Source organism: Phodopus roborovskii, unplaced genomic scaffold (genome assembly GCF_943737965.1).
Source record: "Phodopus roborovskii unplaced genomic scaffold, PHOROB, whole genome shotgun sequence".
NCBI classification, from domain to species: domain Eukaryota; kingdom Metazoa; phylum Chordata; class Mammalia; order Rodentia; family Cricetidae; genus Phodopus; species Phodopus roborovskii.
In genome coordinates this window covers 210,173-498,530 of record NW_026125778.1, presented here as the reverse complement: position 1 = coordinate 498,530, position 288,358 = coordinate 210,173, and the positions used below count along the sequence as shown (strand labels likewise).

Genomic DNA, 288,358 nt, shown 5'->3' with positions numbered 1-288,358 from the left:
TCTGAAATCTACTTGAGCCGTGACCTTGACCAGTCTGTTCCTTTCTCAAGAGTTAATAGAAGATTTAAAATCTCAGTCCTTTGACCAATGTCATAGGTCTGTACAAGGGCTCAGTCAGGCCAGCATGTCTTCAAGGGAGCTCCTTGGAATCCCTCTCTGAGTAAATATGCTATTATACTTAGGATTTCACCAAGGTAGTATTCTGCAATCCAGGTACATAGCTGAGCTGTGAACACAATTCTTGTTACTGCAATTCCAGAATATATGAAAGATCTGTGAGAGACTGGGCATTGTCCTATGTTAATACAATAGGCACACAGGAAAAATAATTAGGGACAAAGGGAAGAAAAGTCCTGATAATTAAAAGGACAAACACGACTGGGGTAGTAAACAAAATTATTAAGGAGTTTGCTGGTAGTCAGAGCAAAACAAAAAACAAAATACATAAGACACTATATGAGTGATTCTAAGACTAGCTTTTAAGTAAGTTGAGTTCCATGGGTGCAATTCTGCCAGCAGTTGTGCTAGTAAACTCACTGTGCTTTTTTAATAGCCTAATTTTATTATATATCTGAGCAGGGAGAAAGGGCTATAAAGGGAGAGGTGAATCCAACAGCACACAGGTGGAGGTCAGAGAACAACTTTGTTGAGTTGGTTCTCTTCTCCCAATTTCACATGGGTTCTGAAGATGAAATTCAGGCCATCAGGCTTGAGTGACAAGTACCTACACTACCCACTGAGTCTTCACCAGCCTTTTGGCTCAGGGTTTAAATGTGTTAGGATGTTGATGCCTTAGTATGGTGCCCCAAATGAGTAATATTTTTTCCTTCAACAAATATGCCTCTGGTGGTGCATGCCTTTAATCCCAGCACTCAGAAGGCAGAGCCAGGAGGGCCTCTGTGAGTTCGAGGCCAGTCTGGTATACAGAGTGAGTTCCAGGACAGCCGCCAAAGCAATACAGAGAAACCCTGTCTTGAAAAACAAAACAAAACAAAACCAAAAAATGCCTCCTTTTCTTTAGGTAGGTAACTAAGAGCAATTTGTTTCAGTTGTTGGCACTGGTATCTACCCAGTGATATATCAGCTTAAGGGACAACACAAAACTAAATTCCACAAGCTGGGTAAGATAGAGGACATCTTTTCAGGTCTCAGGTGATTTGTATTCAGGAGGAAAAAGAAGACTTCTTCAGGAAATGCCACATGCACCTTAGGAGAAAAGGATTGCATCTTACTGCCTAATGCACATCAAATCCTGAGGGTAAGGAAAAGCTGGTTAAGGATTCTACCCAAACGTAAATGACCAAAATATGTCCACCCTGAAGTGGCCCACAACTGGATGTTCACATTGTTTCACTTACAGTATCTCTGGAATTGGCTCTATCTTGCAGGTCAGGATAGCAGGCCTCGTACATGGAACATACACAGGGACCAGTAAGTTCTGAATCCAGTGGTCTGAATTCCATGTGTCATGTCTTCATGATTTACTAATTACATTGGATTAGAGAAGCACTGTGAGCACCAAATCCCTTGATGACATAAGCCTTTAATGGGCTCTTTTCCTGTGCCACACATTGCCAGTACAGAAACATAGTTGGAGGTTAATTCCATAGAGCACTTCTGAGTATCTACTCCATCTCTGGTTAAGCCATGTGCTGGCATCAGAGTTGACAGTCGAATGAGGAAGATAACCATGGAAAAATATAGTTCCAAGTGTATGATGGAAGACATGAAAATATCTTTGTTAAGACAGTCTTACTATGTAGCCCTGGCTGACCTGGAATTTCCTTTGAAGTCCAGGCTGGCCTTGGATTTGCAGAGATCTACCTGCCTCTGACTCCTGAGTCCTAAAATTAAAGTTATGTGATACCATGTCCAACAATAATTTGTTTTAATTGAAACATTGACTACAGGAACATGGTAGGCAGTGGCAGGCCATGAAGTCTAAAAGACCTTAGTGTCTTTGTAAACACACCATGTTACTCATATTTTATCCTGAGAAGAATGGTAAGTCCTGAGATAATTTGGAAAAGAGAAATGGTGAGCTTAGAGCCACATACTTGGCACACTTGGTCTGCAATGTGTAATGCAAAAAAATCAGAGAAAGAAGTCATGGGTCTGGAGAAATTTTGCAGTGATGTGACTACCTATTGGCTGAGAGACTAGACAAGCAGTGGTCAGCACTGTCCACACATGAGATGAACTTATTTTGCTGGATGCTGAAAGAGCAGCCACAAATAGTCAAGAGACTTTTCTATGTCCCATGGGCACAGCACTTTCAGTGTCCCCAAATATGTTATACCATGAGCTCTTCACCAAAACTTAAGAGATCAACAGAACAAATTTCAAAACTTGTCAAGGATGCTGCTAAGTCATACAGATTATCAGGAGAATGGAAGAAGGTAAGGGAGGCCATGGTTCACTTCCAAGTGTTCAGATTCTACAAGTAGACCTTTGCTCCATATGCCCTACCACTGAGTATTAGACCCCTCTTTTTCAGGCAAGACTGTGTGTGGAACTAGCATTTAGATAATAAATAACTCGCAGAAGCCACTGGCATGCCTCCTTTGTCTTGGGATTCCATTTTTCTTTCCTCACCAGTCTGCCCATCTTGGGACAAGATCCCAGAAGACAGTGCTGCGGGTGTGGACTTGCTTACTTTCATCCACCTAAATGTATTTTTCCTTTAGAAAACATGAGTGTCTCTAGAAGCCCAGCTGGCTCTTTGTTGTCTTTATTTAGAAATTAGTTTAGAGATATCAGCCAGAAGATTAAAAAACCCATATCATATCAGCTAAAATCTCTTTCATTCCAGATTTCATTTCTGCTCCTTTGAGAAAATTCTGCTATTTTTTTAGAATGATGAATTTTCTTCCTGTTTTATTCTGGGGGAATATGACACTTCCTAAGGCCCAGCCTGGTAAGACACTAACCTGGGGGATGATGAAAGGCTACAAGACCATTCACCATACCTTCTAGCTCTAAAGGTCCAATATACATCAACTATAAATCCTTGCAACCCTTGCTTCTATTCTCAGTTTGCTCTGCTTTTTAGCCAATTGGTTCCTAACCACAGTCCCTTCTCTGGAATTGGTACTCCACACAATAGGTATGGGTATCTGAAAAGCAACCTGGACATACACTTACTATACTGCCCCTGGTATAGAAAGCTGGGGATGGATAATCATATTGTATGGTATTGGTTAAGTCACTCAATGGGCTCAAAGCACATTCTACAGTGTCTTATCAGTTAGATACCCTCAATTCTAGTTTCTAGTGGTGAAAGTGGTTGGGGGGATGTAATGGAAGAACAATAAAAGAGACATCTTAATAGAAAGAGCCACCATGGGGTTAGGGAGAAACCTGGTGCTAGGGTAATTCCAAAGATTCCCCAAGGATGACCCCTGCTAAGACTCCTAGCAATAGTAAAGAGGATGCCTGAACTGCCCTGTAATCAGATTAGTAAATATGCCAACTATCATCATAGAGCCTTCATCCAGTAATTGATAGAAACAGACAAAGAGATCTACAGCCAAGAACCAGGCCTAGCTCTGAGAATCCAGTGGAAGTGAAAGGGAGGAGGGGATACATGAGTAAGGGAGGTCAAGATCATGTTTGAGAAATCTACAAAGACAGATGAACCAAGCACATCAACATTCATAAACTCTAGACCAGCAGTGGTAGAGATTCCAGGGAACTGAAGTATACCCTCTATATATGGGAGACAGTTGTGAAGTGTGGACTATCAGAGGGACCCCTGGTAGTAGGACTATGATACAAACATGGTACATGAGCTAGCTTGTTGGAGCCCATTCCCTATGGTAGGATGCTATACTCAGCCTTAAGCTGAGTTGACTTATCATGAGAGCCCTTACTCATAAGGAGGAGTGGACTGGGGGTGGGCTGGGAGGAGGATGAGAGGGGTGTAGAAGGAGATGTGGGAGGGAGAACTGTGATTGGAATGTAAAATAAAATTTATAAGAATAAATGTATTATAAAAAAGAAAGTGGAACAAGGCATCACTTGTCACAGTTGCTTTTCTTATCAACTACTAGCACTGCTTACTAGCCCAGAAAGGTAAGGGAAGAAATGCAATCCCATGATGATCTGAATGTTGTGATTCTCTAAAAAGACTCAGTAAAAGAGTTCAAAGATTAGCTGAGGCAGGGGACAAGTAGAGTGCCAAGCTGTGATTCAAATTCAGGTCTCTCTGGTGTCTAAACCTGGACTCATTCAGCTACACCATACTGCTCAGTGCTAGGGAAAATGGGTAGCTGCCAAGATCTGCTTGCTGACTGGGATACCCTTCTGAAATTCAGAACTAAGAAAATAATCCTACTGCTGAAGATAGCCAGGATGTAGATGAGGTACTATTTGCACTCTAAATAAATACAGTGGTAACACCACAGGAGACAAACAAGAAAGTCATCAAACTGCACAGGGGTGAGTGAGCAGGTTGAGCAGGGAGATAGCTCCAAGTTGAAAGCTGAACAACTATATAGTGCCAATACAAATAAGTTGTCTGTTCTTGTAAGTCCAAAGGGATTCTTCTTAGGATGCCGTAGTGAGATATCTACCCTACCAGGTCGTGGTCACAGGGGCAGAGGTTTTTCCTCCCGCCGCCTGGTCTTGTCCCGCCGCCGTGCCATCCCCAAATAATGCACAGCCCAAATGCATGCCACGCCAGCCCCAAATATTTGATATTATTCTGTTGGTCAGTTACTTGTTTCTTATAGGCTAGCTTTGTCTTAAGTATTAACCCATTTCTATGTATTTCCACATGGTCTTACCAGTGAGAGGCGGCTGGCGGTTCTGCTCTCTCCAGTCTCCATCTTGACCCCTCCTTACTATTTCCGATTTCCTCCTTGTCTCCTAGTCCCTCCTATCTTCCTTTCCTATTGGCCAACAGTGCTTTATTAACCAGTACGAGAAACATATATACAGAATGACATCTCCCATCATGTGGTAGGGTAGGCTAGGTTCCAGTCGGGTCATGGAGAGCAGCCTGGGTATGGATCCTTGGAGCATGAACTTGCAGGTCATTGGTTTGTCATGTAAGTGACATCTCCCTGAAATAAATACATAACACATATTTTATTCTCATCCCTTGTATCATAATCTGTGCTTCTATAGGATGCTTGTAGGGCATAAGATCAGCAGTGTGGAGACATTGAAGGCAGGTTAGATGATGTAGGTGATAGCCATTAAAATTGTACCTGAAACTCCCAATGCATGTTTTAGAAAGACAGGATGCCCTACCTGACACACAACCTGGGCTGTTCCCAATCTTGGTCAAACAAGCTTCTTTCTACAATGTGTAGCATCAATGAAGAAACACTCACTTGGTAAAAGTTCTGAAAATAAACAAAATGAAAAAAAACAAAAAACAAACCTGAGTTCTCAACTTTAAATGAAACATTTATCAGTGACACCCCCACCTTGTGCACATATCCTCACGAAGACTGAGGATACATTTCGGAAAGAATGTAAGAGCAGGAGAGGAGTGGTATGATATGCTGTCTTTTAGATGTGACATGACTACCACACTTACAAACTCACAGCAGCTGTGCTTACCAGAACACGGTTAGGCCAGCTTAAATTTCAACATGAATAGGGAGGTGTTCTCCAGATCCCATCTTTTACTAGGGAATTGTTGGTAGTTAATAGCTTCTAGAGAAAGGAGACTCATTCTTTGTTGAATGTGTGACCATTGGTAGGCTCCTTGTGCTTCAGTAGATGGCCCCATGCACATAAACATATGGGCAATGCTTACTAGACTTAGTGTGTTATCAAAATAAGAAAATAAATGAAGATTGGAGGGGGATGTGTTGGAGGAGATACAGGAAGAGTTGGAGGAGATAAATGTGGTTAGATATGTTAATGTTTCATTGCAACCATTTGTGAATGTCTCAATAATAAAAATAAAAAGTTCATCTAAAGATATTTACTTGTAAAAATTTACAAAGAGAAATATCCCCTAAGTTCTAATGGGTGGACACATAAACCAAGAGTAAGAGGCTCAGCTAACTCTAGTCGAGTTCCTTTACACTGAGTAGAACTGGAAAGTAGAACGATACCATAAAACCCCTACCCAGAATGCTTGTAGATAAAAGTTAAATTATTTAGAAATATGTCAGGGACAGAATACTGCTGCTAGTTTGAGGTGCAATGATCAACTAGCTACTCAAAGAAACTATTTAAGCCCCTGCTATGCATACTGACTTGGGTTGTAAGGGAATATATATCTCTAACCAGATGGAGGGGAGGTTGAGAGGAATGAAGGGCAACTCGCTCCAACTAGATTGATCAGAATTCCTGGCTTGGATAGAAACTCTGGTGGTGGTAGATGTTGTTCTGTAAATATGTTTCTCGTATTGGGTAATGAATAAAGCACTGTTGGCCAATAGGAAAGTAAGATAGGTGGGACTAGGAGACAAGAAAGATTCTGGAAGTAGTAGGAAGAGTCAAGATGGAGTACGGAGAGCAAAACACCAGCCCCTCTCTCCGGTAAGATAAGACCACATGGAAGTACTTAGATTCATAGAAATGGGTTAATATTTAAGACAGAGCTAGCCAATAAGAAATGATAGTAACTGGCCAACAGCATTATATCAAATACAGAGTCTCTGTGTGCTGTTTGGGGATGGCGTGGTGGTGGGATCAGACTGGCAGGGACAAACTACTCCTAACACTCTGGAATCTTTGGAGTCTCCTTGCTAGGACTTGATGGACAGCATGAAATATATTGAACAGGGCTTATTTTGGTAATACTGGCTTATGTTACATGGATGACCACTCCTCTCCCCAAACTGAATTTTTAGTTTTTTCACTAATTTTTCATTTCAAATTGCACCTCCCATAAGGCTTAAGCCTTTCCTTTTATTATTTGGAAATGGTTGAACTTCATGTGATAATGCACATCAATAATCACAACACTAAACAGGCTGAAGACAAACTAGACTACATGGTATCAACCTATCTCAAAAAATTAAATAGCTGAGGTGGGGGCTGAAGAGGTGTCTCGGTGGGTAATAGTATTTTCCTCACAATCATGAGGACCTGAGTTTGAACACCAGAACTCATGTAACTGGGTATGGCCTCATGTACCTGCAACCGCAGTGATGTGGGAAGTGGAAACAGGAAGACCACTGAGGATTGCTGCATGTCAGGCTAGCAGAAGAGAAGGAAGAACTCCTTCCTCAAAGAAATAAGATACTGGAGGACACTCAATGCCCTCCTGTGGCATCTCCCCACATGTTTTATGCATACATAAGTATACACCACACAGGTATACATAAATATACAATAATAATTGAGGCTTTCATGTGATATGTTCATAGACTAAATTCTTGAGGTTAAATAAAGTTGCTCTTCCAGAAACCATAGGCAAGAAGAGAGGCATGCAGCTGTCCTCAATCTATCCAGACCTTACATCTAATTAGTATGCATTGTTCATGTGCACTCAGCCCTAACTCCTGTGTCTGTCAATCAAGAGTATCTGTAATTTGGTCTCAACTTCTCCACCTACACCTCTCTCAACACCTTTCAGTTTTCCTTGAGTTCTCTGTAATCTTTCCAGTTTCTCTACCTTTACTTACTGTTCCATCAAGGCATAGGAATTTTCACCTCTTTCTCCTCTTGTGGCAATCCCACTAACATTCAAGGCTTCTTGCAATTTCAACCCCTCTTCCAGGAGGCCTTCCCTGAGAGCAGGCCTTTCCACTGAGCAACATTGTTTATTCACTTTACTAACTGTTCCTCATTATTATTCTCTCACCTTCCTCTGTTCGCATTGCAGCTTGCTTGTTCTTAGATCAAGGGACCCTTTCATCATTGAGGTTAGTGCCAGGGCCAACAGATAGATATTTCTGGGTTGACCTTAATTTCAACCCTGAAAGTGTCTATCAAACCATATATTGGGTAGTATTTTCACTGCTGTAGCAAAATTCATGACAAAACAACAGAACTCCAAAAGACGGAAAGGATTGTCTAGGGACATTGTCATTGAGTTTGTTGTTTTTTTCCTGTGATCCCTCATGTTTCCCAGACATGGTACTATAGATACTCACAAATTTGGACACATTTAAAAAATAACTAATCATTGGCTATGTATCTCAACAGAAGAGCACTTGACTAGTACAGATAAGACCATAGCTATACTCAGCCCTAAGTACAACAAAATTTGATTAATTAGTTAATTAAACATAAGAAAACAACAAAAAACCACAAACAAACAAGGCATGTCTTCTATTCAAATGACTATGCATCCTCAGAAAACAGAAAAGTAAAAAGGGATCACGTGGGAAGAGAAAGATCCCCAGAGAGGAAGCTAGTGGGACACATGTGCTATGAAGGGGAAGATGGGAAAAATCAGAGTGGTGTGACTCAGTCAGATTTCTTTTTGCTGTGATAAACACCATAGCCAAAGCAACATAGAGAAGAAAGGGTTTACTTCAACTTAGAATTCTCAGGTCACACTCCACCACTGAAGGAATTTGGGTCAGGAACCTGGAGGCAAGAGTTAAAGCAGAAAACATGGAGGAATGCTGCTTACTGACTTGTTCTTCATGGCTTGCTCAGCCTGCTGTTTTATAGAACCCAGATACACCTACCTAGGGAGGGCAGTGTTACAATCAGTTTTTCTACCCAGCCCAGTCGCACAGCTGCATCAGCCCCAAATAACACACAGAGACACTGCATTAGATATAAAGCTATTGGCCAATTACTAGCGTTTCTTATTGGTTAGCTCTGTCTTAAGTTTTAACCCATTTCTATTAATCTAAGTGTTTCCACGTGGTCTTATCTTACCAGAGAGAGGGTCCACACATCTTCTCTCAAGTCTCTATATCTGACTACATCTCCCAGAATCCTCCTTGACTCCTAGCCCCTAGCTTCCTTTCCTATTGGCCAACAGGGCTTTATCCATTAACCAATAAGAGAAACATATTTACAGAATGACATCTCCCATCAGGGCAGTACCTGAGGTGGTAGTTAATGAATGAAGAAAATGCCTCACGGGCCAGTCTGACAGAAGCATTTTCGAAATTGAGAATCTGTCTTCTAAAATATATCTATGCTTATATCAAGTTGACAAAAAACAACCAGCACAAGCAAGGGAAGGGATAAAGAACACCAAGGTTGCTTTTTTTTCATTATATATACATACTTACATACATACATATATGTGTGTGTGATATATTTGTATACATATATAATAATTCAAATGAAGTTACAACACTTAGGGTGATAATGTTCCAGCTCAAAAAGCCATAGACAAGCTAACAAAACCCTCAGCACTAGGCATGTGATACTTCCCTTTGAGTCATTAATTGGGGAAGTCCAAGAGAATCCCAGAACAATACAGACCATTGTCATTGCCCTTGGTTTCTTCCCAGGTCTTAAAGATAAGACCCTATTGCTAAAAATATGACACACTCTGGACATAGAACTTGTTGAAATTGAGCAGAAAATTACCTTGGAGCCTCCTCCCTTAAGACTATCTCTTATATTATCGAGAGTTGTTGTGCAAGCTATTAAGGAAGAAAAGCAATCAACAGCATTACCTGGGTGTAAAGCACGAGAATCATAACAATGACCACCATGGTAAATTATCTTCATGGTTGCAATACTGGCACTTATATTTCGGGAGTAACCAACAGCTATCTAGTTGGAAGTTATGTTTGCTCAACAGTAGTGAAATGCCTGGTGTTGCAAACCTACCCAATTAAAGAAAAGCATTGCTTTCTTCCTAACACGCTACAGAGTTAGGAAGCTCAGGGGGAACATAACAGTGAGATAACATGACATTTTACACCCTTTGTCTCTGACAAGGTAGTACTGCCATGGGCCAGTGGGATGATGAAAGTCCCCCTCCACCCATGGCAGCCAGAAACTTAGTGAGATGTTTAGAAATTTTCTGTCTCTCTATCTCTCTGTCTCTCTGTGTGTTTGTCTCTCTGTCTCCCTATTTCTGTCTCTCTGTGTGTGTGTCTCTATATGTTTCTTGGTCTCTCTGTGTCTCTCTATCTCTCTTTGTCTCTCAGTTACTCTCTCTGTTTCTCTGTCTCTCAGTCACTCTATGTCTCTCTGTCTCCTCTCTCTCTCTCTCTCTCTCTCTCTCTCTGAGGCAGCATCTCCCTTTGTAGCCTTTGCTGGCTTTGAACTCACTATGTAGATCAGACTAGCCTAGAAACCACAGTAACCCATCTATTCTTCCTAATGATTACTGGGATTAAAGGTTTGTGCTGCTGTATTTGGAATGGTAATGTGCTATTGCAGGTTTAGTATTAGTAGGACATAGGGAGAAAGAGTGTCCACCACCACCTAGATCCACATACTGCACACTAGGAAGGCAACTCTGCTAAAATGAAAAGTACAATCTCAACATCGTGTTTCAGCTATCCAAGATACATTTTAAAAGCCCTAGGTAAATCACAACCTGAATAAGGAATGACAGACAGCAGCTATTACATGTAAGTAACAGAAATGTTAGAAATATCTGATGAGGATTTTAAAACAACCATGACAAAACACACTTAAATGAGCAGTTATGAATTGTCTTGAAACAATCAAAAAGTAGAAAATGTCTGTAAAGACACAGAAAATCAAATAATAACCATACAAAATTATTTTCTTTTACGTTTATTTTTATTTTATGTGTGAGAGTGTTGGATCCCATGGAACTGGTGTTACAGATAATGGTAAGCTGCCATATAGGTGCGGGGAATTGAACCCTGGTCCTCTGGAAGAGCAAACAATGCTCTTAACTGCTGAACCATCCCTCCAGTCCCCCATATTCAGTTCTTGAAACGATAAAATCCAAAAAGCAAAGTTTTAAAAGACTCAGTGGGTCCATTTAATAGATGACTAGAGAGACTAATGGAAATTACCAGTGCAATTGGGGGCAGGGCAAGAGTAACCAGACATGAGTGAAAGAGTAGAGCGATGAACAGCACCTCAAGGACATGTTCAGCAACAGATGATCTAATATTCCTATCATTACATTCCCAGAGGAGAAGAGATCAACTCTGACACACACAATCATACTTCAACTTCATAAAACTAAAAGCAAAAAAGAAATCTCATTACCTACAGTGCTGAATTTCAGTCAGTTCCGGGTAATGCAATACTATAAATAGGATAGCTTCAAGAGCAGAAGGTTCTTTTTCACTATCCCAAAGCCTAGGATATGTGAGATAGGTGTGTCTAGTAGAGGCTTCTTCCATTTTTAAGATGCTTATCTTTGGTATCCTCTTATGATAGAGAGAGAAATCGCGCTTCTGCTGTCCCTTCTTATTGATGAAAAGTCCACTTGTTAACACCCTAATTATGGCTGAGAGATTCAATTCCTAATACAATCACACTGGGGCTTAAGTATCAACATGTGAATGGGGGGGGTGACATAGCTATTCAGTCCATAGCAAGATCAAATTATTTGAACACCAGCATTATTTCTCTTCAAAATAGCATAGAAACTGAAAGAATTGACACACCACTTATTTTTCAAACAGCAAACAATAAGAATTGGGCAATTCAAAATTCCATATATTTAAATAAAATGAACACATTCTAAGAAAAGAAAATCAAGAGACCAAGTCATGGTCAAACCCAACCTGAACATGGCTTTTTCAAGTTCTCTCTATCAAAAATAAATGAGAATTCAGGAATGGAGGACAACAGGGACTAACAGTACATGCTATATGTAAGTCTCCGGAATTTTTTGTGCTATATTGATGATGAAAGCTAAGGTTACGATCTAGTAGGGGTAGAATGTTAAAGATAACGGCAATATGAAAGGAGAGGGAGTAGAGAGAGATAAATGGGATCGAGCTATCTATATCTTACTAAAACTGGAAAAGTGTGATACCAGTAAGCTGCAATATAACAGTGTATGAACAAGGTAAAGCCCATGAACCCGCTATGACACTAAGAAGACAGACATTGGCAGAATGTATTCAGAAACATTACCCACATAGTTGTCACCCTAAAAGAAATTTATTTCAATATAACAATATAGGCACTGGTACTTGAGTTTGATCTCTGGCGCCCACGTGGCAGAAAAATAAAACTGACTCCTCCAAACTGTTCTTGAACATACATATGCATGCACACATCTATCTGTCTATCTATCTATATATCTCTTTCTCTCTATCTACCTCATACACATACACACTGCACACACAAAATTAAAGTATAGGCAAATTAAAATGAAAAGATGGAAAAGAAATAATATCATGCAAACATATGTCAAGGATAAATGGGAGTGAGTATTAATATCAGATGAAGTAGACTTCAGAGCAAAGAAAATTACTACAGACAGAGTAACATTAATGAAAATATCAATACATCAAAACACATTGTAGCTTAAATATGAAAAACTAAATAATATACTGCAAAGTATGTGAAGCAAAACGATATTTAGTTTTGCAAGGAGAAATAGACAAATCCACAATTATAGTTGCAGACCTTAATGCCACTCTTTCAACAATTGATAGAATAACTAGGCAAAAAAAATCAGCAACACTATCATCTAACAAGAACTAATTGGCGTTTATATAACACTTCACTTAGCAACAGCAGAGGAGGCATCCTCTTCAAGTGCTTACAGAACATTCACCATAATAGATCATATCCCTAGACATAAAACAAACCTCATCACATTCAAAATAATTGAAATTACATAGAACATGTTCTGTGAACTGCGACCACAGTGGAATAAAAAAAAATCCAAATATATGAAAACACAGCTAAAGCCATGATGAGAAGGTAATTTGTGCCACTAAATGAATATGCTGCTATGAACAGAGGTTTTCACTTAAAATCTCAGGTCAGTCATCTACATTCCTGTTAGAAAAACTTAACAAACACAAAGCAAGAAAGGAGAAAGCATAAAGAAGATAAATCAATGAAATTAAAAACACCACCCTTTACAAAAGCCACAAGCAACATAAATTATCTTGAGGTAACACTAACGGAACTAGTGAAAGAACTGTATAGCAAGAACTTAGAGTCTTTCAAGGAAGAAATGAAAGAAGATACCAGAAAATGGAAAGATCTCCCATGCTCTTGGCATGGTAATCTTGCCAAAAGCAATCTACAGATTCAATGCAAACTCCATCAAAATCTCAGCACAATTCTTCACAAACCTTGAAAGAACAATACTCAACTTTATATGGAAAAAACAAAAGACCCAGAATAGCCAAAACAATCCTTACAATAAAGGAACATCTGGAGGCATACCATTCCTGACTTCAAGCTCTACTATAGAGCTATAGTCCTGAAAACAGCTTGGTATCAGCACTAAAACAAACAGGTAGATCAATGAAACTGTATTGAAGACCCTGAGACTAACCCACACACCTACAAACACTGGATTTTTGACTAAGAAGCAAAAGTTATACAATGGGAAAAAAGCAAGCATTTTCAACAAATGGTGTTGGCATAAGAGGATGCTGGCATGTAGAAGGCTGAAGATAGATCCATATCTATCCATTCACAAAACTTAACTCCAAAAGGATCAAAGACGTCAAAATAAATCCAGCACATGGCAATTCTTAGAAGAGAACTGAATGAACTTGAATGAAATGGTATAGAAGACCACTTCCTGAACCCAACACCAGTAGCACAAACATTGAGATCTATAATTAATAAGTGGGACCTCCTGAAACTGAGAAGCTTCTTTAAGGCAAAGGACACAGTAAACAAGATAAAAACACAGCCCACAGACTGGGAAAAGATCTTCACTAGCCTCACATCTGACAGAGGGCTGATCTCCAAAATATACAAAGAGCTCAAGAAGCTAGTCACTAAAACAACAAATAATCCAATTAAAAAGTGGGGTACAGAACTACATAATTCTCAATAAAGGGTTCTAGAATGGCTGAAAGCCACTTAAGAAAGTGGTCAACATCCTTGGTCATCTGGGAAATGCAAATCAAAACAACTCCGAGGAACCATCTTACACCTGTCAGAATGGCTAAAATAAAAAACACAAACAGTTTATAATGGAGAGGATGTGGAGAAAGGGTAACATTCCTCCACTGCTGGTGGGAGTGCAAACTTGTACAGCCATTTTGGAAATCAGTATGGCGGTTCCTCAGGAAAATGGGAATCAGTCTACCACAAGGTCCAGCAATTCTATTCTTAGGCATATACCCTAAAAATGCACATTCATACAAGGACATCAGTTCAACTATGTTCATGGAAGCATTATTTGTAATAGCCAGAACCTGGAAACAACCTAGATGCCCCTCAACTGAAGAACGGATGGAGGAAATGTACATTTACACAATAGAGTAATACTTAGCAGAAAAAACAATGGAATCTTGAAATTCTCAGGCAAATGGATTGAACTAGAAGAAACCATCCTGAGTGATGTAACCCAGTCACAAAAAGACAGACATGGTTGTACTCACACATATATGGATCTTAGACATAGAACAAAGGATCACCAGTCTACAAACCATACCACCCAAGAAGCTAGGAAACAAGGAGGACCCTAAGAGAGACATCCATGGTCCCCCGGAGGAGGGGAAAGGGACAAGATATCCTGAGCAAATTTGGAGCAGGGGACATAGGAGAGGGAGTCAGGAGAAAGAGAAGGGGAGAAAAGGAGGGGAGAGGAGGACACAAGGGAGCAGGAAGATTGAATCAGGGGAAGAATAGAGGAGAGCAAGAAAAGAGATACCATAACAGAGGAAGCCATTATAGGTTTAAAGAGGAATCTGGCACTAGAGAAATGTTCAGAGATCTACAAGGATGACCCCAACTAACAATCTAAGCAACAGTGGAGAGGCTACCTTAAATGCCCATCCCTTAGACTGACATTGATGACTGTGTTATATGCCATCCTAGAGCCTTCATCCAGTAGCTGATGGAAGCAGACGCAGACACCCACAGCTGAACACTGAGCTGAACTCCTGGAATCCAGTTGCAGAGAGAGAGGAGTTATGAGAAATGGGTCAAGACCAGGCTGGAGAAAACCACAGAAACAGCTGACCTGAGCAACTGGGAGCTTATGGATTCCAGACTGATAACTGGGAAACCAGCATAAGACCAACCCAGAGCCCCTGAAAGTGGGTCTCAATTGGAAGGCCCTACTCCAAATATCATGACTGACTTGAAGATTCCCCCATAGAAGGCCTCACTCTCCCTGGGAAGCAAAAAGGGGATGGGATGGGGGCTGGTGAGGGCAGGGTGATGGGAGGGTGTGGGAACTAGGATTGCCATGTTAAAAAAAAAAGCTTTAAATAAAAAAATGCCTCACAGGATTTTATCCCATGCCTTGTGGTGCTGACCCTATTGCTAGAGGGAAGCAAGGCTCAGATAAATGAGGCAACTTGCTAAAACTCACACATAGCAACCAAGCAATCAAGACAGTCTTCACACTGAGAACTGATTAGCTGAAGTCCTGTTGTTTCCACTACAACAAACCTCAGAGCGTCCTTTTATTTTTTTAGTTTTTGTAATTACCGCTGGGACAACTATTGATTCACAGGAAAAGGCAAATTAAACTTCATAAAGATCTCCTGTAGCATTCACCCAGTTTCCACAAACTTTTAAATTTCATGTAACTAAAGGACAGTATCAAAACTAGGAAATTGTATGTCATTTGATCCCATGTGTAGTGGTCGGTCTACAACCATCTCCGTAGTCATGGTGCAAAGCTGTTTCTCCCCTTCACACACACACCCTTACCCTTGACACCCAGTCATCTGTTATTTTTCACTGTATATTTTCATGTACAAGTTTTATTCTGAAGTTGCAATGCAAGTTGTTTGTTTTCCACGTAGTAGAGTGCACTTAAGCTCCATCTGTGCTGCTGCATGTATTGTTAGCTTAGTTTTGGTTATTGCTAAATGGTAACCTATGGTATAGATGTACAGTAGTGCTTTAACTATTAAACCACCAAAGAAGAACTGCTTGCTTCCAGTTTGGGCTTTCTTTTTTTTTTTTTTTTCAAATTACTTTCATGTATATTTGCATATAGATTATTTTCTAAACATTTTTAATATAAACTTCTTAGTATCTTTCCTTGTTTTATGTTTTTTATATTTGTTTTTGTATAATCTGTATTCAAGTTCTTTACTAGATATGTAGTCCATAAATCTTTTCTTTAAGTTTGTATTTTGTTTTTTCATCTTCTTAGTATTTTATGTTGTGAACAGAAAGTATTTAGTTTTGTATGAGTCAACTAATCCATTTTCGTGTATTTATGTGTGCACTCTCATATACATATGTGAGTGTGAGTAGTTGTGCATGTATATTCACACGTGTGGATACCAGAGGACAACTTTTGGTTAATGTTTCTAAGGTGCTATGGCTGTTTTTGTAGATAGGGACTGTCACTGAGGCTGGAGGATTTACAATTAGGTTAGACTAGCTGCAGGGACTCACATGTCTCCACTTTACTAACCCTGGAATTACAAATACATGCCACCACACCCAACTTTCTCTGTGTGTGCTAGGAATCAAACAAAGTTCCTCCCAGGGGAGTGGCTGGGGGATTTGATGGGGGGTCGGGGTTCAGTGATCGCCATGGGGGATGGGAAGAAGAGGGAACTGGGATCCATATGTAAAATAAGAAAAAATATTTTGTGTCTGTATCTGTGGGTATATGTGTACCAAGACACATGTGTGGAGGTCAAAGATAAGGGAGCATCAGTTCTCTCGAACATCTTTCCACCCATGCCCAAATTCTTTTAATAATAATTTAGTTTTTACTTTATTTACATTGGTGTTTAGCCTGCATGTCTGTCTGTGTGAGGGCATTGGATCCCTGTAACAGGCATTACAGACAGCTGTGAGTCACTTTGTAGGTGCTGGGAATTGAACACAGATCCTCGAAAAGAGCAGTCAGTGCTGTTAACTGCAAAGCCATTTCTTCAGCCCACCCAATTTCTTAAAGGCTTTTTAAAAACCACAGATAGTTGTTGTGCTTTGTCACATGACTTTCTGTATTGATCAGATTTATCTTTTTACCTTGGACTATTGCTATTGCACACTTAGAGTAAACCCCAGTCAGTTAAGATGTATCAATGGTTTTACACATTGTTCATTTCTATTGCTAATGTCTTTTTAAAGAATATTTGTATTTCTGAGAATAACTTGAGTATAGATTACTTTTTGTTTTTACTATTTTTACATCGTTGGCATACAATAAGAATGGCTTATTAAATGGGTTTGCAAAGGTTTTGCCCTCTTCTGCTTTCTGGAAGAGACTATGTAAAATTGCATTTAATTGGTCTTTCTGCTTTTGGTATCATGCCTCATATAAACTATCTGGGCCTGGATATTTCCTTCTCAGAGCATTTTAAACCATGAATTGTGTTACTTGGACATGAAAATTATTTAAATTGTATTGGGCAAGATTTTAAAGTTTTCATTCTTCAAGAACTTGTCTATTTTCTCTAAATTGTTAAATTTTATGTGTAGAAATGTTCAGAGTCTCTCTTTATTACTCTTTGTATCAGTCCTGATGTTGGTTAATGATACATTCTCAAGGTTGGTTTTTCTCTGTCAGTATCATTAGACATTTGTCACACTTATTGATCTCTTCATAAAACACATTTCTTGTTTTGTTGATTTTTGTGTTGTTTCTATTTTAATTTTAATTATTATTTTAAATATATTTTTTTCTTATTTTACATCTGGATCCCAGTTCCCTCTCCTTCCCATCCTCCAATGGCTATCACTGACCCCCCATCACATCCCCCATCCACTCCCCTGGGAGGGGAAGGAACATGAAAATATGTCAAGTCATTTTGGGGTAGGGCCTAGGCCCGCCCCTGTGTCCCTAGGCTAAGAGAGGATCTCTAGGAGGGGAATGTGCTCCTGCAGTCCATTCTTGTACTAGGAATATATTCTGGTTCCACTGTCAATCATCCCATATATACTGTGCAGGCCTTCTAACAGAGACCCATGTCCAGGGGATCTGAGTCAATCCAATGCTATACAGTTCTTTCATGTGTTTGTTTAGTGATACCCCAAGATATTTTATGTCATTTGTGGTTACTGTAAAGGGTGATGTTTCTCGAATTTCTTTTTCAACCCTTTTATTATCTGTGTGTAGTAAAGCTACTGATTTTTTTTTTTTTTTAGTTAATCTTGTATCCTGCCACTTTACTGAAGGTGTTTATCAGGTGTAAGAGTTCCATGGTAGAGTTTTTTGGGCCACTTACATAAACTATCATATCATCTGCAAATAGTGAAAGTTTGACTTCTTTCTTTCCAATTTGTATCCCCTTGATCTCCTTTTGTTGTTTTATTGCTTTAGCTAGGAATTCAAGTACAATATTGTAGAGATATGGAGAAAGTGGACAGCCTTGTCTTGTTCCTGATTTTAGAGAAATCACATTGAGTTCTTTCCGTTTAGTTTGATGTTGGCTGTTGGTTTGCTGTATATTGCATTTATTATGTTTAGGTATGTTCTTGTTATCCCTGATCTCCCTAATAGCTTTATAAGGAAGGGGTGTTGGATTTTGTCAAAGGCTTTTTCAGCATCTAGTGAGATGATCATGTAGTTTTCTTTTTCAGTTTGTTTATATGGTGGATCACATTAATGGATTTTCATATGTTGAACCATCCCTGCATCCCTGCGATGAAGCCTGCTTGGTCATGGTGAATGATTTCTCTGATGTGTTCTTGGATTTGATTTGCCAGTATTTTATTGAGTATTTTTCATCAATGTTTATGAGGGATATTGATCTGTTGTTCTCTGTCTTAGTTGTGTCTTTCTGTGGCTTAGGTACCAAGGTAATTGTAGCCTCATAAAAAGAGTTTGGCAATGAACCTTCTGCTTCTATTGTGTGGAACACTTGACAAGTATTGGTATTAGCTGTTCTTTGAATTTCTGGTAGAATTGTGCACTGAAACTATCTGGCCCTAGGCTTTTTTTTTTTTTTTGTTTTGTTTTGATGACTGCTTCTATTTCATTAGGTCTTTTTAAATTGCTTATCTGTTCTCGGTTTAGTTTTGGTAAGCAATATCTATCCAGAAAATTACCTGTTTTCTGTAAATTTTCGAGTATTGTGGCGTACAGGTTTTCAAAGTATGACCTGAAGATTCTCTGGATTTCCGCAATGTCCGGTGTTATGTCCCCCCTTTTCATTTCTGATTTTGTTAATTTGCATATTGCCTTTTGCTCAGTTTGGATAAAGGTTTGTCTATCTTGTTGATTTTCTCACAGAACCAACTCTTTGGTACATAGATTCTTTGTATTGTTTTCCTAGTTTCTACTCCTCAGGGGTGAGTTTGCTTCTTTTTCTTCTAAAGAATTCAGTTATGCTGTTAGTTCTCAAATGTGACTATTCTCCAGTTTTCTCATGTGAGCTCTTAGTGCTATGGGCTTTCCTCTTAGTACTGCTTAAAAATGTCCCATAAGTTTGGATTGGTTGTGTCTCCATTCTCATTGAATTCTAGGACGTCTTTAATTTCTTTGTTTCTTCCTTGACCCAGGAATAGTACAATTCTGCATTGTCCAGTTTCCATGAGTTTGTAGGGTTTCTGCAATTTGTGTTATTGTTGAATTCTAACTTTAAAGCATGATACTTGGGTAAGATACAGGGGGTTATCCAAATTTTATTTTTTATATGTTGAGGTTTGCTATGTTGCTGAGTATTTGGTCGATTTTAGAGAAGGTCCCACGTGGCGCTGAGAAGAATGTTCTATAGATGTCTGTTAAACCCAATTGAGACATAACTTCTGTTAGTTTCTTTGTTAAGTTTCTATCTGGTTGATCTGTCTAGTGTTGAGAGTGGGGTATTGAATTCTCCCACTGTAAGTGTATGAAGTTTTATATGAGATTTGAGTTTTAGTAATGTGTCTTTTATGAAAGTAGCTGCCTTTGTATTTGGGACATAGATGTTCTGAATTGAGACTTTATCCTGATAAATGTTTCCTGTGATGAATATGAATTAACCTTCTTCATCTCTTTTGATCAAATTTAGTTTGAAGTCTAATTTTTTTTTAGCTATTAGGATAGCTACACCTGCTTATTTCTTGGGTTCATTTGATTGGAAAATCTTTTCCCAACCCTTAACTCTGAGGTATTGTCTGTTTTTGAATTTAAGGTGTGTTTCGTTTATGCAGCAGAAGGATGGATTCTGTCTCCATATCCATTCTATTAGCCTGTATCTTTTTATAGGCGAGTTAAGGCTGTTAATATTGTGGGAAATTAAGGAGCTTTGATTGCTAATTCTTGTTTGTTTTTGATTTGTTGTTGGTAGTGGTAATGTGTGTAGATTTACTCCACTTTTTATTATTTCTTTTGGTAAAGTGTGATTATCTATTGCCTATGTTTTTGTGAGTGTAGTTATTTTCCTTACATTGGAATTTTCCTTGCAGTATTTTCTGCTTGTCTGGATTAGTGCATATGTATTGTTTAAATCTGGTTTTGTCAATGGAATATCTTGGTTTCTCCATCTATAGTGATTGAAAGCTTTGTTGGGCATAGTAGTCTGGGCTGGCATCCTTGGTCTTTTTGTGTAGGTAGGATATCTATTCAAGACTTACTGGATTTCAGAATCTCCACAGAGAAGTCAGGTTTAATTCTGATAGGTTTGCCTTTATATGTTTCTTGGCCAATTTTTTTGCTGCTCTTAATATTCCTTCTTTATTGCTGTATGTTTGGTGTTTTGAATATTATATACAGAGGGGATTTTTATTATTTTTTTCTTATTTTACATATCAATCCCATTTCCCTCACCCTCCCACCCTCCAGTGCCTACAAAACCCCCCCTCCCATTCCATTCTCCACCACTCCAGAGGGAGGATGAGGCCTTCCAGGTGGGATGATCAAAATCTGTCAAGTCATTTGGAGTAGAGGCTAGGCCCTCCCTCTTGTCTCTAGGTTAAGGGAGTATTCCTCCATGGGGAATGTGTTCCCAAAGTCCGTTTGTGTATCAGGGATACATCCTGGTTCTATGGTCAGAGGTCCCATAGACTGCCCAGGCCTTCTAACTGAGACCCATGATCAGGGGCTCTGGAGCAGTCTTATGCTTGTTTCCCAGCTATCAGTCTGGGGTCCATAAGCTCCCCATTGTTCAGGTCAGCTGTTTCTGTGGGGTTTTCCAGCATGGTCTTGACCCCTTTGCTCATCATTTCTCCCTCTCTATAAATGGATCCCAGGAGTTTTGCTCAGTGTTTAGCTGTGGGTGTCTGCTTCTGTTTCCATCAGCTACTAGATGAAGGCTCTAGGATGGTATATAGGTAGTCATCAGTCTCATTATCAGGGAAGGGCATTTAAGGTAGCCTCTCCACTATTGCTCAAATTGTTAGTTAGGGTCATCCTTGTAGGTCTCTGGATATTTTTCTAGTGTCAGTTTTCTCTTCAAATCTATAATGGTTCCATGAGGGGACTTTTTTTGTGGATCACTCTTTGAAGTCTGTAAGCTTCTTCTACTTTCATTGACTTATCTTTCTTTAGGTTGAGAAAGCTTTCTTCTATGATTTTTTGAATATATTTTCTGCAACTTTGAGTTGGGTTTCTTCACCTTCTTCTATACCTATTATTCTTAGGTTGGGCCTTTTCACGGTGCCCCATATTTCCTGGGTATTTTGTGTTAGGGATTTGTTGGACTTAAGATTTTCTTTGGTTTATGAATCTATTTATCCTAGTGTATCTTCAATGCCTGAGAGTCTCTCTTCCTTCTCTTGTATTCTGTTGGTTATGCTTGAGTCTGTAGTTCCTGATCATTTACTCAGCTTTTCTAATTCCAGCATTCCCTCAGACTATGGGGTTTTTTGTTTGTTTGTTTGTTTGTTTTTGTTTGTTTGTTTTGTTTTGTCTCTATTTCAGGTTTCAAACTTTGCACTTTTTGAATTGTTTCTTGGAAATTTTGGTTTGTCTTTCCTTCCATTTCTTTAATCAGTTTTCTCATTTCATCTTTTAGGGTCTCTATTATCTTTATAAAGTTGTTTTTAGGGTCATTCTCTTCTGCTTCATCTGTGTTGCTGGTCTTGCTAGTGTAGGATCCCTATACTCTGGTGAGGTCATATTCGTTTTTCTGTTGTTGAATGTGCTCTTGTATTGTCGTCTTCCTATCCCTTCTTCCAGTGGGTGCAGGTAGGGTTTCTTCCTCTCTTGGTGAGTACAGGTCCAAGGTTCTCTTCCAGTCTGTGCTAACAGGTCCAGTAATCCAATGAGTCTCATGGGTGCAGGTGGGTCTGAGAGACTATGTCTCCTGGTGTGTTGAGGTGGGGCTACCACTGTGATCTCAGCAGACTCTGGATGGCTTGATCTGTCTGGGGCTAGTTGACCTGCCTCTCCCTTGAATAGGGGCAGGACTAGCACAGCAATCTCAGCTGTCTCTGGATTGCTTGTACTGCAAGGAGCAAGTCAGCTGCCTGCAGTCGCCAGGCCAGGATATCCCAAAGAGCGGCAGTAGATTTTAAATGCTTGCCTCACAATAAATATTCAATGAAATGTGCATCTGTGGTGATATATTGTTTATGATCTAATAAAACTTGTCTGGAGGTCAGAGTGCAAAGCTAGCCCCAGCCATAGAAGCTGAGCAGTGATGGCACACAACTTTAATCCCAGGATTCAGGAAACAGGGGCTGATGGAGCTCTGTGAGTTCAAGGCCACCCTGAGCTACATGAGAATGAATCAGTCTAAAAGAGAAATAGAGCTCACACCTTTGACCCCAGCACTAGAGATGATTAAGGAGCTCAGTTCAGGCTCAGAAGCAGTCTGAGATTTGGTGAGGAGCAGTGCAGTCTGAATTATGCAATCTGAGGTTCAGTGGATCTCCCCTTCAATATGAGCATTGGTAGAGATAAGAGCTCTCTGATGGCTTGGCTGCTTTGTTTCTCTGATCTTCAGCTTGAACCCCAATATCCATCTCTAGCTCTATATTATTCGTGTTACATGTGTCTAAACAGTGGCCTGTATTATTGTGATTTGGTTCTTATTTTCTGTATCTTGTTATAAAAGTAAATGTATGTCTGAGCCACCTCTTACCATCAGGTAAAAAGTATCTCATGTGGAGTGAGTGTCTATCATTTGGCATTGTGTCCTATTCTGAGGAAAAGTGCTTAGCCCTGTACCATGATGAACCCAACAGGGTTCTGAACTCCAGGTACTGCCCAGGGTGACAAACACATTGCATAAACTGTTCAGTGTGCCTTCACTCATTTTGTGTCAAGGCTGAGAATATAACACAGAAATGAGGTTTGTGTAACTCACAGTTTTGGAGGTAGAAAAGTCAGATGCCTGCAAGCACCAATATCCAAGGGAATCCTGCTGTTTCATAACACAAGGGATGCTATCATGTGTGAGAGGCAAGCAGCCACCAGTGGAAGGGAACAAACATGAGGGATAAACATGTAATAGCTGGCTCTCACAGCAACCAATCCAGTCCTATGAGTCCTAAGCAACTTACATGAGATGAGACATTAACCTAATTACTTTCAACTAGAACCCATCTCTTAAAGGCTCTACCGTTTCAAAGGCACTAGCACTCTGGGAAGCATGCCTCAGTATATGTTTTGGTGGGGACAAAAATATTCAAACTATAGCTCTATAGAATAGTACCCATGTTGAAGTCTGAGAAGCTCTGTAGCAAAGGCCTGAGATATGGGCACAATTTGACATTAGATATCTACTTCCATATGTTCCCTCAAAATCTGTGCCTGTGACTTGATTGAATCATTAATCACGGCAGGGTTTTAAATTGCCTGTGCGGGAAATATGCAGTGATAACAGATAGTATCAAAGTGTTTTCGTGAAAGAAGATTAGAAGTAGAAAATCACCCCACTGTTTTATAACTGTGGTCATGTGTTTCTTCCATCCCACTTTGCAGGTTCTCCCAATTCAGACTCCAGCTTGTCTCCATACATCTGTCACTATTTCCCTTCTCACACATTTAGTATCCATCTTCCACAAGCCTTTCTCCAGCTTGCTCTTTCACCCAAGATTGCTTTTTCCACTCTCATGATGCTTTGCCCCTGCCAGGCTCCTATCCCTTCTTTTAGGCTCTTCCTTTCCAGGTCTCCTGGCCTCAGCATCTGACTGGGGTCTGTACCAAGTTGTATTTGTGGATGTTGTTTCCCTCTGTCTTTCCCACTAGGATGCTGAGTTACTCTACATTTAGTGGCTTCTCAGTAATTTCTTTTCTGATTCAGTGTTCCATGTCCACAGCTTACATACAATCAAGAGTAGCCTGAGTCCTGCCAGCTGGCAACGGTGCTTGCAGTATACTGGGGCACTTATGCCATGGAAGATACTTTCCAATCAACATGAAGGCAGAGCAAAGTTTGGAAAGTGTGAAATCTGTCATTGGTTGGCAATTACCCAGGATGCCTCTGGCCAGGGGGTGGCTGGGCATCTCTTGGCACACAGACAACTATTGAGCAAGGCTTATAAAAGGGTCTGTGTCCATAGGCTCGACACATCTGGGCTGGGTGCTTGCAAAGTCAGTTGATATGCTGGATCGCACAGGCAGTTTCCTGTGAACTGTAATAGACAAAGACCTATCCCCACCCCCATTTCTTTTAAGCTTCAGTCATAGTCACAAATATTCTGTCTGGCTGTTGCGCCTGAGAGGCAGAAGACTCAGAAAGAGCACTGAACTGAAATTCTGTGAATCTAGATTTACTTTGCAGCTCTTTGAAGCTCATTGATCTAGGCTAGATTCTCATAGAATTTTTCTCATTTATCCTATAAGCCCCTTTCACTTCTGTATAATATTTTGCTATTGAAATATAGAACAACATGATATAGAGTAGTAAGATTTATCTTTTTGAAAAATACCACATCCTCATCTGCATATCTACAATAATCTGTCACTACTTAATAATGAAATATTTAATGCTGACCCCCCTACATCAGCAATTTTGCAAACTATAAGCATTCTACACTTTTACTAAGCATAGTACTGGGAGGTCCTAACCACTTTGATAAAGCAAGAAAAGAAAATGTATAGTGATTGAAAAGAAAGAAGTAACATTGTCTCTATATGAAAATAACCTGACTATATATGTACAATATCCTCCCCAAATCATCGAACAATCCAAGAATTGGTAGTGAACTCAACAGAAGAAACAAATCGTACATGGAACCTAACATTTGTGACTCAATTCCATCTATATATGAGCCAAAAATATGAAATACTTAGGCTTACCCTTAAGAACAATATATGTCATGTGCCAAAGTTACAAAAGTTTAATGCAAAAAATCAAGTATTTTCTCTTTTTATTCTGTTTTTCTTATTATTTTTATTTTACATATCGATTCCAGCTCTCTCTCCTTCCCTCCCTCCCACCCCGACCAACCTCACCTCTCACCACCCCCACTCCACATGTAGGGCAATGCACTCCAGGAGAGGTCATCCAAATCTGTCAAGTCATTTGGAGCAGGAACCAGGCCTCTCTCCTGTCTCCAGGTCAAGGGAGTGCCCCCAAAGTCCTCATCTGCATCAGGGACACATCCCGGCTCCCCCAGACCACCCAGGCCCTCCAGCTGAGACCCATGTTCGGGAGGTTTGAGTCAGTCCCAAGCCGGATTCCCAGCTATCAGTCTGGGGGTCCACCAGCTTCTCCTTGTTCAGGTCAGCTGTCTCTATGTGTTTCTGCAGCCTGGTCTTGCCCTCCCTCTCTGCATCTGGATTCCATCTTGGCTCGGTGTTTAGCTGTGTGTGTCTGCTTCTGTTTCCATCAGCTACTAGTGAGGGCTCTATGATGGTGGATAAGTTAGTCATCGATCTCATTATCAGGGAAGGGCAATTATGGTAGCCTTTCCACTGTTGCTCAAATTGTTAGTTGGGGGTCAATCTTGTAGGCCTCTGGACATTTCTCTAAGTTCAGTTCTCTCTTCAAACCTATAATGGCTCCCTCTTTTATAGTCTCTCTCTCTGTGTGTGTGTCTCTCTCTCACTCACTCTTTCTCCTCTTGTCTATTCCTGCTCTGACTCATTCTTCCTAGTCCCACATGCCTCCCCCTCCTCCCTCTCTCCTTGTCACAAAAAGAGGGACATGGTATGTACTCGCTCATATATGGATTTTAGACATAGAGCAAAGGATCACCAGCCTATAATTCACACCACTAGAGAAACTAGGATACAAGGAGGATTCTAAGAGATTCATACAAGGACCCTCACAGAAGGGGAAAGGGACAAGACCTCCTGAGCATATGGGGAGTGAGGAGCAGTGAGTCTAGTGTTTTCTTAAATGGAGAGAAATACTATCGTAATTAGTTTTTATTGTCAGTTTGAGAAAACCAAGACCGTTATCTGGGAAGGGGAACCTCAGTTGAAGAACTGCTTTAATCAGACTGGCCTATGACCGTATCTGGAGAGATTGCCTGGATTAATAATTAATAAGGAAAGATCAGCACTCTGTGGGCAATCCCGTCTCTAGGTAAGTAGGTGTAGGTTGCATAAGAAAAATAGACAAGAGGCTACAGAGGATCTAGGTTTGATTACCAGCACCCACATGGTAGCTCACAACCATCTGTAACTCCAGTTCTAGATAGATCTGATAACATCCCCTGACCTCTATGACCACTGCACGCATGTAGTATGTAGTGCAACATACATGCAAGCAAAAAACTAGCATATGTAGTAAGATGAATGTTTTAGAGAGAGAGAGAGAGAGAGAGAGAGAGAGAGAGAGAGAGAGCGCTGAGCACAAGCAAGCAGTGTTCTTTCATGGTTTCTAATTCAGTTCCTGCTTGAGTCCCTGTCCCAGCTTCCCTCAAAGATGGATTGTGACCTGGATGCATAAGATGAAATAAACCATTTCCTCACCAAATTGCTTTTGATTGTGGCACTTAGCATAGCAACAAAATGAAAACAGAAGACATGCCATGCCCCACTCAATGAAGACTCAAGAAAAAACTTTCAATTCTCAACAAATCAATACACACTTTTAATACAGTTTTTATGAAAACACCAGCAAGATATTCGAAATGTCATTCAATACTTGGAAACTACCAAGCGTTTGTCAAAATTACAAGGTAAATGAGCATATGAAGGATAGCTTTTTTCAACAGATGGTGCTACAGGAAATTAACCTAAAGTCTCTGTAGGAGGCAATTTTAAATATATCATGAAATTAAATGCAACAATGTAAAACTATTAGCCATTGAGGTATTAACTATCAAGAAATGCAAGCTTTGCCCATAATAGGATACTACAATGCACCTATCATAATGACTGAAATTTTTAAAGAAAAGGAACAACACTCAAACTTGGCAATATGTGGGTGGAGAAACTGGACAGTGAGAACAGTAATCGCTTGTGAGATTGATGCAGTCCTATAGAAACTGGTATGGAAATTCCTCCACAACAGAAAATAGAATATCAGTTTGCCTCTCTATTGCTCTGATAAACACCATGACCAAAAGCAGCATGCAGAAAGAAAGGCCTTACACTCCCATGTCACAGTTCATAATCCAGAGAAACCAGGACAGGAGCTCCAGACAGGAACAGAAGCAGAAACAATAAGTGAATGCTGCTGCCTACTTGCTTGCTTCCTCTAGCTTGATTAACAACATTTTTTATAAAGCTAAGACTTACCTACCTAGAGTTGGTACTGCCTATAGCAGGCTGGGTCTTCCTACATCACTTATCAGTCAAGAAAAATGCTCCTACAGACATGCCCACAGGCCAATCTGATGGAGGCAGCTCCTGAATTGAGGCTTCCCTTTCCCTGGTGTGTCAAATTGACAACTGACAATAACTAGGATACCATGAGATCTAGTTCAACTACAACACTGCTGGAAATGTAACCCAAAGGAATCTAGGCCAATATGCCACAGAGATATTTTTACATCCATACCTATTATAGCACTAGGCATAGTAGATAAGTTAAGGAATCACCCAAGATACCTATCAACAGGGGAATGTATAAAGAAAACATGACACACACACACACACACACAAGCTTGATGACAGAAAATGGCACAAAAGAAAGGAAATTTTCTCTCCCATAGAATAAATCTACACATAAGCATATACATATATATGACAAGAAATCAGGAGGTCTATTTGTGGGAAGGGAAGCAACCAGTAAGAGGTTGAAGGATGGGGAGAAAATGAGGGGTGAATATGAACAAAGGACACATGCATAGTACTGTGTTAATTAAACCCGTTACATTGTATACTAATTTGAAATTAATAATATTATATATAATAATATTAATAATTAATAAATCACATAGGATATATATATATATATATATATATATAATTGCAATCATGGATATTTATCTTAAAGAGATAAAAACATCTGTTCACAGAAAGATCAAGTCATGAATGTTCACAGAAACTTGATTTGTAATGGCCCAAATGCTAAAATCAACAAAGGAATCTTCAGTGGGAATGAACAATAGGTTAAGCAATCAGTGTTTAAAAAATATTATGACTTACTACTAAGCAATGAAATAAATTATTGGGACACATAATTTTCATTCATCCACAGAGAATAATACTGATTAGAAAGGCCATTTTTGAGGCTCTAGAGATGGCTCAGTCCGTAAACTGTTTGCCATGAATGTGTGAGAACCTGAGTTTAAAACTCCAGCGCAAAACACAAGCCAGGTATGGTAGCATGCATCCATAATCACAATGCTGAGGAGGCAAAATCAGGCAGATCCTAGGGCTTGTCAGCCAGCCAGTCTAATTGAATCAGTGGGCCCCAGATTCAGTAAAAGACTCTTGTCTCAAAATATAAGATGGATAGTAATTGAAGAAGATACACAATGCCAACTGGCCTCTGTACACATAGGCACAGACATATATTTGTACCTAAATACAAATGTGCACACACACGAAAGAAAACAAAACAAGTTTTAAATTTTTATAATTTTATTATACATGTATTTGTGCACATAGCACATGATGGCATGTATACAAAAGTCATAGGAGAGCTTATGGGTATCATTTCTCTCCTTCCACCATTTGACTTGTAGAGATTGGACTTGGGTCATCAGGCTTGGCATTAAATGCCTTTACATGCTCAGCTTTCCTGCTGGCCCCACAAAAAGCCAGTTATATATGGCCTGGTTACTCTCTCCCTCCCTCTCTCTCTCTCTCCCTCTTTCCCTTCCTTCCTCTTTCCCTCCCTTGGTCTCTAATTTCCATCTCCCTTTTCCTCTCTCCCCAACCCTGAGTCTGTTGGAGTGGAAAGCAGTTCTGGAAGCATTAGTATTGGGATTGGTGGACTGAATGAATACTAAGAGGCATCATCTGGTCTATGTAGGGCCCCAACAGAATAAAAAGGTAGAGATATGTTTACTTTACTCTTCTTGATTGCTTGAATAGGTACAACCTTTGCTCCCAGCACTCCTGGCTCTCAGACCTTCAGCTCACAACCTGAAATCTAACCACATCACTCTCTGACTCTCAAGGCGTTCACTAGTCTACTCCTTACAGATAGCATACTGTGAGACTTTGTGTAATTGTTTATATAGTATTAATTAGATTTTTGTTTCCATGACCAAATAGTAGACAAAAGCAAGGGAAGCAAAGATATATTTTGGCTCATACTTTCAGAGGATTCAGTTCATAATAACCTGGCTCCACCTTTCTGGGTCTGAAGTAAACAAAATATAGCAGCTGTAGCAAGAAGTCAGACAGAAGCTGCTCACATCACAGCAGACAGAGAGCAGACAGACCTGATGTAACCTTTGATGGCATCTATTGTGAAATACAATATTTGTTTAACTAGATAAAGATTGTTACATTTGTTTGTGTTGCAGAATAATTGTTTAACAATGTAAAGATGTGTTACATTTGTTTAATTATGTGAAGATGTGTTGTTGTTTCCCCTTGCCTACCTAAGGCACATGATTGATATAATAAAAAGTTGCATGGCCAATAGCTAGGCAGGAGAGTAGAGAGGTGGGGCTGGTAGGCAGAGACAATAAACAGTAGGAGGAATCTAGGCTCTAGAGAGAAGAGAGGCCAGACAGTGGTGGCTCAAGCATTTAATCCCAGCATTTGGGAGGCAGAGACAGGGCTGGTGGATCTATGTTTGAGGCCAGCCTGGTCAACAGAGCAAGGGCCAGGAAAGGCACCAAAGCTACACAGCCCCAGATAACATCTCCACTAGTAGGGGACCAAGCCTTCAGCATGTGAGCGATATGTTACACTCATGTCAGATTCACACCACAGCAAAAAGTCAATACCTTAAAGTTTTATACATTCTTTGTCTGTATCTGTCAGTCAGTCTGTCTGTCTGTCTCTCTCTCTCTTTCTCTCTCTCTCTCTCTCTCTCTCTCTCTCTGTGTGTGTGTGTGTGTGTGTGTGTGTGTGTGTGTGTGTGTGTGTTCATGTACACAGTACATGAGTATTGAACCATATTGGCACTGCCTTTCTGGAGAATCCTAGCTAATACACAGAAGAAAATACAGCTAAAATTAGGGAGATTAATGGTTAGATAATGAGTCATTATTTTATTGAGATTATACAATTGTAATACTCTACTTCAATTATTTTTACTTCAATTACTAGCAGGAAGTACTTTCATACAAAAAAAAATCTACCATCAACTATTTTGTGGTTCTGACGTACAGTTTGTATATGAGCATCACATAAAATGTTTCATTCATTCTTTTTATTTGCAGTGGTAGAAGATCAAACTCAGGGTCTTGTATACACTAAGAAATTAATAGATCACTGAGATTATTCCCACCCCTTGTTTTTAATGAGGCAGAGTTTCACTATAGTGCCTAGAGCAGCTGACATTTTTTATCACAACAGCTGGAATCTCAGGTGAACAATCATACCCAACCTCCTTATTTTATTTGTTTACCAGCTTTCAAATAAATTGGTTCTTCAGCATCTTCCAAATATGAGGACCAATGAGGAATGTGTATGGGGGGGCTGGAATAGTATCATTAGGGAATCACAGGTTTGAATATATTTGGTGTCTCTAATCCTTTAATGAATCCTTTTTAATACTCGATGTTTTCCATCTTTGACTTATTGAAGCTTATAAAAGTGGGTTCCTGAGACTTTTGCAATGGCCCTGGTAGCTCTTAACAGTTTCTTTGCTTTCTGGTATGATAAGATGTTCCTCAATTATCTAGAATATTTTCTGCCTCAATCCTGAAATTGGCCTCTTCTTCAAGGGCTCCTTTGACAACTTTATTTTAGTGAGAAATAATGTTTAGGAATCAATATCTTGTTACCATATATATCATTGCCAATGGAGGTATTTTTTAAGATAATATATCAAATCATAGCATTCCTACTCCAATTTAGGGTTTTGGATATAGTCTCCCCATTAAATAAAATTGGCACATAAGCTGATTCAACCCACAACACCTGCATGATAATCTCAGATGAACACATTCAACATTCTATAAACAATATGATTTACTGAAACCATTTCAAGAGTTTTTTATAGTTATGTTTTCCCTATGATAAAACTGACTAAAGAGGCTTAGACTTTTACTATTCTAAAGTCACTTGGAATAGTACTGTACACAGTCTCATGTTACTTTAGCTTCTTGTTTTCATTTTAGTTCCTGCATTTAGAAACTTCTTTTTTTATATAAAAATATGTTTCATAGTTATATGGAAGATTTGCTTAGTTTCTACTACTCTCTAAATGCTAATGTCATCTTAAAATCTATCCATTGAAATCTTAACCCTCAAGCCCCAGAAACAAGCACCTCAAAGCAGGTTACTAAGTCAGTAGGGTAGAACCTTCATGAATAGGATTAGTGCCCTTATAAAGGGTATCTCGGTGCACTTCTATGCCTCTGATATCACATAAGCACACAATGACAACTTGGTAGTGTATAACCCAAAGCAGTTTTTACCAGAAATCAGCCATAATAGCAGCCTGATCTGTACTATCCTTCCTCAAGAACTGTGATTAATACATTCCTGTTGTTTGTAAGCATCTTGTCTATGGTTTCTGTTATAGCATCCTAAATGGAATAAGATAACTTTAAAATCACTCTGTGGAATTTTGGTAATGACAATATCAGACCTGTAATAAATCTGGCTCTTTGGGCTGCTAAATCCCTTATAAACTTAAAAACTCAGTTTCTCTAACACAGTCAGGTCCACGAAGCAAGGGTAGTAAATTTATTGCTCACCTTTGTGTTACATTGACTGGCAGACTGCACATAGGGTAGGGTAGGTGAATAATGACTCAAGTAATTTGAAGAGAGTGCCCCAGAGATGAAGTGATCTTTATGTGGGTGCCACTGTGTCCCTCAGCCACATTTTCAAGTCTTCCAATCCACTATCACAAGCACATGAATGTCAACCTTGATGCCATTCTCAAGAGGCCAAAAACTAGGGGTCCAGGCAGAAAATACGACCTTAGGGAATCCCTAAGAGAGCGTACTGGGCTCCACACAGTGAACACAAAACTACAGCATGACATTTTCTTTATGTCGCATGAGTAATGTATTCTCATTATTTCCACTATACCTCCCTTTCCACAATCAACACATCCCATGTTCCTACCTGACTCCCTATAAAATTGGTGTGTGTGTGTGTGTGTGTGTGTGTGTGTGTGTGTGTGTGTGTTTAGGGGCAACCACTTAGGATTGGGGAATTGTCCCTGAAGAAGACTGATTCTCACTGTTTTGGCAGCTATTATTTGCTGATAGCCCTTCACCTAGGAGTAGGACCTTAAAAGATTTCCCCCATTCACACTGAAGTAGAAGGTGGGGTCATTATGCAGGACTTGGTTATGTGACCATGCTAAGAGTTTTATGGGTGCCACGTCCTTGTCGTGCCTACACTATCTATCAGCAGGCTTTCTGGTACTCTGATATTACAACCTTTCCACTTTGCTTTTGCAATTAACCTAGAGTCTTGAGTGTAGGCGTAGAATTCTAGATGTATCATTTGGGGTTGACACCCCCAGACAATCTTTCACTAAGTTTTTAACAGTTGTAGATCTTTGTAATAGTCTCAATTTGTAGCAAAAAGAAACATCTCTGATTGTGGGTGACAGCTACACTTACAAGGCTGGGAAGTACATCAGCTGTACCATGATCATTTTTGTAAGTCCTACAGAGAACACATTTTAAAGAAGTCTAAATATTGTTCATATGATTTTCCTATTATTACCCACAATTATATGGAGAAATGATATTAACATTGTTGATATCTCAACATTAAGGGTTTGGGATGTATTTTCTTTCACACACTCGAATAGGAAGCCATGAAGCAATCTCACAGAAGCTGAATCCAAAGCTCTGGTTCTAGTTTTGTCCCTAGGAAAAGAACAACACAGTCCAGGAGAAAAGAAGATATGAGAAATACTGGACTATGGCTTGGACCACAGAAAAAGCAGAGAATGGTTTCCAGGGTCTTCCTATCTTTCTGTGGTTGCTCAGCAGCCATTTCTGTGATGACTTTCTCTTCTAAAACCTTGCGCTTTTTAACATTAGAAATACCAGAAGTGGAAAAGTTCAGGCTAGCTGGGGGTCTGTCCAGATTTTTTGTTCTTTTCTGGGAGTGGTTTGGGAAGGCTGGCATAGAGACAAGCCATCTACATCTACATATTTTGTCCACATCTACATCTATATCTACATATTTTGTTCACACCTTCAATGGTTAAATCCAGCTGGTCAACCCCACAATCACAAAAGATGTTATTTATCCTGAAAAATATTCTCTTCACTCCTAGGGGGATTGTCCATGTAGGTGTGTGTGGAGCTGTAGTCAGGCAAATTAAAATATGCAAATGAGAACGCAAATGAAAAAGCTAGTCATTGCTCACCACAGTGTTCTCAGGGTTTTCTTGAATAGCAACAAATTAAAGAAATGCTATGCAATCAAAGTTTATATCAAGCCTTAAAAAAGAAAATCTCCAATATCTCTAAATATACAGCAATGTATTTCATTGCCTCCATGTCTTGAAATTGGGCCTGGCTTACTGAGCCAGTGCACACACTGAACATTGGCTTTCCTCAAGATGAAATGGCAGAAGAGATTCTGCTTTTCTCCCTCTTTTCTAATGTAATTAGCGGATGACAATTAACATAGAAATGCAATTTACACTACAAACCCTTTTGGCCCAGATTTGGTCCCTGTTTCCCCATCCCCCAACCCCACCCCATGAAAGGCAGCTTTCAACTTCCCACTCTGAGGGAGAGACCAGGTTCCTCTCTCCATGTCCAATGCTTGGCCCACATGGGTGTAAATGTCACTCTATAAACACACGAGCTGCTCACTGGGCTTCTTAGAGCAGAGATTGCTATGCTGGTCCCACTGGGAAAAGAACACATGGACATACCTCATAATATACATGCCATCCTTCTTCTGTAATTAATTTTTAAATTTCATATATGAGTACTATAACTTACATCATTTCCAACCCTCTCTTTCCCATTCTGACTCCTCAAGTGTCACAATTCCCTCTCAAGTTCAAGACCTCTTCTATAATAACAGTTTTATTATGCTATTATGTAAATCCATATATATAATATATACACATACATATATTTGTACACACACAGGCACATATATATATATATAGATATAGATATAGATATAAATATAGATATATATATTGAAATATACTGGGCTCATTTAGTTTTACATGTATACATGTTTAAGGTTGACCACTTGGGATTGGGTAATCTATCAAGGTCCTTGTCCTTGGAGAAGACTGATTCTCACTCAGAAGCATATTTGCATGTCAACGGATGATGTTGTCATTATGCAGGTCTTATTTCGACAACCATAGTGTTGAAATTTCATGGATGAGATTTCTTTAGCCCAGCTGAGTCAACCCTTCCTGATCTCTTTGAGGAAGGAAATTGCTTTGACCTCTTGATATTTTGACTGGGACTTAGAAAATGAGCGGTGGATTTTACAGTGCTGCAGTGTGAAGCATGGCTTTGGATCCAAGAACATGGGGAGGAACCCTATACTTAGGAGGCCAGAAAAGAGCTGACAACTGAACTCCTGCTTCAAATCAAAGGTGAACAACAGGGATCAATTACAACTGTGTTTCCACTTACCCTCCACAGACTGCACACACAGTTCATCCCAATGGGTTTCTACAACTTCCTGATTCTCAGACCAAATTCAAGCAATCTTCGTGTTGATCAAGACTGCAAACACTTTCATTGCTTCTTCACACTCAAGGTATTCCCTAAACCCATCTACTTACATGTATTATATTTAAGTGACACTAACACAACATGCATTCCTGTTGCTTTCCTGTTGCTGAACCTCTCCACATATAAACTCATGGGAGCCTCACAATAGTCCCAGGAGGCAAGCACTAGTATCCACATCTGGCAGGGATGCACTGATGCACTGGGAAAACACAACTGAGGAAGATGTGGTATAACCTTTCCTATGCACAAAAGAAATATAGCTCAATTGGGAGAATGCTTACCTAGCATGCATGAGATCTTGGATTCAAATCCTAGCACCACATAAACTGTTCATAATGGCACAAAGTTGTATTCCCAGCACCTGGGAAGTAGAGGCAGCAATTTGGAAATTCCAGGTCTCTTTCATCCACGTTGAGAGTTTGAGGTCAGTCTGGGCTAAATGAAACATGTTCTGAAAAAGAAAAGAAAGAACCCATTATACATACAAGAACCTGAATGAAAAGGGTTAATCTCTAAATATTAGCTACTGTATAATTTCAATTATTTAACATTAGTTTTAAACGGGGTTTTACTATGTGGCCTAGGTGGGCCTGAACTCACTATATAACCCAGGCCAGCCTTAAAGTCACAGAGGGCACCCTACTTCAGCTTCCTGGGTATTGGGATAATTAACATTGAAATGGCAGCAACAGAGTAATAAAGATCAAATTAGTAATTGCTAGGATTAAGGATGGTAGCGAGAGTAGAGAAAGTAGATATGGTTAAAAGAGGACAAGAGGATACTGGGGATGGGAAAGTTTTCCATCTTGACTACGGAATGTCATTATCTTGTTTCTTATATTACCCTACAGTTTTTAATGTGTTGTCATTGCCAAGGGAGTGAGTGTAAGGTACCATGGTTTCTCTCTTATAGATACATGGAAATCTATAAATACCACAAACTATTTTTTTTCTTAAATGATGAAAATTCCCAAGACTTACCCTTTCAGAAACTTTCATCCATGAAGTCTTGTGACACCTACACCCTATCTTAGTTAGCATTTCTATTGTTGTGACAAAACACCATGACAAAAAGTAACTTGGACCTGGTGGTTCCAGCATTCAGGGGGTGGAGGCAAGCAAATCTCTGTGATTTCAAGGACAGCCTGGTCTACAGAGTAAGTTCCAGAATAGCCATGGCTACACAGAGAAACCCTGTCTCAAAAACCAAAACCAAAACCAACCAAACAAAAAGCAACTTGGGGGATGAAAGCGTTTATTTCTACTACATTTCCACATTATAGTCCATTTACTGAGAGAAGTCAGGGCCAGATCCTGCAGGCAGGAAGTAAAGCATAGCCTTGGAAGAGTGCTGCTTAGTTGTTTGCTCTCATGGTTTGCACAGCCTGCTTTTGTAAATAAGACAGGACCGCTAGCCCAGGGTGGCACCACCCACAATGGAATGGACCCATGACTCAGTATGTAAAGTGTTTGCTACATAAGCATGAGAACCTGAGTTTGGTTCCTTGACACTACTGTAAAATATTGGACAAGTTGGTACATGCTTATGTTCCCAGGGCTGGGGAAGACACAGACAGGTAGAACCTGGGGACTCATTAGCTAGCCAAGTGTAACTGATCAGTAACAGACCCTGTCTTAGAAAGGCAAGTGGAGGAAACACACATACCACTCCCTCACACATACAGGTTGTCACCAAAGTAGACCTAGTCCCGCTGTCACATCTGTGATGGAACCATGGACAAGTTCCTTCCCTCTGGGTGGAAACCGCTTTGTTTGCAACAAGATTATAAGAGAATTGGTTAACTCAACAACGTGGAAAAGAAAACAAATGTAAACAAACAAACAAACAAACAAACCTGTGTCCAGTATCAATTTGAGCTAGTTTTTTACTTGGTCAAATTGCCAGAACACTTACTTTTGACATTCAAATGTCAGCTAAACTATAACTTGAATGACTTATATGCTTCATGGAACTATTTTGTTCCTTTTTTAAAAGAATATTTTCTTTTATTTTTATATATTCATCATGCACAGTGTTAGGACTCGTACAAACCAGCAGTGTACAGTTCACAGTTCAGGATAGTAGTGAATGTGGCCCAAAACAAAATTGTAAGCCTACTTAACACATGATCTGTGTTTGGGGTGTGTGTGTGGGTGGGTGGGTGGGTGTGTGTGTCTGTGTGTAACTTGATTTCATAATTCTTGAGTATGAACTCCATAGAAGATACTGTTGTCATGCAAAGTAAACAAAGTTATGTTTGTGCTAATTTGTACATGTATGTTGTCATTTGTACAGTGGTGTGTGGCTTCCAACCTGCTTTCATTCAAGAATGGTAGAATTGGTACCATCAGATGTTACATGTGCTTATGGTAAGTTGGAAAGTAAAACACAGACACTCTAGAAAGTACCTCAGTCTACCCTTAAAAATGATAGCCATTTAATTTTCTTTAGATGAAAAATAAGTATTATAACATGATTGTTAAAAGTACTTCGACAACTTGACTAATTCTCATCCATTATGCACTATGCAACTCATTCAGCCCTCTACTTAACACTGCATCAACAGCTAAGACCTGGACTGGTCCAAACATTGTTTTCAATTTTTTGTCAATTAATTTTCATAATAAAGATAAATGTAGTCATCATCTATTAGTTATTTTTAATTCTAGCATGAATTCTATAATAGCTCAAAAGAAAAATTACTGAAAAGGAAGATTGGTCAATGAAAAGTGGACAGATGCTTGCTATTTCATCAATGCTAAGGCACTTGTCTTAATTTGTAGTGAATGTGTACTAGGTTTCAATGATTATAATTTCAAAAAGGTTTTATACACAAAAACTTTATACTGAATTTGATATGTATAAATCATTGTATCATACAGACAAAATGGAATAACTGAAAAAATGTCTATTTTCTCAACAGCGTTTAAAATCACACTTCAGATAGATTTAATTGTAAAAGCTAATTATGTGGTAAAATATTTCACAGCTACCAAACAAACAAATCAAGTGGCTGAAGAGGTGAGTCAGCTGTTAAAAACTCATGCTGTTCTTCCAAAGGACCTAAGTTCAATTCTTAGCACCCACACAACTGCCTATAACACCATTTCCAAGAGATGTAACACCCTCTTTTGGTCTCCACAGGCACACACACACACACACACACAGGGACATAAGTACACATATAACATACATTCACATAAACACACAGACATACACATGTATTTTTAAAATTAATCTATATTAAAATTAATCAAGCCATTTATTGATGGTGAGTTTGGTAAGCAAGGTATAAAATGTGGGAGGAATAATATGCTCTGAGAATGGGGAAAGAGATTTCTGAAATTAGTTTATCTCACCAGAGTATAGACAAGTAAATAAAGGAAGCAGGAAATCCAGTCAAAGAAATTTGGACTAGACAGCTGCTAATTTCATGTTTTAATCTTTGGTGATGGATGCTACAGATAGAGTTCAACTTGCCATTTTTAGGAGTATATAATGTCACTGAAGAAATGGCTTCTTTAGTGCCATTAAAAGACAAAACAAAAATAAAAAATTGACATGAAGCAGCAAAAATATGTCTGAGTGTAATTGTCCATTATCAACATATTTGGTATAGTTACCAATGGTGCAGAAGTGTTGGGAATTATAGAAGAGGGACTAATATCTAGAGTATACAAAGAACTGCCAAAATTAAAAACCAAAAGCTCCAAAATATGCCAATTAATAAACAACCAAATGAAATGAATACAGAGAGAGAGAGAGAGAGAGAGAGAGAGAGAGAGAGAGAGAGAGAGAGAGCATAATTCACATACACATGTACTTTTGAAATTAAACTATATTACAATTAAACTATTCAAACATATATTTGCACTGTTCATAATAGCAAGAAATAGAAGCAGCCTAATGTCCATCAGTTGATTGATGGATAATGAAAATGTAGTAAACATATACACTGTGGAATTGTTTTCACCTGTAAAGGAAAAAATGATGAAACTTGTGGGGAAAGTGATGATTCTGGAAGGTATTATAATAAACAAGGTAACAGACTCAGATAGACAAAAACAATATGTGCTCTCCCATGTGTGAATCCTAGCTTAAAATGGCCAGCTCTGTGTAAATAAGTGGAATGAGCATGAGTATGCACTGGAACTAGAAAGGAGACTCTGGAGATAGGAATGTGTTTTGGGGGGGAGGGTGAAAAAGGACCCAGTGACATGAAAGCAGAAAGGAGTCTGTGGGTAGCAGGGCAAAAGAGGGGATCAACAGGATTAGAGAGAAGAGGAAGGAGTCTCAACAAAAGCAAATTCTTTTTGAAAAAGTTATAATGAATCCCAATTCTGTGTGAAATTAAACACTTTTAACTTTAGAAAGAGAGAAGATATTGTAAAATGAATAGAATATTGCTGACAAAAATAAACATATAATGAAATATCATTCTATTTTACCTCAAATGTGCTACCAATAATTAATGTCAATCTACCAGGAGTCACATGCCTAAAAAAACAAACCAAGATTCGTCCTCCTCAGGAGGGCATCACCTCACCATAGCTTCTCAGTTAAGGGTGGGGTGGGGTTCATTAACTAGTGTGATCCTGTTGCTGTTCATGAGTGAAGAGGTTGTTATGTGCAGATGACACTATGTTGCTTCGGTCTTCACTGATCTCTGGCTCTTACAACTTTTATGTCCCTTCTTTCCAAATGGTTCCTGAGCCTTGAAGAGAGGGAGTGTAATATAGGCGTCCTGTTTATAACACTCCACTTACACTTATTCTCCAAACATCCAATAAATGGCTCATCAGCCTTTGTTAGTGTTTGTGTGTTTGATGTGTGATCCAAGTCGAAACTTCTACATTTAATGTGTTCCAGAGAACCCATCAATTTAGACAATTTCTTTCAAGTACATAATGTATTTATAACTATATTCACCTACCCTATTCCTCCCTTTAATAATTTTCTCCTTTCCCCCTTCCTAATGATTTCCTCCCATCCCCTAGTCTCTATTTGTTCTCATGTCATACACACACACACACACACACACACACACACACACACACACACACAACATATATGTGGTCTTTATTTTTAACTTTTCTCAAAATAACAGCTATAAATAATTATATCTTATTATTACTGCTTATGTGACCATGTGTGCATATGTGCACATAAATGTAAATGCTAAACAAAAACTGGTTCTCCCTTTCCACCTTGGGTTCTGGAGCTTGAATTCAGATTGTTGGGCTTACATGACAAGTGTTTTTGTACACTGAACAGTCTCACTGGCCTGGTAAACAATTCCAGAGCCAACTAGAACACTATGCTTAAAGGAAAATGGTATTCCTCGCCCCATCGCCTCCCATCTCCAACCTGTGCATGCTTGCAACTCTCCTAGCTCTTCCATAAGTCTACATAGCCTGTTGCTGCTGATGCTATTCCTACTTTGGAATACTGTCTAACTTTACCCTGGAGAAGATAAGGAATTAAGCCTCACAGACCACCCCCAGATACTGTTCTCCTTCTCTACCCCAAGTTCCCAGTACAAATGTGTCACTATATTTTTTTCATCTTAAATCAGAATTTTGTATTTCTGTCATTATCACTATTTGTATATAGTTCAGAACAAAGTCAGGTAGCACACTATAATTGTATTTAATTTCTCTTTCCTCAGACAAAAAATTTCTCCCTGAGGCTAATAATTTCCTCAGTTTTGCTTCCTTTTTCATAATGTACCTACCACTTATTCATTGCCTAAACTTTCTAAAGACTCTGTGTCCTTTCAGAGTGGTTAAACATAAAACATAATTACAGCAATCATCCTGGGAACTCTTTCTCCTATTTCCTACACATGGATTTCTCTTTCTGAGTTTTTGTCCTCATTTTGATGGAAATAATATTTAATTATCTTTCTGAGATGCAGGGCATATGACACACAATTTTGGAGGCCTTGTGTGTGTGTAAGGCTGTCTTCATCTTACCTTCACACTTGACTGAAGAATTGGCTCAGTATAGAAATCTAAGTGAAAATTATTTTCCCTGGGAATGGTGAAGCTACTTCCCTGGGGGCATTGGGAAGCCTAAAGACATCCTTATCCAAGACCATTGGAATTTGACCTATGGTACTTCTTTTGGAAGCTTTTAGGATCTCATTATTTCCAATGTTTTGAAGTAACATGATGATGTTAATTAATTTTTAATTTAGTTCTTTGGCATTTGGTGAATTCCAAGAAACAGAAAACTTCTATATTAAGTTCTATGAGGTGTTTGTATGTAATCCTTACACAAATTTTATGCTTACTTTCCATATTACCTCTTTTTGAACTTGTCACAAACCTGATGTTTGATTCTCTAAATTCATGTGTCTTTTCTGTCTTTTGATTTTTGTGTGTCTTTTCTGTCTTATTGAACATCTATTTGTCAACTATAACTTCTGAGATATTTCCTCAACTCTATCTTCAATTTTTTTTTTACTGATTTTTTTTTATTTCTGCTAGCATATATTTATTTTTTGTAGAGCTGTGGTTTGTTTCTTTTCTATAACATGATATTTTTGTTATCTTAATGAATTTATTTTAGAACAATTTAGATTCACAGAAAAATTGAAAAGTTGAGTTTTCCCAGATCTCTCTCAGATCATCACATTCTGTACTTATTATAATCAATTAACCTAAAGTGACATGTCATTATTATCTCAAGTCCATAGTTTGCATTTGAGCTAATTCCTGCTGTGGAACAGTCTGTAGCTGTGGACAAATGGATAATGTTCTTAGCATTATAGTATCACACAGAGTAGTTTCACATCCCTACAAATATCCTCTGCTCTGCTTCATCATCAAACTTCCCTTACAATCCCTGGAAACTACTCATCTTATTATCTGCATAGCTTCTCCCTTTTCTACGGTACCACATAGCTGGAATCACACAGCATGTAGTTAGCTTTTTTGATGTAATATAATCCTTTAGTATATCAATGTGTGTGTGTGTGTGTGTGTGTGTGTGTGTGTTTTAAACTATGAAATATTATTATATTACAATTCTAGAGACCAGAAGCTGAAAATTGGTCTGAGTGTACCAACAGGGACATACATCTCCTGTAGGCTTTGTGGAAGAATGAATTTCCCCCTTTCCACCTAAGAATACTAATTTAATCTTCGAAGTTTTTTCTTTAGTTCCCTGTCTTATCTTTGAGTCTCTTTTTTTGCTTGTTTGTTATTGGTGGTGGTGATGGCAGCATGGATGTTGGCTTTGGTCTTTGCCTTCCAGTTAAAACACTTTCCTTAAATAACAGGGCCCCTTGCCTATCTATTCATAATGAAAATGGGCATTAACATGTGATAATGAGATTGATGACTAACTTATCTATCATCATAGAGTCCTCATAGTAGATGATGGAAACAGAAGCAGACACCCACAGCTAAACACTGAGCTGAACTCCTAGAATCCAGTTGCAGAGAGAGAGGAATGATGAGCAAAGGGGTCAAGACCAGGCTGGAGAAACCCACAGAGACAGCTGACATGAAGGGGAGCTTATGGGCCCCCAGACTGATAGCTTGGAAACCAGCATTGGAATGGCTCAGACTCCCTGAACATGAGTCTCAGATAGAAGGCCTGGGCAGTCTAAGAGACCTCTCTGACAGTGGAACCAGGATGTATACCTGGTTCATGAAAGGACTTTTTGAAGCACATCCCCCATGGAGGGATACTCCCTTAGCCTAGAGATAGGCCTAGTCCCTACTCCAAATGACTTGAAAGATTTTGTTGATCCCTCCTGGAAGGCATCAACCTCCCTGTACTCCCTGTAGATTGGGGGGGGGGGTGGAGGCATGAGAGGGAGAGAGGAATGGAGGGAGAGATGGAGGGAGGGAAAGGGAACTGGGATTGATATGTAAAATAAGAAAAACATTTTAAAAAGACAACTACAAGTAGCAAGAAAAGAAAAAGATGCTAGAAGCTTAATGTTCAGGGAAAAGCCTTATAGCTTAGTAGGCTTCAGTGTAGGGTGATCTTGTGGGAATTCCATTTGTAAGGAGCTAGCAAATGCCAGTTTCTGCTGGTCTTCTTCTTGGACTGGCCAGTCCCCCAACAAAATTGTCCTCCCATATCTTTGCTTAGGGGAGTATAACTTTGTCTATTGGCATTCTGGAAGTCAAGTAAGGGAGAAAGGTGAGAGATCTTCTTGCTGTCCATTAGAGGCTTTCTACTGCTCTGTTTTCATTAAGCTGCTTCAGCAGTATGTTCAACTGGGCATCTCTCCAGTAAGCAAAGCTGCTATCTTCCATCACAGTGTTTGTGCTGTTTCAGGGAAGACACAAGGGAGATAAATACTGCTCTTGCTGCACGTTCTCAACCAGTGTGCTCTTGTCCTCAGACCTACCCCATGCCCTGCTTTTCAGAAGGTTGTGGTGCCTCCAATTTTTCAATCTTCTCGGGTTCTGTCATAAAATTTGCTTTGTTTCTTCCTCAGTTTCATTTTCCATTCTCTTCCATCTGAAAATTCTCCATTCATTAATCCATTCCCTTTGCAGCTGTATCTCCTGTTTGTAGATGCTTATTTCTCCACCTTTATTGCTCCCATGTCCAAAGGCTTTATTTTGGTATTGAGTGGGCAATAACAAACTTAAGTGTTCATCCCACTGTATTTAATGAGTACTCAAGTAATATTCTTGAGACAAAATGACTAGTGTAAGGAGTAGAAAAAAATTATCTCTTTATTGTCTCAATACCTTTCCTTACTGCAATAGGTCCCAACTCCAGTATCCTTTTATGGCTAAGCACAACTGCTCAGTTAAATATATCTATAGCCTTTAGGTTAGGGTCTTCTAGAGCACAATTGTGGTTTCTGCAGAATACCAAGCTGGGGGCCAGTCTTTCAATCAGGAACACCAATGATTTCCTTCAAAGGATATTGATTCTGTTTCACACCTAAGAATAACATCAACCTTGTTGCTGTAGAACATAAAATTTAGAGCAGTATATATTGAGAGGTATTTTATTATAATAACTTCCTTTTCTTTCCTGCAAAAAAAGATGCCAGATTTCTTATCTAGTATCACTGGACCAGAGCCACGGCTACCACGACAATGAAAACAGATATCAAATTGACATTTTTGGAAGAACAGGGTGGACAGTAAATGGCCATTACTGTTGCCCACTTACCACCACCACAGAAGGAACATGGCTTTGGCCACTGAGAGGTAACTTGGCCTGACAAACCACTCAGATTTTTTTAAGAGTTCCCCCAGTACATTTCTGTCTATCATTCTGACCAAGGATGGAACTACCCCTTCTTCTAGCTGGCCTGTCAGACAATATCAATGAATCACAATGCTTGTCCCACTGAAGCTGGACCCAGCTCCTTTGAATATGCCCATATTTGAACACAAATAAAAAGGGGTGCCACTTCTTTTCATGGAGGCTAAAGATCTGGATCATTGAGAGGACTTTCTCCAGCAGCAAAATTGCCACTAAAGCATGCAGGGGCTACAGACATCTAATCTGCCTTTGCATATGAGTTCAAGGACACGCCTCACTCAAGGTCAAAGGTAGTGGAATACGGTAAACTCTCAGTTCTCCACCATCTCAGCACAGGCTTCCAACCCCAAATGTTAGGGAAAGTAGCATTGTATAGCTATGTCCTTTACAGTAAAACAGTCTCTCCTGGAGGAAGGGGGAGGCTCATTAAGACTCAGAAAGTAGGATCCAGGACAAATGTTCTGCAGCTAAAAGTGCCCATCAACCTGTCACCAAACAAGATGGCCTGAGTTTGGGTTCCCAGACCCACATGATGGAAGTAGAAAACCAACTCTGGAAAGTTGTCCTCTGTCCTCCATATGTACACAGTGGCATGTGTCATTGTCTCATGAAATACACTTTTTTTTCAATGATTCAGAAAGCTAATGAAACTTATAAGGCCCCAGGAGATCATAAAAGTTACAGTAGTCACAAGCATCTAGCCAAGTTTTAAACACAGTAATGATAGAGAGAAGGAACTCTTTCCAGAGAGGTCTGAGACTTGTATAGGAAGTTCCAGGGACACAGCTTTCTGCTGTGATGGGCTTTTCAGTGACATGGCTGTTTGAAACATCCTGTATGTAACCCACATCAAGTCATTCATTCAGCAAGCCAGACTTGAGTAAAATCATTTGTCATTGGTGCCCTATCTATGTTGACTATATGCTTATTCGTGTCCTCCCAGGAAAAGTCACACAGTAAGTGGAATGAGTAGCTTCTCTGGGAGATCCAAGCTAGAAATCTGATGTACTCTATGTGCTCAAGGAGCCAAAAGATAAAACATCAAGACACCATATTGTATGTAGAATCCCTGGATTCCTAGATGAAAATTCCAAAAGCCAAGGTTGGCTTTAAGAGCCCAGGTATTCTTAACAATAATGGATCAATTTGTTCTGTGACCAAGCTTAACAATCTATGGATAGCTGTCATTACTAAGAGCATAACCAGGGCTCTATGTGCCACTTTGTAGCCTAGGCGGTTACTCTGGAACTTCCCTACATTCCCGAGATCTGTTCCATGAAATGAAAACTTGTGCCCCACGTGCCATTTTTTTTCCCACTTATTTGGGCACCTGTAGATTCTCTTTTAAAAGCCTACTTAACAGAGATGCCAGGGAACTCATAGATGGAGAGTAAGAGTTAGGAAGAAAATGAGAAAAAATGCACTTGACATCTTTTGGTGACCATTTTGATGATTTCTGCCCTTGTAATGCTTTCAGGTCTCCACTTCCTGAAGGTAAATGAGTTGAAAAGCATTGAAACTATTCAACTAGGTTGATCCAAAATCAGATTTAAACAGTACTCTGTATGCACATGCCTCCTCTGATACAGAGAGCTACCAGCAAACAGAGACCCTGATGGCTGGGAAGCCTGGCCCATGTCACAGCCACCAGTAGCATGTCATACAATACAGAGAATCAGTTGCCTGAGCCTTTTTGCTGCAGGAGGGTGGGATGTTGCCTGGAAGAGTACAAAGCTATCAAATAGGGACCCAAAGGCAAGAGGGGGGTCTGGTGGCAACATCACTCACAACAGTACTTCTAGTGGGATCTGCTCTGCAGCTTCTCATAAGTATCTACTGCTAACCTAAGAGTGCAGCTGTGAAGCGAGCACTGGTGGGCCTGAAGGGCAGCCCCTCTCTCTGCAGTGAGAGTCTCTTTCCAGCACCTGGATGTGTAAGAAGGGGAGCAGCTCACGTGTCTGAAAGATCTTGCCTTGTATATGCTGGGAAGCCACAGACCTGTGCCCTCAGGGACTTAGTCAGTTCATCCTCCCAACAAATTAGAGTCAGACTCAAAGAGGAAAGAGATTGGCACCTGGTTGGGCAGATACACAGACATTTTTGAAGGCAAAGTGGGGCAGAGGGCTTCAATTTCGTTTCCATTTCCTGTATGTGCTGTTCTACTCTCAGTGTTTTAATTGATTACATCGGCTGTGTTCATTTCCCTGGACAAATTGGTCTTTACACAGAAGAGGTAATTACCTGGGCTTGTTCATCCTAGTAAGCAAGAGCAGGCAGGAGCCTCTTCAGGGCCACATAAGATTATGTTATTTGAAGACTATGGGTTTCACAATGAGGGCATTTGTTTCAGCCTTATAAACAAACTCTGTGTGTTCGGATAAACCTTTTAATATTCTGGACCTTATGTAGTACTGGTGTGAATGTGACAGGGCAGAAAGAAGGGCACCTAAGTCTTGTCATAGGTTCTGAAGTCAAGAGAAGGGTCAATTAGGAGCTTCAGAGGACAGAGCAAGGTGAAGGGCTAGGGACACAGCTCAACCACCTGTGATCTGTGTGACCTTGGACCGCTCACTCACCCTGATCTTTAGTTGTCAAATCTACAAGGAGATAAAATCCTTACCTTGCTTCCATTGAAAGGAAGTTCTAGGATCCAATATGGTCATGAATATCAACGTGTTTCATCAATGCTTTTTTCTTGTAAGGTGATCTGAGCACTAGAAGAATCTGGGAACAGGAAGCCCATGTCTAATGTAGGTACCCTCAGGAACAGCACAAAGAATTTGAGTCTGAGCTATCCATATATAGAAAGGTCTTGGCTAAAGTTGTAAAAGAGATGAATCAGTATCCTGCAGTTAGGTCCTGCCCGGGTTTCTAACTTTTGGGCAATGCAGTCAGGCAGAGCTTGAGTTAAAAGAGGTATGGAATGGCAGTTTGCTCTAGATTCCAAATGTTCTAGAACAGGCACAAAAATACTGCTCATGTCCTTGCCATAGGTTAGAAAACAGAGACTTAACAGGTAAAGTTACATGCCAAAGTCATATGGCAAGTATGACTTTTCACCTTGTACCCTCACTGTGAGCTTCATACCACCTACCATAGGTTCCTTGTAAGCCTAGAGGTATGAGATGTGGCAGGACTTCACCTTGTGCACACTCATAGGCACCTCCTGGGAAAGAGGGCCCTAGGAGATAAGTCATCACTGATGGTAGATAGAAATCCATGAATGCATTCTTTCCCCCTTTCTCCTCCTGTAACCCAGTAGTAAAGCCCAGTTTATGCATAATCAAGTAGCAGTCTTGAATGGAAGCAGTTTGGCAGTTTTCCCACTTGATTTTATCCTGGTCTCAACTTCATTTTACTTGTCCTTCACTACTGCTTTCTGAGCTCACTGGCCAAGGTACTCATGATTGCCATGAGACTTCTCTTTAGTGAGACTAAGGCATGTTGCACAAAGGCTGTCACATAGGATGTGCTCACTATCAGGAAGGCATGGTGTGTCATCAACATGGCCTTCCAACAGGGGTTGAGATAGCTCAGTCAGTAAATGTCTTGCTATGTAAACATGAAGACCTGAGTTCCGTTCCCCAGTATGTCCATAAAAGGTGAGGTGCAACCCTGTACACCTGTAATACCAGTACTAGAGAATAGAGACAAGTGGGTCCTTGGGGCTAACAAAATCTAACAAAAATCAGTGACTTAGAAGTTTAGTGAGAGACTTGGCCTCAAAAAATTAAGTGGAGAGATTGAGGATGACACCCATCATCAATACCTGCCCTCTACATGCACGCATGTACACACACACAATTCATTCACACACACACACACACACCCCACACACACAGACAGAGACACACACACATACCCAACAAATTGAACCCTGCCTTGATTCTAGGTCCCTTCCTGGTCAACAGTATGGACATATGCTCTGGGAACCACAAAATGGCTGCTCACTTGCTGAAAACCATGTCTGTGTATGGATAGCACCTTCGGATTGCCTGCTAAGTGGTGTTGGTTGGCTCTTCTTTCCTAAGGAGACCGTTTCCATAGATCGTCACTTATACCCACTTAACCTTTCAAAACTGTCCTGTGAGTCTTTCTGCTCCTGTCAGGGATTCCATTTCTATTTCTGTTTCTGAAGCCTTGATTTCTAGTCAACACTGGGGATGGTACCTGCCTCCTGTCATTTTGGCATTGGAAGTACACCGAGAAAACTGGGGATCCTGGTGGCTATATTCTCACTGTGTCAAAGAGAGACGTTGGGAGGGAAAGAGAGGAAAGACAGGAGAGGGACTGACTCACATTTATGAACATTAATCTGAACATGAAGTTCAAACCATCAGAACCTCATCTAAACCTAATTACCTTCCAAAGGAACTACTTCTAAATATTATCATATTGGGATTAAGGGTTTAACATATAAGCAACAGGATATATATATATATATATCCTGTGTGTGTGTGTGTGTGTGTGTGTGTGTGTGTGTGTTTAGGTGTGTTTTGCTAAGGATGGAAATAATTTCAAGTGTTCTACAATTGAGCTGAAGCCCTGGCCCTAATTTTTATTTTTACTTTTTATTTTGACACTGAGTCTTACCACATTGCCTAGTTTGGTGTTAAATTTAATTTCCAGTCCAGGGAGACCTTGAATTTCCAATCCTTCTGCCTCAACCTCCTGAAAAGCTGGGATTACAAGGACCAGCAATATTCAACTATTGGGGAAACACAACTCAGTCATAGACACCTCCAAACAAAGCAGACACAAGACCTCAAAGAGTCACACTAGAGTAGGCGCAAGAACTGGGTACATTAGAGTGGACATAAGAGCTAGACACACTAGAGTAGGAGCAAGAGCTGAGCACACTAGAGGGTACACAAGTAGAAGTAAGCGTCACTCTATCCCTCAATCAATACCACTTTACTATGATTTATTAGTGTCTACTGTATTCCAGGACCTGATGTGCAAAGTGTTTGCTACACAAGTGTGAGGCCTGCATTTTGATCCTCAGAATCCACATGGTGGACAGAGAGAACTAATCCACGAAGTTGTTTTCTGAACTCCACCTGTATGCCATGACATGTATAACCCCTCCCCCACATACACAACAAATAAATACATTTATCTTTAAAAACTAAACAATACCAGGAAGGTTTCCCATTGATGTAGGATGACCAACATAAGGGAGGGCTCAAAGTATCTGGATTGAAAAAAGAAAGACAAGAAAACAAGAGCCTTGCTTCCTGGCTTACCAAATGGAGTGAAGAGCCTTCTTAGAGACAGACCCCTACATGCAGGAAACATTCAATATCATCTACACATGCAAAGAGCTGCATGGCTTGCTGTGCCCTGTAGACTATGACTGCTTCATATCCTGAGCTTCAGCACCTGGAGTAGCACTCTGAATTGTGTTCTCTTCTATTGTTGAATCAAGCACATTGTAGACTCATGCTACATTTTCTCTTGCTTTCAAAGCCTAACTGTCAAAGCATGAATCCTTGTTTTCTAGGATAGGTCTGTTGCCACTTAAAAGTGAATAGTTCATACTCCCTTCCTGTCTTTGATTGTACCACATCTCCTCCTGGTCCATTCAACTGACAGCCTAACAGCTGCCAACCAGCCATAGCCATTAAGCAAGAGCCTAGGTTTGTAGAGTCCTTAGCGAAGTTGTGACCTATCTCCTACAATAGTATATTGCGGTAAATAAGGATCAGGATAAACAAATAGGCCGAATAGATGTTTATTCAGGGAGAAATAACTTACAACCTAGACAGATGAACACCAGGAAATTCAACCCGATCCTCTCCTGTCCGAGTCACGCCAGCAAGAGAGAGCGCCTTCCCTGGCCCCCTCCGACCTCCTTCCTCAGGTCACCTCTGCCCATCCTCCACCCCCCAATGGGCGTGGTCAGTGCTACAGAAGGACTACCTCACTACAATTCCCCTTTTAGTCTAAAGAAAAGATTTAGGCTTAATACAAAACTGTATACAAAACAGTGAATAACAAGTGTGCTCTAAGAAAAGGAAAATCGAGAACAAAATGACCTACATATCTAGTCCTAGGGTGAGGGCATAATGGAGTTTACAATAGAGTTGTCCTAAGCTGGAAAACGTAAGTCTAGTACCTAATATATCTAACTAGGAAGAGAGAATAATAGTTGTGATAGTTTAATCTTCAACCTCATCAAGACCTGAGAAGGAAATTAACAATACTAGAGTAGACAGGAAATGCGGATGCACAACTTCCAAAAGGTGCAGCAAGGACAGAAACAGCAAGCCACCTGAACAGTCACCCTAGGTCTCACAGCGACGTTGGTACACCCAGATTTGGCTAAGGCCAAGAGAACTTGACAGACCACAACAACAGCAGGGAAATAGAATGGCTGTCTTACCCTGACTTGGCAAGGTCAAGCAGTCTTCTATATTTGTCTCCTGCAAGCACATAGGACTGCATGTCCAAATCAGTGGTCAAGGTGGGGGCAATTCTATGCCCAACAGGCCATTAGCTGAGGCGAGATTGAACTCCAGCAGGAGCAACAACAGTGTCCAACATATTTTCGGGAAAGTGCACGGTGCTGTCAGGAGCAACAGTGTCTCATGTCAATGGAGTACTAATATTAAAACATTTAAATGCCATGTTCTGCATGTCTATGAAGTGATTGAAGATTAAGCATCTATATCTGACTAATCTCATAGGTACAGGAAATGTGAGTGAAGATAATCTGTAATACTCGGGAACTTAGCTAAAAAGACTGAATAAAACTTTCCTGAGTAAAGCAGGAACAAATACTTAAACAATATAACTATTTACATATACCTACATGTAAATCCCTAAAATAGAGGTAGAGTATAAGTGTCAAGACAAGAGGTAGAACTATAAAGGGCAGCAAGATAAATATCCCAAATTGTATCAATATACAAAATGTCTTGAATACAGGAAAAGTATACATACATAGAATATGGTAAAAAATAATGTGCATAAAATATTATAAGTGGAAACATTTAACACAATATAACAAAATATAAACTTAATTTTACATAGCTTACCACATAGGAATACATAACAATGTAAGCTGTAAAATACTATCTCATTCATACTCAAATTCTCAAGGAAATAGGCTAATCTACTTATATCCCATCTAAACCATACCTTTACCCACCATTCCCTATTCCTGTCTAAAAGATAAACCCGAGTTTAAGCATCACCCAATCCCAAATAACTAAAACCAACCCAAAGACGATGACTATTATCCCAAAATTCCAAGGGTAGGGAAAGGGGGCGTAGTCATATTAAGATTACTTCCTGCTGAAATGGGACGATGATTGCTCCAATGGATCCTGTAGGAAGAAAATTTTTAGCAACCAAATTTCTCAACAGAACTGGCTGTGACATATGTAGTTAGTCACTGTGTGGCAGAAAATTCTTGACTGTAGTTCTATTTGAAACTGGCCAGGGTGTAATAAAAAGGTGCACCATTACAGCTAGCTAGTCATGAGTTGTCTCGAGCAAAACAGTCTCAAACCGGTTTTAGGGTGATGTTTGTAGTTCCGATGCATCAGGTTGAGTCAAGTGGAAATGATGATGTGGGGCCCCATCTTCTTTCCGGAAAGTTCAAAGACTGCTGTTAGGAATCGTTATTATTCCTTGTGGAAAAGTTACACATCAATATTAAAGTAAAATTTTCAAGTTTTAAGGTATGCATTAGGGAAAGACAACAATAAGCATTAAAAGTATGTGAGAAAATTAGGATTTCAGAGAGAAAATTGCATAAGATATGAGTCCCCAGACCCCCCAATGGGCGTGGTCAGTGCTACAGAAGGACTACCTCACTACAATAGTAAACATGGAAAGTGTGAAGGGGGATTTCTCCAGCATGATAGGGAGTGGCTGGACCAACTGGCAGATCTTAGAATTATATAGTAGACTGAATGGTAACACCTCAAAAATATGCCCATGTACTAAATCCTAGAACCCATGAGTATTACCTTATAAGGTAATGTATAATTAAATTAGGATTGGAGATGCAATCCTGGATTATCAAGTGATTTCTAAATATAATCATGTGTTTATGTGTAAGACAGACACACAGTAATACAGGTCATGTGAGGACAAGGCAGAAACTGAAATGATATGGCCATAAGTCAAGGAATGTCTGGGTCCATCAAAAGCTGAAGAAAGCAGAAACATTCTTCCTTTTTACCAGCCATGTTTTTGTCACTGCCATGAAAGAACACTGGAGGTGGCCAAGTTCATAAGAAAAGAGGTTTATTTACCTCATGGATTTGGAGGTTAAATGACCAAATAGTTTAACACAAGCTCTGGTGAAAGCCCATGGAGAATGCAGGGAATGGATCACATGGTGAGGCCGGAAGCAGAGAAAAGGGGAAAGGTCACATTCGTTCTTTTCATTAGAGCGAACTTGGCTCTCCAAAGAACAACATTAATCCCTTCTGAGGACAAGGCCCTGGTGCTCTGATCACTTAACACTCACTCAGCCCTACCATCCTTTGAAAGTTCCATAGTACTTTGCAGTATTGTTAAATTAGGGACCAAACCCTTAACCAATTAAGTACACCTTGGGGTGGAGGGGAGAACAGTAACCCCAGAGCCTGCAGAAGGAGCACAGCCCTGCCAACATTTCTTTGTTAAAATTTTCATTGTATATATTCTTTGTACCCAGCACTGTTACATAAGGACATTTTATATACATATATGCACATGTATATTGTACATTGTGCATACCTACTCCCATCCCCTCATTCCTTCTCCTTCTTACCTTTCCATAACATCTTGATTTCTGGCTTTCAGAAGCAAAAAAGATTAAGTCTGTGGCATTCTAATCCACCCAGTACTTTGAGTTTCATTAATAAAGGTTGTAGTGAACTAACAAAAAATAAGACTGTCATGCCAAGGTAATATAAGTATGCCCAAGGTACCCCGGGACAAACCTCAAAGTTTGCACCATGCTGACTAAAAGGCTTTTATTACTGTAGGAAATCATGAAGGTAATTAATAAAAGAGGGAGCCCTGCTCTAGAGAGTCACTTTTCAGTCAGCTGCTAAAATGTACCCAGTTCTGGTAGGGGTGGGGCTTAGTCCCTTTAAGTTCTGTTAGTGAGTGTGCATTTTGAGTTCAGGACACATAACTATCTAGGCAATGTGATCTTGCTCTAGAGGAGAAGAAAGGAGACAGGAGTGTCAAGTATGAGTGATTCAGAGCAGCTTCCTGTTCTCCAAGGGAGTCTGAGCCAAATAGAACAAATTCACAGGGAGCAATATGAGAAGCCCATTGGGACACCCTAAGCCAAGTCTCCTAGAACTAGTGGCCTTAACTGAAGGGAGCCAGCAGTAATAGTAGAATCCCCAGAAGGAAAGAGGAGAGAATCCTGCTATATTCTGTCCCTATCATAGTTCAGCTTTCTCTGGACCTCATGCTATAAGAGACCTGAAGGCAAATGATAGCTTTTGGGGCCCCAGATAAGGAATGATCATGAATACACATCAGCAAATATGGCCACAAGAATCTTAAGCAATGGCATGGAAGAAAGCACCCAGTTGTGCCTTGAGGCCTCAAGAGCTAGAAAGAGACAGTATACAAATACCCAGAAACAGAGAAGTATTCCACACAGAAAAGCCATCACTGGCAATAATGCTAGCAAAAGGTGAAAGGCTCTGTATCTTGTGTGTCAGCTTCAAAGCCAAGTTGAATATAGATTTTAATTATAACTCAGGGCTTCAAAAATAAGAAAGAGATGTGATATAGATGCTCCATTTAGGGCTGGTCTCTTATTCTCTACACATTGACTAGTTGTGTACCTCTGTGCTAATTAAAATCTATCATAAGATGAAGCTTCTGTGATAAAGGGTGAAAGATAAGCCTCTTGCCAAGGAGCCAGAGACAGCTGATGACTATAATAATGAAATAGTGTTTTCTGGACCTAACAAGGCAGTTGCATATATGAAGTCACAGTGGCCATGACAACATCCGTAAGACCTGTGCAAGATCAAAGCTGACAAAATCCCATCATGGACTGGGAAGGTAGGCACAAAGTCCTACCCTTATCTGAGTAGTTATTAGAAATTGATGGCTGCTCTGGAAGGGAGAATCAGTTTTTTCATCTACCTATGCTCCAGAAGATGGTCCTAAAGCCATGCACATATGGACAATAGTAAATAGACGCTGGGTTTTAATCAAACAGATAACAGGAAAAAGTGGTAGGGAGGATAGAGGAGAAACTGGAGAGGTAGATTTGACCAAAGGATATATGCAAAAGTGCAATTCTCAAACAATAAAAAGAAAAAAATGAATAAATGGTAATTAATTCTAATCAAGCCCAAGCCCCTTCCATTCCTCAAAAGTAGAGACCCATGAATTTTTTCCTAGATATTCCCTCACTGAGGCCCCAAAAATATAGGATGTTGTGCTGGGACAATAGCTTTGTTGATAAAGTACTTGTTAAACAAGCCAGAGGACCTGAGTTTGATATACACTTGTAACCCCAGCACTGGTGAGACAGGGTTGGGAACATCTCTACATGGCTCTTGGGTAATGTCACAAGAGGCTGATCTCTGACACACACACACACACACACACACACACCAGTCTGTTGATCTTCCACAGGACAGTAAGTAGTTTGTGGTTGTTGAAAGCATGGCATTCACCATCACAGTAAGGGAGCCTCAACCAGCAGGCTGGAAGCCAGAAAGAGCTCTGAATGTGGGTTTAGCTTGGTGCTCTGCTCTGCCCTTCCATACAGAGGTACCTCACATCTCTGGGGTTCAGAACCCTTCTGTAAAATGAAGGCAATTAGAGGAGAGATGCTCTGGCATCTGTACAGGAGACTGGGTGTCAGGTGACACCATGTCTTTTTAACATTTAGTAACTTCAGCTGAAAATTTCAAAGTAGGTCAGTAAAAGTCAGTTTGGGTGTAAGAAGAAGGTGAAGGTCAACATTATTATTCAGAGCCCAGACTTTCTGTAGCTTTACTCACTGAGATACTGAATGGAAGGATACTGATCTTTCACAGGACAGTTGGCATCTCAGACAATCTGTAAATGAGCATGAGAACCATTTCATGTGTTTCTGCCTGGCTGTTGGGTAGTGGCATTGGGAGCACTGACAAGGATGGGCATATCCTTGAGTTTCCCAGTACCCAAGTTCTCTGCTGACTATGTCCTGCTACTTCATCTTCTGGATGCTACCTAGGTAAGTTGAGTAAGAGAGTGCCCACAAAACAACAGCTTATAAAATGGTGGACTGGCCTCGGTATGGCTGGCGACAGAACTTACTAGGAGAAGCAGACAGAAACTGACTCTTACGTTAGTGTTGAGGATACTGAAGTATGCTCTTGTGGAAAGTGCAGAATTGTTGAGAAGAAGGCAAAAGATAGCAGGAAGATAAGTCGCTGGGGAAGGAGGGCAGAAAATGCTCAGCAGGGGAGCCAAGCTAGGGGAAGTCAGGCAGAAGTACAAGCACAAAGAGTGAAGGACCCTGATGATCCTGTCCACAGAAGCTAGAGGCCGAACCAAAGGTCAGTAGAGCCTCCAGGCCCTATGACCGAAAAGGACATGCAAAACAATGGCATTCATTTTACTCTGGTAAGAAGTCATAGTTCCCACCTACAGAAGAGTGGCATTCACTGCAGAGGAGGGCTCAGATAAGAAGGCAGGAGGACTGAACATGTGGTTCCACAGTAGAGTGATGGCTGAATGTTCCAAGTTCAACTCTAAGCACTGAGGATTGAGAATTGTGCAGAATTCTGTTCTTTCCTCTTCCAGTCCCCGGTGTCGGCCATCATTCTTTGGATTATAGCCTTTACACTCATACATCAGCTTCCATCCCCATTAAAAGCTCCCATTCAACCTCTTTCATTTTCTCATAAGGATGCCAGTAATTACATTTGGGAATGCCATGAATAATCCAGGGTCTTTTCTCATCTAATGACTCCTAGTACCATCTCTTTGTGTTGTATAAGGTGGTGTTTATGTTTCTATGGATCACTACATGGGGATTATTGAACTTCCAAACTACTATTTTGTGGTATTCCCATGTCCCTGTTAGGGTGATTCAAATATTTTCATGGGACTTATTTGTTCTTAGATTACAGAGTAAGTGGAAAACACCTGGAATTCTTTATGGCCTACTTGAGGTATCACCCAATGGAATGAACCCTCCAGCTGGAACCCAGGTCCCTGTACTAGCCACAGATTCCAAAAGGCCTGAAACATTCCTTATACCATTTGGTAAGCTTCTTATATATGGTGTGTGTGTGTGTGTGTGTGTGTGTGTGTGTGTGTGTGTGTGTGTACTGTCTGTCTGTCTATGTGTGTGTCTGTGTGTGCGCGCACATGCACACGCATGAGCGTGTGTGTCTTGTTGGGGCAGGGTAGGGGATATTACCCACAGCAGCAGTTTTTGAAAGCCCTGGTGGCTAAATGTCAGTGTGGCTCTTGAGCTGAAAGAAGCCCCCTACATTCCAGGTCTGGGAGTATCTGTAGCCAGATACATTTTGAAGCCAAGCAATGCTATCTCCCATGGCTGAAAAACTGAGCATGCATATCAATAAGCCACTTCAAAGGAAGTAAATGAAGCCAGCATGTGTTTCAACGGCAGGAGGCCAAAAGCCATGTTGGAACACACTTACCAGGTTAAGTGACAAGAAGCCATTTGAGCCTAAGAATCCAATTCCCTTGGCCTACCCTCAGTCCTACCTCTTGGGGGAGAGTACACTGCAAGGAACAGAGTTTCTGAGTTTTAAGAAAAGAGCAGACAGGCTTTGGACTCCACTGCTGGTCTCTTCTGTAGAGAAAGGAGGTAAAACAAGATTGTCAAAGAAATGTAACCTGTAGTCTTCCCTCCCTACTATTCCTCTAAGCAGCCTACCTGGTTTGGCTCTTCCACTCTTCTCCTGCATAGGTCTCTATGGCTGGCTCTAAAGCACTCCCTGGGAGGTCTACCCTGGGGCACTCACTCTCTTGAGGGCCCATTACCAAGAACTGAAGTTCAAAAGGTGGGTACAAGAAGGACCTGAGCTCAGCCACAGTTGTTGCCTTAGTTCTCATATTAACTCTATAGAGTAGGGGCCATCCCATCCCCATTTTAGGTGACGAATGTGGGGCGCAAGATGTGTTTGTGCTTGGCTTAAATTCACAAACCTAGTATGTGTTGGGGACTATTGCTATAACTATGTAAAGCTGTGTTGCAGAATATTATTTTAACGATGTAAAGGTGTGTTATATTTGTTTATGCTGTGTGTGTTGTAACTATTTAAAGACGTGTTGCTCTTCCACTTTGCCTGCCTAAGTAATCTAATTGAGCTAATGAAAAGCCAAATGACCAATGGCTAGGCAGAGGAGGGATAGACAGGGCTGGTGGGCAGGGGGAATAAGGAGGAGGAGCAATCTAGGTTCAAGAGAAGAAAATGAAGAGAGAATGAGAAAGAATGGGAGACACCTGGTGCCAGCCAGGCAATTGCCGGATAGACAGACAGACAGACATGGAGTAGGAAATACAGAATGAACAATATGTAAAAAGCCCTGAAGCAAAACATAGAAGACCAACAGGTTTAATTAAGTTATAAGAGCTAGTGGGATAGGCAAGCATAAGATAAGGCTGAGCATTCACAACTAATAAGTCTCCATGTTATAATATAGGAGCTGATTGGTGGCTCAAAACAAAGCCGGCTATAAGTATGGGAACAGCTTAGAGACAACCATATCTTTCCACCACTATAGACCCAGGATTCTTTCCACTACATGTGTTTCCTAAGGAGTCTATTAAGGCTAAATCATAGAAAGCAAGGTATGGTGGCCCATACCTGAAATCCAAACACTTGGGTGTTAGGAGTAGTTTTTCCCTGCCGGCCGGCTTGGGAGGCTGAAGATCATCACAAATTCAAGGTCACACTGAGAATGAGTTCCAGGCCAGCATGAGGCTACAGAGGAGGAGAGAGGAAAGGAGGAGAGAGAAAGGGAGGAGGGGTACACACACGGAGTCATTAAATATTGAGGTATGCTTTGAAAACCTCCTGTGCCTCCTAACCTGAGTTTCAGCCTAGGCCCAGGAAGTAGTCAGCAATAGTTAGATTTTGTGCAATAGAACCATGTGTCTGCAGGGAGTGAGAGTCTCTTGATACATAGAATGCCCTTCAAAAGCAGAGTATGCCAAGAGCAGTAACAGACCACCAGGTGCGTCTGACCAAGTGATGGATATAGTCTCAATAGAATCGAAACTATGGAATGACAGTGAATTTCTCACAGTGAAGGTGTTGCTATAAAGCTTGGATTTCAATAGTTGTGGCAAGGGAACTGGGGAAACCAGGACATAATCTTTGGGAAGAAAAGCCTAATCAGCCCCAGTCAAGACACCAGCCATGCTGGAGTGTAATGCAAGCAACTCAGAGCAGTCTCTCCTTCAGGAGATGAAACATGGGAGCTATTCCCAGTAAATGATGAAGAAAGCCTGGGTGGATGGCTCTGTAGCTTGGCTTGGGGACAGGGCAGTGCAATCACCCAATTGGCATCTGACTCTGCCTCACCAGGCTGGCCTGATCAGTAGAGCTTCAGAGATTAGTTAATGTCTTCAAACATATTACAGCTCAGAGTCGACAGCAGAGCAAATGTGAATCCTACATGTAGGGAGAGCCAAATAAACCAGACAGGAATTTGACCCTCTTGAGTCTGAGGAAATGCATGTAGAGGGGGTAAGGAGTTCATCGTGTCTACCTGAGTGCCATCAGCATTCTGTTTGCCCATACCTCTGCCTATCCTTCTTGTCATCCTCCATACCATCTAGCCTGCCTGAACTCCATTTCTGGGTTGGAGTTTCTGTAGTGGAAAATGACCATAGAAATAGCATGAGTCCCACAGCCCCATCGTCATTCTACAGTGCTACAAAATAACGCCTTTCCTGTCTTGTAGAAACACATCAAAGATGTACACACATCCCCCACTGTGTGTGTGTGTGTGTGTGTGTGTGTGTGTGTGTGTGTGTGTGTGTATGCATCTAACGAATTGCAGGAGTTATTGGATGCTACCCAGAGCCTAGTTGTGAAAGAGCCAGATGAATCATCGTCCTTGAGTTCTCTGGGCAGCACGCTGCTCAAACTACTGAACAGTTTATTAAGAACCATATCCAACAGCAATAGTTTTATTTAACAACACATATATAAGCTCGGTTGAATCTAAAAAGATGTGGCATGAGATATGTCTGTTCTGCTACTGTCTGAAATACTCTTATTGAAACCTCATAATTAGCATGAAGTTACAAGCTTAGATTCACGCAAAGAGTATCAAGCAAGGCAGGAAGGAACAATTACTGAAGGCCTATCTACAGGAAACATAGCCTAAGCATCAAAGAGAAGATGGTCTGAGATCCCATCTGTAGATCATACCAGATGTATTCCTTCTGGCTAATGCCGGGCTATAGGCCATCTATCCCTTGATCTGTATAGGAGCAGGATGCAGGTACCACCAAGCTTCCAAATCAGGTTACTTGACATTCCCTTTCATCATTATTTTCTATCCTAGGCATTCTGCCTACAGACAAAAGTAGAGACTCCTTAATGGTTTCAAATCTTTCCTGGATTCTATACACAATTGATCCAAGACTCTGAATAAAATGGATTGTTCTGCCTTGCCACTGTAGCAGACACTCACCTAGGTGCTCATGACTCAGAACCGAATGAAACCTTGAGGGGCTTCTCAATCATGGGAGCGCTCAGAGCACGTTTTGGAAGTGTAGAGCTTTTAGAAAGCCACTTCACTTGTATGGAGCTCAGTGACTCACCTATACACTAGAAACAATAATAGTGATAGAAATCAAATTTTAGCGATGAGAAGTGAGCAAAGACACATCAAAGAATGCAAAGAGACAGTGAAATCAACCTTGTATCTTTCTCACCACACCTACCAAATCTGTCCATCATTGTAGAAAGAGAAGGACCTTGCATACCATCACTCATTAGTATCTGCCTACCCATATCTGTCCAGTTTATTAACTAGTACCATCTACTGAGATATCTAGATTGGAGATAGTCTGGCCACAAACATGAACATGAGGGGTCTCCCATTCCTGCCTTGAGATGACATGGCCTACCCACAAAAAAAAAAAAAAAAAAAAAAAAAAAAAAAAAAAAAGTTAAGGACAAACATTCCTAGGTTTGATATCTTCCATTTTCTGCCCACCCTGTGCATATTTAGTGACACTGGAACCACTGATTTTGTTTGTTTGTTTGTTTGTTTGTTTGTTAACAACACCCTTTTTGGCTACCTGATAACAAGCTGGTCTACTCACACTTTATCCTGCATCAAAAGTACAGGATGTATGGACCTGTTTTGTATGACAGACTAGATAAACTCTGCACCAGGAGTCAATAGCTCTAAATTCTAGCAAAGGCTTTAGCATTTAGTATTTATGGGACTTCCCTACGCCTCAATTAAGTAATCTGAAAATATGGGCATTATATCAGTACCTCCCTCACAATGTTGTTATGAGGATTAAAAGAGATAAAGTCCAGCTGGGACAAGACATAAGAGACAGATTTTCTACATTTTTTTAAGTCCAGCCAAAATAACCTAATATGTAAGGCAAACATAGTAAGACAATGAATGATTAAAAGGAGAAAGTAGACTAGACTAGCTAGAGGCCACAGGCCCCAAAGACCAGTAACAGGGTTCCTGAGTTTACATTGCTTCTTGTGTTCCAGGATGGAAACAAGGCAGCATTCCCCTTGGCCCAACAAAAGGTGCCAAATAAGGCCTATCACAACACATTTAAATAAAATAAGTTTCACAACACAATATAACATCAAAAGTATCCAAGACATAATCAAGTCACTTGTCATGGCAATCCACAAACATTGAAGCAAATACTTAACAAGATTTCAAAGCAGCGATTATAAAAATAATTTAGCAATCAATTACAAGCAGGCTTGAATCAAATGACAATATAGACAATCTTATTGAAGAAATGGGAGCTGTAAAATGAGATACATTTTAGATCTGAAAAATGTAATCATAGAAGCAAACATCTGTCTTGACATGCTCCAGTGTGTTTGAAACAACAGAAGAATCAGTGAACTTGAACATAACACAGTCAAATTTTCTCAGTATAAAAAAGAAAGGGGGATTTTTTTACTGGAAAAAAATTAACAAAGATTCAGGAACAGTGAGAAAAATCAATATTAATAACATCAAATCCTACCGAGGGAAAGAGAAAATAAATGCAGATATGGTAAAGTACTTGAGGAAGCAAGAAACCCATATTTTCACAAAACTGGATAAGCCCCAAACAAGTTAATCTTTTAAAGCTATGTTCCAAAATAATCCAAACTTCTGAAAACCAAAGACAAAGGGGGGAAAATGAATTAAGGAACAATGTCACCCTTCCCATAGGGGAAAAAAGGAATGATAGCATATTTCTCATCAGAAATCATGAAAGCCAGAAGGAATAGCATGTTTTAAAAAGTCTGTTATATAGGATTATATAATTAGCAAAGTAGCCTTCTGAAAGAAAATCAAGAAAATTTGCCATCAACAGACCTTATTTCATGGACATTCAAACAAATGGTACATATGAAAAATGTAGGATAAATACACTTATAATCAGCAATTGATTCATGTATAGAAATATGACACTTGTTAACAGGCATTTCTTGAAGAGAGAATTATGGGTGGATTCTCTCTCTCTCTCTCTCTCTCTCTCTCTCTCCCTCTCTCTCTCTCTCTCTCTCTCTCTCTCCTGATTTTGTATGGATTACCTCCCTAACCATGTTTGTGTAATTAGGAAAAAAAGTGAATATACACTGAAGAATGAATGGCTACATACAATAAAGGTAAATTTCTCCTGGAAATAAAAGAGAATATGATTCATTACCATTGGAGAAATTTAAGAGGGTTTCATGAAGGACTTAGCATTTGATTTAGTAAACAGAAGGATGCATGGACATAGAGAGCCAGGGAGTACATTCTGTGCTGTAGAAAGTGTCACAAAAATAAAGAAGCATGGTAGTGCATGCCTGTGATTTGAACACTTGGAAAATGGAGACAGAAAGATCAGAAGTTCAAGGTCATCCTTGTATACTTAGCTAGTTCAAGATCAGCCTGGGATGCACAAGCCCCTTCCTCAAAAATTCTAAGTAGAGGATGAGTGCAGCAAGAATAGAACTGTCCAGTGGAGTCTGCCTACAGAGCTGGTGAAGGAGGTGGTTGAATCTCCACAATTATCAGAAGAGTCCAAAATGACCTTGTTCTTAGACTGAAGAGTAAGAATTAAATGCACTCACCTATCCAGGGCTTTAGCTTTCAAAGGAGCAGAGTCTTGGGTCCTGTCTGAGCCAGGGCCCTCCTTTGTCTGTTGGCAGTTCTTTCTTTCTTCCTTCCTTCCTCTTCTGAGAGTGTAACTTCCCTCAGAGGAATGTGGAAAACAACTCGATTGTTCTCCCCACCTGCTTGCCCCCGCCACAGCTAAGAATATTTTCCCTTCCCATTGCCTTGCTCAGACACCATATTCTCTTGCACACCAAGAAAAGTTCTTACTAGTTCACATCAGACTCACCTCTTAGGAAGGTATGCTCTCCTCACCCAATTATGTCTCTCTTTCTCTTCATGATTGTGTATGTTTGTGTGTTCTTTGAGATGGTTCAAGACTGTAAAGTATCAAAGTCCAAAAACATGCCATGAGTGAAATTAGATAGATAAAACTCTTCCAAGTAGCCACTTGGCTAGTAGCAAAGTAAGAAGAATGGGAATTTTAGGAGTAAAATCCGAGTGAAGGTGGCAGGACCACTGCTTTTGTAAGCAGGAGTCACTTTTCTAGAAGTTGGTTCTGTGATAAGATTCCCCCACTGTGCATTTAAGAGAGGTTATTGTGTGAGTGGGTTAGTTGCTTGCTATGGAAAGGGCTACTGTGTTGTGCCCTGGAGTACAAAGCAAAGTCCAAAGCAAATCCCTCCACCAGAGCCCACTTTGTGAGTACAGTGGAGCCTCCACTCAGGAAGCACAAACACTAGGCCAGAGGCCAGGGTAGGAGCTCAAGTTCTACAAGTCAGTACAGGGAGTGAATGAGCTGTCACATTCAGGTTTTTGCTAGTTCGGATTCACCTGAAAGCTCATTAAGAGAGGCAGGTAGGAAGGGAATGAGTGGTGTTGGAAAGAACGTACTTTACAGACCTCAAAGATAGCACATGTGATGGCTCTTGCCTTGGACCCAACGTTTTTGCTGTGAAATGTACACTCATGTTTGTTTGGTAAATCATTACTTTGAGTCATTCCTAGGAAACGGAACCCTTCTCTAATAACAACCTCTTCCTTAATGAACAGTGAAGATGCTGAAAAACTAGCTTTAGGCTTCACAGTAATCTACACATGTCCTTACAACATTTTTTCCTGTCTCCTTCCTTTTGCAATATTCTTCAAACCTCAACTCATTCCCCATGTTCATTCACACACTTTTCCTCAAATATCATCATTGGATATTTCTCTATGTTGGCTTCTCCTTGAAAGAGTGTGGATAAAACTTTATGAGAACCTCACATAATGACATTCCTATTGGCAGGAGCACCCCAAACAGTAACCTTCCAAAACCCCAACAAGTCTGACTGGTCAAAGTAGATTTGCAAGAGAAATAGGCCATTGGTATAGGAGAATCATAATAGAGCCAGAGCTTCAAGCTAGCATGTGCTCTTCAGCCCAACAGGACTACCAATGCCAAATGCTATATGCTATCACCATTCTGTTCAGGGTACACACAGTAGAGTTCAGTGAGTGGACTTGGTCTCCCTTTCTACTTCCTCCTGCTAACCTTCCTTTCTTCCTCAAATTATTTCACCTCTTTGCCAAAGGCCTTCAAAATATAAAAATGACTCTAAGACTGAGAAAGCACCTCTTTTACCAACATCACCACCTTCACCACTATCACCTCCAAAGTGGACACCATCTCTCTTCACAACCATATCCAACTCCTTTTCCTCCATCTGCATCACCATTGCTGCCCCGTATGCTCCCATCTCCACAGCACCCTACAGATAGGTGCTGTCACTATCTACAGGACCTTAATGTTCCGAGTACTTTACTGTATATCCCAGTTGGCAATTCGATGGCATGGTGGAGCCTTAGCTTCCACTGTAACATTAATCTCGGCTCAGTTATTGTATTTACCCATATAAACTGCGTAGCCTAGATGGCTTGTTTATTAAGCATCTATTTTCCAAGTGGTTAATTAGGGGTTATAACAGGATATTACATAAATGTTGTTGGAAAGATGACATGAAATCATTCAATATAATTGATTCCAAATAAACAATTTTTATAGTGCTAGAGCCATCAAAATTGTCATTCTCACTTAACATATGTAGAAACTAAGAACATAGAGATATGGAGAGTAGCATTCATTGAGAAGCAACTGAGCACCAGGACCTAGACTTTGATGTATGGCATTCAAAAGTGAAGAAGGGCGGGCCTTTAACAATACTGGGTTTAAAGTCTAGGAGGAAATCAGCAGAGTGAGAGAAACCCCAGACGGGAGTGCTCTTCAGAAGTGAAGGTACCAAAAAAGGGACTGTCTTAGCCTGGCATTGTAGTTCCTTTCCACATTGCTGTTTCAAAAATAGCTGACAAAAGCAACCTAATTTAAAGGAAGGGTTGCTTTTGGAGTACCAGCTAAAAGATACCGTCTATCAAGGCAGGAAAAGCATGCTGGTAGGAGCATGACTCAGCTAGTAATATTACATTTGTAATCAGGAAGTAGAGAACAAGTGAGGAATGCAATTGCCCAGCTCATTTTCTCCCTTTCATTCAGTCTAGGACTTCTACTCCATGGATGCCACCCACACTTAGAGTGGGTGTTCCCACCTAAATTAAAACACTCTACACATTTCTTCACATGCATACTCAGAAATTTGTGTTCAAGGTGATTCTATATTCCGGAAAGCTGACAGTATATAAACCAACAGATCAGGAACCAGAGAAGGCTTCCCTGAGGACCTGATGTTTAAGCTGAGGTCTGAAGGAAGGGACGTTTCTAACAACAAAGGAAATAGTAGACTCTGCAGGTGGGGAGGCATACGTTATTGCATGGGAAATAAGATTGTGGGACACAATATAGGCTGAGTGATGTTTATTCAGGGGGAAATCACTTATGCCTGAAACAGATGACCACCAAGGGTTCCTGCTCCAAGGATGCCCCCAGATGCTCTCTGCCATAGAGATTTGACCACACGCAGTTTTGTGTTTCTCAGTTGAATCTCCATTTTCCCCCTCTCCCTCTGCCACTTCTCATCTCTCTCTCTCTCTCTCTCTCTCTCTCTCTCTCTCTCTCTCTCTCTCTCTCTCTCTCTCTCTCTCTTTTCTTTCCCCTCTCCTGACTTTCAATTTTAAATCAACAAATGAGTCAGGTTCAGGGTCATGCAGTATAATTAATGTCATTTTCTTCATGTTCTGTGGTTTGTAGTGTTTTCGTTTCTGAGTATCTCTTCACCACAAGTAGGATTTTGGCTCAGAAGCTAGATTGTGTCTATGGGTGGCTGTGAAATCAGTAAAACCCCAGGGGAGTAGCCCAAACCCAGCTTCTAGGGCAATAGAGCATTTCACTAGATTTGCTCCTATGCAAATCCTCCTTTTAGAGAAGCCCTCCAGCTGCTTCTTCTCAGGGGCATCAGGAAGATCCTCTTTTCTCAGTTTTAACTAAAATGCTGATCTTGGGGATCTAGATGGGGCTTCCTGTTGATATCAGCTGTCAAGGACACTTAAGCCTGGATAGAATGAGGAGCTGGCTCCTCTTGTCTCTCAAACCCCAACTCTTCAAATCCTCAGCAGTGGTGGATGATGCCAGTCCCTGGCTTCCCAAGGAGCTGGGAGATATAGCTCACACTTAGCCTCCTCCTCCTTCCTCCCCTGCTCTGTTATCGGACTGGCAAATCGTGTACTTATTACTATGACTAACTCACAATTACATAAGTTCCCCATTTGATGTTAGGCTAGGAAATGCTGTGGCTGAAGTGTTTTTATTTCTCACTTATAAGCTTGCCTGGCCATCCACATGTAAGGACTCTCACTCTATTTTGAGCCAGGTACTTCATGAATAAAACAGGATATTCTGCCAATTTCAAAACACACCTTTTATCATGCACTTTATGGCCAGCGAGACTTGCACATCCTTTCCCAACCCCCACCCTCCAAGCAGCAGTATACCAGTTTCAACACAGTGGGGAGCAAGAAGTCACTGGCTAACTGGCCTGCTCTATAGCACCTACATTTTCCTGAAACAGGGGCAGAGAACACATTTCCTCCTACTGTGATTGGTCTGAGCTTGGAAGGCTGCCTTCCTGCTGCCTGATTAGCTTTTAGCCTTGTCCTTGAGCACTTTATTAAGAACAAAAACCTGGATACTGATTGGTGCACACAGCCCCTGTCTGGCTCAGTTCCCTCTCTTTCCAGCCAAGGTGGGGGGGGGCAAATCTAAGCAATGTTTCTGAGAGCCTGATGACTATGCTTCATAGCACCTATTTAAATCTACTGCAACTACATACTTGGGCCACACTGACAGCTAAGATATGAGCAGCTGTGCCAGAGAAGATCTTACATGGGAATGCCATCATACTTGTGTATGCAAAAGCCAGCCCATCCTTGGGATTCCTTCCTTTACTTTTTCTGCCTTGGGAGGATAGGAGTCGGCACTCACATTCATCTGGGTTTGCAAATCTCAGGCGACAGCTCAAGTTTTTGTGTTTAGCTTGTTTGTTTGTTTCAAATATACTTTCCCTCAGCTGGGGAAACATGTTATGTAAGAAGGGACATGTCATCTCCATATGTTTGCCTCCTTGACACTGAACTCCTCCATGTCAACCCACACAGTGAAACCCTTTCAGGAACTGTTGGAGAAGTCCTCTTCCTCCTTGAATATGAGCTTTCTGGGGAAAAGCTCCAGAACTAGATTGCACACAGGCTGCAGGTACAGGGCCAAGCAAGGCTGCTCTTCCTGAGCCCCCCAGGGCAATGCCAATGCTCTTTTCTTGCTGGTAGAAAGTGTTGGGCTCTGATGGAAACACTAAGCTTGTGAAGAGACAGATTGCCTTAAGGAGTGGCCCATATTTTTCTTGGCTGCTGGCTAAATGGTGCAAGTGCTGTTAATCACTAGGGTAGGTGTTGGTGAGAACAGAAAAGAGGGCCAGCTGTTTCTGTGGAGTGGTAAATATGACAAGACTCGGCACAGAAGAAATGAGAGGCTTTTTAAGGGGTGTTGTCCAGAGAAGGCTTGGTTAAATGCTTCTGAGGCTACAGAAAGCAGGCTTGGATATGAAGACCATGACTTTCCCTCTGATTCCCTGTCCCTCTCCATCATCACTGACTGGATCAGGCTGCTCTCCAGGCTAGCTGTTTTCCTTTCTGGCCCCCTTTTAGGGGCCTCCAGGCTTCTATGGCTTTGAGAGGCTCACCCCAGGGACCTTAGGAATAGCTGACCAGGGTTCTCAAATAAAGGATCTCTGAGGTCAAGTTAGATGGGGAGTCCCTGAAGTCTGTCTTGATTTGATGACCTCCCCCACTCCACCGTGCATGGCACATAACATACTAGGTTGTGAGAGCTACTAAAGTATAATTTTGCTGAATTTAACATTTCTGAAGTCTGTTTGAACAAGGACATTTTGGTGAGGTAACTCTATCAGTACAAGGTCCATGAAATGTGGGGTGGGATATAGGAGTGAGCACTAAATGCAATAACAAGCACAGTGAGGAGTCAAGAAACCTTAAATTCACTCTGTAGCCTAGGCTGGCCGAGAACTCACTCTCCCCAGTGATGTGCCATCAGGCCAGACTTAAAATGCTCAACATTTTGACATCCCTGAAATTCCCTGCTGGGAAATTCACCTACGTACAGAAAAGTTTTACGACAGGAAAATCATACCTTCTTGCAAAACAGAAAAAAAGCAGGATTCAAACCAGCTGTACCAAATGGGCTTGGCCAACCAGTAGCTCTACCTACTTGATTAGCAGACAAATGTCTTAGCTTGAGCTTCCCCAAAAGGAGTCCATGATTCCTTTAGGGAAGTAGTCACAGGAAAAGGGGAAGGAGAAATGAAGGAAAATATAGGAAAAACCAATTCAGTGTGTGTTACAGATGTGGAAAATTGGGGATCAGGTGCCTTGGGGACATTCTAAGGACACAGCTGAATGTGCCTTGAATTCTTTCCACACAGGATAAGGAAGAAAAGAATGATTATCACTTTGAGATATGTTCCAGTGAGCATTCATGCTTCCAGTTAAGCAGCTCTAGGGCAAGAAGCTGTGGTCCATAACATGGCAAAGGCTTGCCATTATAATATGGTAGAAAGTGGGAGCAGAGGGTATGAGTACCAAAGGTGGCTCATGTAGCTGTGTAGCTACCGCAAATGATATCTGTAGTGGCTGAAGGTAAGTTCAGAGGCAGAGAAATTGCCTAGCATAGCGAGGCCCTGGGTTTGATCCCCAGTGCCACAAAATAATATTAATAAAATAAGGGAAGCTTAGAAGGGGGAAGAGTGCAGGGCAGTGAGGTCGCTTGTGATTCTTTTATAAATTAATTTTCTCCTTTGCTAATGTCTCTATCTCTGAGATTGCCTTTAGCAAACAACCATTGCCTTAAAATTGAGAAAGCATTAGTCCAGCAGTTTTCACACTTCAGGAGGCATCAGAACCACTTGAAGTATTGGTGGAAACACAGATGACAGGCAGAAGACTGACATCATAGGTCTGTCACCTGGGTAATCACACAGGGCCTTGTTCTCAGGAAGACCCCACACTTGCTTTATTGCTCTGTTGTTGCAACCGTGACATTTCTAATGTTTTGGGTTTTGTTTTTGCTTTTCAAAAATGGGAGCCAACATTTAATTTTGCACCAGGCCCACAGATTATCTTTCCAGTTTTGGCTGGTTCTGTTCTCAGAATCTCTGCTTTAGTCCTCGTAGGGAAATGTGAATTTCTGAGATGCTCTAGATGGTCCTGCTTATTTATTGACCATACTCAAAAATGACAGTATCGCAATATTTCCTTTAAAGATTGTCCTCATGAAGTATTTTCCAACTTCATTTAAGGAGGAGGAGTGGTTGCTGTGGCTACAATGCAGAGTACTAACCATGAGAACAAAAAAAAAAAAAGAAGAAAAGAAAGAAAGAAAGAAAGAAAGAAAGAAAGAAAGAAAGGAGAGGAGAGAGAGAGACCATAACAGAGGGAGCCATTATAGGTTTGAAGAGAAAACTGACTCTAGAGAAATGTCCAGAAACTTACAAGATAGACCCCAACTAATAATCTGAGCAATAGTGGAAAGGCTACCATAAATGCTCTTCCCTGAAAATGAGATTGATGACTAAATTATCCACCATCATAGAGCCCTCATCTAGTACCTGATGGAAACAGACACCCACAGCTAAACACTGAGCATAACTGAAATCCATATGCAGAGAGGGAGGAGTGATAAGAAATTGGGGTCAAGACCAGGCTACAGAAACCCACAGAAACAGCTGACCTGAACAAGGAGGAGCTAACTGAACCCCAAACTGATAGCTGGGAATCCAGCATGGGACTGACTCAGATCTCCTGAATATGGGTCTCAGTTGGAAGGCCTGGGCAGTGTAAGGGACCTCAGACAGTGGAACCAGGATGTATCCCTGGTGCACAAAAGGACTTTGGGAGAACATTCTCCATGGAGGAGGGATACTCCTTTAACCTAAAGACAGGAGGGAGGGTCTAGTCCCTACTCCAAATGACTTGACAGATTTTGTTGATCCCTCCTGGGAAGCATCAGCCTCCCTGTGGAGTAGGGGGGGATGGGCAAGTGGTGATGGGGGGCATGGGAGGGAGGGAGGGAGAGGGAACTGGGATCGATATGTAAAATAAGAAAATTTAAAAAAAACAAAAAAAGAAGGAGTGAATGGGGTGGGGTAGGGAGATGGTAGGGGTATGGGAGGATGGGAGGGAGAGGGATTTGTATGTAAAATAAGATCGCTTTAAAAATAAAAAAGGAGTTTATACCTGGTGGAGACATGGATCAGCAGTTAAGAGCACTTGCTCTTACAGAGGACCCAGGTTAGATTCCCAACAACTACATGGTGGTTCTCAACCATCTGCAACTCCAGTTCCAGTGGATCTTAAGCCATCTTCTGGCCTCCAAGCCCACCAGACATGAAGTGATAAACAGACATACATGCAGACAAAACATTTAAATACATAAAATAAAACAGGAAAGCATGAATTTAGAACTGGGAATGATGACACAAACCAATAAGCCCAGCTCCCGAGATATAGATGCAGGAGGACCACCATAAATTGCAGGTCAATCTGGACTGCATAATGAGATCCCTATCAGGAAAGCAAACCAAGGAAGTGTTTATAGACCATTAACTAGTTGAGAGGAGAAAATACATATTGCAGGTCAATCACAAATGAAGATATTCTGTCTTCCAAATGAGAATGCAAGACAAGAAATCTCAAGCAGTTGGGGGATAATAAGTTCCCCCAGGAAGGTCCTGGCCAGTATAGTATGAATTAGCGCTGGGCTTAATACAGCCCTTTGGGGCTCTCATCCCTGGTCAGTTCCTTTCCATTTGACAGCATTGGCCAAACTACACTCAGTCTAGCTCTCATTACTTATGAAATGGGTTGACACAACCTGCCTTACAGAGTTCTGCATGGCATGGTAATACATATCTCCTGGAAGGCCTGACACCTCCTCTTCATCAGACTGTGAGCTCGTGCTGGAACAGAAGCTACCCCCATTCTGATTACCAATGGAGCCTGCTGAAGTTCAGGTTGCTCAGAAGCTCCTGAGGATGGAGCTACATCGATGAAAGGGAGATAGAGATGGTGTAACTTGCTCCCACAGCACCAAGGATTTCTAGTAAGAGTCCAGAAAGGCAACCCTGGGAATGTCAATAAGATTTCCGAACAGCTATAGCCTGAGACAAGAGCCCCTCTCACCTTCACAGGACCATTGCTCTAAATGGTGTTATAAGAGGTCACCTTAATTGCCCAAAAGGAACCTACTGACCTGCACCTCTCTAGAGATAGCCGATGAAGGTAAAGATGATATACACACCGCCACCCTTCTTACAAGCTGGAAAATCATTAATTCTAATACAAATAGCTGGGGAGTGAGACCTCTCAGATCAATGCTGGCATGGGTTGCTCAAGAGCCAGCGAAGAGATTCACTTTACCATGCCATTGGGCTAATTGGGTGTTGCTTGAACCTGCTGTTGAGTCAGGTCTCTGGATTTTTGCCTCTTAAATCAGGGCCAGTGATATTAGCCAACAGAAGTGACCCAGTCAGATGACCTTTAACAACAACAACAAAAAGCACTGTCTTTGAACCTCAACTTTCAGGTTTCCTGGGTCCTTAAATCACAGATACTCAAGAATTCCTAGGTTTCAAGGAATACACTGAGACAGAAATGCCTCTTGGCCTCAGCGGTTCTGTGGTCTCTCTAAGTGTGCTATACCCAGGGGCATCCTGGCCAAGCTTGGGATTAGTGTCCAGCCAGGGGTGTTATAAATTGAATCATTGCTAGAACCAGCAGCTGTTAAAGAACTGTGATGGCAACCCAGCCTCAGGCTTCCTAGAGAGTCAGTGATGGGAAGGGATCTACCTTGTACTGGGAGCACTCCGCGTAAATCTGCCCTCCAACCCTGACAATTTGTCCCTTTCAGTAGCTGTCAGGCAGCAGAGGGCACAGAGTTCAAAAGACCTATTAGATATGATTCTCATGCTAGCATACCTCTACTTGGTAAACAGGCTGTACCTCAGTGATTCATGTTGGTACAAGAAGAGCCCCTGAAAACCACATGAATCATCCTGTGAACCAAAGGAGACCATTTGTAGACACCTGTAACTTCAGTGCCTGGCACATGGCAAGAGCTTAACTGCCAGCTCCTTTGTGCCAGTGTCCTAAGGCTGCCACAACAAATTACCACCAACTTGGTAGCTTAAAGTGGCACACAATTATGTTCTTGCTGTTCTGCAGATCAGAAATCCGAAGTGGGTCACACTGAGCTAAAACCAGGCCACTAGCAAGCTGTATTCCTTCTGGAGGCTAGAAGGCAGAATCTGTTTCCTTGCCTTTTCCAGCCTTTAGAGGCCACCTGTGTTCCTTGACTCTTGGTCCTTCCTTGAAACACTCCAGCCTCTTGTTTACATCTGACACCTACTACTGACACCACTGTCCTTTATCCCAGTTACAAGAAGGCCAGAGCCTTTAATACCAGCTGTGGGGACAGAAGACTGTAATGGCAAAAAGGATGGTGCAAATGGGACAAGTCACCATTCTAGACATAGTGGGGGGTTGACATCCCGGATTTTCTGAGTGGACCTAAGGTGCCTGACAGTTAGGACCCACCTCGGAATCCTCAAAACCAGAGGGCCCTAAAAAGACTACATATTTATTGAGCCAGCTCTATCATATTCAGGTCTCTAGCCATATTGTCAGCCCCTGAAAACAAGGACACAATCTGATCATGTCCAATACACAAATGTTCATCCCCTACCCAGGGCGTGGGGCCCGAACTGGCATCTGGTATATTAGTGCCAGTTGTATAAGATGGAATGAATATGATGACACTTCATATACGTCAAGATACATTCTTCTCCCTTTAACATGGGTAGTAGTATTTTATCTTGGCCAAGAGAACCCTACCAAGAATTTCCCTTCCCACTCAGTATAGCATAGTCCTTTGTGAGGGTTACTGCCAATTGCCAATTTGACAGCATTTGGGATTACCCAAGAAATAAGCCTCCAGGCACACCCATTGGAAAATATTTGTCTTCTAGGCAAGCATGTGAAGTATTGCATTGATTATGTTAACTGGGGTAGAAGACCCACATTATAGGCAGACCACACCATTCCCTGGCTTTGTATCCTGAACTGCACTAAGGGGAGAGAGCTTTCTGGGCACGAGCATTCTTTGTTCTCAAACTCCTACCACGGAGACTTCCCTGCCATGGTGGACTGTACCCTTGAACAATGAGTCAAAATAAACCTATTCTACCTTGAGTTGCATTTCGTACAGTAAAAAGAAAAGAAACTATGCTATCCTGTATTTCGGAAAGTGAACAATGGAGGAGGGACATATTTCCCTGCCAGCTACATAGGATCCCTAACTCTAGCCCAGTCTCTAGCCTCACACATGGGCTCTCAAATCTCCACACATCCTCACTGTTCTTGCCGAACTTCTCAGCACTCCTACTGTTATCTAAAAAAAAAAAACAAAAAAACAAAACAAAAAGCATGGACCCAGGCAGCAGGGGCAGTGGCTCTGTACCTCCAAAGAGACCCAGCAAGCATTGCCACCTACAGTTCACACTCAGACACATAAACAAGTGCATAAAGCTCTCACACACTTCAATATACTCACAATCTCAGTCATATTCTCACACACTTTTATATGTAGAGCCCAGGAACCTTTTCCGCAGGTAAGATTCAAGATTGCCTGCCCGTCCCTTACTGTAGGATTACTGTTGCTGCCTCCCCTGTCTCCATGTGTTCTTTTGCCTGTCACTCCAGGGCGCGACCAGTGTGGATTGGGAAGTACAAATAAAGATAAAAGGATAGATTTTGACCTGTCTTCATTGACAATGGCTGTTTCATCTAGGAGTCCCAGAACGTGGTTTCCCATACCCTTGTAAAACTCTCATGTTATTTGTAGTCTCAGCTAATGTGGTGACTTTGCTTATGTTCATGTAGTGGAAACTTTAGTCTAATTTCTCAGTAAATTCCTGAGTCTTCCCTGAGTATCAGGGAGGGAAGCCTAGGGGGTGTTAATCATTAGTTGCAGAAAACTGTCCTCCAAGCATAGCATCAATTACCATCTTAATAAGAGCAGTTGTGACTACCTTAAAGAGACAGTCAAGTTTGAGCTTGTTGGTATTGCCTTATAGAAGGAGGGGTTGGGAAGGGTTATTAGTTCCTCACCTGAGTTTCTAGTCATACATTCCTACACCTTCTGCCAAGGTCCATATAGTTCTAGTCAAGCTACATATGGTTCTGGAATATACTATAGTACATATAGTGAGGAAGGTTAACTGAAGGGTGCTCTCCATCTATGCAGGCATGAGGAAGTTATCCAGGGATTTTTTTTTAGTGATGCAGCTACTTTAGAGTCACCCAAATGTGCCTATACTTTGTAAGTAATCTCAATAAACTCGCTAGTTTTCCAGGTTGGACTTTGATGGAATCTTTGGTCCACTCTGTTATTGATGTTCTTTCTGGGGTACATAAACATTTGATCATGTCTCCCCAATATAAGTTCATATAACATTGTGCATATGCTTTGCGTGCACATTTGAAAACATGGGCATTTGTACATGGGTATGCATCTGAGTGTGCTTCTAGGTACAGCCACACATCTATAAGTGTGCTGGTCTATTCATATCATATGTCTATATGTGAGAATTTTTGTGTATATGTCTAAGTGCATATATGTGTATTATATCTGCCCTTATATATCTATACGTGCACACATGTCACATACAAATAGATGATAGGTCGGTAGGTAGGTAGATAGATAGATGTAAACATTTTACATTTTACTTCATACTGTATGGCTGAACAACAAAGGTTTGTTTCCCATACTTCTGGAGGTTAAGAGACACAAGAGCAATGTGCCAACAAATATGCTTCCTGGATTATGGTGGTATCGATGAGAAATGTCCGCCTATGATCTCAGACATTTGAACACTTGGTCCCCAGTTGGTGGTGCTGTTTGGGTAGGTTTAGGAGGTGTGGCTTTGCTAGAGGAAGTACACCATTGGAGGTAGGCTTTGAGAGTTTAAAGCCTTACCCCACTTTTACTTTCAACTTTCTGTTCCTGCCATCATGTTGCTTCTGCTGTCATACTTTCCTACCGTGATGGACTCTTCTCCCCTGTAACTGTGAACCAAAATAAATTCCTTCTTCCATAAGTCACTTTTAGTAGCAACAGACCAATAATGAATACATGGTGATAACTGTCTTTTTGTCCCGCAGATGGCTGTCTTTTCACTGTGCCTTCACAAGGTAGAAATATTAAGTGCTGCTCTCTCTTAAGTCCACAAGCCCCATTGTGGATACCCACACCCATGGCCTCATCTAACCCCACCTCTAGGGCTCCACTTCTGAAATCATAATTTTATGTGTCAGGAACTTTGAGTTATGAATTCTGAGGCAGACACAAGCATATGCTCTAGCATGTGTGTGTCTCTGTGTGTGCATGTGTACCTATGTGTGTGCAAGCATACAAGCTGGTCATCTGTTGTCAGGCTTCTCGATTTCCTGAGTGATCCTGCCTCTTTCCTTCTCTAGATACACATTTGGGGTTCTAGATTGTCCAGTCCTGGTCATAACCCCTATGTAGGTTTCAAATTGGTCAACAGGGACATAAAACAGAGGTCCCAGCCTGTTCCCACTGTCAGGGACATGCTGATTCCACAAATTACTGGAAATATTCATATCAGTTATGCTCTCTGCTTCCCCTTCTGGAAAATCCTTCTATCCTTTATAGCTCAGCTCCAACACCTCCTCCTGGAGTTGTAGTGGGATATTCACTTTGTCTCCTTCTGTGGCATTGACCACGCCCATTGGGGGTGGAGCCAGGGGCAGAAGTGACCTGTGGAAGGAGGTCTGAGGAGAAGCCGGGGAAAGCTCTCTGGCTGGCGGGTCACGGAGAGGAGAGCATCTGGTGGAACTTGCTGGTGTTCATCTGTCTAGGTTGTAAGTTATTTCTCCCTGAATAAACATCTATTCGGCCTATTTGTTTATCCTCATCCTTATTTAACCACAATAGGAGATGTATTACTTGTCTAGCAGCTTGCACCCTAGAAAATTTAGTCACCCTCTTGTCTTAACTCCTCAGTGCTTTTGCACTCAGTGCTCTCATAACACCTAGCAAGTGATACTTCAGGGACATCTGTCTCTGTAGCTACGGAATCAGACTCTCCTCCTGGTTCCTCTTGTAGTACCCACTGTACATTTGTTGAGTAATTAAAAGAATATCTACTATTGCCCCTTGAAGACTCAGACACCATGTTCTTGGGGACACAGTTCACTCACCAGTTTCTTTCACCAGTGAAAAATCCCTGGTGATATTGAGCAATAATATCAGAAAGCTATACTGTGGCACTCCATTTAAGTCAGTCAGTCCCTCACCACTATGCCTGGTTAGCAACACAGATCATAGAGGTGTAAAAGCTAGACTTGAGAATGAATGCCTTCCACAGAGGAAGAGCAAGGCCCCATGCCACTATCCCATCCCACAGAGACCTTCTCTTGTCTTCCTCTGCAGATTAAAGCTCTGGGTACCCTCTACAAGTGTTGGCACTGTGATAGACCCAAGGTATGGATGCCTTTCCTGTGGGCTTAAGGGGACACATGAGGACCAAAAGGACAAAAGCTGCCCAGGGTCTTTAAGCAGAGGAGACTCTAAGAATCCCTTAGCTATTCTAGAACTTGCCAAGGATATGGGGCTCATGAGCTGACTGGCCACAAGCTCTGATTTCTCTGGATGGAACCAAAAAGATGAGACCTACTTGTACTACCTAGCTCTTCACCGTGTGTGTTGTTGTCCTCAGTGAGATGTCTCAACTCATCTCCAGGCATGCTACTTACGACATGTACTCACTACAACAAATATAAGAACTTCCAGATCCTCACTTCCAGAAGGGGGAACAACCTCAAATGGTCTCAAGTGAACTCAGGCTACAGGCAGCTCTCCAAGATAGGGGCAAGGGCAGTCTGCAGAGGTTTCATTCCTTTACATATTGTGGTGACTGACTCTATGCCACACATTTCTTTAATGCATAATACAGAGTTGGATGGGAGTGCAGAAATACATATTCACTGCAGTCACAGACAGGGCCTTCATTCACCAGATTGGGTCAATTAGTAGAATGCAGGGCAAGACTTCATTTTAAAGGATTTAATGAATAGTTTGTGTGTGATGAACATGCAAGCCACCAATCTGTCTTTCAAGGTATGGCTTCTCTGGAAATTGATTGTAATTTATGCTTATTTCTAGAATTATAATTCTTTGGAAGACATCAATGACACTCTCCTCTATGCGCCTCACCTTACCTGCCCTTCCTTCTCCTCTGCTGCCCTTCCCTGCTCCATCTTATGCTTTCTGTCTTTACTGCCATTATTAAGTCAGAAATGTCCAGACATCTGCAGTGATTCATTGAGCAGCCAAGATTGATCTCCAGAGGGGCCCCAACCCCAGGACATGATTTATGTGAAGCTGGTACTGACAAACCATCTGAGCCTGTTTCTTCATTCACAAGACTAGAATCCAGCAACTCAACAGTCTTCACCTTGAGTTTTGAATAGAGGTGCTACAAAGTATTTATCCCATGGAGCCTCTGTGGCCTGTGCAACAGGCTTGGAGGTATGCTGGGGTGACAAGAAACAACCTCTTCACAGAAACAGATCTCCCACATGTTAGGGCCTGTGATTAGGATAAGGCCTAGTAAGGTATTAGCCCCTGTATAGCTGGGCATGGATGCCTTTAGCCAAACTCTTATGAGCTACTAGCAGCATGTGACCTTTGTGCCTGGCACAGTGCTGAGTATTTGTGGGATAGGGGTATGAGCAGAGGATCTTAGCACCCTGGGATTTTAGAATACAGTCAGAAGGCAGTTGTGGGGGCATGTCTGAGGTTGGATTGGTGGATTGTGTGGCTTTTGTCCATGGTTTCTTCATCAACCTAATGGAGATATTTGCCTCAAAGGGATGAGGGGAGAGTTCCCAGAATAATGAACCAACTCAGCCTCAGCCCAAGTCACAGAGGACCTCTGTCCTCTTGGCAGAGCTGTCCAAGTTGCCAGTGGGCCATGGAGGATCCTGCAGCCTTCACAAGATCCTCAGAAGTAGCATGCCCAGTGCCAAGTCAGGTGGGGATTTCTTCCAGGTCACTGTGTAGGCTTGCACTGGGGTGCTCAGAACCCTTCTCCAAAGTTCACCTGGTGAAGATGGTGTCTGTCTAGTGCATGGTTTCCCAGGGTACAGGATGCATCTCAGAAGCAATTGCCCTGATCCCAGGCTAGCTTGGATGGAAGCTGCCAGAACTTTCCCAACTGGGTGCCCAAGAGCCATGGCAAACCCAAGACTCAAGAATGGAGCTTTTCTCTGAGTCATTCCAGCAAGGGCACTTCTAGTTGGAAATTGGCCTGTGATTCTCTCAGCCACTTGCAATGCTTAGCCACTGTGCAAAGGAGCACTGAGAGATGGATCACTAGGCACAGGCAGGCTTCTGGACCAGCTCAGATACACATAGGGATTTTGATGGAATGCAGCATGGCTCTAATGGAGAGCCTAGCCCTGTCATAGCATTAAAATAGCCATGTCCCCAGTACAGTGAAACATACTGCAGGGACACAGTATGTAACCAATCCTCTCCTCCTACTGCCTAGCTTGCTGTTGAGTGTCCACCAAGGATCCAGGGGAGCCACAGCCCAGGAAGGGGGACAGGGTGAGACTGGACAGGGTGACAAGACAGACTTTAGAGAGTATCTGTCCATCTGAGCAGAACGGAGATGGATAAAAGAGATTGTTTTGGTAAATAACCCTGAGTTCCATAAAACGTGGGAGATGTATGCCCCCATGGCAGAGGAGGGGCCAGAAGCCCCTGGCACAGGGATCTTAGTATTCTGTGAAATCAGAGCCTACTTTGTGTTCCTAGTGGCCATGGTGCTGAAGGAGAGGGCCAGGGTTAGGCTGGGGGAGGAGGCTCCCTCTCCTTCAGTCCCAGTACAGGGACTAGGGATAACATTTCACAGATTCCACCTTCTTCCCTGGACCCTAAAATAACAAGGTGGAATATGAGAGCCTAAAGAATTCCAAGGATTCCTCCATTGCCAAATTTAGCACTGGAATGGTGCTTATGATGGACTGCTGAGAATTCCTGGGTAGTGACAATAGGGCATCAATTCTTGCAAGGGTTGTCCTCCTGGTTCAAAATTGCCAGGCTGGTCACAGGGAAGTTAGAGCAAGTGCCAGACAACTATAGTCTGCTGATTTGACATACCCAGAACATAAAGTGTAAGATGGCCCCAGTCACAGAGTTAATCCCAGCATCTGGCTAGGACTGTAGAATGGACAGCATGATGGGCTGACAGAAGAATAAACTCTGTGCTTTACAAGACCGAATAGGTGAAAATTATGGTAATGAAGTGGAGCCTGAGCCCTACTTCACAGAAAGGCTTAAAGTACTGAATGAATACCAGGCAGAAAATGCACAAGAACTTAGCCCAGGGTCTAAGTGTTCTCAGCCATATCTCCATCCAGGGATTCCTGGTTTTCTGTTGGAATGTTGGGCTGCTCACCAGACATCTCACACAAGGAGGTCACAGAGACAGCCCAGGACGATCCCAGCAAGTGTGTAGTGCAGAGATAGACAGGTGTTAAAGCTATCTAGTATGTAAAGTATAATTTCAAGAAGGGCCACAAGAGAAGAGAATGTAGTTGTGGCATGTTGATTCTGAATTGTACACTCATGGGCAACATTGTTGTCCACACCAGGACTGCCTTTCACTAATCGTCTCAATACAGACTACCTAAATCAGGGGTAGAGGACCTATCTGCTTCTTTTTGACTAATGCTCCTTGATGTCCTCCAGATTGCTTTGTGCTGGGGACTTTCAAACCTAAATACAGCCACACCTGCAGCATCTCCCTTTATGAGTTCCCCTGATCTATCCCAATTACCAAGTGTAGCATGACTCTGGAAGGGTGATAAGAAAGACAAGCATCATTAATTAGTTTCCTTAGTTGTCCGTGGATTGGCCTTCTCTCCAAATTGCCAATGGCCTCGATTTTGTTGCCTACTTTCACTGAAGGAAGGCAGTGTAGGATCTTGTTATTGATTAATTTCTTTGGGTGAATGAGAGAGATCAGCAACCCAACTGGTGGTAGGTAGGGGATGGCATAGTGGAAGGAGAGCAGAGAGATAGCCCATAGTTGAGAAGTAAGACATCTGTGTTCAAATGTCCCTACCACATCTTATTCTAGCCACAGTTTTGTATGTGGTGTCCCTACACTTCAGAGCTGCAGTAGAATCACTAGACTTGGAAACATTCTTCACTCACTACCCTACCCTTGTAGGACTTTTTTCTAGTCTGTTTTCTGTTACATGACAAATATTATGAAAAAACAATGAATTTGGTTTTTAATATCTTTTTTATATAACTTTTCTTTATATAAGAATCAAGCTTGTTTTACATGTCAATCCCAGTTCCCATACCCTACCCATCCTCCCCTGTTCCCCCCACCAAAGCCTGTCCCATCTGATTTCTGCTCCCCAGGGAGGGTGAGGCCTTCCATGAGGAGTCATCAAAGTCTGTCATATCATTTGGAGGATGCCCCAGGCCCTCTCCCATGTGTCTAGGCTGAGGGAGTATCCCTCTATGTGGAATGGGCTCCCAAAGTCCATTTGTATACTAGGGATAAATACTGATCCACTACTGGAGGCACCATAGACTGCCCAGGCCTCCCAACTACACCACATTCAGGGAATCTGGGTTGGTTCTATGCCAATTTCCCAACTATCTGACTGAAGTCCATGAGATTCCCCCTTGTTAGGTTAGCAGTTTCTATGGGTTTCTACAGCCTGGTCTTGACCCTTTGCTCATCACTCCTCCCTGTCTGCAAATAGATTCCAAGAGTTTAGCTCAGTGTTTAGCTGTGGGTGTCTGCTTCAGCTTCAATCAGCAACTAGATGAAGGCTCTGGGACGGAATATAAGGGAGTCATCAATCTCATTATCTGGGAAGAGCATTTAGGATATTGCTTAGATTGTTAGTTGGGGTCATCCTTGTAGATATCTGAACATTTCCCTAGTGCCAGATTTCTCATAAAACCTATAATGGCTTCTTCTATTATCGTGTTGCATTCCTCTATACTTTCCCTGAGTCAATCTTCCTGCTCTGTCATACCTACCTCTGCTCTCCTCTTCTCCCTAATTCCCTCCCCCTCCCATGCTCCCAATTTGCTAGAGAGGTCTTGTCCATTTTCCATTCTCCAAGGGACCATGTATGTTTCTCTTAGGGTCCTCCTTGTTTCCTAGCTATTTTGGTGGTAGGTATTGTAGGCTGGTGATCCTTTGCTCTTTGTCTAAAAGCCATATATGAGAGAGTACATACCGTGTTTTTCTTTTTGTGAATGGGATACCTCACTCAGGATGGTTTATTCTAGTTCCATCTGCTTGCCTGAAAATTTCAAGATTCCATTGTTTTTTTTTTTTTGCCCCCCCCCCCACTGAGTAGTACTCCATTGAGTAAATGTACCACATTTTCTCCATCCATTCTTCAGTTGAGGGGTATTTAGGTTGCCTTCAGGTTCTGGCTATTACAAATAATGCTGTTATGTACATAGTTGAACAGATGTCTTTATTGCATGAATGTGCATCTTTGGGGTATATGCCTAAGAGTGGAATTACTGAATCTTGAGGTGCGTTGATTCTCATTTTCCCGAGGAACTTCCATACTGATTTCCAAACTGGCTATAAAAGTTTGCACTCCCACCAGCAGTGGAGGAGTGTACCTCTTTTCCACACCTTCTCCAGCATAAGCTATCATTGGTGTTTTTGATTTTAGCCAATCTGACAGGAGTAAGATGGTATCTCAGAGTTGTTTTGATTTGCATTTTCCTGATAGCTAAGGATGTTGAACACTTTCTTAAGTGTCTTTCAGCCTTTTGATTTCCTCTATCGAGAATTCTCTCTTCAGTTTTTAATAGGTGTTTTATTTGGTGTTTTGGTGACTAGCTTCTTGGATACTTTGTATATTTTGGAGATCAGCCCTCTGTCAGATGGGGGTTGGTGACGATCTTTTTCCAGTCTGTGGGCTGCATTTTGTCTTGATGACTGTGTCCTTTGCCTTACAGTAGGTATTCAATTTCAGGAGGTCCCAGTTATTAATTGTTGATCTCAATGTCTGTGCTACTGGTGTTATGTTCGGGAAGCGGTCTCCTGTACCAATCTGTTCAAGGGTACCTCCCACTTCCTCTTCTAAGAGGTTCAGTGTGGCTGGATTTATGTTGAGGTTTGATCCATTTGAACTTAAGTTTTGTGCATGGCAGTAGATATGGATCTATCTGCAGTCTTATACAGGTCAGGATCCAGTTATGCCAGCACCATTTGTTGAAGATGCTTTCTTTTCTCCATTGTATAAATTTTAGCTGCCTTATCAAAAATCAGGTGTTCGTAGGTGTGTGGGTTAATATCAGGGTTATCAATTCGATTCCATTGGTCTTCCTGTCTATTTTTGCACGAGTACCAAGCTGTTTTCAGGACTATAGCTCTATAATAGAGCTTGAAATCAGGGAGTGTGATGCCTCCTGAAGTTCCTTTATTGTACAAGGTTGTTTTTGCTGTTCTGGGTCTTTTGTTTTTCCATATAGAGATGAGTAGTATTCTTTCGAGGTCTGTGAAGAATTGTGCTGGGATTTTGATGGGGATTGCATTGAATCTGTAGATTGCTTTTGGCAAGACTGCTGTTTTTACTATGTTCATCCTACCTTTCCAAGAGCATTAGAGATCTTTCCATTTTCTGGTATTTTCTTTAATTTCTTTCTTTAAAGATTGGAAGTTATTATTATATGTCTTTCACTTGTTTGGTTAGTGTTCCCCCAAAATATTTTATGTTGTTTGTGGCTATTGTAAAAGGTGATGTTTCTCTGATTTCTTTCTCAGCCCTATATCACCTATATATAATAGGACTCCCTTTATCATCTATATATAGTAGGACTACTGATTTTATTTGTAGTTAATATTGTAGCCTGCCACTTTGCTGAAGGTTTTTATCAGATGTCGGAATTCACTGGTAGAGCTTTTTGGGCCACTTATATAAATTATCATATCATCTGCAAATAGTGAGAGTTTGAGTTCTTCCTTTCCAATTTGTATCCTCTTGATCTCCTTTTCTTGTCTTATTACTATAGCTAGAACTTTAAGTACAATATTGACGAGATATGGAGAGAATGGACAGCCTTGTCTTATTCCTGATTTTAGAGGAATCACATTGAGGCTTTCTCCATTACATTTGATGTTGTCTGTTTACTGTATATTGCTTTTGCTATGTTTAGGTATGTTCTTGTTATCCCTGATCTCTCCAATACCTTAATCATGAAGGGATGAAGGATTTTGTCAAGGGCTTTCTTAGCATCTAGTGAAATGATCATGCGATTTTTCTTTTTCAGTTTGTTTATGTGGTCGATTACATTCATGGATTTTTCTGTGTTGAACCATCCCTGCATCCCCGGGATGAAGCCTACTTGGCTACGTTGGATGATTTCTCTAACTTGATCTTGGATTCGATTTGCCAGTATTTCATTGAGTATTTTTGCATCAAAGTTCATGCGGGATGTTGGTCTTTAGTTCTCTTTCTTAGTTGTGTCTTTGTGTAGGTTGGGTACTAAGGTAATTGTAGCCACACAAAAAGAGTTTGGCAGTGACTCTTCTGCTTCTATTTTGTGGAACACTTTGATGAGTATTGGTAATAGATCTTCTTTGAATTTCTGGTAGAATTCTGCACTGAAACCATGTGGACCTGGGCTTTTTGTTGTTATTGTTGGGGGAATTTTGATGACTGTTTCTATTTACTTAGGTGTTATACATCTATTTAAATTGGTTATCTCTTCTTGATTTAATTTTGGTAAGTGATATCTATCCAGAAAAATTGTCCATTTCCATTGAATTTTTGAATTTTGTGGAGTACAGATTTTCAAAATATGACATGAAGATTCTCTGGATTTCCTCAGTGTCCATTGTTTTGTCCCCCCTTTCATTTCTGATTTTGTTATTTTTCATGCTCTCCCTCTGCCTCTTGGTTAGTTTTGATAAAGGTCTATCTTATTTTCTCAAAGAACCAACTCTTTGTTACAATGATTATTCATATTGTTTTCCTAGTTTCTACTTTATTGATTTCAGCCCTCAAATTGATTATTTCCTGGTGTCTACTCCTCCAGTGTGAGTTTGCTTCATTTTGTTGTAGAGTTTTTAGTTGTGCTGTTAATTCTCTAATGTGCCTATTCTCCAATTTCTTCATATGGGTACTTACTGCTATGAACTTTCCTCTTAGCACTGCTTTCAAAGTGTCCTACAAGTTTGGGTATGTTGTGTCTTCATTCTCATTGAATTGTAGGAAGTCTTTAATTTCTTCCTTTACCCAGGAATGATGCAATTGCACATTGTTCAATTTCGATGAGTTTGTAGGTTTTCTGCAATTCATGTTGTTGTTGAATTCTAACTTTATAGCATGATAGTCTGATAAGATACAGGGGGTTATTCAAATTTATTTGTACATATTGAGTTTTACTATATTTCTGAGTATGTGGTTAGTTTTAGAGAAGGTTCTTCATGGCGCTGAGAAGACAATATATTCTTTTGTGTTTGGAAAGAAAGTTCTATACATGCTTGTTAAACCCAATTGGGTCATAACTTCTGTTAGTTCCTTTGTTTATTTGTTTAGTTTCTGTCTGTTGGACCTGTCTAATGTTGAGAGTGAGGTGTTGAAATCTCCCATGATAAATGTGTAAGGTTTTATGTGTGATTTGAGTTTTAGTAATGTTTTTTTTATGAACATGGCTGCCTTTGTATTTGGGGCATAGATGTTCAAAACTGAGACTTCATCCTGATGGATTTCTCTAGTGATGAATAAGAAATGACCTTCTTCATCTCTTTGATTGATTGTAGTTTACAGTCTAATTTGTTAAATATTAGGATTGCTATACCTGCTTGTTTCTTGGGTCCATTTGATTGGAAAATGTTTCCCCAACCCTTAACTCTGAGGTAACATCTGTCTTTGAAGTTGAAGTGTGTTTCTTGTATGCAGCAGAAGTATGGATTTTGTCTTTGTAGCCATACTGTTAGCCTGTGTCTTTTTATAGGCAAGTTAAGATCATTAATATTGAGGGATATTAATAACCATTGACTGTTAATTCTTGTTTGTTTTGGATTTGGTGGCGATGGTGGTATTATGTGTGGGTTTCCCCCCATTTTTCTTTTGTATGTTGGTAAAGAGTGATTATCTACTTCCTATATTTTTGTGGGTGTAGTTGACTTCCTTGTGTTAGAGAGGAAACAGCAAAGAATTTGATCTTGGTCACCATTCTACCTCGGATGTCTATCATATAGCCAATAATTATTATAAGAATTGAGACATGACTAGATTTATGGAATGGTAAAAAGAACATACTTGCTACTCCATAGAGATCTGTGTATATTCTAGGAAGCCCTCTTACATGGAATCCCAGTGGACCAAGTATAAGAAAAAGAACCCAGACTTCTAACCTCATCTTTCTGAGACTTCCAGTGATAGCCTACCTAAATTTACTTGGCTAGGCCAGCTTTCTTTCTAAACTTGATGTTAGTCATGACTGTCTTCCAGGGTGTTTTCTCTTGTCAACATACTCTAGTATCTCTTGAGATTGCTATGTAATGTCCAATGGTTCACCCACCTTATTACTTCTAAGGCAGACTTTATCTAAGGTTAGAGCCCCACATCAAAGAATAACTCCGACAGGTTAACCTGGTTGTCAGTATGGAAGGTGCTTGAGAAATAATTACCTTGTATTCCTTGGTTAGGATCCATCTGCGCATGCACTTGGGAATGAGTCTAGTTTTAAAGATGCTGAGATGTTGCATGGAAAGTATTGTATAGTGGTCTGGAGACTCCACAATACAAACAGGCAGTGAGACTACCTCACCTTTCCAAAAGGACTGAGACCACATATCCTGGAACCATGTAATAAACTTCCTTAAGCAGGAAGGATCCCTGCCCATATAGGTGCCAAGTCTGTGATAACTTTAGGGTGCATCTTTTGTCAGTGGAAGACCTTGAAATAGGGGAACATACTTGTCTCTAAATCCAGAACCAGATTCCAGGATGCTGCCACTGTTGGACCTTAGGCTATCAGTGACCAGGTCATATAGAGATACAGCCTAGCCAAATACCAAGAGCTACTAGAAGCTATGCTACTAATATCTGATATGCTTTTGTCACCGACTAGCCTTTGTCTTTGGGTGGGTTTCTTACCCTCTCAGTACCTCAGTCCCATCAACAGTAAAATGGAGCTACATGAGTTGACATGAGTGTGATGGTCAGGTGTATGTCTCAACTTAGTCATATCCTGGTGCCCAATGAACACATAAAACACTAGTCTAGAAATGATTATGAAAGTATAATTTTGCCTTTGTTAGGACCTGCAACTAGTTGACATTACAAAATGGATAGTACCCTTAGCAGTTTGGTTATCCTCACCCAATCCACTTAAGACTTTAAGAATAAACCTGGAGTGAGAAGTAGTTAGCCTCAGAACTGGAAGATCTAGTCGTGTCTGACTTCTCAGCTAGCCTTCTGCTCAACAGATTTCAAAGTAGCCAACCACACAACTATGACAAAATTTCTTTAAATATATTTGTATGTTTCTCTGGAGAACCCTGCCTGATGCAGTGAGCAAGCATAAAGTGTTTCAACTGGTACATGGCACATCAGTGCAACACAAATATGTCTTTCCTTGGAGTCCATGCCTGGCATTGTAGGCAGGACTGAATTAGGAGAAAACCATGCCTCACTCATCCCCAAGAAGGCTTCTGAATCCAGATGAGTTATCGCCTTAGATGATTACTAAATAGAACATCTCAAATCTCAGGAAATGGCATCTAATCTAAGCCTAGACAATGGAACACTGGAAAAAAACAAGTGCTGCCACCCCTTGTCTTACTTGAATGTGCTATCCAGTCTCCCAGTAATATGGTTCAAATGCAGGCTCTAGGTTGACAGAGGGGGAAGAAGCCTGCCACTGCATTTCTCACAAGCACCCAGGGATTATTCAGGGCTCAAAGCCTAGAATTGCATTCTATACAACCTTGCTCTAGACAACACCCCTGCTGAGAGGCTCTGGAACCATTCCTTTCACTCATAATAACTTGAGTAGTTACGATGACCTTGGGTAAAGCTTGTCACTTCTTGAATCTCAACTTTTGTAAAGCAGGGATTGCATCAGATCTGTGGACAAGACAATTTTTTGAGATTCTATTTCTGACACTTTGCAAAGGGATTTCTTATAATCATAGGTGGGAAACATCCTTTCTAAATCTACCTTCACCATGTTTAAAGCATACATTGAAAGTAAAGGCCCTAAGAAGTGCTGTTGAAAACACAACTGTGTAACACTGTTTAACCTACTAGCTCCCAAATTATTGTTGTTCTTGTTTTGGCAGATTGAACTTGGGACCTAACACATGTCAAGCAAGCAGTGCCCCACTAATTAGCTTTGATGTCAGAATACTTGTTTCTCTGAATAGCTATCCACAGCTGGTGAAAGCCATGTACTGTAGAACACATTTCTAGAAATAATGCTCTTGACAGATTTTTAAAGGCCTTTCAAATTCAATAGGTTCAAGTTTATTAATTTCCACAGGATTCATAATCCTGGAGGCCTCCTATTAATTTCTTCCTTTTAATGGGATACTATGGATCATAGATTAGATTCTGACTAAGTGAACATAGCTATGATCAAATCTCTTTAACAGCGGCCTAGAGACATGGAATAACAGCCATTTGAAGGTCTAGACTCAAGATGAGCTACAACAAGAAATGTTGGGGAACTGTAGAACTTTTTTGAAGACCCCTAAAAAATCATGGGACTTCTTTCTAGAAAAAAATGTGCAGAAACACCCATATGCACTCTGTTCTCCACTGAAATCCAAGGGTCTCGTGTGTAAACCGAAGCCTTCCCTTGACTTCTTAAGGATGACTAATCTTAAGAAAGCATTGAATGCCCTGGGGATCTCTGGCACCATTGATCTCTAAGGAAGTTGAGATGTTTACTTGCCTAGTGAGAAGTAAAAAGGGTCAGAAAGAGAAAGTAGGGTCAGTTTTGCCCTTTAGAAATGCCATTCTAACAGGGCCCTAGGACAGGCACTTACTGTCTTCTGGCCTTGGCTAAATTTGGAAAGCAGCAAAAGTCACAGGAGTGCATTGAATGAGAGGGCCAGTCTCTGTCTGCTACTGAGAGGTTGGAGAATGGTTGGTATTAATCACAAAGATAGCTTCTTAGAGGTGTGGCTTTGGGCTGCGATTTGAAGAATGTGGGTTGTGGCTTTGGGGGATCTAAAACCAGTTGTTGCTTGCATGAAGAGCAATTTAGGCAGAAATTTGAAGATGGGAAAGGGGTACAATTGAGGCAAGTACAGTAGGACAGGGAGCCAAATGCGGGTCAAATGGAGGGTACAAGCACACTTGCTGTAGTTCAGCCTGCAAATGGAACACAAACTCTGCACTCAGGCACATCCCCAGACTGGACAATGGCTGCAGATGTGTATTGCCACAGGCAGGTAGGGCAGGTGAAACTCCCATCTCAGTCCCTCTGGAATTGCCCACAGCAGCTGCCCTAAAACTTCCCCATGAGCTTTCTATAGTTCCAGCCCCCACCCAGCCCCACTATCTCAGTAGCAGCCTCAGCTCAGAGTTTGTGAAGGAGACGGAAATTTCTCCTGGAGGTTTCTATCCTCACAGCTTCCTCCTCATTCCCACACACTTTCTTGCTTTCTTTTACTTCTTTTCCCCAGTTTCAAGGACAGTAGAGTTACTCTGGCCCCAGCAGATGTCCAGTGTATTTCCTGGATCTTATACTCAATTCTGCCCTGTCTTCTCCCAAGCTTCTAGTAAGAGTGTTTATTTCTGGCCATCTCTAATTTCTCCACACATCAAGCCATTCCAGCCCCAGCTTCCAGCAACCTTTTAAACATTTCCCCACATACTAAACCTTATGTCTTTATTATTATTATTTTCTTATTTTACATATCAATCCCAGTTCCCTCTCCCTCCCTCCCATGTCTCCTGACCCTCCCTTCCATCCCATTCCCCCTGCCATTGCACAGGGAGGGTGATGCCTTCCAGGAGGGATCACCAAAATCTGTCAAGTCATTTGGAGTAGGGTCTAGGCCCTTCTCCCTGCCTCTAGGCTAAGGGAGTATCCCTCCATGGAGAATATGCGCACGAAATGTTTTCGTGCACCAGGGATACATCCTGGTTCCACTGTCTGAGGTCCCATAGACTTCCCAGGCCTTCTAACTGAGACCCATGTTCAGGGGTTCTGAGTCGATCTAATGCTGGTTTTCCAGCTATCAGTCTGGGGTCCCCCTTATGTCTTTCTACTCATGGTCCTTATAACACATAAACTGTCCCTGCTAAGCTCTCCCCCAATCTCCTGAGGGCTACTTTCATCTCTAGCATTCCTTTGCCCTGTAGCAAGCCTGCATAGAGCAATGTAGGGAAGTCAATATAAGATGTAACATATGGGCCTAATGAAATATTTTACCTGCTAAAGCATTTACCACACAAGCATTAAGCCTCAAATTTGATCCCCAGTACTCAAGTGAAAAACAAAGCAGGCATAGTGGGGGGGGGTGGCGTGGTATGAGTGTGTGCATGCATGTGTGTGTTTAATTCCAGAACTGGGGAGGCAAAGAGAAGCAAGTATGTGTGAGTTTGTGAGCTCCATGAAAATTAGAGAACTGTAACAATGACAACAAAAACCCCAAGTGGACAGCCTCTGAGTAATGACAACAAAGGTTGGCTTTTCTCCCTACACACATGCATGTACACACCAAAGTAATGTACAAATTATGAATGGATCTATATTTAAATCAAACAAAACCAGCATGGCGCTAACCCAAATCCAGAAAGAGATCAATAGTATAGAATAGAATATAACTCCATGCAGCCCCGATCATATAATTTTTGACATAGCTGCCAAATATATACATTGGAGAAAAGATACAGCCTCTTTAACAAATGGTACTGGGGAAACTTGACATTTGTATACAGAAAAATGAACTAGATCCCTATTTCACCCTTCTCAAAAATCAACTCCAAAGTAGTTAGAATTAAGACTGAAAATCTGAAACTACTGGAGAAAAAAAAATAAGAAACACATTTCAAAATATAGGTACAGTCAAGAAGTTTCTGAAAAGAATCCAATTGCTCAAGAAATAATGCCAACAATTGATAATGGGATTTTATGAAATTAAAATGTTTCTATGAATCAAAGGAAACAATAAAGTAAAGAGACAACCTAAAATGGGAAAAATTTTGCTAACTATACAACTGGTAGAGAATTAATATCTAACCTATACAAAGAACCAAAAGACCTAAATCTTTGGCTAAAGAGATGGCTCTGTGGTTGAGAACACTAGCTAATCTTCCAGAGGACATAGGTCACATTCACAGAACCCACATGGCAGCTCATAACTGTCTATAACTCCAACTCCAGAGGAATCAATGCAATCTTCTAGCCTCCACAGCAACACACATATACACATGATGCATAGACATACATGTAGGCAGAACACTCATACACATAAAATTAAAAATATTAGATGCATATTTCTAATACATTTTATAATAAAATTTATTCTAAATTTTAAATACTACCAAGAAATCAAACAAGCCAATCAATAAATTAGCTAATGAAATGAACACATAGTTCTTGGAAAATGAAATATGAAGGGTAATTAAATACAGGAAAAGAAAGTTCAACCTCACTTGCCATTAAAAAAATAAAACTACATTGACATTCCATTTTACCCTAGTCATAATGATAATCATTAAGAAAACTAATAAAAATACTAGTGAGGATGTAGATGAAAGAGAAATTCATGTTCACTTCTAGTGGGTATGTAAACATGAACGACTATGTAAGTCAGTATGAAGTTTCTTCAAAAAATTAAGATATATCTACTGTATTAGATCAGCTATATCACTCTTACGTATTTACCCAAAGGATCATAAATCAACATATCACAGAAACAGCTTCCCATCAATGTTTATTGCAAAACTATTCATAATAACTAAGTTATGAAACTAACCTAAGTGTCCATCAACAGAGAAATGGATAAAGAAAATGTAGTATATTCACAAATAATATTTGGTGCATCTAGGAAGATATTATGTTGCTTGCAAGAAAGTGTATATAACTATAAATTATCATATCTAGGTTAATAAGTCAGACTCAGAAGGACAAATATCACATTGTCTATAATTGGTGGATCCTAGGGTTTTTTTTATTTATTTTATATAACAAAGTCCATTTAAATGAAAACAAACATTTATAGACAATATTTGGAAATTTGGGCATTGTTCTTTCCAAACTACTTCCTGCTGGTAAGGGGCGCTGTCTTGGGGGATTCAAAGAAGATTCAGAAATCCTGGCTGTAGTCTGTCAGGCTGCTTTGTCCAGCTGTTTTTGAATGTAGGATCACCTCGTACTCTGTTTCAGGCGGTCTGGCGTGATCAAACCACATTAGTCTGGAAGGAATCCACATCTTTTCATTTTCAGTGGAAACAAAAATAGAAATCCTTTTCCCCAGTAACTTGTCCTTCAACTTAAATTTTGGAGTCAAAGCATTTTTTTTTAATTTAATTTATTATTTTACATGTCGATCCCAGTTCCCTCTCCCTCCCTCCTTCACTCACTCCCTCCCTTCCTCCCTCCCTTCTTCCCTCCCTTTTACCCTCTCTGCCCCCTCACATGCACTCTAACCACCCTCCCCTCCCATCCCCCCACCCCAATTCCATATGTAGGGGAATGCCATCCAATTGGTGTTATGTAGGATCCTAGGTTTTAAATATATACTTAGAAATGTTTATGTATTATATATTCATGTGAAAATGGCCCTATGAAACTCAGTATTATGTATAATGCATGTATGAAAGGAAAAAGAATGCTTTTACACACTTGGCTACCATGGAAGACTGCTTAGGTATCCAAGACTGCCTACAAAGCTACTCAGAATGCATCTCAATACTATCTATGGGATTTCAATATTCCCAGAGACCAATGTGCACAATTTGAGTGCTGAATGAGGCACCTCAATGAGCTTATTTGGCATCCAAGAAACTGAAGGTCAGGAGGTGAGAAGAAAGCCTTTGAGGAGTCAGAGGAAGTCTTCACCAGGGCTTATCAGAGTAGCAGGGGCTACAGTAAAGACAGACTGGTATGAAGGCCAGAAGTGAGGAACAAAACATTGTCTGACGGCTCATTCCTCCTCCCACTCAACATTTTGTGTCTCCTTCCTTATTCTTAGCCCACTTCATACAATATTGTGTCTCCATAGTTGAAAATCAAAATGTCCTTATATATTCCTTAAGACATGTGAGACCCAAAGCTAATTTACCCCTAAGACCAGTTTGAAATGGTAGCCAACTGAAGTCTCTACAAATAATTAATGCTGCAGAGTTCATGAGGAAGTGATCTCTGATGCTACTGCCTGTATCTGAGCCACAATTTGTGTTGACCTTTACCCTCCACTTCACAAGTATTCTTCCCTTGTCTAGTACTGTGACTGCTCTCTCTATATTGTTTACATATTCAGGCTTGCATTTGTTGGGCTATGGCTTATGCAATTATACATCCACTCCTCTTATTGTGCGTGCATAGAAGAACTAAGAATATTCTCCTATTGAATTTCCTGAGCTCTAAATATATTTCTCTCTGCCCCCATTGGATGTAAGTAACCTTTATCTCTCCTTTCTTCCCCTTCTAGTTTCTGAGCATGAGAAAACCAAACTGACTAAATGGTTACTTTAATTTTTAATTCAATGGAGTCCTTACCCCTCGTAGAAGCATTTCCAACCAACAAACCAGAATTTCTCATCTTCCAGAGACTGAGCCTTCAGGGACAGTGTGATAATTAATCTCAATTGTCATCCTATGAGGTTTAAAATCACCTCAGAGATGAGCCTGTGGCTATGCCTGTGGGAGGGAAGTTATCTGGAGTAGGTTAATTTCATTGGGAAGACCTCCCCACTGCAGGTGACACGTTTCCTAGGCTTGGCCCCTGAACTGTTTGAAAGGAGAAAGCCAGCTGAGCCCCAGCACTCATTGCTCTTTTCTAGTTGACTTTGGGTATGGTGTGACCAGTTACTTCAAGTTCTTGCCTTGTTAACTTCCCTGCCATGATGGACTATATTGAAGTGTGAGCCAAAATAAATCCTTTCTCCCTCAAATGACTTTTGTCAGAGTATCTTATCATAGCAAGAGGGAAAGAAAGACAAATAGAGACTTTACATTCCTAAACAGGTCACTGGGGGCATTCAGCCCTTGATCTGTGAAATCTAGTTCTTAAAGACAGAACAGAACACAGAATATACAAGTGTCTTAGTCACTTCTCTATTGCTGTGAAGAGACATTATGACAATGGCAACTCTCATGAAATAAAGCATTTAATTGGGGGTTTCTTTCAGTTTCAGAGGTTTAGTCCATTATCATCATGGTGGAGAGCATGGCAGGCACTGAAGCAGTAGCTGAGAGCTACATCCAGAGAGAGAGAGAGAGAGAGGTGAGCCAGGGCCTGAGATGCTTTTGAAACTACAAAAGCAACGCCCAGTGACACACTTCCTCCAACAAGGCCATATCTTCAAGTCTTTCTGATCCTTTCAAATCCTTTGCCACTCCATTGTGACTAAGAATTTGAATACATGAGACTATGGGGGCTATTCTTATCCAAACCACCACAATGATACATGAGTTTTCTAAGTCCCATGATAAAGGAACACAAAATTACAGTGAAATGGCATCCATGATCACATTTTAGATAAGCCTTTAATAAACTATTCTACTAGGCATGCTAATACTGAGTGACTGGGTACAAAGTAATATTAGTGACTCTAATGTCTATTATTATACCTCCTTTGCCATAAAGTGTGCCTCTTGATCTGAGGAAACACTCTATGGAGAAGAGCACAAACACTATGAGTATATCTGGCATTCTGTAGGTATTGAAACAATGATGATGATGAAGCCACCATGGACATGAAAGGTGAATTAATATGTGTAGTAGGCATAAATTACATTAAACATCAATTTTTCTCCCTTCAAGTGAAAGAGGGCCAATACATACAACCACTAAGTTCCTAGTTTGTCCTTTATATGCTGGCAGTTAGACATGCAACACTGGTGCTGTTAGATCCATCTAAGTGAGAAAGAAAAAAACATGATGCCGTTCACTTCATCCTTGGATCTAACCCTGCCACATGAATACTCCATTCATGGGTGCTGCTTATGCACTTCCTTATAACTGAAATACCCTTTTCAGGAGAGAGCAAAGTAGAACACACAACATACAAGATTCCAGAAACGCCTACAACTTACAAGGCTCAGGAAGCTAAGAAAGTTGAAAGGTGCCCAAGACAAGCCCATTAGATGGCTTCCCAAATAATGGCGCTTACTGCCAAATCTGACAGCCTGCGTTTGATCCCCTGAACTGTTATGATAGAATGAGTCAATTGACCTCCACAATCTGTCCTCCAGCTTCCACGTATATGCTGTAACACACACACACACACACACACACACACACACACACACAAAACTAATTAATTAATTAATGTAATTTAAAAGACTTACATGGCCCCTCCTCAAGGTTATACAAGAAATAACAAATCTGGGAATGGACACAGACTGAGTTGTCTTCAAGTTATATAAAGAGCTCCAGGGATGCAGCTTCCATTACCTATGCTAGCATGGGCTTCTTAATAATGTGATACTCTTTGAGTCACTTACACTCCTCTAAGTAGCTCCTCACTCATGCTCCCATAATCTAACCAAGAAATTAATTGTTGTGTTGGTGCTCTATCTGTAGTAAATACATTTGTTCACATTTCCCTAAAAACATCATGCAACAATGAATCTAGTGTACTAACCCTGGGGAGCCACTTACTCTGACAGTAGGTCTTGATAAAAGAAACTCATCAAAGAGAAAGTTGTCCTCCTACCTTAGCAAGTGTGCTTTCATGTGCTGAGGCACAAAGAATCCCAAGGTTTGTGCCCACTCCCATAGCCTCATCGAGGCATCCTACTCCATACATTGGAATCTCGCTTTATAAGCATGTTTCTTGTAGACCCCTAGTTAGCTACTATTTTTTTTTGTTTTGAGTTCTGTAACAAACTTCTAAAGACTGAGTAAATGATACTTGCATTGGTTTACAGTTCCCGGAGGTAAGAAGTTTGAATATTAAGGCATCGGCTGTGGTGGTTGATCCAGAAGACTATTTGGAAGATGTCTGTTCTCACTCTCTGTCCTTTCCTCATAGGTGAGCATCTTATCCTGTGTCTCTTCATACTGTCTTTCTTCTAAATGTGTCTCTGTGTCAAGTGTTCTGTTTATAATAACATTGTTCATGTTGCATTAGGGCCTATCTTACTCTTGAATGAGTGTGTCCTACTTACATGAGCAGAGCAGTAACTTTGTTTCCAAATAAGGTTATGTTCTGAGGTACTAAAGCTTAAGGCTTGAATCTATGGATTTGAAGAAATAGGTATGGAACACTCTATCACAACATGCTAGGCCAATTGCCACTGGCCAGTGGTGCATCCTTTTAAATGTCATTTCTCCTTCTATAACAAGTTGGGTACCAACACTACTACTTTAAACTTTACCAGAGAAGGGTATTTCACTTTACCAGAGAAGGGTATTTCACTTTACCACTATCCTTAAGGCCATTGCAGAGAAATTAGAATATAAAAATATCCCCAAAATAACTTTTACCCATTTGTTGCACTAATCCATCTGAGAACCAAGCTCAAATCATTCTATCCTCCATCTGTTGGTCATAGGAAAACTCCATAAGGTCATAAATGTGAAATGAAGAAAGAAGAGGTACGTTAACACATATATGTGACATGTGTCTTTATTAATTTCTCCTATGATATACTTGACCTTATAGATCCTTCTTGGATCCAAAGTGAAATTATTGCTTTTCTAATACAATGGATTGCTAGTGTAAATGACTGACCACATGTATTTGATCACGTAGTTTGTTATGGGCAAGTGTAATCTTGTACTTGGGATGGTATAATCAATCTATAATTCTCCACCAGGGCCTACTAGATACCCAGGAAGGGTTTTAGCATAAGAGAACAATTCTCTGCCACAAAAACTGTGATGCTACAAAGTCCTGGAAGTCTTCATTTTGCCTCCCTTGCAGCTTACAAAATATTCCACATAGAATTTCTAACACTATTGTATCTAAGGTGTCCCTCTTTCAAGTGATAAAGTAGCTTACATTTTAGTACAGACCTATTGTGGTGCCCCATTACATTTGTCTCAGGTGCCTTTTGCTATAGATGAGCTACTTGCATTTGAGCTCCGTGACCTTAAGCAAATTGATAGAGCTCCACAGACAGGATGCCTTCAATTTGCTCCATCCCACAACCCTGGGAAAACCACAATAGAAAATCAATAATCACTAATAAATCATTAAGTAATGTTATACTGGCAGGGTTGCCGTTTCATTAGTAGAAACGAGCCCTGAGCAGAGAGCAAGTGGCATTGGCATGAAGTTTGGCAGGGGACAGAAAGTTCTGACTTCTGTCAAGGGAGGGAAATGATCTGTTTGTCATTTACTCTGCATAAGAGAAATGTGTGTCCTATTGTGACTTCAGCTGCTCTTTGTTCCAGAGGTGTCTTTGGGGCTTCTGCTCTTATCCCCCAGCCCATGCTTAGGGTTGCACAACCTTCTTGAGGATTCTTTTATTATTTTCTACTCCATTAGAAGTCGATGGAGTGGCATGGCTTAGTGGTTCATGTAAGGTGGCATGTTGTCACACTTGTTCAAGGACAGACTGACAAGGACATTAAATGAACATCTATGAATCAAGGATAGAGTCAGGAATAGGACAGTAAGAAGCACCTGTTCCAGATGCCCAACACTATTGTCAGTGTGACAGTTTATCAAGCTTGGATTTTCACAACTCTACAATCAGAAACCAAGGTCCTCTTAGCTAGATAGGCATTTGCCACCCACCAGATCCAGAGGATTTGATTACTATGACACATCTGATTTTTTGCCTCCAATGCAATGTGAAGCCAACGTGTTTGATCCAGCACTGGGCATAAAGTGTCAAGCATACAGCATTGAGATGGAAATTTGGCTGGTGAAAAGATACCAACTTTACCTTCTTCTCTGAATCTCTTTTCTCTGAACCACAGGTACATTTCAGTCCCATGTAAGTGTGCACTCTCTTCCTTCTGGCTACTGCCCAATACTGTAATTTCCCGTATAGTGCCACTTTGGAAGTGCTTGACTAACATCTCAGAGGTGCAAAGGCTTCTCCGCGTCCCAGTATTAAGGCACTAGCATGGTGATGAGGTACCCACAGAGGATACTCACAAAAACACAAGTACCTTCAGACCATACCTCTGACTCAGGAGAAAGAGCCAGAAAAGACAGAGGTCCCAATACACAGGGAAGAACAGAGGTAATAACTCAAGGTACCCTTCCAGACCATAAGTCTTGCCATCACTCAGGGCTGGCATTGCTTCAGACCTGGCACCACTGGCTGTTTAGAGACCCCCTTTTCTTCCCACATACTGAAGTATTTGCTGAAGTAATGTCATGGACAGGACAGGGTGAAACTTTCTGAAGTCTTATTCTAGGCCAGACAAGCAGAATTGAGCAACAGCAAGTGCTAGAATACCTAATTAAACTTCGGCTATCTCAAATTATGGGTGCCATTTGGGAGCTACAAACACATTGAGTTTTCCATGCTAACTCCACGTTACAAATAAGGAAACAGAAGCACAGAAGAAGTGGGTATGCTACCTGAGGTCACATACTTTATAAGTACCAAAGCCTGCACCACAGAGGACTTGCTTTTTTTTTTTTTTTTATTTCTTTTCACTATGCTGTTATCCTACATAAGGCCAGTGCCATTGTCCAATGAGCTAATAACTTTGAGGTGCCAGTACCTGTGGCTAAGGGTCCCTCCATATCTCAAACATGTGATAAAAGTTGTCTCTGGTGACTGATACAAGTTTTCATACTACCTCCTCTTCCCCTAGTGTGGAAAACCTCTGTCCAATGCTCTGAAAACAGTCCGTGTTCAGGAAAGGTTCCCTTGTACGCTTGACAAACCACTGAGATAAGGAAGTATTAAAAACAACCCAGTCCTTTGCGACCAAGACATGATCAAGAAGCACTGGTTCCTGAACTCAAAGAGTGCTGTGTTACAGAGGCAGCAGGAGGATGGACAGTTAAAAGCAGCATGGCCACTGCCCTGACAATGGCACAGGGGCTAGAATGCCCTGACAATAACACAGGGGCTAGAAGGACCTTTCACAAACCACAGAGCTCCTTCTCCTGAGGCAGATACAGGAGGAGGTCAAAGAAAGCCTCTCAGATGTGGAGCTGACACTCCATCCAGCACTCAATAGCTGCACTCATGTGCCACAGTGATCATAGAAAGAAGGGTTCCTTGATGCCTGAAAGAGCAACGTGTGCACAGCATGGCCATACGAAAGAACAGTCCGCTTCAGAACAATTTGAGATTTGCTGGGTCCATCACATGGGTTGTCTTTGTGAAGGCTGAGGACAAGCCTGCAGGGCAGAGCATCAAGCCAAAGGTTCTATGTGAAACCTTGACAGTGGATGGGACCTGGCCTGCTAGGTTTTAGCCTTTCTCAAAAGCAAGCACCTCTTTCATTCTTCCCACTTCTTCATTGAGATTGGGAATATCAATCATATGCTTTTCCTACTATGCCATCTGGGAGACAGGTGTCACAAGTTCACTGATGGAGAGTAATTTGGTACCAGGATGGGTTAACTATACCCTGAATCTCAGCCTTGCCCAAATGAGAGGACATTTTGGCAAAAGTTTGGGCTGACAGAGCTGCTGCTGGAATGAGTTACAGTTCTGGGAGACACTGAAGTGGAGTGAAGGTACATTGTGAGAAAGACATTAGCTCTAAGAGCGAAGAGATGGGCTGGTATGGGCTGAATTGTGTCTTCCCTGTTCATATGTTATACTGCTAACCTCACTTCAGTAGTTAAGCATATAATCTTCTTGGAAATTGGGTCATTACATACATGTTTAGTTAAGATAAGGCCATTTGGAGTAGGAACCATCCCAAATTCCACTATGTCTGGTATCTTTTATAAAAATGGGAAATGTGAACACACAGATGCACTTTGAAGAAAGATGATCTAAAAGACACAGGGAGGATCTAACCATTTTCAAGCCAGACTCTCCCTTTACAGACCTCAGAAAGAATTAACCTGAACACTACCTTCATCTCATGAACCAAGCCTCCCAAACTGTGAGACAATGTGTTTTTGTTGTGTATGTCCCTACCCCACCCCAGACTGTGGTACCTTTATTGTTGAAGCCTTGGAAAATTAAGACAGATTTTTGTATTTTGCAAAAGGATCCCATTAGATGAAGGATACATGTTAAACAAAGTGGTGAGGCTTTAGCCTGGAAGGTAATAAGTTGTTATTGATATATAAGTATCTGCATTTTAGAACAGTGGTCTTCAACCTTTCTAATGGTGCCGCCATTTAATGTGGTTCCTCATATTGTGGTGATCCCAACCATAAAATTATTTTCATTGCTATTTCATAAGTGCGATTTTTCTACTGTTATGAATCACAATATAAATAATTTGTTTTCTGATGGTCTGAGGCAACCCCTGTGAAAGGGCCCTTTGACTCCCAGGTTGAGAACTTAATACTTAAGAACTTAATAACTTAATAACAGAGGTGACATGCTTGTTTTGACAACTAGCACTAACTGATCACTTTTATTGTCCTAAAATATTCTGAGAAATGTATTATTAGGTAACGTGGCTAACATCACAGAATGCAGAATGTACTTCTACAGACCTACAGGGCATAAGGCCCCAAATACCTAAAAAAAATATGTATATAAAATAAAATTTGTTGTTCCCAGGGCCACAACAATCATCACAATACGAAACAAACACAAGAGAAAATTATTCAATCAAGAACTGGAAAAATCAGGAAAAGCATGAAGTGGTATAATGTAACAGATTGGTTTTTACAGCAAACTGTTATTTTTACAAGGAGGAGTATATTTTAAACTAGCAATTAAAAGTACCAGAACTGGTCACTCAGGATATAGCTATCAGTGAAATGTTTGCCTGGTATGCACAAAGCCCTGGGTTTGACCAACAACACCACGTAAAAACCAGACATGGTGGTACACACATGTAAGCCTAGTACTTGGAAAGCAGAGGCAGACAGATCAGAAGTTCAGGATCATCCTTGGCTACATTTTGAGTTTGAGGTCAGCCCGAGCCATGTGAGACCCTCTCTCACGATACCTAATCACATAGTCTCAAATATTTTATACTCTATGGAACTGCTTACACATTTCTGCAACTGGCAATGCAATGCAGTTCATTTACTTACACAGCATCATCAGATTAATGAGTAATTCACTGAACTACAGGGTTAATGGTGATTTTGATGTCTCTGGGTGATATGAACTGTCAACTCCAGTATAATCTTCCAGAGACATTCTCTATATTAGGTCTGTCACTGTCCTAGGTGATTGACTTATATTATTGTATTTAGTTATTATAATATTTTGATGTGGTGATCACTAATATTTTCTGTATTTCACATACTAGCAAACTTGTTCAGGCCACAGTTACTCAGCCGTGGGACCAAGAATGGCACTAGACCACCTGGCTTCATGTAATGATAGCCTGGTAAGTGTTTAACAATCCACTTTAATTTGTAGCAAATGCTCATTTCTTGGTGTAACTATTTCTACAACAGCCAACTTCAAGCTACCAATGTCTCATCAACAAGCTGATAAAATTTCTGCAAAAGTGACAGTCCTTTGTCATAAGCTCAGGCACTAGGCACAGAGCCCTAAGTATGAAATGTGTACTTTACTTATATCCTCCCTAGGGAGATTTGTGCTAATGGAGTGGTATTGAGGCTCCTCCATCCCAGACTGCTTAGTACATTCAAATCTTGACTCCATGGTGACAATGTGATATCAGATATGTTGACTCTGTGAGCTTCCGTTTGCTCAGCTCTGAAATTAGCTGTTAGGGGGCTTCAGTGAGCTGACCATATGGGAAGCACAGGGCCTGACATATAGCAGGTATGCCCTCAAACTTCAGATCCTTCTAATTTTGTGTTGCACTTGGGTCACTTGGGGCACCATGTCTGGGTTTCCTTTCCAGACTTCTTGGTCAATATTTCTCCTGGTGTTGGGTCATATTAACCTTCTGCATGGTTGTAATGATAGGGCAGCAGCAGCTGAGCTGGTTGCCAGGACAGCCACAGGCCAGAGTTTTGCTGTTTTGTTTCCTTTTTTACCACAAAATCACAATGGTCTGAAGGGTCCTAGAGTAACAGATAGAGCTTTTTCCCACGTGGGGCCAAGTTGTGCCTGCACTGTTGGAGAAAATGTCGTAGCATGAAAATCAATAATTAGTAAGCCATCTGCATGCTTTTGTCTACACAAGTGCTTTAACAATATCTTTCAGTCTTCTGTATGGTTCTGGAGGATAGCTTCCAGCCATCTGGATCTATGTTAATTCCCTAAATTGTTTACCCATGCCTGTGTCAAAGGCTGTTTCCCATCCTTATCTATGCTTTAATGATTTACCTATGGCAATCTGGGAAGCTTGAATTCATGGGAAGCAAGGAGGAGAGGTAAAAATTGACTTGTTGCCACCATTTCCTGGCTTTATGGTGAAATCAATGCAAGCCATTCCACAGATCCTTAATTAACTGTTCACTTTCTAGTGTGGGCTTTTTGTTTTAACTTAATGTTTTTATTTTTAAAAATCAGTGGAGTGGCCAGGAAATTACAATCAATATTTTAACCATTTCCTATTTATTTCCACTGTGTTTCTTAGAAATACCTACTAGCAACAACATTCCAGAGAAAGTTAAAATTGCTTAAAAACTCAGGGAAAAGAGAGAGAGAGAGAATTCAATTTGTTTCCTACGGACTTCCTTCTACTGTCCCAGGGCGTTATTTCCTGATGTTCTCCATGGTGCCAGATTCTGCCTTTTCACATGACACATTCTCATCATCTGCCGGACATCCAGGGCTCTTCCAAAGAAACCAGGCATCATACATGGTTTGAACTTATATGCAGAGCCTTAGTTGTCACGGATGTGCTACATTTTGTTGTATTCAACATCAGCCTCCTGTCCTTATGGGTGTTTGGGATAATAATCACAACATCACCTCTTATTTGAGAGTTAAGAAGCTATGGAGAGGTGTCTTAGTCACTTTCTTGTAACTGTGATAAAATGTGTGACAGAAACAACTTATAAGAATATTTTAGCTTAGTGTTTCTTAGGGTTAATTCACTTCAAAGTTTTTTGTTCCAAATTGGTTGGGACCTCAAGGCCAGGGAAATGTGTGGTAGAGACAAGATATTAACTTTGTGGCTGACCATAAGGCACAGAGACTCAGGAAGCAACTGAGGATAATAGGTTTCTAACAGCCTCCCCACAGTGACCTACTTCCTCTACTTAAAGTTTCCACCACCAGTTAAGGACCAAGTATTCAAACTATCAGTTTGTGGGGGACATTTCAGATTCAAATCATGGTAGCTGAGTACCTACCAAGTGTGGTCCACAAGTATGAAGGAACTGCAACCTTGAAATACCAAAACAAGTCAGAAACTATTGCCAAGATTTCATTCTACAATAAAAAAAAAAAAAATGAGACTCAGGAGATAGCACAGTTTGGATTTGGTGCCATTAGCAAAAGGAAGTCATAAGAGGCTAGGGAACAAAAAAGTGGTGATGAATAGAGAAACTGGATATGTTCTTTTGATTTTTAGTCTCCAAACGTGACTCCTCCCTGGGCCCCTACCTGGGCAGACACCCCACAAAATTCCAGAGGCTACCAGTTAACTCCTCCTCTCACCATTTGTCATGTGAACTTTCAAACACTTGGCATATGTTCACAGGAATATGATTGAATAGCAGGTGGCTGCTGAATTTTTTCAAATCCATGAAGGTCCAGGTTTGGGTCAGACCAAAGGCAGGGCCTATATATGCCTTGGCATAGTGCCTCTGCACTCTAATAACTCATCCTCAACCCTTTGACAGACTCTCAGTAGTAGAGCCAGGAGCTTCCTGAGGGTGGGAGCTCAGTTTCTTGAGACTTCTATGAGATTCCTCTCTTTGCCTAGACTCTCAATCCAGAACTGTATCTACTAAGTGGGTGGATACACACCAAGCTTTGAGACTCAGTTTCTTAGTATTCTGACACTTTAAGATGTGAGCCAATGGACACATGACTTTATCGTTATGAAATTACCATTTCATTATCTAGAACCTGGTACACACACATATTCCTGCAGGTAAAGCAAAATGTATAGGAAAATATGCTATTAGCTTAAAACTTAGGACTGCATTTTGGGTGACAAAAGAACCCTGGCTATCTTAACCCATCTATTCAGCGAAGAGAACCCTGCTTTATCAACCTTGGAAGCACCCTCTCTGACAACCATGATGAACCCATTTTTCCAACAAACACAGAGAATCCATGTTTCCAACAGTAACTTATAGGAACACTCACTATGCCTCTGTGGTTACCTGGAAGACAGCCACATACATATCTGGACCACAGTGCCCCTTGATGACATGACCCAAGACTGGTTCTGTGGTGCTAATACCAAGCTCTTTGCCTGACCTTCATCCTTCCTAACATTTGTTTAGGTCCTAAACCTCGTAAAAATGTGATGACAGCTCTGTGTCCTTTTTCCAGGGTGTGCACAATCCTCTGGCTAGCCTCCCCTCCCCATTTTCCTAGAAAGCTCCAGGAAAAACAGAATCTATGAACAGTCACTGAGTAGAGGTGCCACACCAGTTAGAGTGGGTACCACAGAGGTGCACAAAGCAGGCCCAGGGTTGTCCTCCTGGGATGTAACTCAGAGGCCAACTGCTGCTGAGTGCTGGAGAGAAAACAAAGCAAGGAAGGGGAGAGGAAGTGCCAGAGATGGGTGTAGGGCTTTGAAACATTACACGGGGTGGCCAGGTGACATTTATATCAAGATTAAAGGAAATGGGGGAGCTGACTTATCTGGGGGGAGGTTAATGTCAGCCCTAGGAATGAGCTAGTCCACAGGACCTAAGGTGGGAAGGACCTAGCCTGTTGAAGAAGAGCCAGGAAGCTCATGTGGGGTGATTCATGGTGATGGAGGAGACAGGGAGATGCATGGTGATGGAGGAGACAGGGAGATGTGTCCTACTTGGCCTTCAGTAGCCTTCAGCTTTGCATTGTCCTGTGGAATCAATAACTATTTTGCACAGCAAGAAAAAGAGGAGTCTACAGGTGGGAAGAACCTGGGCAATCTTGTTCCTGGAGTTAGCCATTAGGAGATGCACGAGGCTGGAAGCAGAGGCTATCCACAGAGAAGTAGAGATTGAGAGCGTGGCTTTGTTTTGAAGTCAGAATTTCTGTAGAACTAGAAGGGGTGTATGCAGCTGAAAGAGAAGTATCATTGAAATCTCGAAGGAGGTGGTCCTAGATAAGTTAAAGAAATGTAATGCCTTGAGCTGAGAGCTTGAACTATGGGTTAAGCATGCTAGGGGACCAGTAGGGGTCTGGCTAAGTCGGGTGAAGACAAAGCCCCCACCGGGCTAAGTTCCTGTGTAGTATGTGATGACTAGTGTTTTTTTTTTTTTTTTTAATTAGTAGTGCCAGGCAGTTAGCCTTAAGACAGCTACACTGCTGTGATCTGTGCTTCCTTCCCAAGACACTGGAGGAATGGTCATCACTGCCTTCCTGGAGGAAGCAGAATGACTTGAGGCTTGAATGGTACACCACCAGAAATAGAACTCCATCTCCCACCTTCTTGGCTAGTACGCATTTAAATAAGAACCCATGAACAATGCTTCATAGTGGCTGGCTATCCTACTCCTTTTGACTCTGTTTAATCAGATGCCCTTTAAGAGACACTAAAGCTCTCTCGGCCATGGGAGCCCTAGATGAGGTCTCCTTTCTGTGAGTCCTGGAGGTACCCTAGATTGGCTCACTAGCAATCTATAGCTTTGGTGATAACTGCAGATCCAAAGTAGAAAAGATTGTACCCAGCTACAATGTATTCCTACCAAACTACCAGGCTGAGAAAGGCACCTCCTTCACCCATTGGATGGTTCCCCATGGTATTCAGCATCTGTGCCTTGAGTTCAGGCCCAGGCAGAGCTGGGTCACCACATAATAGGGAATTTTGGTTGTTGATGATGATTCTAGAAGTTTCAACAACCTCCTCCCATTGTCCTATGTCCTAGAGTTAGGGAGGGGATGAAAAGAGGGGCTGAATAGGTCACAGCCCCACCCCTTTATGGACTGGGGCTCCCTCTGATAAGCAGACAAGCACCAGTTGCTACTACTTAGGGGTAGCTGCAGGAGCCCAGCACTGGCTGTATGAATCCTTGTGACATTCCCCTACAGTGTTCAGCCCCTGATGCCACTGCTATTCAGCTACTGGTGCCACCAGGGATAGTTCAGGTTAGTAACAAGTCTGGGTCAGGTACGCTGAAGAAGAGGGACAGCCTACTTTCAGAGAGCAGAGGTGGAAGTCTCCAGACTTTGTGTCAGGGTAGAGGACATACTGGCCAACCAGTCAGGTTACAAACAACTCACGCTACTGCAGAAGCCACAGGTGTTGGTCCTGTGATCAACTCCACCACAAGCAGCTAGTCTAGCTTGGTTTTCGCTTGCCCTGAGCCTAAAGAAAGAGGCAGAGTGATAGAGAGACTGGCCTGTGTGCCTGAGTTCCGGGAGAAGCTTACTGGCAGGACGACAACCAGCCTCTGAGCTGAGGACAGAAGGGGGAGAAGGGAGAGTTAGGAGGGGGATGTCAAGGAGGGAGTAAGAACAAATGCTCCCATCTGGGCTGGGCTGGGCTGGGGTGGTAGTGCTTAGGTCAATGGCTGACACTCGAGAGCCTAGGTCCCCGCTGTAGTCACTGCTGGCCGGTTTGTTTGACCATCCATGTACGAGTTATTGATGCGCCTACAGACACGGTGTGTGGAGGGAGAGTGAGACCTGCAACACCTGTGCAGCTGCTACCCAGTGCAGATAAGCGCCCTTACCTGGAGGGGGAGGGGCAAGCGACAGCTTGGGTTTCAGAGTGAAGCTGTGCAGAGACGGGGAAGGGTCTCCCTCTTCACCATCACCCCTCTATCTCTGTCAATTTTCTCTTGGGTTCTGTCGCTCGCTCACCCTCTGTCTTTAATCTATCGAGCTATGTCTCGATCATTCTCTCCCCTTCTCATGGTTGAGGGCTGGCTTTCTGCCCACTCACACTCTTCTGCCAGTTGGTAAGTCCATACCCTCACTAGCCACCAGCTTGCTCTGTTTCAAAGCCAACTGGAAAAGTCAACCTGAGGCATGCGGCTTTTCTTCTAGGCCCAGGGTCTCCTGTGACCCTGGGTGGCTCCATCCCATTCTTATGATTGGGCTTGCCTTCTAACCCCATTGTTACCTCTCCCATCAGGGCACAGCCCAGTCAAGCCACTTCTTGACTTCGCTGGTATAGGTCACCCTTTACCTCCTATGGAGCCTTAGAGGTAAGTGTGCCCTCGCCCTTTCCATTTGTCTGGTTTCTCCCAGCTGCCCCTGTAGCCCTAAGGGAGAAATGAGGCAGGCTGCCACTGAGAATCCAGCCTGCTGTTCCTTTGCCCAATAAAATATGTCTACAGGATTTGGGAAGTCCCTTGGGCGACCTGCTCTTAGGTTGCTTGTGTCTACAACCTGGTCTGGAAAACCTGCATTTCAAGGCTGGAGGCCGGTGGGATCGCAGACAGGGTAGCGCAGCTTCTCCTTTAAGACCGGAGCTGCTCGTCGCTGTGAGTGTGAGGGTGTGTGAGTGTGCGGCGTGCGTGTCTCCTCCTCCCCGAGTGACACAGCAGTGAGAAATGCCTATCAGTAACTTAAACCCCCGAAACTCCACCTTCCGGGCGCGCGGCGCGGAGCCGGGCGGTGGGAATGGAGCGAGCAGATTGAGGCCGCCACTGCAGCGCCGCCAGCATGAACTTGGCCGAGAGCTGAAGCGGCGGGCGGCGGGCGGGCGCGGGGGCACCGGCCGCTAGCCAGGGGGTGATCTTCAATCCGCCTGGGCCATTCAGCGGGCGCCTCGGGGTAGGCTGCCCGTGCCGGCGGCCGCCCGCCCCTCTGGCTCTGCCCTGGCTGCCACTGAAGCTCCGCAACACGGTAAGGGTGAAGGCGGATGCGGGAGGTCCGACTGCTTGGGTGAGGGGACTCCAGGGTGCACTTATAGCCCCCATTTATGGTCTCCATCTTTGAGGATCCAGGACCCCGGGGATGCTGTGAGATGGGAGCCCCCAAAGTTTGCTCTGAGCACACGGCCCACCTGGCGCTGAGGGTTGCCCCCCCCCCCCAGACTGGCCTAACTAGGGAGAGCTTAGGTCTCAACATCGAAGGTCTTTGGCCCCTTCCTTCTTTTAGGTGCCCCAGAGGGAGTCCAAAACTGGGCGGAGGCGGCTGCATTCCGAGGAGGAAAGGTACAGAGGGGTGCAAGCTGCGCGGGCTCCACAGGCTACATTAGGTTATGAGGAGGCACCCTCTCCATCTCCATACCCCAGGGCCAGGGCCGCTCGCTCACTTTCCCAAGGTGCCATCAGAGACACTGTCTTTCCCTGCCAGCTCCAGAGTCCAGCAGTGGGCACTGGATAAGGAATTTCCCCACCCCAAATCGATTTGCTGCCGCGGAAAAGAGTGTGGGGTGTGCGCGTTGCCCTGCGCTTCCCCCACCCCATTTACCAACTCCTCCTCATGAAAGCAGCCTGGAGCAAAGCTGGGGGCCTGAGGCAGCCCCTGCTGATTCCCCACCCAGCCTTCCCAGAGCCCCTGCACTGGAATTGGCGCTCCAAGCTCCTGGGGCATTCTCTCAGCGACAGAGCCGGGCGCCAGGCTCTGCCTAGGGCGGGTGGGAAGCCCCCCGGAGCGCCGCCAAATACTTTTCTTGGCCACTTGGTTTGGCCAGGTTCCGTCCTGATGCAGTGAGTCTGAAGCCTGGAAAGCTAGCGGTGCTGTCTGATTCTGATCCGTGATTAAATTCGGACTGAGCGGACACTAATAGGATTATCCAGACGGAAAACTCGGCCCTAAAGCCATCGAAACCTGGGCAAACAGACGCGCCTCAGTCTGGGGGGATTCACTCCCCACTGGGCTCCTGCAGCTGGGTGCGGCTGAGTCGGGCACCCTGAATGTGGGTGTGTGAGAGCAAGGGCAGGAACACGGAGTGGCTAGAGAACCTTGGAAGATTGGATTCCAGTTGCTGGGGTAGCCTGTTCTTGTTATTTGGCAGCAGAAGGAACCCCTTGGAGTACCGTCCCTAAGCCAAATGTTCCCTTTGCGGGTAGCTGACCAAGGCTGGTTCCGGGACATTGTCTGTAAGGGCTAGAGAGCCTAGTGGATAAGAGCCGGTCTTGCTGTAACAAAGAGGCAAAGTCTCTGCAAGCCTCAGCAATTCTCAAAGAGTTTGCTAGAGAGAGGGCCAGGGTCTTCCAGAGAAGACCCCTGCTGGAATCATGTCTCCCCCATCAGCCTCGGGCCATGGCTGCTACTCGTGTTCCCTGACTGCGGTGGGTGGATGGGAGCATCACAGCAGCTCGGCCCAGTTTCTTGGCAGGCGCAGGCTCTCGCTCTGGTGCCCACTGACCGGGTGGGGTCTTACCATGCACCCACCAGGTCTTCCCGGCTGCCACCGCTGCTATGGGCCCCTGGAGGCCATGTAGCTTCTTTCCTTCCCTCCCTCCCACCTCTTCTTGTCTTTATAGATTCCCCCCTCCCTCCCACCCCCGCCGCCGCCGCCGCCAACAATCCGCTTTATAAAAAGCCCCTTTGTTTCCCAGGAGGCTGGAGAGAGGGAAGGGGAAAGGGACTCAGAGGCAGAGGGCGGGGGAGGCAGCTTCCAAGTAGCTTTGAGCCGCTCGGGACAGGAGGGCTAGTGCAGGCAATGGAGAGGGTTCTATATTTTGAGTACCCTCTATAGAAACCCGGGAAGTCTTGGGAATCTTGTCCCGGGCGTGCTCTATGCGCTTGGTTGGCCAGCCTTGGACACCCTAATTCCCTTCAGGCAAGACTGTCTGGCCCGCTGTACAGGGGAACAGGCAGGAACCAGGCAGGAGGCAATGGTGAATGCTCAGCAGGGTGGGCAAATGTTGCAGGTCCCTGTGATGACAGAGCTTGGGCATAGGGGGCGCCCTTTCCTCGGTTTCGCTTTGCTTTGGGGAGCCCCTGTCAGCCAAAAAACCTAGGGTGGCTGTTGAGCCTGTAGGCGGCAGAGACACTGGTAATGACTTGAGGCTTTATCCACCTTGTAATTTAACTACATCCCTCTTTATTCCTGCTCCCCACTATCATACCCCCCCCCCCACACACACACAGGACAAGATTGAAACTCTCTGCGGGTGCCCTTTGTTTGAGTCGGGAAGTGACTAGCCACCTCTAGGGTAATCTGGGGCTGGAAGTGAGAATACTAAAGCTTCCAGAGACTACACATTGGCCTGTTGCATCTATACAAACACAGGGTCTGGCAACAAGGGGTGGCCAAAATGTACCGGCAGGCATCTGGTTTTTAGCTGGACTGAGGATGTATGGGCTCTGTCTCTTACACATGCTTCCCCCCACCCAGCAAATTTGGGAGAAAACAGACCTTGCTGGGTGGGATGTTAAGCCTACCATTACAAGTAACCTTTCACAACCTGTCAGCCTGATCTTCCAGGCTTCTTGAAAAAGATCCACTTCTCTCTACCTGAATGTCCTCTGGGAAGGCAAGACTACTGATAAGAAGAAAGTGACAAATAAGAAGTAAGCAGGGCCTAACTCAAGCTAGTGGGTCTCTAGAGTAGTTCTACTCCTCTTGATCCCTCCCTGCCTCCTGTCCCCATCTGCCTTTAATCTGATGTTTAAGTCTTTGTGAGTGTGAATGCCCCCCCACATTCCTTTTTTGCATCCTCCTGCTCCATTCACATACCAATAAGCTGCAGAGTTTATTGATAAGTGTATTATCTGAACATTTATTTTTTGGTCTTTGGAGTAGTAAGTGAAGTGGTAACTCACACACACACACACACACACACACACACACACACCCCAATTACATCTAAAATCATAAGTAATCAAAGGGTGAACTACTGGTTCTACCATCTCCCCCTTTTGTGCATTTCTTCTGGAGCAAGATCATTGGAAAATAAATCTGCTGATGTGCGAGATGGAACATATGGTACCTCCATAAGAGAGAAGCTGAAATGGCCTTGAACCTGCCGGACAGACCAGCTGTTTGCTGCCAGCTAGAGCAGCTAATCAGCGTTTTCCCTTTAAAGTAACAGCCCTCTTTTCTGTTGATGACCAGTAGCATATTAAATAGGATGTTCTCCAGAGGGGAAAAGTGATGGGATTCTACATTATTTTGTGCTTTTGCAGCTCTCTAGTGTTTCTTTCCTGCTCTGGGGGGCTTACCTTGCCCTCCAGCTATACCTGTCTCCAGCTTGGGCATGTTTCCTCTGGTATTTATGAGAATGTTGCTCATAGCACAAGTTGGGAATCAGGAAAAGGGAAGAAAGAGATGGAGCCGAGAGTTCCAGATGCCTGGAAGAAATGTGTCTGTTTTGTACCTACTGGTGTTGGAAACATTAATAGTGCTTTCCCTCGTCTCTCTTTTAAAACATCTTAAGAGCTGAAGGGCTTCCTTACAAGATCTCCTTTATAACCATCCTCTTCCGGCTAGGACCATTTTCAGTTTTCCTTCAGTACAATGTGTTTGGGGGGGCAGTTAGGCGTTGGAAGAAAGGCTTTAGAAGATACAAGGAAATTCCATGTTAGGAAATCATTAGCAAAGGGTGACTTTGTTTTCCTGCCACTGACGCTGACAGTGACACAGATGTGTGGGTTGAAACAGGAACGTCATTGAATTTTTAAACTCAACCAGGAAATAGCCTGTTGCTGGAGTTGGGGGGGGGTTACACATTCATTGCTTGTTAAGATAGGAGGTTTGCTGTCGCCAATCCTTTTCAGTAAAGGAAAGGGAATTTTCAAACCCAGCAACACATTTAATGTCTTTTCCCCTCTCTATATTTGACTAGCTAAAGCTTAAAATGCACCTGTTAGTGAATCATGCCTAGGAACTGCATTACTATTTAGGGTTAGAAGATGAACAAAAAATTGATCATAAACAAGTGGTTCTTCTGGCAGTAGTTGGACTACTTTTTAAAGGGGGTTTACATATGTAGTAAACATTTTCGATTTCAGTGATTCTGATTTTTCTTTCCCCGAGACAGTGTATGATGGATAAAATAATCTGACTAGAAGCTGGGAAATTTATTTCTTTTTCAAACTTCTCCTATGAACTACCAGAGAGATCTTGGACAAGCTTGTTCTCCCTCCTTGCGTTCCCTCTGTAACCCCTGAATATGATTCCGATCATGTTCTGAAGTACTAGGATTTGTGAACAAAATGGTCATTTTCTGGGAAAATGAAACATCTATTTCAGCCTTGTCATTGTGAAAAACAATGTGATAGATAAAGAAATGGGGCTAAGATTTTAAGAGGCATTGAGAAGAGGGGAATTAAATATGACAGAAGGCCAATCAAAACAACATTAACGCAGGAAGTGTCCCCTCAAGGGTGAACTTCTAACCTGGAGTTATAGACAAGGGGGCTGAGAGGCAGCCCAGAGTGCCTCTTGTCCAGTACCCCTAATCCAGCCCTCTGGGGGCCTATTGATGGCAGGCCTCCTAATCACTAGGCCGGTCTACAGATAACGGGATCTAAACTCTTTGAAATTAGACTGGCATATTTCCAAAGGACTCATTAAATATAGAGCAGCTTTGCTGCCTTGCAGTTATTTAGCAAAGGTTACAAGGACAAAAAGGCCTGCTATCCACATACACTCATGACCCACTGGGATATGGATTCAGAACTCGATGATGAACCTTTTCTTAACCCTCTAGTTCCAAGGAATGTCTTCTAAAGAACACATTTCCTACTTTAAGGATTCAGCAGCAATACAAGAATCTGCCAATGCCCTGCCTGACGTTAATATTGATTTGTTTAAACTGGTAAGGGAGGACATTATGAAGAAAGACCTTTTATCCACTCAGTTCTTTGGCAATTATCTTTCTTCCATAAATGTTGATACACATATAATGGCTGTAACTAAAAAAAAATCTTCTTATCCAGGCAAAAAAGGTTGAGTGTTTGTTGGAGCAGATAGAATGCTGAGAGCGTGAGTAGACCAAGGCAGATGTCACTGGAGAGGGAGATAAATGATGGAGGGAGAGGAGCTGGTTACTATGGATCAGCACAATGAACCTATTCCCATTCCTACACCTCTCACACCACTACCACGGAGGAGTGGGTAACCTAGGCAGCACCAGTCAACTGGATGGCAGGAAAGAAGCATTACAAAGCTTACTTGGAACTAGTATGATTTTAAATTTTTTAGACATCAAATCCATAAACATCTTTAGGACTTTGTGAAGGAAAATTTCTCAAATGCAATGTTGTAATATGTGTTTATTATTTGTTGCTCGTGTTGTACCATTGTACTGGCTACATAAATGTAGCAGAGGAAGAGGAAAAGGCCTCCTAGAGCTGGGGGCTGTTATTCAAGGAGGTCCCTATGTGTTGACAAAAGGTTATCATATTATAACATATTCCTATACATCCTGTGTCCTACTGCTTCTAATTACCAGCCCAGAGCTGTTAGTCCTGGAGCATGTATACAAAGGGAGCTGAAGCAAATTAGTTGAGTTCCTTGTCTGCCCTGTGTACCCTTCAGTTGTTCTCTCTCCTGCCCTTCCTTTCCCAGACCTTCCTTGGTTTCCCTGGAGCCTCAAGTTTTCTCCTAAAATATGACCTCCCTAATTTCCAAACAACTGGACATGTTACAATCTAAAAGAGTCCCCTGGGAAAAGGAACCCGGCCAAAGGCACTGAACTCCATAGAGTAAAGTCTTTAGGGACACGGTCTAAGGAGGTCGTGGGTAAAAGAAGGCAAAAAGTTCTTTGCAAAATCTGTGAAACTTTCCTGGCCCAAATGGGCTTTCTTGACCTTCCCTCATTGTCTCAAGCTCCAGACATCCCTATCATCTCCCACCTCTAGTTCATAAGACAAGGCCCTTGACTGGGGGCTAGAGATAGTTCAAAACCGTAATGACCTGATTCTGTCTTTTGGCCTTCTATTATCCAGTGATTCCTATTTTAATGGTGAAGTATAAGATCCTTACTGTAGTTCCTTACTTTCTCTGGGTAACCTTCTGTCTGCTCTGCCCAACCCGTCTTTGTATTCTCTTTTTTCTTCTACCTGTAGGAGTAGTTTTACACTTGGCCATAAGGAAACTTTTCTGCTAATTTTAGAGGAGGTCAGGAAGAAGGGTCAAAGCTACTGAAGACAATAGCATTTAGGTTAGGAGAGTGTGGAACCTGCAACCTACATTGTGCTTTCTATCTAGGGAGGGGAATGTGGGACTAAAGGCATGACAGAGAAGCACAGTGCTTTGGGGAATCCAGAGTGTTCTGTTCAATTGGATCACGCCCCACACTGCTACCCCATATGTCATACATTCAATTTTCCCCATAGAATTTCAGCTTGCCTGTTTTATGGCCCTAATTGGCAAGCTGACCATTGTCACTAAACACAATTAACAGAGGAACACCAGCTCCCCTGAAGATTCACATGCTGAAAGATTAACCTTACTATTGGAAGAAGAGGCGATTTTACACAAGAGGAGACTGCAGCCCAGAGAGCTGCACAACTTTTCCAGAGGTATGGGAAAGGCTGCCCAAAGTAGGCTCATACTTGCCCTCCAGTTCTCGGGTATGTCTACAAGATACCTTCTGCTCAGAAGTTTGAGGAGACGGGTGTTTTTTCGAGGCAGATCAAAAGTGGTGAGAGGAGATGCAAGGTCTGGAGGAAGAACATTTTTAGTTGTGCTGTAAGATAATCTACCCTTGTATCTATGTGTGCTGTAGTCAAGACAGCATGAAAGCATATTGGAGTCACAGCTGTAAGACTGGACCAAGCTGGAAAGTGAAGGCCGCAAATTTGCGATCAGTCTGGGGCCTGGCTGCAATGGTCTCTGAAGGGATGATGACTCACCCCACTTTTGGGCAGAGCTTGACTGGGTGGTCTTTGCTGGCATTTGCAGGATGTTGTTTAGGTTTCATTCTCAGTGAGTCCTCAGTATTAATATCAGTCTCTGGAAGTTCCAGCACCGACCTTGGAATTCAAAATGGGACAGTAGTTTTGGTGTAATTGCCAACATCACATGCTTTCTGAGTCTGATTCTGAAAGCTGGCATGCATTATGTTAGGTTTGAGGAGGAGAGCACAGTGTTTCTAAGCTGCGTGTCTGTCAAGGATTAATTTAACCTCTAATTACTACATTTTCTTTGCTGTGTGTTGCATGAACTTGTTACAACAAAGCTCAAAGTATGCTATTTTATTTCACTGCCACTCTAAAATTAATTTCAGGGATTTGGAGTCAAATCTGACCCACTTGGTGTTAAAATAGTTGTGCTGACATTGGAATTAAAATGAACAATCTGGTTCTTTCTAGAGATGCCCCAGCCGTGGAATAAAGAGCTTGATTATGTTATTTGTTCTCACAGCCATCAACATGAGCGCTTGGCAGTATCAAGGAGTGTCACTACACTAATCCCATTGGGAACTCAACACTCCTAGGGAGCACCAGAAGCTGCCTGTATATTTTCTAGGTATTCCCTTGGGATCGAGAGTGATGCCTTGTGGAGCAGGGTAGCCCAGGAGTCCTTCCCTTCCCACTAATAATACAATGTGAGGCCAGTATCTAATTGTAGCCTCCTAAGAGTCTGCTTTGAGACTGTATCATATCCATAAAATCACAAGATTAAACTCATAGGGTCTCCAGGTTCCTATCTCTCCTCCTACTCACCATCAGATGTGCCTCTGTCCATTCTATCTTTTTTTAAACTAGCTAGATGTATCAAGGATAGTTAAGTATAGATCACGTTAAATATGAGTATTGATACTGGGTTGTGTTGCAGAGTGGCTTATGTTCCCATCCTTGGGCAGAGTGTCTCAGACTTACTTTCATTATTAATCTGGAAGGGGAGGAATTGTGCCAGTTACTTGAAAGCAGATCTCACCTAGCAATTTGAGACAGCATCATATAACAGAACAAAATAATAGTGATTTATGAATCATAAAGTATGGCACTTGGCCATTGCCCTTCAAAAGATGCACCAGTTTGGGACCAGATTACTGAGACTGGGAGAAGTCCCCTGTACTGTAGTAGGAAAAACACCCACCCATCTGTCTCCAGGCTCATCTCTGATGCCAACTAAGGACATTTCAGGTCAGTCACTTCCCCTTGATAGGCCTCAGTTTCCTCATCTACACAGCATGAGAATGAACTAAGGGAATCCTAGGCTCTTCTCTAGCCCTGACATTCCATGATTAGGTAGCACATTAAGATATAAACTTCTTGAAATACTTGAAAGTGATATAATGTTTGATTAATTTACATTAGCAAGGACTTGAATACACAGGAGTTTTACTTTTGTTTGGGTAAGAGGACATGGAGACTATTAGGTAAGGAAAAACAGTTCTATAGATTTGGCTAAAACATTGGCATTTCTTTGTATGTGATCAAGGAATAGAAAAATGGGAAATTCTCTTAAAGACCTCTCATTTTATACGTGAGAATACTGAGCTCAAGAAAGCTCCATACCTGACAAGGGCTATCCAGCAACTTACTAGACACCAAACTAGCTCAGGTCTCTGGAGTCCCATCTTGCAGAACACCCCGTAATTCCTAAATACAAGCAGAAGAATCCTTTAGACTCTCCACCACACATGGGCCTGCATTCATCAGAATACATAACTGAAAGATTTTTGTTTCTAGTTACCAAACAGTAGCTTATCAGGAAGGAATTTTTTATTCCTCACCTCTTCCCCTAACACTCATGAGTTGTTTTCAGCTAACAGTAAATATTGAATTTTGTTGGTCTTGTACTGATGCCCAATTTCAGATAAAACAGATTTTATGAATAATGGGGGGTGGTCCCAAGGGGCCTGTCATTTGAAATTATTTCATTTTAAACAGATGGCTGTTTTAGGTTTGACTTGTATTTTCTAATTTTCATTAGAGAAAGAAAAACAACCCCAAGCAACCCCACCCTTATTTTTGTAATGAGTAACAGTTTGTCTTGTCTAAAAGGAGCTTTTAGCTTCTCAAATGTTTGCACCCAGCCTCAGTTTGTTTGGTTTCTTAATCATGTAACTGTATTGGCCCCCTGTAGTTCATACGATGCTTACAAAATATACTCATCTCTTCTGCACACTGACACCAGCTCTAGGATTGCTTCTCCCTGCTCCAGCCCAGCCACCCTCTCTCCTGTGGACTGGGTGTAGGGTAAAGTCTGGAAACTTTGATCTTGCTAGAGAAGTAGGATGCAAGCTGAGTCCAGTGTCACTATCTCATGTTGTGGCCCTGGGCTTGGCCCTGTTCTCTTTGAGCTTCACCTGTCTTATCACTACAGCCAGGAAGAATCTGAGGACTCTTTTTCTTGTTATATTAGGTCCCCCTACGTAGAGGATGTGATTTGACCAGCAGATGGAACTGTCAATAATTATCCTTATTTTCAGGTGTGTATGTATGTAGGTAGGTACATACACATACTTGTGTGTAGAGACCTAGGGTCAACATCAGCTCTCTTCCTCTATTATTCTACACCTTGAGTTCCATGTCTTGTGATAAATTCTATTTCAAAGAGCAAGGTGGCAAATGATAGAGAAAAGGGGCTGATATTATGTGGGTGGTAAAATCTGTCTATCTCCAAAGAGTTAAAAACATGCTTTTTTTTTAAATGGGTGCTTTGTATCCACACCCAGGCCCTCATGCTTTTTCATCAAATACCCACTGAGCCATTCTCCTGGCTCACATTTTGTTATTTCTAGAAGCAACATACAAATATGCTTTTGCAAGAGAAAGGTAGATATCTCAGCAAATAAATTTGTAAATATTTAATGCCTTTATTCACTGAGGTACTGATGACTGGTTTCCAGAAAAAAGAATGTGTTTCATTTTACTCCTGTCCACAATGGGACTGGCTGTCTCTCTGCTTCCATGACGACAACAAAGAAGGAGGGTATCGTATGGAACTGGACTAAAGCTAATGCAACAAATTAAAAAGCTGGCCAAAAGTTAATTTAAAAAATGGATTCAACAAAGATTTTTATGTGTCTAGTATATATAAAGCATTACAAAGGATATGGATGGATGGATGGATGGATGGGTATTCCATAAGCTTATTCCATAAGCTATTCATTAACCACAGTGAAAATAAAGATACAAATTCATGACATGTCATAGATAAAAGAGCGACAAAGCAGAAAGATAACACATAAAAAAGTTCAATAAGGGAGACAGACAATGATAGACAAAAACATAAGTAAAATATATAATATCTGAGATTATAAGTACCTTGAGGAAAAAAAAAAAAAAGGGAGTTAAGGAGTGCCAAGGAAGGGTGAGGTTTTCAGTAAGATGGACAAAGACCTTGGTGAAGAAGGTCAGAACAAATTGTGAAACCAGAGTTTTGGCCAATAGAAATAATAATTTAAGCTGCAAAACCATAAAATAAGCAAATTTAATTAGTTCTAGTGATGTATTTTTATTTATCCCAACATATCTAAACTATTAATAAACGTTATATAATTTTATAATTCTGTCTTTACATTCTAATGTGTTTTACCTTTATAGCACAAGTCATTGCTAGATTTTAAATCTTTAGTAGCCACATGCAGCTAGTGACAAAGTTATTAAACAACACACTTCAGGTTAGATGTTCTCTTTATGTCTCCAGTAAACTGAACTTTATAGGGTGATTCTTTGTTGAATGATTTAGCATTGTTAAGCATATTAATTTACTGCATATCATCATTTTGCATAAGTTCTTTCACTATGGATATTTTAATAGCCTTTCATATCTCCATTCTCATATATCTACTTGTTCTTCATGCATTCATCTGTTCATATTTGCTCCATTATATGCACCCTCCCAGATATCTCACTACCTGAAGGAAGTTCTCTGGTTCTGAAGCTTTTTGCCTTATATGGGGTAGGTCTGGAGAGAGTTCAACAGAGTAGCTGACATCTGCCACATTGATTGGGACATTAAGAGCATTGGTAGTGGGGCGTGCTTTCTCCAATTTTGAGTTGAAAGCTATCCAATTGGCAGTTACTGATTTCTTAATGCCAACATGTACCTGGAAATCCCTGTATTCTTGCTTCTTCGACAGTCATCTATCAACCTGGAGTATTACTGAGCATGGATCCAAAGGTTTTTATTCTACTCTTTGCTCCTTGTCTTTGGCGCACTGAATGTTCATTTGTAAGCTTGTATTTGACATGAATACAGACCTCCTTAATCATAACTATCATCATATTATCATAATCAATATATGTGAAGTTCTGGGTTGCATTTTCAGCACATCACATCCACACACATAAAGAATAATTCCAATAATTTATAAATACCTTCCATTTTGATTCTAAGGAGCTAAGATTTTGGCACATTTTCTTTACATGCAGACAAACCACACTTACATGCATGCATTTCTTTCTTGAACTTGTATTAGAACAAATTGTAGACAGACTGTTCTTTTGTTCCTCAGACACGCGCGCGTGCGCACACACACACACACACACACACACACACACACACTTTATACATATATACATATTCTAAAAACAATACATTCTAACACGGAAGCACAGGATGTTGACCAAAATCTGAACTCTAACTTTGGTAATAATCTTTCTAAAGAATGCAATGCAATCTTGAAACCTTGTTTAGATTTTGTAGGTTAAATCCCGACATAGACTTGCTAGGAATCATAGGATGTCAGAGAATACACCTTGCATTAAGAAATTTACCTCTTAGATACCATGGTCATTCCATTCACGTCAGGAATGAAATGTTTGTGTTTGTAACCCTTCAAAATTAACATGTTAAAATCTTAAACTCAAGGTGAACGTATTGGGGGTGATGTGTTTGAGAGGTGCTTAGGTCATAACAACAGAATTGCCACTGATTGTATAGGCGTTCTTATAAAAAAAAAAAAAAAAGACCCAATAAAGTCCCCCGGCATCTTCTTCCATATGAAAACACAAGTAGACTGCTATATGTGAACCAGGAGACAAATCCTTACCTCAAGTGAATCTATAATGTCTCTCAAGTTTCCAGAACTATGGAAGAAAACTATTTTTGTGGAAGTTTAAATAAAACAAACAAAAACAAGACACATTTTTCCAGTTGTCCTAATAAAGCTCTTAAAAGCATAAGAAAATCTGGTATCACACAGTGCAATTGGTTGTGACTTCAGTCTCCATTAACCTGGGACAATATCTCCTCTTGTTTTGTAGAGTGCAGACTGGTTCTATCACAGCATGTCCCTCAATTCGGGGTTGTTGTCTGCTGTTTCCTCCTGGTTAGATTTGGATTGTGTGATCATTTGTCAGGAGCCACGCAAAAGGGCATCCTCGGGGTACCATATCAGGGGGCACATGAGGTCACTGGCTGCCATTGTCGCTGATAGTCACTTTGATAACTTGGTTAAGGTTATGTCTTCCTGGTGCCTCCACTCTTAAAGCGCTGTTGCTTCACCGTGCAGTAAGGAGTATCTTAGTGGCATACATATATGCAAGTCCATGGTGGTATCTTTTTATGCCTCTCTCTTTTCCTCACCAGTTTAGTATCACTTAATGGCCGTGCCTGAGGAAAGTTTACAATAATGAACTCCTGATTGCATTATGTTGTCTATATTTATTGTTTTTCTTTCTGCTGTTAAGAATGACCTTCCCATATCATAAGTAAATATAATTATTCACATATATGTTGATATTTGTGAGTTTTATTATAGTCAATGTGTTATAATCCTTTATTTTCATTAATTTGTTTTCCTTCTCAGGTTGCTCCAGTTTGGGCTTTTGAGAATCCCTTCAAATTAACTTATGTGTCATTTTGTCTAATCATTGTCTAATCACTTGAACATCACCTTCATTTCCGCTATAAGGTACCAAGCCCAATTTCTATTATTTTTTCCTGCACCAGCCCTAAAATCCTCCCTTTTCCTGGGGAATCTTAGTTCTTTAAATGGACAATAGTATTTAGAAACCTTCATGCAGACAGTTCATACATGATCATTCCTACAGGTGTCTCAGCATCATTTCAATCCACCAGGCTGAGAAAATATCAATAAAATCATTCATAACTTCTTTTTTATTAAGACCTACCTATCTCCCTCTCTCGGAATTTTGAGCTTACATCCATTCCTCTACATTACAATCCCATACCAAAGTTCACTCTGTCATTTGTCTTTCCATTTTTATAGTTCCTTTCCTACACAGTGAGAAATCTCGGCTGTTATCCATAACATATTCACTCACTAAATTCTAGAGTCCACAGAAAGTTGTTTCAGTATTGCTAACCCATGACTATAAAGAAGCCTGTTCACAAGGTACAATGTCAGTACACACACACACACACACACACACGCACACACACACACACGCACGCACGCACGCACGCACGCACGCACGCACGCACCTACCTTTAGCTTATGACTGAACAATCAATTCCTCATTGTAAACTAATCTACTTGAGCAAGGTCTCTGTCTCTTCACTCCCAGGAAGCCACTCTGTTTGTCTACTATTAAAATTTTTCTATGTTTTCTTTATGTTTTATCAACCCTCTTCTACAAACACAACAATACACCCTCCCAACATGTGTGCACACCCCTTCTTCTGAATTTGAGAGCTAATTATGGGAATTAATGATATTTTGCCCCCCAAATATTTTAATGAATATTCCCTAAAAACAAAAACCTTCTTTTGAAAAAGGCAAAAATGAAACAACAAAAATCTCAGGATTTAGTTTACTTGTTTCTGATTGAATTCCTTTTGCTTTCTCTATCTTCATTAATTCTTTGAATGTGTGTGTGTGTGTGTAATAATAACACAATGCAAGAAATGAGAAGTATTACAACAGAGAGCCCTCAGAAACAGACACTTGTTGCCTCTATCCTTTTCACCCCGTTCTACTTATCTATTTTAATTAACTAACATATTACCTTGTCTGGATACCCCCATTTTTAATACAAATTAACATAATTGTGTGTTTTCTAGACAGTTTTTTTTTTTTTTACTTCCTTAAGGCATGGAACCTTAAGAGACTTTTAGGCTTTACTTTTGCACTTGAAAACATGTCCTAGTGACCATTCTATATCAGTGCATAGAAGTCTTCAATCTTTCATGGCAGCTACAGTGTACTATGCTCCTGGCTGTAGGTATCTTATATTGTTTCCAATAGTTTGCATATATGCTATTTCAAGAAGCAAACTGAAATATATACACTTTCATACTGTTGAAGGGGTATTTTCAGGGTCAAGTCTCATAGGTATAATAATAACATAGTACAACTGTGTCAAAATATAAAGACAAATGAAGTTTTGATATGTGTTGCCCAATTCCCCTCCAGCAATGCATGAGAATGTCTCTTCCGACAAAGCCTCACCAACAAAGGGTTTGCTATACTTTCGAATTTTTCTAAATCTGATAAGTGAGAAATGATATCTCAGTGTACTTTAATTAGCATTTTTCTAATTATGAGTAACTTGGAACAGCTTTTCATATGCTTAAGAGCCTTTTGATGTTTCCAGTATGTGCATTATCTGTTAAAGTCTTTTCTTCCTTTTTCTATTGATTTTCTTGGTTTATATCCTCAATTTTAAGACTTTTTGTGATGATGATAATTGGGTTTTTATCTGTAATATTTGTTATAAGTAATTTTCTAAATGTGTTTGTTCTCCTGGGTACTTGTTTTCTATGGTATGCCAAAGGCTTTTGTTTGCTTGGTTTTCTGCTGTTTTGAGACAAGGTCTCAATGATTCTCTTGTCTTCACCTACCCAGTGATACAATCCAAGTCATGCACCAAAATCAGCTGCAAAAGGATTTGTATGGATTTAGGGAACAGCCTTTTCTGTTACCACTCTTGGATACTGAGTCACATAAAGTCTTTCCTCACACTCAGGCTAAAGAACTTCACCCACTTTTCATTCAAATAATATTATAGGGCAAATTTTATGGTTGGTTTCTTTTGGGTATTAATATTTTCAAGACTCGTTCATATTGCATAATTTATTAGTACTTTACTCCTCTTCTTGAAAAGCTTTATTCTCGTGTATAGTTTCATGCTGATGTGTATGGTTCACATTTGTACAGCAGTATGTGCCCATGAGTGTGGAGGCCAGAAGTGCTATCTTGCTTTTTGAGACAGAGTCTCTCACTTGGATGTAGGAGCCAATTCTGTTAGTCTGACTGGCCAGTAATTTCCAGGGATCTACCTATCTCCACCTCTCGAGTGACCATGACCATCTTTCCACGTGGATGCTGGTGATTGAACTCACATACTCATGTTTGTACTGCAAACACATTATCCACTAAGTCAACTCCGTTAGTCATTTATCTCTCCCAATGTGAATAAAATTCAATTTGTCTTTCCACTCAATTGATAGAAATTAGAGTTACCACATTTTAGCTATTGTGAATAAAACTGTTATGCACATCCATATACAATCTTTCATGTGGATATATATTTTCATGTCCCTTGGGTACATTCTTGGAAAAGAGATGTCTGAATTACATGCTAACTGTTTAACACTTTGAGGAAGTGCCAAACTATAGTCCAAAGTAGTTGTAGCATTTTTACACTCTTGCCAACAATGCATTCCAATTTTTCCACATCCTTGTCAATACCCATAGTACTCGAGTAAATATGAAGTGCTATTTCATTGTAGTTTTGATTTACATTTTTGTTGACAGATAATGTTGAACATTTTTGTGTCTTTGAAGAAGTGTTTGTTCAGACTTTGCCCATTTTAAAATTGAGTTATCTTTCTGTTCTTTAATAAGTATAAAGGCTTTTGATGCATTCTGAGTATTGAAACCTTACAGTATTGCTAGTATTCTGTGGATTTTTTTTTCTTACTTCATTATATTGTCAGTAATAAAAGCTACTTTTCTTTATTTCTTTATTTTTGCATCTATTTGTGTGTGTGTGGGTGTGTGTGTGGGGGTGTGTGTGTGGGGGTGTGTGTGTGGGTGTGTGTGTGGGGGTGGGTGTGGGGGTGGGTGTGTGTGGGGGGGGTGGGTGTGTGTGTGTGTGCCTGCACATATGCAAGTGAGCATGCAAGCCATGGCACAAGGGGGCAACTTCAATAATCAGTTCTTTTATTCCATCAAGTGGGTTCCAGGAATAAACCTGGTTGAGCTAGGTAGAAAGTGCTCTTATCTACTGAGCCATCTTGTGGGTCCAACAACATATAAGCTTTCTTTAATTTTGATAAAGCCTAATTCATCTTGTTTTCCTGTGATCACTTAGACTATTGGAATTAAACCTAAGAAATAACTGTCTAATTCAAGTTCACAAAGATTTCATCTTGTGTTTCTTACAGTTTTAGTTCTTGCACATAGTTCTATCTTCCATTTCTGACTTAGTTTCATTTAAAACACATTGAATTAACAGGCAAAACTGTCCATAATTAAGTTGAACAATGAGATGATTATATAGAAATATATATTTTAAAAGGATTGCTACACTCAAATTAATACAGCCACTAGCACCTGTGGTTACTGTGTTTGTGTTGATCCCACTTAAAATCTATTCTGTGAGTGTTAAGGACCCTTAAAATTTGTTCTCTTAGCAAGTGGTTTTTTAATTTTAAATTTTATTTGTATGAGACATTTTACCTACATATCTGTCTATACATCATGTACATTCTTGGTGCCTTCAGAGGCCAGAAGAGAATGCTGGATCTCCCGGGACTAGAATTTCAGAAGGTTGTGAGCAGCCTCCATGTGGATGTTAGTAACCAAATCCAGGTCATCCAAAAGATCTGTCAGTGCTATTAACTGCTGAGCCATCTCTCTACCTGCCATGCAGTATTTTTGAGACAGAGTCTCACTTTATGAGCCTGGATGGCCTGAAACTCACAGAGAACTGGCTGCCTCTTCCTCTTCAGTTCAAGACTTAAGGGCCTGCCAACAATAGAGTCATGTTAAATATAGTCATTATGCTGCACATTAGTTATCCAGAACTTATATATCTAGTAGCTGATGATTGGTGGGCTTTGAATATCCTCACATTTCACAGCCCCTGGCAACCATTCTAATATTTGCTTCCCAAAGTCAAGTATTATGGGTGGTGCTTCAGTCAAGTATAGTCAAACCTCTCTCTCATTTTCTTTAGGTAGAGTCTTTGGAGTTTTACTTTTAATTTTTGAACAACATCCCTATTTTTCCCATAATGACTGCACCAGTTTACATTCTTCCTAGTGATGGTCAGGGATTCTTTTCTCCATATAATAAATAAATAAATATATATATATATATACATATATATATATATATATATATATATGTATATATCTCCATGTAACCGGTGAAGTGATACCTCATTGTGACTTTGACTTGTATTCCTCTGGTGACATCGAACAGCATTATATATTTGCTGGTCATTTATGAGTCTTTGGAACAATGTATAATTGTGTCTGTTGCATATTTGTACATAGTGGGGGGAAACGATATTCTTTTTCATGTGACTATTTAGATGTCCCCACACTGTGAGTCAAAATACGACTATTTATACATTTTGTTGTCTTGGTGTACCTTGTTAAAAATAAGCTGACCTGGGTGGGGATATAGCTGACTGGGGAGTGCTTACCTGCCATGCATAAGATTCTAGCTTCAGTCCCCAGTACTGAAAAAGCAAAATCAATTGACTATAAACATAATGTTTATTTCTTGATTCTCAAGTTATTCACTTAAACATTGATCTTTATGCCAGTATCGTTTTATGATTTTTGGTTTTAGCGTTCCAGTGTTTGGTATTAGGATACCTGTGTTGTTTTTTGTTAGAGCTCACTTAATGTGGAAGATATTTTATCAATTCCTTTGGCGTTTCCACACAGACAATCATGTTACCTATAGATGAGGATAGATGTATTTCACCCTTTCTGATTTTTGTGTTTTATATTCTGTTAACTTCCCTTGTAATACACCAGCTAAAACTACAAGTGGTTTATTGAGAAGTAGTTATGGCAGCAGACATCTTGCCTTGTTACTGTTCTTAGAGTGAAGTCAGCCAAACTTTTATCATAACATATAATGTTTGTAGGGATTTGTAGACACTCATTATGAAGTCCATTTTCACTCCTACTAGTCTCAGAATTTTCATAATGAATGGTTATGGAATTTGTCAAATGATTTTTCTGTACTCACTGACATGATCACATGATTTTTCTTTTTTAACCTGCTTATATTTAAAAATGAATTAATTTTCAAATGGTGGTCGAGCCTTAATCTGTGATAAACTGCACTAGGCAATAATGTATTGTTATTTTATACATTCCTGAATTTGATTTGCTAGTATTTGTTGTTTTTTTTTAAATTAAGTTCATGGAAGATACTGATTTATAATTTTCTTTTTCTATAGTATGGTCTTGTATTTTTAGCATCAGAGTTGTAAAATGAGTTGTAAAATATTCCATCATTTTTTATTAAAATGTTTTTATTGTATGTGTGTGTACTTGTGTATATGTATTGCAACATGTACACGCTGGAGCCCACAGAGGTCAGAAGAAGAAATCAGATCCCTTAGTACGGGAGTTACAGACAGTGGTGAGCTAGCATGTGGGTGTGGAAGTTAAACCTGGGACTTCTGCAAGAGCAATAAACACTATTAACCACCGATCCAACTCCCCAGCCCCCCCTGTCATTTTTTTCTGGTAGTGATTATATAAAATTACTCCTGGTTTTCCCTTAAACATCTGGTACAATTCTCCAGTGAAACCATCTAGGTCTGGAGATTACTTTTATTGTTTTTAATCTATAAAATTATTTGCTACAAGATTGCATATCAGTATTGTCTTATTTATATTTAATTACTCATTTCTATTTATTTATATATTTGTGCATGTGAGTGAAAGTGCAGTTATATGCAAGTCACGGTGCTGGGGTGGAGGTCAGAGAATAGTGTTTGGAAGTCAGTTCTAATTTTACTACTTCTTCAAACGAGGTCTCTCCTGTTGTTTCTGTTGTTCAGGATACTCCAGGCTAGCTGTCCTGTCAGCTTCCTATTGTCCTGTCTTCATCTCCCATCACACTATAGAAATGCTGGAATTACAGTTGAACACAGCTGCATCTGGCTTTTTAAATGAGTTTTAAGGGTTGAACTCAAGTCATCAGACTTGAAAGGCAAGTCTTTTGCCTGCTGATCCATCTTCCTGGCCCTAGTAAATTCTTTAAGGACTTATGCATCTGTATTCATAAAGCATTTTCAAGATGTAGTTTCCTTTTTGTTCTGTCTTGAATTCTCATGTCATGTTAATACCGAATTTCATAAAGTTGACTGTGAAATGTTTCCTCCTATTCTGTTTTCCAGAAGAAAATGTATTGAATTATTTATTGTAGAATTTTTCAATTAAACCTTTTAAATCTGAAGACTTTGGGAAGAGTTTTCTCAGGTATGAATTACATTTTTTAAAACATTATAGAGATATTGTAATGATCTGTTTTGGTAATTTGTTGCATGAAAGAAAATTGTCCATTTCATCTTAAGTTTTCAAATTTGTATATGTAGAGTTTTGGATAATATTCCCTTATCCTTTGGTCTCTGCAAGGTGTATAAATTATATTCTTTGCAATTCTGATGTTGGTAATTCACTCTTACTAGAATTCAGTTTTTTATTGTTCTTTCCAGAAAACTAGCATTAAAACTATTGAGATTTTCATACATGCATATAGTGTGGTAGAGCAAATCCACCTCTGTTTTCTCCTCTGTCCTTTCACCACTTTCCCCTTACAAATTCACTAAGTTTACTTGGTGCTTCCTGTTTGTACACGGTTGTAGAACTACCTGCTAAAACATCAGTAACCTCTCAGGGTCTGCATCCCAGAATAAAGCTGACTGTACTTTCCACAGCAACCATCATTTACCAATAGCACCTGAGCTAGAGATGGTATGGCATTACCCACCCTGTGCATTCTAGGATTTTAACTAGCATGCTTTTGTGCAGTGCAGGTCTTACACATGCAGTTGCAAGTGCTGTTTGTTAGTACATGTGACTTCCTGTCATGTCCAGAAAGTAATATTTCACTTCAGATATCTATTAGTTATAGATCTTAAATCTTTCTGTTCCCTCTTCTAGAATTATCCCTGATCCTTTGGATGAAGGAAATATGATCACATAATATAATATAGTATAATACAGGTAGACACCCCATTTAGAGTTGAAGATTCTGAGGTTTCTTATTCTCTGCATATTGACCAATTGTGGGTCTCTGTGTTAATCACCATATACTAACTACTACTTCAAAATAAGCTTCCCTGATAAGAGTTGAGACACACATTACCTTATGAACATAAAGATAAAAACTGAAGAGATGGTTTAATACTGTCTCCATTTAGCAGAATAGTAATAGTAGCCTTTCTCCTAGGATCCATGACCCAAGCAGTTCACAGTACCAGTTATGGGTTCCATTTTACACAACAAGCCTTAAATCCAAACAGAAAGTGACTGGTTACCCCCTTGATGATATTCATGCCATTGTTGAACCATTGGGCATATCTTATGAGGCCAGTCCTTATTGTAGTTCATATAGTTCACAACTTTGTAAGAGTACTGATTATACATAACAATTTATGTGAGTATGAAAGCTAGCTAGTAGGGGTAAAGTTTCCAGTAAGGATGAAGCTCTTTTTTTCAATCTTTTTCTCTATTTCATTTTGAAGGGGTGGGAACAGAAGGATGAAACAGGCCTCATATACCTCATGCAAGGCCAATGAATGATAATGTTGATCTTTCTGGCTCTGTCCTACAAATGCTGATTTCATGTGTGTGCTACCATACCCAATTTTATGTGGTACTGAAGATGAAACTTAAAGCTTGCTGCATATAAGGCACTCTTCCAACTGAGCTACACTCCCATGCCCAGTAGTTCCATTGATTTTTGTTTTATCTTTATTATCCCTTATCTTCTGTTTCTTTGGATTTATTTTGCAGTTCTTAGGTTATTGCAGGATAAGCTTAAATTGTAGGCATATCTCAGCTATTAATTTGAAAGTGTTTTTTTTTTCTTTTCTGACATGTGCATTGGTACCACACATTTGCTCTTCAACACAGTTTTAACTACATACCACATATTTTGGTAGTTTTGTGTTCATTTTTAATTCAGTTTAGTTCACTATACTTAGAGGTGTATTATTTAATTTCCAAATATTTAGAGGCATTTAAATTTTTGTTTATTATTGATTTTCAGTTTGATTAGAGGACATTGGGATTAGGGGGACACAGTTTGTATAATTGAATTCCAAAAACGGTTTTACAGCGATGTATTTCAGGGATCCAGATATGGTCTATGTTGGTGTGTATTCTGTGGACCCATGAAGCAAATATATAATCCATTAGTGGGCAGATTGTCAGGTGTCATCTAGATAATTTTAGTTGATCATGTATTGTTGATGTCCTCATCTTTAATTCTGCCTGCTGATTGTAACTTTTGCTGAAGGTATGGTGCAAATGATCCAACTACAACTGTGGATTCAGTCCTTTTGTCTCATTCAGCGTTTGCCTCATGCAGTCTGAATCCCTGTAGGCTAGATGTAATGGAGCATCACACATGCACTCTCAGCAGTCATAAAGTTGGGTAGAGGGATTGTAGGTTTGAGGCTAACCCAGAGTACCTAAGCCCATCAGACTACATAGCAGTATTTGGTCTAAAAAGATAAATAAAACCTAAATAATAAAAAGACTTCCTGTTATTTCAGGCATACATTCTTAGGATTATTATGTATTCTCAAACATGTTTCCTTGTTCTTGTCTTTCAGTGTGGTAATGGTACATTTGTCTGATGCCCTGTATTTAAAATATCTTGTTATGAAACATATCTGCTTTTTAAGAAATCATTTGTTAATTTCAACCTTTTAATTGATGTGTTTAAACCATATAAATAAAGATAACCGTTTATGTGTTCCACCTTTAAGAGTGCTAATTTAGTGTTTATTATTTGCCTGCTATAGTCTCTCTTTCCCCCTACCTCATCCTGTCTCCTTTTATTCTCATGATTCACTTAAACATATTTTAGGATTCCATTTAGATTTACAGTCCATTTTATTAGATCACACTGTATAATTTTCTCAGTGGTTATTATACATAAAGAATTTATCATAGCTAACCATTTATATTTTATCAATTTTACTAAAATATAGAATTTTTACTTGCATTTAGGTCATGTTACCTTCATAACTTCTAATTAATTGGCTTTACTATTTCCTGTATGTATACTAAGTAGCAGAAGAAATGGTGTCAGAGGTTTTGCTTCATTCATTGGATATGATTTATGAAACTTGTGAGAAAGAATAGTTCATTATATTATCACTGTTTTACCTATTCTAAATTACTTCTCTCCTTTGTGAAGTTTCTGGCATTCTTCTGTTATCATTTCCTCTCTGTTTAGAGAAATTCCTTTAGGCATTATTTAATGATGGGATCATTAGCAACAGTATCTTTCAGTTTTCCTTCATCTGAGAATATCTTGATTTCCCCTTCATTACTTGAGGATATTTTTGCCAGATATATAATATGAGGTTGACAGTTCTTTTCTCTTAGCACTTGAAAAATGTTGTACTACTTCCTTCTGCTCTGGGCAGTTCCTGAAGGAAAGTGCCTTGTCTTTTGAAGCGGTATGCCTTCAGAAGTAATGTGCCACTTCATCCAGTTGTTCTCAAGAATTTTTGCATGCCTTTTAGTTTCCAGAAGTTTAATTCTAAGTTCTCTTAATTTGGATTTATTTTGTTTGACATTATCTTTTATACTTGAATCCGCATCAAACATTTTATTTCTTACTATTACCTTTAGACTTAACAATCCCCCATCCTTCTGGACTTTGGGTGACACAAATATTGGTTCTTTTGTTACAGTACTTGTAGGTTCCTGAGCCCTAACTTCCTTCTTCTTTTCCTATACTTCATATTCCTCTTCTGCTTCTTTTACTAGTCTTTCTTTTCTTGGGAGACTTTCTCTCAGAATGTGCTCAAAGTGGCTGGAGTCTATGGATATTTATTGCTTCTGTCTTCTTTCAGCTCAACTGTGTTGGCCCATCCAGTGACTTACTTTACTTTTATTATTCCATTTCCATGTCTACAATTTCTATTTTGTTTTTTTTTATAACTTGGGATTCTTTGCTGAGATTGTTCTATTTTATTCATTTCAAATGTGTTGGTAATTCAGGGTTTTCAAATTCTCAACAAATAATTCCGATATATGAATCATTTTAATGTTAAGGACCATTGATCATTGTTACTCATTCATAATGTGGATTTTTGATTCTTGGGATGATAATTTTTACATATATTCTGGAGATTTAAAAAATTACAAGTGTTTGGGTGGAATTCAGTCTTCTATTTTAACAACCAGTGCCCATGGTAACAGGAAATGTGAGGACATTCCATTCCATTTCTTGCAGGGTCACACTAACACCATTTTGGTGAAAATGGAACAGACTTCTTGTGATGGTTGGGTGGTCAGTTGTCTCCCTTGGTTCTGTTAGCATCTTCTGTGGAGAAAGGGGAGTAATGACTTTCCATTGTGCCTCTGACTGAGACACAAGCTCAGCTCACCTCTAGACCCTTCTAGGGGGAAGGGAAGTTGAGATAGGACTGTGGAGCTTCTGCTCCCCACTGGTATTTGGCAGCACTGTTGGTTCAGTAGAAAATGGAATACCAATACTACCCCGATACAGGAGTAGCACAAGCATGAGCTCCTAAAATCTCTGAACAGAATCGGACTGTTGCTGTCTACTTACATGGAACTAGAGAATTAGGTAGGTAAAATTTCACCTTTCTGATTATACAGGCCATCTTTTTCACAGCCCTTTTGACTATAGGGAAAGGGGTTTTGGGAGCATTTTTTAAAAGATTATTTTAGAGCAATTAAAATTAAATTGACTTAAATGCTCTTCACTGATAATGAGATTGATGACTACCTTATATGCTATCCTAGAGCCCTCATCCAGTAGCTGATGGAAGCAGGAGCAGACACCCACAGCTAAATACTGAGACAAACTCCTGGAATCCAGTTATAGAGAGGGAGAAGTGATGAGCAAAGGGGTCAAGACTAGGCTACAGAAACCCACAGAGACAGCTGACATGAAGAAGGGGGAGCTCAGGACCCCCAGACTGATAGCTGGGAAACCAGCATAGGACTTACCCAGACCCTATGAACATGGGTGTCAGTTATGAGGCCAGGGCAGTCTATGGGGCCTCTGGTAGTGGATCATTATTTATCCCTAGTGTACAAATGGACTTTGGGAGCCCATTCCATATAAAAAGATACTCTCAGTCTAAACACACTAGGGGAGGGCCTAGGCCCTGCTTTAAATGATATGACAGGCATTGAAGACTCCCCAAGGGAGGCCTCACCCTTCCTGGGGAGCGGAAAGGGGATGAAATGGGTGTTGGTGGGGGACAGGGGAGGATGGGAGGGTGAGGGAACTGGGATTGACATGTAAAACAAGCTTGTTGCAAATTAAATAAAAAATAAAATAAAATTGATAATATGATAGAGTTCTCATATACCTTTTGCTCCATCCCCAACCTGCATAGCTTCCCTCCCTCATTATCCATATTCTCCTTCAGAATAAAGACACATAATTACCCACAGTTCGCTTGAAATTCACAGCTGAAATTGCAGTTAACTGCTGGCATTGCCCAAATGATTCATACCTACCCTTTCTACTGGGACCACACAGCGTTTCCACTGTTGTAAAAATTCTTTGTGCTCCACTTTTGTCAACCTCACCCCACAACACTGGCCTCTTAGGCTCTCTATAGTGTTAGCTTTTTTTCTGCATGTGATAGACTTGAATGCAGATGGTATTCTTTGAAGCTTAGCTTTTTTGCTTAATATTTGATTTTAATATTTCTCTGAGGTTTCCTTCTTTCATAATTTGGTAGCACATTTCTATTTAACACTGAAAGGTACTTTATTGGCTTTATCTGTTTATTTATCCATTAACCCTCTGAGGGATGCCTTAATTATTTACAACAATAATGAATAAAGCTGCTATAAACATGCCTGAACAAGTTTCTGTGCAGACATGAATTTGCCTTTGGGTAAATACTGTTGAGCTTTCCTGGTGGATCATCTGAATGTTTGGGTTTATAAAACACAACCAACTTTCCTTCAAAAGTGAATAGCTGTATCATTTTGTATTCTCACACAACAATGAAGGAGAACGCCTGTTACCCCCACATCCTTTACACCTTTAGATAGCATCAGAATTACAGATTTGCAGGAATCAATAAGGAAACACAGGAAAATCATAGCTACATTACTTTCTCAAGTCTAGGACCCTATGTTGTTTCCAGATTGATTTCTGCTGGAATTTTTACTATTTATTTTTTTATTTATTTCAAGTTTAGCTTGCCCTTCTTTTTTTGCTAATTTCCTAATGTGAACTCTTAGCATATGAATTTTATAAATTTCTATATTTTCTATTATATATTTCTTTTTACCATCTGCAGTCTGCCAATGTGTGTTGTTATTTATGTCTAGTTTTTGTATCCATTTAATTTTTTGGTTTTCTTATCATTTTTTATTGTTTGAGAATATCAGGAATGCATACAACATCTTTTGATCAAATCTACTCCCCACTTCTCCCACTCCAATTCCTCTTCTAACTCTTATACATTTCTCTTCCTTCTTCATGTGCTCATTTAAAAAATACCACCATCCACTTAGGGCCACCTATATATGCTTGGGTAAAGGACCATCTATTGGCATATAGGCAGTCTAATATAAAAATTATCGATCATTGTAGTCTTATGTAAGTGCATTTTTCAGTATTGTTAAATATATTCATATTGCTGTGTGTTGTGACCAAGTTTTCTTTCACTTGTAAGAGAAAGGTCTATCTTGGTTGGAACCAAAAGTTTACACTAGCATGTTCTCTTGGCTATTCTTACATATTCCCATGAGAAATTTAATATGACATAAAATAGTTCAAGAATGCATATATGACAATCACTTAATCAAACTCACTACATTTTACAAATAATATGTTAACTTAATAAAACTTTGAATTATGCTGAAGATAAATGATATATCTATGGTACAAGTTCTTATTTTTCACTTGTTCATATTTAGTTCTAAGTTTTCTGTGAGATGTAAATATTTTTCTCATAGAATTTCTATATGATAGTTGTCATATTAATTCCTAAGTATATTATTTACCTTGTTGCTTTTGTAAATGTGATTTTCTTTCCTATTATTAATGTTTTATACATGGGTATTTGGACATATAAACTAAACAAACCATTCTCCAACATACATTTCCAGCTTATCATTTGAAAATTGAGGCCAAATTTGAGATCTCCATTCTACTTGTTCACCTACATAGCCCTCTGAGACTTTCATCTCAATGTGTAGAGAGCTCAGTTTCTTCTCTGACAAGCACAGCCCTTGTTTTTATCAGAGCACTTAGAAGCTACTACAGAATTATTTCTGATTCATTTCTCTGCTTTCTATTCACCCACTAATTAGTCAGTCAACACTATCATTCTCTATTATCTAGAATCTATGGACGCAGAATATCTGTGTTAGATGGAATTATCAACTGAGATAAAGCTAATTTCATGTATGATAACTTCTTTCTCCATCCAGTATCTTCATTAAGGAGTTTCCATAGACAGAAAGCTCCCTCATAAAAGACAGCCCATTTTATCTCCAGTAATCTCTAGGTTATCCACCAAACTAACTCTTCCTTTCTAAAGTTACTACCTTACTGGTCCCATATTTCATGGCTTCAGCACAGTCTGTTGCACCAGCTTACAGTGTTTTTCCCCCTATCTTTATGGACTTCTGATGGTATTCTCATATGACATGGCTCTGTCAGTGGCTCTGCCAGGTTCCAGCACACAAAGATAGAAGACGAAGTCTCCTTTACATCCAGAGCATTTTCTAATGATGGCTTCACCCTATCTATCACCTTATCTCCATCTACTCTAAGAAAAAGAAAGAGAAGGGGGGAGGAAGAGTAAGAGTAAGGGAGGAGGATGGAGGGTTGAGAATACAGTCCTTTCTAATTGCCCATAAAATATTACTTGTGAAAAGTTCTTCTCTGCTACTCCATCAGTGTAGAACCAAAAAGGACCAGGGGAATGAGCTATTTCTTCAGTAGATACTCAGTGATAATACACATTTTCAGTGTGGTACCAATAGTGGATATTTCTGAACATTTAACACAATTGAGGAGTAGTGATACATATATGCTGCCATGGGGACTTCAAGGATATTGGGGTGGGCATACTAACAAATAAATATATGAACAATTGTTATAAATATAAAACAAGATTTGCAATAATGTCTCCTCCATGCAAAGTGACATTTTTGTTTTATGAGGTTACTGCTTGTAGTCTGTCAGTATAATTATTTCTAGAAAATTAATTCCCATTAGACAGTTAATTGTAACCCAGCATTGTATCTCCAATTCTGTCCTCTCCTGGCAGAATCCCACTCATTCATTAGGGTTCCACTCATTTGTCATTTCTGTAAAGCTTCCCCTGACCTTCTTAGTACTGAAAACTTATTGTTAACCTATTTTCCAAGGTTTTGCTTCTGTATGAGAAAGTTCTAAGCATACCATATATTACTGATAAAACATGCTTTCTGTCCTATAGGAATTCACAGTTAGTTCAGGCTGTATTATTCCCAGAGCCTTCCAATAGCTTCTAGTATCACTTGACATTTGTCATGGGTCTTCCTTGATCACCAACCTTCAAACCAGTGCTGGTTCTTTCGGGGTTAGAGGAAAAACGGTTTTCAAATTATGTACTATCAGTTTTAAGGAAAGGAGAGGATGTTTGTGGCTCAGATGAAGCCTGGCAATGAGGTAATGGCCATGCAGAAAAAGAGGGCAGCACTGTCAAGTGGCTGTTCCTTTGCTTAGCCTCTGAAGTAATCAGTTTGGCAGCAGCTAGTGTATGTATTGGGGTTGTAGCAGAAGGGCATGGCAGTGCAGGTATGGCCCATATAAAAGACTCTGAAGTTGTGCTTTGCAACTTGCCCTGGAGATACTCAGTGATATAAATGTTTTAGGAATGTTATTCAGACTTTAGTACAAATTAGAAATAAATGGGAAAATTGAGGCCAGGAAGGTCTACTGTGTAAGGAGTAAGGTTTTTTCCACCCACCACCGAGTCTTGTCCCGCTGCCGCGCCAGCCCCAAATAACACGTAGCGACTATGTATATGATATAATTCTGTTGGCCAATTACTAGTTTCTTATCGGATACCTCTGTGTTAATTATTAACCCATTTCTATGTATTTCCACATGGTCTTACCAGCGAGAGGCGGCTGGTGGTTCTAGTCTCTCCAGACTCTCCATGTTGACCCTTCCTTCCTACTTCCTCTTTCCTCCTTGTCTCCTGGTCCCTTCTATCTTCCTTTCCTATTGGCCAACAGTGCTTTATTCAGTAACCAATATGAGAAACATATATACATAATGGCATCTCCCATCACTACTGAGAGGAGGCTATGTCAGAAATCCAGTAGAACATGGAGGAATAAGAACCAGGACAGTGGACAGTGGATGTAGGCAGACCTGAGATATGTTTGAGAGGTACAATCAACATATGGCTATTATGCCAAAGATAAGCTTCATTGATGTTTCATAAGACAAACATGTGCAAGAATTTATTACTTTAATATTGTTATCCATAACTGAGGGAGGTGTCTAACTCAGAGACGTGACTGGTGTTATGTGTTTAGTTGTGCCCCTGCAAAAAGATATATTGTAATCCTAATATCTAGAAGCTGTGAATGATAATTTAGTGGGAAAAGGGATCTATGCATGTGTGATCCATGTACAATGACATAAACAACATACTCTCTAATCATGAGAAGAGGGAAATTTGGATGCAGACAATAAGACATGGGTAGAAGAACATGTGCATACAGAAGCACAGATTGGAGTCATCATCCACTTAGCAGAAATATCAAGTATTGCTGGAAGCCACCAGAATCTAGGACAGCCTTGTAACTATAGACATCTTAGAGCCTTTAGAAGGAACCAGACCTGCGAACAGGTCTTGCTTATGGCTAAAATAGCACCACGGTTCCGTTTTCCTTTGATCTGTTGATGAACACCTGTGTTAACTCCATAACTTTGCCATTGTAAATGGTACTGGAATACACATGGATGCCAAGGTGTCAGTGCTATGCTGACTTGTTGATCTTCAGGTATGCACCCAGAAGTCATGTAGTTGTGTCATTTGTAGTTCTGTTTTTACTATTGCAAGGACTTTTATACTGGTTCCCATGGTGACTTCACCCCACTAGCACTTTTTTCTTGTGTTTATTGGCTGTTTGTATTTAGTCTTTTGAAAACTGCCTGCTTATTTCCTTAGCCTACTTATTAACCATTATTTAATTTCTTTGAGTGTTTAAGTTCTTTATGTATTCTAGATATTAATCATCCATCAAATGTATAGCTATCAAAGATTTTTCCCATTCTTTCAGCTGTATGTTAACTAGACTGTTTAATCTTATAACTTCAGTGAGTTATAATTAAAGTACGGTAAACTGCAAATGTTTAAAGTAAAATTTGATTGGGTTTGACACTTTTACATAATCACTATTGCCAAGATAAGAATATATCCCTTAGCCACAAAACCATAAAAGTTTTCTTGTGGTTCCTTGTAGTTCCTCCTTCTGGCCCATGCCCATCATTTCCAGACAATGACTGATATGTAGTTTGTATTTTCTAGGGTTCTATATTTGCGATTGTAAAATAAGGATGTTGTGTCAGGGCTTCCTTCATTTGGTGAAATGACAGAGACCCATGCGTGTTGTTGAATGCATATCTGCTACTCAATCCTTTCTATTGCTGAGTATTCTGCTGTACAGATTCTACCAAAATTTGCTTCTCCATTCATCCTTTGATGGGTATTTGAATTGTGTCCAGTTTCCTCAATTATAAAATGAAATTGCCATCAACATAGGTGTACAAGCAGTTACTTTAAAGTCTTTTAGGTAAATGCTCAGTATTAAAATGTTGGGGTCACAAAGTTTATTTAGACTTGGTGAGAAATCCCAAAATTCCTTTTTTGAAATGAGTGTATATTACATTCCAACACTGGTGTGTGCTTTATTTTTATTTATTTATTTTTCACGCTCCATGGCTTTCCAAGGAATTGGCAGAGATTCATGGGCAGATATTCTACAATTAAGTAGACATTGGGATGAATCCAGAATAACCTAGGACCTGGTTCTGCAGGATAAATTCTTTAGTAGAATTTAAGGAGAGGAGTTTTATAAAGGCGTAGCTGGATGTGGGAAATAAAGATGCTTTGGGAACAAGGATCCTCAAATGCAGTCATATTGGTGCTCTTAAGAGAGCATAAGAGCTCTAGTGCTTGAAAAGGGGAGGGGCAGCCAAGTGTCTAGAAGCCTTGCTATCAAGTGGAAAACTGAAAGACCATGGTAAATGAATAGAGAGTTCTGTGTGCTGGTGTCTAGACTCTGGAGTTCAACTACAGAGTCATGTTCTTACCCACATCTGGGAACCCATTGCAACTGAACAGGATGCACTTGGCTTTGACCTGGAATAAGTAAGGGAAGGGCAGTTTTGAGAATGCCTATTTATCCTTAGAACACTTTTTGCATTCTACAGCCCTTCTCCCCTTTCTTATCTTCCCTTCAAAGGCTGTAATGTAGAAAAGCAAAAATTTCCACACCTTGTCAGAGAATTCTTCACCCCAAGGACAGTGCCCTAGGTTAGGAATTACTCAGGCTCTCAAGGTTTGGTTGGGACGGCACCTAGGGAATAATCATCTTTCTAGGGCCTTCTCTGCCAGTTGTGTCAGTGGCTTTCCCTCCTGGACTTTAGTTACCCTCTAAACCCAGAATGAGATTAGAACTAGATAACAACTGAGGCACCTTTTAATCCCTGACTCCAAGGCTCAGAACCTGAGGACAAGTTCAGGGCTTCAGCCTTGCCTTTGAATTGCAAAAAGACTTTCGGAGAGACACCAAACTTTCTCTATTTGCATCCCAGAGATTATACCAACAGCATTTCATAACAACTTTCCTGCCCAGATGAAGAAAATGCTAAGGAAGATCACTATGAGCATGAGGCCCACTTTAGCAAACTCAGCCACTCTGCTCCTGAGTATCCATTGCTACTGTCCTTTAATGTAAAGCAATCAATGATAAGATGAGCCTGGAAGGAAGAAAAAAGTCTTGGATATTTATCAAGCCTACCTTTTGCCAAGTATATGTTCTAGGAGCCTTTGGAACCCTGAAAAGAAGAGCAGGACCAACAGCTGAGCCAAGTGAGTAAAGTCACCCTGTGGAGTTTCAATGCCCTGCATCTTATTGTACCCTGCCCCCTTCCAATGTTTTGTGGGTAGACATTATTCTATCATCACCATTTTACAGAAGAGGACACTTAGACACAGAAAGGGCAAAGGTCTCCCTACTATAAAGCCAAGGAATGGTAGAAGTGGTACATGAAAATAAGAATACTTCCCCAGCAATATAAAACCCAAAGTTACAGTTAGGAAAAGAAGACACTGCCCTGGGCTCCATCATATTAAGGAGTATCCACTCTGAGGCAAGAATTACTAGTTCAATTTGTAGTTTTATTTCCGTAGGCTCTGAAAAAGCAGGTGTGTATGGCTCATGATTTCTTGATATTCATATCAGGAAAAGATGGGTCCTATGTTACCTGGAATGTCTACACTCTCAGTATTTTTCCATCAAGATAATGACATATTTGTTCTAGAGTTTCTCTGTGGCAGACATTCTCCAGGTTTGGACCCTTTCGACTTGGCCTCCAATGAAGGTCTGGAGTTTCCCCAAAGTAGACACAGACTGAAGAGAACAGCCATTCTAGGTATGATTCAGCCCCAACAGGGCAGAACAGTGCCCCCTTTTCCATTGACCAGGGCTCTTAGGGTGCCCTATAAGAGTGGTTGAGGTCTGACTCAGCCTCTCCTCTACCCCTCCCTCACTTTCTATTTCTACTTCATTTCCATCTCTGAAAGCTCCCTCTCAGCCATTTACCAGGAAGGACTGACTCATGGATCCCAAACTGTCTCACTGGGGAAAAAACTTTGGAGTGTTCATCAATGATTATAAGCCATAGGCATGTCCTCTGTCCAAAAGTACCCAGTCATCCTAAATAAACAAGCATGCCAGCCTTCTGAAAACCAGACCTTGGAGCTCTCAGTAAATCAGCTATCTTTGGATATCAATAAGTTCATTGTACCTGGAGAGAAAGTAGGGGGTCTATCAATTCTAAGATCCTATGGCATTGGCAATGACTGCTCCTTGGTCCTTCCTGAAGGAAAGAGGATCAGTAATGGGTCCTGCAGAAATTTCTCTCAGATCACAGGATTCTTACTCTGCCCTCTACTTTCATGGATGCCATTGGATTACTTGTGAAACTTAAAGATCTCTTCTCAGGAAATCACATGTTTTTAAATGCATAAAATTAAACAATGAGACAACAAGGAATACCAATTAGATAAAAAGAACTATCACTTGTTTCAAATTTAAATAAAAATTATTTTAAAAACTATCACCATATTAAGAAAACAAATATGCAATATATTAACTTCTGTGCTTCTTAGCACATTAAGTATGATCTAGCAGTAGGCCTAATAATTACTGTAATTTCAAGGTAATGATATTTAGAGACTCCTGCTATGACTGTAATGCAAAATAAAAATATCTGTGATTTCTCTCAGTGACAAAGTCACAGGTTCCATAAATATTTCTGTGGTTTGTTGCTAGCATTCATAATTGAAGAAGTGCTACATTTCAGTCAGATGTTAGTGAAAATCAAAAATGTGATTTTCCCCATTGACGTATATGGGTATGTTTAATTATATACATGGAATAAAGAATAAGAGTATTGGCTAAGGCAATATTGAAGCCCATTTTATTAGTTAACATTTCCCCTCCCTGATTCCTCACCTGGGTCAAACCGTTGCCCCTATGATTTTTTCTTTTAAATACGGTGCGTTGGTCTCACTACCAAAGCACAACCAAGGCAATAGTTAGGTTTTGGTGCTAGCTTCCCGACTTATCAGCTATATCATTATGATAATCAACAACCTCCTTCAACATCAGTTTTTTCCTCTGTAAAATGATAATAACAATACCTAACTCTTAGCAGTGGCATGAAGATTAAATAAAATCATACTTATAAAACATCCTGTCACATGGAAGCAATTGAGGTTAGTGGTGATCCTGTGACTCAATAAAGAGTCTTTAAAAGCAAAGGCAGGAATGTGTACATATCTGATTTATTCTTTGGTGATTTGTCTCTTCACCGCCTCTATGATCCCAGAATGGAAGCCACAGAGAGCACACAGAGTGGGGAGAGACAATGATACATTCCAACTGGCTATTACAGTTCCTGAAAAGCCTGTCCTACATATTCACAGGCTTGTGATTTGCTTGACATCATGTTAGTAGCTATAAATCAATCACAGCAAGAACATTTACAAAACAGGAATCATCAAGTGCTGCAATAATACTGTCAATCATTCCCCCCCCCCCCCGCCTGAGTCCCTTGTTAAACATTTTACCAGCACATCACTAAGAGAGAATGGCTGGTTCCTGGGCTGGAGGGGTATGCTGCTTTTATCAAAACATTGAAGAGACAAGTATACTGTGTTTGGGCAAGATCTGAAAAATAAGATCATTTTCAAAGAAAAATTATCATTTCTTGCAGTCAAAATTCATTCCATTTGCTCTCTATTGTGCTTTATATCTGCAAAAATTCTGAACAAGAAAGAACAGGTTTTTCTTGATTAATGTTCTCAGTTCTTGATAATTACTTCCATTTCTCCAGTTCTACAAAAGGATCTGTTTTCAGATAAGAGAAAAAAATTCTGCTGTCTTATCTGAAGAGTGAGGCATATTTTACTCAATATCCAATATTTCTATGTAACTTACTTCCATATCAACTTTTATCTGTGAGACTCTAGTGCATTCTTTCTGGAAAATATTGGAAAGGCACAGAGGAGGAAAATGAGTTTACTGATTATGCAGCTCTATTAGCATTGCTTGAATCCAAATGTTGGCTTCGATGGTGTTTTTAGAACGCATAAGTGGATGTTTATGTCTGCAAATGGGATCGCTGAGTAGCTAGAATTGCAGGGCCAATGTGGGGGAGTACGTCCTGGGGTGGTGGTTTGCTCAGTCACTGGCATTGGATTGCATGAGCTATTTTCAAATGCATCTAGGCTATCTTGCCAGTCTTCATCCACTTGGATCTGCTGCTTTCTACTCTCCTTTTTCCATGATGTATAAGCACATGTAACCGCAAGCCAGTTGCTTATAAGGAACTGGAATCCATCACCAGGTGGATAGTTTATTGCCTTGAATGAGGCTGTACAGTCTATTCAGTGTGGGACTGTTATAGGGGCACTCCAACAGGGAAAGTGTAGCACTACACTTCTTATGGAATGTGGGCGCTCCATGGAGAATTTGAGCTACTGGTCTGATATTTTCCCTGGTTGAGAGTCCACTCTCTTGAATAGTGTAGGTTTTGATACACTGTGGGATTCTGCAGAGCATCCTGTCCTCTCCTTGCCAGAAAGGCAGCATTTTTATTCTCCATGCACAAGCTCATGCTCTCCTTTTTAAGATGCCATTCATTTGGATTGGGTCTCTGGCTGGCTGCCCAGTAGCACGTAGACATAGTTTGACCTGTCTTGATATATTGATTTGAGAGAAGGGAGAACTCACACCTCTAAGCTTAACAATTATGGCAAACCAGGCTGATCAGATCTAGTCTCCCATTGGGGAGCTTAACCCAATTCCAGACACTTGTCTGCAAATACATGAGGACTTGGGTTGTACTGAGACATTAATGTCATAATTATCCAAGAGCAGTAAGGAAATGGGAATGGAACAAGTGCCACCATCAAGAAATCTGACTTTCTAACTAACTCAGGACCTACCCAGATTCCCAGAATGTGGAGTTAGTTGGGAGGACTGGGCAGTCTAAGGGGCCTCTGATGGTGGATCAGTATTTATCCCTAGTATATGAATGGACTTTGGGAGCCCACCCCACATAGAGGGATACTCTCTCAGCCTAGACACATCGGGGAGGGCCTAGGTCCTGTTCCAAATGATATGACAGACTTTGATGATCCCCCTTGGAAGGCCCCACCCTCCCTCAGGAGCAGAAAGGGGATGGGATGGGGGTTGGTGGGGGAAACAGGAGAAGACAGCAGCGTGAGGGAACTGGGATTGACATGTAAAACAAGCTTGTTTCTAATTTAAATTATATATATTATTTAATATATATAATATGTATCAATTATATATTTATTAAATAATATATATATGAAATCTGACTTCTAGAAGCAACTTAGCTGGTCCAAGTTTTGAAAAATCTCTCCTTGGGCCTGCTGTTTTTTTGAAAGGAAAGGAAAAGAAGTGGATCTGGGAGAGAAGGGAGGTCAGTCGGGGAGGACTAGGAAGTGTGGAGGGAGGCGAAACTGTAGCCAGGATTAAAATATAAGTGAAGAAGAAAAGAAAAATATCTCTCCTCTTTTCCCCTTCTCTTTTTCCTCCTCCCCACTTCCTCTCTTTCTCTCGTTGTGTCTCTCTCTCTCTCTCTTTGTCTCTCTGTATCTCTCTGTTCCTGTCTCTTTCCCCTTCTCTTATATGCTCTCTCTTCAAAATCTTCCTCTGTAGTCCTGGAACTCAGTGTGTAGAATAGGCTGGCTTCATAGAGATCTGCTTGCCTCTACCTCCCAAGTTCTAGGATTAAGGGCATGCTGGCTCTTCCCTTTCCTATAATATGTCCAGTTAAATTCAGATGACATTGTGTGATATAATTGACAGACAATATACCTGTGGCTCTCAGATGTAAGCCAAACAGTACCTATTTGCATGTACCGATGTCTAAGTCAATTTCAGACAGCTCCTATCAATATGTACCTATTTTCCAAAAATGCCTTTTTAAATGTGAGTTTCACATTTAGGAAAAAGGGTAATGAACATTTTCTAAAGTAAGCCATAAAATTGCTCCTATAATTGATATAAAAATGATGTATGAATATTGCTCTCAGAAATTGAAACTGACCTTGATTATAGTGAGTGTAAGTCTTGGATTCGATGTGTTCATTTACATCCTATATATTCTGGACCCTAATAGGAAAGGAAATCCCTGGAGAGCTCTTATTATTGTCCTTTTTTACATTGTTTATCATCTGGAGAGGATGTTGCAGTCCAGATAAAGACAAACCTAGTTCAAACCACATTCTCCCATACATCAAGGGAGCAGCAAGGCCTTCCAAAACTAGTCTTTTGACTTAAAGGCTGTATCTCAGGAGTGCATCTTATGGTAGTTAAGGGCTCTGCTCTCACAAGCCCAATTGCATTTGGACATGAATTACTTGTGGAGATTGGTACTCCTCCCAAAGTCATCATCCACAAGGGGAAATTTCTGCATACACCCATTAATTTTTCAGTGTACTTGCCACAGGCCAAGCCCTCTTTTTTATTTTTATAATTTCTTTCCTTTTTCATTTAATTTTGAAGCAAGGTTGTTTCACATGTCAATCCCAGTTCCCTTACCCTCGCATCCTCCACTATCGCCCCCACCAAACCCCCATCCCATCCCCTTTATACTCCTACATAGATAGGGCCTCACCAGCTACTATTTGGTGAATCTTACCATGAGTCAGCAACTATGCAAAGCACATTCAGGATGTTTTGATTTTTACCACAGTCTGATGGAGCAGACACTCTTGATAACATCTCTATTTCACAGATAAGAAAAACTTATAGAGAGTGATCGAGTTACTCCTTTTAAGTCCTCCCATCTAATATTGGCTTAGGTAAGTTTAAAATTCAGGCAACTGGGTACTGGAGTACATGCCAGAATGGTTATAGTGTTCTTCAAGATCACATAATACACTGTTACTCCTGTAGGAAACGCTTCCAAGTTCAAAGAATTCCTAGCAGGCAGGACAGGGTTCTCCATACCAAGCATGAGTACCTTTACCCTAGAAGTAAGTCAGAAGTTACCAGTATCTTGCCTGGATCTAACTAGTGCCAACTAGGGCTCCCTGCCCTCTTCAGGGATGGGATATGACTCCATTTTAAAATGACTCCTTCATTTAAAATAAATGTGAGTCTGTAAGGGGTCAACCTTAGCTCCTTCCAGCATCATCAGCACAGAGAATCTCCAACCTGCTTTTGGTTGCTCAGCTGGCACAGCAGGTTTGCAGAATGATGAGACTTTTGCCTTGTACACTAACGTTTTACATCACTTCCTGTGTGTACTTTGAAGAACTGCAACCTCCACAAGGCTAGTTCTGCCTTTGGTATGCACAGGCATTCAGCTGCACCTATTACTTTTGCAATAGTTACAATGTGGTGCTTAGGTTTAATCTCAGTTACATGGTAAGGTAGATAGATGCCAGGGATGCTAAGGAGGGTTTATCCCACTCCCAAGCAATTCTACCTCTAGAGCTTTTTACTGCAAGGCCCTGTAAGCAGCATGTTTCTGGAGGAATTCTCACAGAGCCACTGATGAGCAGAAACATGTCAGAAGAGTGATTGGTTAGAGGCTTTCTGTTATATACCTGGAGTGCTGCCATCACAGACTATAGTGCTCCAACCTGAGGACTGCCCTACAAACCCACTTGACAGGTACTTTTCTTCCAAAGGCATTTCTCTAACTTATGTTTTTCTCTCCTTCCTGTGTCCCAGTATGATAATTCTTGAACACTGAAAGACCCAAGATCTGAAAGTGACAGGAAAACAATGCATTCGGACAGTGAATTGAAACATTATTCGGCTGACTTGTTGACATTGTAAAACACGTTTCTTTTCATTTGGTTTAGTAATAAAATCTAGTAACTAAAACCATATGATATAGATCTGTATTAAAAATCATGGACTTTAAAGTTCTTCTCAAGCTAAAATGGCATTGATGTGGATGTACCCATTTTTGTAGGAGACATAAGCAGATACTTTTTGTGCACATGCACACGTGTGTGTATGTGTGATAGTACTTTCTTTGTTCTTGTTGTTATTTATTTATTTATCTGTTTTGCATCCTGACCTGGGATCATCCTTGTAAATTCTTTAGAATTTCCCTTGTACAAGGTTCCTACATGATCCCTAGATGCCCCTCCTTTCCAGAAGTCTCTTTCCTTATTCTCCCTCCCCACCTGATACTCAAGTTCCCATCCTCACGCACAGTCTACCCACAAATCTCTTCCATGTGTCCCCCCTTGAGCCCTCTTTGTTACATATCTTCTCTCAGTCTCTTGACTTTTACCTCACACTTAATCTTGCTTTCTCAAATACACTATGTATTTGTTTATTGAGCTGAGGTGATTAATGTTTGTTTTATTCCAATAACAACACTCCCTCAGTTATCCAATACATCATAAACTGACTCTTGTGGGCTAGAAGTAATCATTGTTTGATCCTATGCTATAGTGGATCATATCAGCTCTTCTATGCATTCAAAGATTATGAGAAATAATAATGCAGTATGCCATTTTGTTCACTGATAACTCAGTTGGCTCAATTGCCTTCCTGTACACAGTATCTTCTGAGTTCCTGCCTTCTGTAGTGAGAACATTGTACAATTAGTGTTGGGAATTATCTTTTACTTGTAAGTAACAGAAGGAGAAGGATGGTGACATTGTAAGAAGGCTCCCCATTGTGAGAGGCCATGATGAATAACAGGCCAACACATTGAGGGAAAAGGAGTATTTCCTAAAAAGACCCTGAACCATTAATATGGATCACTAAGGAAAAATACACAACTACAAAAACAGAAAAAAAAAGAATCATATAGACCACCATATGGACAAGGAGTTGTAAATTTTCAGGAGGGAGTTCCTTGAACAAGATATCTTATGTAGCTATAGTTTGCTTGATGTGGGTTCCGGGAATAAGTTTAGATCTTAAAATGTGCATTTCGAGCAATGGTGAGTGAGGCCTTAGAAAGGGCATCTTGTCAAAAGTGGAACTGACCATGCAAGGGAATCAGTCTCTAGCTGTGGTAGAATAGCATCCTTCATTCTTATAAAGCTCACACGCAGGCAGGTAGATGACACAAAGGCAGGCATGAGTGTTTGGACCCCAGCAAGGCACTTGGCAGCATCTGTTGTGAAATCCTCGTTTACAGCTCTGTTATGTGATTGTGTAACCAATTAAAGGATTCAGTGCAGAGGCCATGGATAATGGATTAATGGCCTCTCTTAGAGACAGAAGTCTAGAGGCAGGTCCTGGGAATCCCTTGCGGTTTGCTTCTCTTTTTCTCAATGATCTGAATGAGTACTTAGAAAGCAGTCTTTACTGATTTGTCTGTGACTTAGAGCCAGAAGGCAAGCAATTCCCTGGAGCATGAAATTGACATTGAAAGATATCTTGATGAGCTTGGAATTGTCGTAGAAATGTAATGGGAATAAATGACAAGTCTTATATTTGGGTCCTGAACTAATCTGCCCTAGTGTAGTGGAAGAAAGGTGGCTTGATAATAAAGTAGGGGCTCTGAGTTGACAGTCACCTTGTTATGATTCAGTAGTAAGGTGGGCCTGCCAGCCCCACTGCCCACCATTTCAAGCTGTGATTGCCAACTGTAGCCTATCAGGCATTCAGCTGTAGCTATTACTTTTGCAATAGTTACAATGTGGTGCTTAGGTTTAATGTCAGTTAGGTGCTAAGGTGGATAGATGCCAGGGATGCTAAGGAGGGATTATCCCAATCCCAAGCAATTCTACCTCTAGAGCTTTTTAGTGCAAGGCCCTGTAAGCAGCATGTCTGTTGCATACTGACTATCAAGCCTTGGATTCACTTATTTCTGATTCATCTGAGTACATTGACAAATGTTCTGAAACCTGAGAAACTTCTTAATGGGAAGCAGATATCTTATTTGCTTTTCTAGATGTGTGAGCTAACCCATGTAACTTTCATTGTCCAAGAATTACTCAGTAGAAATACTCTCATATATATATATTATATATAATATATAATATATATAATATATATATTAAAGTTTCCATGTGACAGATCTCACATGAAGAATTTTCTTTAATTAGGGGAAAGGGAATGAAAAAGCAGGAGGGGCAGAAGAGACCAGCCTCTGAGGACAAGAGCAGCATTAAAGAAAAGAGAAGCAGGGGAGGGAGAGAGACAGGCAGAGAACACACAGAGAGAGACAGAGAGACACAGAGAGGGGTACACAGAGAGAGATGGGAGGTGCATAGGGCGTTTTCAAAAGGGAACATAGTGATTGTGCACAGGTGATGCTCTTAGTGGCTGCAGCTGAGGACATACTGTCAGAAGCCCAAGGGAAGGTTAGTAAAGATGCCTGAATAGTAACAACATACTTTTATTAGTTCTTTGAGTGTTTCATACTTTGATCATATATTCCTCAACCAACTCCTTCCCTTAACTACTCCCAGATTCATCCATACTGTATATCTACTTCTGTACTTAATCCCAAATTCATGTTCTCCTTTCTTTTTATAATCCCGAGTCCAATTTGTACTGCCCTTATACTCATGGGTGTGAAGCCATCCACTGGAGCATGATCAATGTACCAGTAGCCACACCCTTAAAGTAAACTGATTATCCTTCCCCAAGAACCAACAACTCATTGCCCATGAATCCTTAGGGTTAGGAACATATATGGGCCTACTCACCCCCATGATGGAATTAAAAAGAAGCTTCTTCAATGAATACAAAGTTTATTACATATACCTTTAGGAGCTGCTTAACCATTTTTAAAGGTACACCATACTGAAACAATAACTTCAAGTTGCAGCAAGATACTATAGCTGGCAGGACTTTATGGTGCTTCAACTTAACCGCAATAGAGGATGGAAGGTGTGTTTGTTTTTTTTTTTTTTTCAAATATTTTCTGGACAATTATCTCAGACTTGCTTGCTCTAGCAAGAAGAGCAAAGATGAGTATTGGAATCAATATGATTCAATGAGTTTATCAGTCACATGAGCTGCATAGTCTTGGCATAGAAGTGTTAATTTGGGGTGCATCTGAACTCGCAATCAACTATGCCCATGTTTGAAGTATGGTAATGGATGACATTCCACTAAAAATCCTCTGACTATGTGCATAAAACTTCATAACATAGTTTTCAAGCTCTGGCTGTTTGAACCTTTAAAACCCAGAAATCTCTTTTGACTATAAAATGCAGTTAAATATTTTATCCTTAAGAGTATTAGACTGAGAAATATTATTAAACTCATAAAAATGGTAGTGGAGCGAATTTAGAATAAATAACTCCAAAGAAATAAACATGTCATGCAACATTCCTAAGCCTGGTTTTGTACATACAGGTCAAATACTGCCTTTGCCTAGTGAGTTCCCCAGAACCTTTCCTGCCAGAGTTATCAACATGTTCCTTACCCTAGAATTGGACTTGCAGCTTATGCATGGGTCTTGCCTACTGAGTTTCCCCCAAAACTTCACCTTCCTGCCTTCTCCATACCCCCTGGCCGGCCTAGCTCATGATATACAGTCCTTGCTTGCACTGACCTTGCCTCATGAGCTCTGAGTTTAAAGAAGGCATGAAAAAGAGTTTAGTGAAATTATAGAGGTGCCTGAGTGGTATTCAAAAGACACAAGCAAATAGCTGAATGAAATGAATAAGGCAATTCAGGATTTGAATATTGAGTTCAGTAAAGAGATAGAAATATTGAAGAGGACTCAAACTGAAATGACAATATAATTAATAATAATAATAATAAACCAATTGCAAAACTCAGGGGAAGGCATTACCAACAAAATGGATCAAGTAGAAGATTGCCTATTAGGACTTAAAATAAAGTAGAATATGACACAAATAAAGATGAAAATATTTAGCACATAAAAGAAACATGCAAGAACTGAGGGACACCATGCAAAGACGAAATCTTTAAATTATAGACAAAGAAAAAAAAATCCCCTGGGGTCAATGGGTCAGTGGCACAGACAATATACTTATCAGGATCATAAAAATAAGTTCCCCAAATTAAGGGAAGACATACGCATATAGATACAAGAAGCACACAGAACACCAAATAGACAAGATCAGAAAAGAACTTCTCCATGGCATAGTATAGTCAAAATATTAAATATACAGAACAAAAACAGGATATTGAAAGCTGAAAGAGAGAGAGGGGGAGGGAAGGAGAGAAGGAGAGAGAGAGAACACAAGTGACATGTAAAGAAAAACTCACTGGAATAACTCAATGGAAAAAATTAAAACCTAGAAGAACATAGAACAATGAACCCCGAGTTCTGAAAGATCTGAGATTTAGACCTATACTACTCTGCCCAGCAAAAATATCTGCCATAGTTGAGGGAAAATGAAAAAAAAAAACTCCATTATATATACAAGCTAACAGAACCTGTCCAACAAACCAGCCTTTCAGAGAATATTGAACTCAGTATAATACTTTTGTACTGAAGAGAGGAATAATCATATCCAAGAGATAATAGAAATAAAATAAATAAAGCTATAATTACTGAGACACAAAAATAAGATTAAGAACATAAACATCAAAAAGCCAACAAAATGATAGCAATCAATGCAGCTTTCAATAATAACTTTAAATATGGTATTAATTCTCCAACAAAAAAAATACAGATCAGTTGAATAGACTAAGAAACACAGCCCAGCCAGGCATTGGTGGAGCACACCTTTAGTCCCAGCACTTGGGAGGCAGAGAACTCACAGAAGATCTTTGTGTGTTCAAGGCCAGCCTGGCCTACAGAGCAAGTGCCAGGACAGGCTCCAAAACAACACAGAGAAACCCTGTCAAAAAACACAACATATCTTCCTGTTGCCTACAAGAAACTCATCATCTTCAATGATGGAAGTCAGCTTAAAATTAAAGGATGGACAAATCAAATTCTAAGGAATAAGGACCAAGAAGCAAGCAGGTCTTGCTATCCTAATATTTGACAAAATAGACTTCAAATTAAAACTAATCAGCATGCAAAAAGGACACTTAATGTTAGTTGAGGGAATGTTAAGATTTTACTGTCCTACACATATGTACACCAAACTCTGATGTACCCAATTTCATATAAAGCCTATTACTGGAATTAAAAACATAGATTACCATAGTCTTAGTTAGGGCTTCTGTTGCTGTAAAGAGGTATCATGATCATGGTAACTGTTATAAAGCAAAAAAAAAAAAAAAAAAAAAAAAAGAAAGAAAGAAAAGAAAAGAAAAGAAAAATTGGGGCTGGCTTCCAGTTTCAGGGCTATAATCATTATGGTCATAATGGGAATCATGGAGGCATGCAGGCAGAAATTGTGCTGCAGAAGAAGCTGAGAGTTCTACATTTGATTCTACAGGCAGCAGGAAGAGACACTGAGACACATTAGGCCCAGTTTGAGCTTCTGAGACCTCAAGGCTCACCCCCCAGTGGCACTCGTTCTCCAGAAAAGCCACACCTACTCCAACAAGGTCATATCTCCTAATAGCAGCACTCCCTAGTGACAAAACATTCTTACAAATGACTCCATGGGTGCCATTCCCATTCAAACTGCCACATTCCAGTCCCTGGCCCCCATGGTTTATAGCCATAACATAATGCATAAATGTATTCAGTTCAACTTCAAAAGTCTTCAAAGTCTACCATAGTCTCAAAGTTGTTGAAAATGTCTTCTGATATCCATGGCAAGCTGATAGCTACAATCCCCTGTAAATCAAAGTGTAAAGCAAATCACATAAGTCCAACATACAATTGCACAGCATTTACATTACCTTTCAAAAAGGTAGGGATGGGAGCATAGTGAGGAAATACTGGACCAAAGCAAGACCAAAAATCAACTTGGAAAACTCAAACCTCTGCATCTCCATGTCTGATGTCAAAGCACTCTTCAGATCTCCCACTCCTATTAGCTCTGTTGACTGAAACACACTTCTTTCTTTTAGGTTGGCTCCATCCCCTGTTAGCAGTTGCTCAGCAGGTATCCCATGGCTCTAAGATCTCCAACATCTTGGGGTCTCCAAGACAGCCCAGACTTCATCTTCACAGATTCACACAATGGCCTCTTCTTTAGGCCTCCATGCAAGGACACCCCTGACACATAGCTGACTTCAGCAGCATTCCTTACTTGCAAGGGGGGATTCCATAGCCTCTTTCTTCTGTCCTTGAATCTAAAGCCAGAACCACATGGCTAAAGCTACTGAGTTCTGCTGCTTGCTGAAGATGGATATGGCCCCCTTATTCAATTACATCTTCACCAGCTTTCTGTTTTTGATGGTTTTCTTCACTGCCCAGTCTTGGCTGCCCTGAAACTTAATTTGTAGACCAAGCTAACCTCAAATTCAGAGATCCACCTGCCTCTGTCTCTTGACTGCTGGGATTAACGGTGTGCACCACCACACCTGGCTCTATGCCTTTCTTTAATTCTTTTTCACAGTGGAAGCTTAGCTATGTGGGTCCTTGCCCTGAGGTCATCACTCCCTTTATGTCATTTAACATTAGGTTTTTATCTCCTCAAACACAGGATTTAGATCCATTTCACTTCCTGGTACCCATTTTCTCTTCAAATTGTACATTTTGTGACTTCTTTTTCTCAGCCTGCTCCTTTTCATCATACATTTACATAAGCATACAACACTGTCAACACTAGGCTATTATGAGATTTCTTCTACCAAAACAATTAATCCAAAACTCTTCAATTTAGGCCCAGGAAGATTTTTTTTGGACAGGGGCAAAAAACAACCATATTCTTCACCAAAATACCACAAAAATGCTCTCTAGGTCACATACAAATACTCTCCTACAAAACCTCTTGAACCAGGCCCCCACAGTTCAAATCACCCTCAGCGCCACTGTCTTCCTTGTTCCTGTTAGTATAGCTCATCGATGCCAACTTAAGGCATTCAGCAGCTTTTCTAATGCAAAGTCAGAGAGTTTACATTCCAGCAATAAGAAACATGGTCAAGCCTATCACAGTAATACCCCAGTCCCTGGTACCAACTTCTGCCTCAGTTGAGATTTTATTGCTATGAAGAGACAGCATCACCATATCAACTCTTATAAAAGAAAACATTTAATTGGAGCTGCCATATAGTTCACAAGTTTAGTCCATTATCATCAGAGTGGTAACCATGGTACCCTGCAAGCAGACATGGTAGACAAGCTAGAGAGGTAGCTGAAAGTTCTACATATTGAACTGTAGGCAGTAGAGAGTGACAGTAACACACTGGCCAGGATTGAGCATCTGAAACCTCAAAGCCTACCTCCTGAGACCTAAATCCTCCAACAAGGCCACATCTAATAGCGCCATTCCCTATAACACACGCATTCAAATAAATGACTCTATGGGAGCCCTTTGTATTAAACCACCATACCACCAAACACCAAAGAATACACACTCTACTCAGCAGTACACAAAGCTTCCCTAAAACAGACCACATTCTGGGACACTAGACAAATCTTTATAAAATCAGAAAAACTGAAATAACTTTGTATATCCTGTCTGACCATAGTGCAATGAAATTTAAAATTGACATTCAACAATCTCTACTAAATATACAAGCTCATGGAGATTAAACTTATTACCAAGTGAGTAATGGAGCAAAGAAGAAATCAGAAAGAAAAAAAATCCTATAAATAATTGAAAATAAAAACAAAATACAATAAAACTAGTGGATCGTACTAAAAAACAGCCATAAGAAGGGAACTTCTAGCTTTAAGCAGTTACATTAAATAACCAGAAAAAGTAATATCTTGCTTAGAGTTTCTATTACTGAGAGGAAACACCATGACCAAGCAACTTGAGTTAGAAAGGGTTTATATAAGCTTACAATTCCACATCATATTCCATCACTGAAGAAAATCAGGGCAGGAACATGAAGGCCGGAACTGATGCAGAGGCTGTGGAAGAGTGCTTCCTAGTCTCCTAGTCCCTCCTATCTTTCTTTCCTATTGGCCAACAGTGCTTTTTTCATTAACCAGTATGAGAAACATATATACATAATGGCATCTCCCATCAATATGCAGAAAAGGCTTTGATGAAAACTGTCTTCACAATGAAAGTCCCAGATAGAGTAGGTCTGGAGGGAACATACCTTAACAAAATAATGGCTTTATGACAAACCTATAGCCAGTATTACCCCTAATTGAAAAAATTAAAGAATAAGACAAACAAGTCTGTCCCCTCAAACCCTCCTCACACACTCTTTTTCAACATAGTACTCAAAGTACTTAGTTCAAACAATAAGACAAGAGAAGGAAATGATGAAGTTGAAGTGATGTTTCAGTGGTTAAGAGCCTTTGTTGCACTTACAAAGGACCTGGGTTCAGATCATAGACACTGCATGATGGCTCATAACCATCTGAAACTTCAGTTCCAGGATCTCTGACATTCTATTCTGAATTCTGTGGGCATCAGGCATGTGTGCAATGCACATACATACATGAATTCTGTGGGCATCAGGCATGTGTGCAATGCACATACATACATGTAGGGGAAATACCCATACACATAAATTAAATTGAATAAATATTTTAAAATTTAAGTAAGATTTTTAAAAGAAGAGGTAACTACAGGGATAAAAACTGAAAAGGAAGTTTAATTATCTCTACTTGTAGATGGTCTAATAATATACATAAGATATCCCAAAATTTCTACCAGAAAACTTCTAGAAATGTTCAACACTTTCAGCAAACTGGCAGGATATAAAATAAACTTACAAAAATAAGGAGTAGCCTTTCTAAATACTAATAAATACACTGAGAATGAAATCAGGGAAACACTCTCATTCATAATAGCTTCATAAATCTCTAGGAATAAACCTAAGTAGGTGAAAGACCTCTTTAATAAGCACTTTAATCTCGTGAGTACAAGATTGAGGAAGACTCTAGAAGGTCAAAAGACTCCTCATGGTCTAGAAGATGACCATTCTACCAAAAACAATTTATGGATTCTGTACAATCCCAGTCATAGTTCTCATGCTCACAACATTCTTAACAGATACAGAAAAAAGTCCTGAAATTCATACAGAACCATAAGAGACCAAGAATATCCAAAGCAATGCTGAGCAAAGAGGCCAAAAATACACCCTGGAGAAAAGACGGCATCACCAACAAATGGTGCTGGGACAACTGGCTATCCTCTTGCAGAGGGATGAAATTCAATCCCTATCTTTAAAACCTCAGTTTGAAATCTGAAGCTGTTAGAAGAAAATACAGGCATTACTCTACAAGATAGTGGTGTAGATTATAAATAATTAAAATCAACAACTGAAGATAGGACCTCATACAAGTAAAAAGCTCTACATCAAATGAGTCAATCAATAGGGTGAAGAGGAATCACACAGAGTGGGAGAGGATACTTGTAAGCTGTACATCTGATAAAGAATTAAGTTCTATCATATACAAAGAATGCAAGAATCAAGAAAACAAATGAATCAACTTTTTAAATGGGCTATTGTTATTAACAGAGTTCTCAAAAGATGAAAAAAAAAAGATGCCTAAGGATTCTCTCAAAAAATGTTCATCTTTTCTAACAATTAGGGAAATGCAAATCAAAACAACTTTAATATTTCATCTTATCCTAGAAATATTGTCAAAGATCAACAACGTAACCCACAACAAATGCTAGTAATGTTATAGAAAAAGGGGAACTCTAATTCACTGTTGATGGGAATGCATTTGGTATAGCCACTATGGAAATCAGTGTGGAGAATTCTCAGAAAGCTAAAAATAATTCTACCATATGATCCAGCTATACCACTCCTTTGCATATGTGAAATGGATTCAACATTCTACTCTACAGATACTTGCTCAGGCATTTTGGTTTTTTTAAATGTTCAATCTCTTTTTATTTAAATTAGAAACAATCTTATTGTACATACAAATCCCAGTTCCCTCTCCCTCCCATCCTTCCATACACCCCACCAACGCCCCCAACCCATTCCCCATCTGCTCCCCTGGGAGAATGAGGCCTTCCATGGGGGGATTAACAAAGTCTGTCACATCATTCGGGGGAGGTTCTAGGCTGAGAGAGTATTCCTCTATGGCAAATGGGCTCCCAAAGTCCGTTCAGACACTAGGTATAAATAGTGATCCATTACCAGAGGCCCCATAGACTGCCCAGTCCTCCTAACTAACACCCACATTGAGGGTGTCTGAGTCGGTCCTATGCTGGTTTCCCAGCTATCATATTGGAGTCCATGAGCTGCCCTTTGCTCAGGTCAGCAGTTTCTGTGGGTTTCCCTAGCATGGACTTTATCCCTTTCCTCATCACTCCTTCCTCTCTGCAACTGAACTCCAGGATTTTGGCTCAGGGCTTTTGCTCAGCCACTTTATTCACAATTGCTAGGAAATTCAAACAATCTAAATGTCTCTCCACTGATGAATAGATAATGAAAATGTGGTACATATACAAAATTTAGTTCTATTTAGCAATAAATAAAAATGAAATTATGGAAATTTCAGGGAAATGGATGAAATTATAAAATGTTATATTGAGTTACCCAAACACAGAAAGACAAATGCCACATGTTCATTCTTATTTATAAAGCCTGTGAACCACAAAACTCAACATCCAGGCAACATATCCCCAAGGGTTCGATAATGCCAGTTAAATCTTAGGGGTAATAAATAGCCATGTAAGACCTGATCAATAGGAGGGAATTCATGCCTGGTACCGTAAACCTAGCCAACTATCTATCCATGACTGGTAAGTCCATGGACCCTAGAAAAGAACCTATTGCTGCCACTTCCTTAACCCAGTAGAATTTCTACCTGCATTCTAAATACTTATCCTTTTATATACAGAGTAGTGTATCTCTCATCCCCAATTAAAGAAGCTCCCTTTGTACAGAAGCTAGAGACCATTGTAGAAATCTAAACTGATCAAAATGAAGAGAACAACAGATTGTGCTGTGCCCAAATACAACTAATACATCTATAACACAGTTCCTGCACCTAAGGCTCAGGGGACATTGCAGAAGAGAAGGCAAAAAAACTTAAGAGCCAGAGGACCAAGAGGTTTGCTGTAAGATGCTTACTGTCTTCTATATATGAAAGGGAAGCTGCACCCATGAAATCTTATTAATGTGGTTACCTAAACAAGACCTGCACAATGACAACACCAGTTGATATGCCACTGTGGGTGTAGGAATTCTCAAAAGGCAGCTGAGAGAAGGAGACATAGTCTTCTCCAGGAACAAGCCTCCTAATAGGTTATCCAATCATAAGTCATCAGCCCTAAACCCAAATACATATGAATGACACTAAATGATATCGCCAGGAAATACATACATACATATGTAATAATAAATAAGAAATCATGAGTTTAAGAGACTAGGGGTAACATGGGAGGAATTGATGGGGGAGAGGATTAAATGGAAATGATATGAATACAGTGCTTATGTAAGGAATTCTCAGAAATTAAATTTAAAACTAAAAACACAAAGAAAACATGCAGCGAGGAAAATGAAGTTTATAAGGATTAGCTGTGTTCTTCCTGCATCCCAGTGAACTAGGATAACTATGAATATGGTCCAGCACAAAATCATGAACATTAAAATGATGAAAATTTTGCAGTTCTTAAAAGTAACTAAATTACTAGGTCCTAGTTGCAATTTCAAAAAGTTCAACATTGAGGGGGTGTAAGAGGAGAGAGGGTTAAGCTGGTAAAGTCTACTGATTTCAGTTCAATCCCCCAAACCTACATTGAGGAAGGACAGACATGACTCCTCCAAGTTATCCTTTGATCTCTACTCCCATGCCATGGAACATGCACACACATACATGTACACACACACACACACTCATTCACTCACATACACAAAGAAATAAAGAAACAAATGTAAAACAAAAAGTTTGAAACACTTGATATTCCTTTGTAGCTGCTCAGAACATACGCTAGTGCACATGTGTGCGTGTGTGTGTGCGTGCGCCATCAGTGTGATTTCCTTCTGACTCAAAGAAGAAATGCTTGATAAAAACAAGATGTCTTATTTGTCCCAGTATTCGCACTTGGCTTACTGGATGGAGTTGTTTGATCCCATAGGTCAAGTGAGTTGCATCTACAATCTGCTTAGGATTTGGCAGCTTCTACTTTTCATGGGCTAAATGGCAGTGGTGGAACTTCATGCTTAATAAATCTATGAACTTGACATAGAGCAGGCAATAGAAATGGAGGGAAAATCAGTGCTTGCTATCAACCAGGGAAGCCTACTGAAAGAGTTCCTATCAGCTCTCCCTCCCAGCTCTTTCAGGAGCTAAAAGCTGGCTGTGTGCAATGCATTGGTCTTGCCTGTTAATCATGCTGTGCAGCTGAATGACTGCCTAGAAAACTGCCTTTATCTTGAATGCCTGCTTGCGTTTGCTTTGTTGACTGTCTTCTTGAAAGGAGATGTCTGGGAACCATTTCCGAAATGCACAGCATTTCTCCTACTTTCTTTCTAAAATGGAGCCATTGCTGCCAACTTGCAATGAAGAAATAATCTTGAAAATTAGATTGTTTCCTCAGAATCTATGAGTAGCAGCCTTGATTGTTCTTTTACATTTGGGAATTAATATCTAAAATATTTACAAGGAGGTATTTCCAAGAATGGATAGAATTGATTTCATCATGACAATTATTGAAACACATTTCATCCTATCAGACAGGATTTGGGGGCTGGTACTAGGGATTTTCTCTTTATTTCAAAATCCACTTAGAAGGAACCCTGCTTAACAGGAACTCTTCAGATCTTTTCTTATCAATAGTTGTTTTTTTTTTTTTTTGCCAGTTTGGGCCATTTGTTAAGCACCCTTCCACCTTTATTCATTTTCTTAAGTGGTCTTTTTGTTGGGCCTAGCACATAGTTACTGCATAGTAGATACAGAACTAGGAAGACATCTCTCTTCAATTACCAGTGACAATGAACTCTCTCTTAGCTCTGGCCATGTCCCACTTTCTTTTGGTCCCTGAGAGTGATGAATCATTGGTGATCCATATCCTAATACCAGGACTCTGATATCCTGGATTTGTGAATGAAAATTGTCAAGGGGTACCACTAGTGTTTTCTTTAATGTGGAAAGAGGGGTCTTAAACTCCCTCCCATGTTGACTGGGAATATGAAATTAGTCTAGGTTCCTATCAGCAGGCTCTGAAAGGAAGTCTGTGTAGTCTGTCTGGGAAAACATAAGAGGTAGATGACCACAGAGGAAATCCAGTCACCAATGTAGTAATGGTGCCTGCTGAAAAACCTCATTAGTATACAAATTGCAAACTCTATGAAACCAGAAGGCACTGGACAGCTTGGGAGGTTGCCTTGTGGATTCATGTTCAGGGCCTTTCAGAAGGAAGAAGCAAGTGCTACCCTTAGTGTTTATCTTCAGTTAAAACCTGATGACACTGGGTCCTGACTTAGGATTCAGTGAATGTGATAAAGGCAACAGTCACTGTGCACATGGTCCCAGATAGGTTTCTGTGTTAGGGCCCTTATCTGTACAAAAAGAGAGGATGTTGTGGATTATAATCTCTGATTTTTACTTCCAATATTAAGATTTACATTAAGTTTTACTATAAAGTATGGGAGGACAATATGAGATCCAGCCCATTTAGCTCAGCTGCTAGTTCCTATTAAAATATTACAGAAATGGACTGTCCTTCCCCTGAGCACAGCACCTCTCTGCCCAAGCAGAGCTTTCAGATTTAAAGAAGGTCTTGTGCCCGCACACTACCATGGGAATAGAGAAAGCAAAGATAATCATCCCCATTTTGCAGGTGAGGAATTCAAGACTCAAAAATGTCAAGTGACTTGAAAATGAGTGGAACCCAGTCTCTTGGCTCCAAGGCCCATGTTCAATGTGTTAACAAGCTGATATGCTTGTCTTTGCTTGATGTTTTGACTAGCATCTGAGCTCCAGTGTGACGTGTCTATAAACAGTTTCAACAGTCAGGGGTGATTGCCTACTGAAATCTGTATGAAACCAAACAATTTCCAAAGCTTTTCTCCTTTCATGTTCATGGAAATACTATTAGAAAACCGTTTCCAGGAGGGAAAAATGTGTTTCAAGCCTCTGGCACCATAGCTGATTGGTAAATAAAGGGCAAAAAGACTAGACCAGCCACAAGTTCATGCTTCTGTTTCCTTTATTGGTCAGCTGAGAACTACCTGATCGCCAACTGAGCATCAAGCCCACCTACATGGGCAATTAGAAGGGTCAGATATTCATCATCATTGAGAAGCCTGAAGAAGGGCTCTTTCCCCAAGCAGAGAATGCATGCATGCTAATGTGTCTATGCCCATCTACTTCTCTGGGTTTATTAGTGGCACAGAATACAGAAAAGTCTGAAATGGTTTCCTAAAACCCTCAAATACAACCTCGAGTTTGGTAACCAGGTATGGAAAAGCTAAAAAGATAAATTGAGTGAATATGTGTTGCAAAGGAAACAAGCTCATGCATAGGCCCTACAGTTTGGATTACCAGTTCTAATTCAAGAACTATTACATAACCCAAAGTGCATGATAGAAGAATGTAGTAGATGACTGCCTCCATTTTTAAAGAAGTGAGGTCTTAGAAAACCTCCACCTTGCATTTCCTTGAAGACTAGGTCTGCTGCAGTGGAGAGGGTAACAAGGTCAGTTTTGCCATTTCTTGTTTAACATAGGTCTGCCTTGTTTCTTGCTCTTCATGTGTTCCAGAAAACTCTGCTCTCTGCTTGCCATGATGAGTGGTCACCGTGTGTTGATTAGTTTTAGAGTCAAGTAAGTTTTCCTATCATGGCCAGGTGGAGAAGCAACTTGCTGTCAATGAACTTGGTGTTTCGTTCAATGTCTGGCTTATTGTGGCAGATTTCTTTAGGCTAAGCCCAATGGATGGGACTATGGGGCAATTGTATTTGCTGAGAGGCTTCGGTCATGACCTGATATATTACTGAGTAGAACTTCATACCAAAGAAGTATGCATTTTTTAAAATTCAGATAGCATGAAGAAATCCCAAAAGCCAATATTGGGACATTGCAAATTCCTGTGAAATAGCAGTAGCACTGTCTAAAGTAGCAGTGATGGGTGCTTGCTAGCATCTTGCCTCAGCTTTGAAAGTCACTCTGGGATCACACAGGCCACTAAGGAAGAGCTTCTAAACACTGCTTCCTCAATAACTAAAGACTGAGCAAATGCATGGTGGTGTTCAGTTTCAAAAGGAGTCGATCTTGCTTAATGTGGGTGTTATAAACATTCATTTCCTTCAAAAATCTTAAAAGATGTTGCTTAATCCTTTCTTTACAAAAGACAGCCTTCTACAAACCTGAAGTGAAGTAAGGAGTGAAAACAATTTGAACTTGATAAAAGCAACTTTATTAGGACATAATTCATACATCATAAATTTATACATTGAAAGTATATAATTCTATTTTAGTGTGTTCACAGAGATGGGCAATCATCCCCACAATTAATTCCTGAATAGTTTCATAACCCTCAGAAGAAACCCAGTACTTGTCAGCAATCTGTTCACATTTTCCCAGAATCCTAGCTACAGGCAAACCTTGCTTGTTTATGTATTTGCCTGTTTTGGATATTTCATATAACTAGAATCATAGTGGGCTGGAGAGATGACTCAGAAGTTAATAGCACTTGCTATTCTAGCAGAGGGCCTTGCAGAGCACCCACATGTATTCATAATCACTTGTGAATCTGATTCTATGGGCCCCGATGCCCTATTCTGGCTGTGCAGGCATCAGGCATGCATGTGATGCACATATATGCAGGCAACACACACAAACAAAAAATAAAAATGAATAAATCTTTTAAAAAGTGGTAAAACAGTCATCCCTAAAATATATAAATACAAGTAACAGTATGCAGACTAAGCAGATCATATCTATATGTTTCAAAATGTGTGTGAATGAGTGAGTGTGAGTGTGTGTGTGTGTGTGTGTGTGTGTGTGTGTGTTTGGGTAAAACATTCAGTGAAAAACAAGGCCATGGACTTGAGAGAAAGGAGGAATATGTGGGAGGATTTAGAGGGAGGAAAGATAAGAAGTAAATTACATTATAATCTCAAATTAAAAAAAAATAAAATGAAAACAAAAATAGAATTGTAAACCACATGGTCCTTTCATTTGGCACAATGCTTACAAGGTACTTCCATGTAGTAATGCTTGTCAATCCTTTCTTTTCTAATACTGAGTAATATTGCTATAGGTAGATACTTTAAATTTGTCTATCCATACACGCCTCAGTGGATATTTGGGACTATTATGCATAGTACCACTAGGAACTGGTTTTCAAGGTTTATAGTCTTGAGTAGAATTTTTGCACTGTATCACTGCTCTGTACTTAACTGCTTCTTATAACAGCTGCACTCTTTTACATATCCAAAAACAGTGTAGGAGTCTTCCCATTTCTTGGCATTAGCTTTGGATTTTTAATCTTTTATTTGTTTATTTCTTGGTTTGTTTGTGAGACCAGGTTGTATGAATGCTAGACTAGCCTCAAACTAGCTATGTATCCAAGGATGTCCTTAAGCTTCTGGTCCTCCACCTTCCAAATACCAGGATTACAGGTTATATGTATTATATCTGTTGTATGCAATGCTAGGGATCAAATTCCACCTAGGACTTAGTGTACACTAGGTAGGAATTCTACCAACTAAGCCACACCCCAGGCCCACGTGTAGTTATTTTTTTTAATTAAACTATTCAAGTTGGAAAGTAACATGCTTCAATATTAATACATTTATTAGGCCAAAACTAGTTATATGCTTTGCAGGTCTTGCATTGTGTCAAAACAGCCCCACCAAATGCACAGAAACATTGAATAACATTATGCATTACTAAACTCCACTTGGGCTCCAGTACACAAAATCACTGAAGCTCTTGACCAAGTAACTAAGGTTCTAGGGAAGTTTGCATTATACGGTTAAGTACACCCTGTAGACTCATTTAGCAAATATTTCATGTAGGCATGAACACTCAAGGGCAGTGGTTCTCACCTGAGGATCTCCTTTTCACAGGAGTCAAATATCAGATATCCTGCCTATCAGATATTTAAATAGCAATTAATAGCAGTAGCAATGAAACTAACATTATGGTTGGGGATCACCCCAAGATGAGGAACTGTGTAACAGGGTCACAGCATTAGGAAGGTTGAGAACCATTGCTCTAGAGCTACTGACAAATCAAAGACTTGACTCCTCTCTGGAAGAGGACCAGAATATCAGACAAATTACTTCCTACCAAGGACCAGGGGAACACAGAGAGAACCCCTAAACAGTGAGCTCTTTCTGTGCAAGTCTGGCTCCGTTCCGTATTTTCCAGATCTAGTTCTCTGGACTAAGATATTCTATTTTTCTGTATCTTAGATTGTTAATGCAGGTAATGATTAGTAATGGTTAACCAGTGTCCTTTGGACCAGGATGGCCTGAGTCTTGGGAAGCATTTTCTTCCAGTCCTCAGCTCTCTACTCCTTTCTACCATCCATGTTGGAAATCTATAGAACAGGGGTCTCAGCCTTCTACTGCATACACAGCCAGCCAACAAGCTCTTCCCCCTCTTGCTCCTCAGTCCTGGCCCAGCCAGTACCCAAACATTGTAATTGTGGTGGTGAAGGTGTAGGCTGCCACTTCAGGACACAGATTGAGCCCTTTGTTGAGAAAGCTCCAATTACTGCCCCCAACCTAACTTATCCCCTTTGTGTCGAATTTGGAGAACATAAACCGGCAGAGTATGAAATCAATAGAGTGGTGTCTTTTAAAGGGCGCTGAGTCTCGTGGTTGTGTTTCATAGGCAATACCTGCAGCAAAAGAACAACAGTCAGCCTTTGGAGATATTGTTCGGTTTTCATTTTGCTTTTGTTTTTACATTTTTTTTTCCTTTAGAGTCGAGTGAATTAGTAGCTTAATATGATGTCCTTAGGTTTTGTGTTGCTAGCTAGCCCTGAAATAACTGAGTCTCTATCCTCTGCAGACTGAAAATGCTGAGCCTGTGTTGCCCAGAACTAATGGCTGCCTCTGCAGTAATGGTGGTCTTTCTTGCCTCCTTCATTTGCATGCACAGAGTACAGTATATAACACACCATTTTGACCCTAATGTGTGGTCACTATCCCAGTTAAGACTTGATTCCTAAAAACACCCAGGAAAGGTTGAAGGGGAGACCGTGTTGACTTGTTTAAAGTAGGAAGGATGAAACAGACATCTATAAACTGCTTGAAGCAAGAATGCCTTGAAGAAATGTCTCGGAGGCAATGTAAGGAATCAATGTGTCCTGGATCTAGAGGCTGAACTCTAAGTAACAGTTAGCGAGTATTTATATGTGTGTGCTTTTTGTTCTTAAGAAGCTGCCCAATTTCTGGAGCAGGTGTACAATTTGAAATACTCACCAGCCATGGATGAGTAATGTATTTCCTCCACATCCTCCCCAGAATCTGACATCCTTAATTTTTTCCAAAGACAGAAATTCATCTCCATACAACACTACTTAGAGCATTCAAAATATTGGTCATATATTATGATTTTTATAGTTTACCTGTTACTATAGTAGATAAAACAGATAAACTGGTGAATATTGAACCATCATTATATGCCCGGAGCAAACACAGTTGTGTGTTTGTGTATTTCCTTTTGTAAGTGGCTAAAATATTGTTTAGAATTTCTTTGAATACATTGTTCTATAATTTTCTGTCTGGATAGTATGTGTCTTCAGTGTGAGAAAGTGTTCCCTGCAAGAGGTCATGCTCATATAGAGGTAGTACTAGCTCCTTTCAATACCGCACAGAAAATACTAGCTGATCTTCCTGACGAACATGATTAAAAACATTCTCAATAAAAAGCTAGCAAACAGAATTTAATATCACACCAAACAAAATTCAAACTATCTGATCCTAGAGCATTCCTTTTGCCAGATTGGGAGTGGGGTGAGGTCAAAGATGTTAGACAAGCTCTCTACAACTAAGGCACAATTCAGCCCTTCACACTTTCGCATGGGGAGTTTTAACAATTTTGACTCCTTTTTTCAAAATTACAATAACAGTTTTTAATACTGGGTAGTTTGGACATTTGTGTTTTAGGAAAATTGCTCCATTTCTTTAAAAATTCCAAATTTAATATGTATAATGGTGTCTTTCTCATCTATAGTGTGTGAAACAATAATTCCTTTTTCATTCATTGTAATTTTTAGTTTTTAGATTCAATATACCTTTTTCCATTGGGTTTCTCTCTATTGCTTTTGTTTTCGGTGTCATTTATTTGAACTCTTCTGTTTCTTTCTGCTTGTTTCGCGTTTCAATTATCTTTTTCAAAGTGTTTTGAGTGAGTGCTTAAATTATCTTCTTACTTCTAATGTAAGCATTAATGCTATGAATCTGTCTTAGGACAACTTTACTCATGCTCCACAAATTTTGATATATTGTGGAATCATTTTCATTCCTATTCATAGTCAACATATTTTCTTCAGAATGCTGACACGATTTTCAAAGCTAGAGCTTTTGTTTCTGTGTTTTGAATTTTTTTCATCTTTTTCTATTATTTTATAATTTGATTCCATTATAGTCACAGAAAATGTCATTTATTATTTCAATGCTTTTAAATTTTTGTAGGTCATTTTTTAGTTCACTATTATATCCTATATTTTTCAGCTTAGTTATATCTTTTTAGAGTATTGATGCCTTTACCTATGTAATGTCTTTCTTGATCCACAAATATTTTCTTTGCTCTAAAGTCGATCTTATGTAATATTACTGAAATAGTCTTGATATCATTTAGATTCATGTTTGCATAATTTATTTCTTTTGATAATAGTTTTTCTTTATTCTTTAAACTTTCATACATGTATGTAATAAATATGATCATATCCATTTCCAATTTCCCTTTTTCAACTTCCCATCATATTCTCCCAATGTGTTCCCTTCCCAATGGCTGATTTTAGTGCTGCCTATTTGTGGATGAATCTGGTGTCTTCTACTTGAGCATGAGTAGCATATCAGTGGTCATGTCCTCAAAAAAGAAGAGTGGTTCTTCCTCCCCCAACAACTATAAACTTCTAGTACCTCCTCCATATGGCATGTGTTTGTAGATCAACTGCCCCAATCTATGCCAAAATTTGACCTGGGCTGATCTTTTTTATGATAATAATTTTATTTAAATTTGAAAAAAAGCTTGTTTTACATGTCAATCCCACTTCCCTTACCCTCCCCTCCTCCCCTACCCCCCTTCCTACCTGCATCCCATCTCCTTTCTGCTCCCCAGAGAGGGTGAGGACTTCCATGGGGGAGTCTTCAAAGTCTGTCATATCATTTGGAGCAGGGCCCAGGCCCTCTGCTATGTGCCCAGGCTGAGAAAGTATCCCTCTATGTGGATTCTTATACTAGGGATAAATACTGATCCACTACCAGAGACACCATAAACTGCCCAGTCCTCCTAAAAGACACAGAGTCTGTGTTAGTCCTATGCTGGTTTCCCAGCTAGCATTCTGGGGTCCATGAGCTCCCCCTTGTTCAGGTCAGCTGTCTCTGTGGGATTCCCCAGCATGGTCTTGACCCCTTTGCTCATCACTTCTCCCTCTCTGCAATGGATTCCAGGAGTTCAACTCAGTGTCTAGCTGTGGGTGTCTGCTTCTTTTAATCAGCTACTGGATGAAAGTTCTAGGATGGCATATAATGGCATATCAGTCTCATTATTGGGGAAGAGAATTTCAGGTAGCCTCTCCACTATTGCTTAGATTGTTATTTGAGGTCATCCTTGTAGGTCTCTGGATATTTCCATAGTGCCAGAACAGTCTTTAAACCTATAATGGTTCCATCATTAATGGTATCTCTTTTCTTGCTCTCCTATATTCTTTCTATGACTCAATCTTCCTGTTTCCTCATGTTTTCCTCTCCCCTCCTTTTCTCCCCTTCTCTTTCTACTAACTCCTACTCCCCTCCAGACATTCTTCCAATTCGCTCAGGAGATATTGTCCTTTCCCTTTTTCAGGGGACCATGTATGTCTCTCTTAGGGTCCTCCTTGTTTCCTAGCTTTTCTGGCGGTGTGGATTATAGGGTGGTAATCCTTTGCTCTATGTCTAAAATCCATATATGTTTGTCATTTTGTGAATGGGTTACCTCACTCAGGATCTTCACCAACCCCACATCTGACAAAGGGATGATTTCCAAAATATACAAAGAACTAAAGAAGTTAGTCACCCATGCCAAATAATCCAATTAAAAGGTGGGGTTGGTGAATATCTTTTCCCATTTTGTGGGCTGCCATTTTGTCTTGATGGGTGTGTTCTTTGCCTTACACAAACTTTTCAATTTCAGGAGGTTCCAGTTATTAATTGCTGATCTCAGTGTCTGTGCTACTGGTGTTTTGTTCAGGAAGTGGTCTCCTGTACCAATTTGTTCAAGGGTACTTCCCACTTTCTCTTCTAAGAGGTTCAGTGTGGCTGGATTTATCTTGAGGTCTTTGATCCTTTTGGACTTAAGTTTTGTGCATGGCAATACATAGGATTCTATCTGCAGTCTTCTACAAGTGAGCAACCAGTTATGCCGGCACCATTTGTTGAAGATTCTTTCTTTTTTCCATTGTATAATTTTAGCTTCTTTGTCAAAAATCAGGTGTTCATAGGAGTGTTGGTTAATATCAGGGTTTTCAATTCAATTCTATTGGTCTAACTGTCTAATTGTGCAACAATACCAAGCTGTTTTCAGGACTATAATAGAGCTTGAAGTCAAGGATGATGATGCCTGTGAAGTTCCTTTATTGTCAAGGGTTGTTGTTTTGTTTGCCCTGGGTCTTTTGTTTTTCCATAAAGCGTTGAGTATAGTTCTTTCAAGGTCTGTGAAGAATTGCATTGGGATTTTGATGGGGATTGCAGTGAATCTGTAGATTGCTTTTGGCAAGATTGCCATTTTTACTATGTTGATCCTACCTATCCAAGGGCATGGGAGATCTTTCCATGTTCTGGTATCTTTTTTAATTTCTTTCTTATTATATAGGTCTTTCACTTGTTAGTTAGCATTACCCCAAGATATTTTATGTTGTCTGTAGCTATTGTAAAGGGTGATGTTTCTCTGATTTCTTTCTCAAGTCCTTTATCATCTGTATATAGGAGGGATACTGGGGTGTTTTGTTTGTTGTTTGTTTGTTTTTTACTTTATTATTTTACATGTCAATCCCAGTTCCCTCTCCCTCCCTCCCTCACTTTTACCCACTCTGCCCTCTCACATGCACCGTAACCACCCTTCCCTCCCATCCCCCACCCCAATTCCATATGTAGGGCAATGCATCCAGTTGGGGTCATGTAGATCTGACAGGTCATGTGAAGTAGAGACTAGGGCTTCTCTCCTGTCTCCAGGTTAAGGCAGTTATCCCTCATGGGGGATGTGTTCGCAAGGTCCTTTTGTGCACCAGGGATACATCCTGGCTCCATTGTCTGAGGTCCCTTAGACTGCTCAGTCCTTCTGGCTGAGACCCATATTCAGGGGGGCCTGAGTCAGTCCCATGCTGGATTCCCAGCTATTAGTCTGGTGGCCTGTTAGCTCCTCCTTGTTCAGGTCAGCTGTCTCTATGTGTTTCTGCAACCTGGTCTTGTCCTCTCCATCTGCATCTGGGTTGTTTTTGTTTCTTTAGTTAATCTTGTATCCTGCTACTTTGCTGAAGGTGTTTATCAGCTGTAAGAGTTCCCTGGTTTTCGGGCAGGTCACTATGTCAACTATCATCACCTGCAAATAGTGAAAGTTGGACTTCTTCCTTTCCATCTTGTATCCCCTTGATCTCCTTTTGTTGTCTTATTGCTCTAGCTAGAACTTCAAGTACAATACTGAGGAGATATGGAGAGAGTGGACAGTCTTGTCTTGTTCCTGATTTTAGAGGAATCACATTGAATTGTTCTCCATTTATTTTTGATGTTGGTTGTTGGTTTACTGTATATTGCATTTATTATGTTTAGGTATGTTCCTGTTATCCCCGTTCTCTCTAAGACCTTTATCATGAAGGGGTGTTGGTTTTTGTCAAAGGATTTTTCAGCATCTAGTGAGATGATCATGTGGTTTTGTTTTTGTTTTGTAGTTGTTTTGTTTTGTTTTCTTGTGGAGTACAGGTTTTCAAAGTATAACCTGAAGATGCTCTGGATTTACTCAGTGTCTGTTGTTATGTCCCCCTTTTCATTTCTGATTTTGTTAATTTGCACATTCTCTCTCTGACTTTTGGTTAATTTGGATGAAGGTTTCTTGATTTTCTCGGTGAACCAATCCTTTGTTACACTGATTCTTTGTTTTGCTTTCCTAGTTTCTACTTCATTGATTTCTGCCCTTAATTTGATTATCTCCTAGTGTATACTCTTCCCGGGTGAGTCCAGGTGAGTTTGCTTTTCGTTTTGTTGTTGTTCTAGAGCTTTCAGTTGTGCTGTTAATTCTCTAGTGTGACTGTTCTCCAGGTTCTTCATGTGGACACTTAGTGCTATGAACTTTCCTCTTAGCACTGCTTTCAAAGTGTCCCATAAGTTTGGGTATGTTGTGTCTTCATTCTCATTGAATTCTAGGAAATCTTTAATTTCTTTCTTTATTCCTTCCTTTACCAGGGAATGGTGCAATTGCACATTGTTCAATTCCCATGAGTTTGTAGGGTTTCTGCAATTTGTGTTGTTGTTGAATTTTAACTTGAAAGCATGGTAGTCTGATAAAATATAGGAGTTATTCCAACTTGGTTGTATCTTTTGAGGTTTTCTATATTGCCAAGTGTATAGTTAATTTTAGAGAAGGTTCCATGTGGCACTGAGAAGTGGGTACATTTTTTTATGTTTGGATGGAATGTTCTATAAATGTGTGTTAAACTCAATTGGGACATAACTTCTGAGAGTTCCTTTGTTAACTTTCTGTCTGGTCGACCTGTCTAGTGTTGAGAATGGGATGTTGAAATCTCCCACTATAAGTATGTGATGTTTTAAGTTTAAGCTTTGAGTTTTAGTAATGTTTCTTTTATGAACAGGGGTGCCTTTGTATTTGGGGCATAGATGTTCATAATTGAGACTTCATCTTGGTGGATTTCTCCTGCGATGAATAAGAAATGACCTTCTTCATCTCTTTTGAATGATTTTAATTGAAAGTCTAATTTGTTAGAAGTTAGGATTGCTACACTGGCTTCCAATCCATTTGATTGGAAAATGTTTCCCCAACCCTTAACTCTGAGGTAACATCTTTCTTTAAAATTGAGGTGTGTTTATTGTATTCAGAAGGATAGATTCTGTCTTTGTAGCCAGTCTGTTAGCCTGTGTCTTTTTATAGGCAAGTTATGATCATTAATATTGAGGGATATTAATGACCATTGATTGTTAATTCTTGTTTGTTTTGGATTTGGTGGTGGTGGTGGTAAATTTTCCCCCATTCTTCTTATGGCTATTGCCTATGTTTTTGAGGGTTTAGTTAACTTCCTTGATTTGTAGTTTTCTTCCCAAAACTTTCTGTAAGGCTGGATTAGTTGATAAATATTGTTTAAATCTGGTTTTGTCATGAAATACCTTGGTTTATCCATCTATAGTGGTTGAAAGCTTTTCTGGCTACAGTAGTCTGGGCTGGCATCCATGGTCTCTTTGTGTTGGTAGAATCTTCTGGCTTTCAGAGTTTCCATGGAGAAGTCGGGTGTAATTCTGATAGGCTTTCCTTTCTATGTCACTTGGCCTTTTTCCTTTGCTGCTCTTAATATTCTTTCTTTATTCTGTACGTTTGTTGCTTTGATTATTATTTTGTGGTCCACTCTATCTGGTGTTCTATAAGCTTCTTTTACTTTCTTTGGCATGTCTTTCTTTAGGATGGGAAAGTTTTCTTCTATGATTTTGTTGAATATTTTTTCTGCACCTTGAGTTGGGTTTCTTCACCTTCTTCTATATATGTTATTGTTGGGTTTAGCCTTTTCACAGTGTCCCATATTTCCTGCATATTTTGTGTTAGTGATTTGTTGGACTTATGATTTTCTTTGGTCGATGAATCTGTTTCTCGTGTATCTTCAGCACCTGAGTTTCTCTCTTCGATCCCTTGTATTCTGTTGGTTATGCTGCATCTGTAGTTCCTGATCATTTACCCAGCTTTTCTATTTCCAGCATTCTCTCAGATTGTGTTTTTAATTTATTGTCTCTATTTCAGCTTTCAAACCTTGCACTATTTGAAGTGTTTCTTGCAATTTTTGGTTTGTCTTTTCTTCCAGTTCTTTAAAGGATTTTCTTATTTCAGCTTGTAGGTTCTCTATCATCTTCATGAAGTTTTTTTTAGAGACTTTTTCTTCTGCTTCATCTGTATTGGGATGTTCAGGTCTTACTGATGTGGAGTCCCTAGACTCTGGTTGTTGACTGTGTTCTTATACTGTCGTCTACCCATCCCTTCTTCCAGTGCATTCCAATGGGGTCTCTCCTTTTCCTTGTGGGTATAGGAACAAGGTTCTCTGCTGGTGGGTGCAAGTAAATCCAATACTCCAATGGCTCTCTTCCTCTTGTGGGTGGTGGTGGGACTAGGGTGCTGGCAAACTCTGGATGAACTGATCTGCTGGGGAAGGTTACCTGCTATGCTGTCCCCAGGCCTCAGGAGGCTCCAAGCAGGGCCCCAGAAGTCAGGCCCATATTTACTCTGTCCTATGGGTGGAGGTGAGACTATGATGCAGGCATACTCCGGATGGGCTGGTCCACCAGTGCACAGTCCCCAGTCTGCTGGAAGCTCATAGCAGGGCACTGCAAAGTGATTTCCTCCCATGGGTGAAGGCAGGACCAGGATGCTGGCAGATTCTAGATGGGATTGTCTGCCTGGATGGGCTCCCCTGTGCATGCACAGGCCCCAGGCCTCAGGAAGCTCCAAGCAGGGCCCTGGAAGGCAGACCAGAAACAGGACCAGGCTTACCTTCTCCGGTGGTTGGAGGTGGGACTAGGGCACAGGAAGTCTCTGGATTGGCTGATCTGCAGTGATGGGGTCCCCTGCACACAGTACCCAGTCCTCAGGAGGCTTTAAGCAGCCTGGCTCTTGTGTATATAACAATAGCTGCTATGTGTTCAAGAGTTTTGTAATCATGTGATATCTAAAAGATAGCTTTCATATTACCTTTCTCCATCCTCTGGGTTGTATATTATTTCTGCCTCTTCCATGATATTCCCTGAGCCTAGAATGAGGGAACTAATAAAGATGTCTTTTGACATACCAAAATTAAACTAAAACTAAATAAACAATTTAAACATCTATAAACAGTGATGTGAATGAAGCAGTAGTAAAAAGCCTCCCAACCAAAAAATATAGTTAAGAACCAGATGGATTCATCAAATTCTACCACAATTTTAAAGGATCACTTGAATTATCCCATAAAATAGAAAAAAAGGAGGCTTCCTCTTTTCTTTTTTACTTTAACAAAAGCAGCATTTCCCAGATGATTCCCAAATGCAATGAAGTCACCACACAAAAATAAAACAAAATTATAGGCTAATTTTCCTGATAAACAAAGATGCAAAATTTTTCACAATACTGGCAAACCGAACTCAGTACTGCATAAAAAAGACCATTCATCACGATTAACCTGCTTTATTCCATCAATTCAGAGATGGTTCAAAATTCATATATCAATAAGTGATTAATCATATAAATGGAAAAATGACAGAAACCACATGATCATCTCAATAAACACATGAAAAATGTGAGCAAAACCCAACATCCTTTAAAGATAAGTCTGTATAATACAGCCTAGATACAACAAGCCTATTGCCAACATCATGCTAAATGGAGGAAAACCTCAAAAGATTTCCCACTAAGAACAGGAATAAGGCAATGGTGCCCACACTCTCTCCCTCTATTAATATAGTACTTGAAGTCATAGTTAGAACAGCATGACAAGAGAAGGAAATAAAAGGGATACAACTGGGAAAAGAAATCAAGGTATCCCTATTTGCAGATGATTGATATATATATATATATATATATATATATATATATATATATATATGAGACCACAAAAGCCCCACAAAAACACTCTTACAGATAATTAATTTGAGCAAGTGCAAGACACAAAATTGACACACAAAAATCAACAGCCAAACTATATACCAATGACAAACAGAGTGAAAAAGAAAGGGAAGCAGTCCCATTCACAGTAGCCACCCAAAATATTAAAGACTTTTCTGATGGAAATTTCAAGACACTGAAGAAAGAAATTGACACTAAAAGATGGAAAGGCACCCCATGCTCATGAGATCAAAGTGTTATGGTATCAAATGACATCAAAGATAATATGAAAAACTATCTTATCAAGAGCAATCTACTGGCTCAGTGCAATCATCTTAAATCAAATTTCCAATGCCATTATTCACAGACAGAAACATTCCAAAATTTCACATACAGGCACAAAAGACTTGGGATAACCAAACCATTCCTGAACATCAGAAAAAAAAAAAAAAAACTACTGTGTAAGATTTCACCATACCTGCTGATTTCATACTATTCTACAGAGATGTGATAATGAAAATAGCATGTTACTGGCACTAAAACAAACACATAGATAAATGAAAAAGAGTTGAAGACCTAGATAACAATCCACACAACTACAATTACCTGACTTTTTGACAAAAATGCCAAAAATATGCATTGGATAAAAAGCATTTTCAAAGAACAATCTGAGAAAACTGGATGTCCACATGAGCAACTTCTAGAACATCACTTTGAAACTCCGTAAATTATCTTTGAGCAAACATCTTAAAATACTATGTTATTAGGTTATCTCTTTTTATCTTATTTGCCAAAGTCTTAGATCATTGTTTAATATATTTGCTGATATTAGTGTTCATTCATACCTACTTACATGTTTTCTTTCTGTTCCCCATGAGTTTTTTTTTTTCAATTTTTCTTTTTCCCATCTGTCTATGCATTACTTAAGTAATTTTTAGAATAACATTTTATTCATCTATAGTGTTTTTACTCTGTCTTTTTGTGGTAGTTGCCCTCAGTACTACTGTCTGTGTATGTGTGCATAACTTAAAATATACTAGTATCAAATGAGGTAGGAAAACCTTGCATTTCTCTCTACCTTTTATTTCTGTTTCTAATGTCATTGTGTTAAATATTTCCTTCATATATATTTAAAACTGTAAGGCGTACGGTTTTTTCTCTTGCCGCCGCCCGCAGTCTTGTTCCGCCACCGCGCCAGCCCCAAATAACACACAGAGACTCTGTATTTGGTACAATACTGTTGGCCCTGTTACTTGTTTCTTATCGGCTAGCTCTGCCTTAATTATTAACCCATTTCTGCTGATCTATGTATTTCTCTTACCAGGGAGCCGGCGGCATACTGCTTTCTTCAGACTCTCCATCTTGACTTCTCCTTCCTACTTCCTCTTTCCTCCTTGTCTCCTAGTCCCTCCTATCTTCCTTTCCTATTGGCCAACAGTGCTTTATTATTAACCAGTATGAGAAACATATACAGAATGACATCTCCCATCAAAAACTATATTAGACAATATTATAATTGGTATTTCAACCATCAACAAAATTTATGAAATTTAAGCATGGAATAAAATCTATCCTATTTAACTATATTTTTTTTTAACTTTCTATTTGTCTTTCTTCTTTGGCAATACCAGAATTTCTTCTTCAATTGTTTTCTGTTTGGAGAACTTCCTTTAAGTATTATCTTAGTAGAAGCATAGTGTTGATAAATTTCCTTGGTTTTCCTCTATCTAAAATTGTCAAGATTCCCCTTCTACATCTGAAACATAATCCCACTTTTGAGGATCATTGTATTATTTTCTTGTGACCTCCACGGCTTCTGAACAAATATTTGCCATCATTGAAATTAGTAGTATGTCTGTTTTTCCTTCTATCCCAGTCTTTGTCTTCACATTGCAGAAGTTGAGCTATAAAGGGTACAAGAAATCAACTATTCTCTCCATTCCCTTTTGGTTCGATCCACTATGGGTACCTAAGTTATTGTGGTTTCTGGTTCTAATATTTCAATTTCCTGAGAAGCATTATTGTATTTCTTGGGGGAAGCATTTAAATTACTGCTATGTTAAAATTCTAGTCAGGTAATTGCAACATCTGTGTCACACTAATTAATAATAATTTTCATTTAACTTTAGGCCTTTTTTCTAAAATCTGGGGTTTTTAATATCTTAAAACTGTTTTTTATTTAAATCTTCTGTTTTGATTTGTCTGTCAGGAAAGGGAGATATCATCTTTCTTTTACCTAGTAATATAGAAGTCCAAGTAAACTAGATAGCTTCTTTGATGTAAAGGAGGTTGGGGCCTCTTATTAGTGCTAGGCAAGCATGATATATACCAGTCCTCACTAGACATGTCCTGCTATCACTCCAGTGGGATTGGGAGAAGTGTCCCATTGCTGTCAAGTAGGGTTACAGTAGGCTCTCTACTTGATCTTTGCTCACGGAATAGGATGGTATCTCAATGTCTTTTCTGGCAGTTAGCTGGAATAAAATGGTTTTGGTTTAAGGGTTTCAGTCTCAGAAGGATTTTTTTTCTGATCCTGTGCCTAGAAAAAGCAAGCCTTTGTTGAAGTATTTTGTTTGTGCCCATTGGCACTTGAGGTTGCTTGTTTCTTTGGCTATAAATCTAGTAGAATATTTGAAGCAAAAGAAATCCCAGGGAACACATCAGTGTTACTCATCAGATCCCAAGGTCCCTAGACAATTTATATGCTCTCTATCTTACAGAATCCTCTGATGTTTGTTTTATATAACATAACAAAGTTTTTTTTGTTGTTGTTGTTGTTTTCACTCAGTGGGAAAATGGGAAAAAGTGCTTTTCTGACATTCCTAACATCAAGATTGTAGTGTCTGGTACCATATAGGCAAGAAAGATTACAGCAAGGAAAGATAACCCTATATTTGAATACCTTAACATATTTCTTATTTCACATGTAGCTTGTGGCAAACAGAAAACAGTTTTCCTGGGTTTACCTGTCTAGCATCCGGCCTGGAGGATGTGCTGGAGTAGCACATTAGTGTCCTGTCAACAAATACACCAGGGTTTCTGAGCCCCTTTCAGCATCCATTACTTCTTTGCAGTGTCAGTTGTGTTTGGAACTATTGGTCTGATCCCTTGGCTGGATACTAATGTGACCAGAGTTGCATAGGCTCTAAACTATCCCTTTGATTCTGCCACCATGCTTTTTACTAAAGTGAAACATCTCCAAAAATGGGAGAGCCCTCCTTGAGTCCCACGCAAAATCAAAGCCAGAATTAGGACTCATTTGGCCCAATTGTATTGCCAGTGTGATTTTGAACTCATCAAGCCCCTCCTCCACCTTCTCTTCTGCTTTAAAGTGCAGTTTATCTATCTCGTGGACATGAATGACCATTTTATCCTGGGCGACTGCCTTAGGGGGCATATTCCTCTTTCCTGGGTGGGGGGAGGGGACGTGGCCCATGAGAATGGTTTGGTGGGAAAAAAGACAGGAAAATGAGTGAGGAAGATCCTTCACAAGCCTTCCTTCAAAGTTGAAAGCCTGTGATTCATGGGGTCAATGGTCTCATCTTCATATCTGAAAGACAGTATACTTTTTGTCTCCTTAAGCCCTGTGTCTAGGTCGTTTGGGAAACGCCTTGGAGAGTCAAGAATAAAATTGCAGGTCAAACAATGGATGACTGGAAAAGTCGGCTTGTAATCGAGAGCATGCTTCCCCATTTCAACATGGTGGGAAATCGTCAGGAGCCCAGAAAGCTCCAGGAATCGGTCAGAAAATGGGCTATGGGGGGAGGGGGTTGTTGAATGCTTCTAACCTTAAATTTGAAATGAGATGTGTTGTTGAAATTCTTTGTGCAAATTGGGTGCTGGAGACCAACTGAAAATATAAGGGACTTAAATCAAGAAGAACTACCCCTGAACCTGTGGGTTTCTAGAATTAAAGAAAAAAGAAAGAAAAAAGAAACAAACAAACAAACAAACTGGGCATAGAAAGGGATTCCTATTTACTGTCTGGGCCTGGTGTCTTTTCTCAAAGTCATTTGTCACATTTGTGATTTCTTCTCTAGGAATTCAAACATCATCCAAGTGTCTGAAACTCAGTACTGGGGATTCTAGTGGTCCTTCTAAATGCAAGCATGACAGTAGGAAGTATGAGAGCCTCTGGTTGCTGGAGTCTGGCAGACGGTGCCTGCATCACCAGTCTACCAAGATTAGGTTAGCAGGAGCTGCAGCAAACACAATGGCTGTTATCTCAGGGTATTAGCCCACAGGGGAGTGGCTTGCTTAATCTCTGAAAGTAATAGAGCAGAAGGGAAATGGTTCCTATAGAGCCATGGATCTGTTTCCTTCCTGCTCATGGAACTGGGAGCCCTGAGCTCTGAGGTAATGTCATTTCACATAACTGGGAGACTTATCTTCCCCAGTTCCCAGGGCAATCTGCTTTGTTCATTTTAGGAATTTTGTTATGTGTACAGGTGTGAGTTATTGAATCATGTTTCTTTTTTCCCTTCATTGTCAACAATGTATTGTGGATATGCTATTAAGTAGAGTGCATAATCTTTTAAAAAATTATTTGGTGAGTAGAGTACTACAACATTCGTAGAAATGGGCAATCAGACAGGATAGACAGAGAAAGATGGATTGGTTGGCCAGTGTGGCCTGTTTACAACCTTCCAGCAATCAACTGAGGCATTTCAGAAGAGAATCTCTAACACCCATTGAACAATGCTTTATATTTCAAACTCCTCTCTGATGGTCAACATTTGACTCTGTAAAGGGAAGTATCTAGTATGTTCCCAGAGTCCACAATCAGTTTAGGCTTGATTTTAAATTCTTCCTTTGTTTTCCACTCTCGTGGGCATAATCCTAGGCATAAATGTGGGTGATCTATAGGTACAGACAGGAGGCTTCCCTGCTCCTCACTCACTGTCCAGACCCTTCATAAAAATGAAGTGATTCTAGTAAGTTACATTTTGTTTCCATCTATATAGGTCATTGTGCATGGCATCTAGAGATCACTGTCCTTGGAGTGGGTTCTTAAAGCAATTTTCACTGTAGAACAGTTATCTTTGCTCATGCCATTTGCTGGCTTGGGTTCTCATGGCAAATGACCTCTAGTAGCCTTCATAATCCTTGCAAGAATGCACATTTATTTCTTTAGTCACACCTCACACTTGACCAAAATCACCTGTTTTTCCTCTTTCGTGGCACATTTCATTCTCTGTCCTTGGCTCAGAGTGCCCCAATTGAAGGGGTCCAAAAATATACCTGAGTTTCTGAAAGCATCTCCATCAGATGAGGCTTTTCCTCAGCTGAAACTGCATCTGTCTTGGAAAACGCATATGCTCACCAAAAGGAATAGTACTGAGAGCCTGCTCTACAGTGCCTGATAAGCACTGTTTCTCCCATCTGTGAGCATCCAGGGCAGCTCTTGGAGTGCTATGAGAGCAGCAGCTGAGTTTTAGTGGTCAATCAATCCCTGGAGCCTCAGGAAGGTACCTAATGGGAGCTTCCAACTTTGCTGCAGCTGCTGAGGATCTGAACAGCAGGGGACTAGAGAAGAGTCACAAATTGACAGATGAATAGCAGCATATCCTGGGTGTTCAACAACAACAGCAAAAACTGCTGTCCAAAGACATTACCTGCAGGGATTCAAATGACCATGGCTGAAGACTGTCCTTAGCAGTAACTAGCTAGCCTTCCAGGTGTGGTCTTAGCTGGATTTCATATGTTTCCATTGTTGGTTGTATTTCAGAGGCTTAATGACATCCAGGGTTAATATTCTGGTCCCAAGAAACAGCATGTTCATCCACTGCCCTCTAGAAAATACAATTCATATGAACCAATAGCAAGAATAACTGCCTGGATTTCAGTATTGACTAGATGTTAATATTTTGCTTAGCATTTAGGGACCACTCCCTCCTGATTACACTAAGAAGTCATTACCACACGGAAACTGAGACACAGATAGGTTAAGCACCTTGGCCAAAGCCATAGACCTAATAACAGGCATCTTTCAGAGCACATTGTCCTGCACCATACTCTGCAGGAAAGCTTCTTTTGAAACACAAAAGATGGAGTGCACTTTACAAAGTAAAGAAATGTAGTGATTCAAGTTCCTTTTCAGCATCATTGTTCATCTAGTACCATGATTACTTAATGACTGCTGTGGCAAAGGAAAAAGAGGTTTTCTTTTGGCAATGTTTGGCTATCTATCCAAGGTTAGTGGATTCAGTCAGCGTGTAGAACATCATGTCCTTTCCTTTGAAGTTAAGACTGGACTCCTTCTACAGATCCAGTAGGTTGATTGAAAAGCTCAAAGGCATTGAGTGCTCCAGAGCCTGCATGGGGCAAAGACTAAGTGTTCAAGTCACATGTCATCTCTGCCTCTGTCTGTACCTATTCCATTTGTACAGCAGTTTCTGAGCACAATGGAGGAGTTGGTCTGAGGATATAGCTCAGTGGGCACAGTGTACTCAGTATGCACACAGCTCCTGTTTCAGTCCTCTTTACCGCCAAAAGAAATACCACAAACTCTTCTAAATATAACACAAATGGGGAAGTTAAGGTCAATAAATGTATAGTTTGGGAAAGAAAAGGGCACGTACCCTCTGTTCATCATCTATGTTCAGTGCCCCAATGTTAAATAATGCTATAGGTTACAATAAGTTGGCATGCCCAGTACATCTTCTAAGCTTGCCAACTACTCTTTGGCTGAAAGAGAGGATGTTCTTATCACTTTCTTTATGAACAAAATAATAAGGTCTGAGGAACGCAGTACCTTGTGGAGAATAGCAAATGAGAGGGTGGGGAGCTACATCAACATTCCCTTGAATAGTCCTAAGGGCAGTGTGCTCTCCCCCTACAGAATGACCCAAACCGACCCCAATCTGCCTCCTCACCTCTAATTGAAAAGTGGAAAAATGAATTCTGAGAAGGTAGTACATAACCCCACCTATAAAGAGTATGTGGAGATTTGAATTGCTGAAATAATACTGCCACACTTCCATCTGACCCATTTCTTTAAAGATGCCCAGTAGGAGGAACCACTCTTTACCTCCAGGCCAAGGTCTGTGCCCATCAACCTTAGAGCTCTGTTCTTTTATTTGCACAAAAAGCAAACTCAGAAAGGAGATCTCAGAGCCTAAAAGCTGCAACTAGTGGTATAACCTGGAATAAGTCCCCTTCAGTTTGAATTCTGAGAGCACAGATATGATTTATAAGGGCCTGTCTATGTCCTGCCTCCTGCTACAATCCCAGTGTCCTTTGCATGTGCATAGCTCTAAGCTAGAGTCTGTGACCCAGGACTGTAGTCTTCCTTCACCAAGAGCATGTCTATTCTATGTTGAAGTTGAGACCAGGAGGAGTGAGTCTGCTGCTTCCCACTTTACTGCTTTCTATGAGTGGATTAGAGCCTCCAGTATACACATTCAGCCCTGGGTATAAGACAAGAGCCATGGACAGAAGAAAATTCTAGGTGTCCTCGTGCTTTCATCCCAGTGGCATAAACAGGTGAAAAGTGGATAGCATCTTTCTTTCATTCTGGTGGTTACCTTTACCCCTCAGACAAGCAGTCTACTTCTAGCCTGGCAGCAAACCAGGCTGCTTTGGAATTGTATGGGAAGACATGTGAAGAATTGAAGTGACTCTGAAATCTCGAGGTTCAATGTTGGGGGTCTTTGCTAATATTCTCTACTTCATGTAGGCTATAGGCCTGCTACAAATGCAAGTCTGGGCTCAAGAGAGAGGATCCAATGTATGTGGGTTACACTACTGAGATCCAGGTGATGCCTGAGAGAAGGCTCAACCACTTACTGAGATCTTAACTTGAGCCTTGAGGTCCCAGTTTCCTCAATGGTCAAGTGGGCTTAATAAGTACTTGCTGCCTGCTTCTGGATCTCTGAGGTTATGAGTTAGACAAAGATATGGACTTGTCCTAAAGCACACAGGCTATGACTGCTCTTGGCACCTTTTTAGCAATCAGAAGTTGGCATTGGCTCAAAATTATTTCTTTCAACCAGAAAGGCAACGAACAATGTGTCCTTGGAGCTCAGTTTGGAATACAGAGGACCCCTAAGGATGGCTATAGTCTCATCAGCAGCCCCGTTGCATAGAGGAGAGCTGGATTTATAGTGCAACTCTGAGCATTCTGGGTCAAGGCCTGCAGTGCATATGTGCCTTGCTATTTTGGGGATCTTCCCCATGGAGCACGCAGCTGTTCGCTCCCTTTGCCCACTCTGCCCCCCTTCTCCTCCTTCTGCAGCAAGGGCCCTTTCTTGATATTGACACCCAAGCAGGGAGGGAAGCCAGGCACAGGCTTTGCCTGCAGACTGCTCTCTTGGGCAAGGACAGAGCAACTTTCAGCTTGAAGGACACTACCAGGCTTAGCATCTGGGTCCTAGCTGAGAAAATCAGTGACCTGCAAATCAGCCTGTTAGTGGGGGATGATGCTGGGCAGGGAAATCCATTTCGCAGCTGGCTTCCACAGGCATGTGGAAGCTTGGTGATACCTACCTCTGAACTTATGGGAGCACATAATGGCCTTATCTGAATTCCTACTCAGCCCCTCCTGCAAATTCCATATTAGGCCCAAGGTAACAGGTGTCTGGAAAGGAACCACTCCAGGCAACACTGAAAACCAAATTTCATTCCTTTCTAGGGAATGTGCAACCCTGGGAGCCAAGGCTTGGGGATGTGAGCATATGGAACCCCAAAATGCAGGCAAGCCTGTGCAAACTCAGGATTTTGCTTTGCACTAAACACCCTCAGCTGGAGAACTTGATACATGTCTTTTTATGCAAAGATGTGGCTCAGAAGCTAACATTGAGGCACTGTGTTCCAGACTTCTGAGGGTAGCTAGAGCACAGGCTTCTCAAGTCTGGACTACGGAATTCAGTTTCTGTAATGAGTGTGGAATAATATAGTATACCTTGTATCCTGCCAATTCTGTCTGCCTGCCTTCCTCTGCTTTCTCATCTCCCTCTTCCTTCTCACAGATGGACGTCCCTAGGATTTCAGTGTTAGAAAGGTAGGTATAAACTACATGCCAGGGTTTTACCACCGGTACTCAAGCCCAAGGCCCAGCTGCTTCTTTTGTCACTTGCCACTCTTTTAATCCCTTGCCACTCAGTGCAGGCTTGCCTCTGTCTGGCTTCCTCCAGTGCCACAGGTTCCCTACCATTTCCTACCATTTCCCTAGCTGTTTCCCCATGCCTTATCTTCCCAAAGCTATCTGCTCCCATCCTGGCTTGTGCCTGAGACCTCTTGATCCTTCTGAGCAGCAACTGATGCTAAGCACCTTGCATAGGGTAGATGCTCAGCAACATCACTGGGCCAATTGCTGCACTTACCAGTTTCTGGGAAGTGGTTGTCTTGAAGCCTTCTGCTGGGAACAGGAAAACAAGATAGATAATTTGCAGAATGCCATTTTTACAGAGTGTAATTCCAACCTGCAGGTGTCAGCTGAGTTATGCACAGAGGCCAGGTGATTTAGGGGTTCAAAGATGAGGGGTAAATAATTTTAACTTTCAGAGGCATGTTGTAGAGGTGAAAAAATGCATAGCTAGTTCAGCCGCCTCCAGATTGGTTAGAGCCATTGGGGTAAGGTAAAAGAGTAGACAGTGAAGCCATATTAACAAAGCGGCCTTGAAGGCCAGAGAGATATGCTCTGTACAAAATTCAAATTGCCCAACTGTGTACAAAGGCCGAGGGAGCAAGGCCCACTAGAATCCATGAGGGGATGTTATTCTCTCCTTTCTTTGCAGCCACAGAGTACTTGCCAACAGTTGTGCAATAAGTGTCATTAGCGTTGGTGAAGCATAGCATTTGGGACTGCTACATAAATTGCACAGTTCAGAAATGGTCACTCAGCTTTCATTATGATTGAAATAATAAAGCTGTTCTGCTTCCAGAAGGTTGCAGGCATACTCCCTTATGGGCCTGCACCACATGGTGCCCTGCTGTGTGAGGAAGGGTCTTTGGAAATATGTTGTTTCCCAGGGGAAAGAGTTCAACCCATGCTCTAGGCAGTGTCTTGGTAAACTGCACACTGGGACCACATGTAGCCACAGGCTGCCTTGGTAAATAAAGTCCTGTTAACCCCCGGCCCTACCTAGCCTTTAGCATACAGTTTAATCACACAGTTGCAACAGCAGCAAGCACTATGTGGCCTGAAAAAGTTTCAGCTAGTTACTATATGGCCTTTTCCAACATTTGTAAATTGTGACTCATGTCACTGTGCAGGTGGTTCATTTTTCTAGAGGCCATTGTTTTTCCCTAATAAGTAAGTGCCACCTTCAGTACGCACTTGAGGTAAAGTCTCGTGGCCTTACGCTTGGCTGTGTGTTCATCTTCCCCTCCTTTGTCCTAGTTGATCCCAGCCCCATGCTCTAGGTCCCATGTTCCTTTTCCTTCCCATGACATTCATTTCCCCTCCCATGAGCATCCAGAAAGAGCTTTCAACAAACATTGAGCTGATCTTTCCTCTGCTTCACCTTTCCCCATAATGGCTTCCCGACTGCAAAAAAACAGAGTCCAAGCCCCTTCCCATGGCCTGTGAGGCCCCAGGAGAGCTCATGGCTACTGCCCAGCTCACTGAATGCCAGGCCTACTAGCTGCCTGCTAGTCTCCGAAAGAGGCCAAGAGCCTTTCCCCCAGGGCCTTCCAGCCTGTTACTCTCCTCCCCAGAGTACTGTGCCCCACTACGGTAACCTGCTTCCTGCGTTTGACCATATTTTAATCTTCCAAAGACTTCTGATCTTGTTCTTATTGCTAATGTGGCTTGGAGTTAGAACTCCAGCTCCCTTACCCTGGTTCTTCTCTGCCCAATTTGAATGCATTTTGGTGGGACTCAAGTGTTCTGGATCCCCAGTCGGCCTTGCCTAGTACGATTGGAAGCCTTTATCTCCATAGTGGATAGAGAGACTTATGCCCTTTCTTTAGCTGTTTCTTTTTATGGAATAAGTTTCAGGCGCTGATGTTCTCTAGCGTTACGCCTGCCCATATGACTCTCAGAAAAACTAAACATGTTCCTGTCTCTCTTCCTTTCTCAAGGGAAGGCTTTAAGATTGAGAACAATTAACTTGGCCTATACAAAATAGCTGCAGGAAGTAATTTCCTAAACACGAGCACCCTTCCCTTGCTTTCTGAATACATGGTTTCACACAGCAAATTGTATAGAAACTCCCAACTCTCCATCCCCTTTTTAATGACCATCTGGCATGTAAAGGACTTACTTTGCTCTGCCCTAACCTGTACTTACAGCTGACATAAAATTACTTACGTTATTGGCAGTATACTGACAAACACAAATCTGCTTAGTTTTCCCAAATTATTTAGCTCCATTTTCTCCCAAAGAGTCAGATTTACTGTTTGTAAGAAATTAAGGAGCCAGGCATGGTGGCTTAGGCCTGTAAGCACACAGGAGGGAGATTTAGGCAGGGGAATCACTATAAGTTATGTGCTAGCTTGGGCTACATAGTGAGTTCAAGGCCATCTAGCCATCTAGGGCTATAGAGTGAGGCCCTATATAATTTATCTATCTATCTATCTATCTATCTATCTATCTATCTATCCTATCATCTCTCCCTCTCTCACCTATCTATCTCTGTCTCTGTCTCTGTCTCTCTCTCTCTCTCTCTCTCTCTCTCACTAAATCTCCCTCTTAGCCAGTCAGTGGGAGCTTCTTAGAGTGTTGTGAGAAGGAGATATCTATAAGATCACCCTCTTTCTGGGAACGATCACTGTCAGCAACAGCATTTCCATCATCTACCCCCAGTGCCACATAACCACCACTACTACCAACATCTCTACTACTCGTTTTATCTAGTCTACCAGCAACATCACCACCACCTCTGCTGCCATTAACAACATCACTCCTGCTGCGATCATTCCCGCCATAACCACTAGATAGTTATCCATTACCTTTGCTACCTGCTCTTCTACCACATTCAACATTGATGACATCATGATCACTGTCGTCACCTCTGTCAATTCTATCACTTCCACAATCTCCACTGCCATCATTATCACCCTACTACCTATGCCTCTGCCCTCTTCCCCCCTGCACTCCAGACATGCACACACATTCACACGTGCACACACACACACACACACACACACACGCACGCACACTGAGAGGACATTTTCCATTATCATAGACATAATACATATAGTGAAATAAATAAATTTTAAAATTATTTTCATATAACTTACTCTTGTTTACTCTGTCCTTTGGAGCTATAGAATAATATGTTTGTGGTCAAAACTGAATTAGAATTCATTACAGGACTGCGTTAATAGCCTCAAATGCACACTCTAAAAAAATAAGTTTAAATGAAGGAGCTTTCACTTCATAAAACGATGCACTGAGGATTTTCTTTCAATGACAAATTCCTGCTGCATTTTATTACGATTTGGTTTACAAAAGTTAGCCTTGCACACAGCTGTTCAGGAGCATAGCCAACAACTAAAGGAAGATCCGCCTTGAATGGCAAATGTTGCTGAGTAAACCATGTTAACAGCTATTTTAGGACCACCAAGAATGTGTTTGAATGTTCAGGCTTGAAAAGAGAGATAATATTTGATATCTACACCATGCCAGGCACTATGCTAACTTTACATTTCTAAGGCACTATGCTAACTTTACATTTCTAAGTTTCCAGAATCCTTAAAAGAAAGTAGTATGGTAGCCTCACTCCCATTTTGTATGTAGGAAAAACACAGCCTCTCTCCAGACCCCATAGGACCTTATATTGCTCAATTCTACAATTAGAATTTAATATCTTTTTCATAATACTATCTATTTTCCTGCAAAGCTTTAATATGCAAAGAATATCCAGCAGTTTAGACAGATGCACACCAAAGCCCCAAAGGCCCCTCAGGCTACATAATGGGCTTTGGAATCAAATGGTTGGGCCCAGGAGGTTCAGCAAATCCCTATAAGCCAAACTCCCTTCGTGTACAACCTGAAGAAGGAACTTCCTTCTCTGAGGCTATCACTAACTGTTTCACCCTTTGATGTGTGATTTAGAAAACCCTGGGGAAGTATAACAGTCCCTATAGGGAAATCAAAACACTGTAACCAACACTGAACAGCAGGGTTTTATCCTCTTGGTACATAAAGCTGAAATGACCTGGCATTCCTTTGATGCCCCAGAATAAACTCCAAGTTCAACCAAGGAAGTCTGCCTTACTATAGAAGTGTCCACACATTCATCACCATGGATGACTGAGTTCTTGACATTCTGGTACTAGACTATATGCTAGAGTCTTGAATGTCACTGTCTCCTCTGCCACTCACTAACTGCATGACTTTATTGAGTTGCTTGGCCTCTCTGAGACACTTTTAACCTATGAGCAAAAGTGTTATCCTAAGCAGAGCCCTGCCTACTGCTAGGATTATTTTTGGAAGTCAAGGACCATGAATAAGAAAACACACTGATCACTGACAAAGGCTGAGATCTTAACAAAAGCCTGTCATTAATAACACCAAGACATGATTATAAAGGCCTAGAAAAAGTCCAGCATCTCAAGAATCTGTATAGATCCTGTTGTTGATTGAGTTCTTATTTGCAAATGGCATAGATTCCTCAACGTTCAAAAAGGCTTTGTTACCTGTAGTCACCATAGCCAAGATCTGCCTTGTCCTGATTCCTTCTTCGTTGTCTGTCTGCCTGCCCTGCCTGCCTGCCTCTCTCCCTGTCCCCCTGCCCTCTCTCTTCCTCTCTCTCTCTCTCTCTCTCTCTCTCTGCCTCTCTCTTTCCCTCTCTCTTCCTGTGTGTGTCTGTGTGCATGTGTCTCTCCCTGTCTTTCTCTGTCTCTGTCTCCTCCTCCCTTTTCCTCCCCTCTCTCTGTCATACTAGTTATTATTGTTTTACTTTTTGTGAGTTTTCTGAGACAGGATCTTACTATCTTCTAGACTTGAATTTCCTATTAGGCCAGGCTAGCCTCTAGTTTGTGACACTCCTATTTGTGCTAAGATTACACTTGTATAGCACCACACCAATTGCTTCTTCTGGCTGTGTTGTTCCAAGAAACAGTTCTAGAGGAGTTATTTGCCCAGGTGGTTAAATAGATGAGAACTACATAATGATCTTGCCATTTTCTAGGTTCCAGACACAGAGCTGGGTCATAGGGTTTGAGATATGTAGATGTAGCTGATGAGACACAACTAGCTTCTGGAATGACAAGGCCTTCATAGGTCTTTGTGTCTTGAGACAAATACAGTCCAAGTACAAGCTCATTTATCTGGGATGAGAACGCCATGCCCCATCCAACACAAATCACAGTGACATCAAGTTCCCTCAAATCTTGCTTTAAGAGTCTAGAGCTTTGCCAACATTTCCCAAGTTGTAGTTTTGGGTCAGAAAGGATTCTGGGTCTTGAGAAAGCACAGGGCCAGTTGTCTGGTTACTGCATTTTCCTTGGCCTTCTGCCTCTCCTAGGAGTTAGCATGGAGTGCAGGAGACACTGGATGCCTTCTCTGGGCCTTACAGTGGGACATTCACTGCCTGTATTTGCCTGTGGTCCTTGCAGGGGCCACATGCAGTGCCAGGTACTGGGAGACGGAGCAGAAGATTCAGAAGGCAGCCAATATAGTTCAGTGGGCAGTGCTTGCCTAGTATGCACAAAGACCATCACCCATAAAAAAAGAAACTCCTGATGTTTCTCTTGTCCATTCTTGAAGTTGACAGAGTCCTCCTATATAGCTGAAATGGTAGATGTTTTTAAGAGGACCTAAATTGTGAAAGAAAAAAAAAATAGTTTGGGGGGCTTCAGAAAGCTAAGCACTGGAATTATCCTATGACTCAGCCATTCCACTTCCCCCAAACCAAAAGTAGACTTACAATAAAATGTATCCTTAAGTATTCACAGCAGCATTGTTTGAAATACACATGAGGATGAGCAGGAGTGATGTTATGAAATGCTGTCTTCTCGATATGACATGGCTATCACAGTCATGAACTACAGAAGCTGAAGTTTCTGTATAAGATCGGCCAGTGAACTCCATTTTAGATATATAGATGATCTCCTGGCCTTACCACATATTGAGTAGCTATTGGCAGTGGGTAGCTGCTGGGGAAGGGAGAATCCTTCTTTTGAGAGAAGGTGACCACAAATAGGTTTTTCATGATCCTGGGGGATGACCCCTCAACCATGCACATATAAACAACACTAACTGGATTTAGTGGGTTATTTTTTTTAACAGACACAACAATAGGAGGAAGAATCATTGTAGAGGATATGTGGGTCTAGCAGGGTAGAAGTGATATTTCATTGCATACATGTATGAAAATTCTCAACAATAAGGAAAAATTAAAATATGTCAATAGATAGAAACAACACAGTTATCCACCATTCAGTAAATAGGTAGAAAAAAGTACAGAAAAAGGAATGGTTGCAGGGCCTGAAGACAGGAGACATTCAGCTTAATGGTTAAAATGTTTCCATCTGGGGTGAGGGAAGAATTGTGGAACTGGATGATGGTAATGGTTGAACAGCATCCTGAATGGACTAAACACCACAGAAGTTTAAGTTGAATAAATTTCAATAAGGTATGGTGACTCAGACTTACAATCCTAGTACTCAGAAGGCTGAGGCAAGAGGATCATCATGACTTCAAGTCTAGCCTAGAGTCATAGTTTCAAGGTAGCCTATGAGACTATGTTTTTTCTTAAATTATTCCATGCTATGTCAATTTTACCACAATTTACAAGAAAGGGGAAAATCCTCTGGACTGTCTATTGTTCCTTATCTTGTGTCTCCTTGAAGCCTCTGCTTGGATGCTGTTAGAGTTCCCCCCCCCCAAGTTTGTACCTAATTCTAACTGGGTTCAATATTTCTCCAGATAATTTGAGGCTAAAGTGGGCTTCTCCATATAAGCATGCTATGCCTCTGCCCAACTGATGAATTTGTTCCATCCAGTCAAATAAATTCTCTGAGGAAGAGCATCTGGGATTGGGATCACCTTTGAGGCCTAGGGAAATAGAACTCAATGGATTCTAATACACATACAATATAATTCAATAGCCACTAGGGCGCTAGTACACAGGGGACTGCCAGATCATGGCTTGAGATGTGTTAGTGCTTCCATGTTCATCTAGTCACAACCAGAGTCTTAGAGCTACCCAACATGGTCCATGGTTTCTCCACAGCTCTCCTAACTAAAAGCACCCTGGTACTTAATATTTCTATAAATGCTTTCACATAGATAATGGATCTCTGCTTCTTCAGTCTAGTTCTGACAGGTGTCAAGTCTCTGAAATGTACTAGGAATCTCCCTAAAACACTACTCAGACCACCAAGTCTCAGTTCAGGGGATTCTCCGCATATCTCTCTTCTAATCATATTACCAGTACAAATAAAGTGTCCATCATACCTGGTGGTTCAACATTGCATCAGGAGAGCAAGCCCATAAGGTGATATTCATGAGAAGAAGACCTGAGTAGACTAGGAGAAAGGGAAAAGGAGAGATCTAATAGCACCCATCCTACATGCCCTCATCAGCCCAATAGGAAGACTCAGAAGAGCTTTGTGGTATAAAGGTAGGGCCAGTCTGCTTGGCTGGTTTATGAGTGATGTCCCGGGGGAGGTGTGGAAAGCTGGAGATAGAGTCTGTCATAGCCCAGGGCAGCGTAGAGACATTTAAGCACAATGATGAAATTTGACAACTTACCAGCCTATGGTTTGTGTGAACTCTACTGGCTTGCAAGATGTCTAAGAATTACTGCCTAAGGGTGTCTTCTACTAGCCCTGTCACTGTACAGATAAAGGGCCTTCTGTCACTTTTAAGTACTACCCAGGTACATGTTAGAGCCCTTTTTACCTCACATTTTGATGTCTTCCATGTTTTGTTGCCTCTTTGATGTCCTGAAGCAAAAGGAATATTTTCTTGGTTCCTTGGCTATGCAGCTGGGCTGCACCTTAGTCACATTTTCCCAGTAGTAAAAGGTTGAATAGTCAAAAAGTTCTACACAATTCATATCATTCAACTGAGTCCTGAAATGAAACACTGTGTAGAGTGGAGGGCCCCACAGTAGCTAGAGAGGGCTCTTTCAGACTCACACATGGAATCATGGTATACCAGCATCTTCCTGGTACATTGGCATGGACTGTGTATGAAGACCATCCACTGCTACTCTGAGACCACCTGCCTAATAATCTGGCCCTAATCGCCCCCAAAAAAGGAAATGTCTTGTCCTAGAGGTTGGAATTAGGAGCCTATGTTTGTGTCTAGCACTAAGCATGCAGTCTCTGCTGATGCAGAGCAAGGCAAAGGCATTAACAAATCCCTATATTTAGATCAAGTTTCATGCTCTAGACAATCTAGAGCAATTAGCACCCAGAGGCTCTTGCCTATCCTAATCACCCACAATTCTCTAGAGGCACTTGTCTTGCAATTCTGGGAAAGATGACAATCTTGGTTGCCCTACGGAAACTACAGTTTATGGGGACATTTTGCTCAAAACCAACATGCAAATGATACAGGTTTAATAGAGAAATTGATAGTATATACATGGATATTTATCTGTGCATCTGTAGTTATTCAGATATTTGCTCTAATATCTCCCATCCTATAAGCCCAGTCCTGATATGCACACATGTGCATCTAGTCATACACAAAATAATGGGTTGGCATATGTCACCTTACCCAATTTTCAGTGGCAGCAGAAGCTATGAAACTGAAGCAGAACCCTCCCCAGGAAAGACAGCTGGTTTTCTTTGTCCTTGATGCCCTTTTGCTAAATGTTGAAAGCTCTTAATGCTGAGTCTCAAACACAGAGCTGTAGCTTCTTATTAAAAAGAAAAATCTCAGAAGAGCCTATGACTGCCTCTCTACCGAAACAGCAGCCTAGTTGGGGAGTACTCAGGAGACATACCTGAGGGCAGTCAAGGAGAGACTGCCTCCTCATTAGCTACCCCTCAGTGTTTACTGTGATGAGCACCAGCAGCATGAGATGTCCCTTGACACCCCAAGGAGGTATCCTGTGCTCTGTTTTGTTAATGAGTATCCAGACAAAAGTAAGTGGGAATCACTTGCATGAATGTGCTTGATGGGTGCACACAGATTCTCACTTATGCTACTGTTGGAGTCTAGGAGTATTGCCTACCTTCCTAATCCCTAGTATCCTTATTCCCAATAGCTTCATGGCAGACTAACAACTAAACAAAACCTCTAGGTGTCCTGCCAGTGAGTTTTCAGAAGCCCACTTGGCCAGAATTCTAGACTTATAGTTTCATTTTCCCTCCCCTCCACCTCATCCCACCATCTATTTGTCTGCTTGTGTATAGATTTCACTAAAACTACTGTGTACTTAATGCCACCTGAAAAAGAATGTAGAACCCATCTGTTGCTAATCTAGGTTCCCTGCAAGAGGATGGATATGAAGGTGTACAGTATATGAACACCTGTTGATTCATTTCAGACATTTCCTATCATATGTCTTTGGAATTTTTTGACAGAATATTGAAGGGACAAAATATCAGTTTGGAATTTGAGGAAATGAAGTCATTTGGGTTCATCTGTCCATTGGTTCACTAAGCTGCTCTTCACTGTTTATTTACTTTAATGGCTATGGGCCAAACATTCTGTGAACTGCTTTCTGAACAGCTTGAGAAAACTATGGTTTCTGAACCTCAACCAGGCTCTGTAACAAGCTTCAAGCTGAAGATCAGAAAAGCAAAGCAGTGGCTCCCACCTCTACTGAAAGATGACCCTGACTCCTCAGACTGTATGTAATCCCAGACAGTTAGGCTCTCCTCGGTGTGGCTGGAGAATGAATGCCAGCTCCAAGGCCTTGTTCCTGTCTTATATAACTACTTAATGCTGGGATTAAAGGTGTGTGATCCCAGGTGCTGGGATCAAAGGCATGAGCTGTTACTTTTCACTCCTGTATAGGCCATGGTGGCCTTAAAGTAACAGAGATCCATCTACCTATTAATCCTGAGTCCTAGGATTAAAGGTGTGTACCACCACTGCCTGATCTCTATAGCTTGAGGGCCACTTTGCTTTCTAAATCCTCGGGCAAGCTTTAATAAATCATAAATAATATATCACCATAAGGCTCCTTGATAGGAACCTGGTCATGTAAGACTGGTTATGCCTCTTATTCTACCCAACAATTTCTGCCCAACCTGTAGTGTTCCATCCTCAAATGAATTTGGCAAAAGTCTAACGTCCTTATTTGAATCATGAGCATCTCAGAAAAGTCAATGATATGTGCAAATTCTCTTAAGATGATGCAGCGTTCTACTGTCTGGATGGATGAAGATAATAAACTGAGAGGCAGCCAGGTGATCATTGGTTTTCACCCTTCATCTGGCCATGACCCACTGGATAGACAATACAAGACAAACCCTTCCGGCTCCTGAGGGGTAGCCATTGTTACTGGAGGATAGTGAATTTCCAGGGCTCCTCCAGATCTGTGTTAGGAATGTCACAAGCCTTTGAGGCCCTATACATATCATATAATCTGCCCATCCCAATCAAGAGAGTAATAGCAGGACCTAAGAACACTCCTTCATCATTCCTCATGTGATAAAATTGGCTCAGGAAGTCTACATGGCAAGGCTAAGACTTCCCTGTATCTACCTTATGACCAGGGACATATGTCATGCTGCCGCTGTCCACTCCTAGTCCCTACCCTGGATTAAACTAAGATAGTTGATTTCTTATGGGAGGATCTGGTGATTTGGTTAGTTCTAAGTGAATTTCATGTACAGGAAGGCCTGAGGCACACAACTCTAGGGGGAGGGGGTTACTTTGATGTTCACTTGGCCATAAAAGCCATGACCTTAGCATGCTAGCAGATGTCGGGCTGACACAATCAGCACCCCATCCTTATTTTCACATGCCTTTTTCTCCAGACCTCCTCTCACTTTACCTGACAGACAATCCATGGTTATTAACATGACTGAACCAGGGATAAGAATCTGAAACAGGGAAACAAAGAGTTTCTTTGCTCCTGAAGACTGCTTTTATATATAATGGGCAGCTCTCCCAAGGTGGCGATCCCACAGTGGGGCCTCTTCCTGTTGTTTGATATCTCCCCAACCCAAGGATGCATCTGCACAGAGGAATTCCTTATTTCAATAACTTCATACTCGGGCTTTTCTTTTATTGCAAGTTTTTCTCATTAAAAACAAACAATACAGAAATTCAGAGAATAGAAAGGGGTTTGCTATTCATTCCTCAGAGGTGACTACTCTAAAAGATTGAGTATTATTTCATCCAATTGATTTTAGTATGTACATAAGCAATGTGTGTGTGTGTGTGTGTGTGTGTGTGCGCACGCGTGCGTGCGTGCGTGCGTGTGTGTGGAGAGAGAGAGAGAGTATATAGGTGTAAACTAAAAGGAATAATAACTACAGTGGTTGCTCTAAATTGGGAACTTTCCTCTAAATATGTATATCAGGCAGCTCCTTTGCATTCCCCTTTCAGACACTGTTGTGTTCTAGTTTATCAACACACCCTGATTCATTTAAGCAAGACAGTGAGGCAACCTACAAGTTGAATGTCTACTTTATGGATTGTCTTTTTTTAAAAATTGGGTGATCTGTAGATAGGTAGGAATTGAAATTGTTCAGCTAGTTCTAGTCTGTTCTTGTGTGTCTGCCTTTGGCAGCAAGTTCATTTAGTGACATCAGCATAGTCCCTGAACTCCTCTTTTAAGTGCACAAAGAATAACCTTTGTGTGACTTTGAGTCTTGTTTAGTATACAGACAGCATAATGCTTTATTTGAAATGTAATAGAACTGTTTAAATGAGACACAGCAACAAAGAAACAAAAAATGCTTCTAAAAATACTGTAATTGTATGACTTTTGACAAGTGTAACTCTAAACTGAGAGATCTGTTTTATCTGTAGGCTTCCTAGCATTAACTTTAATATGTCAAACCTTTCATTAAATTCATATTCTCTCTCTTCCCTCTCTCTTCTTCTCCTCTCTCTCTTTCTCTCTCATAAACACAGGGAACCAGTAAAAGAAGACAGGAAGGAGACAACTTTCACTTTGCAGCAATGGCTGATGGTGGCTACCCTAATAAAATCAAGAGACCTTGCCTTGAAGATGTCACTCTCTCTATGGGCCCAGGTGCCCACCCTACTTCTCTTTCTACAGAGCTGCAAATGCCCACATTAACCATGAACCCTAGCTCTGCAGATCTTGGAGTGGCTGGCCAGTCATTACTCCTTGAGAATAATCCTCTAGACAATAATACTGTGAATAGTAGCGCTATGGGCTCACCATTTGGGGTGTCATCAACTGCAGAAACAGGACTGAAAGGGCACGCTGGTTCTTACTATGAGAAAAACAACAGTATGCCAGCTGTAGACCAGGAGCTTCAAGATCTGCTGGAAGAACTAACCAAAATTCAGGAGCCTTCTTCAAATGATCTTGACCTTGAGAAGATTCTGGGAAGCAAACCAGAAGAGCCTCTGGTTTTACATCACCCACAGGCCCACTTTGGCCCCCCCACCAAGCTTCCAGTTCAAATGCCACATATGGAGAGCCTTGGATCCAGCAAGGAGTTTGCGTCTAGCTGCAGTCAAGTCACTGGCTCATCACTACCAATCTTGCCCTCATCCACAGGGATCAGCTATTCCATTCCTTCCACCAGTAAGCAGATAGTCTCACCCAGTTCTTCAACGGCACAGGCTCAGGTAAAAAACCAGGTCCAGACCATGCTCCCTGTCACTTTGCCTCCGTTATCTGTGCCTCAGTGGCATCATGCCCACCAGCTGAAAGCTCTTGCAGCCAGCAAGCAGGGATCTGCTACAAAACATGGTTCCAACCGCAGCTGGTCCAGTCTGCCTCCTCCAGGTCTCTCCCCACCTTACCTCCCAGTGCCATCACCTCATCCACCACCACCACAGCCACCACCACCACCATTCAGCCCACAGAACTTCACAGCATCCTGCATGTCGTCCAATAGCTTGTCTGGCAGTTCTGTGCAAAGCTCGCCCAATGCCTTACTCTCCAGCATGGCCCCCAGCAGCAATGCTGCCCTTGGGCCCACCTTGCCCTATGCTCCAGTGAAGCACCCAGGTCTGCCACACAATCAGCAGCCACAATACAGCCCCCAGAGCTCCATTCTTGCCAATCTGGTGTCCTCTACTGTCAAAAGCCCTCAGGGACACCTAATATCTGCTCTGCCTACCAGCACCCCAGGGCCATCCCCACCCTATCGCCCGGAGAATCTCTCCAGCCCCGGCTTGCCACAGCAGTCCTTCACTCCACAATACTCTCTGATCAGAAGCCTCACCCCCACCAGCAATCTGCTAAGCCAGCAGCAGCAGCAGCAGCAGCAACAACAACAACAGCAGCAGCAGCAGCAGCAACAGCAGCAGCAGCAAGCAAACTCCATCTTTAAGCCTATGACCAGCAGCCAGCAACCCAAAACCTTGAGCATGATCATGCAGCAGGGCCTGGCAAGTTCTAGTCCAGAAGCACCTGAGCCCTTTACCTTCAGCAACACCAAGCCCTTGTCGCATTTTGTTTCTGAGCCAAGCTCACAGAAGATGGCCTCCATGCCTGCCCCTTCCAGGCAGCCATCCCTGCTCCACTACCTGCCTCAGGCAACACCAGCACATGCTCCTTCTGCCACTGCCTCCTCTACTGCCACTGCCACTTTGCAGCTCCAACAGCAGCAGCAGCAGCAGCAGCAGCAGCAGCAACAACAGCAGCAGCAGCCTGACCAGTCTTCATTCCTCCTACAGCAGATAATGCAGCAACCCCAGCGCTTTCAGCGCATGGTGGCTTCTGATTCCATGCCCACTTTGCCTGGACAGGTAAGGCCATCACCTATTTGGTGGTGCTCATTTGGGAAATAAGAACTATGTGAAATGTTATACAAACTTGGCTTTGGCAGGCAAATCAAGGCTATTATCCTCACTGAGGCCAAACTTGACCCTGGAAAAGCCTGTGTAAGTCAGATAATTGTGTATAGTTAAATACAGTGTTCATGAGGCCAAAATTATGGCTCCAGGGCTTGCTCAGCTCACTTAACTCTCCTGGGAGGAAAGCTGTACCCCTAATCTGTGCCCATGGGAAGGATTCAGATGGGATAAGTCAGACATCTATAGATGGGCTGTTTCCCTTGCACTGAGCCACATACCTGGATGCACACATGCTTAGAAGGATGTAAGGAAATCACACTGAAGCATTTGGGGCTTGTCTGTGCTAACCTTAAACTGAACACAGCCTCCTAGAAATACCCCAGCAACCTTCTGCTGAGAAATGTTAATGTGTGCTTAATCATTGTGCGGGATACTGAGGCCTCTCCTAAAAAGAAGAGACAGACACCTCTAAAGTAGTGACTGTTGTCATCTCCATTCTACAAAGGAAGAAACAGTCTCAGAAAGTTGCAATGACTTGCCCAGAGTCACACAGTTAGCAAGGGCCAGAGCAGGAGCTTAAAGCTAGAAAATCTTGCTCCAAAGTCTCTCTTCTTGAGATTACTTTTTTCTCTTTACCTACAGTCTTTTGAATCATTAAATGCAATTGATTACTTTGATGGTGTCTATCATTGTTCCGACTTTTCTTTTCCCTGATCCTTGCCTGTATTAATTATCTATCACTTTGTAAAAAGCTACTCTATGTGTCAACTCCAAACCACATGCATAGCTCACAGGTTATACAGGTCAGGAACCATGGCTCAGCTGGTTCTTCTGGCCCAGAATCTATCAGAAAGTCACTGTCATCTCCAATTTCCATGGGGAAGGAGCTTCTACACTCACACATGGCATTGTTGATAGGAAGCAGCTCTTCACAAGGACCTCAGGAACTGTTTATTAGCCAGTCTTCTTCAGGAAGCATCACACAACATGGCAGCTGGCTTCACCCAAGTGGATGTGAGAGACAGGCCAAGTAGATGCAAGGATGGAGATAGGGATGGGTAGGAATGTCAGGAAGCTAGAAATCAGGTCTTTAAGATACAGTCTATGGTATCATCATCAGATGTCAGTCTCAGGGAATTACATGAAGATGTTGCAGGGCTCAACGTCTTCCTATAGAGTACTGTCAACCATGATGCATCTTTCATTCATTGGTTCCTCATATGAGCTGATATGGTTGACCATTAATTAGCACCCCCAATACATCATTTGATCTAAGAGGTGCCTTGCTAGAATGGTATCCTGATGGTGTTTCCTACTTGTTCAGAAGTCCCCAGAGGGCTATAACATGACTCCACATACTTCTTCAGACACAGAGCCGCTGGGGCTCTCTCTGCCATGCACTTACTCTGTAACCTTAAAGTGCTCAAAGTTCTTGGCCTTTGTCTCTGCTGGTTCCTTTGCCTGGCTTTCTCTTCCATTTCTCTTCTGTCTAACTTCTGCAGCTTCTTCAAGCTCAAGTTCCATCTCTTCAGGAAACATTGACTCTCCCCAGTGTTTCTACTTTCTGCTGGGCCTCTCTTTTCTGGAGAGACATCAAAGAGACAATATCTAAATATCTACAGAATGCTTGGGGAGAGAAGCACATGCCAGGGAGTGACCATATCTTCCAGGGTATACATGACAGCTTGCTAGAAAGAGACTCTTCAACCAAATCTCATAGATCCCAACCAAACACAGTGCTTGATACCATGTAATTGACTGTCTAATGGGTGCATGGAGCAGAGAAAACTCCCGAAGGGGTGGCTGGTGGCTAGAGTGAGTGGCATGAAGACAGACCTAGCAAGCAGGACAGGACAACCACCTGGGGACTTGAGCCCTTGTCTTTGGCTCAGGAGCACTGTGGTTTGATGTCATTATAGGGCTGTTGCCATCACTGTGCGTGGACTACTGCGGCTTTCTGGCTGGAGCACCAGCATCAGCAGTGGAACTCTCTCACTAGCACTCATGGACATGTGCCACCATCTAACCCTGTGAGCCACTTTGTTTGTTCTTATCTGCAATGGGATGTGTTTGTAGTCTGACTGTGTTGACATGGAGCCAGTTCAGACGGTTTAGGGGGGATGCTTAATGATTGAAGTCATGACAATTATGCCTAGCTGATCACCAAGGTGGGATTGAGATTGGAGAATGTGCTTAGGAAAAAGACCAAGCAACCATGCCTTCAAATGATTAGAAGTATAGAAAATGCTCCAGAGACCATACAGAGAGAGAGAGAGAGAGAGAGAGAGAGAGAGAGAGAGAGAGAGAGAGAAAGAAGCTAGACTCCCCATAAGGACAGTAGTATTCCACTATGAACTATCTTCCCAGCCAGGTATAGACCCCATAGGCCAGGCATGGAATTCTTCACTCACCTGTTTCCTCTCTTACTCCTCAGAGATAGGGGGTTTTATCATTCCAGTCAATGTTGAGAAGAAAAGGACAGAAAAGTCACCAGAGTGGCCCACAGTCACACAGCATATCAGATAGCCAAGCATCTGCCTACAGAGCCTGTGTTCATCTTGCTGTGAATAAGGCACTGCCTCCAGAATGTTCTGTTCCTATCTTCCCTTCTTACCCATTTCCCCATCCACAAAATGGGGAAATAGTTGAGTGAGGATGAAATGAGATAAAACATCTAACACTCTTTGAATAAAGCCAAGCAAAAGGGGCTTTCCATTTGGAAACGGGACCTTAAACCTGTCCTCCACTGGTTGAAGACAGTCTCTAAATTAAGACAGAATATGAGCATCTCTTCTCCAAACCTGTATCTACCGTGATGTTGCCAGGAATTATGGGCCTTGTGAACCTCGTGGAGTTTTCTCATTATAGGCTCAACAAAAATGTCAAATGGTCATGTTCACCTTGTAAGCACTCCATTCCAAATTCCTGAGTACTCTTATGCTCCTGCTACAGCTTTCCCCAGTGCTCTGTTCACGTAGCATTCTTCCAGTAAAAAAAAAAAATGCATCAACAGCTCCCCTTTTTAACACCTCTTTCCTACAACTATAAGGTATTGAAACAGCTTAGTCACTCTTCCCGGGGAAACAAGAAAGAGGTCAGTGTTTGAAGTAAAATTTGGTATCCTTGTGTGAGAACAGATGGAAACCCCAAAGGTGGGAAGTGCATGATTCTCACCTTAGCAGCAGCCAGGCTGTCTGTACAAGCAATGGTCACCTGATGACATGGTAATCATTAGCATGGTCACCCTTCCCCTCTATGATCATGGTTACTGTGGGAATACTGGATATGTGTGTGAATCCGGAGCTATTTTCGAAAGGAGTGTTTTCTTTTAATTTAAGATGAGAAACAGAGTTAAGCAATAATGCCCACTCTAGCTGTCTATCAGGCTCATTCTTCTGTGTTTCTCAACGTGAGAGATTTCACTTTACCAGTGGAATTAATGATTCTATTTATATAGACCACCCCTTCCACCTACGTTACAAGGGAAATGACATATGTCTTCAGGGCATCAGTTCAGTGTGACAAGTCAAGCAAGGACACTGGATATACACAGAGCTAAAGTTCTAATCCAAAGCAGTTGTTGACAATGAGTAAGCCAGGGTCAGAAGCAAATTTCACTAAACTTTCAGAGTCTCAGCTCAAAATAAAGAGAGGATCCCCCCCCCCATCTCATGGAGAACTGAGGAAGGAAAGAGAGAGACAGGGGCTGAGTATACTAAGACAGGACCTGTATGGGCTGTAGCCTGATATCTGAAACCCCTGTGGGCAAGGGAGACTCAAATGCTGAACACTTGGGACTTGAAAAATGTATATAGCAGATATACCAAATATGCTATGATCCCCTCCAGAGGAGCAATATGAAAATTTAACTGAATTCAGGTCAAACATTGCTGCCAAATAAATCTAGTCCCAAACTCACAATATAAATTGTCCTTTGGGGCTACTTTGACTTCAAATTACAGTAAAAAAAATAGGCACATGAAATTGTTAGAGAGAGATTCCCCTGACAGACAACCTTAATTTGCTCCATCTTCTTCTTACTACATATTAATTCTACAAAAAATATATGCCATTATGACATGTTCATACTTGCACATATTTTAATCATATTCACCTCCATGATCTTCACTTAGCTCACCTCTAATACCACCAATCCCTTCCTGATCCCTAATAATCCTTATACTTTCATTACCTTTTTTTTAGATTATGCATATAAGAAAAAAGCATTGTAATGTTTGTGTTTCCGAGTCTTTCATATACCACTTAACACAACCAGTTACATCTGTTTTCCGGGGAAACATATATGATTCCTTTTGTTTATCCATTCATATGTTATTTGGCACTTAAGCTATTTCCATATCTTGATTATTGTAAATAGTGTTATGATAAAAATGAGCATATACATATCTCTGGCACAAACCCAGAAATAATAAAGTTCTTGTTTTAACTAGATTTTCTATGGTGCTGGGGATTGAAGCCAGGCACCCAGACATATTAAGCAAGTGCTTCACCAGCCTGGAAGATCTACTTTTAATTTATTGAGGAACAATCATAATAATTTCCTTAGTGGCTACACTACTTTGTAATTCTACCAACAGAGTATAAGAGTATATCCATCCTTCCATCTTTGCTAGAATTTATTTTTGTTTGTTTGTTTGTTTTCTTGATGACTGCCATTTGACTGGGGATAAGATGGAATCTCAATATAGTTTTGAATTGCATTTCCCTGATGGCTAAATAGATTGAACATCTTTTCATGTATTCATTGGCTATTTGTATTTCATTTGAAAATTGTTCAGTTCATTTGCTTATTATTGATTATATGATTTGCTCTTTTGTTTAGTTTTTTACCTATTTACATATTTTGGCTGTTAATCCCAAGACAGATGAATAGTTAGCACAGATTTTCTTCCATTTGTCAGTCTGTCTCGTCACCCTGCTAATTATTTCCTGTGCTATGCAGAAGCTTTTTTAATTTGGTGAGACCCAAATTGTCAATCATGCTTAGGAGTTAGTTCAATTTTGTTACCAGCCACTGGAGAATTAAACTCACATTTACTCCCAAAAAGGAAAACAAGTCTGTTCAGGAGACGGAAGTGATGCTGTGCAAGTATGTGGCTAGCAAGAGGCAGCCTCCAGCCACAGTGCCTCCTGCATCTGTGCTTTGTTGCCCCATGCAATTCTGCATGGCTAAGACTGCATAAGGAGGAGGGATGTGGATGGAAGCCAGTTGCACTAAGAACAGAAAATGCTAGAATCTGATCTTTGAGACAGGCTGCAAGGTACAGGAGGAAGAGGGCAGCTGCAATGAAATACATCAAGAAGCACATGATATTTTGACAAATTTTGAACAGAAGGGGGATTCCGGTTAATCTAGGAGAAAACTAGATTAATGCTTTTCTGGGCCAGATATGTTTTATATATTCAACAAGTCACATATCCTCTTAGCTTAAGAGGCAGTGGATCCCTAGCAACTATGAAGGGACACCAGTGCTATGTGCCCTCCCTGAGGCACTGGGGTTACAATATGTTCAGGGACAAGCTCCTCCTCCTCAATCCACCCATGGGCCAAGATCTAAAGGGGCATGCACTGAAAAAGGACCTCAGCCCTGGTGTTCCCAACAGGGCCAAGCAGTAGGACTCAAGGCTAAGTTCACTTTCTTCCAGGCACAGATAGCTGATGTACAGGCCGCCATGTAGATGCTCAGGATGACTTCAGGTGGGCAGGAAGAAGGCCTAAGAATGTGATGACAGCAGCTTGCTTCCCTATCAGTGGGAAAGCAGGTCCTCAACTGGCCAGATGGGTCTGAGAGTGTGTACACAAAGGGGAAAATAAAGGCCAGACCTAGCCACCCCCACATCCAGGCTGGGCCAAGACCTGTAGTAATTAAGTACAACATGCTCACTGTCTCTCCTTGTCCATCTATCTCCTTCACCACTTATTCATACCCCCAGAACCTTTAAATAGAGTATGTGTGGAGCCCCAAGACTACTTTTGATTTAGATTCCACACTTAGTAGTGCATGAGTTTAAGTTATCTGCATTCAATCTCCAGACTTCCATTGAAAACAAAAATGATCAGTGAGGTTCGGAGAATTCTTTCTACAATGAAAGCTCCATCAGCCCTATTTCAGACTGCAGTCAGGAAAGATGCAAACTGAACCTTTTCCTGTTCTCAGAATCACTCATTAACATTTCCACAGTGACCTTTAACTTACTGAAAGACTTGACCCCTCCAATCAAATCAGATGCACGACTCGTGGAAGAAGGGCCTGTCACCTTGGGCTTTCAAACCCTTCCACTTGCTTTGCTGCCTGTTTTGTCCTTGTACAGTGGTAAGGGAAGATTTTCCTGACATGTTTACAGGCAAGTTTCTTCACATTTTCACTTTTATTAATTCTGGTGAGAGGTAGCATAGATTTCATTTTAAAGTTTAGTTCAGGGGAAATGCAAAAGCTGTAGGCTTCCTACTGTAAGCCAAGCTGTAGGATAGGATGCCTACTGTAAGCCAACTGATAACAAGGGAAGGGCCTAGACTGTACAGAAGAAGGAAGTGGGGGCGGGGAACACATGTCAGGTTTCAAAGAGGCATTGATCAGAGCCCAGGTTTGACCTCCAAACTTCTCTACCAGACATGAACATGTTTTCCTGAGTGAGAACTCTTATTTTATACCTAACTGTCACACTTAGCTGTTCCTTTTTTTCTTAACTGAGCTGCAAATCTATTTAGTTTTGGGACAAATATTTTGGGAGGCTACTTTAAGACAATAAGTGTTAGGAACACTGGGACATACATTTGAAGAGACTGATCACTACTGACACACCTCAGTGTTGAGTAGCAATGTTTTAACCACTCTGGGTTGAGAGGAAATGAAATAGCAGTGCTCAAAAACTTAGCAGTAAGGTTACCTGAATCAATTTTCCCAGTTTCCTTTTGGGGTTTTGAGTATTGTTAATCATGCCCCACCCTACAGTTTCCGTGTTTTAGATCCACCAGGATTGTAAATCACAGGCACATGGAAACCTTGCTTGAATCTATTGTACCTTTAGACTATCCCTTAGAGGTTGGCAGAGCCTGAAACTTCTATCCGTTTTTAAAAAGCTCCTTGTACTCTGACCTGGCTACTTTTGAGCTTGAAAGGTGCAACAGAATAGACTAAAGTGAGCCCTAAATACCTTCAGGCTCCAAATCCTCAAGTTAAACCAATGATGTATCAAAAATATTTGGGGAAAAAAATCTGTGTGTTCTGAACAAATACACTTTTCTTGTCATTACTTCTTAAGCAATATAGCATGATTGTTTTCTGTAATCAGACTTTCCTTTGGTCTGCCAGCTCACAGATAACATGGAGACTTATTATTAATTATGAAAGCTCAGCCTATACCTTTGAATTGTTCCTAACAAGCTCTTGTAACTTGAATTAGCCAATTTGTATTAATCTATGTTCTATCACATGGCATTACATCACTTCTATCTTGTACCTCCTGTTTCCTCTCCATGTGTGTCTCCTGGCATCTCTTCCCTTCTTTCCAAAACACTCTGTCCCTGGATGTCCCGTCTAACCTTTTCTTGCCTAGCTATTGGTCATTCAACTCTTTATTAAACCAATCAGAAGGTGCCTTGGCAAAGACACATCTTCACTGTGTAAATAAATATTCTACAACAATTTGCATAATATTATATATTTTAAGTAATCTAGAGTATAACAGGATGTATATCAACTCTATGGAAATACTACCATTTTATTCAACAGACGAGTATCCACAGACTTTGGAATCTGAGGGAATTCCTCACATCAATCTTGTGATGCATTGCTGACTCCTAACTCCAACATGGATAGCAGGTCCTAAGATAACAAGTACACAATAGGACTCCAGTTTAGTGGTTGTTTGAAGCAAGGCAGTTGCATGTTAGATTGGAAAATGTGCAGCCTAGACTCAGGAAGAGGGAAGGCACAGGTTTCAGTTACATAAGAGTTACAACATTGTAGAAGAACTCCATACCACAGGGCTGTACAATTTAAAAGGCTGTGACAGTTGATGTTATGCCACATATGATTTTGTAGCTCAAAACAACATTTTTGTCCACACAGACTGAACGTACAAGAGTGTTTCTCTAAGATTATAATGTATTTGAGAAATACTGCTGATGTCATAACCATTTCTGTCAGAAAGTATTACATTATTGTGATGATGTTGGGGTAATCAAACCAACTTCACTGCCAGTCCAATGAAAGAACATGTGCAGTTGTGTACTCAATACTTCGTGTTTACAGTGAAAAGAAATGGCTATGTTGCTAGTTTTTTTTTTTAACTATTTCCTACATTTTCTTGTTTGACTGTGCTCCTACCACTTATAAACAAGAAGTTTATGGTAGAACAATTGCCATATTTTGCTGGCAGTTGCTCATCTCTCTTGTCTACTGTGTCTCTTAATTTTATAACAATACCACAGTTGAGTGATTGACCTGTATGTATCATGTAGATTTGTAGAAGTATACTCAATAGTGTTCCAACAATGATGAAATCACCTAGCAACACATGCTTGTGTCCCCATGATTAAGTGACACATAGCTGTGTCTCAATACAGGAAAATTGAAAAGGAAAGACTGTACAGTTTTAAAACACTCTTTAATCCCCCACTAATTAAAAAGCAACATTTTTCAGTAATATTAACGTGCTGTATCAAAATATCATCAAGCTGTATCAAAATATCAAGGAAGTGAGTGAATGTCTATTCATCACATATTACAAATCATGTTGTAGGAAGCACATGTAAGTTAATCACACAAAATTGAGTTACTGCACATAGGCAATGCATAGAAATACATTTCCTGGTAAATTAAACAATATTACTGGCATTCTCTGAAAATTTCAGAAAAATGGCAACATGGGAAGTGTAATGTAATGACTTAAATAGGAATAGGTATCGTCACTGATTTTGAATATGATAAGAAACCCTATTTGCTTCATTTGCTGTCTGGGTACCCACAAGTCTGGAAACACCAATAAGGCTGACAGTTTTCTAGATAATACAGGAGCCAATAGAGAATGCTGGTTACTTGCTATCCAGCATTGACTTTCTATGAGCAATTTCAGGGCTTTGGAATAAGAGTTCTTGCAAAGGGATCTCAACTACAATGAGAACAGGTTCCATTGCCTAGACACTGGCACACAAAGTAAGAAACAGAAGCTTCTGACAAATATTCTGTTCAAATGTCTTGTAGAAAGTTGGTACATTGGTTGTTGTATACACAAGACCTCTAGTTTTGACCTCTCGAGGGTTTGGTGCTTTCTGCTTTTCAGAGTTATTTTTTGTCTTGTATGGGGTTCCACTCAATACTATCCCTCAGCCACAGGAGAGTATATTACCTAGTTTTGAATGTGAGCAAAATATGAGACCCTTTAAATAAGAGTAAGAATGTGCGGAGGAAGGAATGAAGCAACAACTGAGGTACATCTGCTAGCCGTCAGAGAATGTTAAGTTCTTGAGCCTCTTTGGATGGATGGTCTGGGGTAAATGTTGATAGAAGCTCTCAAGACTTAGCACCTTTCATGAATTCAGCTGTTTTCACATTGAGTAGAGGAAACACGTCTGCCTCCTGTGTAAGGACACTGACTACAATGTATCTTTGTGATCTAGTTGTGTTTCTTGTGCTTCTACAGCATTCATATAATGTCTGAATATGTGTGTTTCTTCAACTTCCAACAAAGTGTCATGCTTCCAGTGGTCCTCTGTGCAGGCTATTCTGCTGTTGGTGCTATCACTGTTGTTAATGAAGTTTGTAAGGAAAAAAACAAGATCTCTGGCAGCCATTTCACATACCACAGTGACAGTCACATATGATAAGAAAATCCCAGAAGACAGCTAGCTTAGGAATTCAAGCTACTTGTGTTATTATTTGTTCATTTTTAACTTAAGGTTTATTCATACCATTCGAAGGTGGTCCTGAACCTCCTGGTCTAAATCAGTCAACTGCAGTCTTATGAGCTATGAGTGGTCTCCAGTTAGACAGTGTGTCCATAGCTGCTATTTGCTTCTGACTAGCACAGGATCAAGTGAGCATGATTTAAAGACTGCTTGACATATGTTCTTTCTTCTTAGGCTTAAAATGCAAATTAGTAAGCACATTTAGCTATGCTGATCATGAGGGCATGTGTAATCCTAGAACTTGGAAGACTGAGGCAAGAGGATCACAAATTAAAGGTCAGCTTGGGTGTGGTTGCATACACCATCCACCTCCCACACCACAAAAAAAAATGATACTGCCCTGGTTGTATTTGAATAAGCTTTCTGTCACTTTGACAAACTGCCTGACATAATGACTTTGTCAGAGGGAAGACTTTCTTTTAATTCATAGTTCTCAGTCCATTGTTCATGTAGGACACTATGGTGGGGAACACATATTAAACCAAACTTCTTCAGCTCATAGCAGCTGGGAAGCTGTGAAGCATAAAGAGACAGGGATATTAGGAGTCAAGAACGCGCTCTGAATGATCTAATTTCCTTCCTGTAGCCCTTACCTCCTAACAGCTCCAGCACCCCTGCCACAGCACCACATGCTGGTGATCAGGCTGCTATCACAGGATCCTTGAGAGGCATTCAGAATTCAAACAATGCTAAAGCATTCAAGCAAGCTCATACCATAGGATTAAAAATAATGAGTCATTTATTTTTTTACTTTCTAAGTATAGACTGATTTCTTGTGGAAATTTTGTCTTTGGATTTTTGTTTTCATTTATTTTTGGCTATTTGAGAGCTACATTGCTAATTGCTTTTAGTTTTAATTGGGAAGCATCTTCTCTAGGCTAATCATATCACAAGGAGTTACCTTTCTTTATCTCCATCATCAGTAAGAGTACTGAATTCCATTAGTTCTCTATTAGTTGCTATATTTAGAACAATAGAAACAACGAAGCAAAATGGGTTTGTAAGGGTATTCTGTGGTGATGCTCTAACCATGGAAATTGTCTTTGAATTCATGGAGATCAAGCCATACAAATTTGTTCTGTGAATCCCTTTCTCCAGGGGCTTCACCAGCTCTAGAATTATGCCACAGTAGAAATGATAAGATTATAACCAGGGCCTCAAACATTAATAAAACTAAGCTAGTAAACTCTTGAGTGGTGGCATGACCTCAGAAATTTACAAGTCTCCAAGACGATCCGGCTCTAAGCCGTAAATTGGTTGTGACTTGTAAGACCTAGATAGGTTGATATTTCCTATAGATTTTAGGTTCCTCCTCCATGAATAATTTAATACAAATTACAGTATCTTGAAGTCAATCAGCTGAGTGAGATTCTAGTTCTATATGTCCTCCCTGAGGCTTCAGAGGTTTGAAGACAGCTGAGATGTTTCAACTGTCTCCACCATGAATTCTTTGCCACTGTTGCGGCTACTTGCTTCTGACCTAAGTACAGGACATTAAGACAAGATCTTCTTAGTGGGTACAAATTGACCAGATTAGTGGTTCTCAACCTGTGCTTTGCGACCCCTTTGTGGGTTGAAGACCGTCCACATGAGTCACATATTAGATATCCTAAATGTCAGATATTCACATTACAATTCATAATAGTAGTGAAATTACAGTTATGAGGTGGAAATGAAAATAATTTTATGGATGGGGAATCATTACAACATGAGGGACTGTATGAAAGGTTTGCAGCATCAGGAAGGTTCGAAACCACTGGGCTAGACCAAGCAAAGGGTTTCAGGTACATTTGGTGCAGTGGAGAAGAGAACAGGGGTTTCCCCTGATTCTTTCCCATCCATCTTCTTTGTTCCCACCCTCCTTCAACTCACTGGCTAGGGTAGCAGCCACATTTCTCCATCTTCCCTGGCCATTGCCTTTGCTAATTCCAACCCATAACACGCACGCACTCATGTGTGTGTGCACACATGCATACAGAGAGAAAAACTGATAAGCATTTCTCTGTAACTATTTTATGTGCATCTATTCTCTATTCTCCAAGTAGGTAAAATGTTGGATGTAATGCTGGACAAAGGAACAGAAAAAGAGAATAAACTCTTGTGGTTGCTCTAGAGTCATCAGTAGACTACTCAATAAGACATTTTATAGGCTTTTGTTCCATTATCATCTCTGAAATCAAATCTTGACTTTCTGGTATGTTATTGAACTTTTCAAAGGACTTTAAAATTCAGGAACTTGGTTCCAATATTTGCTCTTAAGAGCTAACACTGTCTGTTTCCTGCAGATAAATTACAGTTTGGATCAATTATTTTCTTCACAAAAACCCACAAAGTACATATTGAATTGTACCAGAAAAGCACCAGAATTAAATATGACCTGACTCTCAATGCTCTGCTACAGCATTGCCTTTCAAATATGCTTCATATTCTACTAATGTAAATTTAAAATTACTGAACTAGAGATCTGAATAAAGAGCCTAAGATGGTGATATGTTTGGGTATGTTTGCTGGAGTGTGCTAGACATTGCAGGTATGGTACATTTCTCTTTAAGAAAGCTGGTCAAAGGGATAAAGAAACATGACTCGAGGCTAAGCAAGGTTACACAAGCCTTGGGCTTCATCATTAGAAATATAGTGTTCTTGTATACAGTCATACCACCCTGAATATCCCTTGTCTCATTTGATCTTGAAAGCTAAGAAAGACTGGGCCTGCTTGGTACTTGGATGGGAGACATATAAGATTCTTTAACCTGAGGCTGGTAGTTTAGAACAGACCTCATGAACTCAGAAATCTGAGGAGCCAGGCTAGGTGGTCTATCAGCTAAAATATATTCAGTTGCCAGTAGCTGACAACCCAGATCACTGTTGTTTAACCCAAAAAACTTAATAATTAATTTAAAATATATCTTAATGACTTTTTATAAGGCAAAGTGCAGCAATTTGGTGGCTTCAGGTTGCTCTAAATCATTAGCTTAACCCTATCATCCCTGGTGTGTGACTACCTTTTAGACCTTCCCTCATCCTTCAGCTAGCTCCCCCTTGTGGGAACACTGTACCTGTCCACAAGTTCAGAAGCTGCCAGCTTCCTTCTGCCCACCCCCCATTCAAAGAACCCCATTACAGTCTCTATGTCCAAGGAGAAAGGAAATTTCCTTCCCAGAAGTCCCAGGACTTCAGGAGTTTATTGACTAGAAGGAATAACATACACATTATGTTGCTTTCTGTCAGCAAAACTGAATGCCCCATCAGTAGAATCTCAGGTAGGATAAGGTACCTCCCACACATTTTCTAGGAGTGAAGCTAGTGGATAAGGCCACTTGAATGAGAATGGGTATCTAGAGAAAGAAGACACACTTGGTACTGACTCAGCCCCCTATCAGCCACCATGCACTGCTGTAGTAAGTCTTGGTGACTGGCCTCATGCATTCTCTCCCTCTTGTCATGGTCTCATTTTCCCAAATGCTCAACCCTATGGAAATTCAATTTACCCTTTGGTCTCAGTCTCCAACTGAGAAACCCTAGTGATGTTCCATCCTCAGAACTGGTACTGTATGTGTCTCCTCATGTTCCAAGGATCCTTGATTTCCAAGCTCATCTGAGTAGAGAAGGAATAGAAATATGGACAAAAAAAGTAAAGTTTTCTCATTTGAAATGGTGACATTGACTGTGGATCTCTGCATCTGCTTCCATCAGTTACTGGATAAAGGCTCTCTGATGACAACTAGGGTAGTCACCAATCTGATTATAGTAGATGGGCCAGTTCAGGCACCATCTCCACTCTTGCTAGGAGTCTTAGCTGGGGTTCCTTGTGGATTCCTGGGAGTTTCCCTGGTACCAGGGTTCTTACTAACCCCAAAATGGCCCCATCTATCAAGATATCTCTTTCATTACTCTCTCCCTCTGCCCTGCCTCCAACTCAATCAACTTGATCCTTCATCCCACCATCCCCTCCCCTTACCAACCCACCCCTTCCTCCATTTTACCCAGGAGATCTCATCTATTTCCCCTTCACAGGAAAATTGATGCATCCTTCTTTGGGTCCTATTTGTTCCCTGGGAGTCTTCCTGAATAAAGGGAGGAAGGATTCTATGAGCCAGAGGGTAAAGGTAATGACAGAGGAACACATAGAGACAGCTGAACTGAGCTAGTGGAGCACATGGACTCTGAACCAACAGTTAGGGAGCCTTCATATGACTGACCTGAACCAACAGTTAGGGAGCCTTCATATGACTGACCTAGACGCTGTGCACATATGTGACAATTGTGTGGCTTCATCTGTTTGTAGGACTCCTAGCAGTAAAATCAAGACCTGTCCCTGGCATCTAGCTGGCTTTTAGGAACCTGCTCACCATGGTGGATTACCTAGCCCAGACTTTTTACAGGGGGAGGAGGTCGGCCTGGTCCACCTTGATGTGCCACACTTTGTTCAAAGCCATGGGAGGCTTGCCCCTTCCTGAATGGAGAGGAGGAGGAGTGAATAGGGAAAGGGAACCAGAGGAGAGAAGGGAGAGGAAATGCGGTCTATATGTAAACTAAATTTAAAATGTTAATTAAAAAAGAAAACAACGATGAAATTGAAAATCAACATTGAATGGTCACTGAACCAAATCCCTGAAGCTCTTCTGAAACAGGATCAACTGTCTCTTGCTTTTCTGAGGTTCAATCTCCTTTGGAGTTGTACTACTTTGTTAAAATGTAGGACTAGGTCCCACAGCTAGAATTTTGGACTCCATAGGACAATGCAGGACCCAAGAATTTTTATTTTCAATGGGTTTCCAGGGGATACTGCTGCCTCTGCTCCAACTCTGCTACTTTGAAAAGCTCCATGGTGAACAATCCCCATGTGCTCTTCCAGTTTTGATATTTACCACTCTAGAATTTCTTACTACCTTAAAATACATGGTTTTCTAACTGGAACATACCAAATTATACCATGCAAAGAGGTGGAAATATCTTGAAGGACACATTTGGTCTCCTATATAAGTACAAATTATACCTACATATCAACCTTTCCTGGTCCCAGCCTTACTCTCCCTTGCCTTGGGTAGCTCTGCCACTTGCCTCTTGTTTCAATTAGATCATCTGTTTGGGATTCTGTGTACAAGTAGGACCAGGGAATATTTATCATTCTGGTCCTATCTTGTTTTAGTTAACATAATCTCCAGTTCTACCCACATTGCCACAAATAATAGGTCTTCATTCTTTTTCTGGCTAAAGATACTCCATGCAGATGTGTACCATATTTTCTTTACCCATTTATCTGGTGATGGACACTATTATGAGAGATGCCACACTAGCGTTGCAGTGCAGATGTCTCTTCACACAGTTCATTTCCTTTGGCTGTACATCTAGTGGTAGAAAAGTTGCATGCTCTTAATTTTTTGAGGAACATCTATATTGCTTTATACAATGTTTGTACTAATTACCATTCCCTCCAGCAATGTGCAAGACTTCCAGTTCTTTTACATTCTTATAGCATGTGTTCTCCTTAGACTCTTTGATAACAGTCATTCTGACTGTGGTGAGAAGATATTTCATTATCATTTGGATTCACTTTGTCTATAAAATTGAACCAAATGCCTACTGGTCATTTGTACTTCGTCCTTTGATACGGGTCTATTTAGCTGGATGTCTGGTTTGTTCCTTGAGTTTTTTTTTCTTATGTTATATATTGATCCCAGTTCCCTCTCTGTCCTTCCCTCCCTCTCTTCCACCCTCCCATGCCCCCCGACCACCTGCCCATCACCATTCCCCCCATAGACACACTCCACATGTAAGGTGATGCCTTCTGGGAGGGGTCATATAAATCTGTCAAGTCATTCGGAGTAGGGACTAGGCCCTCCCTCCTGCCTCTAGGTTAAGGGAGTATCCCTCTATGGGGAGTGTGCTCCCAAAGTCCTTTTGTGCACCAGGGATACATCCTGGTTCCACTGTCAGAGGTCCCTTGGACTCCCCAGGCCTTCTAACTGAGACCAATGTTCAGGGGGTCTGAGTCGGTCCAATGCTGGATTCCCAGCTATCAGTCTGGGGGTCCATTGGCTCCCCCTTGTTCAGGTCAGCTGTCTCTGTGTGTTTCTGTAGCCTGGTCTTGTCCTCCTTCTCTGCATCTGGATTCTAGGAGTTCAGCTCAGTGTTTAGCTGTGGGTGTCTGCTTCTGTCTCCATCAGCTACTGGATGAAGGTTCTAGCATGGCATATAAGGTAGTCATTAATCTCATTTTCGAGGAAGGGCATTTAAGGTAGCCTCTCCACTATTGCTTAGATTGTTAGTTGGGGTCATCCTTATAGGTCTCTGGACATTTCCCTAGAGCCAGATTCCTCTTTCACCTATAATGGCTCCATCTATTAAGGTATCTCTTTTCTTGCTCGCCTCTATTCTTTCTCCAACTCAATCTTCCTGTTCCATCATACCTACCTCTCCCCTCGTCTTCTCCCCTTCTCTTTCTCCCAACTCTCTCTCCGCTCCCCTGTGGTCCCAATTTTCTCAGGAGATCTTGTTCCTTTCCTCTTCTCTGAGGGACCATCTATGTCTCTCTTAGGGTCCTCCTTGTTTCCTAGCTTCTCTGAAGGTGTGAATTGTAATCTGATAAAGCTTTGCTCTATGTCTAATATCCATATATGAGTGAGTCCATACCAAGTTTGTCTTTCTGTGACTGGTTATCTTACTTAGAAAGATTTCTTCTAGTTCCATCTATTTTCCTGGGAATTTCAAGATTCCATTACTGTTTTTTTTCCCAGCTGAGTAGTAGTCCATTGTGTAAGTAAACCACATTTTCTTTATACATGCTTAAGTTGAGGGGCATCTAGGTTGCTTCCAGATTCTGGCTATTACAAATAATGCTTCTATGATAAGTATTGGCACAAAAATAGACAGGTAGACCAATGGAATTGAATTTGAAATCCCCGATATTAACCCACACACCAACGAACACCTGAATTTTGACAAAGCAGCTAAAATTATACAATGAAAAATAGAAAGCATCTTAAACAAATGGTGCTCGCATAACTTGATGCTGGTGTGTAGAAGACTGCAGATAGATCCATATCTAGCACCATGCACAAAACTTAAATCCAAATGGATCAAAGACTTCAACATAAATCCAGCCACACTGAACCTTTTAGAAGAGAAAGTGGGAGGTACCTTGAGACCACTTCCTATACCTAACACCAGTAGCACAGACACTGAGATCAACAACTAATCAATGGGACCTCCTGAAACTGAGAAGATTTCATACTTTTTTATTTAATTTTACATGTTGATCCCAATTCCCTCTCCTTCCCTCCCTCCCCTTTACCCTCTCTGCCCCCTCACGTGCACCCTGACCTCCCTCCCCTCCCATCCCCCCACCCCAATTCCACATGTAGGACAATGCCATCCAGATACGGTCATGTAGATCTGTCAGGTCATTTGAAGTAGGGATAAGGACTTCTCTCCTGTCTCTAGGTTAAGGCAGTTATCCCTCCATGGGGGATGTGTTCACAAGGTCCTTTTGTGCACCAGGGATACATCCTGGTTCCACTGTCTGAGGTCCCTTAGACTGGTCAGTCCTTCTGGCTGAGACCCATATTCAGAGGGGCCCGAGTCAGTCCCATACTGGTTTCCCAGCTATCAGTCTGGGGGACTATTAGCTCCTTCTTGTCAGGTCAGCTGTCTCTATGTGTTTCTGCAACCTGGTCTTGTCCTCTCCGTCTGCATCTGGATTCTAGTTCGACTCAGTGTTTAGGTATGGGTGTTTCCTTCTGTTTCCAACAGGTATTACATGAGGGCTCCATGGATAAGTTAGTTGTTGATCTCACTCTCCGGGAAAGGCATTTATGGTAGCCTTTCCACGGTTGCTCAGATTGTTAGTTGGCAGCAGTCTTGTAAGTTTCCAGACCTTTCTTTGGGTTCAGTTTTCTCTTCAAACCAATATTGGCTCCCTCTTTTGCTCTCTCTCTCTCTCTCTCTCTCTCTCTCTCTCCCTCCCTCCCTCCCTCCCTCCCTCCCTCCCTCCCTCCCTCCCTCCTGTCTTCTATTCCTACCCTGACTCAATCTTCCTAGTCGTACTACAGACACAAGCATAACCAACAGAATTCAAGAGATGGAAGAGAGAATCTCAGGCGCGGACCAAAGAAGATTTCATTTTTCAAATGAATTTTTAAATGTCCTAGAAAAGCTTTCTAATTTTGAAATTTGTCTTTGAAAACTTATAAAGTTATCATGTTCTGCTAGATTACTGCCTCAAATGATTGTTCATGCAACCTCTTTTTAATTAGTCAGGATTCCTGGCTTTGAGCAGCAGAAATACATTTCAAATATGCACACTGGATTATATCTGTTATCTCATGTAACCTTGAGTGGCCAAGAGTGTCCTATGTCTGAAATTTTAAATTTCATCTTAATTCAGTTCTGATTTTGCTTTTCACCTTCACTTCTTTAGTGCTAGCTGTGGTCCAGCAAGCCTCTAGCACATGGTTTTCTCGAGCTGCCTTGGTGCTTACAGGTTCACAAGAGATCTTTCCTAACCTATCCTCCCATGAATTCCTGAGAAAGAGTTCCTGGCTTCATTTGTGCAATCTAAATCATTGAGCAACTGTAGGGAAGTGTATACTCCTAACAGAGGGGACACAGAACTGTGGCATGCTGGTTTGTCTCATCATTAGGGACAGCAGAAGTTTCCAAAAGAAAATATGCAGACAACAAAACCAACAGGAACTTGGAAACAATTAACTTTGATTTAAATGTTCTAAAATTTTCAGGGACGTGAGTTATGTGGCTCTGTTTTTATCTAGTAGATTGAATACTTACTGGACCCTTGCAAGTTGGAAACATATCCTTCATTTCTGGCCTTTTTTCCTATATTTCCTTACCAAAGGTGAGGGTTCTACATTTTAAATTGCATTGTTAGTGTTTTCTATTATGGATTTGAAATTCAGCTCTCTTTCTAAGTTTCCACGGAAAAGTTTTCTAGCTTCCAAGATTGCATGGCTGTTTTTCCCATCACAATTATTTTTTCTAAAGGTTTACATATTAAAAAATTATTATTGTTTTACTGGAGTTTTAGGAGGAAGTAAAAGCAAATATGGGTGTTTGATCCATCATCATTACTCAAAAGTCTCTCTATGGGAAATATGCTCCCAAATCCTTTTGTGCACAGGAATACATCCTGGTTCCAAGGTCAGAGGTCCCTTACACTGCCCAGGCCTTCTAACTGAGACCCATGTTCAGTGGGTCTGAGTCAGTCCAATGCAGGAGTCCCAGCTATTAGTCTGGGGGTCCATTAGCTCCTGCTTGTTCAAGACAGCTGTCTCTGTGGGTTTCTGTAGCCTGGTCTTGTCCTCCCTCTCTGCAACTGGATTCCAGTTCAGCTCAGTGTTTAGCTGTGGGTGTCTGCTTCTGTTCCATCAGCTACTAGATAAGGGCTCTATGACGGTGGATAAGTTAGTCATCGATCTCTTTATCAGAAAAGGGCATTCATGTTTCTTGAGTTTTTTAACCAAATGCTTTGTTGGTTTGTCTCTGTTGAGTTTTAAATTTCGGCCTAATATCAGATGTAATATTCTCTTTTATGTATACTATTTGATCATTTGCTGTGGTTAAGCTGCTTTAATACTCTGTCCAGCTTTGCCCTTTAGACCTTATCCCCCGAAACCTTTGTCTACTCTAATTTTCTGAGCCCTTTCTTATAGTTTTCCTAATAGTTTCATAATTTCAGGTCTTACACACGAGGATTCCTTTTTATATTTCAGAACCCTTTACAGTTTTTGAGCTGGCTTCCAACTCACTCTTTATCCAAGGATGACCTTGAATTTCTGTTCCTCCTCTTTTACCTCCCAAGTGTTAAGATTACAAATTTATGACCACATGCCCAGTTTCTGCATTCCCAGGGATAGAATCCAGGGCTTCCTGAGTGTTAGGCAAGTAATTGAGCTATGTCCCCAGGACCCACTTAATACTTTAATACATTTTGAATTAGAGTTTTGTAACTCTGAACCGTAGGGATTTGCCTGCATTTTTTGTAGGTGAATACCCAGTTTTCCTACTACCAGTAATTGAAAAGACTGTTCTTTTTCCAAGTTATATTCTTACCACTTTTGTTGAAAATCAGACATACATAGATAGATAGATAGATAGATAGATAGATAGATAGATAGATAGATAGGGTTTTTTATAATTTCTATTCTGTTCCCTTAGATTGTATGTTTATTATGTCTTTGTTGTTATTTCAATAACATGCTTCTTTAATTACTCTAACTTTTTAGCCTGTTAACACCTCCTGCTTTGCTATTTTTGATCAAGGGTGCCTCTAACTATTTGTATGTTTGGGTGATTACATACAAACTTTAGAGCTGTTTTTGCTAATTCTTTCAAGAATACTATCTGATTTTGTATAAAGGCTGCATTGAATCTACATCACTTCGTGTAGTACGGGCATTTTACAGTGTTGATTCTTCTAATCTATGAACAAAGGTTGTTATTTAATTTTGTCCTCTTCAGTTTCTCTCATGAATATTTAAAATGTTTCATGATAGAGGCTTTTTTGTCTCTTTAGTTAAATTTGTACATACATACCTTTTAAAATCTACTGCAAATGAGATTTATCTCTTGTTTTCTATTTCAAATAAATCATTGTTAGTATATAATAATGCTGGTCATTTTGCGTGCTGTTTTTAATATTCTGCAACTTGGGTGAATTTACTTAGTATATAAATAGCTTTGGAAGTTTCTGTGTGTAAGATCATGTCATTTGAAAACAGTGACATTTGACTTTTTTTCCAATTTGAATATGGCCTGGATAGGGCTATTTTGTATAAAGTAGTAACAGTGGCCACGAATGGTTGTGTATAACCATAATCCCAGTACTCATCAGAATTGAGAGTGCAAAGACAACCTGGGCTATATAACATTACCCTGAGTAGCAACAACAAATCACCAAAAGAATGGTAAAATGGTAAAAATAGGCATCCTTACTTTGTTGTACAGATGCTGGAGAGAAAAGGTGTTGTCAGGTTTTTCCCAGTTCATGTAAGTTAATGTTGGTTTACCATAAATGGTCTTTGTGATATTGAGCTATGTTTCCTCTCTGGCCAGTTTGATCAATGTTTTTGTCATGAAAAATGTTGGATTTTACCACGTATCTTTTCTACATTCATTAAGAAGATCTTATTATTTTTATACTTTCTTCTGTTGGTGTTGTGTATAGTGTTTATTAATTTGCTTAAACTGAATCATCACTTGCATCACTGATATAATTTTCACATGATTATGGTCAACAATCTTCTGAATATGCTGTTGTGTTCATATGCTGATGGTTTGTGAGGATTTTTATAACTGTCTTTATGAAAGGTATTGGCTTGTAGGTATTTTGTTTGTTTAGGGTGTTTATCTGGTTTGGAATCATGGTATTGCTAGGTTGATGTAATGTGTTTAGAAGAATCCTTCTTCCTATGTTTTTGGAAATAACAAGAAAATTGGTTTTAATTCAACCATGAAACCATATAATCTTTGGCTTTTCTTTGATGGGGAACATTTATATTTCTGATCCAATCTCTCCTCTTGCTATTGGTCTATTCATATTTTCTCTTCCTTCATAATTCTGTGCTCCTAAGATATATATGTCTACTAGAAGTTTGTCTGTTTTCTAAATTACCAAATTTCTTACCATGTAGTTATTCATAATAACTGTATTCCTTCTGTATTTCTGTGGTATTGGTTGTTATAATTTAAAAACAGCAACTGGAGAGAAAGAAAGGTACCATGTGACAGGGTTCAAGCAGAGGGTTTTTTATTGGCGAAGGGGATCGTAAAACGGGCAAAGGGGAGGGAGACTGGCCTCTGGAGACAGAATCAGAGGAGATGGAGAGAGGGAAGATGGGCAGAAGGGCAGGGGGGAAAGAGAGGGAGAGAGAGAGTGAGAGAGACAGAGGGGAGGTGGGAAGGGCCCTTTTAAAAGGGAACAAAGGGAGCATAGTGAATGTGCACTGCAGCTTCAGCTGCAGCTGAGGAAATACCCTGTCAGAGCCCCAAGGACAGGCCAGTACAGATGCTTCAATACTGAGAGTTTTAACATCTTGCATCTCAGTTTTTTAGTTTATTTACTTATGTCTCCTTTTCTTAAACTACCTAACAGTCTGTGGGTTTTATCTTCTTTTAAAACGTTGTTGTTGCTGCTTGATATGGGGAGCACATGCTACAACACATGTGGAAGTCAGCCAACACCTTTGTGGAGTGGGTTCTCTCCTTCCATCTTTATTTGATTTCCAGGGATGGAACTCAGATCACCAGGCTTTTATAGCAAGCTCCATTGCCCACTGAGTCATCTCACTGGCTCTCTTTTATCTTCTCAAATAACCATCTCTTTATTTTATTGACTACTTAGATTACATTTACATTTACTTGGTCTCTATTTCTTTGGGTGTTTTGTTTGTTTGTTTTGATATTGGGTTTTTCCCCGTTTGGGGTTTTAATTCTTTCCTTTTAAACATAGGTTCAGTCAGTTTTAGCTTTTCTACTCCCTTGGGATGCAGGATTGGAGATCGTTTTCTTATTTGATGTGGGTGTTGATGGTTATAAATTTCCCTCCCAGTAGTGCTTTGGTTGTATCCCATAGACTGGATCTTCATTTTCACATGTTTCAAGAAAGTGTATGTCTTCCGGGGCTGGAAGGATTTCTCAGTGATTAAGAGCACTATCTTTCCACAGAACCTGTATTCCATTCCCAGCACCCACTTGTTGACTCATAATCATCCATAACTCCAGTTCCAGGGTATCTTATGCCCTCGTCTGACTTCTTTGGGCATTGTATATTTGATTTCTTCCTTGACCCATTGTGTATTCTAAAGTAAATTATTTAATTCCCATGTGTTTATAGTTTCCAGTGTTTCTTTTTCTTGATTTCTGACTTTATTGTATTATAATTAAAGAAAAATATATCCAATATAATTTCAGTTCTTATAAATTTTTTGAGACTTATTTTGTGGAATGTTGTAAAGTCTATACTATTCAATGCTTTTATTATTAATCAATTCTAAATAATATTCTGCACAGAGACAAAAATGTATATTCTGTAGCTGTCGGAATGGGATGTTCTATAATTAACTGTTAGGTCCAGTTGGTCTCAAATGAAATTTAATTCTCCCATCCATTTCTTGATTCTCCATTTGGATGATCCATTCATTGTTAAAAGTAAGTGTGAATGTCTCCAATAGTATTGTATTGGAGCCTGTCTCTCCCTATAGTCTATTAAATTTTGAATTATATATTTGCACATTCAAATATCCAGTGACTTTCTGTCACTGTGACAAAATACTAGTGACAATCTAAGGGATAGAGATTTATTTCGGCTCACAGTTTCCAAGGTTTCCATCCATGGTGGCTTGACCCCCATTGCTTTGTGCCTAGAATGAATTTGAACATCACAGTGAGAGTGAATGGTAGAATAAACAATCTCACATTCTTGTGGCTAGGAAACTGAATCAAGAGGAATGAGGACAAGGCCCCAAATACATTCAAGTACACCCACCCATGCACACACTCACACACACAATGACATAAGGTCCTATCTCCTAAGGATTCCATCACCTTCCAGTAGCACCATGAGCTGACGACAGAGCCTTCAACTGATGAGTTTAATGTTAATGAGCTGTTAAAACCCAAACTCCTTAGACACATTATCTTCATTATCTCTTTTTACTGTTAATATGATAACCTTCTTTTTATCTCTTTTTACTGTTTTGAATTTAAAAATCTATTTTATTTGACATAGGTATGGCTACTTCTCTGTTTTGGAATCCCCTTTCATGAAATTTTATCTCGTCCCTTCATTTTTAGTATATATGTGATTGGGTATTTCATTTGTATCCATCTCATTGCTCTATGTATTTTAATTAGATAATTTGATCCATTTACATTCAAGGTAATTACTGCTATGTAAGATCTTACTATCACAGTTATTTAAAGTTATTTTCTAATCATATTGTAGTATATTAACCCCACTCAAAGTCTTCCTTTGTGATTAAGTGGATTACTCCAGTCATGTGTTTGATCCCTCACTTATATCTGAATTTCCCACTACAGATATTTACTTTATAACTACTGTGAGGCATATAAGATAATTTATTTCCTAAATGTTAGCATCTTAGCATGGTTGTAAAGATAAGTATAGAATCAAAAGTGAAAGAGAAAATATACTAATGAAAACACTCTCCATGTACACTACATTTCTCCTGATGTTTGGAATCTTTGATGCTCCACCTTATGAATTTGTATATTGTTCATCTTTTAGTATATTAATATATTCATATTTTCACTTTTGCTTTAGCCTTCATCCTAAGGCTATGAATAATTTATGTACTATGCTTATAGAATTGGATAATTCTGAATTTCTATAATTATTCTTCCTTGTGAGTTGGATACCTTCCCATGTTGAATTTTCACTCATTAGTATCTTTTGCTTTAATGCTTGCTTGTGTAAAAGGTCTCATAAAGATCTGCTGTCAGCTTCTGCTTGGAAATGCTTTTCATTCCTTCTTCCTTCTCTAGAAAAGATAACTCTTCTAGGTATAGTATGCTCAGCTAACAGATTCCTTTTTCCTTTAGTACTATGAAAATCCTCCCACACTTGAAACCCTGATTATAAGATAAGAGTAGACAAAGTTGAATTAAATTTGACAGGAGCCATTTGGCCTTTCTCTACCCAGATACTTGAACCCTTCTCTGAGGTGATATCTTGCTAGTACAAAGAAAGTAGGTCTGTATAGACAGACAGGAAATGAGGTGGCTGGTGAGAGACAGGAAATGAGGTGGCTGGGAGGAGAGAGGATATAAGCAGGAAGTAACAGCAACTTGCTGTATTTTTTCTGCTGGGAAGCTAATGAGGTAAAAGTGGCTTTGGCCTTGCTCCTTCTCTCTGATCTCAGAATTTTCCTCTATATCTGACTCTGAGATTTTATTATTTAGACAAATTAAGAACTCTATTTATACTTCTGTACTGCTGGAAAACTTTCTAGTACTATTATTCGTTTATATGAGCCATCCAATCCTTTGGCATTCTCCAGTCTTCCTTGATAGTTGTTCTTTTTATACTGTCCCAAGGCTTTCACAAGCATTCTTCATTTCTTTTCACTCTTGTATTCTCTACCTGTATATTTGCAAGTTACCTGTCTTCAAGCAGACTACTTCTTCTGTTTAGTCTATCCTATTTTTGTTGTCTTTTTGTTGTTGATTTTTAATTTTTCTGAGTGCATCTTTCAGCTCAAGAATTTCTATTCAATTTTTAATTGCTAACATATTTTTTGTTAAGTTTTTTATTCGATTATTAACATGTTTTCTTTAAGCTTACTGAGTTTTCTTTAAACAAACAGTTGTTTTAAATTCTCTATGTAAGCCATATCCCATACTGACTACTACCTTATTAGTTTCTGGTTCCTTAGTTTCAATAGTATATAAAGTTATATTTTTCTGAAAGCCCTTGATGCTTGTTGTATGTGGCATCACCTTGGTATTGAAGGATTAGTTGTTTATAAAAGCTTTAGTTTTTCCTGTCTTAAGAGAAATTCTAAGCAGGCTGGTTATTTTCATGGTGCTTGCAATTACTTCCAGTGCTTCAACACTGGATAACATCCAGGCCCAGATTTGCTGAGAGTCTGCTGTTGATGTATTGTCAACTTTTTAGTTGACATCCACATGCTGATTTGTCCCAAATACACTATTGGTATTTCTTAAGAAAGAACAGGATTGAGGTCCAGAGAGATAGTGCTGCTGGTAAAGGCCCTTGTTACCAAATGTACCAACTTGAGTTAAATTCCCAGGATCTACATGGTAGAAGGGAAAACCGACCCCCACATGTTGTCCTGTCATCTCTGCACATGTACTGTGGTATGAACACACCCACACAATACACATAAATGCACCCAAAATTACTATGGAAATATAATGAAAACAGAGTTCTGAAAGAGAAGGAAAATAACAATAAAAATAGTGTCCCAGCAATTTTCTCTCTTGGGCTGGGGTAGACACAAATGCCTCTCCTATAGTTGATGGCCTATCTCTACACACTAGGATTTTGCCTGGTTCCAAGAAATCTTATGACTGGACCAGCCTCAGGCTTCTAGGTCATCTTACCTCTGCCTAGTCATACCATCATGTTGTGCCATATCGCAAACCCACAACCTGCTAAGATCATTTTAACTCCAGGGTAGAACCAAAGGCCACAGTTCCCTAATCCACCTATTAGTATTGAGGTAGACACATATCCCCAGATGGTTGCAGCTCACTCCAGGCAATGCTAGTTGGAATAGGTATCTGGCCATGAATCCTTGCCTAGCCCTTGAGCTAGTCCAAAGGCTCTGTGCCCAGGCCTTTAATGTCTGCCCACCGTTAAATTTCACCAGCCTAAGATGAAATTTGATGACCAAGTTTTCTGCTTCATGCCCTGATCTATCTCTAATGAATGTGACCTTGGGCCTTGCTCTGCTGCCTAAGGATGAGAAACTCAGTTACATCTGAGACTTACAGCAAGAAAATATTTTGTCTTATGTGGAGGTTCATATCTCAACTGGTATTGATCCAGTACAAACCACAGACCTGCTACTGTCATACACATCTGTGCCTAGTGCCATGGATTTTAAAGAGCAATCTGAGAATACTGACTTGGGATTAGATATGCTAGCCAAGGTTTGGGGATGAGTTGTAGTTGTTCTTCAATGTTTTTCAGTGCCTACTCCATTGGTTGCCACCACAGGGTTAACTCGGTTGTAATATTTCTCAGAGCAATACATGGTAACTTTGCTATAAGAATGCATGAGTGTACTCCAGCTTCTCTGGGGGAACCTAAGGAAACAAATAGCAAGCACTGTGGAAGGCAGAGGCTGAATGGCAGAAATGGCAGGTGGTGGAGAGGACACTGGGACACAAAGGCTCTAAGGCCATTGGAAAGAATACAGTCCTGGGCATAAAGGTGGGAAAGTAGTGGCTCTCCTAAACCAGGACAACATGATGAATCCCAAAGTGTCATGTGTCTCAGTTACTAACTCCAAGGGAGACACACAGAAATTGGAAGAACTCAGTGCTGGAGACTTTCTGTTCCTCTCATTCATGGCCTTTGCTTCCACTATGGGTCCTAATATCACTATATATCCTAGATCCACCGTCCCTATTTCTCTTCCTGGTTTCCCGACAAGAGAAAGTGCCTGCTGTTAGAACAAATGAGTCACAAGAAGGTGCTATGGTTGTGGTCTTGTATGAGGAGCACTGAATTATAGTCTGCCGTGGTGTGGGGAAGGACCTTTTCCTTCTGGGAGTCTCAGCGTCCTCACTGTTTAGTCAGCTTTCTAATGCAGTAACAAATACCTAAGATAATGAAACAAGAAAGGGAGAGCATTATCTCAGTTCACTGCTGTGTAGAGATGCCAGTCTATGACTATCTGACTGGGCTGAAGCACAGAATAGCATGACAGGACAGAGGAGATATGTCTTTGCACATGTACTTGATAGCCAGTTGTAAAAATTAAAGAGAAGAGACAACCCCCCCCCAATTCCCTAAAATTCCCCACAAAATTCACCTCTGAAAGATCTACCACCTCCCAACAGTATCCAAGATATGGTCTAATCCTTTAACAAAAAGTGATGGGGCTGGTGGAGTGACCAATCTCTTAGGGTATTCCCAGATTCAAACTGTTGTACTCACCAAGTTGAGAGCTGAAAGAAGCCAGTGTTGCTCGTAATGGGGTGTTCCAGAATTCTAGATCCAAACAGGACTATGTGGTAGAAATAAGTGCTCTGTGGGATCTTGCTGACCCTTCCAATCCGGCTTCAGCTTGCTTGACTACCTGGGGCAAACACTGTGTCCACTCCTTTCTCTACAGAAAATGATGCCCAAATGGGTGGCCTAACACTGCCCCTCACATTAGAAAAGGAGATGGGAGAGGTGTGAAGTAATGTCAGAAGGCAAAGTCATTGGTGGAGGTAGATAAGAAGGAAGAATTTCAGGCAGCCATGACATAGGAAACCAGCTACCTTGGTGTCCACAGATACATTTCATGGGAAGAAGACAGACCCATATCCTAAGCATCAGTTAACTGGCACTCCAGACCAGGCACATTCCCAAGCTCTTGTTGATAATGTGCAACTTCAGGCCCACAGCTTTAAATGTTATGCTCCACCCCAAGCCTATTGAACCTGGAGTAGCTCCAGAAAGACAAATGATTTGTACAAGATAGCAAAGTGACTTTTGAAACTCTACACTTGTTCCTTTGACATAGCACTTTCTTTACCACTTCCAGGGCTCTCAAGAAAATCTGTGGTAGAGCGCGCTATAGATATGAAACAGAGCATAAGACACCAGCCACCAACCAAGGGAAGAAACAAAATATTGAAACTAGCCTAGGAGTTTCCTGGGTACACAGACTCTGAGAGACCACACTTAGTGCTGGCTTTCCAGAGGCAACTCCAGAAGTAACGCCAGACACTGAGGAGTTGGGAGAGCCCTGTAGTTTCCATTCACGGAACCTAGACTTCCACACATGGTCCTTACAAAGACTTTATGTTCATCCTTATTCATCTTGACATGAGGGGGTTTTTTGTTTGTATGATTTGTTTTTTTTTTTTTTTTAATGTGCTATTGCTTTCTGATTGCAAGAGTAATCTGTTCTTTTGGAACTGAACTTAAAATGCAGAAAAGTATTTTTAAAAACCCACAAACTTCAAGGGAAAATACAGTATGTAAATATGAACATATAATAACCTGAGGATAACTTCCGCTAGTATAGGAGAATACAGCATTTTATTTTTTCTATACAGACATATCTATATTTCTCATTGGCATATTGCTATCTGCCTGCATATGTAACTTTCCCTCCTTTATTATGAAATATGGCATGACTGTGGGAAGGTGTGGAAGATCTATAGGCACTGAGTAACAGGAAGTGAAAAGTAGAAAACTTGTCTCCACAGATTGGGTGGAGAAACAAAATGTTGGCCCTAATATGTCCCTCATGATCACAGACTATCCACCACATGGGGATCCTCAGTACCCTAATGCTAAGACAATCATTCTCATTCTTTTCTAGATAATTTCACTAGTATCTAGAGGTATTTTTGGTTTTGTTCTTTAATAGGATCTCACTGTGTAGCTTAGATTGGCCTCAAACTCATGACAATCAATCTTACTCAACCTCCCAAGTGCTGGAATCACAAGCATATGCCACGGCACTCTGCTAAAAGAAGTAATAAGCCACTACTAGCCGGAGGCCTCTAAAAGAAAGAAAGCTGGGCTTTCCCAGTGTTCCTTTGTCCCCAGGTTCCCTTTAAGGGAAAATGAGAGCTAAAAGCAAAATGAAACTAAGAAGCGATAAGAGTTCCCATCTCCCTGCTGGGATGTAGGAAAAATTGTGGATAGACTGCTAGGCTTGCAGAAGAGATGCGGCCAACAAAGGATCAAGTCCCATCTCTGCCCTAGTTGGGGAGAGGCACACACCCACAGATGCAGAGACCTGCTTATTTCTTCAACACCTTTGAGCCAACAGAGTTTCTGTTGGCCTCCACCTCATCTTTCCCACCTTCCAGTACCAGAGAATCTGATGGTCCTGCTCTAGAGTATAGTGATGATTTCACCACACAGACCAAGCTGTTTTGCCATGTTCCCCTCTGCTGACTTGTGATTCCCCCTCAGCTGAGTTGTCAGTCTGCTCTGCTGTCAGTGTGGTTTTTATTTAATGGCTTTGTTTGGTGGTGGTGGTGGCACTACTGCTATTGTTTTCAGGTGTGGTCTGGCTATGTATCCCAAATTATCCTGGGACCCTGCATCTGAGCAGTCCTCTCCCCTGACTTGCTCTTCTACAGTAGCTATAGTCATGCCTGTCAGGTCTGCTTCTTAGATTCACAAATTATGGTGCTATTACCTCTCCTCCTAGCCTCCTTTTCCCGGTGGGAATTTGTTTTTAAAAGCAAAATTAAACATAGAGGCTTGCTGTAGTTTCATGAATCTTTGGAAGGGAATGAATTTAGGTGCATGCATTAGATCTGCTGTTTAAAGCCGGAAGTCCTCAAAGGAAATCCTGCCACTCCCTTCCTTAGTGTCCGAACTCGACTGTCAATTGGATGGCTCCTTTGCAAACCCAGAGCCTAGGAGTAATGAATGCTTACTCTGCCTAGCAAAGAGGGAGAAGGAACATGAAATTGGGAGGACACTACTTCATCTTGAAGTGCAATGATTAGATGCCTAGAGTTTTTGTTTGTTTGTTTTTTTAAGTCAGACCCTGGCTCAGCCTCCAGCTCTGCTACTTGCTTACCACAGGTTTTTGTGATAGCTGCAATTAGGAGAGACTCTGGCTGATTGGAATACTTCTGTGTAGCTAAGGTGTGTGGTTTCTGCCTCTTATTTAAGGGGAACAGAAACTGCACCACATAGCCTAAAACTGTGATATAAAGAAAAGAGATTATTAGGGACATTTTAACTCCCAGAGGTCTCTAGTCATAAGTGTATTCTTGTATATGAGACACACTTAAGAATAGTATCCCTTCCTTTGCTTCACTTTGTGCTTCAACTGAGGGTTGTAGTGAACTTCAAAGTGCCTACTCCTTATGATTATGCTACTGAAATAGGGCTGTCCACACCATTGAGCCATCTGCTATAGTTGGTTCCATGTGTCATCTGCAGGCTTTTCTGCCTGAAGGAAAACAAAGGAACTGCAAAAGGAACTGCAAGCATATGCTAATGTTGACGGAGGTCAATTTCTTTATGTTTTTTCCTTGATATTGTCTGAGAATTCCACAATGCATATAATGTGATTTGAACACATCTACTCCCATTTCCTGCCCTATTATTCCTCTCCTGTCCGCCAACACTGTTCGCTTCCAATATCACTACTCTTTATTTTTTTTAAATCTACTTGGTGTTGCCTGCATATGTAGTGTTTACACAGGTCTAGTGCATGTATTCACAACTCATATGTGTGACTGCCCTGTTGTCTGGAAAAGTCTGTATTATTGTAGTCACCTACTTCCTTTGCTCCTATAATCTTCCACTTAGAGCTTGTGAGGGAAGGAGTATGATATAGTATGACATAGGTGCCCCATTTATGTCTAAGCACTCGCAGTCTCTTATCCTCTTCATGTTAACCAGTTGTGGGTTTCCAGGTTAATCACCATCTATTGCAAAAAGAAGCTTCTCTGATGAGGGTTAAGACATTTTCTAATCTATGGGAATAAAAATACCTTGGGAGACCATTTAATACTATGCTCATCTAGCACACTAACCATGGTAGCTTCTTTCCCAACATCTACGACCTAGCCAGTCATGGGATTTTGGACCAATTATTAACAGTACCAGGGTAGTTTCGCCATATAGGAGGCCTTCAACCACATCAGAAAGTAGTTGTGCCATGCTATAATACTGGTGCCACTATTGTACCAGTTGGCATATCTTGCTAGGATACTTGCTTTTGAAGCTCACAGTATTCACAGTTGAGAGAGATTAACAACTCCTTTTCTCCTCAAAGTAGCGTGCACAGTATCTTTCAGCTTATGAATGCTAGTCAGTAGGGATGAAGTTTCCAGATCAGAACCAGCTTGATTTGTCCAGGTTCTATGGCACAGATATATAGTGTATTCAACAATGGGGTCTTACCATGGAGTTCGGAAGACTAATAGGGATTGTCTGTAATGATTGGAAGCCCATAGGACCCCACTGACCAACAACCTAAAAAGAGGCAACCCATGACTGGCACTGAGCTTTTATTTGATAACCTATAGTATCTGTAGAGCTGCCCCCCGGCCCCGTTATAGGGTAACTCAATTTAAATACATTTCATACATTTATAGATGTATACTTTACTAATTTTCTACAGTAATAGGTTTCCATATGGTTAATTCAAATGTCTTTCCTGTTAGTTAGCCCTCCTCATACTTCCTCCTCTGCCTTGCCCTCCCATATCCTATCCCAGGCAAGCATTCTTGATTTACTATTACTTGTTTCCACTTTGCACCAAAAGTGTTCTTCCCATGACTCCTTAGTAGTTTCCTTACTGCTATGGATGAATGGAAGTCCCTTCCTTGAGTAATATCTGTTTTTTTTCCTTTATAATTTAAATTTGAAACAAGCTTGTTTTACATGTCAATCCCAGTTCCCTCATCCTCCCATCTTTCCCTACCACCCCCACCAAACCCCAGTCAATCCCCTTTCTGCTCCCAGGGAGGGTGAGACCTTCCATGGGGAGTCTTCAAAGTCTGCCATATCATTTGGAGCAGGGTCCAGGCCCTCCCCCACGTGTCTAGGCTGAGGGAGTATCCCTCTATGTGGAATGGGCTCCCAAAGTCCATTTATACACTAGGGATAAAAACTGATTCACTACCAGAGGCCCCATAGACTGCCCAGTCCTCCTAACTGACACCACATTCAAGGGGTCTGGGTCAGTCCTATGCTGATTTCTCAGCTATCAGAGTGGGGAGCAAGAGCTCCCCCTTGTTCAGGTAAGCAGGTTCTCTGGGTTTCCCCAGCCTGGTCTTGATCCCTTTGTTCATCACTCCTCCCTCTCTGCAACTGGATACCAGGAGTTCAGCTCAGTGTTTAGCTGTGGGTGTCTGCTTCTGCTTCCATCAGCTACCAGATGAAGAAGGTTCTAGGATGTCATATAAGGTAGTCATCAATCTCATGATTCGGGAAGGTCATTTAAGGTAGCCTCTCTACTATTGCTTAAATTGTTAGATGAGTTCATCCTTGTAGATCTCTGGGCATTTCTCTAGAGTCAGTTTTCTCTTCAGATCTATAATGGGTCCCTCTATTATGCTTTCTTTCTCTCCTCTCTCTACCTCTCTCTCTCTCTCTCTCTCTCTCTCTCTCTCTCTCTCTCTCTCTCTCTCTCTCTCTCTCTCTCTCTCTCGTTCTCCTCTATTCTTTTCCTGTCTCAATCTCCCTATTCCCTCATGCCCACCTCTGCCCTCCTCTTCTCCCTTTCTCTTTCTCTGAAATTCCTCTTCCCTCCCTCTATACTCCCAGTTTGCTCAGGGGATCTTGTCCCTTTCCCCTTCTGTGAGGGACCATGTATGTCTCTCTTAAGGTCCTCCTTGTATCCTAGCTTCTCTGGTGGTGTGAATTGTAGGCTGTTAATCCTTTGCTCTATGTTTAAAATCTATATATGAGTGAGTACATACCTTGTTTGTCTTTTTGTGACTGGGTTAGCTCACTCAGGATGGTTTCTTCCATTTCCATCCATTTTCCTGCAATTTCAGGATTCCATTGTGTTTTTCTGCTGAGTAGTACTCCATTGTGTAAATGTGCCACATTTTCTCCATCCATTCTTCATTTGAGGGGCATCTAGGTTGCTTCCAGGTTCTGGCTATTACAAACAATGCTGCTATGAACATAGTTGAAAAGCTGTGCATGTTGTATGAATGTGCGTTTTTTGGGGATATGCCAAAGAGTGGAATTACTGGATCTTGAGGTACTGCCTGAGGAACCACCATACTGATTTCCAAAGTGACTGTACAAGTTTGCACTCCCACCCACAATGGAGGAGTGTTCCCCTCTCTCCACATCCTCTCCAGAATAAACTGTCTTTGGCACTTTTGATTTTAGCCATTCTGACTGGAGTAAGAGGGTATCCCTTGAACAATTTCATCACCAAATCTTTCATCACTAAATCTTTTCAAGATGTAAAATTACAGAGGATTCCTGAGAAACTTAAAAATAAAACTTTCATTCTCTACAGATGAGCCCAATTTTTGGTTTACAGTCTCATCGTGGAGTAGGGCAAGTCTTCAGAACCTGAGAAATATGTGTCTATCAGGACTTTTCAAATTTGGTGTTTAACGGCACTATGGAGGTAGAGGCAAGAAGATTAGGAATTTAAGGTCAATCTCAACTATATAGTGGGTTCAGTATGTTCAAACATACCATAAGAACTTGTTTCTGAAAAGTTGCTATAGAATAGTATTCAGAGTTCTCAAGGGGCTAAGCATGTAGGCATGAAGAATTAAGAATACAAGAAAATCACATTTTTCCTCTGCCTCACTCTGATGACCTCTCTCTAAGGACAAATGGGAGCTTGATGAGCTGCCCAAGTAGAGTGGCACTGAGCTTGCTAACTAGGACAAATGTCATTATAATATCAAAGAAATGTTTGATCTTCGGAGGGGGATTGTTGGCCTGTTTATTTTAGATAGACATGTTACTTCTAAAATAGTCTAGGTAGTCAGTCATTTTCTTTTTGCTGTATTTAAATAGGTATAATTCATTCTTAAAATGTCTGGAATCTCCCCTGGAACACCTCATCTGTACTTTCACTGTAACACATTTCCACTTCAAAGCTTATTTTCTATTTCACAACTTAGTAACCCAGTACATGCTACTGGGATTTGGGAATGAAGCAAACCCATGTCCACATCTTGCTTTGGTACTAAATAGCTGTGTGACTTTGGGCAACTTAGTTAATCTCTCTGGGTCTCCATATCCTCCTCTGAAAGTAAAGACTGTAATAGCCCCTGCTTCATAGACCGTTAGGACAGAGGTAAACCAAATGTTTAAAGCCCTTGAGTTAATTAGTCCAAAGAGCACAGTAAATGATCAATAAATTTACCAGTGTAGCTTTTATTGTTATTTTAAGTAATATATGCATAGGTGATCACTAAGTATCTTTTTTAGTGAGTGGAATGCATCCAAATGTTTTTCTTGAAATTCAGGGATTGAATATTCCCCTTTCCCATGGGCTGCTGGGTAGACACTGTGAAGCACTTACAGCTCAAAATGAAAAACAAGAGACACTGCTGGATACAGGAAAGAAGGCTTTCCCAATCCCTTGAGGCATGACTGCTGCTAGACAATTGTATGCTTGTCAGAGTGTCAAGGCTCTGTTGACCACCTATTTGACTTTTGCCTTTGCTAATGTGGGCATCAAGATAAAGTTATTTCCATTTCCTGTCTGAAGGAGCTGGGTCATAGATTTCACACCCTCTGAACTGGTAAAATCCCTGTCTTGTAAACAACATGGCAAGGGAGCTCATGTCCACACTAGCCCTAAAACCTTAAAGCCCTGCCCGGGTCTGGTGCAGTAAGGGCTGCAGCTTGGGGCCTAGCTGAGACGAGGCACATTCGTGACTGGTTTTGCACTCACCTCAGGATATCTATACACTAGTGCCTACAAACCATGGTTGAGTAGGATTTTTTGTTGTGAGGGCAGGGTGAGGGTGGGAGGGATCCAAATATGTCAAAGTCATTGTCAATCAATGAACCAGCTATCTGACTTAGCTTTATTCCTGCTTCCAACAAGAAAGTGACTGCTTAAGGAAGGATATCACTCGTATGAAATCCTTTTTATTCCCCCAAACCAACCAAAAATACATAAAGAAGCATTGGTGCTCCAGGGAGAAGTAAATGTCACACAGTATGTGCATTTTCTGTGGAGAGAGACCATACCTTCTAACTGATCCATAGAAAGCTACGAGCACAAAGATATTTGGTTTTGTTTCCCCAAACCAGTTGATGTGTGTAAGCACAACACTCAAAGAACCCCATTAGTATGTCAGGTCAGTGACAAAATCAGTCAGAAGCCTTTTGTGGCCAAACAGCTGATGGATTGTTCAATCGGTTGTTGTAGACTCATGTAGACAAAGCCTGCAAGCTTGGGGAAGCCAGGCCTCCCCAGGTCAGCCTCGGGCGACAGCCCCCATCCCGACAGGCCCTGGGGAGTGAGTCCTTCCTGCCTGGCAGCTCCTTTGCTCATGAGCTGGCCCGAGTCACCTCCTCGTACAGCACCTCAGAGGCAGCCCCCTGGGGCGGCTGGGATCCGAAGGCCTGGAGGCAGGTGCCTGCTCCACTACTGCCTAGCTGCGATGCTGCAGGTAAGTCAACCCCCTGTGCCTCGCTTTCCTCATCTGTCAGCTGGGGCACATTCCCCTGCTCAGCCTGCCAGCCTGCCTCATGGGGATTTGGGAGGAACTCAGGAGGTGACAGCTCTGAAAAGTAGGCCCTTTGCAACCAACCGATAGGGCTCTATACAACTATGGGGGATTTCTAGTACCTTCTACACTTCTTTCTTCTTAGCATTCTTTGGCAAAGTGAAGAACTCAAGCAGAGTAGTTCAAGCAGCTTGACCTCACCTCTAGAAAGAGTTGGTGATTGCTTAAAACAATCTCTCCATTGACACCCACCTTCTAGCAACCCATTTGCTTATTTACCTGCCTGCCTGCTTGCCTGCCTGTCCTTGTGTCCAGGCTGGGAGACTGTACCTCCAAATCTCCTACCCAGTGCCTGCCTGTCTGATGCCTAGTGAGAATTCAGGAACTCTCTCTCCTGACAGTAATCTGCTATGGACTCTACACCCCATACTATTCTTTGGCCTCACTCAGGACTCCTGCTCTAGAAGTGGGCAGCTGGATCACCCTCCTAAAGGACAGGCAGTCTAGGGGGACATGTTTCAGTGTTTTATGGCAAGCCTACCAAAGTTATCTATGAATTTAGCTCAGCCTCTCTCTCAATTCTTGAGTCTGGAAGGAATAACTGCATGCTTCAGAGTCCCATTAGTGGTCGTGAGAGCAAGGTGATGGATACCAGCCTTGGCAGAAGATTTCATTTGAACCAAAGAATTATTGTTCTGAGGCCTGAAATATCAATGCCCACCGGATGTCTGCCCTATCTGTACAGAAACCTGCAGAAGATGGTCATCGAGCTGAAAGGCCTCCTGAGATTCTGGCCTTTAATGGAAATTCTGCTTTAGTACACACAGCTTTGTTCTCTTTATCCTGCGTGCCCTGGCCTGGAAGAACAAGCCGTGCTTTCCAGTCAAGAGCTATTGATTTCTCTCCCTCAGATTCACAGCACTGCTTAGCTGCCCCTCCCCTGCTTCAGCTGAAAGCAGAAGAACCTTGTCCAAGCCAAAGCTTCCAAAGAAACTTAATTAGCAAAACCTCAGGAGACTCTGTCCACTTTGAATGGCATGTTTTCACCTGGCCCTGCCCAGCTCTTTCTTGGCCACAGAAGCCATATGAGAAGATCGCTGCCAGCTTGACTGAAGGGTTCCTATTCCGAACATTACTAATTCTGTGCCAAGACCAGTGCCTTTCATGGTGGAGTGAATGAATGCACAGTGCAGTGCAGTGACGTGTCTGCATTCCTTCTCAGTCCCTGATCTCTGCAGCCAGTGGGGTAGAGTGAATCAGGTATTGCAGGGACAGAAGAAACACAAGGCTCCCTTCCTGAGGATCATGCGCAGCATTTAAAACAAACACTGCTGGGATGGATCATCCAGCCCTGAAGCCACCAGGACCAGGTTGGGGGAGGGTACCTATACAGACCTTGGTCAAGGGCAAAGAGAGCCCTAAGGTACAAATGACCTTCACAAAGTTATGTCATTCCCTTTTGGTGACATTTTTGTGAAGCCCCCAGTGAAGGCTTCAGAACACTCTAAGGGTAGCTCTAGTACTGTGAGTGAAGTATGTAGTCATTTATGCCAAGTGACAGGGAATGAACTCAGCAGCCAATTACCACCCTGGGCCTTGCATAATAAAGAAATGGTATGGCACATCTGGTGATAGAATGACCTGAGGACTCTGCTCATGCCTGACCACTGGGTGCCCCTTCACCTTACCAACATTCCTTTAGAGGACAAACTACCTCCAGTGATTGACTTGTGTCTTCCCAATATCCCTGTCTAGTATAAGCTCCACAAGGGTAGAGCCATTCAGCAATGCTCTCAGGATGGAAGCAGCATGGCCCTGAGCATAGCAGCTGTAAACATTTGTCAGCTGACTGCTAAAGGGACTGGCTGAGTTACCCTGCAAGCGTCATCTTCCCACATAGTCTTCAGGCAGATAGGATTGGAGGAACTCAGAGTCATAAGCATGCGAGACTGACTTTCAAGTCTGACTTCCCAAGTCTACAAAAGAACGTAGTAGTGTAATAAGCCATGCCAGCGCTCATTAACCTTTGGGATGAATAGCTGAATGCCTTCTGTAGCCACGCGGGCTGGCTTCCATGGAGACTCTCAAAAGGCAATACCTGCTGCAGGAGCATGTTGGAGGTGCCTTGTAGGAAAAGCATGAGCCCTTCTTCTCTCTTTTTCCCTTTCCATTCCGTTTCTCCTTCCTTCTCCTTTTCACTCATCTATTTGCCCCATCTTCTATCCCTCTCCCTTATCTCCCTTTCCTCCTCCCATTCATTACATTCTCTTTTCCCTTCCTCCCACTACCTTTATCCCTCTCTTCCTGCGCCCTATCTTCCCTCCTCCTCTTTCTCAACTCTTTTTCCCTTCCTATCCTCCTCTTCGTCCCTCCTTCAATACTCTGTTTTCCTACAGGGTAGAGAATCACAGGGTAGGTAATGTCTGTTCAAATCATGCCCAAAAAGGGTATGTCCAGTTTCTGCTGGCTTCCTTGGCCCTACCTATTCAAGTTGGAGAGTCCCTTTGTGTAACTGTTGATCTGGTTAACACCTAATTTTTCCTCTTCAGGAATGAGAGAGAGGACCAAGGCTGTGGCACGGGGGGCTACAGGAGACATTAAAATGCTGGCTAGAGCTGATGTAGTGCAGCTCGCTTCTGGCATGGCCTATGATGAGATGTGTGCTGCTGATAGGCAGAGGCAGGGTTAGGCAGCCCACGCCTTTTGCCTCTTTCCTGCTTGGCACATAAGTCAAGGCACTAGTGTCCCAAAAGCCCCCAGAGACAAGTGGCCCTTACTGGCTTCTTGGGTACCAGCATGAAGCTTCCAGAAAGGCGGGACGTGTTGGTGAATATGGCTAAGTGGGGCTGGGAGAGGGTGAGACAGAGGAAGAAGTAAGGCTTCCGCTATTGAGACTCTGCTGGCCCCAACCTCAGGCTTCCTAGCTTGGCCATCGGGAGAGAAAGAGTCTTAGGCTCCACAAGGCCTGCCTACCAGTGTCCCATACAACGAGATTTGTATGAAGATTGCAGCTCTGGAAACTTGACATTTAATGACCCCTCCATCTGTGCTGAGAAAAAGCCACCAGACCTGGGCTATCCTTCACAAGAGGGAATCCAAGAGTGGACTGTCACCAAGCAGCAATTCTCAGCCACCATTTCCTCCTGGTCACTAAAACCATTTGTCATTTCCTGTTTTCTCCATTTTCCTATGGTTCTAATTGTCAGTGTCAAAAGGCAACAACTGTTTTCTTGGGGCTTATCTTTGGAGCACATTGACTCAGAACAAAGGATAGGAGCCTCGTCTGCCAAACAAAGGAAGCAGCCTCCTCTGGAGGCCTGGAGAGAATGCCTGGCTGCCTTTGCCAGGGACAGCAGGACCCTGGTGGGAGCAATGGGCTCCAGGGCAAAAAGCCAGCCCATGGAGGACATTGAGACTTGGGGGGGGGGGTCCTATGAAGCTGGCTGTCAGCATCCAGACAAGCCCAAAGCTGTTAGATCCTGGTCAGATCCTCCCCCCCCACACACACACACAGCCACTTTGGGCACTCTGTGATGTGTGCTTCCCTGAAGAAAATCTTCCCAGAACCATATTTATCCTTGTGAACCTAGCCCAGGTATCCAGTGGTCTATTTTATCTGGTAGGTTAGGTGGTCTAGGATGCCACCCTTTGACTAATGCCTTTCTTTCTGTTTGCCATGCCCCTGTACACACTCTGCCTATCGGTCCTCTGTCCCTTCGCACTTCTCTGTCCTACCTTGATTTCTGTTGCGTCACACTCTTAGTCTCCAGCTGTCCCCTGCCCTTACCCCAAGACAACTGTGATACTTGAATCAAATGAGGCAGACATTTCGGGGTAGAATGCAGGTGAGCTTGGACATCTTGGCCACACAGGCTGAAGTGAATGCAGTACTGGGCCCACCGTTATGAGGCATTGCACTTGCACAGCAATTTAATCCTTATTGAGCCTCACATGTCACATCAGTAATATGGAGACTTTAGAGCTTTCTCGGTGTCCTTAGGAGGAAAAACAGAAGTGAAAGAGCCATCTTTAAAAATGGTCACCCACACCGAGAATCTTCAGACAGACTGAAATGAAGTGGCCTGGGCTGGTCATTTGGCCCCCAGACTGCCTTTGGATTATGGCCTGATGACAGGAAACAGTGGGTGTGAAGTGTTTAGGACAGTGAGACAGAACCACCCCACCCCGACGCCCTCCAGATCCAGTGATTTAGTAGGAAGAGGGCAGCTCTCTTGGGCAGCAGAGGAGTCTCCCTCCACCTAGTACATCCAGATAGCCCCAGTGCGGGAGAAGGCAAGAGCTCCACAGGAAGCAGCCTAAGGTCAGGGCAGAAAAGCAAAGCCCAATTTGGGGAAGTGGCTTATGCTGTGGTCGTCCAGGTGCCATGGGTTTGTCCTCCGTGCCTTGGCAGGAACTGAGGCCAAGAGCTGCTGCCAGGCTTGTGAGCCGGGCACCCTCCCAAGCATAGGCCTTCTGTCCCCACCCACGGCCACACGCCAGCCCTGCTCAGTGCAGAGAAGGGCTCCTGAGAGCACTTTGCTGGAGAAACTGGCCCTACCCAGGCGTCGCATATCCTAGGATCCGATCTTCTGGCATCGGGGGTCACAAGGCCAGCAAGTGACCCAAGCGTGTGTGCTTCCGGGCGGCCACCTTGGATGGTTGGCACACTGGCACAGACTGTTTGGGAAGGGCAGAAAGGTGGAAGTGGCGGCAGGTGGTAAGAGAAGGTGAGGTCTGACGTGTGCCAAGTCACACCTTCATTCCAGTCACTGCCAGCCCCCGCCAACGTGAGGGGCTCAAGGCTGTCATCCATCACCATGCCCGGCCTTCAGGCTTCACTGGTAGCCTGCTTGTCATTTTGCCCTCGGTGCCATGAGCTGATTCCGAACAGGGCTTGTGGCCCTGAAGTAGGGCTGCTCCCCTTGAACACCCAGCTCACTTGGAGATGAAGACAGGAATTCCCTCCCACTCTCCATACTACATCAAGTCAGGGAGAAGGGAAGTGGCCAGTGAGTATCTGGCTGCTCTGAGTGTGGAATGGTGTGTCCATTAGACCACGTGACCATTCAGGACCACCTGGATCAAGCTTCAGTACTTACTCCATGACAGTTTTACAGAAGCGGGACAGTCACCAACAAATAGCCTAGAGATGCTCTGTTCTAGCCCTAGCAGCCCCAGCTCACCATCCATCCCTTGACTGGATAATTCAAAGTATTTATCCCTAGCCCCCATTGTTTGCCATCTTCAGGATATAGCTCCTTTAGCTCAAGCTCCCAGAGTGACATGCCCAGATACCCTGTTAGTACTGTGGGTCTGGTTTGGCCAAGTCAGAGTACTATAAGACTGTCACCTCCCTCCTTCTACATACTCTGCTTTCAATAATGCAGCCTGATGTTACATTTGCTCTTTTGGCAACCATATCTCACTGCTGACCCATCCTGAGCAGACAAACATCCAAAATGCCTAACTCTTTCTCTGTGTGCTTTTGCTATTGAGCTCTGTCTCTCCTGCTCTATCCTATGCTGTTACAGTTGGTTTCCTTAACCCAGATGCAGACTCTTTTATGTCTACTTGTGTGATCTTGTTCAGGAGGGTGGGACATGCATGCGAGTGTGTGTTGAAGTGTCCACTCATGCTTTTGCTGCACCACAGCCAAGTCCTAGGTCCCCACACAGCAATCCAAGGCTGATATTTCTTAGTATCTGTAATCTAATATGACATTTCCATCTTCTGTTTAGCAAGGGAAGCAGAGATCAGGTCCTATGGCAATGACCCCTAAGCAGCGGAATTCGTATATCGCCCAGCAGATGACTCAATTTCAAGGTAAGCAGAAAAGATAAGTGTTCCTAAAGGAGCCAGTGAGGTGGAGGGCCAGTTCATTTATGACCCTACAGGTTTTGCATGTGCTGTTAGAGGGACAGGAAGAAGTCTGAAAGTCACATCCTTAGTGCCCAGGGTAGGAATCTAACACTGAGAGCAGTTCACCTGCCTCTGAGAGCACTACCCATCCCAATAGAAAGCCTGACCATAATGGTTCCAGTATCACTGTAATTGAAGAGGGTGATTAAAAAGTCAGATCCATTAAATCCCCTATTCTGTTGTTGTTCATTGTGATCTGAAGATAGGATCTCACTCTAGAGCCCAAGCTACTCTTATACTCCAGATGTCCATGTGCTTCATCCTCCCAGTGTGTTGCACTTACAAAAGTACATCAATATTACCCCACTTTCAATGAGAAACAGGTCGCTTGGGGCCCTGCCTTGCCCCCCTTTAACACACATGTTCCAATTTATTTCTGATGGGTTTCAGTCCCTTAATCTAGAAGGTATGGGGAATGAAAAAGGAGTTGGAGATACTCTTCCTTATATAGTGGTTGTATGTGTGTGTGGGTGTTGCCATATCCTCCGCAGATAACTAAGGATTACTATCCTATATAATGGGTATCAGTCTCATCAATATGTATTAGCAGTGGTCAGCAAAAACCAGCTTCAACTTCATGGAGCTTACAGATGCACCAAGGCAACCTGAGTTAAACAACTCTCCAAGCTAGTGCCATGTTATGTAATTCACAGGTCCTGAATAAGCAGTGCTTAGCACTTGCTGGCTGGTCCTCACACAGGTAGCCTACATCTTTATTTCAGGCCCATGTTACCTAAACATCCGTGTTTCTCAATTCTTATGCAACACACCATGCTCCCTTTGACCTGGTAGCACCCAGGGCTGTGTCCTCCTGGCCAGACTGGAGTCAGCAAAAATAGGACTCAGGGGACTAGCTTTAGGAGGTCGGATCATAACAGAGGTGAAATACTTGCTTCGTTCTACAGAAAGATCGTAGGCATGGTTACAAGAAAGGGAGAAAATCTACTCATAGTGTCAAGCATAAGCTATTGGAAGATCACCCAGGCCAGGACTGCTCCCTACTTGACCCACAGCAAAGTCCAGCACCACCACTTACCTTAGTTCCCACTCTACCAGAAGTCCCAGTAAATATGGGTCACAGTGGCATGTCTGATAATGAAAAGAAACTCATCCCCAACCGAAAGCACTGAGGGTCTCACCTTTCATCTGCTCCTATGTCTCTGCCATGAGCATTCCAGGACATGAGGCTTCTGAGTTTCCAGTCTTTAGAAAAAGCCTCCACTGCAGTTCAGATCATATACACGTGAGCCTCTGGTCTGGGTACTGAGGCTGCTTAGGCTATGAGACTTTGGAAGGAACAGAGTATCCCTCACCCCTGTGTGTTACATTTATCAAGTAGAGAAACTAAGACAAGTCATGCATTCTGTTATCTAAGTGGCTGTTCTTTCTTTCTCAGGCCCTCCCCCACCTCTCCCTTCCTTCAAAATAGGAACCATCTGTTGAGGGATGGATAGTGCCAGAATATTAGAGTACATGTAATCCCAGTCCCTGCTTTCATAGAGCCTCCAATATACATCAAGAGGCAAAGAAATCAGTTGACATTTGAAGTCCAGCATTATCTGCTCTTTGTACAGCAATGGTTCTCAATCTGTGTGTCATGAGCCCCTTCGTGGGTCAAACGCCCCTTTCACAAGGGTAGCATATCAGATATCCTGCACATCAGATATTTACATTATAATTCACAATAGTAGCAAATGACAGTTAGGAAGTAGCAATGAAATAATTTTGTGGTTGGGAGTCACCATACAGAAGGAACTATACTAAAGGGTCCCCAGTATTAGGAAGGTTGAGGGCCACTGCTATAGTGACTGCTGTTAGCATGGGGAATTCTTAGGAGACCTTAATTCCAGGCGGCTGGCAAAGGAATGATGGGGCTCGGGAGGGACTGGGAGAAAGACAGCCACGGGTGAGGTTGAAGACTACATTGTGCCTGTAGCTCATGCCCAGTGACCACAGCCCAAATTCAGGACACCTTTGGAACTAATCCCTATGCCTCTTTCTATGCAGCAGTACAAGAAAAAGTCATCTCCAAGGGTAGCCAGACCAAGGCAAGACCCTCACCCAACCAGCATATGATGCCACCCAAAACTGAGCTCCTTCAGAACAATCTGATCCCAAGAATATTAGCACCCACAAATCACGTGGGTATTTTCTCATCAAGTCTGAAGAAGCAGCAAGTCAACACCCGCCTCCCATTTTCCATCTCCTCAGGCTTGGGTCAGGATCCCCTGAATAGCCTTGGCTCTGTCTGTCCCAAAGCCAGGGCCATGCCCCCAGAAGTGCCCCTGCCCAAGCTCTGTTTCAACCCCCTGGGCAGTCATCCCTTGATCCCCCATCAGCTCAGCCTCCCCCGTGTGCCAATCAAGTCTCCAGTGTTCAGTAATGCAGTCTGGAAAGTGGCAGCTGCGGCTGTAGCCATTCCAGTTTCAAAGGGATCATCACCCCTGAGCCAAGTAGATAGCATGCTGCAGCAGTTTCATAGCAACTCCATCATCTTTTCCAAGGCACCCATAAGTATACCCCCAACAGTCCTAGCATTTCCATGTCAGCAGGCTGTGGCTCAAGCCAATCACATGGCCCTAGGAGCCATGCCTGGCCGGAAGGTGCGAGCTTCTCTGGCCAGCCCCAGATTCAGCTTATTGGGTAATCAGAGCCTTGTGCAGAGCCCAGCACAGGGGCCAGTGCCTGTAGTAAGCATCAAGTCCCTCCAGCAGAGCATGGCCAGCTGCTCTCCCATGAGTCCTATTCAGGGACTGGAGCCACCAAGGTATGCAGCTGCTATTGTTGCCACTAGCCAGTCCCCAGGTACATTGATCAGAACTGGCACACTCCCTGAGCCACAGGACAATGTCTTGCCTCAGGCCCAGTCCCCAACAGATGGTCTGATTTCACCATCATCTGCAGGCAGTGAGGTGGATTTCATGGAAGAGCTTTTGGAAGGCTCCAATGTGGCCCCAGATGAAGACTGGGTGTGCAACTTGAGGCTGATAGATGACATTTTGGAACAGCATGCTGCTACCCAAAATGCTACAGCCCAGAATGCTGACCAAGTCACCCAGGGTGCTGAGGAGCTATAAAGCAAAGCAGGGTGCTCCAGAAAGACCCATGTTCTCACTCAAAAGAGTGGCCTGAATCTGCAGCCAACTTGAAACTGGCCCCAGACACCCACACTAGGCTCCTAGTTACAATCTGAATCCTGTCATCCCTGCCCATCCCTCTATCTACCTGATGAATAAAAAGCTGGTGATTTTTCAAGCTACTTGTATATATTTGAAAATTTTGTAAATGGTTTTCCTAATCATAAATGACAGAAGTATTTATACTTGGTTTTGTGGCTTTGTAAATAAAGTGGCAGCTTTGGTTTCAATAGAGTTGTGTTTGTTATACATTGTTCCAAATATGCAGACTGTGTTGTTCGCTCCAGTGATACCTTGTTAAACCAGGTGGCTGAGTCACTGAGGTTGTCATGCCACGAGAGATGTGGATGTGACCAAGGGGTGTTGTGCAAACTGACAAATGCCAAATAGAAAGCCACTTGGTCATTAATTTCCACTCCATTACAAACTGTACTCCCCTGTGTGACTCTATTTCTCACAAGCCTTTAAATCTCAGCTAATTCTTTCCTAATGAGCATTTACAGCAAAAGTCATGGTATGATTACGTGTCCCACAGAGACACTCATAGAAGGCCAAGAGCATCCCTTTGGTTTGGTTAGGAGAGGTGCAGAGATAGCCTTTGAGCTGAGCACTGTGTGAGCCTTCCCTTCCCTCTGTCACCTATGGTGACCTGCAGATGCAGAGAAAGCCCCAGCTTCAGACAGCTTTGGTGCACCATCACAGTGTGATGCTTTAAAGTCTGCTTTAAACCATTTGACACTCATTTTGATGTAAATCTCTGGGGTTTGGGGGGAAAGTCTGTAAACATTAATAGTTGATTTGGGGTTTGTCTTTAATAGTTTCTCTTTGCAGTTCTCGTCATGTATATTTAAGCGTCTATTAGAGAAAATCCACAGCCACTGTCCCGTAAACTTTTCTCAGTGTCCAGATTTTGTGTAATCACATTTTAATTGCCACCTTGTATTTTGATTCTACATTTGAAATCTGGCATCTATTTTGGGCCAGTGCAGTTTTTTTTGTTGTTGTTGTTATTGTTGTTGTTGTTGTTTTGGTTTTTCTCCCATTGTTCTGTAATAAACAGCCAGGAGAAAAGTGTCTCTGTGTTCTTATTTTCTTCAGGGAACCTCTAGTCCCCACAAATCCAAGTCAGGTAGGACTTTGGTACCCTCAGAAGCTGTTGTTTTTATCCTATGCATCACCAAAATGCTGCAGCAGAGTGTGTGTGTGAGTTCGAGTGTGTGTTTGAGAGAGAGAGAGAGAGAGAGAGAGAGAGAGAGAGAGAGAGAGAGCCTGTGCACATGCACACATGTGGGTGTGACAAATTTCTCAGCATGTGCTATGGAATGTTTTCTCATTAGGGCCCAGAAGCCCTAATGACCCCAGCCCTTCATCTTACAGAGGCAGAAACAGGCTTGCAGGCACTTTGGGAATTCCAGACTGGGGGCAAGAGTGGAGAAATTCTCTCTGAGATCCAGGGGCTCCTAACTACCATGGTTTTACTTTGTGGGAACATATACTTACTTTCCCTGGTCATCCTGCTGTAGCCCTACAATATGGGCTAAGTTTGGCTCCATACAGAAATGAGTTCCTGCTTCATCCACTAGAGATGAGGTGTCCCCAGAAAGTAGGAAGATACTGCAGACAACAAATCACAGAGGGTCAGATCCAGTTCTTCTTCCAGAGAGGGCTCCTTTACATAGATGTTTGGTAGGGGCCGACCCTAAGATGGAGACATCCCTGGTCCCACTGTTCAAGAAGTAGACCCACACTTTATAGACAGATGTAAGACCACAGTAGTATGTCCAAGCAGCTGTGCACACTTGCAGTGTGTCCAAAGTCTAAAGTCCTTTCCCCGATTTAATGTAGCTTGCACCACACCTAACTCTGTTCATTTGGAAGCATGAAATCAGAAGAGTACGGCAACAGTACAAGGAAAGGTCAACATTGCCTCCCCTCTGGGTCCCGGCCACTAATGGAAAGGCATGACTGAGATCTGCCTCACTTCCTCTGGAGGAGGAACTTCACCCCAGGGTCCCAAACCCAGATCTATTAAAAACATTTTGGTAATATATTGTTTATGATTTATTAAAGCCACTGAACATGAAAATAGCAAAGCAGCCATACTAGTTAGCTATAGAAGCTAGGCAATGGTAGTACACACCTTTAATCCCAGCAGCCATAGAGATAGGAGGTTGTGGCACACACCTTTAATCCCAGGACTCAGGATTGAGAGGTAGACAGATCTCTGTTAGTTCAAGACCACACTGACTACATGAAATTGATCCAGTCCTAAGAGAAACAGCTCATACAAAGGTGATCTCAGCACTTGGGATCACATGCCTTTAATCCCAGAACTAGGGAGGTGGTGACAGGAGCATATGGTTGGATAGAAAAAGGAATATAAGGAGGAGACAGGAATTCAGTGCCTTTTGCCTCTCAGGATTCATGGAGATGGAGACAGGATTGCCACTTCAGCTAGGTAGAGGTAAGATCTGCTGGCTTGGCTGCTTTGCTTCTCTGATCTTCACTATCCACCTGCCTTTTCCTTTCACCCCCAACCCAGAACAATCTGGCTCCTGCTCAGTTCTTCCTCCTAAGTCCTCTTGTCAAAACAACTCCCTTGTACCCATAAAGCCAAGGCAAGCTGCTTACTCCCCAGTAGAAGTAGGGAATGCCCCTTCCACAGAGCTATGATGCCTCTCGGCTCCTTGAGGGAGTTCCCCTTGGGCAGGGCAATGAGCTACTCCTTCTCTAGGGCCCTCAAGAAGATGTTGCCCCTTCCACATCTTATTCTCAGTTTCTTAAGGTGCCTTCATCCTCTCCCTATCTTCTAGATCCATCTTCTGAGACCACACCCAGCATGCCAGCACCCTAGTAGTTGCTCAGTATCTGAATATCTCAGCTGAGAAGAGTGTAGTTCGTCTGTTCAGGGCTCTTACTTTCACTTCCCTCATAGACTGGGTCCCCTATTTATCCCTGGAAGAATGATGTAGACCAGTTAGTATTTTCATTGCTGTGAGGAAATATCTGACAAAAGCAGTTTAGAAAGGGTTTATTTTAGTTCACGGTTTAAAAGGAGATATGACCAATTTTTACAGGAGGACATGGTGATGACAGCATGAGACAGCTGACCACATCGGACATATATCATGCACATGTATGAAAATGTTATAATGAAACCCATTATTATATATAATTAACATATGTTAGGAAAACCTTGATGGGAGATGCCATTATGTATATATGTTTCTCATACTGGTTAATGAATAAAGCACTGTTGGCCAATAGGAAAGGAAGATAGGAGGGACTAGGAGACAAGGAGGAAAGAGGAAGTAGTAAGGAGGGGTCAAGATGGAGAGACTGGAGAGACGAGACGCTGGCCCCACTCCCCGGTAAGAAGACCACGTAAGACCACGTGAAAATACATAGAAATGGGTTAATACTTAAGACAGAGCTAGCTGATAAGAAACTAGTAAAGGGCCAACAAAATTATATCAAATGCAGAGTCTCTGTGTGTTAATTGGGGCTGGCGCGGCAGCGGGGCAAGACCAATGGCGGGCGGAAAAACCATACTCCTTACAAAACCTTTTAAAATTTAGTATTATGAGAATTTTCTACATGAGTGTTGATTGTATTTCCATCAGTTTTATCCTTCTCTATACCCTTCCAACTCCTCCTATATCCCTCCTACTCCCTCTCAAGTCCCTCACCTCTTCATCTATAATTTTATACACATCATTATCATTTGCTGAGTCTATTTAGTGTTACTCATATGTACTTATGTTTAGGACTGACCATTTGGGACAGGATAACCTATCAGAATATTCCTAACCCCTGGAGAAAACTGATTCTCCCTCTCTCAGCAACCACTGATTGCCTGTAGTGCTTCATCTAAAGATGTTTTGTGAAATTCCTCCCAGCCCCCTTGGCATGTCAACTGGTATGCTTATTATGGGACTTGTTTCAATAACCACATTATTGAAATTTCATGAGTGCAGCATCGCTGTCATGTCTAGAAGGCATTACCTAGCATCAAGCATCTTGATTCCCTGGCTCTTACATTCTTTCTGCCTGCTCTCCATGATGTCCTCTGAGTCAAAGATTTAGGGTTAGCTGATTACTCCATGGTCACGTATTCTATGCATTTTGTCCAATTGTGGGTCTATGTAATGGCCTCTATCTTCTTCTCTGATAACCACACACATAAGTAGAATTCAGATAGTTAGAAATTATAGTGATTTAGGAATGTAGCAGTAATAGGTTTCCCTCTAGAATCCATGACCTCTCCTGTCACAAGTAGTTGGCTAGGTTTACAGTACCAGGCATGAACCCCTCCTTCTTCTAAACTCCTCAAGCAGTGCACACATGTGGAGCACAGACAATCCAGCAGGTAAAATAACTAACCACATACAACAAAAAGATCAATTTTTAAGAAGAAGAGACAAAAGTTGTCCATGGGGTTCTTGATGCCCACATTCAGGGTAGGTCTTTCCACTAATATTAAACCTTTCACAGACACATTCAAGGGTTTGTATCCTTAGTCGTGCTCACCTTTCCTTGATGTCCTCTGAGTCTCAAGTCATTCTAAATCCTACCAAGTTGACAATTAAGACCAAGATTTGTAGGATGGAAGACGTTGTGGGCTGCTGGATCCTCCCATCAAAGAGCTCAATTAATATTGCCTAGTCTAGAGCCCCACCATCTGCAGCAGCACCCCAGTATTACATCTTACAGCCCCTCCCCCCACTATAGAATAAAAGCTATGCAATTCTTGGCAGCTTCGGAAGAACACCAGATGCCTGATGACCTTATCCGATTGCTAAGGAGCAGGTGATTCTTCCACAAACCACCCCATCATCTCCCTCCAAGCACTGAGGCCAAACCCAGGAATTATAACAGAGATCCCCAGGAAGGTGAACAACCACACTGGCTCCCTCTTCTCTTACTACAGGCTAAGCCTACTTGGGAGGGAGATGTGTCTAGGACCATATCCTGTGTACAACCTTTCATCTGTCACACTTACTCCAGCTTGAAAATCATAGGATTGAAACACAAGTTCAAAACCATGTTTGCTTGTCTTTCCAAGGATGTGGTCATTCTGATTCAAGCCATAAAAGTAGCATCCCTGCATCAAACTTTAGAAAGTACACAGAAATGATCCCCAACAGGTCATCAGTGGATTTTTTTCACTTTCTTCTTCTCTTCTTAAGTGGAGTTTCCTCTTTGTCTTCCCCATGTTTTCCCCATGTATAATCACAAGTCCAAACTGCTCTATTGTGTTATCTGGGAATCTGGCTACCACAGCCAACTCATCTCCAGTTTGTAGGAAAGTGAAAACCTTTGATCAGGAAAGACACGAGGCACATGGAAGCATGCCTTCCTGGAAATGCAACATTGTCATTTCTGTTCTCTGAATGACTTTGCTTTACAGTTGATGAATATGTGTCCTGACACTAAATATTCCAGCCCACAGTCAGCAACAGAAATGTGTGGCTCTTTCAAGATGTCCACCAGAACTCTGGCTGCCATAAATGCTGCCTGCCCAGATTTCTGCCTCCTTCAGAGTGCCTGTGTCTGCAAAACCCCTCTGGCGGGAAAAGTGAGCAGACTTGGCCCAGTGACAGACAGCCTTGGCCTGTAAGAAGTAGTGGAAGGACACAGAAAGCATGAATTCAGGCCACAAGCAAAAGTCCCAGCCACCTCAGAGACTCATGGGACCTGAAGACAGATTGTAAGCCAAGGGGCAACATAGAGCAGTCATTAAGCATTGGATCTCTGGCGCCAAAGCCCCTGGGCTCAATCCATAGCTCCACTACTTGTTAGATATGGGACATTGTACAGGTCAGCCAACTATTTAGCCTGTCAGTTCCTCAGTGCCCCTATCTGTCAAATGAAAAAAAAAAAGAAAGAAAGAAAATACGTTATAGAGCTTTTGTGAAAAAGGGAAAAACAAGTGCATTCTTAAAAATTAAAGATAACTAGGCAGGGAAATGGAGAGGTGGCTCAGCAGTTGAGAATACGCGCTGCTGTTCCAGGGAACCAGTGTTTGGCTCTCAGCAGTCATATGCAATAGTAGCTTATAACCTCCTGGGAGGGAAGCTCTGATGCCTTCTTCTGACATCCATGGGCATCAGAACACACACACACACAGAGAGAGAGAGACAGAGACAGAGACAGAAACAATTTTTTAAACACATCGTTAAAAAGGAAAGCCTAAGATATATTTCAGTTGATAGGATGCTTGGCCAGCATGGACAAAGCCCTGGGTTCCAGCTCAAGCACTCTATAAATTGGATGCGCTGACTACTGTGTGTGACTTATGCCAAATAGGGAACCAACAATAGACCACCGTAACAGTTCCACCAGTGTTCAACTTGGTAAACCAGTGAGTTTATGGAGGATACTTCCAGGAGCACGGATTACATGATAAGCAGGAAAAAAAAAAGCAAAAACAAAAAAACACTCCACCTCAGTGTAAGCCTTGAGGTCTGTGCATGACTTGCAGGCAGCTTGTTAAGTTGGCAACTGTTCACGGTTTCTAGAGTCTTCTAGAGAGGCTTGGTGAGTCTTGTCAGTCTGGGTTGGCTTGTCAGGCTGTTTACTTCCAGACTCATATGAACCTCCGTCCTCCCTCCAGAAGGGAATGTTTTAATTAGGAGGGAGATAATACAAGAGTGACACCTGCCTCTAGTCTCAGTACTGGGCTGTTGGGGGCACGATTTCAAGGTCAGTTCAGTGGTCCTCCCTGCTGTGTTATATGGGCTTCAGTACATGCCCCAGCAGCTGGGCAGACAAAGCCCACCTCAGAGAGGATTTTCAATGCAGTATCCAAGCACATGTGTCCTCACTTTTGGACATGGTCTGGCAGTGACTAGCCTGTAAGGATCCAAAGCATCAGAATGGAGACTTGGTCTACAGGGGACTTTGTGCCAAGGATAAGGTCCATAAAAGGATGGAGGCTACTATGGGCTAAGGAAGGTGTCGATGAACATGTAGTTTAAAATAGTTCTGTACCCATGCTGGAAAGGAGAGCCAGTTTCCTAATGCACAAGTAGTATCACAGACCCCCTTCTAACCCTGAAGGAACACAAGGATGCTAAAGGACTTCTGTGCCACATGATCTTTCTCAGATGCTACTTAGCTCCTTTACAAATCAAGATTATATTTGGGAGAAATAACAATAGAGGAGTTGGGTAACCCTCCTATCTTGAACAGTGATCATTTGCAAGCTGTCTCCTTAAGTCACCAGCCCTTCCCTACAAGGCTCACATGGAGGGGGGCAAGCAACACTGACAGCATGGCCTTTATTTTGTCCTCATCTTTTACTCAGTGTTGGCCTTGGAGGCACAGAATTCCTGGTGTTTTCCAGCAGTCTATGCCCATAATGCCTGAGGACAAAGTCCCATGCCTCGCTCTATGTATGTGCTCCTTCCTAGGGCAGCTTACTGCTATCAACAGCTCCCTCTTCCTTCTCCAATGAGACAGTTCATAGTTTGGAAGGCATGATGTCATCCCATGAGCAAAATGTCTTAGTAAAAAAAATGTATTAATGTGCTTTTCTCATTTACATTTCCTTGTCAGTGATACTCTACCCACAATATTCCCAAGGCACTATTCTCTGAACACATCCTCAGACAACTTGAAGTTTAAAATGACCAAAGGAAGGATATAAGGAAAAAGACAGCTTTTGATACTTTAATATTGTCTGCAGCAATACAATAGCTTTGAAATCTACTGAGATGAAGTTAGTCTTTGATTACTGTGACGGTCAGATTTATGTGTCACTTGGAACAGGTTCATGTCACTAGTCATTCCATCAAACACTAGTCTAGGAATTGTGAAGGCAGTTTGTTGCTATGAGTGGGGTGTACAATACATTCATTTTAAGTAAAAGACGCTATGAATACTCAAGAACATGGTCCTCTGATATGAGTGTGATCTGGCTGCGACATCTGTCACCCTATTGATCGCCAGGGTTGATTCAGCTGCTCTGGCTAGGCGGGTGTCCCTTTCCTCCCTCAAGGCTCCATGTGCGTCCCTCCCGAAGCGTGTGCTCGGACGAAAAGGACAAACTTCCCCCAATACAGGAGGACCAGTCTTGGGTCAAGGGTATACGAGTAGCTGCGCTCCCCTGCTAGAACCTCCAAACAAGCTCTCAAGAATGTGGGCCTCTTTGTCCAGCTGTTTTGAATGTAGGATCACCTGGTATTCTGTTTCAGGTGGTCTGGCTTGCTCAAACCACATTAGTCTAGAAGGAATCCACATGTTTTCATTTTCTGTGGAAACAAAAATAGAAATCATTTTCCCCAGTAACTTGTCCTTGAACTTAAATTTTGGAGTCAAAGCATTTTTTAAATTTAATTTATTATTTTACAGTTCCCTCTTCCTCCCTCCATCCCTTCTTCCTTTCTTTCCTCCATCCTTCCCTCCCTTTTACCCTCTCTGCCCTCTCACATGCACTCTAACCACCCTCCCCTCCCATCCCCCCACCCCAATTCCATATGTAGGTGAATGCCATCCAGTTGGGGTCATGTAGATCTGACAGGACAAAGCAGCCTTACAGACTACAGCCAGGATTTCTGCATCTTCTTCGAATCCCCCATGACAGCGCCCATTATCAGCAGGAAGTAGTTTGGAAAGAATGATGCCCAAATTCCCAAATATTGTCTATAAATGTTTATTTTCATTTAAATGGACTAGGTTATATAAAAAAAAAGAAAAGAAAAGAATGTGGGCCTCAGCCATCAGTTGAGAGGATTTAAGACCAGGGTCGCAAATAGCTCAGTGGCAGAATGCTTTCCTGGAATGCATAAGGCCCTAGGTTTGATCTCCAACACTGAAGGGAAAAGACTTAGAAACAAGGATCAAATTCTCCCTGTGGAAGAAGAAATTCTGTCTCAACACAGAAGTTTCAGTAATGAACTTGATAAGCCATTGCTCACAATTACATAGCCATACATTGTTAAAAATATATGGTACATCTTTATATGCAAACATATAGATATGTGAATATATGTGCATGTGTGCATGTATGTCAAACTCTCAGCAGCTGTGATTGCCGGCAGGAGCTCTGAACAAGGCTAGATCCATCAATATCCCATATGGAAGGGAGAGGGGCTCACGAGGTCATGTCTCTCCCTGGGGATCTTAGGCAATTAAATAGTTGTGAGAGAGAGTGTAGACACTGGAAATGTATCTATGTTCCCTTTAAATAATCCCTCACCCATAGTCCAGTAAGTAACGCTAATGAAGCTCATTCGGTCACCAAAAAGGCAGGGTATGAAAATAGAAAGGGAGCTAGGTGGAAAGAGGGTGAGCGCAGGTGGGAGAGGGACAAGAGAAGGTACTGCAGGAGTAATCTGATCAATTGCAATAATAAACCCACGACGATGTATAATTAATGTACAATAAAAACTGTCAAAATGTAAACAGTGGGCTGCACAAAGAACCTTGAAGTCATTCTCCTCTTTCCACGGTTCACTATCCCAACTCACAGCAGATGAAAGGTCCCCAAGGGTCAGTACCATCTATGTCAGGATGGGTGAGGCAAGTCGATGGGAAAGGGGCAGGGGCTCTTCCAAATTGTCTGCCAAACATGCCTTGGTGCTGATAATTTAAGATGGGGGTATTTGTTATCTGTCTCTCTATATACTAATGTGAAGGAGTTGTATAGCTAGCCCCAAAACTTCAGTAGCTAAGGCAGCTTAAAACAAGCCTACCATATCTGCAGTTACAGCTCTGTTGCTGAGAACCTTGCTGCATGGATCCTGATTATCTGGGAGCGGGCAGACAGAAGATCCTCCCATAACTTCTGCCTCCACTTGAGATGATCCCAAAAATCCAGGCTTCCCTTAAAGGCTGCACAATAGAACACATAACAAAGAATAGAGGTGGCTTACCAAACTTCAGTGGGCACCTGGGACAATATATCCCAACTAGATGTCACTCATTAGCAAATAAAAGGCCTAGTGCCAGGAATAAGTTACTTCTTTTGGAATTTTTGGTCAATGGGGTCCTATAACCCCCCTAAATATTTTTTGTTTTGTTTTTCAAGGCAGGGTTTCTCTCTATTGCTTTGAAGCTGTCCTGGAACTCACTCTGTAGACCAGGCTAGCCAAACTCACAGAGATCTGCCTGCCTCTGTCTTCCAAGTGCTGGGATTAAAGGCATGTGCCACCAACAGCATTTTTTTAAACCTCTAAATGTTACAGGCTATATTGCTCTTGGTTGCCCTCTAGAAATTGACAGTGAGCTCCTAATGCTGAAGAGTTCACTTACTTGCCCTAGCTCTAACATGCAGTTTTAAGATTGCAATGTGAGAAAGTTGTCTCTAAACCACAGTGGAACAGAGTCCCAGCACAATCACGATGGAGATTGCAACTCCAAAAGCAGGCATCTTTAGAGCATCAGAGTCTCAAGACAGTTTCTGGAAGGGCCTCTCTCTTTAACAAATGGGTCTCTGGTTCATACTGAAATCAATCAGCATTCTGTGAGCCTTCTGTAATCTGCAAGTCTGTGAAAACATGGCAGACATATCCCAAAGTCACCAAAAGAAATTCATAGTGTCTGTAACTCTTTTTGATGGATTGAGGACTATGTCCACCATGGTTAGGACATTGATGTGCTTTTTCTTTTGAGTTCACCATCATTATTTGGAACCATCACCTGAGAGAAGGAAGTCAGCTTGCCTTTGCACCAAAGTGTCTTTCCCCCTGAAGTCTTCCCTAATACCATTCAAGGTACATATGCTGGTTTGTGTGTGTGCATAGCGCCACAGGCTGAGTGTTTTAAATGGATGCCTGATAAACTGCAACATTAAAAGCTGGGTGCCTCTGCCCATAGTCAGCCTTCCTGAGAAAATGAAATGTGAATCCCACAGAGCCTGACAAAGGAAGCTTCTCTTCAAAGCCCTCGATTCACAGCTCTGAGCTAGACTGGGCCAACCTTCAGGCCCCAGAAAAGGTTCTGATAGGTTCCAGGGACCAGCTACTCAAGGGTTTCAGGGAACATTCAATTGTCTCTCAAATGCAGGCTTCAGGAACTAGAAATGGGTGGACAGCAGAAAGAAGAACCCCCAAATCACACTTCCCAAACAACATCTTTATACAGAATAACATGGTGCAAGAAGGGTGAAGGTTTTGGATCTGAGTTGCTTTCTGGAAGTATTATCCCGGGAAAACTAAAGGAGCTGATCAGAATCCCTCAACTAGGAAGGTCTAATTCTAAAGGTAAAAGTTCAAAGCCTATGCTCTTAACAATGACTGCATGACCCTAAGCCATGATACCAGACTGTTGTGATTGTCCACTAGCCAGATCTGGGAAAAGAACTCCTTTTTTGTTTGTTTATTTGTTGGTTTTGTTTGTTTGCTTTTTATTTTGTTTGCCTTGCTTGTTTTTTGTCGAAATAGATCCCTTTCATACAATACATTCTGGTTACACTTTTCCCTCCCCCACTTTCCCTCCACCAGCCCAAATCCACACCCTTTATTTCTCTTTATCATTAGAAGACAAACAGGCATATAAAAATAATATTAAAATCAAATAAGATTAAAAAATAGACCAGAGTGGTACAAAACAAGCAAACAATAAAAAAGACCTCAAAGAAAAAAATAAAATATATAAGATAGTGTGACACACACCAGTGGGTTTTCCTTTGATGAGTATGAAGTATCTTTCCCTTTCTCTTGTGATCAGTTTTGGCTTGTCAGGTATTACAATGGCTCCCTTGGCTTGCTTCTTAAGAACATTTTATTGGAATACCCTTTTCTACCTTTTTACCCTGAGGTAATGTCTACCCCTGATGTTAAAGTGTGTTTCTTGGATGCAGCAGAAGTATGGATCCTGTTTTAAAATCCATTCTGATATTCTGTATCTTTTCCTTGGGAAATTGAGACCACTGACATCGAGAGATATCCATGACCAGTATTTGTTGATTTCTATTATGTTGCTGTGATGGTGTCAGTTATTTTTCCTGTTATGATTTGATGGTTAAGGATCATTTATTCCTTGTGTTTTCTTGGATGTGTTCAACCTCTTCCAATTGAGGTTTCCCTTCTAGCATCTATATCTATTTCCATCTATTATGACTGAAAATTTCCCTGGGTATAATAGTTTGCATTGGCATTTGTGGTCTCTTCTGTTTGTAGAGCAACCATTCAGGCACTTCTGAACACAGGTGCACCCAAGCAATCCAGAATGTTCTTTGAAGATCGTTGACCCCATAGCATTTCCAACCACAGTTTCTCTAAATGAGATCACATTCACAGCTTCCGAGTAGATCTATTTTGGGGGAACCAATGACTGAATCGAAACATGCCTCTCTGCTTCTAGTCCTATTCCTACAAAAATCATCTCTTCTCTAGAAAGATCCCGGGGACTTATGAAACTCCATGGACTCTAGCCTTGCTCCTCCTGCTTCATCTGCCCAGCTGTCACCATCCCACCTCCAGCATGATCTAGGCACTTAGGCTTGTTTTGTTTCTCTCAGTGCCATGCTCATTTGCACCCAGGACTTCCAAGCCTAATGGTCCCTTTACCTAGGATGCTCTTCTACACCATCACCATTGCCTTGAATCTTATCAAGGGATCTTCTAACCAGTTAACCTATTTATTTTTCTACCATATTGCTTCATATTCATTTTACATTTGGGAGTTTTATTTATTCCCAGTTAAATGTTCATCACCCTTCCAGCATATAAAATCCATAAGAACATACCTGTAATCCATGCACTTTGGAGTCTGAAGCAGAAAGATTGTGACTTCTGTGCCATCCCAGACTATGAAGTGAGCTCCAGTCCAACCTGAGCTACATAGTGAGACTCTGTCTCGATTAATAAATTGGACATTAAAAAAAACAAAACAAAACAAAATAAAACTCAGTGAGGGTAAACTTTTGCGCTTCTCTTTTCCCACCAACATTCCCTACTGTGTAAAAGTGGTTCCTGGCATATATTACAGGCACAACAATAAGTTGATAGGTGACAACTGCACCCAGTGTCAAGATTGGGCATGACTTTTGTCCTTGAGTAAGCACAGGCTAATTTTCAAGGGTTTGAGAAAGTATTTGAAAAACATAGAAATATTCATTGTAGAGACACCTCTGGAAGCTACTAGCCTCTCCTTCAACTTTCTCAGTGGTTTTCATAGGGCAGAAGATATATCCTTGTGTGGTTATAGCAGCCAGGATCAGAGGAAGTGATTTTTCTCAGGAAAACTCCCTAACAAATGGCATCATTTTGAAAGAGGCAGTACCTGTATCTGTTCTCAGACATGGCTCAAAAGAGAATGAGTAATGCCGTAATAAAATACAAACAACCCAATTAACAAATGGACAAAGGACTTGATTAGTCATTGCTCCAAAGTAGTTATGCAAGTGTGCTAAGCACACAAAAAAGATATTCAACACATTAAGAAATGTAAATCAAAACCACAATGAGATACCATCTCACAACCATTAGGGTAGTAGTCATTGGGAAAGAAAAAGAGAAAATAATAAGTGTTGGCAAGGATGTAGAAAAATCAGAACCCTTGTACTTTCCTGGCAGAAATGCAAAATTGTGAAAACAATTTAGTAGCTCCTTGATAAATCAATGTAGAGCAACCATATTATCCAGCAGTTTCTCTTGCAGCCATATACACAAGGAACTGCAAATTGTATATAAACAAATCTTACACAAAAATATTAGCAGCAGCTTTATTCACAATAGTGAAAAGGAGGGAACAACACAAATACAATGAATAGATGAATGGATAAATGTACAAACATAGTATATCATATCTATGCGTTGAAACACTATTTATCCATAAAGTGGAATGAAGTAGTGGTACATGCTGCAATGTGGATGAGCCTTGAAAACAACCTACTACATGGGAAAAAGCAGACATGAAAACCCACCCATTATATGATTCCACTTATATAAAATACCCCTTAGAGGCAAAACCAAACAGATTTAAAGCAGATTGGCAGTTATGAATGTTGGGGAGTAGAAGGTATAGAAGAGCCAAAGCTAATGGTTGTGAGATCTCCTTTTGGGTGGGTAGGGGGTGGTAGTGGTGATGAAAGTAGCCTGTGTTTAGATAGTAGTGATAATCATATAGTGCTGAGAATGTACTAAATGTCACTAAACTGGATACCTTTTAATAGTTAAAATGGTAGGCTCTGGCTACTTATATTTTAGCGTGATAATAAAACAAAAATAAAAGGAATATGAAGGACAGCTAAGAAAGGGTCTCAAAGAAAAGGACAGTGAGAACTTTGACTATGATGTTCCTTCCTCAGAAGCCCAATCCTGAATTTTCAGTCATACCATGCATTTGAGGCCCATGGCAGGGAAGAGTCCTGCTGTGCTTATGAGGAACTCAGATTCTGGCTGTGGGAGAGACCCAGGAGGGCTTGGGAGATACAATGATCTATGATGCATTTGTAGCAGGAAGGAGATAACAGGGCCCTCTGCTCCAGGTAGGTTAAAGCATCATGTGAATATAACCTCTGCCAAAAGCCACAATCTTGTTTTCTTCCACCAATCAGCTCCCACTCTGCTGCCATCTTAAGTTGTTATTTAAGGGGTACTTAAAGGAGCAGTAGTGAGGATCTCTCTCACACCAGAGGGGTCCATTTGTGGGGTGGATTTTACCTACAATGTTCTCCTACCAAAGTAGTCCCCAGGCGACCTTCAACAAGCCCTCTCCAACTCCTACAGTGATAACTAATAAAATTCTGCTGGCTATATTGCCTGCTCTATGAACTTGGGCAACTTTCACTATCTCCTTGTGCATTAGTGATTTGGTTAATTCTCCTTTCCTTCTAGTGGAAACACTTTGCTCCAGGGAGTGCTTCTGTCTCATGGTTCTAGAGCCAGACTATCTAGGTTCAGGCCTTACTGTTGCTACTTACTAACTGATACATCTCAGAGCATTTACTTCCTCTACCCTCCATCTACAGATGGCTAAACTACCTTAATAAGAGCAGCCTCAACTTGCACTCACATGCATATGCCTACACACAGAATATAAAAATTAAAAAGTAAAGAAAATCACTTTTAAACTTTTAAGAATATATACTTATTTTCATGAAAATTTTATATAATGTTTATATGAAAATGTATATGACAATTTCATGTTTTTATTGCATTCACCCCAACTCCTCCCATTAACTCCTTCCATATTCACCCCACCTCCCGACCTCCCACTAATGTCATGTCTTATTTTGTTATTTGACATCTCATCACCAGCTCTAGTTTGTGCTTCTCATATATTCCTGGGTATGAGTCCATCCACTGGAGAATGGTCAACCTACCAGGGGACATATCCTTAAAGAAAACTGACTGGAAGACATCAACTGTTAAGTTAGGGGTGGAGACAACTGAGCCACTAGCCCCTCCATGCTAGAATGTTAACTATTCTGATATTGTTCAGGTCTTATCCAGGCAGCCACAGATACTGTGAATTCATGAGTACAGTGTTCCTGCCATGCCAAACAAGATTCACCCAAGTCCTCACTGCTCTATAGCTCCTACACCCTTTCTACCCTTCTTTTGTGGTGGTCTCTGAGCCTTGGGGAGAGGATGTGACACCACTGACACCTATTCTCTGCATTTTGATTACCTATAGGTATAAAAATAAATCTTGTCCGAGAGAGTGGCTTCAAGCATCAGGTGAGATCTCCTACTGTAGGGAAAGCAGCTGCACCATCAAGTGAGATCTCTTACTGTAGGGAAAGCAGCTGAATCCTCAAGTGAGATCTCTTACTGTAGGGAAAGCAGCTGGACCATGATGATAAATGTTCAGTGAGTGTCGGTCATTAGCATCTTATCATCGTATGCTGCTGATTGTTCTTAAGTGTATAGGGACAGAACTTGGACGTAGAGCTACCATGCCTCCCATCACAAATCCTCAAAAGAATATGATCAAAATCAATTTCACTCTTTGCCATGGCAATATGTTGGGACTGGCACACTGACCACCCACTATTGTTCTATGGTACAGAACGATGTGGCTGGAACAAGAGATCTAGATGTTTTCGTGACACCCAGACACTTGGCTAGATTCTATATTCCTGGGAAGGCTATTTCTTGATAGAGTATTGACTATTCTAATCAAGGCGCTTCAGTGCTCAAACTGTTAAATATAAATAGGTTAGTGCTGTGTGAATGTGGGACTGAAAGGAATTAAATGGAAGCATGCTTTCCTAAGAGGAGTCTAAAATAAGCATGCAGTTAGCATGCAGAAATGGCAATAATAGAAACTCTGGGATATGACTGACACGCCTGTGCCAAATGAGACTCCACGTGGTCCGCAAACCAATCCTTTAAGACACAATCTAGAGACTGCTGACAAATCCATACACATGGACAGAATGAAATCTTTCTCAGTTCAGGGAATGTTAAAAGTGGATGGGACAATGAAATGTGGTACATATGCCATGGGGAACAGACTCTGGGTGTCATTAAGGGCACACTGGCCTGCTTCATAAAAAATCATGGGGAGCCTCTGTATGGGACTTTTTAAGCTTCCTACTTGGGAAAGCCTATAGAACTAAAGTTATCACTTATCGCTCAAAACAACTTTGGACTCGACCAAGAGTCTAAGAAGGAAACTTTCAGGAAATGTGATAGAGGCAGAGATGCCCTGGGTGGGTGGTACCATAGGCAATTGTTTAAGATTTTATTTCCCACAGCATTGAGACAATGCAAAATGAGAGTCTACATGCACCTGGCTATGTTTAACCAGACAGACCTAGGGACACAATTTTAAAAACACCTGCATGTTTTAATAAAAATTAGCCTTGTGGCATCCCATAAACTTGAATCAACTTTCTTTCTACTTCTGCTATTAGTTGAATTTTGTCTCCCTAAACAGATATGATGACGTTCAACCCCTCTTCCAATGTCTCAGAACATAAATTTATTTGGAAATAGGATCTTTCACATAAAATCATTTAAGCTACAACAAAGTCAAGGGAACAGGGTGGATCCAATATACACAGGGTATGATATGACTGGTGTCCTTCTAAACAGTAAGGGACACAGGGAACAACACCATGTGCGGGACAACACCATAGGAAAACAGGAATTTTAACAGAAAGCTAGAGCAGAAGCATGGAACCAATTCCTGCCCAGCCCTTGGAGTGAACCAGCCCTGGAAACGTCTTCATTTCAAAACCATGGCTTTCAGAACCGGGAGCCAATGCATGTCTGTGGTTAAGCCCCCAGTTTATGGTACTTGGATCCAGAGAAGATGAACATCGCCAGACTTCAGAGCTAGGCCAACTCAGAGGAACAGGCTCTCCCTTACAGTTAGTCAGCCCATCACTTGAGGTCATGGAGTGGCCAGTCTAGGAGAGCTGACCCAGAAGTTGAGATGGCTATGGAGGGAGGAGAAAGGTGTTCCTCTGAGACTGACAACATCAGTACACAGTGTCCACATCACAGTTCTCCTGAAGCCTCTCCTCCACAAAAACCCGGAGGCTCCTGTTGTAGTTGACAGGAAGCTGGAGAGAAATTGTGTATGGCTGGGTTTATGAAGTTCAAGAGCTGGCCTCCTTTTCCTGTGTTGGGAGAAGGGTATAAGGGAGACTAGGGAATATCTCTGATACACTAGCCAACAAATCAATTTCTTCAACAGGGTCTTCTTGCCACTGGGAAGAATGAGATGCGGGTCTTAAGGACCATCCTTTGTCTTCTTTTGATTTTGTTCTTTGCTTTATTTGTTGGTGCTGAAATTGTGCCCAGCCCTAGTCCAGTCCAGTCTAGGCAAGTACCATATATCACTGAGCTACAGCTCCATGACAAAGTTGCCCTATGAATCTTTATACCCTAGCTCAGCAGTTCCTGACCTATGGGTCACAACCCCTTTGACAAACCTCTATCTCCAAAATATTTAAATTGCAATTCATAACAATGACAAAATTATAGTCATGAAGAAGCAACTAAAATAATTTTATGCTAGGGGAGGGGTCACTACAACATGAGGAACTGTATTAAAGTTCACAGCATTAGGAAGGGTGAGAACAACTGTCTAGAACATCAACATGAGGAACTGTATTAAAGGTCACAGCATTAGGAAGGGTGAGAACCACTGTCTAGACCATCAACATGAGGAACTGTATTAAAGGTCACAGCATTAGGAAGGGTGAGAACCACTGTCTAGATCATCAACATGAGGAACTGTATTAAAGGTCACAGCATTAGGAAGGGTGAGAACCACTGTCTAGACCATCAACATGAGGAACTGTATTAAAGGTCACAGCATTAGGAAGGGTGAGAACCACTGTCTAGACCATCAACATGAGGAACTGTATTAAAGGTCACAGCATTAGGAAGGGTGAGAACCACTGTCTAGACCATCAACATGAGGAACTGTATTAAAGGTCAGAGCATTAGGAAGGGTGAGAACCACTGTCTAGACCATCAACATGAGGAACTGTATTAAAGGTCACAGCATTAGGAAGGGTGAGAACCACTGTCGAGACCATCAACATGAGGAACTGTATTAAAGGTCACAGCATTAGGAAGGGTGAGAACCACTGTCTAGACCATCAACATGAGGAACTGTATTAAAGGGCCATAGCATTAGGAAGGGTGAGAACCACTGATTTAGCTTAAACCTCATTTGAAATGTTCATTGTAATATGCAGTATACCCAAGTTTGTTTAAACATAATAAAATAATTTTCATGTTATTTAGTATTTTTCCAAAATTAGAGTAAAACTTACCACCCAGGAAGAAGAGTCAAAGGTTTTATGGATTCCAGTTTACAAAGGCCTGGCCCTCTATCAGGATGCCATTTAACACTAACACATCCTCACCACTTCCCCTCCCTCAGGGAGCAAGGGGTGCCTGAAGCATACTGATCCCAGGACTCAAGACACTCTTTGCCTCATACCCACAACTACCTCAGGCTTGGCACTGCTTCTTCCAATTGGCCCTATGCCAAGACTGGCAGGTCCTGAATGTGCTTCCTGCCCACGAGAGGGCTCAAAGCCTTACAAACCTCTGCTAGGGAGCAGCCCAGCTTGCAATTCTCCCAATGCCTGGCGATGAGTCCTATCTACTACCACTTGGGATACCAGGGCTGTGAACATTGAGAGTTTTGGTGTGATTTATCTATGCTGACCTCCATATTCTACTTGTGTTGTCATCGTTGCATTTGTGTGCCTATGGAAGCCACAGAAGGACATCCATCTTACTCATTTAAGACGCAGTCTCTAAGGCCAATGAGATGGCTGAACAAGTAAAAGCACTTGCTGTACAGGTCTGACAGCTGGAGTCCAATCCCCAAATCCCATGGTGAAAGGAGAGAAGTAATTCATGTAAGTTGTCCTCTGACCTCCACACATGCCCCAAGTCATGTGTGCACTGTACTTAAACACACAATAGGATTAGAAAGGTTATCTTTGAGAGAGGGGAGAGGGAGAGCTTGAGAGAGGAAGGAGGTGAGAGGGAGAAGGAGAGAGGGGGGAGAGGGGAGAGGGGAGTCTCCCATTGAACTGGAAGCTCACTGTTTCAGCTAGGATGATCTGCCAGCAAGCTCCAGGGATCCACCCATGTGCAACTCCAACCATGGAGTCACAGGCAATCACAACCTTCCCTGCCTGAACTCAAACCTGGGCTCATTTGATTCTTTTGTTTTGTTTTGTTTTGTTTTGTTTTTTGAGACAGAGTTTCTCTGTATAACAGCCCTGGCTGTCCTCGAACTTTGTAGATCAGGCTGGCCTTAAACTCACAGAGATCCTCCTATATCTGCCTTCTGGGATTAAAGTCATGCCACCATGCCCAGCAACCTTCCCTGAAATTGTACTTGGTTGCTATGGATTCAAACTTGGATTGTAATTACACAGAAAGAACTATTACCCACTGAACCATCTCCCCAGCCTCCATAATTTTGATCGTCTTAATGGAACTTTACTAACTTATCCAATCCCTGGAGCATTTGCTGTGTGGCCAAGTCTTATGAGAAATGACAGGGAGTAGCCTCTAGGTTGTGAGCGGAAAGATATTTCAGGATGACAAGTGTCATGGCCAGTGCAAACTCAAGTAACTATGAGGCTACACGATTAAAAGAGCACGCCCAGCAAGGGGAGAAAGCAAAGTGCTGAGATAGCACAGTTGCTTTTAGAAAATAATGAGGCCTGGGAAACCGAAGAAATCAAATCGAGGAAGGAGGTGCATCTCAAATGAAATATCGAATTTTCTTTTTTCCTGTTTTTCATTGTGGTAATAAAGGTGAAGCCTAGGATCTTGTGCATACAAGTGCTCTAGCACTAAACTACTGCTCCAACCTTTACTTTGAGACTAGATCTCACTAAATTTCTCAAGCTGGCCTTAAACATTTAATCTTCCTTCCTTCTCCTCCAGAAGAACTGGGATTATAGATGTGAACCACCATGGCTGATGGGTTGATTAGAAAATGCACTGCCCATCATATATAATATCTAAAAGTACCTCCACAAAGCTGGCAGGTCTAGCTAGAATCCTGAAGTAAGCTCCTGTGAGCATATGAACCCCATTTGTCATGGTCATGCTCCCTTAGCTCAGATTCAAGGATCTAAAGTAGAAGACAGAGTACAGCTGTCCCTTTGTTGGGATGTTCCTCACCACTCATGTCTATGCTTATGGAAGATGAAGCTAGTGAACTAGACGTGACTCAGAAAACAAAAGCTATAGGTCATGCTCCTAACAAGTAGCTTCTGTGATTCACATACTCTCTTCACATTGGTTTTAGTTACTACTGATATTAGAGACATTTTAGGTTCAGGGTAGCGGGAGATATCCAGCTGAGAAAAGCCTAGAAAGAGCTTGTGTACTCCAAGAAGCACTTGGGAATGCCCTGGAGCCTCATCTACACAAATGAGTGAGGTATGGAGACTGTCTTCCATCTATGTTGAGTAGCTCCTAGAGATATCTGAATAGATTATCTTGTAGCACTTGGACATGGGTGCCTACTCTAGCTCTTCTGACACTAAATGACCATTACTGCCTAATGAAGGTGAAATCCTCAGGATGGATGGATGGATGGATAATTGGGGCAATAAAGGGGAGGTTGATAGAGAGTTGGAGAAAGCTGCAGAACGAATGAATGGGTTTACATTCTAAAGGAGCCCTCAGGAAGCAGGAGAGTACCTGAGCAGTGGTCAGGTACCAAAGAAATGGTAAGAGCTTCCTGTGTATGGGCCACTCATGCCCAAGCATCTCATGCATAGCTGAGGACTCTCACTCATAACCCCACTTCTGTTATAACTGAGACAAGTGGGGCTTGGGGAGCCAAGGTGACTGCTCAGAGCATAGGCTACTAAGTAAGAAAGTTGTAATTCAAGTAAAGTCTGCCAAGTCTACTGAATAGGGTATGGGAAGGTGAGAAGGCAAGGCTCCAGCGCCCAGATCCAAGCCACGGCTGTTCCATTGTGATTCATTCTTCTATGGGGACCTCAGCTAAGTCTTCCTTTAAAAGAGGACTACACAATACCCTGCCTCAGGCTTCAGCTAAGTCCTTCCCAACTTGGTCTAAAAAGGGAGCCACAATCTCCTAGGCTGGACTTCATTGCCTGTAACCGCATCCAAAGGGCCTCTAGGAATGGGTATAATTCCTAGGTTGCTATGTTTGAAAGGAGATCCTGGCCCTGGCATTGAGAAAGAGTTCCTGGAGCAAGCATTGACAGCATGACCCTTGAGTGTTTTTAATAGCCAGAGTAAGGGCACCACTGAGTGCTAAATCTAGAAGGTGAGACAAGGACAGGCAGGAATGGAAAGGTGAAGGAGGGAGGGAAGATGGCTCAGGACTACTGTGGGCCCAGATTGTCTGGCCTCCAGTCGCTGATCAGGCTGCCCACTAGGACAAAGGTTGTGGGACTTTGGACTGCTTTGGTACTCACATGCAGACACACCCTGCTTCTGCCAGGCCTTTATAGGCATGACATTCTATCTCTTCCTGTCATAAGAGTCACTCCTACAACTTTCCCACCATCTCCCAACCTGCTCATTATTGCCCTAATTCCCCACCCACCCATTCATCCATCTATTCATCCATTTACCCATCCAACCGTCCATTTATTCACATGAAAATGATATGCTGGACACTTACGTTGTAGAACAGAGGTAATGGTTGAGGTCTTTGCTCTTACGGGACAGTTATGATTATTCACTATCAGAAGAGCTGGGCTAGACAAAGTTCCACCAAGAGCCAAAAAAAAAAAAAAAAAAAAAAAAACAAAAAAGAACAGTTTCACTCTATGGGAGTCAGTAAGAAGAGGCTAAAAATCTTGGGCATTAGGCAGTAGATAGATCTACCATATGTTTGATTGTCTTATAATATAAGTTCGTAACTTTCCTTGTTGACATCAAATTCTAATTATTACCAGTGGCTTTTCCCAACCCCACTCCTATTCCTTTGCCCATACTACTCAGGCCAATTGTACCCACTCATTTCCTCATTCTCCACACTGTTCAACAAATAATGCGTAGCACCTCTTCTGGTTCAGTCTTTGAGGCTGCAGAAGATCCAAAGCACGTCCTGACCTCCTAGAACTGACAGCAATGAATCCTCAAAGAGTACATATTAACAGTAATGCTGTGGCAGAGGAGACTTGGGAGCAGAAGAAGCCCTGAGAGGGAACTGCCTGACTTGGCCTGAGAGTAAGTAGAGACTGGATTGGTGACACACAGGTCCTAATAAAATGCAGGAACCTAGGTTTAAGATGAACAATGCGTAGCATTTCCTTCTGTCACTGGTCCAGGAATGAGCAAGTGGACCATTTATGGACCTTTCCTGGTTTTCTCCTCTCGTGCAATTAAATGAAAAATCATATGGTCACATTGGCTATCTACAGCCACACTAGTGACACAGTGGATACGAAGATTTGTATGAACACTGTGGGTGGCAATGAAGCAGTAGTTGGGTCTACCATATCTTTGGATTTCCTGTAATTAGTCCATAAGCTTCCTTATTAAATCTAATTTTTAAGTCAACATAAGCTCTGCGCTTGCCACATAGCCTGTAATTTCAGTACTCAGGAGACTGAGGCAGGAAGGTCACTGGCAAGTTTGAGGGTAGATTGTGCTACCTATCCTTTCTAAAACAAGGGGTTGGAGTGACATAAAGATATTTTGTCTCCTTCTACATGGTAGAAGGAGAACCAATTAGACATGCACACCAAGGAACACACATTCTCACAACTGTACATACACACATACTTTTTTTAAGACCATAAAAGACTTGTCAGATTGGATCATCAGCAATGTGACAGGCTCTGAGAACAATTCTAAGATGCTACAAGTCCAAGAGTTCTCCCACTCTCCTGCCATGAGCAGTACAGAACAAAAGCAGACCACATCTGTTCTGGTTTGTGATGCTGACCTGATGGCCCAGGGCCTGGAATCTTGGGCAGCTTATAGTGTTTCCCAGAAATATATGCCTCCCTATCCTTTGAGCTCCAGTGCCTGAGGCCAGGCCACACTTCTCCAAGAAGGTCCTGATTGGAATATTTGCAGCCTCATTTGATGAGGGAGCTTAAGGCAACAATGCTAGAACCAGTAGGAGAGACCAGAGATGCACAAATGTTCTATAAGGTGTGCTCAGGTGCTTGCATTTGATACAGAGACCCACAGAAAGACCCAAGGGACCTTGAAGCAGAACCAGGTATATTTGAATATGTGCATTACAGAGTCCTCTCTAACATCAAGACATATGAGCAAAGGCTCTGGAAATTAAGAGTTAGTTTCTATATGCTTCCAAAATGACTTTTGGAAACATGAAACCCATGTCACTGTGAATAGAAGCATCAACCTAGCTTTGTAAGACTTTAGTTTCAACGCTGTCCCAAAGATTCTTCTGGGATCTGGTTCATAATGAAGGTGTTTTCATGGCCAATGTGAACTTCTGAGACCTTCTCGGGGATGAGGGTTGCCCCCTAAATCCTAATTGCTCTTTTTGAGGTCTTAGGCAATTTACAGAAGCCTTAACAAACAGCCAGACTGATTATAGAAGCATGGCTTACCTGAATATCACATCCTAGACAAGACCAAGCTTGCGGACAACTCTCCACACTGCAGACCTAAAGAACAGAGTCCTTTCTGAAGTGATGAAGCCCATCTTCCAAAAGAGCTATCTATTAATTGCTGCTTTTCACTACACAGGTAAGTGGCAACCACACCACACTTGGGCTCAATGCACCCTCACAGGTCTCTTAGAGGCCATCCAGATGTGAAAGAACATAGGAATGTCTCATTACATCATTTCTGAAGACTGGCTCAGGATGAATACAAGCAATGCTGCTGGTTTGGCTACTCATCTCAAAGGGGTAAATGCTAATGGAAGGTACTGGAACAGAACATTGGGGTCTTATGTGAACTGAGTGGACATTTGAGCCAAAGCCCAGTAATTCCTGGCATGGACCTACCCACTATTTTCTGCCTTTGCCTGAAACCGATCCCTAATGAGGGCTTTTATTCCCGAGGCCTAAATGGGTATTAGGTACAGGGGACTTTCTTTTAAAAGAGAAGTAAATTCACATAGAGTAAAACTAACCATTTACATTGTGTAATTTGGTGGCATTTAGTACAAATACAACACTCTGCAATAAACATGTCTACTTGGTTCTGAAACAGTTCCATCACCCAAAAAGACACCCTACACCCCTCTAGTAGCTACCTAGCACTTCACCCTCTAACCCTTGGCAACAACTAATCTGCTTCCTACTTCTATGGATTTCCCGTTCTGGACATTTCCTGTAAGTGGAATTATAATGTGACTTTTTTATATCTAGATTCTGTTAGATGGGATGCTGTTATGAGTACCATCCATTGCCCTAGTTTGCTTTACTGTATCTCTGATAAAACACTAACCAAAAACAACTCAGGAAGAAAAAGGTTTTTATTTAGCTTGTACTTCCACATCATGGTCCATGACTGATGATGGCCAAGGCAGAAGCTCAAAATAGGAAGCGGGGGGCAGGAAATGAAGCAAAGGCCATGAAGGAACACTGCTTTACCAGCTTAATCAAAATGGCTTGCTTGCTTGCTCAATTATCTTTCTTATGATATCTAGGGCCCAGGGGTGACACCATCTACAGTGTACTGGGCTCTCCCACATCAATCATTAATCAGGGAATGCCCTCCCCCCAAAGACTTTCCCACAGGTCAAACTGCTGGAGGCAATTCCCAAGTTGAGGTTCCCTCTTACCAGAAGACTGTATCTTGTGTCAAGTTACCAAAAACTAATTAGCACAGAATCCACATTGTAGTTATATATCATGGCAGCAAGGCTTTCTATTGCTGTCTGTTGTATGGCAATAGCATGTTTTCTCCATTCATCTGTTTGTTAGTCATTTGTGTTGTTTCTAACTCTTGGTATTGTAAATAGTGCTGCTATGGACATTGATGTTCTGAACTGAACATGTGCTTAGATTCTTTGGAGTTTATTCTTAGGGGTGGAATTTCTGGGCCATATGGTATTTCTATGCTTAAATTTTTGAGAAAACATTAAAGACTTCTCCGAGGGCCATCCTGGGAAAAAAAAAAACAACCTGTAGACTATGTGCCAATTTCTGTGACTGGTATCAAGGAACAGAGACTCGGGATTTACAGCCTTCAAGCCCTATCCAAAAAAAAAAAAAAAAAAAGATAGAAATCCAAGTACCACATTTTTTCATCAAGATTTCTTTTTCCCCAGCAGGCAGGCAGTGGATAGATTTCCTCACCTCTGGGGCTGTGTGCAATTGCCAGAAGCAACATCTGAAGAGATTCAGTTACAGAATCTGGTCTCCAGGTCCAAAGGTGAAGTCTCCCAACAGGCTTTTATAGGGAGAACCAACTAGAGGAAGACAGTGCTTAAATGCCACTGACAACAAGTCCCCTTGCCTTTGGCAGATCCCCTGCCTAGGTCTCTTGAACAAAAGTCTGCTATGCTGAGGCTGAGCTCACATGGCTGGTGTCCTACCATTTGGATGATCCTGATAACCTTTCACCTTCTGGGGCAGGGATGTGTCTTAGGGCTACTGAGTACAAAACATATAACACATAGCCACTAAGGACCTTCACTGTGGCAATCCCTGGCCTGGGAGTCAAGGATTCATTCAGTGAGAATATGTTTCCTCAGACATCAGCTTTGTTTCCATGTGAGGAAGAGCTAGACACTGAAGATAGAACTCTGAATAGCTGGATGAGACCTCTGACTTCATAAGCCATCATTAAAGGAAGAAGCCTCTCCGACGAAAGAATGCCAAGGTGTGGTACCACAGTACACCTACTTGACCATGTTAATAACATAGAAAAGTGCATAGTGATTGGAACATCTGTGAATTTCTGATAGGAAAGGAAAAGTGTGCAGCCACAGTAGAAAATGTTTTGGTGGTCATTCAATAAGATGAAAATTGAGTCATCATTTGATGTGACCACTCATCTCCTAGGTATGTACCTAAAGTAATTGAAAGGTTATATTCACACCAGAATGCTACCCATGTTCATATCAGTAGCATTCATAGTAGAACAGGAAAGAGGTATAAAAAGATTCAGTCTCCAGAAACTGATGAATGAACAAAATGTGCTCTATCTATACAACAGAATAATATTCAGCTAGAAAAAGAAACGAAGCATTGGTGCCTAATCCAATTTGATTTGTTCTTTAAAAACATTATACTAAGCAGAAAAGGCCAGACAGAAGACAGTCCATTATATGAATTCATTTATGTGTAATTTCCATAGAAACAGAGGGCAACTTAGAGGGTGCCAGAAACTGGAGTAGAAAGGAATATGGAGTGCCTGCTTAATGGGTGTGGGTCTCATTTTAAAGAGATAAAAATATCTTGGAACTAGATCAAAGTGATAGCTACACAGCTTTGTAAAAGTACCAAATGCCAACACATTGTATGTTTTAAATAGTTGACTTTGGGGCTGGAGGGATAGCTCAGCCGTTAAAGGCTAGGCTCACAACCATAAATAGTTGATTTTGTATTTTGTGAATTTCATTTTAATGCAAAGCAAATGCATTGCTTGAGGGGTCAGTTTTTACTCAAGGAGGTCAACAAAGGCCTCTACAAGGAAATGCCATTGAAGCCAAAGTTTGGAAGTAATGAGTGAGGGATGCAAAGAGATGGGAGAAGAATACTGTGGGTTGATAGGATATAACAGAGTGGAACACAAAAATTTTCCAGCCAAGTAGGGGAGACAGATGTACTGAAAGTAGCAAAACCACCAGTCTAACAAGGATAAGGAACCCATAAGGAGGTGCTGAATTTTCCCTGAGCCCCAAAGGCAGGAAAGAAGGATCATGTGATCCCTGAGATGGTCATGAAGAAGGGGCCAGCATTAGCTGGGAGAAGAAAAGGGAGAGGTCATGAGTGAATAACTCCCAGGGATCACTGCTTCAATGAATGAGTGGAGAAACTGAGGCCCAAAGCAAGAAGATAGCAACCCCTCTGGCACAAGACTCACAGAACAGAGTGGGCACGGTGTTTTGTGAACTGGATCTCTGAGAATGAAGTTTGGCGATCAGCTCCACTTTTCAAAGCTTTTCTCCGACTGAGCTTCGTTTGCGCATCTTTAAAATGATAATCGGAACAATGGTCTGTCCAAGCTACTGTGAAAATTAGAGTCTGAAATGCAGGAGGTTCTAATAGAACAGTAACACATGTTAGCTATCTGAGCTTTCCCTTCCTTGCTCTGAAGCCCAGCTGACATAACTAAGTAGCCTCTGAACCGGGAGCGTACAAGTTGCCCAGCAAAACAGTACCTTCTGGAGAGGCAAATGGCCGCCACATATCTCAGCAAATAGGATACAAAGTAGTGGGTACCAAGTACTCACAAGGGCACTGGAGAGAATCAAAGCATATTTGGGCTCAGTATTAATGAAGCAAGCCAGAGAGCTGACTGAAATCTACCTCTCAGTTTTCTTTTGAGTGACATGGAATGCGTGTTTGAAATGCAAAGAAAACAATAACTTGTGCCATTGTTTTGACAATTCAAAATGGTTTTGGTGGCAGCAGTTTCTCCTACTCTACACCCAGGATGTTCCCTTTCACTCTCTAGCAGCTGGACAAGCTCCAGCGAGGCTTACTAGAGAAAAGGCAGGAGATTCCTTATATTTGCTTTTTAGATAAACAAATGGATAAGCTTGTAGTGTATGTATTTTCCAACGATTTCATGAAGCATGCTTATACTAAAAAACTATTTGTTGCTTAGCAGACATTTATATTGAACTGGTATCCTGTATCTGTATTTGCTAATGCTGAAAAGGCTAGTACAAGCCAAGACAGGGATAGTTAGACCATTGTCTGGTCACAAATGTGGGTTACTAGGCAAATTGCAGGGGAGGGGGCAAAGCCTGTCTGAGTTCAGCCCAATTCTGCTCAGATTGCTGGAAACAGCCATCTTGTGGACAGCATCCAGGCACACAGAATATTTCCAGTGCTGGGCCAGGAAGGCAACTGAAAAGATGGATCCGTCTCCACACCAGCTCGGAAAGTAACTGATCTTGGTGGTGGGTACTTGTCAAGCCACTGCTCAGATTATCACTTTCTGCACCTCTCCCTCAGAACCATCAGAAGCCTTTGAGCTCATCTCTGACAAGTTTGGGGAATACTCCTAGTCAAGCACAGCCCCACAACAGCAGCTCATTTAACAGGGTTTCTTATTGTCCACTGTTCACCAGGCTGCCTATTGAGCACCAAGCAGGGACACAGTGGTGAGTAAAGAAAATACAGCCACTATCCTCCCGGAGCAGGAAATCTGCCTTTGCTAGATAGGAATCACTTTTGTGCCAGACACTTATTATGTATCATTGTACAGCCCTCAGTTACTCTAGTGCCATTTAGAGCTTCCCATTTTAGAGATGCCAACAATGGAACTCAAACATAGCATAAAAGTGTTATAGCTTAAATAAGAAATGTCCCAAATATTGAAGCATTTAGTCTTCAGTTGGTGCTGCTGTGTGGAAAGGCTATGGAATCTTTGGGAGGTATAACCTCACTGGAGAAAGTTTAACACTGGGGTCAATCTTTAAGGTTTTATAGGCTGGTCCAACTTTCTGTTTTCACTCTGTTTCTGATACATGGATAAAAATGTGATCATCCAGCTTCCTGCTTCTGCCTCTATGTTTTCCCTGACTATTGTCATGTTTTTCCACCATAATGGACTCTATTCCTCTGAAACTGTAAGCCAAGGAAACTCTTCCTTAAAATGCTTTTGATCATGGTGCTCTATCACATCAAAAGAGAAGTAATTAATAGAATAAGCTACAGAGGCATGTGAGTTTGCTGTAGGAACTCTTTACCTGGGGAAATATAAATAAGCATTTCCTTCCCTCCTTATGAAGTTGATGGAAGATGTCATTATGTATATATGTTTCTCATACTGGTTAATAATAAAGCACTGTTGGTCAATAGGAAAGGAAGATAGGAGGGACTAGGAGACAAGGGGGAAAGAGGAAGGAGAAAGGAGGGGTTAAGATGGAGAGACTAGGGAGACGCTGGCCCCTTTCCCCAGTAAGAAGCGACAGCGGGACAAGACTGGCAGCAGGCAGGAAAAACCGTACTATTTACATGAAGTGTCTCAAATAATTCCACCACAATCCAATTTTGGGCACCAATTCCTTTATTGGGCTTACTCACAGATGAGGGTTTCTTACAAGAGCACAGATGACCACTAAGCAGGTAGACACACCTCTGGAATACCTTCCTCCAACATGATGATGACTTCCTAATAGCTGCATCGATGGAGTCCCTCCATTGGATTAACCTTCCCCAGTCTACATACTTGAGCATCTTTTGATCAACAGGTACAGATGGAGTAGCTGCAATCTCGGGTGAGGGTCCTGTGAGTGTACCCCTCCTTCTATGAAGGAATCCAGTCAATGAGCTGATGAGGGAGAGTAGGGGGGTTTCTACAACAGGTTTTCAACCCAGGCTTCTCAGACTCAAGCAAACAGGAAGTGCCCAGAATTTAAACCTAAACATAAGACACTGGGGACATCTGGGGATGCACTGTCATTGGTGCAAGGAAGCAGGAGACAACCTAAATGTGGAGACCCAGACATCTACTTTGGTAGAACTGAAGAAGGTATGAAGCAGCTAGGTGAGGTAAAATGGGGTAGAGCTAGCTGCTAGTGTGGCCAGATCAGCAGTTATACCACAGCCCCATGGTACTGGAAGGAATGGGTATCTAGCCAAGTAGGAGGTTTGTCTTATCACAGTTGTTCATTCATCACCCCAAAGTAGGTACTGTGGTGCCTTGACTTGAAGTCACCTCATTTTCTCAGTAGAAGACAAAGCTTGCTCTGGTATGCCCTTGCACTGGGGACTCAGAAAATGTTCCTAAGAGAATCAGACATCACCCAGTACCCACGGCTTCATTTGTCCACCTATTCATTTCCTCAGCAACACCTCCTTAGTATTTTCAATAAGTTAGGCTAGATGTGGGTGAGTGATGAAATGGTTGTGTCTGGATGGTGAATGGCCCTGGGTTCTCTCTGGCTCCAGGCATCTGGACCAGGGCATGTGCTGAGGAAGCTTGTACCTGTCACAACACAAGGGGATCATTTGGGGCTGATGGCTCGTCATCAGTCCTCCTGGAAAAAGAGAGACAGAAGCCTTTGCTGGTGGCAACCTAAGCAAAATAAGTTTCCATCCCAGAAGTCACCTTAGTTGGCCTGTTTCCTCTACAGAGGGAAATCTCAACCAAGTTTCTTAAAGTCATTACCCCCTGGGCTCCCACACAGCAGCCAATGTAAAGCTAGGATCTCCAAGGCTGTGCTTTATGCCAGTTGAGTTCCAGGGGCAGGGCAGAGGCCCTGGACCTTTCCCTCACAAGTAGGGATCAATAGGGGGAGCTCTCAAATCCTCTAGTATTTAAATGGCACTGGAGAAGCCCAGGCCATTCTGTCCCTTGATTCTGTATCTAACCCTAGCTGGTCACAGATCCCCTGCTGTGTTTGGGGCTACTGAAGTTCTCACAGTCCCTATGCCCTCCCCATCCCTAACTCAGGTTCAGTGTCCCTTCCATCCTGTGCATGTGGTGGTGGTGGTGGTGGTGGTGGTGGTGGTGGGGTAACCTGGACACTCGCCACTTCCCTGGCCCTACTCCTGTCCCAGACTTCTTCACAGTTACACCTTCCCTTCTTTGCCCAGCCCAGTCACTTGCTCCATTTGGCTGTAAGCCTAGGTCACAGATTGCTTCCCTTTTAAGTGAGCTTGCTTCTCTCCCTCAGCCAATCTTGTAGTCATCTCTGACAAAGAATGAAACTCTCCTGCTGGCTGTCTTCCTCTTCCCCCTGCTCACTGTCCACCCAGCCCAGCACTACAGTGGGAGCTGAGGACCTGAATGAGATGAAGAGTCTCTGACATGCTAATAATGGAGGTAGGAAAAGGGATTATTGTGAGAAATATGATAGTATATTGGTTGGCTGTGTACACAACAGCTGATTTATGCCCCACATGTCCACAGAGAGCAAAAGAGCTTCATACTGGTAGGGACCCACCCTTCTAATACATAAGCAAGGCCAGGCCAGGTCTTCCTTCCACAAATCAGCTCCCTTTGAACTTACACAACCAGAGGCATTCACTTATTTATTTATATGTGTATTTGTTCACTAAGATATTTCTGAGCCTGTAGCTCAGCTAGTCCAGTGTTTTAGCATGAATGAACCCCTGAGTTTGACCCCTAGCAGTGCATAAAATGTGATTATGGTAATCCACACCTGCTAGCCCAGCATTCAGGAAGTAAAGGCAAGAGTATCAGAAGTTCAAGGTCATGCTTGGCTACATAGTGAGTTTAAGATCATGAAATTCTGTCTCAAATAAATAAATAAATAAATACATCCAAAGCACAAACAAGAAAACAAAACAAAAAATCATTTCTTATTTCTCCCCACCTATATCATGCCCATGGTAAAAAATTGAGGATTTATCACTCCCAGCCCCAGCATTTGAGCTTAAAGCTCCATGGGGAGTAAGCTATGAAAACATAACCATAGTGGAAGCCAGTAAAGGCTGTGCCCTGAACATGGAGGACTGCACTATCTGAGCATTCTACAGAGTATGATATTAGAAAAGAGCTTAGCTTCTTGCTTAGCTTCTTGTCCGATCCACGACCACAGTGTGTTCATTGGTCTCTCGTCCACCTGGGCTTTAACTTGCTGTCTGTCCCGGGAATCGTTAAGCTGAATGTGAGAAGATAGGTGCTAGATTAAGCACATGAGGCCCAGTTATATCTGAATTACAACCCGTCAGTAAGCTTGGGTAAAAGTACAATCCAAACATTGCACACGATATCCTCATGCTGAAAAGTGTGCTTGTATGTATGGTATTCAAATTAACTTAGAACGCTGTGTTTTCTATTTTAATTATAGAAGCTTTGTGTATAAAGTATGGCAATAGGCTAAGGTGAACTTGATTGGGAACAGTGGTGCCCTATTTACCAGGTTTTCTCAGATGAAAGTTATATGTAATTCCTTAGTTAGCATTTGGTATCTATTGTGGTTTAATAAGGATCAGAAAAAACAAATAGGCTGAAAAGATGTTTATTCAGGGAGAAATAACTTACAACATAGATGGAGAGGTGCTGCTTTTACTAACATTTGTCCACAAAAGCTGTGCTGCCTAGCCTGGCTTGGTTTGATTAGCATAGGCAGATGGCCAGAGTTATTGATGTAGTCATTGTGGATGAAACACCTTGGCCTTGAGAAAGGAAGAGGATGAAAAAAAGAGTAAGCTTGCCCCTCCATTGTCCAGACATCTAATAGCATGTTTGCAGCCAGCCTTGAAAAGGCTGGCCTTGAACTCCTGATTATCCTGCCTACGTCTCCTCAGTGCTGGGATTACAGATGTGTGCCTGGATAACCAACCCTTTCCTTTGTAAAGTACATAAACTTCAGATATTTTATTATAGCAACTGAAAATGAACTAGTACAGTTATTATTCGTCAAGACAGTGTGTGTTGAAAAACTGGGCTTCAAACTGGCTTCCATTGCTACCACCCACTACTGTTTTGAAGTTACATGTATATGGCAGATTAAACAGTTGCTGGATGAATGAACACAATGAACTCCATCTAACAGTCAAACAGATTTGCTTTACTTAAATGAGAGAAATTGGCCGTGGGTACACAGCCCTGAGTAATCCCAGAGAACTTCCTGGGGGTATTATTGAACCGTAGAGCTTTCACATGCAAAACCTTGTTGCATATCAGAATTGAAGCCAAACAAGATTGCTATGTGTTAGGGATACATCACATACAGTACCAAAGCACTGGCAGTCATGCTTAGAATTGACTTCATTCAATTAGAATGCATTTTACTCTATCATACAAGTACTTGCTAAAAGTCAACCCACACATGGACTCTAAAACAGAAAGCAATTGTCATCTTGCAATATGGAGTTGGGAAAATGGCATCAACGTGAGGAAATTACCTCTCAAGTCACAGGATCCCATTGTTTACAAGGTGCATATTTTACTTTCTTTGATTTGCAAAAGGAAAGTACAACACAGTATTTAAAAAGGTATTTTTGTAACTGTGAGAAGAAAAAAATCACTGTGTGTAACTGAACTCTATTGAAATGCTGGGCTGTCAGGGTTAACATTTCAAAACAGGTCTTGCTATACTTCGGCTTAGCAGCTGGTAGCAACTCCCCCAAACCTTCAGTGTATCATTATTATCCAGCTATAACTGCCTCCTTCTATGTCATTGTTAAGGGTTGAATTGCATTCTACGAAAATATACAGAAATTTTAACCCTAGTACCTGTGAAAATGTCTTCCTTTGAAAATAGGTTATTTCCCAATGTCCAAGTGAATGTACGGTCATAATCCAAAATGGCAGGTGCATTCACAAGAAGTGGAAAATTTAAACCCAGATTTAAACCCAGAATCACGCATTCACACAAGGACATTACTGTGTGAAGGTAGGGGTCCAGCCATCATAACATAAAAAGAAAATGCACATAAACTACAAGAAGGAGCTTTGGAAGGACAATGGCACCACTAATACTCTTACTTCCAACTCCAAGCCTCTAAAACTCCAAAAGAATTCATTTTTATGTCTTAAGCCATTCAAATTGGAGTGTTTTGTTATGGTAGTCCCAGGTAATTCAAGCATGTGCCTTCTACTCCCTTGTATTACTTCTCCCACCCCAGCCCGACTTTTTCAGTGCTCTGTGCCCTACATGCTTTCCTGCACACATCATTCCAAGACTTTATAGGAGACCATAAGTTCAAGGGAGAGGGACAGCCTCAGCTTTCCTCTGGAGTACTGATAAAGATGTCCTGCTGTGAACATATTCTGTGGTCAATATAAATTTTGTCTATGCTGGCTCCAGTTTAGCGTGACCCTTTTCCTTTTCTATTTGCTGATGTTCCTGTTGTTAGTGGAAGCCTGTTCCAGGGATAACTGTGACTATTAAATCTTCCCTACCTCACCATGGACTTTATCAGTGCATCCTGTGTTCCATATCAACTTGGACATTGCTAGTCTAAAGCATTTGTCACATCGCCTGAACCATGCCTGCTTTGAAGAATATCCCTTCACTTCTTCCACAGGTCATGGTTCTGATTACTTGTCATCTGCACTTGGGTTCTCCTCCTTTTGTGGCTGAAAGCCTGGGCCGTAATGAAATAGTTGGCAAAGTCTGTATCCATTGTGTTCATTCATTACTTGTGTCATACAGTAAATGTTTGTCCAGTCAATAAAGATAAATGTGAAGAAGCTTCATGTCAATTTGTTTAAGCATTTGTTGCCCTTGTAAATTAGCCCTGCCTTGCTTACCTTCTCTGTGTCTTAACCATGTGTCCCTATAGCAACAGACACTGTGTCTAGAATATCGAGGGTAACCAATGACTAAGATGTTTTTCATTTAGTTTAGTCGAAAATGAAAAGATGTATATGTGGCACATGTGAATAACTTCAGCACTGGAGGCTGTGGCAGGAGGATCAAAAGTAAGACTGCTTCAAGAACAACAAAAATGTAACTCACTGGTTGAACAATATTAGAAATGAAGATAATACTGCTATATTTACTTTCCTCCCTGAAGGGATACTATGTGATAGTGAGGGTTTTTTTTTTTGTTTGTTTGTTTGTTTGTTTGTTGGGACTGTTGTAGTGGCTCGTTTACCCAGTAGTGTGTTCTCCCACAATAGCTATAGCATGTGGGGCAGTTTTGAAATGACCCATTTCTACCTCAAATCCAGACAAGAGTTGGTAGAAAAATGCATGACTAATAACTCCTCAGGCAGATTTAGCACCCAGCAGTTTGTGAAAGAATTATATTTATATCAGTTATGTTGAACATCAAAAACAACTCTACACTTTTTAGGATAGGCAAATGCTGGCAGTCACTTTTATCTAAAATGGTCAAATGTCTTCATCTCAAACATTTTCTCAAATATTATTTCCTTCACACCATAGACTCTACTCTCTACTTCTTTGAGCTCACCTATTTTAGATGCCGTGGATGAGTTAGATCATGCAGCATCTGTCTGTGTGTAGCTTATATAATTTGACGTGATGGCCTCCAAATCTCTCCATATTTCCACAATGACAAGATTACATTCGGTTTTATGACTGAACAATAGTCCATTAAGTATATATACAAAGTCATACTTGAAGGGTTTTGTTTCTTTTCTGTTGTTTGCTTTACTGTGGTTTCATACCAAGGACTCATTCATGAACAACTGTTCTATTTAGGAAGGAGCTTGAGTGTGCAGCTGAGAAGCCATGGCTCTGGTCTCAATGCTACTTATCACAACACAATTACCTTAAGATTCTCACAGCTTCCCTGAGCTTGCTTTTCCTCGTTTATGAAAGACATATGGTCACTATATTAATTACTTTTCTAATGCTGTGATAAAACACCATCACTATAACTTATAGAATGAAATATTTATACGGTTTCTAATTCCAGAAGGATAAAAGTCTGTCATGTGGGGAATCATTGGAAGCTGGTGCAGAAGGATGAGGGCTCATATCCTGAAAAAGCAGAGTGAGTAAGCTGGGAATGGTGCATGGCTTTTGAAACCTTAATGTCTTGGCATATTTCCTCAAGCAAGGCCACTCCCAAAAAATCATCAGCAACCGCGGACTAAGTATTCAGAAATCTGAGCCCATATTGGACATTCTCATTTAAACCACAATAGCCACTTTATTAATTTACCTTCAAAGGACATAGCATAGAACAGATAAGAAGTAGCATAAGAAGTTTAGCTGATATTACAGGCTATAATTTTAGCTACTTAGGAAGTTGAAGCAGGAAGAACACAATTCAAGGCTCGCCTGGTCTACAGCCACACTGGACAATTTAGTGAAACTCATTTCAAAATGAAAAAGTGCAAAGAAAGGCTAGAACATATGAAGCATTAGGTTTTTTCAATATTAGTGTGTGTGGGAGGGAGATATGCAGAGCTTTAAAATGCTTTGGGAACTTGAAAAAAAGAAAAGTATTACACTGGCATTAGGATACATATATAGACCAATGAAACAGGATTGAGAATCTAAAATCCAATCCCCATATTTATCATTATTCAAAGTGTGATAAAAATGAAATATGATTTAACACAAAACACTATTGTTTGAGCAAATAATTCTGGTATATCAAATATTCATATGCAAATTAGGAAGTTAGATTCTGTCTTAGTTATTGTTTCTGTTGCTGTGAAGAGACACCATGACCACAGCAACTATTATAAAGGAAAAACCTACAATTGGATGGCTTACAGTTTCAGTTTAGTCCATTATCATTATGGTGGGACATGACAGCATGTAGGAAGACATGGTGCTGAGCAGGTAGCTGAGAGTTCTACATCTTGTGTAGGCAACAGGAAGTGAAGTGAGACACAGCATAACTCGAACATATATGAGACCTCAAAGCCTGCCTCCACAGTGACACACTTACTCCAATAAGACCACACCTACTCCAACAAGGTCATACCTCCTAATAGTGACACTCCCTTTGGGGCCTATTTTCTTTCAAACCACCATAGACTCCCTACCTCTCTCATATAAGATACAGAATACATTATAAAAGAACTCAAGGCACATTATAGATCTACATGTAAGAGCTAAGAATATGTAATTCCTAGGAGAAAATAAACACTCATTACCTCAGATTTGACAATAATTTTTTTTTAAGTTTGGCATTGAAACACAGATAAAAAATAATAAAATAGGTAATTGTTCCTCTTTTTGTGACTGGGTTACCTCAAAGTATGTACTCACTCATATATGGATTTTAGACCTAGAGCAAAGGATCAACAGCCTATAATTCACAACACCAGAGGAACTAGGATACAAGGTGTATTCTAAGAGATTCATATAAAGTCCCTCACAGAAGGGGGAAGGCACAAGTCACCTAGAGCTCAGGGGAAGTGGGGGGGGGCAGCGAATGGAGAGAGAAGTAGGAGAAAACGAGGGGGAGGAAAGGAAAACACGTGCGACCAGGAAGATTGAGTCTGGTTAGGAATAGAAGACAGGAAAGAGGGGGGGAGAGAGAGAGCATAAAAGAGGGAGCCAATATTGGTTTGAAGATAAAATTGAACACGAAGAAAGGTCTAGAGACCTACAAGACTGCCACCAACTAACAATTTGAGCATCAGTGGAAAGGCTACCATAAATGCCCTTCCAGGATAGTGAGATCAACAACTAACTTATCCATGGAGCCCTCATCTAATGCCTGTTGGAAACAGGAGCAAACAACCATACATAAACACTGAGTCGAACTAGAACGCAGATGGAGAGGACAAGACCATGCGGCAGAAACACATAGAGACAGCTTACCTGAACAAGGAGGAGCTAAGGGCCACTAGACTGATAGCTGGGAAGCCAGCATGGGACTGACTCAGGCCCCCCTGAATATGGGTCTCAGCCAGATGGACTGAGCAGTCTAAGGGACTTCAGACAGTGGAGCCAGGATGTATCCCTGGTGCACAAAAGGACTTTGCAAACATATCCCCCATGGAGGGATAACTGCTTTAATCTAGAGACAGGAGAGAAGCCCTAGTCCCTACTTCACATGACCTGTCAGATCTACATGACCCCAACTGGATGGCATTCCCCTACATATGGAATTAGGGTGGGGGGATGGGAGGGGAGGGTGTTTAGAGTGCATGTGAGAGGGCAGAGAGGGTAAAAGGGAGGGAAAGAGGGAAGGAAGTGAGGGAGGGAGAGGGAACTGGGATTGACATGTAAAATAATAAATAAAATAAAATAAAAAAGAATGAACTTGGTAGCCAGAGTTAGGGCAAGTAGAAAAAGAGAGAGCTTCCTCTTTTATATATGTAGGCTAGAACTAGATGGTACGGTCCATATTAAAAGTGGATCTAATACTTAATTGATATGCGTAGCATAGATCTGTGTTGCTATTTCTAAGAAAGGATTTATCTCTGTAACTCTGGAACTCATTCAGTAGACATGCCTGGCCTCAAATTCTGAAAATCAGACAGCTTCTCCTCCCTGAGTTTTAGGGTTAAACATATGTACTGCCACCAAATAAAGGTGGATCTCATCACCTTATCCTAAACAGGGTTTCTCTTTGTGCCATTGGCTGTCCTGGATGGAACTCATTCTGCAAGTCTGACTGGAAGCTCATAGAGTTCTGCTGGCCTCATCATGTGCTGAAGCTCTGTGGTTGCTCTGCCATGTTGAAATGCTGGATCTTTGTCAAGCAGCAATGGTAACATTGTACTACACACAATTATTATTTCACAACATAATTTCATGTGCTATGGGTAAGTAAATGAGTAATTATTATTTGAAAATCCATGCTTCATCATGTCCCCATGATTTTCCCATGCGGCACTTCATCTTGAAGTACTTCCTTCAAAGAGGATCATAAAGAGATTCTTTATAATGTCAGGTAAAGAGATTTACTGAAATCAAAATAAAACTGTCTATGTAATTGCAGGTTTTTAGACCATGACATTTATTTGTAGACTGGAAGACAAGTTTGTGGGATCTATGCTGGTCTACAACTAGTGAGACATTCTTATCTCCTCAGAAACATCATTGTGGGAAAAGACTCAAGGCTTCCAAATGAGAATGCCTCTATTGAAGAAACAGTGACTTCTTATCTGACCACATCACAGAAAAAACAGGAACTGAGAATGTGCGAGGGTTTTTTTTAAAATATGGGGACTATTCACTATTTGGTTTCTTCAGATTATTTAGTTTTGCATATATTTTCCTTCTTTCTAAGTCTCTTAGGACCTCTTGGATGCATTATTTACCATGTATTTTCTTTATTTTTCTAAATTAATCAAACTGGATAAATATGTTTTAAGATTTAAAAAAAATAAGTAAATAAAATAGATAATTGAACTTCAGCAAAATGAGAAAATTCTTGTGATTTAACAGAAACCATCCAGAAAGTGAAACTACAACCACAAAATGGAGTTGGAGATTTTACAAATACTATATCTAATAATGGGCTTGTATATAAAAATAATTCTTACAATTCAATAATTGAAAGAAAAAACTAACCAGTTTAATAAAAATGAACAATTATTTCACTAGGTTTTTCTTCAAATATATGATATAAACAGCTAGTAAGCAAACAAAAATTTGCTCATTAGCTTCTGGGACATGCAAGTCAAAAACAAGTTCTCACCCATTCCAAATGCTGTAAGTAAAAAAGTAAGGGGCTAAGGATATGGCTCAATTGAGTAAGTGCTGAAGGCACTGCTTAAAACGTCTTCAGAATCTCATGAGGATCCGGATTCAATGTTCATAACCCATATTAAACAAACAAACCAATGAATGAACAAATGAACGAACTGCCAGGTGTGGTAATGGACACTTCTAATTCCAGTTCTGAGAAGGTGGATCCCTGGGGCTAACTCACCAGCCAGCCTAGGCTTTGTATCAAAAATTCAAGAATGTAGAATGCTCAGTCCTAAAGGAAACCTGTATACCACATGTATCCTCCCCCACCCCCTGTCCTCAAGTTCAAGGATCATTGAGGAAGAAAACTTGGCAAGAGTGTAAGAGCCAGCAGCAATGGATAACTACAAGTAAACATTATCTTCTGGACACAATAAAGCAGCTGCACGCATAAACTCACAATGGTTGCTACAAAACCTGTGCAAGCCCAAGCCAGACCAAAGTCCCATGTGAAGAGCGGAGTTGGGCACACAATCCCACCTCTAGGTCTGGAGTTCTTGGCAATTTCTAGCTGCTCTGAGAGAGGGAGGAACTGTTTTCTCTAAGAGTATAACATTCAGTAGGTTAACCACACTCCAGTGGAAGATCACATATCGAAGAATATTTTAAAAGCACAAACTGGTCTTGAATGGTTTAAGAAAATAAGACACAAAGTTGAGTGAGTAGGGAACAGGGTTGGATCTGGGAAGTGTTGGAAGAGGGTGATAAATATGAAAACATGTTATATGAAAGTGTCAGAGAATTAAAGAAAATAAACAAGGCAGATGCACCTGTGGAATGAAACCTAAGGTTGTCCTCTATGTTCCATAAGCCTGTGCATACATATGTATACTCATCCTCCTCCACATGCATCTGCATACACACAAACACACCCACACAGAAGCATACCCATGTACACACACACACACACACACACACACACACACACACACAAACACAAACCAGTGCAAGGAGTGTTGAAGCACAGCTGTGTTTCCAGCACTTGAGAGGCAGAGGCAGAAGGATCAGGAGTTTAAGGTCGTTCTTTGCTATATACTGAGTTTATAGACTAGGACACATGAGATGCTACATCAAAGATAATTTTAAAATCTAAACAATAACAAGTGTTGAGAAACACTGTAACTCTTAAAGATTGCTGATGGAAATATAATATGGTACAAAACTGTCCAAATTTCTACAAATGAGTGCATAAGAAAAAGGTAGTAGGTATGTACATATGATGGAATGCTAGTCAATTGTAATGAAGCATTGACCCATGTTACAATACAGATGTACCTAGAAAATATGTTAAGTAAAATAAAGAAGACACAAAATTCCATATATATGAGAATAGTCAAATCCACACACAGGTGGTTGACAGGAGTGAAAAGACAGAAATTAATTGTGGATCTGGGATTGTGTTAGGGGGGAATGAAATTTTCTGGAAATAAATGTTTATGTGGTTCTGTGAATATTAAATATTAAACTGTATACTTAGCATGGGTAAATTTCATAGTACTCAATCATCATCATCATCATTGAATTAAGATCTTGCTTCATAGAACTCACTAACCTGGTACCTGCTGTTAGTGCATGGTGGCCTCGATCTCACAACAACCCTCCTGTGGCAAGCTCTTAAGTGCTGGAATCAGTTTTGTGCCACCATCCTCTGCTTTAGAAATGATGTCACAATAAGTCAGTTGAGAGGCAGGGCTTATGAAAGAACTGAAATGGGAGAGAAGTAAGGAAAGGGGTGGAGAATTCGGGGGCTTGTACCCAGCGTTTTTCCACGTATATCCCTGAGATGTTCCAGGCTCTGCTGGCACTCTGTTAGCAATGGGAGGTCTACAGCTGTCCTTGGTAATACTGCTGCCAGAGGCTTACATGCTGCTCCCTAAGAACAAACAGAAACAGAGGAAGGAGTTGAGAATGGGACCAAGAGTCTATGCTGTTCACAAATATCTACTCCTGGAGTGTCCCACTTAGAGATTCATAGGGTTGACAGGCTTCTTTGTGGGTGTGTATGTGTTCTCCATTGGTTAATGGTCTATTTGAAGAGATTCCCTGAGGGTGTAGGTGGGAAAGGAACATCTCCATCACACTCTGTCTAGAGTACTCTGTCAATGGGCTCTTCCGCAGCTGCCCACCTAAAGATGGTGTCCTCAGGAAGTGGTTTATAGAGCAATCCTGTCTCATCTTGATGCTCTGCTTCATGGAGGGCTTGTTCACTGAGAGGAGACATGGCCCAGGGAAGGAAAGGATCTCCAGCTGCACGGTTCTCATGAAGCTCTGGCAAAAAGCAGTAGGGAAGCATTCTGTCTGGAAAAAAAGGAGTGCTCTTTTTGTTTCAGTTTCCTTTTTGAGACAGGATCTTGATGTGAAGCCTGCTTAGATTGGCTTCAAATGTGCCATCCTCCTGTCTCACCCTGCCAAGTACTGGGATTCCTAGTATGTAGGTTCACGTGTTCCTGTATCTCTTAATCTCTCATGCTTCCAGTTGTTCTTAGTCCTGGTTCCTTATGTGAAGCCTGTTTTCTTTTTTAACCTTGTTCCATATTACTTATTGGGAGGAAGGTGGGGCATTCTAGGAATGCATGTACAAGTCAAAGGAACCCTTACAGGGATCATTTCTCTCCTTCTATCACACCTTTATCAGCTCAACCATCTTGCTAGTCCTGTTTGTTCTTTGAAGCAATGCCTAATATAACTCAAGCATATATCAAACTTGCCATGTAGCCAAGAATGATTTTGAATTTATGATATTTTTATCTTCACCTTCCAAGTTCTGGGATTACAAGTGTGCATCACCATACCTGGTTTATGTAGTGTTGGGGATCAAATCTACACTTAGTGAATTCTAGGCAAGCACTCTACCAACTGAGCTATACCCATGGACTCAAGGCTTTGTTTCTGAAGTAGGACATGAAATCTCTGTCCTAGACTGAACCTGATCTTGAAAAGTAGTTTCACATTAGAGACAAGGCATAGAAAACATTGTCATTGAGTCTGAATTTTGTTTTCCCTGTCCCATCTACTTGGGAAGGTTTACTCCTGTTGTTCTAAATTCTGGGAAAATATACATAATGTTAAAATGGGCCATTGTGGACAGAACTAAAGAAAAACATCCTGAGTGAGATAACCCAGAACCAGAAAGACAAATATAGTATGTACTCACTCATAAGTGAATACCAGATATACAGCAAAAGATACCCAGCCATAATCCCAGAGAAGCTTGAATCTTCTTCCAGAAACAGATGGAAGCAGATGCAGAAATCCACACCTAACCAATAGGCCAAACTCCTGGAGTACAATCAAAGTGAGGGAGGAGCAAAAATATGAACAAAGGAGTCAAGACCATGATGGGGAAACCCACAGAATCAGCTGACCCCAGCTACTGAGAGATCACTGACTCAGGCCTGACATATGGGGAACCTGCGTAAGACAGAAGTAGACTCCCTTAAAATAGGTGACAATGGTGCGACTGGGACAATATAGGAGGCCACTGGCAGTGGGTCCAATATCTAACTCTAATGCACAAACTGACTTAGTGGAGCCCATTCTATATGGAGAGGTACTATGCCCAGCTTAGACACAGGGGTGTGGGGGTGGAGAGGTGCCTTGGTCCTGCCTCAATGAGATGATGGGACAGACTTTGGTAGACTTCCTATGGGAGGCCTTACCTTCTCCGAGAAGCAGATGGGAGGTGGGGGAGTGGGAAGAGTGGGAGGAGAGGAGGGAGGGAGAACTGGGATTGGAATGTAAAAAAAATAAATTAATAGAAAATGGGTCATTGTGACCATTTTAAGTGTACTATTTACTAGTCTTAAGTACATTCACACTGTTGTGCTACGAATCTGCCCTGTGCTTTCTATAGCAGCAGTGGTTTTTTGCATTACCATCAGTGGGACAAGAGAGTTCTAATTTCTCGTCATCCTCAATGACACTTGCTTTTTTTTAAAATTTAAAATGTATTATAACTATTTATGTGTGCACGTGCCTGCTCTCATTCATATGCACATGCCATAGCACTCATGTGAAAGTCAAAGAACAACTTCCCAGAGTTGTTTCTCTCCTTCCACTATGTAGGTTCTGAGGATTGAACATAGGTTGTCAAGCTTGGTGGTAAGCACCTAGTGAGTCATTTTGTCAGCCATACATTGTTTTGATTATTATAGCTATGAAAGAAGTTTTTAAATGAAGAATATTATTTTGCATTTTTGGAATCTATTAATGGCTGTATGAAATCATTTGAATTTTGATAGAAATTGCAATGAATTTATATATCACTTTGGGTAGTATTGACGTTCTAACAGTATTGAGCCTTCTGATATATAAACTTGTGGCATCTTTCATACATTTGTGTCTAAATTTTTCTGTCATGAATAGCATAATGTTCTCACTGTACAAGTTTTTCAGTGTTTTGTTGTTTTATTAACTTTAAGCCAGTTTCATTCAGATTCAGTAACTGTTCACTGACAGGTTTCTTTTTCATGTCTCATTTTTTTTCCCGTTTTCATTGTGTGTTTGAGTGCTCCAGTACTCACACCACCATGAAACAGTAAAATAAAAGGAAACTGCTCTTTTAGTGATCTGTTTGGGGTAAAGCATGTTTGACTCTTTTTCTTCACAGTGCTTACTTCCTCAAAAAAAGTAAGAAACCAAGATTAAAAAAACAAACTCAGCTTGGTGGGGTGGTGCATGCCTGTGGTTCCTACACTTGGGAGACAGAGACAGGAAGATTCCACGTTCAAAGCCAGTGTGAGGCACATATCAAGATCCTGTCTCATGAAGCAAAGGGCTGGGGCTGTAGCTGACAACACCTCATAGGAGTGGAGTTGCAGAGAGTAGTGTGGGGAGATCTTGTGACGTTGGCTTTGATTTTCAGCTGAACTTCGGCGCAACTTAGTTTTTTTTATTTATTTATTTATTTTTTTACCATGCTCCTTTCTGGGCTGAACCTCAGAGTCATGTCCCCCACTGCACCTCCCATCCTGCACTGTGATGTTTCCTGGGAAACAGTGTGATGTCATAACCCTGTGTCCAAGGATCCGTGGGAACAAAGGACCTAGATTTGTCTCAGTGTGATTATTTTCACACCCCATTACTTGCTTTAAACCTCCATTTAGCACCTGGGAAAATAGAGCTCACTGACCAGTCAGACACCCCCGTCAAGGCGGCCCCATCTCAACCTTGAGTTCTGGGAGAAAAGCAAAGAGTGAGAGAAACAGCATCAAGCAGCAGCAGCAGCAGCAGGAGCAGCAGGAGCTGCTGCAGCAGCAGCAGCAGGAGCAGGAGCACTCTCATCTACCTGTGAGATGCACCTGCACCCCTTCAGTGTGCCCATGGTACAGCACATCCCTTGCTAAGTGTATAGGGCAATCTTCTCTGTCCTTTGTTTTTCCAGGTTCCTTCACGCTAACCTCAATTTTCTTGGAATACAATTACCTACATTGAAATTCACTCATACATGTCAAGTTTATAGTTGGAGTTTGGGCAACTGTACAGTTTCATAATTACCATCGCAATCAAGACACAGTACATTTCTATTACTCCCTAAATTTTTCCTGTTCCTGCCCTTGGAAGCAGTTTCCTCCCATTCCTCTGTTTGGTTGGTGATCCCAATCAACTATAAACCTGACTTCAATAACTATACTTTTGTCTTTTCCAAGCTATAGTAAGTGGTTGGGAGTATAGCTCAGTGGCTGAGCACTTGCCTAGCTTGATGAGAATCTAATTTTGATCCTCAGTACCATAAAAACTGTAATATAAATGGAATAGCATAGTTCCTACTAATTTTTACAGTTTATTTCTCTCAACGTTGTATTTTTGTGATTTATTCATATTGTAGCATATATTATCACTTTCTTCATTTCTATTGCTAAGTAATATTCCATTAGGTGCATATGTCATGATTGCTTTAGCCATTTATCAGCAATAAGAATTAGATGGGAATTTGAGTGTTTTTGTTCTTGTTAATTTTTAGTTAGCTTAATAATGGTTTCAATATATATTGAGACAGGGTCTCACATAGCCGATTCTAGCTTCACACTCTATGTAGCTAATAATCTAAATTGAATATTTGGCATGTTGACACATGCCTGTGACTTCAGCAGAGGAACAATCTCACTTGACAGATGAAAAAAATGGAGGTTTATAGAACAGTATTTGCAAAGATGAACTAGGATTTGAACCCTGACACCTTGATGCCCTGCTCTCATCTCTTTTTCATGGCCATCCTGATGACTTAAAAATACTACCTCCGGATATATTTTTATTTAATCTGAACATGCAAGGATGCAACAATCCCCAAACATGTTCTATGATCATTTTATCAGAGGAAGCAGTGTTTTGAAAGGTGAAATGGCTTTCCCATAGCCAGCAGGTTGCCCATAAAATTGGTGCGATCCAAACCATTTTCTAATTCTAAGTGCATCCTGCTAGTGCCCAGTGCCTCATAGGGACATTCTTGCTCAGTCTTTCTTCAGCCTCTTCCTTCTTTCACAAAGACGTTCCTTCTTTGGAGATCAGGGAGTGAAAAATGGGAGATGGAGGCCCAAGCTCTCTCATATGCTCCTCCTGGCTCTGCCTACCCCTTTTCCCCAACTTCAGCGAACACAATAATAACCAGAAGGCAGGAGTCACTCAAAGAAAGTCTTAGCAAAAGCAAGAATTTCAGGAAGCTAGGTTGGCGGTGGGGGACACAGACAGAAGTACACTAAGTATAGGATGTGCAGCTCTAAAAGGTTGTTAGGGATGTTGTATCATGTCCCATCTATTGCCCACATGCCCCAAAGTAACAGGCCAGCCATCTCTCCACAATCCTCCTGTCTTGGGGAAAATATGTATATATCTATATTTGTGTGTAAAGTGCAGGGAAAAACTGAAGAATGGTTTAAACACACATGCACCCACACATACGCGCACACACACACACACACACACACACACACACACACACACACACACTCCATACACCCTATCCTGAAGGAATGTAGGTAGGACTTGTCGAATTATACTAGTTGTTCGCTAAGGTGTCAGTGCAGGGGCAACTCCTCTGTTACACACATTTATAACTTTCAAATTGTTGTTAAATCTGTGTGTTCCTAAAATCTTCTTCATACTATAAGGCAGGCACGGCAGGGGTCACTGTGCCTATTTTCTAGCCTAGGGAAAATTCTTCTCTACTTCTCCTTTCTGGTTGGTCTACATAATTTCACAGATGAGAGTAGACTGGGGCAGGACCCAGACAGACTCTGGAGAAATCTCTAGTGAGGACCTCCTTAGAATGAGGACCACCTGTATCTTCTTCACCCCTGACTTCCAGCTTGAGCAAAAGGCTTTAGCCTCATTCTTGGACACTTAAAGCGTATACAAGTCTCCATGCAAGCTGTTGCTTTCCCTCCTCCCATCCTTATTTTCCTCTACCCCTCTGCCCCAAGATTGACAGACATTGAGAATCTAGTTATTTCGTAGCCACCAGGGAGCCTGTCCAGCATGCAAATTTAATGAGCATGCTTTGAAATACAGCACAAATGTGAATGTAATTCAAAGAACTTTATAGTCTGGGGAGAGGAGCTGGCAGAGCAGACATTCAAGCAAATGATGACATCAGTACAATGAAAAGCACTCTAGGGGAACCTTCTAAGTCTGCCTGGCCCACAAACAAGTGCTATTCTGCTGTCTGTCCAGGAGTTTGGCTAGTCCAGAAAGAGATGAACAAGTGGAAAGGGCTAGAAGGGGGGGAAAATCCTGGAATATTCATAGTAAAGAAAGACTGCTGTCAACTTGGAGGGCAGAGAGAAGCAGACTGGCAGAAGTGGCTAAAGAATGAATTGGATTCACAAATGTCTTGTTTATTATCTCAGTAGTCTCTCTCTCTCTCTCTCTCACACACACACACAGAACCCCCCTACAAAAGCCCCCTTTAATCCCTGAGGAATATAGCTCCTAGGATCTCACAGTAGGTTCTTGAAACCATAAATGGTGCCAAGTATATATTAATATAGTCCAATGAAAAAATGCAATTCATGAACTAAGAACAGTAAAAAGTTAATAATAGGTACCAATAAAATAGAATAAAATTACAATACTCTTGGGCTTTGAGGCCATTACTAAATGGGAGAAGTGTACAGGGTACTTGAACTCATATCACAAAGTACCACTACAATCAATCTAACAACTAAGACAGCAACCAAGTGACTAATAAGTAGGAAGTCTATGGACAGCATGAATGGCCTGGAAATGGAATGATTCACATCACTGCTGGGATGGAGCTGGGTTGTGAGATATTTCCTTCTCTCTCTCTCTCTCTCTCTCTCTCTCTCTCTCTCTCTCTCTCTCTCTCTCTCTCTCTCTCCTTCTTTTGGTTTTTCTTTAAGAAAGGATTTCTCTGTATGACTTTGGAGCCTGTCCGGAACTCTCTCTGTAAACCAGACTGGCCTCGAACTCACAGAGATGCCGCTGCCTCTGCCTCCCTAGTGCTGGGATTAAAGGCATGTGCCACCAACACCTGGCTTGAGATATTTCATTACCTCCAAATAGTGTGAAATTTAAAAGTTATGAGTTGTTTCCTTCTGATAGTTTCCATTTAATACTTTTGGACTGCAGTTTAACAGTGGCTAACTGAAACTGTGGAAAGTGAAGCTAATGGTGTGGTGAGATACTGTATAATATGTGAATATATGTGTGCATATTTGAATGATATTACGCAAAAGAGTTGCTTTTAGATGCTTAAGAACCAATCAATAGAAGAAGAAAAAAGACCATGGTGATGTAATCCCTGTTTACCTAAAGTTGTCATGTAAAATTAATATGTAACACAAAACCAAGAGACACTATGTATATTCTTCTATGAGCCAGACTGTGTTTATTTGATCAAGTACTAAACCGTCTTCTTAAATTTGTACCCCTCCCTGCTTTCACTTTCTGTTTACTGTTTCAATGATCATCTGACGAAAACCTCAGAAAGCAGAAGTCATTTTGACCTGCTTCCTTTTA

At 41.3% G+C, this 288,358-nt stretch overlaps 1 protein-coding gene across 5 annotated transcripts; it reads left to right on the top strand.

The window, feature by feature from the left end:
• Window positions 1-107,037: 107,037 nt before the first annotated feature.
• On the top strand, window positions 107,038-240,850 carry Mamld1 (mastermind like domain containing 1). 5 transcript variants are annotated; one of them, XM_051178632.1, is made up of 7 exons: window positions 107,039-107,279; window positions 175,693-175,851; window positions 193,055-194,872; window positions 196,840-196,950; window positions 230,420-230,663; window positions 236,459-236,543; window positions 238,647-238,787. In XM_051178632.1, exons 2-6 carry the CDS (start codon window positions 175,756-175,758, stop codon window positions 236,497-236,499), a joined length of 2,310 nt encoding a protein of 769 aa, XP_051034589.1. In that variant the 5' UTR covers window positions 107,039-107,279; window positions 175,693-175,755; the 3' UTR covers window positions 236,500-236,543; window positions 238,647-238,787. The 5 variants fall into 5 exon arrangements, with proteins under 5 accessions (XP_051034588.1, XP_051034589.1, XP_051034586.1 ...); XM_051178629.1 differs by lacking the exons at window positions 196,840-196,950; window positions 230,420-230,663 and adding an exon at window positions 138,480-138,527 and having other exon boundaries at window positions 238,647-240,850; XM_051178630.1 differs by lacking the exons at window positions 196,840-196,950; window positions 230,420-230,663 and adding an exon at window positions 107,535-107,590 and having other exon boundaries at window positions 238,647-240,850.
• The last annotated feature ends 47,508 nt before the right edge of the window (window positions 240,851-288,358 follow it).

What these genes read in the sequence shown, in the direction of transcription:
- Mamld1 (XM_051178628.1), top strand. Translation starts at nt 175,756, where the DNA reads ATGGATGACTGGAAAAGTCGGCTTGTAATCGAGAGCATGCTTCCCCAT. An exon ending in CCAGAAAGCTCCAGGAATCG is followed by an intron (nt 175,852 to 193,054) that starts GTCAGAAAATGG and finishes TCATAAACACAG; the next exon opens with GGAACCAGTAAAAGAAGACA. An exon ending in TGCCCACTTTGCCTGGACAG is followed by an intron (nt 194,873 to 236,458) that starts GTAAGGCCATCA and finishes TCTTCTGTTTAG; the next exon opens with CAAGGGAAGCAGAGATCAGG.